We start from the raw sequence: 275,900 nt of genomic DNA, 5'->3' as shown, positions 1-275,900 counted from the left end.
TCCCCTCAGGGCACAAACCTTCACAGTACAGACATTTCCCAAAGGAAGAGAAAGCAAAAACCTCATTAGGGTTTAACGAGCCAGGAGAGCCCTGTAACAAAGCTCACCGCGGTGATGGGGCTTTCCTGCCTCTCAGATTGATGGCTGTCATGCCACTGCTGCAGGAGGTAAAACTCCAAGCAGCAGCCCTATAAACAGCACATTTGATTATAGCCCTTCCCCCAAAAAGGTTTGTAACCAAGAATGGGAGAGAAATATCTAACACACAGAATGAGGATTTGTGGCAGAACAGAAGATGGAAGCAGTCGTGGATGCAAATTGCCCCCGAGCACAGCATTCAGCTGCCTGCCTGAGGTTCACACCTGCAACACTGGGGTGAGGTTGCTCAGCCAGCCAAAACACCTGGAGAAAACAAGAATAACACGGGATTTTGCTTTCCCAGCTTCAACCAGAGATTTTTTTCCATTTCTTCTATACAGTGGTTGGTTTTCTTTCAGATCTCCCATTCTCATGACTGCTCTTACCCCTGCTCTCATGTCTGGAATCGATCCCTGCAAGGCACCTTAAGCACCCAGATGCAGGAACCTTGCTTGTATTTGACAGCCAGTGTAGGACAACAGGCAGTTCATGGCCACACACTGCTTATATATGTTTTGAAATGTGGTTTCAGAGCCTACAAGCCACGAGAATGATTGCCCCCAGCCAGCACACCCATGTCTGGGTGCTTTTGGATAAGAGCAGTGTTCTCATGCATGCCCCACAGCACAGGGTCTCCTACAGATGGAAGCAGAGCTTTGCAAATTAAAGCATTTCGGGGAAATGAGCCATATCCCTGTTTTAACTGGCTATATCTGGAAAGAGAATTGGCAACGAGGTGGATTATGTTGGCTGGAAAGAGCAGCCTCTCCCACAGGACCGGACAGAGTCTAGGATGATGAGGAAATAGGGTCAGTTTTATGGTCCAGCTTGAAGTGCCTATCTGGAGGGGATGGAGAGGAAACCAGGATTTCCTCAGCATCTCATAGAGCAATACCTGCCCCTGGGGGGCCATCTCTAATCAGAGCCTTGTCTCCTTATAGCCAAAGAGAAGCCACAGTGCAGAGCAGACTGGTGTTCCCTGTTCCCACGGAGAAGCTGACCCATGAGAGATGCTAGTCATCCAGCAGCTGGGAAAGCTGGTGAGCCAATTCCTACTGAATGGCACTTCTATTTCCTCCATAGCAAATAAATAACCATTCTCCAGGACTGCACTAGCTGTTAGCTCTCTTGGCTGCAATCAGAAGGATTTGAGCTAAACTAGAAAGCTCAGAGCAGTTGGGGTCCCCTGGGCTCTACTCTCATTTTCCAGTTTTATTCTGGCAGCAGAGCCCACCAGCTCGAAAGCCCTGGTTCTGTTTGCAAGACGTTGTGAGGGTACATAGAAATGCAATTACCTGTGAGAAAGTAAAGCTAAATTGTTCAGTGCATTAAGAAAGAAGCCTTGACAGGTACAGCTGATGTTGGTGGCTTATTGAAGCAGCAGTTCCAATGGAATGGGATAAAATCCTCAAATAAGCACTACTTGTGCCTCTGAGATTAGCTCTTAGCTGGTGGTCTGTGAGCAGCTGGCTTTCGAAGCAAGCAGGGCATCTTTCCTGGGAAGAGCCCGTGGACCACAGGTTCATGAATGAAATTCAAAGTGAAAGAATAAAGTCCCTAGAGTGTAACCAGTACGCCAGGGAGAAATACCTCCTTGTGCAACACAACTGAGGAGACTGCCAAGACATAATCCACATAAAGAGGGAAAAAGGTGTTGTCTGGAAGGTCTTGTTCTGTGTGGTTGTTTTTTGCACCACAGCAAGGCCTTCCAGTGATAGATGGAAATAGCCTGATCTCCTGTCCTTCCTCACACACACTTTCAAAAGGGAAAAGAGTGAAGCAAATTAGAACAGGTCATTGAATGATAGAATCATTAAGGTTGGAAAAGACCTTTAAAATCATCAAGTCCGACTGGCAACCCATCACCACTATGCCCACTAACCATGTCCCCAGCCTCCAGGGATGGTGACTCCACCACTTCCCTGGGCAGCCTATTCCAATGCTTGACCATTCTTCCTAAGAAATTTATCCTAAAATCCAACCTCAACCTCCCCTGGGACAACTTAAGGCCATTACCTCTCATTCTAATCATGATGGGCAAGAGGGGCATGGAGAGATACCTGTGCACTATATTAACCTGTTCTTTTGGGTTTGGTGGTGCTTGAGGTCTTGTCAAGGGGATCTGTTGGATTGATTAATGCTTTTTGTTCTGTCAAGCAAAGAGCTATCTGGTACAAACCACAGGGCATGATGCATGGGAATGGTGAGGTGCTGGAACAGCTGCCCAGAGAGGCTGTTGATGCCCCATCCCATCCCTGGAGGTGTTCAAGGCCTGTGGATGGGGCCCTGGGCAGCCTGGTCTGGTATTAAATGTGAAGGTTGGTGGCCCTGCACATGGCAGGAGGACTGGAGCTTCATGATCCTTGAGGTCCCTTCCAACCAAAGCCATTCTATGATTCTATTCTGTGTACCTGACAGACTGCCTACGTTTGCTGTGAGATTCAGAGTAGACTTTAAGAGAATGACTCCATTACAAGCCAACAGTTAGGCACCTGCTTGTGCCTTCAGGGATCCACTTGTGCACTGACATCCTGCAGGACTCCCTTAGATTTAAATATAACTCAAAAGTAAATATATGTAGCACAGAACACGGCTTTTCTGATTTTCTTATCCAGGAATCGTTATCAGAAGGGCAGCTGGCTGCTGCTTTTGGCTCCAAGGCTCACTGCTCTGGATTGGGCAACACACAGTTGCAGAGCAGTTTGTGTTCTTCCAGTAATACATGAATTACAGTTTGGAAATGCCTGTGTTAAACAATTGCACTACAATTCTAAACAGTCTATCTGACTTTTCCATCCTCTCCATGGCTTGTTTATTAGAGAGACACTAATCCACTCTACCTGTTCCCGACACAGCAGGCAAAGCAAACATACCAATAGGGCTCAGATATACTGCTTTGTTATCTTTCCATGAATACATGCTATGGAATTTCCATGATTCATTCACCCATTTCAGGGACAGTAGAATAATCAAACAAAAACCATACATTCCCAGGAGAAAAAGCAAAATCACATCCGGTACAGGAGAGAGAAACATTTGAAAGCAAATACAAAATCCCGCTAGAAGTCTTATCTGAAGAAAAAATACTGATCATAAAACACAATGGGGAAGAGCAAAGATCAAACGGTATCAGTTCTTGTGACCGTGTTTCCCCTGCTTCTCGCAAGCCCTTGATAATAAGTCAATAAAAGGTTTTACCAAGACTACAAAGGGGATCTGAAAACCCTGCTGCTTCCCTTTGAGAGTATATTCAGGCTACCGGCAGTTTCAAAAGCTGCTTCACTTTGCTAAAAAGCCTTGTGACCTTCCAGTCATTCCAGCACAGCTATAGTAATTCATAGGAATGAATATTTATGATGTTTGCTATTCAGCCATCATTTGACAAGCTGCCTAGGTGACAAGGAGATCCATCACAAATATGGCAAACAAGATGGACAGAGAGTAGCCATGCAGCTCAGCTTTACAGTGAGAAACAAAACAAGGCCCTGGTAAGAAAATAACTCCTGGAATTCCTTATTCCCTTATAGGATGGTGACTTCCAGAATGATACAGCTCAAGCTGTAACTTCTAATAACCTGAAAACTGCTGGCTTGAATACTTTTCTACATGAATTCTTGGAAGGATGTAGCTTCTGAGATGAGACTGAACTGCTGACTTCTCTCCAAGCCCCTTATGGTTTTGTACTCCTCTACTACATCCTTCTTACACTCTTTGTAGAGTCATAGATTCATTGAGTTGGAAGAGATCCTTTAAGGTCACCTGGTGCAACTCTGCTGCAGTGAACAGGGACAACTACAGCTCCATCAGCTTGTCCTGGCACTGTGCCTTCACATGAAAGCAGTAGCAGAATCTCTACTCCACTTTGTCATCAGGACAGCATAGTTGATATGAAATTTGAAGCCCCTCAAGCTATTCTGACACAAAAAGTCTAAGAAATGAAAATCTGTCAGACTCAAAGGGATGGGATTGAGTGTGGAAGTCAGAGAGGGGGAGGTTTTGCTGATGATAGCAATGCTGCACCTGCTTGAGAGCATTGCATAGCAGGTAACAGAGGGAAGTGCAAGCAATAGCAACTGCAATGAAAACAGTGGGGGGGGGGGGGGGGAGGAAAGGCAAACCAGTCCTAAAAGTCACAGTTTTACTTCTTAGCTTTGAGCAGGAGACAGCAGGACTGCCACGTTTGGCTGATGTATCTGTTTGGATGTTCCCTCACAAAGGTAGATATCTGCCAACACCAGCCAACAGCCTGCAGAGCCCTGCTGCCCTCATCGCCGTTTCCATCCCCACCTCTCCTTTTGCGTTCCGTTCTGGGCTCCGCGGTGCCTGCAGATGCCAGCCCACGGCGGCTTTCTCTGAGCAGAACGGCCCCGTTGTTCCGCGGTGCTGCGCTGTCTGCCTGTGCCTGCCTCGGCTGCTGGCCACATCGAGGTCACAGGGCGCTGGGACAGAGAGGGGCTTTGTCTGCTGCACATCTATGCTGCCAAGTGCAACGGGGCAGCCTGGTACTGTGCTTCCTAAAAATAGCTTGCCCTGCAGATAACCTGCAGCCTTTAAATCTCGATGATAAGCCTTCACGTCGCTTGTGCAACATCAGTACAGGTTCTCCTCCTGGGGCAAAGAGAAATGCTTGGAAGAAATAGCCACAGAGCAGAACAGAGAAGCAATACAGCCTGCATACACCCATAGGGTGCAGAAGGAACTAGTGCTGAAGGGCTTGGGGAACACAAGTGTATACCCTGCACCTGCATGCAGATATAATGGAATAGCTGCTGAGCCACTGTACAGAGTGCCTGCAGAAGACACAGCGTTGCTAGCCCCAAAAGTGATCTGAAGGAACAATGATGCACCTAAATCATCTGGAAAAGCACTCCAGTTTGGCTCCTTCTTTTCGCAATGGTATGTATTTTGGATAAAAAAGTACATCCAGATTGCATTTTACCCTTCCACGATTTGCAGCATAGCCATTTACTCTTTCACATTTTATTTTAATAACAGGGGAATCAAGTGAGCTCGACTGACAGGTTGGTTCCCAGGGAAACACAAGCAACTTATTTCTCTTCAATAGCAGGCACAAATGTTTCCTGTGTTAAACACAGGCAGCCTGCTGTGACATTCAGAGCTCTGGGATATTATATAAGGACACAGTGTGTGTGCATGGGGTGGGGAAGGAGGATGGTGTCAGCACCTGCAGAAAGGCATGCAGAGGTGGTGAGCTGCACCAGAAGGAATCTGGCCCCTAAATCAGATTGGGAATGAGGTCCTTGTTCCCAGCTGTGGGTCTGCTGGGCTTCACCCACGAAACCTCAGCAAATCTCTCTTCCAATCATTTGCCCACTGACCTCTTGAACCTCCCAATACCCACAGTAATCTTCAGCAAGCAGTTTGCAGCTCAGCCACCCATTGCATGAGGACTCATCTCCTTTGGCTTTCCACATCCCACCAATGTAATCGCTGGCACCCAGCTTTTGTATGTGCTGTGACGCCCCATCCCTGGCACTCAGGATTTTCTAACCTCCCCGGTGTGCTCCCTCAGCATTTAAAACTGCATTCTGCTTTCACTCATCTCCCCCCACTTTGCTTTTGGCTTAAAATTAAATAAAGAAGAAATAAAAGAATAACAAGATAGTGAAATACAAGTTCAGCGTGCCAGATTTTCCAGGTGCCCAACGTCCTGTTACCGGGACACTGAAAAAACAGCCAGCAAACATGGGCCTTTGTTCTGCCAGCTGGAAACCTCAGGTCATGCTGCACCCAGACACCACTGTGACAGAATCCTCAGGAGAAGGTGATGTACAGCTGAGCAAAGCATGACAGGGCAATGCTTTCATCTCTAAAAGGATACCCAAAGAGACTTGGATTTTTTTAATGGAATTTCTGGGTTGTTTGGGTTTTTGGTTTGTTTTTTTTTTTTCAGTTTACCAAGGAACATTTTCAATGAAAAGGTCTCTGTCCATGCAAGTGACTCAGCCCAGCTCAACATCTGTGATTCATTGCCTTTGAGCGTGCCAGTGGTGCTTGGTGAACTGTGTGATGCAGGTCTCTTCCTCCCCCAGAACAGCCTTAATAAATGACATAGGCAACGTGAGATAGCCAATATGAGCACAGACAGCAGGTATCTGTCCCTTTTGGGTGCTTGCTCCCCATATCTCCCTTCCCAAGGCAGCTTTTTCTCTTCCATTCCATTTAGCTGCTGTCTGACTCCCACCACACATCTACTTGGGCTGAATTTACCATCCAACCAAGCAATGAATTCACTCAGACACAGTCACTGTAGAATTCAAACCACTACCCTGAGCTTTCCATGAGCGTAAGAGAGAAAAAAAAACAAGGTTACCAAAAGGAAATTATGTGGGCCAAACATCCAAGGTGAATAATGAGCCTTCATGGAATTACTTGCTCATGGACACACATTCAGGTCATCTGTCCCAGCCGATCCCCAGTTGGAAACTTCTCTTATCAGGTCTTTTTGAAAAAATGAAAGATGAGATAGGAACTCAGGAACTCATTCCTCTTTTCTGCATTCAGGCCAAATACCCAAATAACCAGCAGCTCTCAATGGCTTGATGTTCCATGTCCATCTGAATCTTGCAGATACTTTCCAGAGAAGGAGAAAAATTGTCTCAAATGGAACAGTTGTGATCCCAAGCAATTTAAGCATAAATCTTTGAAGATAACAATGACTAGTTGGTGGTCAGGTTGGATATTGGGAAAAAGTTCTTCTCTTAGAGAATGGTGATGTATTGGAACAGGCTGCCAGGGAGTTGGTGGAGTCACTGTCCCTGGAGGTGCTCCAGAACTGTGGAGGTGGCACTGGGGATGTGGTTAGTGAGCATGGTGGGGTGGGTTGGGTTAGTGAGCATGGTGGGATGGGTTGGGTTTGGGTTTGGGGATCTTGGAGCACCTTTCCAACCTGTCTGATACTATGGTTCTAAGTACAACAAGCCTAAAAATAATGGGTCTTTTTCATCTCTTACAACTGCCACTGTACTTAAAGGCCACTGTGAGATTCCTGCTGCCAGGGCATTGAGCAAACCACGGACCTCACACAGGAAGGCTCTTAGTTCATACACACTTTTTTTCCTTTTCCACCCAGATAGAGCAATTAATCTCATTAGAGCCCACCTCTTAATGAAAGCCCAGCCTGTAGCCCAACAGTCCACAACCCACCACGACCCTGTACAAACACCATCAAATTTTCTTATTTCCTATCATCTGCTTTCCCCCTCTGCCACTCAGCCCTATTAACCTTCCACAGGGCCATGCAATGCACAGAAGCAAAGCATTTTAAAAATCCAAAAAGATTTCATAGCTCCAACCTTTTCCATTTTGCAGACTACGGCCCCTCGTGCCCGAGTTCCCTCCTGTAGAAACATACAGCTCACGGATGGGAGCAGGGCCCTTTAAGTCCTTTGTTGTGCTTGCACAAGTGGAAAACAGAGCCTATAAAAAAAAATCCCCTCCGTTTGCCAAGCTGTGTGTAGAGATTATGAATCATTAAATGGCAGCCACGTGTCAGCAAAAGTAGCAGGAAGTGTCTTGCATTTGACCTTTATTTGTAATAGCAAGAGCACTTCGCGGCATATAGTTACGGTGCTGTGATTTAGCCTTGCTCAGATCCCTTGCCTGCATGGTATGTTTTTTCCATTAGAAAGAAAATAATATCTGGTTAATAGCTGTGAGGCTGGAGGGACTCTGAGAAGGTCTTCTTGGTTTCGTGTGCTTGGAAGCTGTAGGATTTCTTCCTTTGGGATGCTCGTGGAGTGGGGCAGCTGGAATGAAAGCTTGACAAGCTTGGTGGCTGGATGCTGGCACACCATTCCAGCACCAAACCCTCTCCTGGCTGCATGCAGGGAATAAGAAACATGTGTTAATTTTTTAATAAATCCCCCACATGAGAGAACATTACTGAGTCATGACAGAGTAGCTCCAGGCTTCACTGGGGAGCATGGAGACGTGTTAGAGCTATGTTTTGCCTGGCTCTCATTGTGCACATGTGAGTTGTTGGTACCTGCTCAGGCTAAGGGCTTGATTCCAGCAGCCATGGCGAGTTGAATTAACTCTTGAACTTAGTTAAAATTTGAATTAACGTTGGATGAGGTTCATGGTCTAGTGGTTGGCAACCCTGCTCACAGAAAGGGGGTTGAAACTAGATGATTTAAGGTCCTTTTCAAGTCGGGTCATTCTATGTTCTATGATTAATCCTGCTGTCCCCTTTGCCTCTTGCTGGGAGCCAGGGTTGGGAACCTGCATGGCCATAAGGGAACAAGAAGGCTGAGATGACCCATGTTAGAACAGCTCACTTACCCCCAAATAGCCCCAGCACCATCCAGACCTCACCCAGCTCGCCTCTGGCCTCCCTGTCAGCTCTGCACCACACAACTGCATTCTTGGAAAGGATGCACAGCACCCTGACGTGTGCTTGCTGCAGCAGCCACAAACGTCATCACCTCTCCCCACGTCCACTGCCGTCACACAGGAGGTTGTGAAAGCCTCTCTGACCCCAACAGGAAGCAAAGATTTTGGTGGTTTGGGAGTGGACTCCTATTCAAGACCAGGACTGTGAGGAGCAGATGTGTCATGTCTGCTAAAAGCTGGGTCAGAGGGCATGGTGCTGCCTAGCACAGCACCAAACGTGCAACCACAGATCAAAACAAGCCAAGAAAAGCCCTCAGCCATCCTGCTGCCTCCAACACTGCGAGGCATTGGGTGCACAGCTGGCTTGGCAGCACCAAGATACACTCTACAGGTATCTGCAGCCATTGCATGAGGCTGAAAAGCACTTTTTCCTGCAGAGTTGAGACTACATATCCCAGCAGAGCAGAGTCACTTTTTGTACCCCATCCCAAAATAATGGCATTCTTGTGGGAGGTGAATCCTGGAGCTTGTTTTACACCTCTTAGACAACTGCAGACAGCACAAGACTCTGCATTTGGTGGTAATCATGGCCACTTGACAACTAGGACAGAGTCTGGATGACAGAATTCAAGGTTTTCTTTGTTGCTGTTGTTTTCGTTTTTGTCAGATATGATAGAATCTTAGAATGGCTTAGGCTGGAAGGGATCTTAAATTCCATCCAGTGTCATTCCCTCTGCTGTGGACAGGGTTGTTACCCACTAGACCAGTCTGCCCAGGGCCCCATCCAGCCCGGCCTTGAGCACCTCCAGGGATGGGGCATCTATACCTCCTCTGGGCAGCAGTGGCAGGGCCTCACAGCCCTAATGTGATGCCTTTTATCCACCCGGGTTGCTTCTAGGATGTGGACATTGTCAGCTCAAATCTTGACAACAATACTCAGCATCTTTCCTAATGCTCAGCCTTGCACTTACACAATTATAGGAGATATCCAGGTTTCAGGCACACACAAAAAACACAAAACTCATTTTAATTTTGCCATCATCCAGTTTGGTGCTCTATGCTGAAGAGGCAGATAAACCTGAATTTTCAGTTAAATGTCAACTTTGTGATGAAGAGAAGAAGGGAAGACTGATTCACGAATTTCAAGTGTGTGCACTGGCTGCTCCTGGCATCTTCCTGCAATCCCTGGAGGAGCGCAGGCAGCAGGAATTTTCCAGCAGGGAGGTTTGTTTGCCCAGCAGGTGCTTCTGGCCAGCTAAGCCAGGAGTGCTTCATTGCTTCATTAACATGAAATATGAACGACTCATTTTGTAATGCTGCAGAACCACTGAGGGCTTGGGAGCAAGACTTGAAGGGCAGCTTCCTAAGCAGCTGTCACCATCATATGGGATGCTGACAACCCTGAAGCATCCTTCTTCCATCCAAGGATGGAGACCATAGGCTTTCCCTATTAAATGTGGAGCCTGATGATCCTTGAGGTCCCTTCCTACCCAAGCCATTCTATGATTCTGTGATTCCCTACCCACCTCAGACTCACCCTACAGGGACAGAAAGTAGGGGAGCAAGCACAAATCATTCAGTACGCATCAGACTTAATAATATTCAGTGACTTCACGTGGATTTGAACCTTGTGGTCCAGCTGGCTGCCAACATGGGAAAGCTTTATTCCTATGACTCTTCTACCATGAAATCTGTTGGAAAGTGGTTAAATGCTTCAATAGATGTTGAAGGAAAGGAGGACATGGATGAAGCCAGTCCTCTCATCCAAATATATGAAGTGTGCTCACAGGAGCTGTGTTTCCTTAAGAGAGCAAGATAAAGCTATCCCTATGGTGGGCAGCCTTGGAAATAAGGCTCCTCATTACAGAGCAGGGCAGAAAGCCAGAGCCTTTAGCCAAGAGCAACAGGTTAGGCAGGTCTGGGGTGAGGTTACACCCAGGAGAAGGGATGGATGGCATGACACAGTCGTGTTTCTCAACATTACCTCACTCTCAGGTCTGCTTCACACCACTTAAGCCCAATCAGGCTGTTTGGGAATTTTCCAGATAAACATTTTTTTCCATCAGGATGTGCAGAATCACACAACACTGCACGTTTCACAGAAAACACATTTCATGCAGTGAACCTCTGATGGAACACAAGCAGGGAGATGTTTCCACCAGACAAGACAAATTTCCATAGGGAATCTGACTGCCAGCTCAAGTGATGGTGGTGATGAGCTCCTTACAAATCCTTACAAATCCTTTCTGGAAGTTCAGACTTCCAGGGAGACAGATTTGCAGTCAGGACCCCAGATTATCCAGCTCATCTGGACAGAAGAACTCAAGGCTTCTACAGATTCATCTCTGATAACTCCTGGTCAAATATTGGGATAAACTGAGTTTTGGGGAACTTCACTGCCCTGTCATTCAGGCAGCCCATAGATCCATCAAACCGAATGCCATAGGAAAATCTAACTAGTTGGATCGCTGAGGCCATCACTCCTTCTTTTATCCCTAAATATCCCTGAAGCCATCTCTGATGAAAGCAACACAGTTCTCATCAGCTTTAAAATTTGGCAGACATCATACGAGTTTCAATCAGTATTGATGAGTCCTGGGGTCCACCCTGAGTCTGAAAGCAGTCGGGTTTGGCATGGCTTCTGATAAAAGTGTTAGGATATTTCCATTTGGAAAGGAAAATACATGTCTGTAGTCAGCTAGTACACAAATGAAGTGTACAATTACCCATGAATTTCTACTGCTGATTGTACTGCCCAGAACCCATTAAACTCATCTGCCAGCCATGCCTTTCTATGTTGCATAGGATCCCATCAAGCTACATTTTTAATGTAGTAGAAGACCACCTTCCCCTGACTTCAGGGCAAAGGATTAGTGAATCTAGGCAAAAATCAAGCATTGGAACAGGCTGCCCAGGGAAGTGGTAGAGTCACCTCCTTCTCAGTCTCCCCCTCCAAATCCTTGAGACCCAGTGCCAGATAGGAACGGGATGTGACAATATTTTATGTTTCAGGTTAGTCAGAACACAAGAATAATGCATAACTATAAAGAAGCATTAAGGGAGAAGTGAGACAGGAAGAGAAATTCACTCCTATCTTTAGGATGCTGTATCAGAAACTAGAACTAGGAGTTACTCACTCCCTCACACCTCACATTCACTATTGGATGAGGGAACACTACAGTGGTGTTATGGATAACTCCAGGAAGCATCTCAGATCATACACTAATCACCCCTGACGTGTCTATTAGCATTACTATCTATATGCAGATATACTCACATATCTTAGAATCACCTTTAGGTTAAAACTCTCTGGTCCAAGCCCCTTGACCAGAGCATACTGCAGGGCAGTGAACTGTTTGCTGTCCACCAAGATCCTCAGGCTCCTTCATGTAAGATTTTGGTTTTATTTCATTCTCCAGGAGACTCCTGACCAGCTTTTATATCCACATACACATTCTCTATCTACCTGTAAAGCAAAAAGCCAAGGTGGCTGGGGCTGCTCCCAGGAGAGGGCAGCAGGGGCATTTCCCATTCTCCTGCTGGGAAATCCCATTCACTGCTCCTGCTGCAAGGAAAGACACAGAAACACCCAAACAGAACCAATCCATGATAGTCAGTTACCCTGTTTCAGCTTCCCATTGCAGATGAGGGACTTGCAGGTCAACTACCTGTATGGCCAGTCCCATTCACTAAGCTAAAATGCTTTTGCAGGGGCTTAGACCTTTGGTTTTTATTCTGTAAAATGAGGCTTCAGACTTTTCATCACAAAAGGTCAGACGAACCTTTCACGCCCTTTGAGCAAGCTACAAATGATCTAATTAACTTGAACTATCTCCCTACTGCCAAAGCCACCCTCTTCATCAAGCAATTTGTGGTTTCCAAGCTAAATCTACATCTACACCACTTAGAAATATTGTTCACCTGGAACAGACTAACCATGCCTGCTCTGAACAATGACTGCTGTGAGTCTCCTAAGCGTCCCCTATTGCCTTTGTGCACAAAACTGCATTATTCTTTTTGCTGTAAAGGTTGTGTCATGGCCCACTAGCGTGGTGCTCAGGGTGTGTGTTGAGGGCTCTTGGACAAAACTGCAGGCATATGGGTATGGCAGATGGTGCAAGAGGTGCTGGATGAGACCATGCATGCTGGCTCCAGCCACTTCTGGCACATGGCTTGGATGCTTTTAGCCACAGTATCCTAGCAGGGCAACTAGGAGATGGGATGTGCTGGCCATGCACACAAGGGGTACTCTGAAGGGAACCTACAAACCATTACTTGCCCTACCACCACATGAAGTGGAGATGCAGCCGGTTCCTTTCACTTAATGCTGGTGAGCCATGTTACTCAAGGTCAGGCTATTGAACCACCAGCCACAGTGCTAGCCTTGCTTTTTTGTTGACAAGAAGACAGTTTCAGAATGTACAGCACTTCCTCCTTTGAAGCATTTGAGGACTGAGGCTGTGACCTTTGGCTGATGTTTGAGTTCAGCAGCTGGAGATGGAACAGGCAGTAATCCCAGGGGTGAGAAAGAGAAAAGCCCTCTTTCTCTCCCTTCATCTCTGTATGGACAAACTCAGACCAAATCAAGCCATCTGCCAGCTGAAAAATACCCTGCAACAACATTCTCCACACAGCACTAAAATAAAGCTTGTCCCTAGGCTCCTTCAGTATAGGAAGGAGACTTGTCCACCTAGGGTGTGATCCATCCCATCCTTCTAAGATGAACGGGGCTCTGAGCACTTGATGGAGCTGTAGGTGTCCCTGTTCATTGCAGGGGAGTTGAACAAGATGACCTTTAAGGGTCTCTTCCAACCCAAACAGTTCTATGATTCTATGAAAGTAATCCCAATGGAAAATCTTTGCATCTAAGTACAAAATAGTACCCAGAACAATGCAGCATTTCAACCAACGTCTATGTTTGTATTCACCCATTGCTGAAGCCTTTCTGTAATAGGAGTGGTCAGGAATCATATCAAAACAGCATAAGCACAAAGGTTCAGGGAAAAGCTGGAAAGGTCAGAAGGGAATGCTTCATGTTTGGACTGATTTTGGCTGACTGCTCTTAGAGATGGTCTGCACATGAACAGAATGCACAGCTTGATGGACTCATCTATTCCATGCAAGAGAGCAGTCACGCAGTACAGAGCTGCCTTCCTGGCAGGTACCATAAAACAAAACAATGTTATGTCCTTTTGTCCAAAGATGTTTATCAAGCTTCTAATAAAAATGCAAGTGACCACAGAAGGCCAGATAGCACTATCTACCTTGGCAGAGCCAACTGAGGGTACAGCTGAGACATGGAAACAAGCCACTCTCAGTCTTCTGAAAGAAAACAAAAGGCAATGATCATCTTGTAAAACTTAGCTGCTCTTCAGATCCACCTTGGTTCGGTCAAAATTGTGATGAATCACCAGTTTTGCAGCGCTGGCCCAACACAGGTAAACTCATGCTGATGTCCCTACTGTACAAAGAGGGCAGATCTCACTTAGGCACCAAAGCAGAGCATGGATTTTCAGCAGAGCATCTAGCAAACGTGAGAACTGCAAGCCATGACAGCCTTTGGACTGTATTTTAAGGATGCATGGGCATCCTTCCCACTCTGCACAGACTGCTGCTGTCAATCTGTCTACTTGTTTTGATACCTGATAAGAAAAACGTGGCTCCATATTTTTCTCAGACATTCATCTCAAGATTTCCTGCCTGGACACTGACCAGGTGGCATATCTAAAACAGAGTCAACTCAAGAGACAATTTAACTCATTATAAGAGAACGTTTTAAACAACACTCCGGTGCCTCATCGATGTACTTGACAGAACACCTTGTCTATGGAGAGGAGAGGAAATGGGAAAGGGAAGAGAGAAGCATTGGAAGAGAAGCACTGGAATGTGGACCCCAAGCTGCCTGCTCACAGTGTCCCTCTTCTGCCAAAGCAGGCAAACCTCCAGCCTAAGAGAAGAGTATTTTATGCTCCTTAGTGAAACCTGCTCTTGAGCATATAAAAATCCTTCTGAAGGCTCCAGATGGCTCAGCTTTAACATGTGTTACATGCACCACTGCATGTTTCCAGTTGAAATTTCCATCTGTTATTAGGTAGCTTGATATATGGCCTATAAACTTCACACCTCTGGATACCAATAATGTCATTTACCTTGTAACAAACTAATTAATACCCTGTTTGCAAGAAGCAACTCCCACACAACCCTGTACCAAAGGCTAATGAGCTGGGAGCTTGCAGGTGTTTCTAATCTGAACAGATGAAGAGAGATGTTGGAATTTGAGGTAGAAGTGATCACATTTAGCTGTTGGGAAGGTAACAGATGAATTTAAGCATTTTGTTGTGAACCCAAGGGAACAAGAGGTCTCTGCTGATCTGAAACTGGTAGGTGCTTGAGACTGGCCTTCTGGGACAACCTTCAGTGCTACTCATGAGTTATGGCACTCATGAAGATTCTCAGACACTAAAGAGGCTCACTGCCTTGATGGGATGATGTCCCCTGAGTGTGAATGCCAAGGACTGACAGAAGTTTAACTTCCCCTCCAAATTTCAGTCTATCTTTTGTACCCTCACCTCCAGCCTTCAGACCCTCCAGCTGCAGAACAGCAAGAGCTGCCATACAAGGACAAGACATACTTCTATGACAACTAGCCAGCCTTGTCCCTCACTACACTGACAGTCACCGCTCACTCTTGGCTCTGTACAGGCCAGTTGTCAGCCAGCTACGGTTCTTGGCTTGTCCTGGGATGCTTCTGATGTGAAATGTCTGCCTAAGTCATGCAAGGGGAAGCCAGATGGGGAAGCCAATGTTAATTTGCAGCTGCAGCAAGGCAGAGGCTTGCAGCCAATCAGAACAACAAGTGCTGGCATTGTGACTTCTTTCCTCCCTTGTGATCTGTGGGAAACAGAAGGAGAGCCAAGCTCTTCATGGACAAGCTCAACAGCCTAGAGGTTCCCAGGAACCTCTTTCTTTGCCCCAGTAAGTCACCCACTGGTTACACAGGTTGGATATTAGGAAAAACTTCTTTGAAAGAGTGATCAAGTGTTGATGCAGTCTGCCCAGGGAGGTGGTGGAGTCCCTGTCCTGGAGGTGTTCAAGAACCATGGAGATGCAGTACCAAGGGATGTGGTTAGTGGGCATAGTGGGGATGGGTTGATGGGTTAGTTTTACTAAGCCATTTGATGTGTATTCTCTATAGAATGATTTGTGTCTAGTTAGTATTTAATTATAATTAATTTTAGCATCACATCCACTAGAAGACAGGAGAAAACCCAACAGCGTACCAACAAAACTCCCACAGCATCCTCTCAAGTCCTGATACCTAAAAAGTATTGATGGCCCAAACCTACCATCCAGTATGGAACTATGAAATGGCCAACAAGCTCCTTTCATTCTGGTGACTTGTCTTTGGTCACAGCCAAGAGCGGCTGGCGAGAGCAGAGTGTCAGAATGCAGCAAATACTTTGCAATACTTCCCCCGAATATCCAGTCAGCTTCCAACAATCTGTGGCTTCCAGACTTCCTGTGCTATAGATTGCTTTCATATTTAATTATCTACAGTGTATTTTTCTTCTGTGAGTTTATCTAGCTGCTTTACAAACCGCCATAGATTTTCAACATCCACAATATCCTGTTGCAAGGAGTTCCACAGCCTAATGACGCCTTGGGAGAACCACCTCTTTATTTGTTTTGGGTTTGCAATTCACTGGTTTCATCTGATGTCCTGTAATTCATACTTAGGCAGAGGTGGGGAACACGCTCTCCCAGCCCACCTTTCACATACCACTCAGTGTTTTGGCCATAGCTCTTTTCAGATATCTCCCTTCCAAACTGATGAGTCTTCATCTACTTAGTGATACAGTAGCCACTACAGAGTTCTGAGCATCCTGGTGTCCCCATCTGAGTCTCTTCCAACTTCATTTGCCCACAGCTGGAATGTGCCCGGGGTGTACAAACATGAACAGCCCTTCCTGCAAGCACAGCTGAACCCTTATGAGGCTCAAAGGGAGCCACAAAATCACCAGCAGATGCTGGCTGCAGCCATCTGATGTTGGCTGCCCATAATAGCTTGTCTGCCATGCACGTCTGCCTGTCTCCTCACCATCTGTGTATCCTTGCCCAGGGATCCAGGCTCATTTCTATCAATATCACTACCAAAAAAAATCCAGGTTCACTCAAACCCCAACCCAAGGAATGATAAAACTCTCTCCATAAGCCTAGGGCTTGAGTACGGATGGTCCACCAGTAGACACCAATGTGAATGTCACAGAAAGAAGAGACAATGGTGGGACTTCCCAGCAAGAAGGCTGCAGGCATCATGGGCTCAACAGAAGCAGGGGACAAACCTTCCGTACAGAAAGGCAGAGAGAAAAGACACCAAGACAGCACAGAAGGAACCAATTAGCTCTGTTGGGCACAACCCAAAATTGATGATGTCTTGTCAGACCCAGGCCAAGGTTTCGGTGAAGACATGAGCTGGGTCTTGGCACCATGTGCGCACAGAAGTGGCAATCAGCTCATGTTGGAGAGGAAACAGAGCATGAAGGAGAGTTGTTTCAGATGGGAAATATTAAAATGTTTTTGGGAACCAGAAGCCAGTGGAAGGCTGAGCAAAGGAAGAGCCAAAGCAGAAGGGAGCAGTGAGCAACAGTGCAACGGGGTGGTAGGGAGAGGCCTAGCCATGCATGGTGCTGGGCAGGAAGTGGGGTGCTGGGGAAGAGGAAGAAAGAAATTTGCTCTTTTGCCAAAATCTCCCTGGAAGAGAACAGCAAATTCTCTTGGAGCTCAAATGGGGAGGGTCATCACAGGGGGGACCTCAGTTCTTGGGTTACACAGGACATAGGCAGGTGGCAGTGCCAGTCTGACTGCCGGCACCTGCAGTAACAAAGAGGCAGAGGGGTCATCATATCCTCTGGCAATGCTGTGGCTTTCAAGCAATAAAACAGAAAGCAGTGTTTGTTTTGGCTTGGATGTGAAGTCAGGTTATGACAGCAAGCAGATAGACGCTGGGACTTAGGAAATGTGATGGTTGGACTAGATGATCTTAGTGTTCTTTTCCCAACTTAATGATTCTATGACATTGGCTTTGCAGTTCTGAAATAATTGAAATGTTGCATTGGCACTCACCAGATTAAGAGGATCAGTGGGCTCATGTACAGCAAGCAGCTGTGATATTACCTACAGCTCTACCCAGACAAGTACCTGGCATTCTGGACTCCCACATTTCTCCTTTTCTTCCTTCCCAGATGTCCAAATATCTCAGCTCCTCTGACACAATGTGCTCAGATCAGAAATGTGGTGGCACCTGGGAAGTTCTCACATCCAGAGCCAGAAGCTGTTTCACCCTGATGAGGTTCCAAGGGAGCCATCCCACGCGTCCCCAGGGTCACCACTAGCTATGCCATCACCTCCCTCTAGTGGCCACCTCTCATCTCACGGGGTATCCCCGTTTTCCACTCTTGCCCCTCGTTGGTAAGAATGAGATTTGGACATTACTCCATTGAGGACAATTCTCCCCACTGTGAAGGCATCTCAAGCAGCCCATAAACACAAACCCACCTAAAGCTTCACCCCACAATGTTTATGTTGGTCCCCAGGACACTGTGAAGGTTACCCAGTGGTTGCAGCTTGAGTTCTGCTAAGCTATGACCCAAACCAGAGCTTGTGAAGTCAAACACAAACAGAAGTGTAAATGTTTTTTCAACAAAATATCCCATGGAGATGCTAAAAAACAAATACATCCTGCTGTGTGAGCAGGCAAAAGAGAACTGGAACCAAACTGGGAGGCAAAAAGGAAGTCAGCGACTGATGGGGTGGCACGTAGCTCAGACTGCTTGCATCACTCAGGAGCCTATTGCAAAATGTCTGCAACAAAAATCTGCCTGTTGTCCATCTCACTCAGATTGCTAAGAAGTTCTTGAAAGGCAACCAAAGCGAGGTGAAGAGATAATCTCAGAGGATTACTGAGCCTGAAGCCATTTGTCCTGCCAGCTTTTCCTGGTGACCTCTAGTCCTTGAGTTGTATCATACAGCATCTAACCAGTCCTTGTCCTCCCCCAGACCATCCATGACCTTCTGGACCACTCGTGAGTCTTCCCTTGCTCATCTCTCCATAACTAAAAGTGCTTACCTGGCTATTTCTCATGGGCATGTCACTCCATCCCTTCGCTCTCCTCACTGCCCTTGTCTGGACATTCCTCCACTCCAACCCCTAGGTGAGGCATCCTTGGTTGACATGGAGCTACTGTGATATCTCCCTTCTGTTCTTTGTTCCATCATGAGAGTTCCAGACTCCCCACCTGCTCCAGAGATGCTGAACTGGTGCCTGCATTGGTTAAAATTGTCAGTTGTTGGGTATGGCTTGGTCTCTTCAAGCCCCCATTGTGTGCATGCATACAATAAGCAGTAATCCAAGAGCACTGAGAAGGAAAGGTGTGGGGAAAGTGGGTCAGGTGGGAAGGAGTCAATAAGTTTGCTTAAAGCTGAGCTACAGAGAGTCAGAACAAGAGTAAGATCTCAAGGACATGAAATGGGGGCTTGGAAAGCTACTGACAGTGCAGAGGAGGGCAGGAAACTGCGTGGGCTTGCAGAGGAGTTCAGGGATGTGTGCATGACCCTTGTGCTGAGCACCTATTGTGAGCTCACAGCAACAAGGAGAGGCAGCTTTCTTATCCAAGAGGGAATGGAAGAACACAAGTGGCCAGTTCCTGTGGCTATTCTTCCTTGTGAAAACCCCTCTGGACATCAGCGAGCTCCTCACTGATCTCTGTGCCTCTGGATTTGCAGAGTGCCTGTGTGCATCCCAAACCAATGCAGCATTTGTGGCAGGACTGGAGACGGTAACACCAGAGGAGGATACAGAGTAGTGTCCATGGCAGAGCATCTCCTGGGACCATGACACAGCCCATTCTTGGCTCCCCCTGCTCCTGGATGGGGATGGGTACAGGGAAAAGGACAGGTTTGTTCTCAGGGTGACAAGCTGTTTCTGTCCTCCATCCCCTCTCCAGGAGCTTTCTGCTAATCTTCCCTGCTCACACCACAAGCCCTTTTGTCTTTTCCTCCCCACCAGGCTAGGTTGATGAAGTCAATTTGGGATCACATGTTGCTAAGCAACAATTATTATCCCTGACAACAGGAATAAATCGAATTTCCCCCGTCTCCAGCATTTTATCTGAATTTTATCTACATTTGCATATTTTGTGACACTCGGGCCTTGTGTCACTTGGTGATGCTCATCTTCATCTCCATCACTGTCCAAGCTTTTCTATCAGGAGCAGGTCTTTACCACAGCAGGACCCAAATCTCTGTTCTGGTTCTGAAAACTTAGAATCATAGAATCAGGGAATTGTTTGAGTTGGAAGAGCCTTTTAAAGGCCATCTGGTCCAACCCCTATGCAATGAACATGGACACCTACAGCTCTATCAACTGCTCACAGTCCCATGCAGCCTGATCTTGAATGTCTCCAGGGATGGAGCATCTCCCACCTCTCTGGACAAACTTATGGGGATGGAACTATCACTGTCTACATGAAGGCAGTCAAATTGAGCCAAAAGTTGAGTTCCTACGGAACTTTCATCAAGGGATCCTGGAGAGCTATTCACAGAAAGCACCTGCATTCGGTTGGAGCAATTACCATCCAGGCATTAGTGCCTGCAGTGGCATGAGACTCAATGGGGCTGCCAGAATACAGATGTGTCATGTAATTGATGCATGCTGTGGTACCTGGGACATCCTACTGGTGGGTATGTGACTGCCAAAGCAGCATGGAGAGAGGAATGTGAGACCCTGGTTATCTAAAACAGCACTGGCAACTGAACCATTGTCGTTGAACCATAGAATCACTAAGGCTGGAAAAGACCTCTAAGATCCCCAAGTCCAACCCCAGCCCATCCCACCTTGCCCACTGACCACATCTCCATGGTTCTGGAACACCTCCAGGTTTGGTGACTCCACCACTCCCTGAGCAGCTGTGCCAGTGCCTGACCACTCTGTTGTAGAAGAAATGTTTCCTAATACCCAACCTGAGCACAAAACAACAGGACGATGAAAGTTTGGGCTGCTCTTGCTCTGGCAGAACATCCAAGATGCCATCTTAGCAGGTTTCAGAAAAGCCAGCTTCCTTTCCAAGAGAACAAGCTTCGCCCACGAAGGAAAGGAGCAACAATAGCTCCATTCTGTGGCAGCCCCAATAAACAAAAGCGGTGTCAGAGCTCCGTCCATCAAGGAGGCACAGAGGAACAAACTGCCCACGAAAATGCAAGGAATTTCCTGGCATGGCCAATCCTCCTCGCGTGACCCAAGCTCACGAGCTAGAAATCTGAATCCCCACATTCGCTAGGTAAGGATTTCAGTTCACATATAAGCAGCAATTAGCCATCGTTAAGCAGTGCTGTAAGGTGTTGAATCCTGGAAAAGGCAGCAGATCAAATAGAGCTGTGTTCAGAGGGCAGGAGGGGGCTTTTGAGGGACTTTCCTTGTGATGGAGAAGGGAAGGTAGCAAAGCAGTGGTTTTGTGGGCTATGAGCGGCTTTGGAGTGGAGAATGGAGTGGAAAAGCCACAGAGCTGGGAAAAATACTGCAGACTGTGGAGGATGGTAACAGCATTTCTGCACACAGAGCATCACTGCAGGCTTTTGGGAAAGTGAAATGAGTGCTGTTGTGTAACAGCAAGGAAAGCACAGGGACTTCAGTGACAAGCACAAGGAGGAACACGGGTTACCACGCGACACTTCCTCCTTGACCTACCTGCAAGGTCAGACTGTTCCTCACCACATTCTCTGGGCTAAAAATCAAAGTATTCAAGTGAGATTTCTGCAGGCACATCCAGGACTTCCTGAAGGTTGCTGCAAAACATGGAGAATGGCCAAGACTGTCTCTTCCTGAGCAGAAAAGAGAATGAAGGCAATGCGTGAAATCCTTTTCCTTTGCCTGCTGTGGCCCGTAGCTAATGTGACCCAGCACTGTAAGGCAACCCACAAGCTTTGCCAGGCCCTGGAGCGCTGAACTGAGGAGCCAGCACAGCACTGACACCAGAATTCCCAACTCCCCCAAGGTTATGATGGTTACAGAATTGCATAATCATTAAGGTAGAAGCAGAGCTCCAAGATCCCCAAGCCCAACCCCAACCCATCCCACCATGCCCACTGACCACGTCCCTCACTGCCACATCTCCGTGGTTCTTCAACACCTCCAGGGATGGTGACTCCACCACTTCCCTGGGCAGCCTCTTGCAATGCATCGCCACTCTTTTGGAGAAGAAATGTTTTCAAATATCCAACCTGAACATGGTGATCTTTAAGGTCTCTTCCAACTGAAGCCATTCTATAATTCTGTGAAAGGAAACTGAGGCACACAGCTGAGCTCTACACCCCACCTCCACCCAAAGCACCCAGCAGCAATGGCACATGAACTTGGGAGCTTCCAGACTAGATCCTGCTGTGGACTCATGTTAGCATGCATATGATGGCCCAAATGAAAGATCTTCTTACGGACCCCGCTCTGCCTGGAGCTAAATGAGGATGCAGCCCTCAAGCAAACAAACAGATTGGCTGCAACCTGAGTCCATGAGCCCAAACGCTATTAGAAACTATGAGAGAAAGATAAGCAAGCTCCAGAATATGGCCTCGTCCACTTCTACCCACGAAAAAGGGACAGGAGGGATAGGATGTACCCTGATTGCACTGCCCTGAAAACAAACTGCTTACTCGCTGTGGTTCCCTGCGCACCTCCCTGCACTGCCCTTGCTGCTTGTACTCTTGGCACAGCCCAACTGACCCGGGAGCTTGAGGACATTCGGAGGGCTGGGATGAGAAGCAGGCCTGTGTTGGGGCTGAATAGCAGAAAGGGACTGTGTGGGTTTCCCTTTCAGAGATGGCTGAGAAAAGGTTTTGTTGCGATTCTTGGTCAGGCCAGAAGCAACAGGAAGCCTTGAATTCTGATCTGTGTGCTTGTTTGCGCCGATCGCTTTTCATTATTTACCCTTTAGCCTCTGCAAGAGCTGAAGCAGCTCAGAGCTCTGCAGAAAGAGCTCCAGTGGTCCTGGCCATGAGGCTTTTTCATCTACAAGATCCAAGGAGCCCAAATTCCCACTCACCACCTCCAGAACCCAGGCACTAACACATGCAAGACACCACTGCTATGGGAATGGCCCCAGGGATGGCCACATCATCCCACAGCTTCCATGTCATCTTCCATTCCCCCAAGCTTACCAGGAGCCACAGTGGGAAAGATATACTCCATTCCAGCCAGCCCTGACCTTGTTCCAGCAACTCATCATCTCCTTTCCCACAGATCTCAAATCTCCAGGCACAACTGCTGTAACTCGCTCTGCCTTGGAAGGAGGAAACACACAAGTCATAAAAATTCATCTCTTCATGATGTCAGCACTGCAGGAAGCCACAGGTGCTGTGCTGGCACATCTTCCATGGCCCCTAGGTCCACCACTGCATGACGTTGTGGCATACTTGGAAGAGGGACTGTCCTCAGCCACGTGTGTTCCTTTGCATCCTGAAGGCATCAGCCATAAACTGACACTGCATCTTGGCATGGAAACATCCATGAAGAGTGTGCAAGGTTTTGTTTTTTTTTTCAGCTTGGATATTAGGGAACATTTGTTCTCTGAAAAAGTGGCGATGCGCTGGGGAAGTGGTGGGGTCACCATCCCTGGAGGTTCCAGAACCATGGAGATGTGGCAATGAGGGACATGACCAGAGGGCACGGTGGGATGAGTTGGGGCTGGGGATCTCAGAAGTCTTTTCCAACCTTCATGATCTATGATTTTGAATGCACTATCCCCAAGCTCACTGCTCTGGTGCTCCAGACCTTGCATTCCTTCCCCCAGACAGAAACCAGTGGGGTCATCCCCTTTATTTCTGCTACTAAACTCTATCAGGTGCTTTGAAGTATATATTTTGACTTATTCCAGGTAAACAAGGAGCTCTGAGGCAGTTCTAATTGATGCCAGGTGCCAGCCTCATCATAACCTACTGCAGGACAACATATGGTGCACCATGAAGGAAGGAGAGTAGAAAAGAATGAATAAATATTATTTAATGAGCATTAATAATAACCAGAACCTCAGTCCTTGGTTAGGCTGTAAATTTAGATGTGATGTTTTTAAGTAGGATTTTAGTGCCTCATCATCTTAGGGAGGCAATTAATTACAAGAGCCAGCCTGAGATGCAAGCCACTAGACAGAAAGCAGGATAAGCAAAACAAGTTTGTATGACAGAATAGTGATTTATGAATAACTTAGAATGAGCATAGAAGTCCCAGTTAAATTCATAGAATCACAGAATCATACATAGAATGGTCTGGGTTGAAAAGGACCACAGTGATCATCTGGTTTCAACCCCCCTGCTGTGTGCAGGGTCTCCAACCACCAGACCAGGCTGTCCAGAGCCACATCCAGCCTGGCCCTGAATGCCTCCAGGGATGGGGCATCCACAACCTCCCTGGGCAGTTCTGTCCTCACAGAGGGAAATGTGGATCTAAGATTTCATATAGATTGGATTTTCTGGAGCACGAGAAGTGGCTCAGCATAAATCCTTCAGTCTATCAGCACTGCCACTGCACACACGGTGAATCCAGTGTCCCTGAGGATCTTCTTCTTCCTGCTGCTGGAAATCTGACCTCAGCACAGCTCGGCTCCAGCCCAGGGAACATCCTGGTCCTTGTTTGTCAGCTGGGGTTGATGTGGGGACAGTGTCTTCCACTCTGCACGTGCATGCCGAGGAAGGAGGTGACCCCAGATGGGACTCAAGGCTGCTCCGTGCTGACACTTTGCTCCCTGCAATTCCTCACGTGGCTGTGCAAGCCCAAAGAGACGTGGGGAAGAGATGTTCCTGCAGGAACTGAGGGCTCCAAACAGGCACAGGCTCTCTCTGCAGCTCACGTACACATGAATGAAGCACTCACATACGCCCCAACAAGGCATCGGATAACGTGGGTGACAGAATGGGGCCACCAAGCTCACGGAGGGAGCCCTCATTTCCCTGACCTGCTCATCCTCTCACAGTGTTGTTTACTTAGAATCATAGAATCATTAAGATTGGAAAAGAAAAGAGGTCTCAGATCCCCGAGCCCAACCCCAATCCATCCCCACTAACTCACATCCCTCAGTGCCACATCTCCATGGTTCTGGAACACATCCACAGATGGTGACCCCACCATATTTCTGGGCAGCTGTGCCAACACATTGCACTCTTCCTGAGAATAAATTTTCACCCACCAGAAAGCAATTTTACATGATTACACAGCCTTCTATCCTGCTTGGCAATCACAAATTTATTAGTTAAAAGCACCCTGTAACTTTGAATTGTGACTGCAGTAGGAGAAGCACTTATACCTCATCATCATCTCAACCTCTGATGGATCTCTGCCTGTGGCACAACTCAGTGTGCTCACTGTGGGAATGGGGACAAGTGAGAGGGGAAGAAGGTGATGCTGCTCTCAGAGAGCATCCATAGGGCAGAGAATGACAGCCATCCTGTATAGATGAGGTTCCATACATACTGATCTGCTTTAAAAGGACATAAATCTTCATAGGAGGTTTTGGAGTCACCGTCTCTGGAGTTTTTTAAGGGTAGATGTCACACTGAGTGACATCAATCTTTTACAATCTTTAGAATCATAGAATACCCCGAGCTGGAAGGGACCCATAAGTATCACCGAGTCCAACTCCTTTAGCTGGAATGCTTTTTCAAATTAATCAATGCCAGCCCAATGTAGAGGTGTTCAGCAGCATTGGGTAGAAGTTAGAGCCACTCCTGCACCCTAATTTTCCCCTCCATGGCCCCATGTGAGGCTTACACTCAAGCCAGGCAGGCTGCTACAGGAGCACAACCCTCGTGCTTTATTTATCCAGCACAGGCTGTGCTAACAGGCTCCCTGCGAGCTGCAGGGTTGCTTTGCAAGGACATAAGGTCACTTTCCTGGGCTCAGTGCAGAATTGAGCCCAGCATGCAGCAGCAGGGTGCAAATCCTGCACAGCCCCAAAGCACTCAGTGAAATGAGAACTTTCTTTAAGCAATGCTTTTCCAGCATCTGCCGGCCAACCAGCTCCCTCTGCTGCTACTTCTCCCAACCTGACCCAGACACCATTTCCAAACACGAGAGGCCACCATGAGCGGCTGATGGGGGGTCAGCTGGGATCAGCCGCCTGCCTGAAAGATGCTGAGGAGTAACTTAAATATCTGCATTCATCCCCCACAACAGCTGAGGGCCAGGCAGGTCCCAGGGCATCAGCAGGCTGCTGAACAGGGCTGAATCCCACCATCCCCGCCAATGGACTTCCCACTGACTTTAAAGGAACATCCCTGGGCTCAAGAGCTGTCAAAACTCCCTCTGGGTTGGATCACACCCAGCTTACAGCACAGGACCAGAGGGGGCACAGCAGCCTTCCCCTGGTTTCTGTTGAATCATAGCATAGAACAGCTTAGTTTGGAGGGGACTTTTAAGATAATTTAGCTCCAACCCCCTCCTGTCACAGGTAGGGTTGCCAACCACCAGGTCACTCAGGATCCCATCCAACTCAGCCCTGAATGCTTCCAGGTAATGGGGCATCCACAACTTCTCTGGGCAGTCAGTTCCACTGAAGACATCACTCTGATCACTGCTGCTGAGAGCTGTGTCCTGTTGACATTGCAGGAGTTCCCCTATACAAGCAAGCATCAGCCATAAAGCACCAAAAGATCTCTTTCACGAGAGCTTCTATTTGTTTGGAGAGAAGGCCTTGATTCTGTTGTCTGTCTGCTTTTCAATTTCATCCACAAGGAAGAAAACTCTTGGAGCTGGCTGATTTGGTTTTAAAATCTCAGTTGGACTTAACGTCCTCTCCTCAAGATGTTCCATCAGCCTGGCATTTGCAGTGCTGACTGTTGGAGATATCAGGATGCCTGCACTTTCTGAGCTGGCAAAAATGGGGATTAGCAGCAGGAAGGTGAAAAAGAAGATCTGCTGACCTGCTTTACAATTAAGCCGTGCCCATTGCAGAAGTTATTATCTGTCACAGTGATGGGAATCCTACAGCTGCCAGTTGTCCCCATAAGACCCAGCGTATTCAGCTGTGCACGTGATGTAGCAGGAGATAGGTTGGGCTGAAGAGCAGAGAGGTGAAACAGCTCCAGTTCACAGCTGGGGAAACCGAGGCATGCATTGGTTTGGAGAAGTCTGTGGTTGCATAGAAAATCAGCAGACGGAAGTGTGCAAATCTGCCTTGAGGGTGAAAGTGCCATGGAGGGTTGGTTGGGTTCAGTGTATGCTCAGAAGGGAGCAAGGCAATGCCTGGAGGGCAGGTAATCCTGCAGGCAGGAGAGATGCAGGAGGGTTTCCACCCACCAAGAACATGAAGTTTGCTCCATTCTCAGCCATGCAACCCATGCCAGACACAGCTGTGCTCAGCCCCTCTCCTACCCATGGTTGGGACCTGATAACCCTGGGTTGTTTGAAGTGCTGATTGGCAGCCAGACTATGCTCAGAATGTTTATTCAGATAAGGTGGCCATCCTGCAAAGAAAACAGCTGAGATCCCGTATTAGAGCTGCACTGTGCTGCAGAGGGGTAGGAGCAGGACACAAAGCCCTGGCTGCAGGGTGTTGGAAATGTGTCGTACCCAGTGTGGTCCTAAATCCTTCTCTCCAGGCTTCTGCAGATGCCCTCAAGTCCTGCAGGCCCTGTGCCATTTCCACCAACTGCCCTGCCAATGAGGAGTAACACGGAGAAGGATGCACCTCCACATCCTTCTGCTTGCTTTCCTTCTTGGCAGGCCATTTCACCTTCCGTGCTTGGAAGATCAACCATGGCATGTTCCCACCAGGACACGAGAGGGGTGGGAATTCATAGAAGGAAGAGCACAAAGAGAGCCAGAAGGTTGGAGAGAGAGATGCAAGAGCCAGACGGACATTTCCAAGTGTTTGTCCAATGATAGAAGACTTGTTTTGAAAGGTGGTCAAGCTCCAGGGGAAAAGATTATTATTTTTTTTTTTCAAAAGACATAAAATGGGAAAGGAAGAATGCTTGGAGCAAACATCAGAGAGCTGCCTATAAGAAAGCTCTGTGGTCCTGCTTGGGGCAGAAGACCCAAGGGAGCAAGGTCAGGGTGATGAAAGAAAAGCAGTTCTTCATTCTGCCCCAGCTGCAGCCAGGCAAATTCAAGCCAGGACTCAAATGGCAGCGTTTCATTGTAAGGGGTGTGGTGCCTAATGTGAAATAAAAGGAATCAGGCAAAAAGCTGTATTGAGCACAAGCCTATCAGCCTGCCTGGAATGGTAGCAACAAGTCAGAATTGTTATCTGCTGGCTCTGGAGTGGAACAACCTGGTGATGTCAGCCCAGCAGCCCTGGCAACAGCTTCACAGGAGTCATAAATCATCAGCAATAAGTTAATCTCTTAACCTACTTGCTAAGAAGACAAGGAATGCATTGTTCTAAAATGAAGTAAAATTTGACAGAGACAAAATACGGTATTCCCCCTCATTGCTTTCTGCTGTTGCCATTGATGGAAGAGCAGTCCTAAAGAGATTGGCTATGAAATCACTGCCTCTATCCCAGCTGTGCCTGGTGGGGCAGCAGCAAGACTAAAGCAGCTCCAAAGTGAAGATCCCAGTGCCACCAGGTGGGTCAGAAGAGTTTCTAAATGAAAAAAAATAAAGAGAGGATAGCCCATGTCTCATCATAGAATCATGGAGGCTGGGAAAGAGCTCTAAGATCAACAAGCCCAACCCCAACCGTGTCTCACAGTGCCACATCTCCACTGTTCTTGAACACCCCCAGGGCTGGTGACCCCACCAGTCCCTGGACAGCCTGTTCTAATGCATTACCACACATTCAGATAAGAAATTTTTCCAAATATCCAACCTTCACTCAGCACTTAGGCAGCTGAAAAGATCTAAAGAAGCATGGTTCAACCTCATCCAAGGTTGCGGGCAATAGAGCCTAACTGTCAACCCTCCTACCCTAACTAAAGCATGCTGAATCTCAATTCAGCAAGGCAAGACAAGTCCTTCCATCCCTCTCCAGTGATGAATGCCATTTCAATAAAAAGCATTCAAAGCATTCAATAAAAGCAATTCAAGGCCAGGCTGGATGTGGCTGTGGGCAGCCTGGTCTGGTGTTTGGAGACCCTGCACGTAGCAGGGGGTTGAAACCAGATAATCATTGTGGTCCTTTTCAACCCAGGCCATTCTATGATTTCTCCTCACTCTGAGCTTTCTGTGAGGTTTTTAACCGTGTTGTTCACTATAAGCTCTGACTAACAGCAGATGCACAGCCCTCCTGAGCTGGATGTGCCTGAAGTCAGAACAGGAGAGGGACCAGCGCTCCCTGTTCCCAGCCCTCAGCCGCTCAAGAGGGTTTAAAATAAAAGCTTCCATCGTGTGAACTTTCCAGAGGAAGCAAGTTTTCTCCTGGAAAGAACAGAACGTGTGTGTGGCAAGAGCAGGAGGCTCCATGGGGGCTGCCTGTGCAGGAAGGAAGATGTTTTGATTTATTCTAGGTGTGAAACTTGGCCAGGGAAGCTTGCCAGGTGTTTGTATTGGCTCTGCTTCATCACCAGGCTGTGCTTCCGTTGGGAACTTTGCTCTGCTTCTCCCAGCTGGCCTCCTGATACCCAGAGCCAGGAGAGGGGATGGCCAGCAGCAAGGCCTGGCTTTGTCATGAGAAGGGCTGAGGGCTTCTCGCAATCAACCTTGCTTCCACTTCCTCAGTGCCACAAAGAAAACCGAGGATCACAGAATGCTTGGGTTGAAAGGGACCCTAAAGCCGCCCCAGTTCCAACCTTCACTGTGGGCTGGTTGCCACCCACCAGGTCAGGGTGACCATAGCCCTATCCAAGCTGGCCTGGAGCACCTCCAAGAGGGCACGATTAGCTCTCTACAGCACCCAGTTTATCACCAGCACTTCAGTACAAGTTTACCCAACAAGGGAGAACAAAGCAACTCCTTCAGCTAGGTTGGGAGAAGCCAACCTTGCAGCAGCCCGAGGCATCGAGGTGACATTTTTTTGCAGCCACAACACAACAGCTTCCCATAGATGGGGCCAATTCCCACTGGCCTTTGTGCTTTTGGACAGCATGAAACAGAGCTGGGCAGCAGCCACCCACCTCCCTGCTGCAGGAACGGGAACGTTCCGAGATAGCCTGGCAGCAGGCTTTAAACAAACAAAAGGAAATGCTTTTTCACACCAAACACAAGTAGGAGGTGGAACACAATGCCAACAAATCCAGCCAACCTTCCTTCCCCTCTTGGGATGTGAAAGCACAGATTTGCTGCTTTTAACTCTTCTCCTTCCCTTTCAATCACCTTTAGGCACAGATCTCATGGAGATGAGCAACCTGCTACTATTGCCTTCTTGCTCCGATCTTGTTGCTTTCTCACCATATCTTCTCATGTATGTACATGAGAAAGGCTGTGAGGACAGGTTGGAGAGTGTTTTACTCATCTAAACTCTCTTGCACTACATTATCATCCTCTTGCCTTTTTTCCCTTTCTCAGCATCCCTAATCTACTGTGAAGGCAATGGGAATTCACCCAACTCCCCACTGCATCACCCAGCACTCATTTTCCCATTTGCCTTCCATAGCTTTCCTGGGGCCAGGACATGACAGAGTGTCTTCTGTTTCTGCTCCATTTGTAGAAATAACATCCTCAGAGAGTTTGAACAGCATGACTGCAGGGTGCTGCAAAGCAGCATGGGCTGGTATGAGCACTCTAAGCCCAACTTTCACCATCATGAAAAGGATATCAAGGTGCATGCTGTCACTTCCCCCCACTGTTGAGAAACGGATCTTGCAATGAACTTGAACCCCTATTTCCCAGAGTACTCACTCAGCTATTGCTATTTGTACATGTATTTGTTGCTATTGCTAACACATAGGAGCAGTTCTTCCTCAGAGCCCTCGGAAAAGAGCTGCATTAACAGAGACCTGGTCCACCAAACCCACCTGTTTGGATCTTTCCAAGGCATAAGCAAAAGAGCCAAGTGAGCAAAGCAAACCCCGTGGCTGGGCTCCACATTTCACCCGAACCCATTTTCTTGAGGCTCCTGAGTACACAGAGGCTTGGGACCCCTGCAGCTCATGCACTGGTTGCTGCCTTATGTCATGGAACTCCCAGCGCAGGAGAGGAGCTGCTGGAGAACCCATCCCAAAGACCTCATCAACAGGACAAGCAGCAACAAAGCCTTATAGGAAAGCACCTGGCAGCCCTCTGCCTGCTCCCAAAGCCTCTCTGCAGAGTGGGGAGATGAAAGCAGCCAGCTGCACACACAGGCAGCTGCAAAATGTGCTGGAGACCATTCTTGCATGTGCAGAGTGCCATGATTCTGGAGCAGGGTCAGGGTAGCAGAACCCACTCCAAAAGCAGACAGGCAACCACTTACCCACTTGGCTCATCAGTTGGGTCATTTTGAGCAACCCTTGGATGTCTCCTGGGCTCCCTTGGACCCCCACCACCACCCAGAGGGCTCTGATCTGTAGAAGTGGGCATCAGCACAGGGAAAGGGAGAGGCAGCTTTGGAAATCAGTCAGGCAGCACCTCCCTTCAAACTGCAAAGCTATGTTTTCCCCAGGAGCTCTCATCACTGTGAGATGATCGATGGGAAGTTACCTGGCAGATATCCCCATGACAGTCCCACATCCCTATCCCCTGACCCAAGCATTATTTCCAGCAGGATCTGTCTAAGCATGCTGTGATAAATGGCTCGAGGTGACGGCTGCTGTTTTGTAGGAATTAACCTCAAACACAGCCACAGAGTTTGAAAGAAAAGATTAAACATCAAAGCTAAACCTGCTAGAAACAGAACCCTGAAGGGACAAAATCCCCAGCCTCAAAGCAGGGGATTACACATCTCAAGTTCCTGGTGGTTTTTTGACTAGCTTTAGCTAAATCCTGCCGTGCTTCTCTCCCAGACAATGTTTTCAAAGCATGTTGCTTCCTTGCTGCAAAATCACTGCCCCTCTTTTCCAAAGCACATTTTACCTCCAGGACCACCTTCCTGAGAACTACTGGTGATGGGTGGATGGTTGGGCTGGGTGATCCTGTGGGTCTTTTCCAACCTTGGTGATTCTATGATTGTATGATTCCCCAGGGCCTCCTCTAGCATCTAATTGTGGATGCCCCATCCCTGCAGGCATTCAAGGCCAGGCTGGATGTGGGCAGCCTGCTCTGGTGGTTGGTGACCCTGCACACAGCAGGGAATTGAAATGATCACTGTGGTCCTTTTCAACCCAGCCCATCCTATGATTCTATGATTTTATGTATGTCTCAATAACAAGCTTGGATGTGTCCCCAAAGCCAACAAACAGTATCAGCTCTTAGAGGCACTTTTCCCATGGCAGCCATCGGATCCAGTGCTCCAGCACAGATCTCGTGCCAGCATTGGCTATGAGCCACGGCTTCTGTTTACCCAAACAGTTTACATTGCCTCTCATTCAACACTCCCCACAAACAGCCCCTGCACCTGGTGTGGGAACATCTCCATCCACATCCAGGGGACTTCCTAAGTTCTCTTTGCAGGGGACAGCAAACGCCACGTTCTGCAGAATGGTGGGGATAAGGGAGCCACAGTATGAGACAGATCCCATACGCAGATCCCTCAGATCAAAGCAGGGCTCAGACACTCCATGGAGACACATCCAGGAAGGAACTATTTATTAATCCCTTTGGGATTTCATGATATTACAGCCTACATTTCCTCTGCGCAGATAAGTTCTTTCCCAAACACACCTGCTGAAGCAGATAGAGGCTGTTGATCCTACTTTGTGGGGTTTTCTTTGGAACCAGCATCCAGTACATGACACAACCAGGCCATTTCAGCCATCTGATACAATACTGCTGTGGGTACCAGAGAAAATAGCCATATCCCTTGGGAAAGAGGGACAAGGCTGGACAAGGCTTTGAGCACCTGATGGAGCTGTGGGCGTCTCTGGTCATTGCAGGGGATTTGGACCAGATGGCCTTCAGAGGTCATTTCCAACTTAAACTATTCTACAAAAAGAATTATTTCAATAGGAAAAAATAGGAGGCATGCAATGTGCACAGAGGAGAGATGATTCCCAAGGGATGGCACGATCAGAGACCTTAATACAGGATTGCAGTTTGAAGTACATTGCAATGCCTGTGGTTTCTAATCTTCTTATACAAGGCATCAGGCTTCTGAAAGCTCAGGGTCTGCTAAAGTTGGGATTTCTGAGGACCTTCTTCTTCATTACAAGTTCCTAATCTGTTTCTTCAGTGCTTGAGAGGAACAAGTCTTTTTTTCTGCCTTCAATCCCTGATTCAGGGCATACAGTGCAGATCCAGACCCATCTCAGACTCAGGGTCAACACCCACTGTGGTCTTTATGATGCTTTCATAGCTCCTTTCTATCACAGATGAGAAGAAACCCATGAGTGGGAGGAAAAAACGAAAACTACCAGCCAGATGCCTCCACCTGCCTAAAAAAGGAGCAGACAGATAACATTAAAGCAGAAACATGCTAGCATAGCATCCTGTGGCTTTCTGTCTTACTTCCAAGTGGGGCAAGGAGCCCATCCAGGAGGGCAGCAGCTAAATAGAGCTCGTATCTCTGAGAAAGATGGGATTTCCTGCATGCAAGGGAAAAGCTTTTGATAATAATTGTGGCGAAGCAGTGGCACAGGTTGCCCAGAGAGGTGGTGAACGCCCCATCCCTGGAGACACTCAGGGTCAGGCTGGAGCTTCGTGCACAGAGCAGCACAGCTCTGTGGCTGCAGGAAGCAATGGCCCCTGACCTCCACCTTCTGCCTTTCTTTTACAGCACAGGGAATTTCCAGAGATGAAACAGCCCCTACGTTTTGTTTGATAACGACCCCCTGCTAGCTGCTTCCCTTCATCTCCTGTTTTATTCTGATACGTTCACCATCATCCTTTGATCTCCTGCTTAGCAGTGACACCCTGGATAATAAATTCCAACAGAGATTAAATATTTTGACACCTCCACCAGCAGCATTTGCTATCACTCCGTTCTTGTATGTGCCCTCCCTTGGGCTGCTGGCGCACGGAACAGTTAACACTTGTCCTCATGCTAAGCAAAGCAAGGTCTGCCAGGGTCAAAGCAGCTTTAGGACTGAATCTGAGCTGTACAATAGGAAATCAGAGCCTGTAGATGTTGTGGGGGGCTGGGAGCAGTGCCCTGCACAAGGTCATTAAAGGAAAGGACCGCTGCTTTCCACATTAATGCATGTCACCTGCAAACGCTGCATGAATCTCTGTCATTGTGCTGCTAAATCACCTGAACTAAGAGGAAGAGGAAGGGATTGCTTATTGCTTATTATATTATTCCATTACACACCTGAAGGACAACATAAATTTTAGCAGGGGCGACCTGGCATCCCTCAGCTTTCGAGTTCTTGGCTGGGCAACACTCAGTGTCAGAAGGTCAACACCAACAGCGATGCTCAGCAGGAAAGAAGGGTGATGTGGGAAGGTTTCTGCAAGCTCAGACAGTGGGACAAGAGCTGATAGTGGCAGAGGTGGTGACAAAGCTCCTGTGGGTGAGGTATCGAGGAGTGGCTTGGGTTGGAAGGAGCCTTAAAGCCCGTCCAGTTCTAACCCTTGTTATGGGCTGGTTGCCCCCCCACCATATCAGGTTGCCCAGGATCCCCCATCTAACCTGATCTCATGCACCTCTTGGGATGGGGCACCCGTAGCTTCTTGGGCAGCCTGTGCCATAGCTCTCAGCAGTGAGATCACTTGGAGCCCTCCTTGCATATAGCTTTGAAACACTGCTTGCAACATGGACTGAAGTACTCAGACAGCACTACTACCCAGTTGCCACATTGCTCTCAAGCCCCAGGGTTTTGCTATCAGCCCACTGCAAAAGCCCAACTGTCCAGTGCTAATAACCAACAGCTGCAGTCTGAGCAGTGTGTCACTTTCAGAAACTCAACTCCTGCATTCAAATAGGCAGGATTTCATTACAGGGCAGGCTTACATGACAAGCCCTGAACTAAAACCAACCTCCTGGAGAACCCTGGTACACCTGAGAGCCATGCCAAAGCCAGCTGATGACAGGAACGTGGCACAGGTTCAGTTCTGGGTGGCGACCTGCCATGGCATAGTGTTTCTGATCCAATCCTACAGCATGAGGAGCATGCCCTCGAGGCAACCTCCGTTGGCTGCCTTCCCATTTCATGGCCCTGGGAGCCACGCAGCTGTTGACAGGTCATAGAGCAAACTAAGCAGCTAGGTTTTAACATTTGGGATGCTGGAGCTGAAGAAGAGACCTTAGTTGGGTCTTAGGAAGATGCATAATCTGAACATTGTGTCTCTCGCTTACCCCACAACCAGCTGAAGCCATTGTCCCAACCAGAAGAAGAGAAGGCAACAAAAGGACAGTATACCACCAAACAAAGCCCTAGGGCTGCTGGTAACATCCTTCCCATAGCTACAGGCTAGAAGATGATAGCAGCTGTGAGGTTGGAAGAGGAAAGGTGTTAGCAAAGGGCACATCTGGAGGATACATGTAGACTCATTGGGGTTGGAGAAGACCTCTAAGTTCACCCAGCCCAACCCATCCCAACTAATCACATCTCCATGGTTGTTGAACACCTCCCCAGGCAACCAGTTCCAATGCATCATCCCTCTTTTGGAGAAGAGATGTTTCCTAATAGCCAACCTAAACTTCCCCAGTGCAAGTTAAGGTCATTAGTTCCCACCCTATACCTCACTGTAGCTTAAGACATCCAGCTAGAGATCTCTCCACTAGCAGGCTGGAATGCCTCCATTCACAAGCTGAGCTTAAATAGAGTTCCTGGAGCCATGGGTGGGGTGGAAGCTCCAGGTGTAACTAGCTGGGGCTAGTCAGGCTTATGAGCACCCTCAGAGCCCTAATATCAAGAACAATCTCTCCATGTTTGTGTGTTGTGAGCAGCTGAATTGTGCCTGATTTTGGGGGGAATAAAAACAATGTGTTCGTTTTTCCTACTGTCCTCACTTGTTCTCAGGGTGTCTTTATTTTGGCATTGCCTTCTTCTAACTGTAGGACTGGTGCTGTATCTGTTTAATGAAGCATTAGAGACCCTCAAGCAAGGGATGTTTCCTTACTTCAGGACACAAGGGCAGACCATGAGACTGCATCATCTTTCCATCACTCTTTGAAGTGTGGCAATCATCTAATTAGTGGGGAAAGCAACTGGAAGTTATGGAGCTTAGAAATCCTGACGTTTGTGTTCCAAGGCGCCTGGTTTTATGGCAGCCCAGCAGGGAAACTTTTCTGCTATGATGCCAAATGATTGCTTTGGGGATGTTATCTCTTCTGAACGCTAATGGCCATGAGCAAACAAAGGCATGTGTCTGAAGGGGAAAAAGTCCCACCCTAGGAAGGAAGGCAGTCTTCTTTTCATGCGTTTACATTAAAAGCTGATTCTAAATTCAGCTTTGGGAAGGTCAGCTTCCATGCAAGTATCAACGTGAAGCATCTGTGTCCACAGGAAGGTTTATGGGTTGTGACCTTACCACCAAGGTGTTGGTCAGTCTCTCAGAAAGCCTTATAGTGAGCAAAAATCTCTTTACTGATTCACAAAGCAAATGCCATGGTAGTGTGAGCTGTCCCAGAATTCTTGATAGCCTTGAGATCATAGAATGGCTTGGGTTCAAATGGACCACAGTGATCATCTGGTTTCAACCCCTCTGCTATCTGCAGGGTCACCAACCAGAAGGCCAGGCTGCTTAGAGCCATCCTCCATGGATGGGGCATCCACAACCTCCTCGGGCAACCTGTTCCAATGCTTCACCAGTGAAAAAGTTGCTGACAGATGAGTTGTACCTCCAATCACCTCCGTCCAGGCTGACTGCTGCCTCCCTCCAATGCTGATATGAGGTTACTCAAGGACCACTGTGACAAAAGCAGAATTCTCACTTTGTGGAGCAATACCTTTTTCAACCTTGCAAACCCCCAGATATGCAAGCCTGACCCAAAGCCCACAGAAGCTCAAAGGGCCACTGGTTTCTGAGGTCAATAGATGGGATGCAAAGGGGAGGAGGAAACAAATCCTGCCGATAGGTGGAGGACATGGACCTCCAGGTCACGTCTGCCATGCATGGGAAAGGTGTTGGCCTGGGAAGGCCAACAAGCTTGGAGGCATTTCCCACTATCCTTCAGTCTGCCCGCTGACTGGCAGCAATACAAACAACCTCGCCTGTAGCTAACGGTAATCTGAGTGGGAAATCCCTCTCCTTTCGGTTCTCCTGCCCACTGTTACAAGCCCTGGGTGAAGCTGGCTCATTGCAGGTTGTGCAGCACCTGCCAACAGCTGAAGCAAACAGAAACCAGTACCAAGCACCTCATCAGTCAGGGTTGTCCTTGGCAAGATCAGGCCCTACAGATCGGGCTGTTTCTGTAAGCCCTGGCTCGTGCTGAAGAAATGGTAGAAGGACATGCAGGGCTCTTTCTGGGAGGGCTTTATCCATGGAGGGGGCTTGGGATAGACCTGATTACCCATAAGGACCCCAGATCTCTGCCTTACCCCAGGCAGGAATCAACAGCACCCAAAAGGTAGCATGATGGCATCCTTCCTGCCCTAGAATCCTGCTCTTGTGTGTCTCCAGATTTTCTCCTCTCTGATCCCTCATGCTCCTCTAAGACAGGGAAGTTTAAACCAGAGTGAAGCTAATTGTGGGAGCAGCAGTAAAGCATGAGCTGGCTGGGAAATGGTCACTTTGGAGAGAGAAAGTTTTAACACATAGAAGACATGAGCAAGAAGATGGCAATGCTTCCCATCTGTGAAGCATCACTGTGCCTCCACCCATCACTCTTTTCCTCTCTGAAAGCACCTGCAACCAGTGCATGGAAATTCATGGAAGCTTAGCAGAAATCTTTCCTCTCTTGTGTTCTCCAACTCCAAGATGGGCACACAAGGCCAGGAAAGCATCAGGTTCCATCCAGAGATGCTCTCTGGGACTCAGAGCTGTTGCCTTCACTTCAAAAAAGCTTCATCTCAAGCATCTGTATTTGCCACCCAGGAGAGGAATATGTCCCCTAGGAAGGAAGGCTGCATCCACCCACCTTTGCAACTCACTCCACCATGTGGGTCCTGTAGGTAGCAAACCCTTCCATGGCCCCTGTGCTTGAGGAAGACAAAAGGAGTGGATTTAAATTATCGTGATGTCAGGGCTCAGCCCTGCCCAGATGCTGGGGAAAATGGAACTCAGCTCCCAGATGCTCCTGATTTTGGCCACCAGAATCTGACTACCCAACATGGACTCTAGCCACTAACACCTCTCAGAAGGAGATGTTGATGATCATGGGCAAACAAAGACAGCTCAGGGCATGGTCATAGCTGGTATTTCTCTGGGAGAGATGGAAAAGTCTTTGAGATGGTAACTCCTGCTGGCAGTGTAGGACCAGGAAGATGATGTAGGCCCTCATGGTCAACCCAGCTTGGACCTCAGCAGCTTTGGCTGCAGCCTCTTCCTGCAGCTCCCGACCCCACTTCAAGTTTCTTGGCTGGCTGACTGAGAGCTGTGCATGGCTGTAGGGTTCATATGCATTTTTAGTGCCAGTGGCTCCAACTGGTCTGCTTCTGCTCCAGAGATCTGATAGAGACAGAGTAGGAAAATAGCAGAGGAAAAAGATGTGACCACGGCTCCCTTTTGTAATCCGTGGGTGCTCTGTTTTTAATGTAGCTTGGGAAAACCCTGAGGGCTGTCTCAGCAAGGAAAATAGAGAGAGCCCTGAGCTGTCAAGGTTAACCAGCTCCACCTGTTTCAGGATGGGGCAGGCGGTGCAGAGCCTTGGCCACATACAAAGCCCTCTCTGAGCTGTGGGGTGAAAGCAGGCCCAAGGCAGCTCCCACGTACTGAAAGAACAAACCATGGAGTTGCCATCACGGTGTGGGTGAACTGAGGCCAAGCCAGCCTGTGTGAACAGCCCATTTAAATCACTGCAGCTTCAGCATCTGTCTTCTAGGTCAGGCAAGACCTTGGAGCTCTAGAGTCTGGAGCTGCTGATGATGGCAAGGTGCCATCATGCTCACAGAATCATAGAATCATTAAGGCTGGAAAGACCACTAAGATCATCAAGTCCAACCATTGACCCACGCCTGCAGCTGCTCTAGACCTATGTCACTCGGTGTGACATCTACTCTTTTCTTGAAAACCTCCAGGGATGCTGGTTTCACCACTTCCCTGGGAAACCCATCCTGACTGCTCTTTTTGAGAAGAACTTTTTTGTAATATCCACAGAAACAGAACATGGTGCTCCTCCGTGGAGAAGGTGTGTGAGGAGCAGGTCTAAGGGGATGACATTCTTTGAAACCCAATCTCTGTACAGACATCGAGGAACAGTATGGGGACATCTGGAGAATCTTTTAATGTCCATAAATCCCTGCATGGAAGTGCAAGGAGTCATTTCTCTCTGGCCCACGGAAGGCTTTTTGTCCACTCAGGAGCTCTCACTCTCTCATTTTATCCCTTCTCTTCCCAGTCCAGCCCCAAACCAAGGATATGGAGGTGTTCAAGACCAGGCTGGGTGAGACCTTGGGCAGCCTGATCTGGTGGGGGGCAACCCACCCACAGCATGGGTTGGAGCTTGTTGACCTTTAAAGTCCTGTCCAACCTAAGCCATTCTGTGATTCTACTGCTGGGGAACCAGGCACATATACCCATGCCTCTGCAATGCCCAGCCCATGGCTTCCAGGCTTCAGGACACCAGCCAGTCAGGGATATTTGGACAGATTCATTTCAATTCCCCACCAAAATAACAGGATATCTGGATGTGTGTCTCCACAGAAGAAACTCAATTTCATTGCCTTTCTCAGCTTAGAGGAACTGGGGAAAGCTGTTGTGCAAACATCTTTCTAAAAGGCAACACTGTGGGGAAGGGATGCTTTTATTGGTTTAGTTTTACTATTTTTTCCAGACTGAAATGTTTGCACTCATCACTACACTAATAAACTGGGTTGTTACACATCTCTAGGAGAAGTACTCAATGCTCAGTCCCTCCTTTAGGACATGCAGGCCATTTATTTCACAAAATGGCATATTTGTAGGGCTCCTTGTCCCCAAAATCCCTGACTCCCCATATAAACCCTTGGCAATGAGGTCTAACCAGGTCTCACAGGCCTCCTTCTCTTCAGCAGCAGCAGAGGCTGAAGGCAGCTCATCACAGGGAGCCCAATACAGTCAGACACCTCTGAGTCCTCCCACCTGCAGTACGGAAGGAGGGAGCAAGGGGCCTGAAATCAGGCACTGGATCTTTCCATTGCAAATGGCCCAACCGTGCCAAGAGGTTTTTTTCCACTCTACTATAGGGCTAATGAAAGAAAAGTTAATTATATCAACATCCTGTTTACTCACCAGCATGAAACAAGAAGCCCAGATATACTTGGGGTGTGAGAGCACGCTCTGATCAGGTTGCATGAAAGAAAAATCTCAGCCATGCAGCTCAGTCGTCCTCTTTTGCAGGCAAGGCATTACAGGCTTCCATTGACCCAAACTTTGGTAGGATTCCTATGGAAAGAAAATCATACAACATCTACTGGGCACAACGTGTCACTCCCTGGCAAGTTGCTACCATAATTTGCACTCAAACACCTTGACCTTATGGGTCATGGGATATGGTTGAAGGGTTATAGGGTACGGGTTATGGTGGGCACTCACTGGCATCAGTGGTGTTGGGTTTTCCTCCCTGAATATCAGCATGTTGTATTTTAAATGCAAACAACTCAATCTGTACAGATCTGGGGACAAGAAAGTGTCAATTTGTTCTTGCCCTTTCTGCTGGATTAGGAAACAGCAGGAGAAAACAGCTTTGCCTCCCCTCTCTTGGCTAAAAAAACAGTGGTGTGACGTGATGGAAAGAGCTGAAAGGCACAAATTCCTGAGCAGGAACACAGCGGGCAGGAGATTTGTCACCTGGATGCAGTCCAAAGAAAGTGCTCAGGCCTGCCTGCAGATGTCACGAGTTAACAGCACATTTCTACCTGTGTATCGTATTGATGAAGCTGAGAGATAGAAAATCAGACAGACAGACAGACAGACAGACGCCCACATCTGCATCTGAATTTCATCAGAGCGCCGGAGGGCCCAGCAAAGTTTGCGGTTGGGTCCATCCTGGTGAGAGCTCATTGGAGAAAGGAGGGCATCTGGTTGAGCCAAGATCCTTGTAGCTATCCTTCAACCCCCTCAGCCTTTCCCTGCAGGCCATGTGCCCTAGGCACCCATTTTCAGTGACCTTCCAGCGTTTTTGGTGAGGCCATTAACAGTGACCCCCTGGTAGCTTCCCAAAGCACAGTTCCCTCCTGCCTCCTGCAGATCCTGCTGCAGTTTCCAAGGGTTGTGCAGCAGCCAAAATACAGCGTGGTGATGCAGGGTATCACCACTGTGACCACTACATGGTCAGATGCCCCCCAGCAGAGGGGTTGTCTCTCAGTGGTCAGGGTAGAAGCAGCTTCACATTAATGTCTGCATGTTATGAAGATTTGTGAATTGGCTTGCACAAGATGCTCTGAAAAGAGTAATTGAGAAAGGACAGATGGGCAAAGAGTAAGTGAACCTAAAGGACCTTCACACCCCAAAAAAGCAAGAACCAAGAACGCCTCAGCCAAGACTGAGTTAAGTCAAAGATTTTGCTCTTCTTGTCAAATGAAAACCCGGTCCTAATTAACATGAAGCCAAGTGCTATGGCCAAGACTTCAGAAGAAAACTCTTGTTGCCAAGTAGATGCAAAACTGAAAAGATGATGGGTTTTTCCAGGCTTCGTTATAAATTAACAAGGCTACCCAGGTGTATTTATCATTCTGCAACAGAGAAATGTTTTTGCAAAACATTGGGCCTCCTTCTCAATCTTCTCTCATGCCCTCCTTCATTAAGGCCATCTGAAGAGGAGGGGGAGATCCATTTCAGTCCCTGAGATGCATGTCATCTGATGGGGAAGATTGAAGCAAGAAGATGGAGTGGGCTACAGCTGCCCACTGCAGACTCCTGGACCATGGTGAAGCTCCAGGCACCACCTGCAAGGAGCTACAGGATCTGAGAGAGGACCAAAGGGACATCCACATCTTCACAGAACAGCATCTGGAGACCTGGAACTCAAACAGCTCTATGGGTCAGTGCTTGCACAAGTGTCCCACATGAGCCATTGTGCCTTACAGCAAGCAGACGTGGATCAGATGGCCTTTTCCACCAAAAAATGGGGATTGAAGTGGTCAGAAGAATGCACCAATTTGGCAAGTCGTCTGACCAGATGAAAAAAATATACACAAAAGTCTGGGTTGTTTTCTTAGTTGTTGTTTTTTTCTTCGGAAAATTCAACATCTGCCACAGCTTATTCACACCAGCAGTACTAAATCAAAACGAGAGTTAAGGCTAGAAACAAAAACAAAACAACTCTTTTGTTTCGGGTCAAATTTCATTTTATTTTATTATTGTTTTTTTTTTCAGTTTCTGTTTTCAGTGGAAGAGGTTCTTCTGTTTATTTGCCTCGTTTGACTCAGCCCAAAATTCCCTTTGATTTTGCAGTGTGAGCTGCTGAACACCACACTGGGTTATTTGCACAGCTGCGTGCCCCACCACTGAGAACAAGGCCCTCTTGCTGGAGGACATAGGGGCAACCATTCAGGGTCACCATAGAAGTCCCACATGACACGTCCTGTGACAGATCAGAGGGTCCTCCAGTGTTCCCATCCAACCCTTGGCATCATGCAAAGAAAGGAGTGTGGTAAAGCAAAAGAGCTGGAAGGTTCCTCAATGACAGCTCTGGCCACGTTGCCTCCGCTGGATGCCTATGGATGGAGGGAGAACTAGGTCCATAAAATACATATTTTAGAAACTTCTCTGGGATTGAAAAGGAAGACAGAAAGAACTTCAAGGCAGCCACATGTGATCCTATCCGCTCTTTTTCTTGACCAAACACCACAGAAAGGAAAAGCCCCACAGTTGCAATGGCCAATAAAGGAGAGTTTACCAGCCAGCAAGGAGATCTGCTCAAGGACAGAACCTTAACCATGGCAAACACTGCTGCATGATGAATGCAAGGACTGATTCCCAGTCCCCTGGCTTTCGGCCCCCCTGATGCACAAGACACAAGTTGTTTCCAGAAAACAGCTGGAATCTTCCCTTCCCACCCAACAGAGCAAAACATTTATTTTCTCTTAATCTCATTCTTGCAGAACGCTGAACAATTTTAGCTGAAACTTTCAAAAAAATAAATAAATAAAAAGGCAGCCAGCCTGAAAAAAAAATAAAATAGAGTCTGACAGAGCTATTAAATTAAGTAATTAAAGGCAAAGTCTTATAATAGGAAACAAGGGGCACAATAGTAGTAGATACCCACTTTCTCTTACAGACATTGAAATATAGCTGTCCTGGGGTGTGCTGTAATGGAGAGCGTTATGGATGGATGGATGGATGGATGGATGGATGGATGGATGGATGGATGGATGGATGGATGGATGGATAAGGGGGTGGATGGATGAATAAGGGGATGGATGGATGGATGGATGGATGGATGGATGGATGGATGGATGGATGGATGGATGGATGGATGGATGGATGAAATAAAGTCGTAAAAGGAAAAGAAACCCATTACTTGTAAAGGGCAAAAAACAGGATGTTCTTCACAACCAGAGAGACTGTGGGGCCTCTTCCCTTAGGATCTCCAATATCTGCCAGGATGTGGGGCACCCTGCTCTGTGTGTCCCTGATGGGGCAGGGCTGGGACAGAGGGGCCTGGGGGGGCCTACAGCTTAAGCCAGGGTGGGATTCTATGGAATGAGTTCAAAACTGCACAAAGCAAGCTCTACATGTGTAACTTTCTATAAAGCAGTTCTATTTGCCCTAGGAAATGCAGGCTCATGACCCAAAAGACCACCAAAAGCATTGTTGGGATGCAGTCCCAAATTGCACAGACTGACCCGAGGCTTCCAGGCAGCTCAGACACATATGGAAATGTAATTGCAGAACTCTGGAAGTTGATGCTCTGGTGAGAAATACATCCAGAAACTGTAATCCAGTGAAAGACAGCTGGAGGGTAGCAGATTTCCACTGTAACCACAAAACATCAGAACTGCAGATACAGCAAAAGCTGTGAACAATCTGAAAATCTGCTTGGGCCAAGAATATTTACATCCCATTTGGGATTAGCAGACCAAATCATTCAGACCTCATGGGGCACTGGCTCAAGAATTTTTGGATTGTCAGTGTCTTGTTTGGGCTTTATCTATTCATTTATTTATTTATTTTGTCTGTTTCCTTTATTCTGAATGATTATGTCCTATCTTTTCAGCTGCCTGCTCTGGAAAGCCAATGGGACCAGATGCTTTTCTTGTCTGAAGATGCATCTGTGCCATATGCTTGTGAAAACGTGCACACACAAGCCAAGGCTGCAAGGAAAAGCCCCAGAGATCCCATTCAGCAGCCAACATCCTGCATCCCCTGTATCATTCCTTGTTAGTTTCTTTAAAGAGTCTTTCTATTCATTGATTTTATTACTTTGGTTCCTGAGTGATCCTTTCACTGAGCAGGATTGCGCTGTGCAAGATGCCATGCAATGAAAAGCAGCTTCCAGTGCAAAGAGATAGAATTGCCACTCCTTTTCCAAGCCACATTCCAGGTTTGCACCAAGCTTCAAAAATTGGGTGACATTTCCAAGCGTTGTTGAGCAGGAGAGTGACAGAGTAATAGGGTCAGCATCCCAAAAGCAGACCCGAGGACATCTCCCACCAAGGGGCCAGAAGATGCAGTGACACATGCTAAGTCCCCATCCCTTCTATCTTGCCTCAATTCCCATTTCATCACGTCGGTTGTAGCTGAGATGGACCACGTCCATCACTGCAGGAAATCCTGCACTGAGAAGGGATCACATCTGGGAGAGGAAGGAAGGCTGAGGAATGAGGCTGTCTGGGTTGAAAGCAAATATGCTGTGCCAACCACGTCATGAGTCCCATGACGTGTCCCACCAGGCTTCCCAAACCAGGGTTCTCTTGTCCTGCACCCCTCTGCTCCCTCCATAACCCCACAGAGATGCTTCCTATCATGTTCTCCCTTCATCCTGGCACAAGCCATAGGAAGGTGCCAAGACCCAGCACTCTGGTGGATTTGGGAGAGTTGGTAAAATCCTGGCTTTGCCATAAGCCAAATGGCTTCACTGGTCACCAGTCCATCACTCCTGCCAACAGACTGCCTAAATCCATCGCCTGCTCCTCTAGCAGGAGAATGAGATGGATGTGCAGTCCAGATGCTGGCTTGCAGCTCTCCAGATGGGTTCTCAGGGTAAATGGTCAACAGAGGCAGTGGGGAGTCTTTCCACCATCCCTGAAATACAACCTGAAGTCTTACAAGCACAACACTTGAATCCAAACACGGATGCTGAAATCAACCCCTTTTACTTCCTATCATCTCTTCTCCAGCTCCCCTGTAAACCAGCTCCCCATGCTTTGGGAAATGTTAACCTCGCCCACTGCTCATCCATCCTTCATTTATCCCTACTACAGGACCTCCAGCCTCACTGCACACTCCTCAAAGACTAAAAGCTCCTTGTCCCTAGGGCAGCTCAAAACATGATTTCTTCTGCTGGAAAGAGAGAAGGAAAGATTTTCTGTCCTTCCCAGCAATGCACAGCTCCTAGGTAGTAGGTTCTATCAATATGAACGTCAGCAAAGCATCAGTTGGACGAGATGATCCTTACGAGTCCCTTCCAGCTCGGGGTGCTGCACGGTTCTATGATCACCAGCAGGTTTAAATGCAGGTTTCTAAAGCCCTCTAGTAGCGCTGCAGAGAGCCGCTGGCAGGGAAAGAGAGCTGCTGTGCTTCTGGATACAGCCACTAGAGGATGGCAGTGTCCCAGGTCACCTGCTTCATTCTGGAAATCCCCGAGATCCAGATTTGGAATATAAACTGTAGAGCAGATCCCAATGGCATGTGGCTCTGAGACCACTAAAAATGCTCTAATGGGTTACTATGAGATTCCCATGCAGTGGCAGAGCCCAAGGAGTGTGTTGGGATGCACAGGAACCCAATGATGGGATGCCATCTCCATGCCTGGGAGAGAAGAATGCAAGAAGGAGAGTCGAACTGTGCCCCAGCAGTGCTGCCTGAGGTACAGCTCAAAGATGTAGGAAGCATGCTTCCTCATGAGGAAGCATAGAAACTGAGCAGGGTTTGAATGAAACAACCTATATGAAATAGCTCAGCTGTTCTTCCAAAATAAGACTGTGGTTAAGAACGACAAAACGTGTGGCTAAATGCACAATATTTGAGGGTGGGCATGGCCACAACACGCTGCAAGTAGGTGATCATAGAATCATAGAATCATTAATGTTGGAAAGGAGCTCTAAGATCCCCTAGCCCAACCCCAACCCATCCCTACCATGCACACTGACCATGTCCCTCAGTGCCACATCTTCACATTCCTTGCACACTTCCAGTGTTCAAGTGGTGACTCCACCACTTCCCTGGGCAGTGTGTTCCAATCCAGCCACACTGAGCCATGTCCCAGCATGGTGCCATGCTGGGCTGACCCCAGTGCACCCAGGTCCCTCTTGGATTGGGGAATCCCAAATGGAAAGTGGTCTCGTGTTGGTCCCAGGAGCTGCTCCATAGAACTGCATCCCATCTGGGTGCCCAAACACATGGGATTATCCTGCCCTGGACATCTGCAGATCTTCAGGTGGGTCCTGTTGGATCGTTTCTCCATCCTACTGTTGGGTATGAGAGCTAAGTCCAGCCCAGGACTGCTGCTCCCTGCGATTAGATGCCCATAACACCAGTTTCAATGGGCATTGGAGAGGAATATCTGCTGGCATGCTATCTGCCTGGAGCATCCCTGAAATACTTTCCCAGTGCTAATTAAAGCCTCCGACGTAAGTTGTTTTATGTCATGAGGTTACATAACACCTGGGGGTAGTCAGAGCTTCCCACTGTGCCAAAGGCAGAGGTGGAAATAGATCCCTCAGCTGCCATCTCCACACTCACTACCTGGCACTGGAGGGCTGGAGGATCTGCTGGCTCTAGGGAGGATGTTGTGTAGCTTGAAAACAAAGTGCAGGTGACAGCAGAGTGCTACAGAGCAGACGGCCCACCCTGTGGTGCCTTCAGATGGGGACCTCAACCCGTCACCCTCATATAAACGGTGTCGCCAAGCATCCAGACCCCACAGAATTCATGCCATGGCTCAGCTTCCTCCACCCAAACAGAGTTATAAAAAGACACGGTGAGACCTGAGCTCCATCCAGTGCATTCCTTCCAACAAGAAGAGTAGGTTTTCATAAGGGACCAGGCTGAAGTTTCAGAGCTAGAGCCAAGTCCTTCTGAGTCAAAGCTCCCTCCGGGTTCGCCAACTGGATGCGATCACTCTGGTTTCATGGAAAAGGCACCTGGCCAGGAGGTGGATGAAGCATTGCTCAGAGCAAGTGCTTCTCACCCGTGTGTAAAATGGGGCCTCAGTGACACGAATGGGAACAGGTGCCTCCTCTGTCAATTGGGAATCATCCCAAAGATGCACAGCTGATGAAGCACTAGCCTACAGGGAAGCCCATGGGCAGAAGGGTGCTATGGGTCTCCTTCAAATCTGAGAACACCTCCCTTTTATTTTTTGGGGGGGTCAGTTCAACTAGACTGGCCTCTCCCAGTGCCTCGGGACAGCTTTGTGTTGGGCTGCAGCTCTCCCTGCCCTGTTCCTCTCCAGCTCCAGCCAAGGCTCTGCCCATGAATATTCCTGTCTTTTGGGAAATGCAATATGTTTTTCACATCCTTCTGCTCTCTGTTCTCCATGAGATGCTCTTCTACATCTTTCCTATGGACCTAAAAGGAGCAGCTGATCTTTTCCCCTTCTATTCCCAAAGGTGGTGTGGCACAGCTTCTCCCAGTGCCCACACAGAATCACAAAGCCAGATGCCTCAAGGGAGAACAGGTCACCTTGGTGAGCCGTGCCTCAGTTTCCCCATCTATCACAAGGGGATTAGTTGATTTCCAGGATGTTGTGAGGCCTGTAAGTAAATTGAGCATCACATCAACCCAGCACCACCCAGGAAGAGAAGACACAACAGAGCCTCATATCCCCAACCAGCAAGGTGACAGGCAGAGACATCACATGGCTGGACATGCTGAGTTCCCCTATGTCCCAAACCAACTCCAGTTGCTGTGTCCCAGCTCTTCCACTCCTCTTGTTTATCCAGAGGGGTTATGCTTGGGTGCAGTGGGCTGGTGATGGTGCTGGGGGCTGCAAACTCCCATTGAGACATAAGGAATACAAGGAAATGGTCTCCAGTTGTGCTAGAGGTGGCTTAGATGAGACAGTAGGAAGAATTTCTTCATGGAAAGGATGGTGAGACATTGGAATGGGCTGCCCAGAGAAGTGGTAGAGACAAGGTCCCTTGAGACCTGTGGATGTGGCACTAAGGGGCATAGCTTAGTGGTAGACTTGCCGTGTTAGGGGATGGTTTTACTTGGTGAATTCAAGGGCCTTTTCCAACCTAAATAATTCTCTGATTATAGAACCAACAAGGAAGCTGGGCTCACATCGTGTGGCAACCACCTCATAGCGGTACTGCAGGTGCAACATCACATCTCTGTGGTGCTTTAGTGCCTAGATCCAAAGTGGAGGTTCAGCAAGAGGAAAACCACCCAGAAGTGCACCATCTGCCTTGACCCAGCTTGTTCTGAGCATACCAGGTAGGAGAGCAGCTGGAGCTGGACAATGCTCAGGGCAGCGACCACATCTACTTATCCTCCAGAACCACAGAATGGCTTGGGTTGGAAGGGACCTTAAAGATCTCCCAGTAACCCAGTGATAGAATGGGATGTAGTGACCTCGAGTTGTGCCATGGGAGGGACAGGTTGGATATTAGGAAAAATTTCTTCTCCAAAAAAAGTGGTGATGCATTGGGACAGGCTGCCCAGGGAGGTGGTGGAGTCACCACTTGGATGTGATCAAATACTGTGGAGATGTGGCAGTAGGGGACACGGTCAGTGGGCACGATGGGGGTGGGCTGGGGCTGGATCTGGGGATCTTAGAGCTCTCTTCCAATCTTAATGATTCTGTGATTCTGCCATCCAGCCCCAAACCCTGCTGTGGGCTGGTTGCCCCTCACCAGACCAGGCTGCCCAGCGCCCTATCCAGCTGGGCCTTAAACACCTCCAGAGATAGGGCACCCAGAGCATTCTGGACCAAAACATGAGCAAAATCTCACAAAACCACAAAGTTATGGAAAAGAAAACCACCAAGACCAACCACCCCCAGGAAGCCGAGCTGATTTGCAAACCTGAAGGAACAGCGTAAGAAGAAAGAATAGGGAAGATTTTGGGTTCCCCCTGCTGCAGATGGATCAGTCAGTGCCATCTGTTCTGTTTCCTTCTCCCCATACCAGGCTCAACCTGCTGGATGGGAAGCTCGTGGTGCAGTGCTCCGAGGTGTTTACCCACGCTACGGTCTGTCAGAGCATGATGCTATCAGCAGTCACCGCCTTGCCTGTACTTGCAGCAGGTAATATGCATTCAGCATGAAGGGTGGGGACTTTCCTCCCTCCCAACTTAAAGGCAACTTCACAGAGCAGCATCTGTCTCTAATCAATGAGAGCAGACGTTTGATGGCTACTCTGCCAAATGTTTCAGGCGTGCACCCTCTGGCTGAGGGCCGCTGGTAGCCATGAGAACAGGGCTGGGGATGACATTTCTTGCAGAGGCTCACAGGGATTTATTCTCCTTTCTTTTTCCCTTTTATTCTTTTTATATTTTATATGTTATTTTTGTGTGTGTGTCTGGTGGAGAGCAATGCTGTGATGTCCTCAAGCTGACTAAAGGGATCAAAACCACTCTGCTCATCCCAGTGTTGTTGGATGGCCCTGCACATCCACCATTCACCCAGGGAGGTTGTGGATGCCCCATCCCTGGAGGCATTCAACAAAGCCAGGCTGGATGTGGCTCTGGGCAGCCTGATTTGGTGGTTGGTGACCCTGCACACAGCAGGGGGTTGAAACCAGATGATCACTGTGGTCTTTTTCAACCCAGGCCATTCTATGATTCATTGGCACTGCCCATTGAACGAGCACCCAGCCGGCTCCTCACAGATCATAGAGTCATAGAATCACAGAGTTACAGAATCATTTCAGTTGGAAGGGATCTTTAAAAGCCCAAATCCCCTGCAATGAACAGGGACAACCACAGCTCCATCAGGTTCTCCCCGTCCAGCCTGTCCTGAATGCCTCCAGAGATGGGGCCTCTACCACCCCTCTGGGCAACTTGTGCCAGTGCCTCACTACCCTTACCTTTAAAGAATTTTCCTTATATCCAATCTAAATCTCCTCTCTTTTAGTTTGAAACCATTTCCCATCCCTAAAAAATGCTTAAACTCCTGAGTCTCAGGGAGATGCTGGTGAGGTGGATGGGGCGGCAGACCCTTCATGCACCTGGGTGTGATGCACCCATTGCTAAAAACCTCAGCAGAGGTTTTGGGGGAAGCAGTGTGCGCATGTGGGACCGTCTGGGTCTGCACAGGGCTGCTTGGCCCCGTTCCTAGACTGAAGCATTCCTGCCTCTGTACGGCTGATGCTCTCCAGATGTTTCGCATCGCAGCCTCGTGTAGAAACATACGAGTCCAAACAGAAAGATATGCGTACAGCCTCTGGCTCAGGAAGTCCCGAAGCAGCAAATTGCCGGAAGCTGCATGAATATAATGTGGAAAGCATTTCCCTGGCTTGGCCCTCGCCTTGCATTCCTCCCCAGCAGCTCCTTGCAGTCCCCATCAGTGTCCGGATGCTGGAAGAGACCAGTGGTGGCTGGGGGCCAGAAGGATCTCTTACCACCTTGCATGCCTCTGGGTCTGTTGCCTGAACTGCCAATTTTCAGTGGGTTTTAAGAGCTGGGACAAGGTATGGTGCACCAAAGGGTGTCCAGGTCTCATCACTCATCTGGTCCCCATGGTGGCTGCTCCCCATCAGCGGAAAGAAGGCAGAAAGCTTTCACGGGGTATGCAAGGATCTTGTTGAGTCAAAGGAATTCCCAAGCACAGCTCGGGAAACTGCCTGCATCCCAGGAGCAAGCATTCCCTGCTCTGGAAGAAGACACTTGAAATGTTTTCCTGACATCAGCAGTGGGAAAATGCCCTTGGCAGACGTCTCTCTGTCCTGCCAGATCATGCAGATTACAAGAGGTAATGGCCCCATGTTGCACCAGGGGAGGGAGGTTCAAGTTGGATGTTAGGAGAATGTTCTCCTCTGAAAGAGTGCTGATGCATTGGAACAGGCTGCCCTGGGAATGGCGCAGTCACCATCCCTTGAGGTGATCAAGGAGGTTTGCATTGAGTGACACGGTCCAGACTGGCCGTGGGCATGGGCTGACGATTGCACCTGATGATCTGAGTGGTCTTTCCAACTCCGGTGATTCTATGATGATTCTAAGAAACGTGGAGATGTGGCACTGAGAGACAAGGTTACGTGGATCAACGGTTGGACTTGATAACCTCTTCCAACCTAAATGATTCAGTGATTCAACCATTCTGTGATATTTCCCAGCATGGAGGTGAATGGTGATCATTCAAATTCCCCCTTCCTATTGAAACTGGCAGCACACCGTACCACTGCTGAGTACCACAGCCTGCAGAAGGGGAGGAAGAGCCTCGGGGCTTGGGTTGCCACCCATGAGTAGGACCTGCTCCACTCGTTGGGCTGGACCTGATGCATAAATTGTGTGGATGGTTGCGTGGAGGTGGGTCAGCCGTGGGCAAACCCAGAGAAAGCAGCCTTGTCCCTGACTCACAAAGCAATTTGTGAGTCAAAGCTCTTGGTTGAACGCACCCGACCACAAGGAGGAGGGAGGAAACAAAGTCCTGCTGATGCCACAGAGGGAGTGGAGAAGAGTTCAGAGGAAGAAGCACTGAGCCATACTTCCTCAGATAGAATCTTCCCAAGAAGAAACTTCTGAAGGTCTTCTGTATCCCACCCTAGATGTGGAGATGGGGTGGGAACTCCCTAAATACCTCATCTTTGCTGTCCACACCGCCTCTTGGTTCAGACAGCAAAGCTACCCTACAGACCTCAAAGGAAAGGAGGGAGAAGAGGAACCAAGGAGGGACCAAATGGCTGCTACATGTCCCAGTGACTGGGCAGAGACAAGGTACAGGGACAGACTGGCTGTTTTTATGTCCTTTCTACCACTGTCACACACCAAGACAACCAAAGCCCATTTCTGCTGGCTAAGGTGAGCACACACCGCATCGCTGACAGAGGGGCTGAGATTTCAGCAGTGTAGACCTCACCCTGAACTACAGTTTGGGAAAAAGCCCAAGGGAAACAGCCTCCTTCTCCATGCCCAAAGGTGAATCAACCACAAGGAGGGAAGGTTGAACCAAAATCTTCCCACCAGAGCTCATGTCTTCTGTTCATCCACCTTGGGTTGCATGGGTGGATGCAAGCCTAACCACAGCAAATCCAACAATGTCACTACCTACAAGCAGCAAAGAGCTTGGCCCTGTCCCATAGCCCTGTTGTGATCCTCCGAGGCAAACCCATAGGAGCAGGAGAATTTCACGGGACAAAATCGGGTCCCATTCCCGGCTTGTCACCTCATTCTTCCTGGAAGGACAACAAGTTTTTCACCTTCTCACGAGGCAGATCCACCCTCCCTTATCACCTCATCTCTCCACCATAAGGTCTGGGCATGCAAGCCTGCTGGATTTCAATTTCCTTCACCCATCGAGTAGGAAAAACTGGATCTTCCCATTAATAAAGAGCAGTGTGATTAGCGGGAGAAAGTGAATGCTGTGGCTTTCTCTCAATCGAGGTGATGAATCAGAGCTTGGACATGCATCCTTGCTCCCCTGGACATCCTGTTTCGTGGTGCTGCTGTCTGACAAGCACTGTCAGCCAAAGGGGAAACTGAGGCTGGAAAATGTACAAATAGGAGCTGATGAACAAAGGCAGAAGCCTTGCTGGCCTTCAAGAGGAGCACCCATGATGGCCACAGAGCTGCTCCAGACCCAGCCACAGCCCTGAAATGCCAAAAAAAGCAGATTTTTCTCCCAGGATGTGCTGAGGACACACTGCATGCACGCTTCCAAGCTTTTCCAAGGGAGGAATGGCAGAACCTGATCTCCAGCTGCATTTGCTTCCCAAATTGATCCCAACCCTGCAGGGCCAAGGCTTGGCAGGCTCCTTACCTGGAGCACAAGCAAACAGCCACAGGCACTGCCAGCAGGTTTGGGCACACCCCTCTATGCGAGGTGAGGATTCCCACACAGCAGGAATAGGACTTCAAATTCCAAAAGTCAGCTCCTTGCATCACCATTCAGGCCGTGCCCACTGCCTTGGGCAGCCTATTCCATGCCCACCATCCTCTGGGGCAGAACCATTCCCTAAAACCCCCCCAACCTGACACAACCCAGTGCCACTGATGGCCATTCTGTGGCTCAGGAGGAGCTGATGCGAGGCGTGATGCCCACAGCTGGGCATTTTATGGGTCAGTTTCGTGCTGAGCAACGCATCTCACCCAGGAGGGAGGTGAGGTCACAGAGCATCCAACCACACCTTGGGAGGCTCTGACACCTCCTGCCAACCCCATCATCGTCTTCTTCATCACCACACTCACTGGCCTCCAGTGCCACCGCCTGCTCCCACTTCACCATCCCCACCTCTGCTGCCACCAGGAGCGTCCCCTCCTGTCCTCACACCGCTTCTATCCCCGGTGCCATTCCATCCCCAGGGCCATCCTATCCCCTAGCATCTCATGCTCCCACAGCCCCCATCCCCATGGTCCCCCTATCCCTATTGCTCACGTTAACTCTCCATTCCCCTTGTCCCCTCCCCCCCTGCCATCTCCACTGTCTCCATACCACCCTACCCCCACTGTTCTCCATGTCCCCATGGTCTCCAATGCCCCAATAATGTCCCCACTGTCACTTCGTCCCCGTTATACCTCCCAACGTCCCCATCATCCTCTCCGTGTCCCCACTGACTCCCCCGTCCCCTACGTACCCACATCCCCACTGCTTCCTATGTCCCCATTGTCACCCCATCCCCATCACGGCCCCAACATCCCCATCACCACCAAGATCCCAATAAAGTCCCCATCGTCCCCCAAGCCTCCATTACGTCCCCAACGTCCCCCAGCCGCCCCCCCCCCCCACTTATGACGTCACTCCGCACCACCCCGGGCCGCGCCGCGCATGCGCACTCGGAAGCGCGGTGGCCGTGCCCACAGGCGGGCGGGCGGGCGGGCGGGGTCAGGCGGAGGCGGGGCTCCATCCGGGTCCCTCCCCGCCAGCGGCAGAGCGGCGGCCGGGCTCGGGGCGAGGCGGTGAGTGCGGGCCGGGATGGGGCTGAGGGCTGCGGCTTTTTGGGCACCCCGCGGAGGTACGGAGTCCTCTTTTGTGCTGCTCTTTGTGTTTTCCCTATGGGGCGCGCTCTCTCCCCTAGGGCGGGGATTCCCCCATCCCGTTGCACCGCTCTGTGGGGCAGGGATCTCTTTCCAGCACCCCTGTGGGGCAGGGCCCTGCTCTCCTGCATCCCCGTTGGGCAGGGCTCTCCCTCCAGCATCCCTGTGCTTCAGGGCACCTTCCCCATGCAGTCCTCTACGGGGCAGGACCCCCTTCGTATGCACTGCCCTATAGGGCAGCCCCCCTCTCTATGCTGTCCCCTATGGGGCAGCCGCATCCAGCACTCCCTGAGCAATCCCCTATGGGGCAGGGATCCCTCCAGCACCTCTGTAGTGCAGGACTCCCTCCCTGTGCACTCTCCTATAGTCCCCTCCAGCACCCCAATGGTGCAAAACCCCATCCCTGTGTGCTGCCCTATAGGGCTGCTGCTGCCCTCCCTGCTTTGTGCGTTCCCCTCCTATGCACCCCCCAAGTGCTGTCCTCTGTGGGGTGACAGCACCCCTATGAAGGTCCCCACTTGAAGGCAGCGAGGACACCCCCACCCTGTGCCCACAAGGGATGGCCTTGTCCTGCATTAGGGGTGGGATTAAGCATGGCATGAACCCCACAACCCTCAAAGTGTGGCACAAAGGGACAGGAGACAGTTCCCCACCCTATGTTTTCTCCCTACACCCCAAAAAGAGGATCTCCACCACCGAGCCCCGAGGCAGTGCGCTGCAGCAATGTGCTGTGGGCTGCTTGGGCTAAAAAAAAAAGAAGCCCAGATAAGGGGGAAAATTAAGAAAAAATGAGATTTAGGGATGGAAGCGGTGCAGCGGGGCGGGCGTTCCTGCCATGCAGGCACGTACTGAGTTTGCTGCTTTTGGCACCAGCTGCGTGTCGGTCCCTTAGGACTGTGAGCTGCAGGGGAAAAATGCACCTCTTGGGGTGGGTTTTTTGGTGTTTTTCTTTTTTTTATTTTGTTCTTTTTGCACTTTTTCTGCTCCTCTTTGTTTGGGGAGGAACGCATCTCCCATTCCCAAAACCCTTTGCACTGCGCGTAGTGGGGTTTTGCTATTCCCGTGATGCCCACTAACAAAGCACAGCCGGACCCCGTGAGCCATTCCCCATTGTGCATATGGGGTTTTGTTGTTCTTTTTTTTCCCATTCCCCCCCCCCCCCTCCCCACCTTTGGCAGGAGCTGTGCATTACATACAGCTCTGGCACGCTCCCCGCCTTTGATCTGGAGCTTCCTGCCTGCACAACGTGTTCAGCAGCACGCGAGCAGGGACGCGGACGGGGCTGTTTGCCTCTCCTCATCCCCCCCCCCCTTTATTTCACCCCATAAATCTTGCAGGAGGTGTACTCTGGCTTCCAGGTGTTGGGACACATTTTGTGGGATGTGGGGTGAAATAATGTAAGGTTTGCATGATGTGCTCGCAATGGGACTGAGGATCATTCGTGGGCTTTTATTTTTTTTGCAGGACAGTAAAATGCAAGTTTTTAATACTTCTTCAATATTGGATTCAGTATTGAAAGCTCTATGAGAATCATAGAATCATTGGGGTTGGAAAATACCACTAAGATCATAGGGTCCAACCACTGACCCTTCACTACCATGCCCACTATCCCATGGTTAAGGTTGGAGGAGACCTCTAAGATCACCAAGTCCAACTGTTGACCCGTCACCACCATGCCCACTAGTACTTTTCCTTGTGTTTCTCCAACTTATCCCCCTCCCCCATTCGCACATTCGGTTTAATAGTGAAACTGTAGCCTGAGTTTGTAGCAATGCTTTTATTTTTTTATGATGGGTGTAAACAGAGCAGCCTCGAGCAGTGCTGGGTTAGTGGGGCGACGGGCTCTGTTGCTGTGCTCACAGAGGCTCCAGCTGATGCCTCTGCAGTACAGTGCCATCTGTAGCAAAAATTAAACAGATTTGGCCTGGAGCCTGGAAAGACAACAAACTTTTGGCCTCAGATAACTCAGGGAGGAAGGGTATAGCTCCCAGCAAATGGAGAGCTTGGGGGCAAAGTGGAAGGAACACAAAATGCAGTAATTGGTGTATTTAGAGGGGGGGAAAAAATGAGAGTGGTGCTGATATGGCCATGGTGTGTGCCTGATGCATCTTCATAGAACCATATCATCTAATGAGTTGGGTTGGAAGGGACCTTAAACCCATCCGGTCCCAGGGCTTTTAGCAACGATGGATCGAAATTCCCAGGCATCCTGAGGGCTTCTGTGCTTGTGGATCCCCCTCCCTCTCTGCACCTCTTCATGGAATCGTTTAGGTTGAATAAGACCTTTGGGATCAGCGAGTCCAACTACGGCGGCTGTAGTAGAGAGGATGCGCTGCACGGCCCATCCCACTCCCTTGCACCACAGGACCTCGGTGGAGCTGCTTGAACATCTGCAGTGGGACAGCAGAAGGCATTGCAACCTCCTCTCCGACCCTGCCCTTCGCCTGCTCCCTCAAAGATCCACGTGGCCCCGTTCCGTGGGTGCACAACAGTAGGCATCCTGCAGCCATCCCAGCGTTGACGTGACCTCAGCACGAGGCTTTTGCACTTGGCTGCTCGGTGGTTCCCATGGAAAGCGTGCGTCAGAGCACAGAGGGCGGGGTTTTGGGGAATTCCCCTTGCACTGGGGTGTTTCAGAGCATGGGGGTTCTGTTTATTTTTGTTTCCTGCAATGGCTCATGGAGAAGTCATCGTTTGTTGATGTGTGATAACCTTCCTTTGCTTCCGACGTCCCTGTGCCGTGGCTCAGACTTTGCCTGGGGAGTGACGTGACGTGCTTTGGCTTGGGAAACTCAAGGCTGGAGGTGATGCTGGGAGAACAGCAGCAAGGATGGGCGCTGAGCAGCTGATGGATCTGTGGATGGCCCTGTTTGTTGCAGGGGAGTGGCACCAGAGGGCTTTCAAGGGTCCCTTCCAACTCAAACCATTCTGAGATTCTATGGCAGAAAGCAGCAGCACTGGTGTACGGTTGTTGCCTGTTGTTTTACCTGACAGCCATGCTAAAAATTCATTTTTTAACCTGAGAAGTGGGAGCGTGCTAAGCATCTTCTCTGCATCCAATGTGTGGTACCCAGGTGCTCAGTGGCACTGGAGTCGCATTGTTCTGGTGCTCAGAGCTGCTTTTTCCTCTCCATCACACCTGCAAGTAACTCAGATTTGCGTGTCCTTAATCCCTCATTAGTTCACTGATATCTGCAAGTGGTTGAACCTGAGTGCTTCATGAGGATGGATCAACACAGGGTTGTGATACCGGTGCATGTACCCACACCTCACTGTGGCCCAAACCTGGATGCACACCCGGGCAGCGAGAGGTAATGACCTCATGTTGTGCTGGGGAGGGTAGGTTGGATACTAGAAAAAACTTTTCCAAAGAGTGGTAATGCATTGGAACAGGCTGCTCAGGGTGTAGAGGGCTCACCTTCCCTGGAGTTGTTCCAGAACCGTGGGGATGTGGCAGTGGGGGACGTGGTGAATGGACGTGGTGGGATGGGTGAGGCTGGGCTTGGGGATCTTTGTGCTCTTTTCTGACCTGAGTGATTCATGAAGCGGCCTTGGATGTCTCAGTGCTGCAGCTGACGCCTTGCTCATCCGGCTTAAAGTTTGCTGTCAAAGCACAAGGAGCACACATGGTTTGTTTTGCAGCTTTCTTGCTCCCTGCATCACTGCTTTTGTGAGCAGGACGAGACCGGAGCAAAGGGCTCGTTTGTTTCCATGCTCGCTCCTTCTGCTCTGCGAATGTGGGAAGCAGCCAAGCCCTGCTCCGTCTGGTTTTTATTACCGTGGAGGATCAGGCTGCAGGGATCAGGCTGCTTTTAACTCACAAAGCACCCGGCAGGAAACCACGCCAGTTCCCAAGCAGCGAGAGAGAAACTGAAAGCTGTCGGCCAGGAGATCAGCTTTGAGTTTATTTTAGCTGTTTCCCAACACCGGTGCTCCGGCTGCTTGGAAATAGTGGAGTGTTTCACAGCTCCCTGGCTGGGAAGAGCATTTTTTTGGGGAAAAAAAAAAGCCAACAGCAAACAGCTGTGGGGCTGGAGAGGAGCAGGGAGGTGGATTTTGACCTATCTGGCAGAATGGAAGGCAAAAGGTAAGAGGGTGGGAATGCAAATATCCCATGCGATGGGGTTTGGGGAGCCCTGGTTCATTCTGGTTGGCGCATTATCATAGAGTCATTAAGGTTGGAAATGATTAATAAAGTCCACAAGTCCACCCCACTCCACCATGCCCACTGACCATGGCCCTCAGTGCCACATCTCCACTGTTGTTGAGCACCTCCAGGACCAGTGACCACCAGGACAGCCTGTTCCAATGCATTGCCACTCTTCTGGAGAAGAAACATTTGCTTATATCCAACCTGAAAATGCAAGCGTTGAATATCCAACCATTCAGTGCATCCCATCACTGGAATGGCTCCTCCTGCTTGAAACAATATCCCTGCGCTGTGTCGGGATCACAGTCAGCTCCTTTCTGCTCCGAGCCAGTTTTGCAAACGAGCAAATATTTCTGCCTGCCTTTAAAGATGCGCTTTTGCCATTGTTCTGCAGAAAGCTCTCAGCTGGGCTGGGCTTCCCCTGGGGCAATTTCCTGGCAGATTGGTTATGAAGGCAGCTGCGTTTTTAGTTTTTCTTTTGTTTCCCTTTTGCGAGCTCAGCTGAGCATGTACACATGGCGTGGAACAAAAGCCGGCCCTGATCTGCGCCGGCGCGCGCCCGGCAGCTGGCATAAAAGAGAGGGTGGTCCGGGCTGAAACTGTGGATGGAATGAGTTAGCTTTCTTCTTTTGGATGGAAATTTGGATGTTTTGTATCTTGTATCTGTGCGTGCAAACCCGTAGTGCTGGTGTGAATCTGTGCTCCCATTTTTTTTTGGTTTTTTTTTTGGAGTAATGCTGCAGGGAACTTGCTTTACCAGTGGGGTTGGACTGGATGATCCCAAGGGGTCCCTTCCAACCCCTACGGTTCTGTCATTCTGTAATTTCCAGTCAGATCAGCCCCAAAGCTCAGACCTCAGAGAACAGAAGAGGCTGAGTTTATGCAACCCCTGAAAAGTCCATCCCAAAGCAGATGGGACACTGGTACAGCATCCCCCAGATGGGATCCAGCCCCGTGGACATACTGCAGATGCCCCTTACCCTCATCCAAAGGGCTTTCAGCGCGGGCTGTGCTCTGCTTTTGTTGACATCTGGTTGGAAACTTCTTAAATCCTCTGGCGAGGGGGTAATTCTAATCCCTCTCAATGAGATCAGCGGATTAGTGTCTTATAAAATTGGAGGATTAGCTTGAGCCATTTTTTCTTTATTTTTTTTTTTTCCCCTTCCTTTCTGTGCAGCATCGGGTCATTGCCGTACCGCTACTAAGAGAGATGAGGGGCTTTGCACTTTAAAAAGCTGAACCAAATTATGCGATTTTTCACAAACCAAAGCATTGAAAAGTATATCTTTAATCCTCGCCCATGGATTTTTGTGCAGTATCAGGGTTTTTTTAGCGTGCTGGCATCGCACTGCGTGAAGTCATTCAGCCGTGGATGGTTTGCAGCCTTTGTGCAGGTAGGCGTTGGGCTGAGTTGGAGGGTTTCCTTGAAGGAAATCAGCAAAACTTCTTGGGAGTGGCGTTGCTGATCCTCTGTTGGTTATCACAGAGAGTTCAGGACCCATGGAGAACGTGGCTACGTCATGATGGGATGGAGAAACTCTGCATCGTGCACTTATTACAACCCATGCCTTCGTCACCATGCGATCTACAGCAGCTTTCATGATGCACAATGCGGGTTTTGCTCCAACGCTGCTGCACTGCCTACGTTTGCAGGGTTTCCTCGCGTAGCTCTTTCCTCAACCCACAGCAGCTGTGATCTGGGAATGCCTGGCTGCCGCCCAGAGCTTTTAAATCCCTACAAAGGCAAAGTCATCGCTTCCACTGCCCTAACGAGGCCATGGTGCTCTCACTGAACTGTGCCAGGAGCCGCCGCGGTGACATTTCAGCAGCCTTCATCCCGTGAATTCAGATGTGACTTCATGCAGCGGCCCCGCAGCGTGGAGAAAGAGCTCCTTTCCTTCCCCTGCAGAATGCAGAACGGCACGGCTGCGTAACCCCATCCTCATCATCTCATCCTGGGGCTTTTTTTCTTTGCCAAAAAATGAGCATTTTGCAAATGCAACTTTACATTTTGCTAAGTTGGGGAAGGCGGAGAGTGGGCTGAGAGAGCTACAGTAACGTTAAGAGTGTGAAGATCTGGGACCTCACCGTTTGGTTCTAAAGGATGTGCTGGCCATGCAAGACTGCAATTTAATACTTAAATCAACTCAAATTATCTTTAACTCGTAGTAAAAGCATAAGCAAGGGCTCCTGGGCATCATGTGGTCCCCTGACCTTTAAGGAGATACTCGATGCAGCCCTGTGCTCGTCACTGAAGCAGCTCGTTAGCATCAGTGGTATATTATGCCTTCTAGGAGTTGATTCAGAGTCCAGGAATGCGTGGAGCTCTGACGGCTGTGTTGCATGGCAGGGAGCCTCACTGCTGTCCTTGTCTTGGCAGCCTTGGGTGGAGGGGGGGGGGTGGAAAATAGTCAGCAGGCTTTGTTCAACCTACTGCAAAACAAGAGATAATGGCCTGAAGTTGTGCCTGGGGAGGGTCAGGATGGATGTTGGGAAAAGTTTCTTTGTAGGAAGAATGGTCAAGCACTGGCACAGCTGCCCAGGGAGTGGTGGGATCACCATCCATGGAGGTGGTGAAGAATCGTGGAGATGTGGCACTTGGGGACATGGTCAGTAGGCATGGTGGGATGGGTTGAGGTTGAACTTGGGGATCTTAGAGCTCTTTTTCAACCCTGATGATTCTAAAAGCAACCCAGATGCTAAGCAGCGTTCTCTCAAGCCTTTCTGTGTCAACAGCGGGACCTTAACATTTGTCTGTACTAATTGAGGGTTAAATTGAGGAGGAAACCATGTATAAAGCAATTTCTTTGGGTGAAATGATAAGTTTGGGCAGAAGATGCTCAAAGTGCTTCTCTGTCACCTCCTGGCTATCAACACCCATGGACTCTTGGTGTTCTCCATCTCACTGCAGTCATGGAATCGTAGAATCACCAAGGTTGGAAAAGACCCCCGAGATCAACCAGTCCAACCATCCACCTATCCTCAACATCCCCCACTAAACCGTGTCCCTCAGTGCAACATCTAACATTTCTTGAACACCTCCAGATTCCACCACCTCCTTGGGCTGCCCATTCCAGTGCCTGAACACTCTTCTCAGAGAAGCATGCAGAACAGGAGGACAGGGGATTTTCAGTGACCCCAAATGCTTTGCAGAATCCATTAGCAGAGCAGAACGAATGCTGAAAAATTTCCCTAAAACCCAGTAATTTTGTTAAACCAGAGGAAGGGCAGGCCAACTTCACAACTCCTTTTTTTTCTGTAGATAACAGGAAAAATACCATATGATGGTGACATGGTGACAGTATATATTCCCAGGAGTCTGAGGTTTGGGTTATTTGGGTTTTCCCAAAGAGTTTTTGGTGCTGTCAGCATCTTAACATCCAGGCCTCACAGAAATATTGAGGCTTTTGGGGTTGCTGTTCCTTAGGGTTTGTTGGTGATTTGGGTTTGGTGTCCAGCTTTTTGCATCAAGCTGCTTGTTCTTGTGACATTTCTTACATTACTTATTATAATACTTATATTACTTATTTATTACTTTCTTATATTTTTGTGAAAATTAAGAGAATGGATCCACTGACAGCATTTTTTTGAGGGCCAAAACCCAGGTTCTGGGCTTGAAGAGAGCAGCAGGCAGTAACATAAAGGCTTTTTTTTCCTTTTTTTTCCATTAAAGGGGCTTAGGAAGCAGGGGTGAAAGGATCTCAGGGGGTTATAGAATCCATCTGCTTGTCAGTGTTAAAGAATGGAGAAAGCTGGTTGCTTTTTTGCTTTGCAGAAAGTGATTTGCTTTTGTTTAGCATGGTGAGGTTGTCTCAATCAAAGCCAGATTGTTTTGCTAGTAAGGATATCTTTGGAGCATCTGTTGTCTGCATCCCTCTGCTCTTGTCATCCAGATGTAATTTACAGTCCATACAATCATAGTATGGCTTGGGTTGGAAGGGAGCTCAATGATCATCAAGGCTGAACTCCCTGAATGGCTTTGGTTGGAGAGGACCTCAGCGATCATCTAGTTCCATTTTCCATGTGTTTCAACGCTGGGTTTCGGCTGGTGGAGCTTCCAAAAAGCCCATTAATTGGGGAAAACCCAGTAAATCAGGAAATTAGCACCTGAACAAAGGATGAGGCATGGTTCCAGGGTGAGCACCGCGAGGGATGCTGCCAGGAGACGCAGCACATCCTTTCCCACCGCATCTTGAGCTCAGCAGATCGTGACATTGCATCTGGGACAGAGCCACGTGCCAGGTAAATGGGGAAAAAAACTCCACAGAGCCAAAGGGAGAAAATTCCTCAAGCATTATCTCATCACGGAGCTGCAATTGAACCGTATTTGGACAATCTGTGTGCATCCAGCATCCAGCGTCGGTTTCCCGAATGCAGAGCTCCGGACACACGGATCCTGTGGCCACTTGATGAACTTCCTGTGGCTTTACCAAAACTCACTGCATTGCCTGGAAATTCCAGCAAAACAATTGCCAGAGCAGCCCAACAGCTGGCTGCTTTCCTCCTTCCTGCTGCCGTCATCCAAGGGCAGCCCAAGCAGCACAAACGCTGGGTTAGCCTGGATAAAAAAGCAACAGTGTTTGTTTTGTTTTGTTATTGTTATTTATTTTACCTTTTCTTTTTTTTTTTTTTGTCTTTTTTTCCTGGAATTTGCAAGATCTGCCTCAGCAACAGCGTGGAGCTGATGTAAGCTCAGCAATGGGAGCTTCTGCTGACCTATTTTCTGCATCTTTCTGCACCAGCAGCACTGAAAACCTTCTCCCATGTAAAGGTGCGCTTTGAAGGTCACAGTGACTGCTCAGCCAACTGAAAAGCATCCCAGAAACTCACCGAATAGCACAGCACTGCTGGTGAAGCTGCCTTGGTTTTTTTTCTTCCATTTATTATTTGTTTGAAGACTTTTAGACCTTTCTGCTGGCTGATCTCTTCACTGTATTTCCACACTGAGGGGGTTAAATCTCAGCGCTCAGCATCGTCTAACCGAGGAGCAAAGCCAGGGAATTTTGATTCCTGTTCAAAAAGCATCAAATTCTCTCTTGAAGGGAGGGAAATGGGGATCAAAGGTCCGGAACGGCTCCTGCTGTGAGTCCAGTTGGATTTCTTGCTTGTGCATGCACCAACGACCAGCGTGCAGCCAAAATGGGGAAAATGAGCAGCTTTTGTTCCATCTGACAAGAGGTTTTATGGCGTTGGTGACCCAGCTGCAGTCCCACGTTGGGCAGCATCCTCCTGGACGAGCATTGCTGCTGTTTCAGGTTGGAAAGCTTCTCCGAAAGAGTGGTCAAGCACTGGCACAGCTGCCCAGAGAGTGGTGAAGTCACCGTCCCTGGAGGTGTTTAAGAGCACGGGGATGTGGAGCTGAGGGATGTGGTCAGTGGGCACGGTGGGATGGGCTGGGCTTGGGGATCTCAGTGCTCTTTTCCAACCTTAATGACTCTGTTGTGGTGGTGGCGATGGCTTGCTGGTTGGACTAGGTGGTCTTCTCCAGGCTTAATGATTCTAAGGGACATCAAAGATCATCTTGTTCCAACCAGGGCTATGATGTGGATGAGAGCTTCCCTCCAGCCTGCTGGCTGCCCGTCGCTGTCTCCCTGCTGGTGTCAAAGTGCCCAGAAAGGGGAAAGTCTGGAAGTCATCCCACTAAGCACACACAATGAATAACATTTATGTTGTGGATTTATCGCATGGAAGAACGCCCTGCTCCGCAGCTGACACCAACCTCGGGAATGTTGTGCATTCATTTTAACTTCCACCCAAGTTAACAGCCGAGCTTTTGGGTCAACTTGTGTGAAACACTTTGTGGATTTGTGCCAATGCCTTTGGAACAGGAGATGTGTGCCTGTTACCCAGCCAACCAGATGTGCTGTTGACCCCCAAACCAGCCCTCCACCTGGGCTAAACTTAATATAATGCTCAATGCTTGCATGGCCCATTTATGCAGTGGTAAGAATTAATAATAATTTAAAAAAAAATACATCTCCCAGCAGTTCAGTGCAGGTCTGGTCCCCCCTTGCTGCAGTTCCTCAGTGCAGGAAGATAATTGCCAGCCTTGCTCATCGCTTTGAGATCTTCTGATGAAAGCTGCATGTAAGAGGCTGGCTGTGCTTATTCAGCGCATTAAGTGCTTGCTGTTATTATAATAGGGATTAATTTGGCTGCGTGGCTTATTTGGGTTTGCCTTTAACTGCCTGGCTTGTAATCAGAGCAAAGTGAATGCTGCTGGAGCTTCGTTTCCTGACTTCCCTGCTTGTTCACCTGGCATTAACCATCACTGGGGTTTTAATTAACATGTACAAACCAGCATCTCCTGCTGGGAATTTGGGAATTTCCTACTCCAGACAGGATCCCTCCCCACGGGGAAGTCTCATCCCTATCACAAGGACGCTGAAATCCCTTTCATTTTGTAAGCCATCACGTCTTTCAACAAACGTCTTCATGGGAAAATCTGATTTTCCCTCCTTTGGTTTCATCCTGGCCGTTGTATCGGCACTGTGTGGTTTTATGGTTTTGATGGGTTGATGGTGGTCTTTTCCAACCATAATGTTTCTATGATTCTGTGATATTATTTTGTCCAGCCCACCCTCGGGTCTCTGATAGGGCATCCCTGGTTTGGGGTTGTTTCACTCTTTTCCCCAGGTTTATCCATGTGCAGGTCAATATTTCAAGCCAGGAGCATCCAGCATCTTCCTGCCCACCGAAGTGGAGCTGACCCAGCCCAGGGGCATTTTCCAGGTCCTGTTTTGCCCCAACGTGGGTGTTGGGGACCCTCGGTTGGGAGAACACAGCATGAAGGCTTTGGTTTTGCCTCAGAAAGCAGCCGTCCTTCCCTACGGCACTTTTTATTTCTTTTGGCTGCGCTCTTGTAAAGCTGGAGCAGATTAAAATACGGTCCTCCCCTACCACGCTCCCAACAAAAACAAAACAAAACAAAACAAAAAGAAAACCAAAAGCTTGGCTCCTCAAAATCATCCGATTTCAGTCCTTTTAAAGTTAACAGTTTCCTGGATCCCTGCACAGGATTTTTTAGCTTCTCATTTGGTCGCAGGACCAATGTAGAGGATGAACCCGTTGCATGTTCCTTGTGTGCCTAGGGACTGTCCAAAGGAGAATGAGCCCCTGTAGGAGATGATGGCTACTTTGGGGGCATCCTTTTGGGGCAAAATACTGATAACACTAGAAAGATGGAGCTCTCATTGCAGAGATCTTTGAAGGGCTCGGCTTGTTTTCCTATGGCTTTGGGCCAGCTGTGGTGATTTGAGGCCCTGGAGCTTGTCCAGAGAAGGGTAACAGAGCTGTGAAGGGACTGGATCTCAAGTCTTAGGAAAGACAGCCAAGGAACTGGGATGGGTCAGATTGGAGGAGAGAAGGCTCCAGGGAGACCTTATGGCTCTGTACGAGACCCTGAAAGGAGGTTGAGGTCAAGTGTGGGTCGGCCTCTTCTCCCACGTAACAGTGATGAGAGGTGTTGGCCTCATGTTGTGCCAGGGAAGGTTCAGGTTGGATATCAGTGGTGATGCATCTGCATAGCTGCCCAAAGAAGTGGTGGAGTCATCATCCCTGGAGGTGCTCCAGAACCGTGGAGATGTGGCACTCAGAGATGTGGCCAGTGGTCATGGTGTGGGTGGGTTGGACTTGGGGATCTTGGAACCCTTTCCCAACCTCAGTGATTCTGTGATTCTATGGTTCTGTTTCTATTCTGTTTGAGCAAAGCCATGGAAGTTCAGGGTCTAGATGAGATTGCCCAAAATGCCCAGACACCACTACTTTGTTCTCAGTTCACCATCAGCACTGCCTGTAGCCCTCAGTCTGATTAGGAGGAATGTTACGAGGAGTTTAAAACAGAAAGAATCAGTCCTGTGCTGGTTGGTTGCACTGTTTCTTCTTGGAGATCTCTGCTTGGTTTGAGTGCTTGGTTCAGTATTGAATTGTTTTGTGGATAGGGCTCAGTGCAGTGTCCCAGTACTTGGTACCAGGGTGCACTGTGGTGTTTGCATCCCCTTTTAATTCCCTTAACTCTCTCACCCTACAGAAACAACTCAGTTCTTCGAGGCAAGTGCCACAGCTGCAGAGTCTCCTGTGCATTCTGGTGATGGGGACAGGATCCATCCATGTTGATCAACTTGGTTGAGTTGAGTTGTGCTAGTAGTAGGATGGAGCTCCTGTTGTAGGGACTTTTGTAGGGCTTTGGTTGAGTTGAGTTTGGGTTAAACTCTGTATATATAGGTGCTGCTTTGCTGTGGAACTGTGCCAGCAGCACTCGATGGTATGGGTAATTTCCAGGAGTTCCCCTTTCTTCTGAATGCTGAATTCATCCCTTCTGGGAGTCCCTGGTTCACTGCAGGTGAGTTGGACTACATGACCTTTAAAGGTCCCTTCCAACTCATATGATTCTATGATGAATCCAGGCCATCCATCCAGGCTGGATGTGGCTCTGGGCAGCCTGGTCTGGTGGTTGGTGATCCTACCTGTGCCAGGGGGATTGAAACTGGATGATCCTTATGGCCTTTTCAACCCAGGCCATTCTTTGATTCTGTGATGACTCCAGCAACCTGCAGCTCAGATCTGGTGCTTTTCAGCTTTCATTCCTCAGGATATCCTTACCCAGATCCCATGCTTTTGCCCCATCCTCACTTCCTCCCCAAAACCCACATCCACACACAGCTGAAAACTCCCTGCTTTGGGGGAATTTTGTTGTTCCTCAGGGCATTTAATCTGCAAAACAGGCTGCAGGTGGTTTCCCCATGTGTTGTGAAGCTGGCACTGCCCACCTCCCGTGGGCAGTAACTGATGAAAGGAAAACCAGATAGGGTTTGTGACTTCCTCCTTGAAGCTGCGGGTGGGGAACTTTGTGTCTGGCCAGAGATGTTTGTGGATATTCAAGGCTGAACGGCTCCGCGCTGAAGATTTGACAGCAATGCAAAGTCATTGGGCTGCTCTTCCACCTGGTTCCAGAATGAATTTGATTGAAAAAGGGACATTGGGGGTGTGCTGAACATGCCTCCAATCCATCATCCCACAGGAGAAGGGATGGGGCTTGTGCTGATGCTGGAGGTCGCTCGTTGGTGTGCATACTCTGCAGGGGAATTTCTGCAAAGTGAGGGATTGGCCTTGGAAGCCGCCAGAGGGGAGGGGAAGGAGAACTTTCCTCAGGGCCTCCCATGCTGCCGACCCTGCAGACAGAGCCTCACGTCCTTCTGTTTTCTCCCTTTCCTCACAGCCTACCCATGAGCTCAGATTTCCAGCATTACAGTTTCAGGATGCCGAACATCGGGTTCCAGAACCTGCCTCTCAACATATATATCGTGGTTTTTGGCACGGCCATCTTCGTCTTCATCCTCAGTTTACTGTTCTGTTGCTACTTGATCAGGTAAGAGAGCTGCCCTGGCTTTCTGCAGGAGGTGACCCCCTTCAGGTGAGGACATCCCACAAAGTGTTCAGTGGACAAATTGTTCCTGTTATCCAGCATCGAATCAAAATGGCTTAGGTTGGAAGGGACCTTAAAGATCACTGAGTTCCAGCCTGTGGACTTAGGCTGCTCTTGCAACCCTCAGGAAACGTGTGTGGTAGGCTTCAATCTGGGTGCAGAAGTAGGATGAGAGGTGATGGACTTGAAGTTGCAGCAGGAGAGGTTCAGGTTGGATGTTAAGAAATATTTTCTCTCCAAAGGAGTGGTCAGACAGTGGAGAGGGCTGTCCAGGAGGACAGTGGAGTCCCCCATCCGTGGATGTGTTCAGGAACCATGGAGATGTGGCACTCTGAGAGACAGTGGGCACAGTAGGGATGGGTTGGGGTTGGACTTGGGGCTCTTGGAGCTCTTTTCCAACCGTGATTCTGTAATTCTATGGAAGTACTCACCCACGCTGGAAGAAATCGATGCGTTGGTCAGGAAGCGACGGCGTCACCTTTCTGCAGGGAGCTTCATCCTCTGGTGTGGTGACAGCTTGATGTGACCCATGAGATAGTTTGTATTTCCCATTCTAAGCAAAGAACGTGCTCAGCACTCTGCGTCACGGCGTTCAGATTCAGAGCAGCACCATCCATTGCATCTCAGAGTGAACAGTTCCACAGGCAGTAAAAACAGCAGATGAGTAGTTTTGGGAACTCTTACATGGGCATGAAGCGTGGTTAGCCAGGTGGCCTTCTCCAAAAGACTCAAAAGCCGTGCTTTGTGGCTCCTGCTTTCTGCTTAGTGTTTCAACACGTCTCCCTCTTTAATGAGTAACTTGTGTACTGTGCACTTAAGAAATGTTTAATACCTGCTCCGTTCGTTACTGTACACAAATTGCTCATTGAACAAAGCCGTTTGGAGATTAATGATGCAGGGGTGATTTGTTGACCTGAGCGATGGGGAAAAGGAAGGGAGATGGTTGTTCCTATTTGGGGTGTGCTTTAATTATTTTACAGGCTGCTGGGGGGGGGGGGAATTAAGCCACTAATTGAGAAGCGAAATCCCTTTTGCTGGAGGGAAAATGGAAGGCAGGTGGGGGAAGATTGGGAATCGAGGCAAATTTGGTGATGTGCAAACGGTGCTCAGAAGGCTGAAGGCTGTATTTTCCCCAAGTAGAGCGGAATCTATATGGCTTCCCTGCAGAACTGAGAGGTGTCTGGACTTTCAGAGTGTTTTCCTGGGCACCGGGTCTTGCTGGGTGTGTTCTGCCCCGAAGAAGAAACAACAAGTAGTAATGTCTGGGAGATCAGGCCAGAAAATCTTTAAATTTAGAAGTTGGAGGCGTGTTGTAAGAGAGAGGGTGAGTAACCACAGGGAGAAGCCAGCGAGGGAAGTGGTGAGTTCTGTCTCTTGCTGTCTTTAAAGGAAGACAGAGTGCCCTCCTGGAAGAGGCGTCTTGGCTCCCACTCCCAGAAGTAACGAAGTGCTGTCTAATGACCCGTGATAGACAGGAGGCTGGATTAGATCACCTCATGATCCCTTTATAGCCCTTAACTGTTGCGAGTCAGTGAATCAAACCAGCAGCACCAGCAGCTCTGGGGTTGGAAGTCCTGCATGCCCAAAGCAGCCCCGTGCCCTGGATTTGGGCTGTGCTGTTGTTCCCCTGCAGCACTCACCACCTCCTTTGGATTTGCCACAGAGCTGAGCTCCCACATCTCAGCTTGGGTGAGGTTTTTTAAGCTTGAGGGTCAGCTTGTAGCTGGGCAGTGGGTAAGGACTATGCACAGAGCACCCCAAGTGATTGCTTTCGGATGGGTCAACCTCAGTGCTCCACTGCTGTGGCAGTGAATGGCGCTGCTGGAGCCTGGCTGCATAGCAAGCAAATACCCAGAGCTCTGCAGGATTCCATAGGAGGATTGGATATACGAAGCAAGATATTGAACTCAAGTTGGATTTCTCCCCCTCCTGAACCAGCTGCTAAAGCCTCCTGGATTACTGCACGCATTCCTGACCCCTTCTACATGGCTTTAACATGGGGTCACAGCTGGAGGCTGCAAAAGGTGAGGTGTTAATTTAATAGTGGGTCAACCACATCCTCATAGAGAAGCAGAGCACTGAGTGCACACTGTGCATCCTCTCCCTCCTGGTCTGCAGCTCGCACATCTGCAAGAGCTGGGCTAACAGCAAGCAGATCTCGTGGGATTTGAGATGGTAGGGATTTAATGGGGCTGGCTCAGAGCGGGGCTGGGTGTGAGCTCCAGCCAAAAGAAAGGAGAGAAGGATTGCTGCAGAGCTCTGCTGCACAGCGTGCGTCCCTCCCCCCTGGCAGCCGCCTTCAGACGAGAAATAGGGAAAAGGAAATGAAACTTTGCTGGAGCTGTCTGTGTCTGCTCTCTGCTGCTGCTTTCGGAGGATAAGGCTGCAAGAAGGTATAGGCTGGGATCTGTGGGCTGAGGTCAACTGGATGGGCTTCAGCAAGACCAAGTGCTGGGGAGGCTGCATCTCAAATGCTGCGTTCAGTGTTGGGTCCCTCTCTAAGAGAAGGACATTGAGGTTCAGGATTGTGTCCAGAGAAGGGCAGCAGAGCTGTGAGGGGATCTGGAACACAAGTCTTCTTTTGTCTCCTGAAGAGTGGTGAGTCATACAGTCTCAGAATCACAGAATGGCCTGGGTTGAAAAGCACCATAGTGATCATCCAGTTTCAACCCCCCGCTATGTGCAGGGTCACCAACCAGCAGACCAGGCTGAGGTATTGGCACAGCTGCCCAGGGAGGTGGTGGAGTCACCATCCCTGGAGGTATTCCAGAACTGTGGAGATGTTGCACTTGGGGACCTGGTGGAGATGGGTTGGGCTTGGGGATCTTAGAGCTCTTTTCCAGCCTTCATTATTCTGTGAAGGGGATAGACCCTGTAGCAGGGTCTGTTGTGATAGGAGCTGGGGAAACGGTTTCAAACTAACAGAAGGGAGATTTGGACAGGGTTTAAGGAAACCCTTTTTCGCAGTGAGGGTGGTGAGGAGCTGGCACAGGTTGCTCAGAGAGGCAGTGGGTGCCCCATCCCTAGGGACATTCAGGTCAGGCAGGATGGGGCTCTGAGCTCCTGATGGAGCTGTGGGTGTCCCTGTTCGCTGCAGGGAGTGGGACCAGATGGCTTTAAAGATCTCTTCCAACTCGAATGATTCTACGATTCTATGATTTCCTCTGTGTTTTGATCTGTTGCCATGTATTTGTGGCAGATGTGTGGCTAGCAGCAGTGGCTGGAATTCCTGCAGGGTCACAGCTCCTGGCACAGGGTGGATGCTCACCACGGCCTGGGGGCTCACATTACAGCAGTTGTGTGGGGTGGGATGGACCCATCTGGCCCAGGATCCTCTCTCTGAGCCCAGCCAAAGCCACGTGCTCAGCCTGTGGATGCCTCCCCCAGAGCTCTCCCTGCTCCACGCACCTTGCACGCTTGACTGTTCATACTGCTCATGTGCTCATGCTGTTCTCAAGAGGTTTTTAAGCAAAGTTATCCCATGCAAACCTTCCCACATAGCACCCGCACCCATCTGGCAGCACTGAGCTGCTTTTCCCCCTTGTCGGCTGTCTCCAGCAGCAAATTTCCCTTTTCCTATCTGTCTTCCATAAGCAGTTTCCCAGCCTCAGGGCTCCTTGTGAACAGAGCTGGTTCCATCCCACTTGCTCCACTCTCTGCACATTGCTGCCAGGCCCATCCTTCCTATTCCAATGGATTTACCCTTGGCTTTTAGGTCACCCAATTTCTGAGAAGCATCTTCAGAGAAGGCGTCTTGAGCTCCAAACCAGGGCTCCAGAGCTGCCTTCCTGCATCCCTAACCAACCTCTGCTGCATTAAAGTGCATATTTTTGGTGTTGTTGTTGTCTTTTTAATTCCAGCATTTTTCTAGAGGGATCTTTGCATGCTAATAGGATGGAGATATGTATTTTTACATCATTTTTACATCTTGATGTTTGCATGGAAAATCGGGGAGTTCAGAAAAGGGAAATTGTGGGAGGTCCTGTGCTGACAGCTGGATGGAGATGTCATGTTTCCAGCTAGGTACAAAATCCCAGCCCAGACTCTTGAAATGAATGCAGCATTTCAGGAAAGAAAGAAATGATTCCATAGGAGAGGGAGGGAAATGGAAGGGGGTGTTGGGATGTTGTGATGATCCTCATTTTCACTTTTCTGTCTGTTTTAATTCCAGGCTCAGACATCAAGCACACAAAGAGCTTTACGCCTACAAACAGGTGAGGTGATGAACAGTCTCCTCCCTTCTCCTCCCTTCTCCTCCCTTCTTCTTCTCTTCCCTTCTATTCTGTTCTTTTTTCTCACTTCTTCTTCCTCCTTCTTCTTCCTTCTTCCTTCTCCCCTCTCCCTTCTAGATTGGCTGACAACCAAATCCACCTAAAGGCTGTGAGTTCCTTGGTGTTAACACCTTTAGGTTGTGCTTTCAATCCCATTGGGAGGTTCTCTTCCTTGGAAGAGAAGCTGTTAATGGAACCAACTCACCTGGTTTGAAAGATCTTCAGGGTCACCGTGTCCAGCCCACCTGCTGAGTGCCACCACTGCACCACATCCCTGTGCTCCTCAGTCCCCACACATCATGCTGCTGATGCTCTGATTTGGGATTTTCCTGCCAGCTGGGCACCCCATGAGCATCCTGAGCTGCCTGTGGTTGCCTTCAGGTGTTGGCCCTTCAGGGGCAGGTCTTGGTGCCATCAGTTGGATGCAACCCAGGGTTGAGCCCAGAGGCAACAGAAGGGCTCAGCAGGAAAACAAAATAATAGAAATAGAGGTATTTTAAAACAGTCTAAAGTAAGAGTCAAGTCCCAGGAGCGTGGCTGCAAGATCCCCATATGGTGGGGACATTTCCCACCTTGGAGCCCCCTGGAGACCTCAGGGCTTTCCAAACCTTTTGTGAACAGTAACAGCATCACAGCTGGAGGTCAGAGCAGCCACAGCTCTCCTGGGCAGCACATCTCCTGCTCTTGTGTGCAGCCACCCACACAGAGGTGAAAATAAACACAGGTTCCCACTGATGCATCCTGTTTTCTTCAGGGTTTGTGTCATTTTTCTGCCTCCATCATTCAAGCAGGAAACCTACTTGACATGGGATTGGGCTGATATGGTGTTGTGTATGGTGTTACAATGTGGGGAACCCCCTGGGGAAGGGGTGGAAGTGAAGCTGTACACCACAGCTCGTTCCCCCTGTGCCAGCCCAGGAGGTCTGAGTGCAAGAGGAGACCTCCTGGGTTGTGTCCTCTGATCATTTTATTTGTTTCTTTTGTGCTTTTTGGGTCATTTTTGTGCTCACCCTGTCCTTGCACTGGGTTGAGAACCATCTGTAGGTGGTTTCTGGCTCCTCTGGGGTGTTAAATGAGATCACTGCAGCTGTTACAGCACCAGAGTGCTCGTGGTTGTGTATTTGCAATGACAATCATTGCTGATAATATCCAGCAGAAGTCATGGTTTGGTATGCTTTTAGATTTTAGGCTACTTCTATGCTCTGTCTGCTGTTGTGCTGTAGAAGACCTCACCCTATACCCAGATCTGTGTACGGAGCTTTGCACTGCACACAGCTGGGGAGAGGCTGGGACTGAAAGCAGAGGATTTTCATTACAATCAATGCAGTGGAAAGGGAAAATGTAATAGAAATGGGTTGCAAGATGTGACTTAAGGAGATCTGAGATGCTGGAAACGCGTGTTAAAAGCAGCATCCTGACCCCACCTCTGCCTTGCAGGTAATACTGAAGGAGAAGGTGAAGGAGTTGAACCTACACGAGGTGAGTCCATGTGTGGGTTTGCTTCCAGGGGGGGGTTCATGGCATCCAGACCTTGCGTGGTCCTCACTGCACAACCCTCGAGCAAATTGATGGGATTTTGCTCTGCAAGTGAAACTTTGGGCTCTGGGAAGTTTCCCCAGCAATTAGAAGGCAGATTAAGCCTAAATTGAGCTTTAAACTTCCTTTTATCGCTGTTTAATGACCTCTGGAGGTGCAGGACTTACCACCCCCAGGCTCACAACCCGGGGCTGCACAGAGCTGTGCTAAGCCACGCTCTGTCACACTGCCAAGCCAACCCACGAGGCAAAGGGCCCTTTTTGTTTTTAATTTCCATGACCAAAAGCAATGGGATGAGACAGAGATTGTTGGGGAGCGTTGCCTCGGTTTTGCCGCTGACTTTGTGTGACTTGCTTTCAGATCTGTGCCGTTTGCTTGGAGGAATTCAAGCCCAAGGACGAGCTGGGGATCTGCCCGTGCAAACATGCCTTCCACAGAAAGTGAGTGCAGCAGGCCTGGAGCTGTTATTTACAGCATCACAGAGCGGGAGGCTCAGAAGGGACCTCAGGAGATCCCCTATTGCTAAGATTCCCTCTCAGCGTTCTGTCCCCCTGGTGAACAGCCCCAGGGCTCTCAGCGTTTCCTCCTATGGAAGATGCTTTGGTCCCTGTTGCTTCTGTGGCCTTCTGCTGGGTTCTCCCAGCAGTTCCCTGTCTGCCTGGAATCGGGCAGCCCAGCACTGAGTGCGGTGCTCCAGGTGGAAAATCCCATTATCGGATACCTTGGAGCATTTGGAGCAACAAAAGCATTTGGAGCAAAAAAAAAGAGCTGGTTTCTGTGTATTTATTTGCATTTTATAAGGTTGGATGTGGCTCTGAGCAGCCTGCTGTGGTGTTTGGAGACCCTGCACGTAGCAGGGGGGTTGAAAGCAGATGATCATTGTGGTCCTTTTCAACCCAGGCCATTCTGTGATTTATGATTCATTCAGTCGTAGGATCATTAGGCTGGGAAAGACCTCAAAAACCACCACATATAGAGCAAATATATACATTATCACAGAACCACAAGGGGTCAGAGTGGACTTCTGGAGATCATCCAATCCGACCCTTGTGTTATATGTTATTATAAGTGATTATGCTCTTGATTTATGTCATGTAGTTGTTCTACATGATGTATTTATGTATATATTTTACATATAAAGGTACTTAAATGATGAATTAAGAACGTACCGTTAACAACACTGCAAAGAGGGGGATGAAAATGGACCAGACCTGGCACGTGGCTGTGCCAGAAGGGTGCTGCTTTGGGATCCTTATGACCTATCTGTGCTTTTTTTCCCCCCCCAGGTGCCTCATCAAATGGCTGGAGGTGCGCAAGGTCTGCCCGCTCTGCAACATGCCGGTGCTGCAGCTGGCACAGCTGCACAGCAAGCAGGACCCAGGCCCTCCTCAGGGTCCCCTACCTGGAGCAGAGAACATCGTATAGCTGTGCATCAGCACGGACTGCCCCGGGGTACCTGGAGACGACCAAAGCACTACGGCACCAGCAAAGGAGCCAAGCTGGGGACGGGAGGATGGAGAGCTGAGAGCACTTTAGGGAAGTAGCATCCCTGCGCCCCAAAACGGTGCTTGGCCTCGGAATGGGGTTTTCCTCAGTGGGAACAAGGAGCTCAGTGACTGTCGGGAAGCCTCAACGTGATGCCTTGGGATGGAGCTGTGCCTGAATGCACTCATCCCCCTCTGAGCATCACCCAGGAGAGCCGGTGTCCGTCCCGCGCGGTGCTGTGGGCTCAGTGCCATCCAAGGGGGGAGTTTTTCACCCCCGATTGCCATCCCTACTGAGGATTGCAGTTTCTCCTCCCAAAGGGCCGCCCAGGGTTTGGAGCCGGGTGCTTTTTGGGGTGGCTTCCCCCCCCGTTCCCCTGCTCAGTGCCAAGGGCTACCTCAGGGCTCCCTTCATCCCCGCCATGGGGCAGAGCATCTCCCATTGGTGCAACCACCTGGCATCACAGCAAGGTGGGGGCAAACCCTGCCCTTTGGGTTCACGTTGAGCCTGGCTCTTTAGGTTTCCAAGCACGGATGGCTCAGCATCACCCAAAGTCCCTCCCCGAGTGCCAAAGCTGCTGGGGGCTGCACCACCCCCTCCTCTCCTTTCACCCCATGGGGTAAATTCAGCCCTTTTCCAGGCATCGTTCCCCACCCCCCCCCAACCCTGCAGCTCTTTATGGGGGAGGGGGGGGGTCCCAGTTTTACCCCACAGCGGGGCTGGGTGGGCTCTGGGGGGGTCCCTCCTGTACAGACCCTGCGACTCCCAAGCCTGTTTATGGAGCGTGGAGCCTCATAGACGTCTTTGTACACTACAAATTCTGCAGCAGAATATTTTTTTAAAAACGTTTGCTGTTTTTTTTTTTTTGGTTTTTCTTTTTTTTTGGAGGGGGGAGGGAGGTTTTTTTTGTTGTTGTTGTTTTGGGGGGCTTTTTTTTTTTTTGTAAGCTCTATTTTTGTATATTTAATTGCTGTTTCAAGATTCTAACGCGTCTTGTTTTGCTAATCACACTATTCTTAAGGAAAAAAAAAAAAGCAAAGGAGGAGGTTTGCATGTGATTTGACTTGAAATGTAAATAAAGGCAGGTTTTGGATGCAGGGTGTGTTTGAAGGGGGGACCGTGGCCACGGGGAAAGGATCCCATCCCCAACACCTCGCTCTGTGCTGTGTCTGCACGGCCTGCATCTCCCAGCACAGCTTCAGGGTCTCATCTAAAACAGGGCACATCTGAATGTATCATTTCAGACCCAAAGGAGAGGCACAGCAAAGGAGAGCACCAAGCAAGGAGTTTACAAATGGGACGCACTCAGCTTTTCTGGTTGTAAATATTATCCATTATCAGCATCACTGTTGTTCTGATCATTTATTGAGGAAGCAGCGTGCTACTTCCAAATCCGTGTCCTGAGAGCAGAGGTTGCAAAGTGCACAGCCTAATTCAGGCTGTGTGCAAGGAGGAAACAAAAGAACAACTGCTATATATATGGGAAGTGCAGCTTCACCCCCCAAACTACTCTAGTATATAAGCACTGAATGAAGCATTACAGAAAAAATCCCAAATACTTGACTGAAAGAAACAGTAAACTCTTTGGTATCGTTCTATGCAGCCCTGCTGATAGCATGACTGTGTCCAGCAGAGCACTGTGGGGTCTGGAGGGAACAGGAATGGTCCTTATGGTGTTATGTGCTGCAGTTCTCACCCCTCCACAGATTTGTAGGAGAATGAGAATGTGACATCTTTCATCTGCAGAACACAGAACCTTGCAGCTGACACCTGTAATGTGGGAACTAAACAGACATACAGCACTCAGAGGCATTGATGAAAGTGCTTTAAAGCTTCATGTGGGCACTGTGACTTCATTGCTCGAACGTATGGAACCTGGTTGGATCAGGCTGAGTCCAGGAGCTCCAGCAGAGCACCAACTGCACCAAAGTAACCCTGAGGAGCAAACAGATCCGTTAACAGCCCAAAGGCGGGCGCGCGAGCGACGTGGGGAAGGAATAACAGGAAATGATAGGTTTGACAAGAGAAATGTGAAAGGGAATCTCACCTCATGTTCCAAGAACAGTGCTTTCAGCTGTCCCTTCGACCAGTAGTCCAAAGCATAGGCCAGAAGCTTCATGGAGATGGTGTTGATCCGGAGGAAATTGCCGATGAAGACGACCCGGTCGATGTTCTGTGAAGAAAAAGATGGGAACGTTAAGGCTGGATTCCATGGTTCTGCTTGCGACAATGGAAACACCACCTGAGGGTCAGAAGAAAAGCAATGGCACTTTGTAGTGCTCTCTAAAAGGCCATCTGTAGCCGTTCAAGTGTGTTTTCCACTGAGATGTTCTGTTGGTATGGTGCTTACAAGTTTTACAAGTAAATAGCAGTAAGTACAGACAACAGGAAGAGTGGAGTGTGCTTCCTCTGTCAGCTCGGACCATAGGAAGAGGCTCAAACTCAAGAGCATGCCTCTGTTCTTTCATAGCCCTGTACAATGCTGCTTGACATGAACGCAACAAGGCAGCACTGTAAAGAAGCTGAAAGCACAGAGATACAGTCATGTCCAGGAAAGTGGTGCTGCTTGACCAGGAGAACAAAAGCAAGTGGTGAAAAGAACGTAGGAAAGGTCTCCCACCTCTCCCCCTCCACCCCAACTTCAGTGCTAAATACACAAGAAAACACACAGCATTGTGGTGGAAAAGGGGCCGTATTGTGCTGCCAAAGAGAACCTCCCAAGAGCCAGCCCAAATTCATGGGGAGTAACTCAGCTCACAGTGATCTGCCTCAAAGTACACAGACAAGCAAGAACAAAATTTGGATTCAACACCGATGAATCCAAAAAAGGGGCAGATTGCAACGCAGTGAAGATCCAGAGAAACAAGAATGAACACCCAGCCACAGGAAGGCGTGCAGGAAAAGAGACAGCAGAACAGCAGTGCAGAAGTGAGGCTTCAGAGGGGAAACAACAGAATGCCTTTCCCCCATACCTCATTGAGCGCACACATCCGCGCGATGGAGCCGATGTTGTTGGTGATGGTTATCAAGGTGGCCTTGGCCAGGTCCTCTTTGCTCACAGATTCCCTCTTCTCCTTGCTCATCATGTTTCCAAAACTGTCAAGAAAGTTTTAGGGTTAAAGGTTTACTTGCATCAAAATTCCAGAAGAAAAAAAAAAGAAAAAAAAAAGGGAATTACTGGGTTAACTCGAATGATAGTGTGAAAGAATCAGTGTAGTCTTGAGACATTAAGACGTTTGGTTTTTCATTGCTGCACAACCTGTGCTGAGAACAACCCAGCAGTGACCACCATTACCTGGATGCTACGGCCCAGCCTGGCAGCCCGAACCGCTCGTAGTCTCCTCCATAAATGTCCCTCACCAACTTGTCCACTTTGGTGCTGTCCCCACGGGATGCCATCTCCATGGCCTCCTCAAAGGTGGAGCAACCCGTGAGAAGGCAGCAGAGCCCAAAGAAGGTTCCCCCTCCGAGACTGCAATGGAAAGCAAGAGGAAAGTTGTTCACTGGGCTTTGGGAAACTCGACGTGCCGTCACCTAACTGTGTAAACCACCATTAACGATGTTTAATAGGATTGAGACCTGTGCCAAGGGGTTTCATCAATGCTCATTTTCATGAACTTCAGGGAAGCTCACAGCCACAAAGCTCTTTGGCTTCACTGGGCAACAACAGTCGCATTTTCAATGCAGCTGTCCACAGAATCACAGAAACATCAAGGTTGGAAAAGACCTATGAGATCATCCAGTCCAACCACCCACCTCTCACCAATAGTTCTCACTAAACCATGTCCCTCGACACAGAATCCAAACGTTCCTTAATGTCCAGAAGCTGTGTGGGGAACTAAGATTGTCCCAGCACATCTGCTGAACTGACTGGAGGTAAACATTGCTCATATTTGGGGTCTCTGATACACCCAGTTAAATCCTGCAGCTGAGAAACCAGCTTTTAAAGATGCCTGTTGCAGTAAGGAGGCTGAAACATGAAATTCAGATTCCCTTTTCCAGGAGGAATCTTTGTTGGCACAGATGAGGGACTGCAGTAAAAGCTGGAGTGTGACACTCAACACAGCACCTCTGATGCAGCCTGCTCCCAAAAGCACAGTGCAGAAACACACTGCAGGCTGAAACAAACTCCAAAGTGGACACAGCCCATTGCAGCACTCACCTGGTGCCCGTCACCCGTCTGTAGTTTTCCTTCGAATACACAGCCAAAATGCTGACCCCTGAGCCAATGTTCACCAGAAGGAGAGGGTATGGATTCCTCAAAGTGAACGGGAGCTTCTGACAGCGTTCGGTGTCGGTCGGGTGTTGGAAATAGTAGCACTCTGAACGGCCGTTGAACCCAACGGAATCGATGTACATGACTCCTTTAATAAGGCAGTCGAGCTCATCCAGCTTACAAAGCTGAAGGTCACCCATCTGGCAGGGGAAAAAAAGAATATTGAAGAAGTAGTTAGGGATGGGAGAGTCGATGCTCACCGCCAGCTAAATTCCAGCTATCTCCATTCCTCCCTACGGGGACAGAGAGAGAAGTGCAGATGACAGCAAGGCTGCGTCTCACCCCCTGTGGACTGCTGACTGTCCTGGCCCTGAAGTGGAGGGCAATAAACAACCTGAGCCATTGGTGGAGGCCAGGAGAATCCAATCCCACTGGGACTCGGAGGGACTGGCAAGAAAAGCAAAGGAGATTTAAATAGGGCGTAAATGTTTGACAAAAAGAGAAAGAAAAGAAAAAACAAAGCGGGAGAAATCAAGATTGTTCTTCCCTTATGTCACTGCCTGGAGAGTGCCTTAAAAAGCCTCTTTATTTGGTACATTTTTCAAGCCTTGTTTAAATATTTAGCAGACACATACTTCACCCATAAACAAGAATCTAACTGATGATAATGGAGCCACGTGACGACGTCAAACTCCAACTGCTAACCCCTTCCAGGTAATTCACCACCTTATTTGCCTGAACCTCCATCAGCAGCACAACGTGTGCTAGAAACGAAGCTATGGGAGCAAACAAAGAGTGAAAATTAAGCATGGGAACACACAGCAATGAGGAAGAAAGAACACTGAGCTGAGTGTAATCGCAGAGCGGCGATACAAAGCCCTGTAAGAGCACACGGCGTGGAGGGCAGGGAGCAATTTTAGAGTTACAGGAATGTGGCATGAGCTTTCAGGAAAGAACACAGCCTAATTTAGAGATGTGAACGTGACTCCACACCCTGCTTCCTGAGCTGAGTTTAATTCCAGTCTAAGCTAAGGCTTAGAAAAGCTGAGAGGCTGCAGAGAAGGACTGGGGGCATTTCTAGCTTTAAGCTTCAAGTTTCGCTGCCAAATCCGAATTGTATACAAGCCAAAAATGCCTACTGTGAGAAAGTCCTGCTCAAATTTGTACGCTCCACCTCCCGTGGCACATAAGGTAGTATGGAGGCTCGAGAAGTGCTTTTCGCTTCCCATTTGAATAAAAGCAGGCATGTCATGGGTAGGAAAGCGTATAAAGTGCAGATTGCCTTTACGTCCACACAGGGAAAGGTCCTTTAGTTCAAGGTGCACATCCCGAATGCCTGTGGATCCGTAGGCCACGTTTGACGTCAGGTACTTGCGGATGTTTTTGAGGTTTTCCACTTCTTCGTCCTCCTCTTCGGCAGTGATGTCCTTTGGTTCAAAATAAACGAGTTTGACCAAGGTCCCACCGATGTCCAGGCCAAACCAAGGGAAGACTGAAAAGAAAGGGGGAAAAAAAAAAGAGATGGTGAAACACAGCAGAAGGAACTGCACACACTGCCTCCACTCCAAATCCTTACTACAACCCCAGGAGCACCACGAAGGCAGACGCATCCCAGGTCTTGCAGTATCCCTCCAGCAACCTGAATCCCCAGCTATTGCTTTTTTAGAGAGCCAGAGCCAAGGATAATAGTGGTGCTCCGACATCAAAGCCGTGCACAAACGGTAACTAATTACAACACACAGCACTGAGGTAGGCAAGTAGTCTAAGATGCCCCAGAGAGACAAAAACAAATGTCTAATTGGATTATTTTATTAGGCAAATTCCCCCACGGTACAAAATATGCATTAGGCCCAGCAACATTTACAGCTGTATGAGATAATGAGCTTCTTGGAAAAGATCAAGAGAAAACCCCCATCAGATGGAATCTGAGATTAGAGCTGAGAGCTGGAACGGATTAATATTGCTATTAATGAGCTAAAGGATGGGCTGGAGCTAACGAGATACCGTAGGGCAAAATGCAGCTTATATTGGCTTATAAACCCAATATATTGCCCTGCTGCCAGAAGTGCAGTATACCTCTCCCTGGTGGGTGGATTCAGAGAGCATCCCCACCTCCCCAGCAGCTGCTGCAGCCAGCAGCTTCCCAAGCTCTCCTTCAAGCATCAAATCATTTCTATGGATTTACAGAGGCCACCCCCAGCCATCACCAAGGGACAAAAGGAGGCCTGAGGTCTATTTTAGGAAGCACGTCCAAACCCCAACCACCCTCTGTTTCTGATGCATTCACCTGAAACAAGAAGAGAGAGAAAAAGAACAGCTGATGGATGAGAGAGGGAGCAACCTGCATGGCTGGCCAACAGAGAGCAACCCAAGGACTTCTGCACTAACATTGCTGCTGCTTTCCTTTCTCTTCACTGCCTCAAGGTTCTGAACCTTCACAGAACCATGGAATGGTTTGGGTCAGAAGGGATCTTCCAGACCATCCCATTCCAACCCTTTTGTCGTTTCATTCCAAACCTTTGTCACTACATCAGCTGGGAGGTTCACACACCAAACTGCAACCTGCAGAGACAGAAACCTTCCAGATTTTAGAGCACAAGAATGGCTTTCCCAGTCCCAGTAGAGGGAAAGCTCTTTAGAAACAGCACCCCAGGTCGTTTTCAGTGTTGGCAACATCTAAAACGTCGATAATCTGCGGGATGATCTATGGCAGCTCTCTGCTGTGGGGGCAGCAGGAGATGGTGCTGCTCCCAGCTCTCCCAGGCTGGAAAGAACCATCACAGACAGCTCTGCAGACACCTTATGCAGGTGCTTAACTTCAATCAGACGGATTAGTGGGCATGGTGGGAATGGGTTGAGGTTGGACTCCATGATCTTAAAGCTCTTTTCCAACCTTCACGATTCTGATTCTTCATTACGGATCAGAGAATCGTAAAGGTTGGAAAAGAGCTCTAAGAATCCCAACCTATCCCCACTGACCACCTCAGTGCCACATCCCAACGCTTCCCAAACTCCTCCAAGGCTGGGATCTCTCATCATGCACAAGTTAAGAATCCGAGGAATGCTCAAAACACTCCCAAGAAAACAGTTCTTTGGTTTACCTATGCAAACAAACACTCAAATAACCAAGATCATGGTCAAAACTTCTCCCATATGCCACGGGTTCGATTCTTTTTGGAAAGGGATGTGGAGCACAAAATTATTTCCAGGTATGGAGAACTGTGCTTTTTCTTACAGGAAATCAGCCAACATGAGAATGCAAGGCAGCCACAGCCATTCCCTATCCGAGAGCTAGAAAAATCCAGGCCTTCAAAGGGAGGAAGCTCTGTTGGATGAACGCCATCACCATCTGCTATCGAGATCTGTCTTCAAATGCTGATTTGTTCCACCGTTTCTCACGCACAGCTCTCTCCCCCGTGAGCCCCCAAAGGCCCTTCTGAGAGCTGCAGCACAGCACACATAGGGCTGGGGGGCACCAGGACCCTTTGGGCACTGACAGCCATGAGCACCACTGCTAAGGTGAAAAAAAAACCAAATAAAACACAATGCTGTTCCATGTGGAAAGTAGCAGGGATGCAAGCAAGGAGCTGCAATCATAGAACCATGGAATGGTTGGGTTGGAAGGGACCTTAAAGTCCATTCAGTCCCAATGCCCTGGGATGCCCAGGGATGCCACCATCCCTGCCCTGTAAGCTCTTGGGGGCAAGAAAACCAAAAATGCCTCTGCAAAATAAATTGCTTTATAAGTCTGGATGGGTTATAAATAATAATAATAACAAAACTCGACAGATTTCTTCTGGCTGGGTTCAAATTTGGAGAACTGTGTCGAGATGAACGAGGTGATACAAACTAAAGACCCCCAGGGGGGATTTTCTCCATGTGAGAAGTGGTGTTGCAGGTTGATCCTTCAGTTAAGAGCCAATTATTCTGGAAGCTAAGGAGATCTGCCTGCAGAGCAGTGAAGACTGATGGTTTAGCTGAGGGGATGACAAGGCTGCCACGCTCCCTCTCAAATACCCAGCATTATATTGTAGTGGGGCCATGGAAATTTAACAGCTGGAAAAGAAATCAATAAAGGAACATTGGTCGGCATTAAATACAAAGTGACACTAAGTCTCCCTCTCCTCACATCTCTAAAAATAGGCTCTGCTGGGAATTCACAGCTCGTATGCAATTCCAAAACAGAAAAAGGGTATTTAAAAAAAATATGTATGTCAAAGCTTGTTTTGTATTGCAAAGCAGCTGCTGATGGTTTAGGTAGGGCTCCACTTTGGAACTCAGACACTTCCTACAACACAGATACAACGTCCTTCCCCTCTCCTTTTGTCAGACAGCACAGCACTACGGATGGTGCCTGCCAGAAGCACCAGAACAAGCTGCTTATTATGATTATTTCCAAAGAAATACAGCCTGCAGAAAAGAGAAATATAACTTGTTTCTCAGGGAAACAAGCTAAAGCCATCTCTGCCAAGGAAAACTTGTTTTCAGGCAGGAGCAGAGCAGGGGAGCACAGGCAGACGTGGGATGGGAGAAGGCTGCTGAACCGAATCGCTGACCTATTTCTCTTATCAGAAAGAAGATTCTTTAGAGAAAAAAAAATACATTCCACTGCTCATTACCATTGGGTATCACCAGCTTCATGCCTGGCACTTCGCCCTGCCTGCAGAAAGCCACTGGGTACAGCTGTACTGCAGCTATGTTAGAGTAAACTCAATGTGAATGTCCTCTTTATTCAACTGCAGTGCTTCCAGTCCAGTGAGGCTGTCCTGGTTTCAGCTGGGACACAGTTAATGTTCTCCATAGTGGTTGGTGCGATGCTGTGCTTTGGCTCTGGGAGGAAAATAAAGCTGATAACGCAGCCATGTTTCAGTTTTGGCTGAGAGGTGCTGCACAGAGCCAAGGTCGTTTCGGCTCCTCGTGCTGCCCTGCTGTGAGGGGCTGGGAGGGCACAAGGAGCTGGGAAGGGACAGAGCAAGGACAGCTGACCTTAACTGGCCAAAGAGACATTTCATACCTTATGGTGTCAAGTGGAACTATAAGACTGGGGAGGCTGTGCAGTGCTGAGCTGCCTGGTAGCTTGAAGGCCTTTAGCTTCTTCAAGAGCGAGGCTGGGGTGCAGGAGGGCACGCAGCTCGACACCCACTGCATTGCTCCAAGTTTATCTCTGACAGAGGATACCACAGATAGAGCTGCACTGATGACACCGTGATCCCAAATCATACCACGCTGACCTTCCAAACGTTCTGTCAAAAACCATCATCTTGTCCTAAAACCACCCCATTTTATGCATTTTATGGAGCCCTTAGAGTTGCAAGGGACCTTTAAAGATTATTTATGCAACAAATCTGAACCTCAACAGAGATGGAAATACCCTTAAAACTTCCCAAGGGTGAAGTGGAAAGGGATAATTCACTCACCAAAAGCTGCCTGCCACCTATTAATGAGCACATCTCTAATTAACAGCCCTGCAGCTACAACTGGTACCTTCAGCTGTCATATTATTACAGTATAACTCTGCTACATCGGAATGACAGAAATTACCACCGTCACCATGGTCCTTGCATCCCTCTGTGGAACTCCTCTCCCATCCTACTGGCCCTTCAGCATGCAGAAAACGCCACGATTGCCTGAATTACTTCACACGAACAACCATTTCCCAAGTGCAGGATGACTCCCACGGTCTGGGAATGAATGAAAGGGAGCACAGCCTCAATGAGCTGGAATGAGAACATCTCAAGGAAGACTTCTGATAGGAACTGTTGCACCTTTTGATTGCAATTCTTCTGTTTTCGGATGCACTCCTTTATTTCACAGTAAGAGATCAGGAAAACAAGAAGAGACGCTCCGTCCCCGAGGTCATTTCACAAACCTTCTCTAGGCAGGAGCCACCTGGCCCCGCCCCCTACTGTAGCCACGCCCATTTACATCTCATTACCGATAACCCCACCCCTTTGGTCAAGCCCCGCCCACTTCCTGCTGTCGACCTTAGACTCACTCCCTCATCCCCTCCCCTTTGGGCCCCGCCCCCCTCCAGGCCCCGCCCCCGCGCCCCCTCCGCCTCACTCACGCGGGCGGTTCTTGCGGACCGAGTCCCGCCGAAGGCCGCAGGCTGCGCTGCGCCTCTCGCAGTGCTCCGGTCCCGCCGCAGCGCTTCCAGCGCCCGTCCCGCCGCCGCTCCATTGCCGCGGCTTCCCCGCTTCCGCTTCCCGCCTCCGAGGTTTCTCATCCGCGCCGCTGCCTTTGCGCCGCGGCTCCATCCTCCGCACGGCCCGGCCCCATGGGCCGCTCGCGCCGCACCGCGCCGCGCTCCTCAACGGCCACCGCCGCAGCCACCGCCCGCAGCGCGCCTGCGCCGAGCGGCGCCGAGCGGCGCCCCCGGCCCTCGGGAAGTGGGAGGGAGAAGCTTCTGAGGCGGCGTCCAATGGGAATCCTTTGCCGAACGGACCGACGGGCGGTCTGGCCAATGAGAAGCAAAGATCGGACAGAGAGCCCGCCTACAGCGTTATTGATAAGTCCAACTGTCCAATACGATACGGGAACTCGGAACAGGGCGGGGATTAAGGCGGCCGAGAGGGGCGGAACAGTACGCAGCGCATTGGCCTATGGCGTCCCGTGGGAAAGAGTGACGCGGCAGCTAGCCAATGACGTGAGGTGTCTGATGGTGGAGGCAGGCTGATTGGCAGGCCGAGTAACCATGGCAACGCAGATGGGTGCTGAGGCCTTGCGCATCCCTTCACAGCCAGGGGACAGTCGGGCATTAATTCGAGACCAAAGAGATAAATGCCTGACTGTCACTGTGCCACACAGAGGCTCTGAAACATGAGATTTTCCCTCAGGTTACAAACACAGCACCCTCAAAAGTTTCGTGGTGTGGCAAACAGTTTTTATTACGTATTCCATCCTAGGTATCCCTTTCGCTGATTTCTGTCTTTAAAGTGCTACATGACAGCTAGGAAAATAGAGGCACTTCACAGCAAACACCAAGAAAAACAAATGCTTTATGTGCTAATAAATCAGGTGTGTTTTCATAGGAAGTGCAGGAGCTAAAAAGCACTGGGAAAATACATGAAGAAATCTGCAGGCAGAGAAGAGAGCCTTGGTATGGATGCTGCTGGCTTGAGATCTCCCAAACACCCTCAAAAATGGCACAGAAAGCAGCAGGAGAAGATGTAGGCCTCCTCTTTCTCATGGTGAGAACAGCCCCTGTGCCCCATCACTGAGAAGAGGATGGAAAGTGCATTTAAAACGCCCTCTCTCATCCACGGATGGGTAAAATGCTGGGCACTGAGCAAGAAGTGAACATCTCGAGTTCGCTCTTGGGCCCTGTCAGAGCAATTTCAACCACCTCACTCTTGCATGTATTTATTGCTCTTGTCCATTTATAAGGGAGGCACTTTGTGCATTTTGGGGCTTTTTCAAGTTGTCAGCCCTACTAAACCGAAGCAGAAGTCCCCCAGCCTGCTGTGCTGTGACAGAACCATTTGTAATTTGGAGACCATTTACCCAAGTCAGAAGAGGCTAAATGATCTTATAGGTTGTTTCCAACCTTATGATTCTATGATTCCTCCAGGCTAACGGGCTGCTAAGGCAATCAACCAAAAATAAGGCAGAGCTCTGGGAAAACCAGCATGTGGCTCAACAACTTGGGAATATGGGACTGGAAAGAGGTGGGCAGGTGCCTTCCAAAACACATTTCCTTTGGAATATGTAAGAACCCAACTCATGCAAATACTGTGGTCAGAGCAGCTCACATCCAGCACCTCAAGAATACTATTCCATCTAGAAAAGCCTCAGGACACCTCAATTCTGGACACAGAGCCATCAGACTGCAGCCCAGATCAGCCTTGCAGTTCAGTCACTGCAGTGGTTTAAAGCCCATAGCACCCTGACCAGCCAGTCACATTCAAGCCATGGCTGTCCATGATACAAGCCTTCTGCTGTGCAAATCTGTCTCCACATCTCCATACTTTTTGCCCAACTCTGCCTCCTGCCATGGCTTCCATTTCCTGCAGCTCACAGGATTGCAGGGCAACCTAAAAGTCCATGCTGGTGCATTTAGAGCTTAAAAAAAATTAATAATCTCTAACTAAAATAACCCACTTTCTTACTTTTGTGCCTCTGTCCTTTTGGGAGGGAGCAGGTGAGTGATGGTGAACAGCCCACAGCCATTGCAACAGAGGAAACAGGCAGCGCGGCTTGGGGTGGTTGAACTCTGCCTGGAGTTGGACATGAAGGCAAACAGCAACTGAAAAGGATCGTTGCTGCCCCTGAAACCTGTCCTGAGCTGAGGGAACCAAGGGATGCTTATTTGGGTTTGGGATTTTCTCTTATCTGTAAGTGTTGCGGCCCAATCCCCTCAAACTCTCAAGGTGATCCCTGGGAGCAGTTGGGAAATGATGGACTGAAATTTTAAACAGAATCCTCAAGATAACTCAGAACATGTGGACCACCAGCTAGCACTGATGTATGGCCTCCCTGCATCACAAAGAGCTGACCCTATTTATGTCCCAACCTCGACATAAGTTTCTATCTCATTGCACCAGGTACTGGGAAATGTGAGAATTACATCCACCCTCCTAGCCAGGCTCACTAAATACAGCCTGTAGATCAAAAGGCACACAGCAATCCTAGGTGAGAGCAAGTCTGGCTCATGCTGGTATTGCATGAAATTGTCTTCTGAAAGCATATGCTTAAATCCTTTCTCCCCCTGTCTGGCAGAAAGGAGAAGTGAGATTGATCCATGAGAAAGCTGCACAAGGGTATACACAACTCCTTCTGGCTCCACTGCTCCATCCCCAGGGGTGTCAGTGCTGTGTGTCGAAGTCCTGGATCCTGTGCCATTTCTGACCCACAGGTGCAGGGCACGATACTCCAAAGGAAAGCACTGTAGCAGGATGAGGGCTCCTGGGAGAGGGGACAGCTTGCACACAGTCCAGCCTGGCACATCCTCATCACAGGAACATTTCTTGGCAGGAGAGGGGCCATCCAGAACCAAATGTGAAGATGAGAATGGCCAGGAAGGCTCTGATTTTGGCCTCGAGGGATCACCTCCTGAGAGACACCCTCACTGTGGGTGAAAAAGAAGGCAGCACAGACAGGAAGGTGGTTGGGAATCAGACCAAAACCCAACAGCATCACACAACCAAGGCATCTTCCAGGAAACTTTCTGGGAAGAGATTTAACAAAGCCCCTACAGTCCCTCTAACTGTTCTTCGGGCTTCAAACATGCTGGCCAACTTCCTTCTACGAAGAGGAATCTCCCTTTGGTAGCTGTGGCATCTCATCTTCTCTCTGCTGCTATTTCTGCAATCGTGTGTACACCAGAAACACTGAGATCAGTGCAATGCCAACAGCTGGGAGGATGTACAGCAGGGACGGCCCATTGCTGTCCCCTGATGTGGGGACTTTGACCTGAGATGAGTTGGTTGCAGCATTACTTCCCTTGTTTGAGTCAGGAGAGCCTTCAGAGGGGACTGCTCCATCTCGGACATCATTGCCTGCTTCCAGCAGGGCACTGAGGTGATGTTCCACATGGACCTCGTGGGTGCCCACAGAAGGGCTGGCCCAGCTCAGAGGTGGATAAGGGCTCTCTCCAGCTGCCTTTTCTCCCCCAGGGTCTGCATGAACTGCTGGAGTTGCAGACCAGCGCCCTGAGTTGGCTCTGGACTGTGCTTCTCCAGGCCTCAAGCTGTCTGCGCTCACCATGAGCGGGTCGCTGCTCAAGCCAAGGTGACTGGACGTGTTGGAACTGGGGCTGCCCAGGTATCTGGCAGCTGCCTTTTTTGGGCTCTCTCCTACTACAGACTGGAGGGCACCTGGCTTGCTGAGCTCCACGTCTTCCTCCTCATTATCATGAGATGCCCAGATGCTGGTAGCAGAGCTCACTCGTGAGGGGGTCTTCCCAGCTGCGCCTTCAAAGCTTCCTGCAGCGTTCATAGCTGAGAGGGAGGCCACTGAGGCAGAGATCACCTTTGGAAGACAAAGAGAGTGGCAATCTCAGCTGGGTGCTGTGGGGAGCACCCATTCAGCCTGTCTCAGGCACCCACATCACACAACCGAGCACACTTCTCTATCATTTTCTCCAGCTACTGACAGTGTGGCTGGGACATAAAACAACAAGGGCAGGGAAAGCAGAAGGGGTAGGAAGGTGTTGAAGCTCCGGGGAGCCTCTAGGATTTGTGAGAGATGCAAGGAGAAAGGGGAGACAAATAGGGACAGAGATGACTGGGGTGGAGATGGGCATCTGGACTGACAGAGCCAGTTCTTTGCCCCATATACCTGAGGGCTCAAGCAGAGCCACAGAATCATTTGGGGACACCCCAGGTGAGTTTTGGGGTCAGGACCCCACTGGGATCACAATCTGATCTAAATGTTTTTTGCAACACCCACCAGCCAAAGCAGCTCTCCCAGGCATGCTCTGAAATACAACAGGACAGAAAGAGGAACACAGCAAAGAAAAACCCCTAAATAAACCCCCCATCAGATAAAAATCTCACAGTGCAGCAAAAACCATCCTCGCCACGGGGATTTCACAAGGACCTGAAGGAAATGCAACCAATAACTGAAAGGTCACCTACTTGCTCCTTCTGTGGCATGGAGGGGGTGCTGCTGGCTGCTTCCTCCCCAGGCAGCGTTCTCTCTCGTACAGGAGGCTTCAAGGAGGTGTCACAGAATGGGGAAATATCTCTGGGTGCAGAGGTTGAGACTGAGGTGGCTGTTTCCTTCCAAACATCTGAAGGAGAAAACAAAGCACGCTGCGTTAACCAGGAGAACTCAAGGTGAGCCTCTTCTCAAGGGATGCTGCAGTAGGATACATCACTTCCAGGGCAGGTTCTTACCTGCGTTCATGGGTTTTCATCTTTTTCCCTCATCACATCTGTGTTAATTTGCACAGAATGGAAACTGCAGCCTGTGCTCAGCACAGAGCAAGTCCAAGATGTGGGCAAGGGACTGGAACCACAGAGAAGCTCAGGGCAGTTGAGCTTTCCCAGCGGCAGGCGCAGGTAAAGCAGACAGCACCAGTGCAGCCTGCACCTCAGCACTGCCAGCCTGTTCCTCTCTCTTTGAGACTGGGGTGTTCCCAGCCTGCTGAAACAGGAGGGCATGGACACAGAGCTATGAAGTTTTACATCAGAAACAAAGCAAGCACGTCTGCCAAGTATATAAGGGGAGGAACAGCATCTGCAGAGAAAACTAGGGGAAAAAAAGCAGTCAAGGTAGATGCCTGCACAAACCAGCTTCCCTGCCTTCTTAGAGGAGGTAACTGGGATCTCCTAAGAGACAGGAGCTAACAGCCATTATCAGCACCTTAAGTGACTGCAGAGCAGCACCTCCAGCCCTGCTCCATCTGAACCTGCGGACTACAAAGGAAGGAAACCCACCTCCACCTCCTTCACGCTCTCTCTCAATCTGCTTCTGCTCTACATCAAACTGCTGTTGTATAAGCAAGGGGTTGCGCATATCCACAAAGCTGCTCGGGGGCCCATCGTGCTTGGAACTGTGCACAGCTCGTTGCTCCTGTGTCCTCAGAGAGGCTGGGGGCTGCAGTCCCCCACCGCCAGCGGTCTCCACCAACCTCACAGGCAACTCACTGGAGATGTAGACGTCTTCTTGGGGCTCGTTCCTGGTTTGCTCAGGGCCAGAAGCAGCACTCAAATCCTTTGGTGGAAGAGAGCCCAGATCCAAGTTTGGCACGCCACGTTGGAGGTGGTTTGCGTTCCCAAAACACCCGTTGTCCACACACACCGGATGCCGGTGGCTCAGCCACTCCTGGCCCTGCTCAGGGGACACAGATGGTAAAACTGTGCTGGATGCCCCAGGGGTCTCCACTGCCTCTTGAAGCTCTTTGGTGGGGTATGGGACAGGTTTCTCTTTGCCATCACAGACCGTGTTCGTCATCAGCGGAGGCTGGGGACTCTTTCTTTCTGGGTGCTGGAAGAAAATGAGCTACGTTAAATCACCATGCAGCCCCACTTCAGTTAGGATGAGGGCACGTGAGGCCACCAGGGTGTCTCAAAAGCAAACCTGGTGACCCATGTGAGCCTGAAGACGAGTTGCACCCACTGAACAGGTCACAGAAGCAGTGGGCTTCATGTGTCAGAGAATATGGAGAGGCTGTAAAGCTGCACTTACATGCTTGGAGGGGAGTAGTTACAGCCTTGTATAAATGCTATAAGAGAACAGTTGGCTGCCTCTCACCAGCAGCAGCTGCAAGAGCTCTGTGTGGAAACAGCAGACAAGGTGCCCTCTGCTTCTCCTCATGGGTGAAGCTGCCAGGCGCAACGAACACACAGCAGAGGTCAGCAACAAGACCCTAATTGTGGCATCCAAAACACCAACCCTCCAGTCCAAAAAGGATCTTTGCAGTCCCGTGTGCTCTGCTCACCGATTCCTGCACCGGTGCCCTGGCATCCAGTTCTGTGCTGGAAACATCTGAGCTCACAGCTGAGGTCGCAGTGGTGGCAGCAGCAGGTGAGAGAGGTGGATGGCCACCAGCAGATGGGTTGGAGCGTGGTGGCTCAGCCTTTGGGGCTTCTGCAGCAGAGCTTGGCCCTGAGAATGGCTTCAGGGCACCGTCGGAGGAAACAGCAGGCCAGGCAGCAGAAGCTGAAGCACTTGGAGGAGCCAAGGCACCTGGAGGAGCTGAGGCAGCCCAGGAAAACCAAGGAGACAGAAGATGAGCATGGGCCCAAGGCAGCCCTTTTCATGCCCACGCTCCACCCCCATAACAGCCAAGCCCGCAGTGCCTCTTAATTCATTTTTCCATCTCCCCTCAAGACAAGGAGAACAAGACACACAAGCCACTGTCAGCCCAAGCAGCTTTGGACAAGGAACCGTGCAGACATTCTGCCATCCCTGGGCATGTCACAGGGGCAACACATCTTTGGGGACAAGTCACAGATACCCATGGACTCCTGCATGAGACACAGTTGTTGTATACGGACTCCCCACCAAGAACAGGAGCTAGACCCTGAGAGAAACAAGCATCCAAGCATACTGGGGAGACCCAGGGGTGTTGAGGCCACTTACGGGCTTGGTAGAGGTCATAAACCTGCTGCAGCTCCTCAGCCAGGTGCCCCGCATTGTTCTGGTGCAGTGCATTGATCAGGTCCATCACCCAGCCCTTTCGGCACTTCAGGTGCTGGTAAAATTTGTACACAGTGGCACGGATCCCCCGCATCTCCTGCCGGGTGTGAAGCTCATCCTGAACAAAACACATTGAGAAGCACAGGCTGCCTTAGAAACAGAATCACGAAATGGCTTGGGTTGTAAGGGAACCTAAAGATCAATCAGTTGCAACTGCTGCTGAGGGCAGGGACATTTTCCACTGCTCACAGCTCCATCCAGGCCAGCCTTGAGCACCTTCAGGGATGAGGCACCCACAGCTTCTCTGGGCAGACTGTGACAGGGCCTCATCACGTTAATAGCGAGGAATTTCTTCCTAATATCTAATCAAAATCTCTTTTAGTTTAAAGCACTCTTTATCTTATCTCCACGCTCCCTGATAAAGAGTCCCTAGCCTTCCTGTAGGCCCCTTTATGTCCTGGAAGGCTGCAGTGAGGTCTCTCTGTAGCTTTCCCTTCTGCAGGCTGAACACTCCCAGCTCTCTGCCTGTCTCCACAGCAGAGTTCATAGAATCACAGAACCACAGAATGGCCTGGGTTGAAAAGGACCACAATGATGATGTAGTTCCAACCTCCTGCTATGTGCAGGGTCACCAACCAGCAGACCAGGCTGCCACATCCAGCCTGGCCTTGAATGCCTGCAGGGATGGGGCATCCACAGCCTCCCTGGGCAACCTGTTCCAGTGCTTCACCACCCTCTGAGTTGCTGCAACTTCTGAGCACCCTCATGACCCCATCCAGTCTCACTCCAGCAACTCCACATCTTTGTGCTGGGGGGCTGAGAGCTGAACGCAGCGCTGCAGATGGGGGCTCAGGCAGCAGAGCAGAGGGGACAATTCCCTCCCTCACCACTCTGGGCACACGTAAAGCAGCTACACACCAACCCACGTCATACATACACTGGGCAGAGTGCCCACGCAGCCCAGCAGCACTCAGAGCAACGGAGAATTTACCCTGTCAGCATCGGTGAGGCAGCTCAGGGAATCGACCAGCGACGCCACGTGGATGTCACAGAACCTGCTCATGTTCTTCAGGATGTGGTTGTACACTTTGTCCTCAGCAAAACCCATCGTGGCTCAGTGCCTGCAGGGACAAGGACTGAAGGTGAGTGGAGCTCAGGAGCAGAGCTGCTGTTTGCCTCTTAGCAAGCTGGGCTGTCAACAGCAGGAAAGGCAGTCGTTGGGCTGGGGAAAGAGCACAGGGGAAATCTCACATGAAATACACATAAAATATGGATTAAATGGGCAGGGTTAAAGTTTAACTCTTGGCAGAACTTCGTTTTTCCTTCATGTTGGACCCACGGCCCTGTGTTTGCACAGCTGGCTGCACTCGGGTGATTCTTTTTGTCTTCAAAACGCTTTCTTTTTCCCCCCTCAATAACACTGAAACTTTCTCAAATCCAACGGAAAGAGGAAGAGAAAGCGGGCACAGCGCCCGGCCCCGAGGCGGCTGCTTCCAAAATCCCACGGGCACGAAGGAAAAGAGAGATCGGACCTCCTAACCCGGATCCCAGCCCCGGTCCACGTCCTTCTCCCGATCCCCGTCCTTCTCCCTGCCCTTATCCCGTACCCGGCCCCACCTGCGTCCGCCGCCACCTCCGCCCGTCCCGGGTCAGCGCCGAGCCCCGCCCACCACCTCGTTCACTCTTCTCATTGGTCACCGCGCCCGTCCGTCCCCGACGGAAGGGCGGTGATAGGCGGAGCCCTGGGAGGAGAGACAGGCCTGGCCCGGGCCTTCGGGCCCTACTGTGACTCGGAGCGCCCTAAAATCGAGAGTCTGGACAGGTTTAATGTTCGTAGTGCTGTGTTATCATCAGCTGTAAATTCCTCACGCCCCGAATCGTTCTTTGCCACCACAAATCACAGAATCACGTCATAGAATCATAGAATGGCCAGGCTTGGAAGGGACCTCAAGGATCATGAAGCTCCAACCCCCTGCCACACGCAGGGCCACCAACCTCCACATTTCATAGCAGCCCAGGGTGCCCAGGGCCCCATCCAACCTGGCCTTGAACACCTCCAGGGATGGACGGGGCATCACAGCCTCTCTGGGCAGCTGTTCCAGCACCTCACCACTCTCTCTGTCAAGAACTTCCCCCTCACATCCAACCTCAATCTTCCCTCCTCAACTTCAAACCATTTCCCCTTGTCCTGCTGTTATCAAACCTTTCGCAGAGTTGATTCCCGTCCTGTCTGTAGGCTCCCTTTAGTTACTGAAGACTGCCATGAGGTCACCCTGCAGCCTTCTTTTCTCCAGGCTGAACAAGCCCAGCTCCCTCAGCCTGTCTTCACCTGTCTTCTCCAGCCCTCTGATCGTCTTTGTGGCCCTCCCCTGCACCCTCTCCAACAGCTCTCTGTCTTTCTTGTATTGGGAGCCCCATGCTGTCCCTGGGTACAGTACCAAGGTCCTGCAGATGGGGCCTCACAAGAGCAGAGTAGAAGGGGACAATCACCTCCCTGTCCCTGCTGGCCACCCCTCTTCTGATGGAGCCCAGGATCCCATTTGCTTTCCGAGCTGCAAGAGCACACTGCTGGCTCATGTTAAGCTTTTCATCCATCAGGAACCCCAGGTCCTTCTCTGCAGGGCTGCTCTCAAGGGCTGCTCCTTCCTGTCTGTATGGATGCCTGGGATTTCTCCAGCCCAAGTGCCAAACCTTGCACTTTGCTGTGTTGAACCTCATTAGATTCACTCGGGCCCACATTTCAAGTTTGTTGAGGTCCCTCTGAATGGCATCCCTTCCTTCCACTGCGTCAGCAACAACAACCAAAAAAAAGAAGTCAAAAATTCGGAGTCACACGTTTTCCCCAAAAGCCGTGACTTTGAGCAAGGAGAGCTGTTTCACAACCCCGGGCACAAGCCGGCAGATGGCAGCAGTGTGATATGAATACGAACACGAAACGTGGATTCTCCTTCTCTGTGGATATTCTAAATCCATCTGGAAGCTTTCGTGTGTTACCTGATATAGAGAAGCTGCTTTAGCAAGAGGTTGGATCTCCAGAGGTCCCTTCCAACTCCTGTGATTCTTTAATATCCCTGTGTCATGAGGACGGGGTCCTGGAGGAGAACACTGAGCCCTCAAAGACCCAAGCTAAAATCCAGGTTTCAAACAGAGCGGGAGAATGCTGATGGAATGAGCAGAGCACAGCACATCCTGGTTGGGTCAGGTTGATGTCATTTTGTGTTGAAATAAAGGTAAAAGCTCAGCAGAAAATATTTCTCTGCCCCATAAGCAGTTTGTGAGATTGGCACCAAGCTCAGGTGGTGACTTCTGTTGCACCTACTCAGCAATCCTCATAGTGCTGCTGTATGAGCTTCCGGGTGGCCTGGATTGAGGATTTATGTGCTAAAATGGAGGGAACGTTCTATATTTAAAGGGGGCTATGAGAAGAAAGGTGGCAGAACTTCAGCAGGGTCTGTTATGGTAGGACATGGGGAAACGGTTTCTATCTAAAAGAGGGAAGATTTAAATTGGACATAAGGAAAATGTTTTTTTACGCTAAGGGTAGCAAAGCACTGGCAAAGGTTTCCCAGAAAGGTGGTGGGTGCCTCAGCCCTGCAGACACCCAAGGTAAGGCAGGATGGGGCTGTGAGCACTGACGCAGCTGTGGGTGTCCCTGTTCAGTGCAGGGAGTGGGACCAGATGGCCTTGAAGGGTCCCTTCCAACTCAAACCACTCTATGATTCTACCCTATTAATTACGCGTTCTCATCCCTTCTCCGGCTTTCGGTGTGAGCAGGAGCCCTATCCCCAGCTGAGCTCGCTGCAAGCCGTGCTTTCAGCACATGGAACCCGCCTGGAAAGGACCACAGCACTACGGGATCGCCTGCCAAACTCTCGCTCCGCCCACTACCGGCCGTAGCCCCGCCCATTAACCCATCCTATTGGCCCTGCCTGTTGGCCCCGCCCATTGAACCCTCCCATTGGTCCTGCCATTGGTCCCACCCATTGGTCCCGCCCATCTGTCCCGCCCATTGGTCCCGCCCATTGCCCGTAGCCCCGCCCCCACTATCCCCGCCCCTCGTCCCGCCCCGCCCCTGTCAGCGGTGCGCGCCCTGCATGGAGCCGCACCATGGCGGCGGCGGCGGGAGCGGGAGCGGGCGGGCGGCAGCGGGGGCGCCGCTGATGGCCGGCAGCCCCGCGGCGGGGCGCTGAGAGGCGGCGTTGGACAGCGCCGGGCCCCCCACCAAACCCCCTGCGGCCGCGTCCCTTCCCTCCGTCCATGCTCCCGGCCGTCGCGGCCTCGCAGCGGAGCCGTTGGGCGGCGGCGAGAGAGGCGGGGAGAGAGGGAGAGAGCAGCGGGCCCGGCCCCGCGCCCGCAGGTGAGTAGCAGCAGCGGCGGCTGGAGGGGTTCCACGAATGGATCCTTTTCCCTTCTTTCCGTGCGGTGGAGCTCGGCCTCATCGTTCCGGGCTCCTGGGTTCGCTTAAAGGAAGCCCCCAAACTTTTTTTCTGGGGGGGGGTCGGTAGCGATAAGTCGAGAGGCGACGGCCTTAAGTTGGGCATATGGGGGTCGGTTGGGTTACTGGGATCGTTTCTCCTCGTTTCTCCTCCGAAAGAGCTGTGATGCATTGGAGTGGATCGGGCAGGGAAACAGTGAGCGTCCCTGGAGGTGTTGGAGAAAAGGGGGAGACGTTGGTTGGGTCCGACGATGGCAAAGCTCCATCCCAACCTTCACGACCACGCTGTGCTGCTCTCCTCCTGGCCAACCTTTGCTCGTCTTTCCCCTCCCACACCATCGAGAATGAAGAATACGACAAGAAGGAAGGCAGGCTTTTTAATTATTATCATTAATATCTTTTCCTCTCGCTAAACACCTCCTGTTAAGATCCGGAGGCATCCCAGCCCCGTGTCAGGGCTGTATGAGGAAAAATGAGAGCTGTGAGGTTCCAGCTGGGCTGTTTCGTAAGGAGGAGGGATGGGGTTCTGAGAGCCTCAGGAATTTACTCGGGGCGTTTGCAGAGCGTTTCTCTGTGCAGCTCAAATATTACTCATCCCCTCTGTGCCCGTGGTTGGTGGGAAGCTCGCTGTGTGCCTTGAAAAGGTTTGGAGATTTGCTTTCTGGACTGGCTGGAAAAGAAATGGGCATTGCTGTGCTCTGTCCTTTGGGGTGGGGATATCCTGGAGGGGCTTTGGAGGGGGTGTTCCAGAGTTTCTGCTCGGTGTTAGTTAGAGAAAAGAGATGTTTCCAGGGACACCGCTGTCCTGGCATTGATCTGGCTGTATTGTTTTCGAGCTAATAGGATACATGGCTCTGCTTTTCTGAAATGTCACCCTCACATAACTGATGCTTTGTGCAGCTCCGTGCCGTTGGGTCACGTCCAACGTTAACATCCTCATGGAAGAGCGTTCTGAAATCCTTCTCTCCGTGTCTCCGCTGTCTGTTCCTCTCAGACCCTCTTTGCTGGGGGATTTTGGAGGCTGAGCTCTTCAGCAGGAGGGGGATCCCAGGTCAGCAGGACGGTATGCATGGACTGAGCCATGTCAGCCACTTTGCTTTGCATGCAAAGTGCTGGGCGATGGCTGTGCAGCGAGCGTGGGAGCTGCAGGGTTTTGTATGCTGCTCGTCTCCCAGATAGGTTTGAAACCCCACGGAGTCACTATGGAATCGCTACAATTCAATGCAGTGCTGGGCAGAATACCTTTATTTTTCTATTTTTCTCCCCATGGTAACACTTTGTTCATGCTTTCTGGCCAAAACGTGGTGCCCGTATGCTTCGGCAGAGCCGCAGACAGTAGAGCAGATGCACCAGCTCCTGGCTGACACCTCCGTGTTGGAGCTGGATGGGAGGGAGGTTGGCCTTTATGGCCATTTTCTGGTCTCATTCACAAATCGGGTTTTCCTCTTAAAATAAACCAAATGCCTCTCTTTCCTGTTGCGGTGGAAATCATTTGAATGTGACCAGGTACACAGGCATCTCGGAAGCCTGCGGACAGGAAGAAGCACTAGAGCTAAGAGGTAGGAAATGTCTCTGTTTATGGCAGGGGGCTGATTCATCTCTCTGCTTTTAACTCCTTCCCTGCTGCTAGGCTGTTTTTGGGGCCATCCCATTTCGCTGCGAGGCTCAGGGAGTATCACCAGATACCAGCCTTGTTCTCTAATTGGGTCACAAAATATTTCTGCTGTCTTGCACTGGGGTTTGTGTGTTGGATTTATGTGGTTAGGGATGGAAAAGGGATTGCATGCTGTGAGCATTTCATACCTGAGCTGGATAACCAGAACATCGGCAGCCACATTAGGAAGGATTAATATTTAATATATGGGGTATGTGCCATTGTGTTTAATCACTTTATGCAGGGATTAGGAAGAGATTTCCTGATAAGTAAACGGTTCTCTGGCTGTGTGGAGTGATTTCTTGCATCTTCCTCAGGAACAGCTGCTCGCAGGTATTGCGAGCGCCTGGTCTGAACCAGCTGTGCTTTCTATTTCTCTGACAGAGAATGGCTTTCTTTCCAAGTCTTCCTTTCCATAAACCCATAAAGCCACTGGAAGGCCTCTTCTCAGACACAGCACGTGCCACGTTACACATCTGCTCAGCTATCACTCTTGAGGTTGTTCATCCTTACTGTTCCCTGGGCAGCTTCTTTCATAGAATCACATAATGGCCTGAAAAGGACCACAATGATCACCTGGTTTCAACCCCCTGCTATGTGCAGGGTCACCAACCAGCAGACCAGGCTGCCCAGAGCCACATCCAGCCTGGCCTTGAATGCCTGCAGGGATGGGGCATCCTGTGCCATCCAGGGTTGGGCAACCTGTTCCAGTGCGTCACCACCCTCTGTGTGAAAAACTTCCTCCTCATATCCAACCTAAACCTCCCCTGTCTCAGGTTTGGTTTTTTTTACAAAGCACACATTTATGTTCTTTGTAGCCCAGCTGCAGTAAGATTCCCTCTCTGATTTGCTGCAGAAGCACAGAATCATTAAGGTCAGAAAAGACCTCTAAGATCATCAGCCCCAACCCATCCCCACCATGCCCACTATGTCACGTCTCTGTGGTTCTTGAATGTGTCCAAGGATGGTGGCCCCCACCACCTCCCTGGGCACCTGTGCCACCGCATCACCACTCTTTAGGAGCAGAAATCTTTCCTAATATCCAGTCTGCACCTCCCATTGTGCAACTTGAAGCCGTTACCTCTTGTTCAAGCCAGGATGCCATCGGATTTCTTGGCCACCTGAGCACACTGCTGGCTCATCGTGCTCAGCATCAGCACCAACAGATCCTTTTCCTCCAGACAGCTTCCCAGCTGCTCTGCCCCACTCCTGTCGCACCACGCGGGGTTGTTGTGACTGTGCACCACGCTTGTGAATGTGGCCACGTGTCAGAGCAATCACAGTGGTGCTGATGGTGCTAAGCTCAGCGTGGGCAACTCCAGATCTGTGCCTGTTTCTGGATGCATGCCTGCTCGTTGGTGTGTGCTGAGCAGCGTGCTGGTTTCGCCGCAGCGCAGTCTGTGTTTATGTTGAGCAATGAGAGCTGGCTGTGAATGAATGAGCTGCATTTGTGGCCTTGGAGCTGTGGCAGCAACCAGAGTGTGATCACAGAAACCCACGTGGCGAGGATGGCCTGTGATCCCTGCGCTGACCCAAAGCTGTGATCAGTGGTCATCAGCTCTGCTTCTGCTCTGGTTACACATAGGAGACCTCTGTGTTTACCGTGGCTGCAGTTTTGATAGCAATACTCCAGACCGTGTGTGGGTTGGGTTTCAGTGTAGGAAGCCCTGGTGGCTACTGTAACAAGCACTGAGGTTGGCCACTTGCTAAAAATGATAGTGGGGACAGTTTGTTTCCACCATGTATAGCTGAAATGCCCTTTTTATTCCACGTACAGACAGATTGCTTCCTTAAGCATCAAGTCCTCTCTATTCCAGGATAATTTGTTGTCCTAATTTCCTCCTGTTGAAGCAGCTCCATTTTGTGTGCAGTAATTAATGTTAATTTGGGCCCAAGATGGAACACAAGTGTTCTGCAGCTTCAGAAGCGTTGACAAGAATGTAACCTCTGCCTCCTGCATGAGTCAGGTTGTGCCACGCCATCTCCTGCAACTCTAAAGCTAAATTAGATCCTGTGTGCAAGACCAAAGGCACACATTGCAGGTGGGAGGGAGCAGGGAGGTGGAGCTGAGGGCATATTTGGGAGGGAGAACCACGTTCCTGTGTCTTCTGGTTAGACAGCCCTGATCTCTTTTCATTTGCTTGCCAAATTCCTTCCCCTGAAATTCACCTCTGTTTGACAAAGGCGAGGTGCAGGCATCCTTCCTGGCTTCCACTGCGATGACCTGTGAAGCACAAGATGAATAACACCACCCTGTGCTGGTAAGTTCATTGTTGCCACTGCAGGTAGTGAGAGCAGAGCCTCATCCTGCATCCCTACTTGGAATGGGACATGCCTGAGAACTCCAGCAGCCATGGGATGTGCTGCAACTGAGATCACAGAATCACAGTATGGTTGGGTTGGAAGGGACTTTAAAGCCCACCCAACCCCTGCTATGGGCTGGTTGCCCTCCATGAGATCCATAGCCTTGGGCATCTGCAGGGATGGGGCACCCACAGCTCTCTGGGCAGCTATTCCAGGGCCTCACTGCACACAGAGTGAAATGTTTCCCCCTAACATCTAATTTAAACCTCCCTCTTTCAGTTTGAATGGGTGCTGAGGAACGTTAAAGCCCATATCTGTAACTTGGGGGTCTGAAACATTTGCCACTCTTAACACCCTCTTGCTGGTTTACCTTAGAAGCCAGATTGGAAAGGTGCTGAGGAGCTGTGGCAGCACACCAGTGTGAAAAGGAGGAGTTTGACGTGTTCAAGCTTGTGGGCTCTGTGTATCCACATGAAGTAATAGGTGACAGGAAGCCTCGGCTCAGGTATGAGCAGTGAATCAATCAGCACTGGGTTGTCCTGCAGCTGAGAGTGCCTCCTCTTTTTGGTGGCTGCCTTCCCATATCACGCCTGCTGTTTCGAAACAACCTCTCAGAGTCAGGATTGTCGGGATGATCTCAAGCCCAAGGGTTTTGCTCAGTCTGGTCTCCACCCCACCAGCAGTGACCTTGCCCTGGGGCCAGCTGAGGTTCCTGGGGCACGTGGCTCAGCTGCAAGAGGTCGGAGGTCTCTGGAGTTTGCCCATATGCTTGCCCTCATTGAGTGCTTATGCAAGAAATTGGGATCTCCTGACTACAGGTAACGTGGAGAGGGTTCCCAAGGCTTGTATCAAGCATCCCCAGCACTCAGTTTTTCCTCTTACTTTGCAGCATGCAGCTTGCAGCATGCACACATTCTTGCCTTTACCTTTGTGGGAAGATCAGCGATCAGTGGTGATGTGCATGGGATGGGCTGGAAGGAGCGTGGGTAGCTTTGGGGCTTTTTGGGATATTGCTGCCCTTGGGAACACTGATAACAGCTGCAGTTCCGTGATGGGGCTGTGTGATGAGCCTCACAGTGCTTGCAAAGGGATCCTCCTTTCTCTCTGCGTTTGTGTGGGGTCCATCCCTCGCTTGAGATCCTGCTGTTCAGAGTCAGCGTCTTGATTTGTACTCTGGGAATTTCAAACACTTCATTCACAAATTGCAGCTGGCTGAGGGGTGCTATTACTAATTTGTGTTAGTAAATTACGTCATAGTTCATGTTAGAGAGCTTTCTGCAGCCAGGAAATCTGTTCCTGGCCTCGATGTGCATTACACCAGCCTGAAGTCCTGCTATTAATCACAGCAATGGCTTGCAGGCAGCTGGGCATCTCTTAGCTCACCCTGTGAAACAGCAATCTTGTCCTTGTGGGCTTTCTGATAAGCAATATCGTGATAACTGATGATGTGACCCAAGGAGAGGTGAGGAAGGTTTTCAGTTTACTCAGCCCTATCTGTGGAGAAGGTGGAGGAAGGAGTGACGTGGCCAAGTGATGTCCCTGCTGCAACTTCACACCCACCTCCTAGAAGATGCTAACACCACAAACACCGAGCCTGAATGATGAGTGTGAGATGAATAGAAATGAATTGGGAATGAATAATAAATTGGAAAGCACGGATAATCCTCAAGATTTTCTCTTGAGGGGACTTTAAACCTATTTAGTTACAGACAGAGAGATGTTTTTAATCCCAGTCGCCGTGTAGAATTTGCATTTTCATTCAGATGGCAGGTTGGGAAGCCCTGGCTCAGTGGTGGGGGCTTGTTCTTAGGCACTGGTAGCTGGAAAACAGTTGGTGAGCTTTGGTTTCTGAGGTTAAATTATTTTCTAAGGTTATGTAGGGGATAAATGGGAAGACTGTTTTCACAATCAGCATTGTTTTAGTTTGAGGTTTTGTGTATGGTTTTCCTACATTCTGATTTTGCTCCTCTCAGTTTCCCATTACAGGGCAGTGGATCTGTGTACTCCTGTTTGTTCTTCCATTAGTTTAACCTGTGGAGGCTCGTTGATTGGAACAGTTTGGTTCTCACCTTTTGATAGTTTGATTCAGTTTGGGACAGAATGCTTAAAATCACTTTTTGTAGCCTTTCAGGTTGCTTCGTTAACGTGCTTTGCAGTGCAGCTTTCCCAGCAATTGCTGACATGAGGACTCTGTGCTGTGTGTACTGGAAACTTATTGCAGCCCAGCAGGTTAAGGAACACGATGTAGAACAGGGATTTAATGGATCTGGTTGCTGAAATCTTGTCTGCCAAAATGCCATCCTCTTGCATTGGAGACGTATTGCTGGACCACTGAGACGACCTCTTTATATTTTATATTGAATTTTTCTTGCTCTGCTGCTTCATTAAGGCAACGCAGCATCAGAACTGCAAGTAATTAATGACAAATGTGGACATCACCCAAGAACCAGCTTTAATTGATACATGGAGGTCTTTTCCCCATCTGCATCCAACACAGAAAGATCTTCTCATGGTAACTGTGCCATGCCAGTGGTGGCTGTGCCTGGTCCTGTCCTACAGGTGACACTGCCCACGTCACTTCAGCCTCTATTGCCACTCTCACAAGCTGTCCCTGGAGACCCTGCACACAGCAGGGGGGTTGAAACTAGATGATCATTGTGGTCTTTTTCAACCCAGGCCATTCTAGGATTCTATGAAAGGAAGGCTGAAGTAATGGGAACTGCTGAAATAACAGGACTGGAGCATTCTTGCCTCTTTATCTCCCCTTCTCCAGCATTTCCAATGGCACGAAGCCACAGAATCACAAATCCTCCCTCCCAGGAAGATGCTTTTTGGCCATGACTACATTAAGAGGTTTTTCCCCTGTCCTTTGATCCTATGGACTGGCTGCCATCCTCGGGATGCGAGTAGTACTGACAGCACGTGTGATTCCAGAGAAACAGGCTGGGCAATTGCTTTGTGTGAGATGGAGAATGGGGGCATGGTTTCAGACTAAAAGAAGGGAGGTTTAGATTGAACACAAGAAAAAAGTTTTATAGATAAGGGTGGTGAAGCACTGGAACAGGTTGCCTTCCTCAGATTGTGACACAAGCTCATCTCTTGAGCTTGGACTGCCAACTCGTGTCTCTGCATTCTAAGAGCTGTCCCATCAATTCCTTTTGTCCAAGGTAAGATGGTTTTTCAAGTACCTGTCGAATGAGTCTTTTGGGGACCTTTTGGAGCTCTTTTGGGGACCTTTTGGAGCTCTTCAGCCTGTTCTCATGCTTACCCTGCAGCCCCTAGTTTATCTGTGGTCATTTTGTGTGTGGTTACAAATGACCCCATCAGACTCTAGTGTTGGGTGTTACATTGGAATCAATTTTCTCATTGCTGATAGCTGGGACCTAGTATTGCTTTGAAGAAAGCAGTACACTGGATTAAATGCTCCAAAGCCTATGAAGAATTTGAACTATCTGAAGTGCATTCTCCCTTTGGATGTTCTAAAAGTTGTTTCTGTGTTGGACATGACCAAACTCCATCTCTGTGCTGATCCCAGCAGTAGAAGCATTTGGCAGAAGGGAGAGGCTTGGTGCATTGGAAAGTAATGGTATGGGGGAAAAGAAAGGAGCCACTTAAATGCATTTCTGAGCACAGTTTTGGTCAATCCTAATTTGGACCTAGCTTAGAAGTTCCTGGTTTTCCTTCCGTCTTTGCTTCAGCTGCCAAACCCTTCCTCCTCACTCTGTCTTCAACTCCAGGTCTGCAAATGGGACCACAGAAGATGCTGTGGATCCGTTTTCATCCATTTTTACCTCTCTGCTCTGAGCTGTTCTTGGATCCTGCCTCTCCATTGAGTTCTTGAGCATGTGTCCATGGCCAAGAGCCAAAAGGAGGTCTTGTAATGAGGTATCTACAGGCAGAAAGTTTGGCAGTACCCATCTGGCCCTTTTTTCGCCCATTCTCCTTTCCTTTTAAGAATCTATTCCATAAATTGTGTTCACAGAAATCACACTTGTGCTGAGCACTTGCTCACTTCATTCTTCTACTTGCAGTTTTCCTCTGAGCAGCGTTGTTTTTTAGCACCTTCGAGTGCAAAGGTGCCTAGTTGTCAAGTCTTCCCTGGCTTCAAACAGAGGAGCTGAAAATCCTTAATATTCCCTTCTTTGAGCTCTCTTCCATGAGCTCTCCTGCTCTTCCCATTGTGCTTCCATTTATTGATGCCTGCCTTATTTGCAGGCTTTTGTGCTCAGGAAGGGGCTGGGGTGAGTATTCCTGTTGGATCAGACCAGCCTGCTTGCTGTCTGGGGAGGGAAGGATGCAAAATTAAATATGAATTTGTGCTTCTCTGGTTGCTGGAGTGCTGGCTTTTGAAATACACTAAGCCTCACATCTCTTCTCCAAGGAGAAGATGTCTAATGCCTAACGACGCCGCTGCTTCCCACTCGAGCCGCCTAATGCTTGATATGAAAGAGATTTACTTGTTCTGAAGTGGGGCTCATTCAGTTCCATTTATATAATGGGCAGCTGAAAAAGCAACACTTCTCCTTTTTTTTTTCCTAGCAGGCAACACGCTGCGGAGGATTCATTATTAATAATTAGATGCTAAACCTTGACATCCTTGAAGGCCAGACGTGGCTGATTTCAGTGATTCACTCCTGTGCTGTGACCTCCTCTTGCCACCAGCTGAGCCTATTTCACCGTTGATATTTGTGCTTAATATTTGTACTTTCTGCTTAATAACTGGGGGTCAAGCCCTGTCTCATCATAGCCAGGTGTTCTCCTCTTTTAAAATGGAGCAGGGGCTTGGTGGAGTTCAGGCACACCATCGCTGCTTCAGTAGTTAATTCTCAGTGGAGCAGGCAGTGCTATTTCCCCACTGTGAAGAGGAAATTAAGGTGTGTGTAGAGCTGATAAGCTGTCACGTGGCAAAGGTGAGATGGAGTAAGATTGAGGCATTCTTGGTTTGGAAAGACTGGTTTGTTGTTCCATCCATCCTGTAGGTGTTGGACCACGTCTGGCACAGGGTGGGACAGCCTGGGCATGGGGAGCTGAGGAAGGGAGCACTCCTGCTGGTTGCATCCTTTGGTTTTTGGCTATCCAGTGTGAGGAGGCTCTGAGTGAGCTGCAGCCAAACGTGTGACCCTGATGGGTGCCCTTTCTGTCCTTTTGGTAGAAAATGTGGAAACCAGATGTGACCCAACAATGCTATCTTGTTTAACTATTTAGATCCAGATGTTTCCAGCTTGTAGTGGTAATTTGCACTTAGGGTTATACAAAAGCTACATCTTGCAAGATGCTTTGCAGCCTTTGTATCCAGGAAGAGGAGTCAAAGCTACTTTAACTTTAGTCTTCTGCTCCATGACTTTCCTCAGCCAAACATCTCTTGCATCCAGAGGAGATGCGAGTCTAAAAATCTCCTTTATGTAGGTAAGATTTTACTTCACTAACTGGATGAGAAGATTGCAAAGCAAGAGGAAGAAGTCTGTTTTAAAAGTAGTGAGCATTTCAGGGTAAGTACTTCTCAAGGGCCTTGCATCATGTGCTTTTTAAGACCACATGGATGGCTTTCTGTAAGGGATGCTTTTCCCTAGAGGCTGCACATGCCTTTCCTGCATTTTATTGGCGTGTGAACACTGAGCTCTGAAAGACTTGTATTAATTTTTCTAACTCCATTTGAAAAGCAAGCTGTTCTTCCAGCCTCCTGCAGCAGAATCTGTGTGACAGGAGATGCTGCAGTCAGGCTGCCCCGATAATTGCATTTTTAATGTGAAAGACAGAGCAGAGCTTAAAATTCTCATCCTCGACAGGCTCTGCGGGGACGAAAGTTAAAAAGCAAAACCAAAAAAAAAAGCAAAAAAAAAAAAACCCACATTACTTTTGACATTTGAAATTGGTCTGGGCAGAACATTAGGAAACAACATACTCTAGGGGACAGGATGATCTAATAGATCTGTCTTTAAAGAAACAAGCTCCTGTGGAAACTCGTTGCTGTGCCTATTCCAAAGCACTGGCTGCTGCCCTGGTTTCCCCCTGTACCAGCTCAGAGTAGTCTCACAGTTCTGGTTAAACTTCTCTTGTACCTGTGTGCACTGTCATACAGTAGCAGCTTATCTGGCATTGACTGTATCCTCTCTGCCTCTTGAGCCTTTCAGGTTGCTGAAAGATTTGCTTTCGTGAAATTCACCCATAGCAATGAAACCCTGCAGCTTCCTGACCTGAGAAAAACCAGAGAACTGCCATCTCGAGCAGACTGAGTTGTATTGATATTTGTATCGGGTTTTCAGTTGGGATAAATGAGTCAGCCTGTCTGTGAGCACATCAGGACTATCAGCAACACTTGGTCAATGGTTTCATCTTGTTCTGGAGGCCTGTGACTGACCATAGGAAGTATTACTTTTCAGAAAGGGTGGTCAGGCACTGGAATGGATGCCAAGGGAGGTGGTGGAGTCACCGACCCTGGGGGTGTTCAAGGAAAGGTTGGATGTTGTGTTGAGGGACATGGTTTAGTAGGAGCTATTGGGAATAGGTGACGGTTGGACTGGGTGATCTTTTAGGTCTTTTCCAACCTTGGTGATTCTATGATTCTATGATAGAAATTGCCCTTGCCTCTTTCCTAATGCTTGTTATAAAGTGGATGTTTCCAGCTTGCAAAACTATGGAGAAAGAGGGAAAAGTGCTCTGCTAGGCTGTATAGATTTGAGGGGCAAGTTTTCTGTTCCCTATGCTCTTGACCCCAAGTGCTACACTGGGGATTGGAGCTTGGTGATCCTTGAGGTCCCTTCATACCCCAAGCCATTCTATGCTTGTAAGTCTCAGAACTCATAGATGTAAAACCTCTCAGCCAGTAGTAATGGGACGCAGGAATCTTTTTGCTCTTGCCATTTTTCAGGGGAGCATGGATCTTGCTTTGATACAGAACTTGCCATTTACTGAACTCACTTAGGTATTTCTCATGGCACGCCTGGATCTCAGCACACCTGCTGTAGTCGTGATGTTAAGCTGACTGCACCTCCTCCTGACCTCCTTTCCATTTCCTTTCAAGTTGCAGAGCAGCTTAATTGTGTTGCTGCTGATGCTTGATGTTCTCCATCTCGCTTCTTGTCTTGCCTCCTCCACTGACCTGTGCTTCAGTGGGGTTTCCTGCTTCCTCGGTTTTGTTACTCATCCGTTCCTTTTTGTTGAGACTTTTAGGGCACAGAATCATAAAATCATAGGGCATGTTTGTGGGAGTGTCTGGGTGCTTTGTGCTGGTGGGACTCTGTGCTTTGTCTCTTCTCTGCCATTCATTTCCAGGAGGAGCACCAGGAAGACACAAGGATGAAGCCCTTGTCTAAAGCTGATCTTTGGGAGTTGTAACTCTAAGTGCTGACCATAGGGAGGTACAGCTACTCCACAAATAAATCATTATAAATCATCCTTTACTCCAGCACTTCATTTGAGTTGATTGCAAAGTCACTTAAAGCGCGACAGAGTAAATAATGTCAGCATTTATGAGGTTATGGCCCTGCAGGAAGATAAGCACTTATCTAGGGCCGTGGAGAGCAGCTGGCTGTGAAGAGTTATGGCAAACTCAGATAGAAATATTGTGTTTGTAGGCTTTGGGGGACCATCCTTTGCACACAGGACAGTGGTATCTTCAGTTGTTCATCCCTTCTTCCTATAAGAACATAAGGGTTTGTGGTGATGCCATAGGGGAACATATGTGCCCGGGTGCTGAAGGCACGCCGTCAGCTTGTCAGCACGCGAGAATATCCGTATGGAAAAGGGTGCTTGTGGATATGGGAAGCATCGTGACTGAAGTCAAAGCAGATGGGATGCACAGACTAAACCAGCCTGTCGAGTTTGTGCTTTATTAATTAGACGTGTTATCGAGAGTCATCTGTATTTTCTTTCCTCTTCTCTTTTCAAACCAGTTCTTCTGCTTCTTTGCCCGCCGAGCACTAATGAGGAACAGAGTTTGAGTCTGGAAGGTTTGTATGGCAGTGCTTGTTTCTATCAGTGTGTATGAACACGGGAACCCAGGGTGAGAGCTCAGGAGAGCTCTGAGTTGCAGGCATAGTCAGACTTGAGCTGCTGGTGCTGCCTCTGTAGCATCTTCCCCTACGTGCCATCACCTCAGTGATGGCCCCACATCAGTGGGGCTGAACTGTGCAAGTTGCTGTAGGATATTTTGCATGTTAGAATCTTATTTGGATGGCTCCAGGTTGTGCCCAGTACCTCAAAGCATGGCCCTGGGCAGCACTGAGCAGAGCCCAACTCCATCCCCTTGCACCTCCATGCCAGGATTTGTGGCCATGGGTGAGATCCCCCTGAGCCTCCCCTGCAGCAGAGCTGCTCCAGACCCTTCAGCACCTCGGTGGCTCTACATTGGGCTCTCTCCAGTATGTGTAGCCCTCCTGTACTGAAAGTGAGTTGATGGGTCTTACATCTGGTCTGTCATGAGCATTCTGACAGCATCGGGTACATACTAGTTTTTAGGAGCTGAATATGGAGCAGCTGGGAGCCAGGTATCGATGCTGCCTTTCGAATTTCCATCACCCAGAGGTGTTCACAGGATGGTATCCTAAATGGCAGTGCCACTTATCTGCCTGCAGAAGGTGACATGGATCATAAAACCCTTTGAGCGTGACGTGACCACATCTAATGTGGGAGCTGCTGCAACCTCACAAAGCCAACGCTGGCTGAGGGAAGCACATGTCAGACCCACGCTTTGGGGACGTGGTTTAGTGGGCATGGTGGTGATGGGTTGCTGATTGCACTTGATGATCTTAGAGATCTTTCCCAACCTTAATGAATCTATGATTTGTTTCCCAGCCTGCTGGTTAGAGGGGATTCTGCTCATTAGCCCTTGACAGATGGGTGGGAAGTGGCTGTCCGTGGTCGGTGTGGCAGCTGGCTGTGATGCTGCACAGATCCCTTCCAGCAGGACGAGGGATGGCTGTGTCCAGACTCTTCCCTTGCACATACCTCTAATGTATGTTCCCCTTGAAGTCCTTTCCCCAGGTGTGCATGCCTTTGTGCCTGCGCAGCGTCTCCCTTGTTAATAGGATACAAGTTGGCTTCCATCGGTGAGTTAATTGGGTCCCTGGGTGTGGGGATATTTCCTGCTGCTGTGTCTTTTTTTTTCTCTAGAGCTGTGCATCCACCTCAGGTGCTTTGCTGCTGGTGGAGATGCGTGGTGCTTCATTATCTGCTGAGCCTGAAGGCAGCAAAGATTAAGTCACAGCTAACCCTCCGGGACTGCCTGCAGGCTGGGGGGCTCATGCTCAGAGTCACTTTAATTGCAGCACATTTATTGTGATTACTGTAAACAGAGCAGGAGCTCTGTAAGCCCCTTTATGAGCTTCATCCTCAGCTGAAAAAAAAACTGAGTCGGATGCTTCCTCTTCAACTTGTTTCAGACTTGAGTAACTTTGCCTCTAACATGTGTTTGAGGTTGATTCTTGCATCTGAAAGCAAGCAGCCCTGTTGCTAGGGGGAGGGAAAAGCCTCTGGAACGCTTATCTTCAGCAGTCCAAAACTGTAGATAACATTGAGTCACTGTTGAAAGCCTCAAAGCAAAACAGATGTTGGGTTTCTAGTGACTAAGTATTAAAGGTGGAAGATGAGCATCGTGTGTCTAGTTTTAACTGAAGTGTTTAATTTGTGGTTGGCAGCTTAGGCAGAGCATGAGCAAACAAGGTGCCAGGCAATAACAAGAGCCGGGGAATATCTTAAAATGAAACCTGTGAGGAGTCCTGAGAAAGAGGAGCATCCCCAGAATTCCTTCCTGGATGGGTGCGTTAACCCTGTGTATTTTGTGATGTGGAAACTTGCATGGTTTGCTGCTTAGCATCGTGGCATTGGGAAGGATGGCTGAGCCATCGCTTCTCCCAGCTCATGGGGACAGCAGAGCTGCATTCTGGGGCTCTAGCAGAGCTTAGCTACACATATAGTTGGCTTTTGAGATCTCTCTTCTGATGGTGCCTTCCTCTGTAGGTTTGCTTGGGAGCTGGTAAGCTGAGCTTTTAATCTTTCATTCAACTTAAAGGGTAGAGGAGCAGACATCAGCCCTTTTTGGCACCTTATTTCGTTTCATTCTTGCATTTAATTGTTCTTGATTGGGCTCTTAAGACTTTCTCTGCCAAGATCAGGAAGCTGCAAATTAAAATAATTACCGGGATGATGGAAGTAGAGAGGCCAGCAGATTCCAAGCCTCTGTGCAGAGGAGCGAGTTGGGTCTGACCTGCTCTCCTGGGACATGCTGGCTTCCAAAGGTTAATTTTACTTCCAACTTGTGACCATGAGTAATCCATTCCTGCTGGTGTGGTCGGTCTCTTCTTCCAGTTAACTGTGATGACAGGGGATGGTCTCAAGTTTTCCCAAGGAGAGTCAGGTTGGATATGAGGAAAAATGTCTTTTCCAGAAGATGTGCACTGACACAGCTCTCCAAAGAGTGATGGAGCCACCACCCCTGGAGGTGTTCCAGACCCATGGAGATGTGGCACTGAGGGACGTGGTCAGTGGGCATGGTGGGGTAGGTTGGGGTTGGACTGGGTGATTTCAGAGGCCTTTTCCAACCTTCGTGACTCTGTGACACAGGGAGATTCAGGTTTCCCTGTAGGATTCAGCGATGGATTGAACCTTCTGTAGGGAGATGAATAGCTGCATAAATCCAGCTAAATTTGAATCACAGAGCACTTCATGATCACAGCTTTGCTGGTGGGTACAGTGGCGTCCAAACAAGGAATGGCCAGATCATTGCTCTCTTGCTGCTTTGAATTAACTTTTTTTTGAACTTTCTACCTGCCACTGTGAATGCTGGGATGGTTTTTAAGCAAAGCTCTTTCAGAATGACATTTTTAGTGCTTTTCGTTAAGGGTGGAAGGAGAGACAGAGCCCTCCACTTTAATCTATCTCTCACAAGTTGTGATCTGTGTGCCCACCTACCACTGAAACCCAAACGAAATAGAGATTCGTGCAAGGGCAGGAAGTGTTTTGGGTGTAAGTGTTGGTAGACCTTTACTTTCATCATTTTGGTTTCACCCAAGAAAGTAACTAAACAATAGTGTGGTTCATTTGGGTGAATTTATTATGAACTCTGACTGTGCTCTAATTTGATGTTTTTGGCAGCTCTGTGGGGGTTTTAAAGCCTCCTCTGTAACATGTTCCTGGCTTTGTTAATACAAATGGAAGGGAGAGGAGCACAGTGCCCCAGTGCTGGACCTTCCAATGGGTTCCTTTCCATTGGCCTTGAGTATCTGCTTTCATAACCCTTGTGCATGGGTTGGGGTTATCCTAAGCCCATATTGACTGGGCTGAGCTGGGAAACTGATCACATCCATCATCTGAGCAAGGTGACATGGGTGGAAAGCATTCAACCAACTATAATCAGATGTCCTCAGTTGTATCAGAGGATGGGTTTGGGGCAACTTCTGGGTCGTGGAGGGTGAAAAATCAAACCTTGTCCAGAAGCATAGTGAAAACTCATGGCTCATTGAACGCTGGATGCTGCCCCACAAAGCCCTGTGTCATGGGTGAGGTCTCGCCGTGAAGTCATCGTGGCTTTTCCCCATGTATTTCTCTCTTGTTCTCATTAGTTTACCCGCCCGTAATTGGGCTGTGATTTACCATCAGCTCTTTAGGGAAATCTGTCACAGTGCTGTATAATAGGGTAATAAAAGTGTAACTGCTTAGCTTTAATGTGTCAAAATTGCCCATTTAAAATAGAACATTGGAGCCGTGAGAGTCTGTGAAACAGCTAAGGCTTGAGTGGGGAGGGAATATGGGTTAATGGACCACAGCTAGAACTGGGGGAAAACCCTTCCAGTTTGGGTCTGAGGGAACAGTTTATCTGCTATGGTTAAATTGCTCAAGCACTGATCCTTTTTCCATAGCTGTTTCAAATAAGCCACTCTAAAAAGCTTCAGTGTTTCTGGCCTCAGGAAGGGTGTGGGTATTTTTCCCCCATACTCAAATCAATGGTAACTTTTCTCACCTTCTTCCCTCTGTTCTCTATTTGTAATATTTGCCCTATTGTTGTAAACGACTGCTTGGCCCCAACCCAGAGCAAATGCCAACTGCAATTCTGTGTTATAGGGGAGCTGAGGTCTGGTAAGTTGGCTGCATGCTGCATGTCTGTGGCTGGGGACACGGGGTCTTAATGATAGAACCTGTTTGGAGCTAGGATTTGTGGAAGGTAAAATACGAGGGGATTACTCCACGTTGCTGGGAGGCTGCAGTCCACTGATTTATACTGCAGGCTCTCCCTCTGAAGTCAATGAGATTTGCAAAGCGTGTAAATCACTATGGAATTTGGCATTTTCCTAGGAAAATAGGGAATATTTTTTTTTGCTTGCATATAAATTACTTGTAATAAGACTCTGCAGACACGACTGATCCTTCTAATCGCACCGTTGCTCTTTGCAGTCCCAAAGTTACTCTTTTTCTCCTCTCACTTTAAATCACTGTACAAAAATGAAATCAGTATAAAAGCAGCAGAGGTGTTGGAGCTATCTCAGACCAACCCGGCCTCATCACAACACAGCTTGTGTGGTTTGGTGTTGAGATGTGTGGGAGGTGTGGTGAGCTCTGGTTGAAAATGAAATCTAAAACTGGGAAGAGCAACACACAGAAACTGAACGTGTGTAGAACTGAATGGCTGAGAAAATAACTGGGTCCCATTAAACTCGTTGCCAAGGGAATAATCCACTTGTCTCTTCCACCAGCTCAGTGGAATTGTTTTTGTTTTCATTCCTCCTTGCTAACTTACTCACAGCTCCAGAAGGGCCACTCACCTCCTCCCTTAGATTGGAGATCACCTCTCACACGCCTTGTCCTACAGACCCTTCTCCATCTCCATAGCCCTCCATTGGATGCTCTCTAATAGTTTGATGCCTATATATTGTGGTGCCCAACCTGCACACAGTGCCTGAGATGAGGCTCTGCCTGGCCCAGTAGAAGGTCCCGGTGCTGCTCCCAAACCTTACTTTGTTTAGAGAAGAGAAAACAAGGTCGTGTTTAGGGTTAAGTGGAGTAGTTTGGGATGCAAAATCTGATACGGCTGGAGATTTCTTCAGCATTAGGCCAAGCAATGTATGTTCTTTGTTGTTCTGTCTGTAAAACAGAGCACTTGAGGACTAATTTTTAATTTGGTAAGCTCCTGGTTTATTAACTGAGTGGGTAACATCAGGCTACACCCCAAATGGTCTTCAGCTCTTCTTACTCTACCTGGCTTCTGCAATATGGTGTACTTCCAGATGTACTTAATATAATCATGGAATTATTAAGATTGGAAGATTCAGTCATGTAAAATGGCCAAGCCCACCCCATCCCACCCCACCATACCACATCCTTTAGTGCCACATCTCCACAGTTCTGGAATACCCCCAGAGATGGTGACCCCACCACTCCCTGGGTAGCTGTGCCAGCACCTGGCTGCTCTTTGTGAGAAGAAATGTTTCCTAATATTCAACCTGAACCTCCTCTGGTACAATGTAAGCCTATTACCTCTTGTTTGTAGTGCTAGAAGTCCATGGATTTATTCATAGAATCATGGAACCATAGAATGGCTTGGATTGGAAGAGACCTAAATATTGTCATCTAGCTCTAAGCCCCTGCTGTGGGCAAGATTGCCCAAAGCCCCATCCAGCATGGCCTTGAGCACGTCCAGGAATGGGACACCCACAGCTTTTCTGGGCATCACCACCTTAAAAGTAAAACATTTCCTCCTAACACTTAACCCAAATCTGCCTTTTTTAGTTTAAAATCGTTCCTCCTTGTCCTATCACTATCTACTGGCATAAAAAGCTGGTCTCCCTCCTGATTATAAGCTGCCATTAATACTGGAAGGCTGCAAATAAATTTAAATAACGAGTATGCCTTATAAACACTGTGCTACAATTTTAGACAGTAGGATCTCATAGCTGACAAAACTCAAAAGTCGAACTACATCAGTACTAAAGTTTTCTTAAAATCCAGGCTTTGTTATCTACACTTGAGATGCAACATCATTCAAATACAATCATGGTACTTCACAGTCTTGAGATTGATTACACTCCTTCAAATAGAGAGTATATAAACACAAAAGCTTCAGATTGGCCAGAGGCCTTTTCCTCTTTTTTCCTTAAATTTATGAGCATTTTTAATGCAGCTGATAGTTATTTCACTTCTTTTTCCAAGTAATGCACACAAAAGCTTTCCTTACTCATGAATGCCTTGCAATCTCTACTAGGATGCCAGCAGTCAGAGAGAATCTGGAAGTCACCTTCCATTTGGAACATGCAGCTGGAGACCATAGGCAGACTTTGATATTTCTTATATGTTCAGGATCTGTTGTATGAGAACAGCCCCCATCATTCACAGCCCCCAATTTTTTAATTTGGGGGCAATTAAAAAAAAGAAATGATTTGCTGGAAGTGGCTGATCTGTGAGAGCTGGCTCACTTAGCTTGGCACAAGCCAGTAACCAGGTGTTTCTCTCTTCCAGAGCGCATCGAGGATAATCATCAGCCTTAATAAGGATTGATTGTCTGCTACCCATCGTCGTCCCGATTGGATACCAAACAGAAGAGCTTTGGCCATTGCACTGAGGAGGTGAACAGTTGGATGAGCGTCCCTGCTAAGGTACAGTGTGACCCTGGTGCTTTGAATGTGAAACTGGGGCTGCTGTAGCTCAACACCGGCCTTTGATGGTGCAGAGTTTGCAGAAGTCTGGTGGATTCACACCTCCAAGCCTTGCAGCAGCCACTCTGTTTTCCCCAAGTTTGTTCATGATGAACTAAGCTTTCTAAGGCTTTGATTTGATGCAAACCTTCATCTAGTATTTTACTTTTCCTTGAATGAATCTGTCATTTTTGGAACTTTTAGATCACGTTGCAAGTTGTACAGAGTTGGATGTTAATATTTGCTCTATTTTGAAAAGGGTTTTTCATAAGGCTATTTTTTTTCTTGGTCATACAAACCAGCATTAGGTTGAAATTACCTGGGCACAGATGTTGCATAATTCTGGTGTGAATAGATTTGTTAAGGAGGAAGAGAGGAAAAAAGAACAGAGCCTCTTTGATGAAAGGAGGGTCATGGAGTAAGAAGGAAGGTCATGAAATAAGAAGCAGTGTTACTCAGCATGATAGTGAGTTAAAAACCAGCATCCAGCAGGGAGGCTGTGGGCAGTTCTTGTGATTGAAGTTCTTCTAGGATTGTATAGCAAATTCAGATGTGTGTTTGAAATGGGGAGATTTTTATAAGCAGGGCTTTTCCAAAGCATTTTTTGTTGCTGTGGCTTTTATGTATGCAGATTCACACTGTCTAGAGATGAAGTTTGTGTATGTGGTTTGGTATTTCCTTAAAACTTTCACGTAGGTTCCTGTTGACACAGCAAGCTTCACAAACTTGACCAATTTATGGTTTCATGCAGAAATTCTTTGAATTCTTTTGCAAACCTGGTGTGATAACCTCTGTTCCAAACTGAAGTGAGTTGTAGCTTTCATGGGTGACTAAATGCTTCTCTTTGAATCTGTGGGATGCTTAGCAATGCGTTCCAGGTCTAGAAGTGTGTGTCTATGTGTGCATATGTACTCAAATGAATTTCATACTGTTCTACTACGTGTATTTTCTGTTCTGCTTGGCTCCTACTGGGCTCGTTCTGCTGTTTCAGGTACTGTGAGCTGTTAGACCAAGCACAGCAGTGGATGCTGTTACTGTGTCACACAGATCCTGGTGGGCTTTTTGACTCTCATGGGCTATTGGAGAGGAGCATTGGGCTGAGTGGCTTTTCACTCTGTGGCTGTGAAATAGCCATTACCACCTGGCAGTGTTACAGCACTGTTTTATGGGTTATTTTTTTACTGTATCACCTTGATTCAGATAACAAAGCATTCCATTTTGGATGTTATGGTGGAAAACTACTGCAAGAAGACTACAGAAAGGAATCCTGTAGACGTGTCTCTAGTCTTCTTGGGCATTGTTTTCACTGGTCATGTTTGCTTGTCACAGGCTACTTTTTTAGCAATGTCACTCATATATTCCTGCTCAGGTTTACCATAGGGTGTAGCAGTGGCAAACCTAGGGAGTTTGCATTTGCAGTGTGCAGGTAAGAAAGTTTCAAAGTTTCAAACCTCATTGGTTTTTCTCACTGGAAGCTTTGGGATCCCAAGTGTCTTCGTGCTCTCAGGTTGGACAGCTCCTCTGTGCAGAGACCTCAGTGGTGTCACGGTTACAAAAGCAACAACACTCAGATAACTAGTGATAGGGTGAGAGGTAATGGCCTCAAGTTATGCCAGAGGAGCATCAGACTGGATATTAGGAATCATTTCTTCTCCTAAAAAGTGGTCAGGCACAGGCACAGCTGCACGGGGAGCGGTGAAGTCACCGTCCCTGGATGTGTTGAAGAACTGTGGGGATGTGGCGCTGAGAGATGTGGTCAGTGGGATGGTGGGGATGGACGGGGGTTGGACTTGGTGATCTTAGAGGTCTTTTCCCAACCTTAGTGATTCTGTGATTCTTTGAACACTGCTCTGTTTTTTTTAACATCCATCAGTACCTCCTGTCTTGAGCTGCAGCATCCCATTGCAGGGCGTTGTTGAGGGGTGAAGCTTGCTCAGTCCTGCTGGATCCCTAGGGTTTGGTGCCTGCCCCACTCTACCCTGGTCAGGAAAGTTTCACCCAGACACTCCTGGCTTTGCACAGCTTTTTCCAAAAGAATGACTTCTCTGATCCCAGCAGGGTAGGAAGGAAGCACTGTGGGTGCTGCACAGAGCTGGCCAGGAAGTCCAGTGTTTTCTGGGGCACGGCTGGGCTCAGCTTGGTGCCTCGTCCTTCAGCAACCAGGCTTCCACAAATAGTTATGTTTAGAGTAATGCAGCATGTTGTTCAAAAGCTGTGGTATTTCAGTCTTAGGCTAGCAGAAAGGATGATTCCTTCAGAATCCACGAAGAAGTTGAGCTGCAGGTCGGGAGCTGCATTTGAGGATCATTGCCAACAAAGCTTTCTTGGAAACTCTTCCATGTTTAGCGGAGTTGGAGGTCTCAAGTTGAACTCAGGATGATAAACCACGGAGGTTTTGGCAGGGTGACATGTTTGGATGCTTTGTTCTTGGCCTTTCTGGCTTGGATATGTAGGTGAACCCCCGCCTGGGCTGGCTCAGAAACTTCTGTCCAAGTTCGTAGCAAGCAATTTTCCACTGAAAAGGGAAGTTCTTTAAGACTGAAACATTTTGTTTTTTTTCTCTTGGATAGAATTCTCTAACCCTTTCACAACATATGTTCTAGTTCTCTGATTCAGATCAGTGCTCAACCTACCCTATAGGGTCATCATTTTTCTTAAAACTGATGTACTTCTTCTGTGCCTGCACCCTCTGCTGTGCAGCTCACCTGCCTGTCTGCACCTCTTGTGGTACACCAAGACCTTCCTGTGCAATGTCTTATTTCTGGTAAATCTCACAGCAAATGGGGGTGATTTCAGAAGAGTACATGGAGAAGAGACAGCTGTGGACATAGCCTGGAGTGGGAGTTAGCCTCGAGCCTGGGTAAGACTTGTCTTGGTCTTTTTTTTTGTATGGATGTCCATCACTTTCTCAGAGTATTATCATTCAGTTTTTCAGAAAACTTTAACATTTATGTTCAGAAAGGAAGAAAAATCTTTCCCTTACTCCAAGGGCCATTTTATCACCTCTGAAATCCCCATGAGAGCAGTTTGTTGGAATACACCGGGGAATGCGGGGCGCTCAGCCTGAGCTTGAATGCTCCATTGATTTGAGCTCATCTGTATCAGCGAGATACAATGGGAGCAAAGATCTTTTTATCAGTGACGGCACGGGGTTAAGAAGGAAGATTTCCCTAAGGTTCTTTACCACATTGTGTTTTCCAAGGAGGCCCTGAGAAAAGCAGCTGCACTGAGAAGCTGGTAACTGCAGGCAAGTAGCTGCACGTGCTGGTGTGCATACCCACATGTATGTACCCAGAGCTCTCCCAGATAGCCTACAACCTGAGAAAATGGAGATAAAATCAAAAGACAAGTGATGTTAATTATATTTTCAAGGCAGTTGGAGATTGGTGGAAAAATGCTGGGTTGAAACCTTGTGGGATTTGCGTCCTCCCAGCGAGGTTTCTCCTTGCAGCCCTCCCAGTGCAATTTGGTGCTGGGTGTGGGAGGAAGGCTTGGTGGTTGTGGCTGTCACCTGTTGTCGGGGTCAGATGATGACAGCTTTTGTGTTTTGGATGATGCAGATGTTACCACCAAAACACAAAGCAAATGCTTCTTCGTGTCCCGTGCTGGATGTATCCTGTCATGGTGGAGGAATGTTCTTCAAACTGCAGGGCACAAATTTGAATTCAATAGAAGTTTTGGCTTTAGATTCAAAAGCAAAAAACAGCCGCTCTGAAACACGACTGAACTTTTTCTTCTACCCACACTCTTTTCCCTTCCTTTTCATCCTCGCCAAAATCTGGCCTCCGTTTTGGGTTTGGGACAATGGTGAGGTTGCCAGCCCAACTTTGCATGCTGAATGAGCTTCTCAGAAGCAAAGAAGGCAATTCTGAGAAGTCTTGGATGTCCCTTTTCTTTATAGAGGAACAGGTAGACAACCAAGCTGACAAAGGCCAGATGTTAGACACTTGGAGTATATGGGCAAGCCAGTGTGGATTAACCAAATTACAAATGAATCCATTGTGATGGTTAAATGAAATGGATTTTGTGATGTGAGCTGAGGAAACAAAAAGAACAGCCATGTGTAAGGACCCAAAATCAGGGAGACCACAAAATACAGACATGAAAACCTGTATGGGGGCAGTTTTTCTTGCCATGCCCTTCTGTGTTAGAGTGATCTTAGGCCAAGAGCTGGCTTCAGATTTTTTTCTGATCGACCTTTTGTGCCTACAGACACATTATAATAATGCTATCAAATGTGTTACTGTGCTGAAATTGCTCTGCACATCTTTGACTTGGACTGGATGACCTTTATAGATCTCTTCCAACTCAAATGATGCTATGATCCTCTGGTGCATTTGTGGAAATTGTACTTCACCAGTAGATTATATTTAAAGGATAAAACAAGCTTGTTTTATATCCTTTAAGATGGAAGGCCTTCCTTCAAAGAATCATGACTAGACCAAGTCAGTGCCTCATAGCAGATATAAAGGGGATAAAGAAAGTCTTTGGAATGGTCTTTCCCTCTGGCATCTTCACGCAGGTTCTTCAGTCAGTCATGCCAAGGAGGTTTCATGGCAAGGCGAGATGCAGAGCTGATACGACTTCCCCAGGGGTGAGAACTTCTAGAGCTGAGACCCAAACACAAATCTCTTTAATTCCAGATCGGCACTTCACCATGAGATAATTATTCTGTGTGATTAATCCATGAAATGCCTGTAAAGCCATAATGCTGTGTATGCATTGAGGAAACCAACTACAAGTCCTCCTTTGAGCCGTTTGCTGTCTGCAACGCCTTTCTGCTTGAACTGCCCTTTGAATGCAAGTGTGTGCATCATCAGTGCTGAAAAGCTCCACGTATTGCTTGTTATTCATTATTTTCACTAACAGTGAGTAAAGTTATGTTTGTTCAGCTTAGTTTCCTGAGGATTCAAGAGTGGTAACAGAAGACAGCCTGCACTTACCCTTCTGTCCCAAAGAGCCTTATGAACCATCAAGCGATCGCAGCCACATTCAGAGAACATCAAAGTCTTCCAATTTTGCAAGTGCTGTGAAAATTGAGAAGCAGGGAGGTTGAATGGGGAGATCAGAGCGCTTCCCAGGCTTGATGGTGTTCTGTAGTGTAGATTGACTTCTTCCCTGCTGCTGGGTAATCCACGTCTGTAGGATGACACCGACTTCCCACTTGAGGTCACGAAGTCACCAACGCCGTGTCAGTGATGCTGGGCAATCATTTTGCCCCTCTGCTGCCTATAACTCTTAGGGAATGTATGGATGGCTTCTTTGTTCACTCGTAGGCACATGCTGCCTCTTTTACAGACATTAGCAGATTTACAGCCAGCAGCTCGCAAACTTAAAACGCTGTAAATGCTGTCAGTGCCCCACGGCTGGAGACCCTCAAGTATCTAATGCACCACGCTGCAAGCTGTGAAATTGGAAATTCAGCACAACTTGAATGCTTTTAGGTGGTAAGCAGCAAAACTAATGAAGCTCAGCATGCTAATGAGGGAGGTATTTATCGTCAAGTGCAGTGCTGCTAGGGAGTAGGCAGCGTTCAGCTTCACCCTTGGAACCCTTCTGGGAGGCTTGCAAGCAAGCTGCATTGCAGCAGAAGGAGCGTTGCCAGCAGCGGATCCTCCAGAGGGAATCCTGGTTCAGGAGAAAAAACACAACCAGAGGAGCTCCACAGAAATGGCCCAGAAAATAAAATCCCGTGTATAATTTATAAAAGAGCTTAAGGAGGAAAGAAGGGTGTTGATGTGGAACTGATTGTTCTTGCTGGCTAGAAAGTGAAGATAAAACTGAGAAGAGACCCAAGGCAGTAGTTTGCCCCTGGGATAAGAGAGATGCTAACAGCTTATACAGTAGCAATTGGGAGTATCCAAAAATATTGGCATTTCCACATTGGAGAACTCCTCCCTTCTCCAGTGCTGCTCATGGGAGTCACTGTCATCCCTTAACTTTAATTGGGAAATGTCAAACTGAGTGAACGTGTTGCTTTTAACCTTCTCTGTACTTGGATGAAAAGCATTTAGAGCTGGAAGGAGGCTTAACTGACTGGAGGAGGCTTCACTGAGAGGAAAGGCTCTTTTCTAAAGGCAGGACTTGAGGAATACGCTGGCTTTTATTTTTGTTTTTATTTCTTTCAGTCTTTGCATCTCTAGGGGCTCTCTGGGAGGGAGGAACCATTTACACTTTCCATATTTGTCATCTGGGAGGCTTAAATTAAAAGGAGAGGGGATTACTTGGGAGAATTTTGCTTGCAAGGATGGCTGTCAGTGAGACAAAGCTCCCATCCGAGGGGGTGTGGTGGCTTCTGTGGCTTTGTATTAATCACCACCAGCCCCAGGAGGCAGGGTTAAGGACGGCAAACCTCAGCCTTGTGTGGTCTGAAGCTGAATGACATGGAGCCAAGATGGACTCCTGAGCTTCTGTCTGAATGGAGCAGGGCTGCCGATGGTTTCAGTGTAGATACCCTTAGCAGAGAAATGTGCATCCGCAAACCAGCACACACAAATTCTGCTTCAGTTGCTTCGCGTCTCTGCATCTAGCTTGGGATGAGCCTCGTTTGTTTCCAGCAAGAACACGAAATTCCTGCTGAACCACATTGTGCAGAGCTCAGAGCCACGCGTTGACGCGGCGTTGGTTGGGAACACGAAGAGTTGGAAGAGAGTGGTGGGAAAATCACAGCAACCAATGCCTGTTGGCAACCAGCGGCCAAACCCGAGTCCTCTGCGAGCACAAGGCTCTACAATTATAGCAGCTTTCCCAGGTCAGGAAACGAATGCTGTGACTGCTGTATTCCTGTGTGCGATATTTATGACACACAATGTTATCTTTGTAATTGTTACGTCTGCTTTTATGTAGTGCAATTAGGGTGGAGCTGAGGTTAATGCTAATGTTAATCGTTTTCGCGTTCCTAATTTAGACTCCAAATGCTTTCCTTCAGCAGCGATTGAGTAACAAAAATTATTCATGCTATTGTCCTGCTGTCACATCTGTGATGTGGGGAGATGGCAGCAGAAATCGCCTCCATCCTGGATTTGCCCACTGAAAAGATCCTGCACGTGAGCTCTGGTGTGTTCTCCTGCTTGAACCACGCTGGGAGGTCCTCTGGGTCTTAATAGATGGAGATGCTGTAAAACCGAGCCCTGTGCTTCAAGAAGCATCCATCTGGATGGGCTTCAACCTGGCTGAGGCACAGGAACTATTTATGATAACCTGGTTCAGAGAAACTCACCTCTGATGTGAGGTTACTGGTGCCCTCAGCTTCCTAATGAGTTGAGATGCGTATTTTTGTACCAATTTAAAGTTAAAATCATACTGAGGACCAATCAGCTTGATGTTCTATCAACAGCAATTTCACAGCCATCTTCTTTGGCTGGTTGCAAAAGAAACACACGCAGCCATTTTGCGGATGCTCAAACTTTGTTTTTTTTACGTTGTGTTCACAAATGAATGACTTCTTTGCTGAAGGCCGTTTGCTTTTCCTGCAACCAAACCAAAGGGCGTGAATGGCTGTGCTCACGGAGCACCAGAGAGTTGGCTGAGTTATGAAAGAAACAACTTCTAAGAGAGCTCTTCATTTTGTGCTTCCTCAGTTCAGGGCTTTCAAGCCTTTCACAAAACTGAGATGCATCCCATGGGGCCAAAGCCATCCTGGGGTGGTGGTTTGAATGACTTAAGTATCTTTTTTTGGTCTGATTTGTGACTTGTTTTAATTTATTGCCTCCTCTGTAAACCACAGATATGTTTGTCATTTGCAATTACATGGAAGGGAAAAGCAACAAGAAAAAAAAAGCAAAAAAGCTTTATTTGGATTTTTAATTCATTCTTTTTCCTTGCCTTGGCGTTGGGTGCAGTGAATTCTTTTCATGAGAGAGCTGGATTGAAATAGTTGCTCAAAGGGCACGTAAGAGGTGGAGGTGATACAAGCCCAAGGATAATAATGAGTTTTATGCCTTTGTTGAGATTGATTCAAGAAATGTTTAGACGCTGTCTTGAGGGACGTGGCTTAGTGAGAAGATTGGTGATAGGAGGACAGTTGGACTGGATGATCTTATAGGTCTTTTCCAACCTTGGTGATTCAATGATTCTGCTGCAATCTTCCACCAGGTCTGTGTTGCATTGAGTAATTTAAAATTGCACCTATTTTTTTTAACCCTATAAATCCTCCTCTTTTATTTTAGCTTTTACATCTTAAATTTAACCTACAAGAGCTGAACTTTGGGTTATCTTTCCCAAAGCTGCAACTAAAGTAGGCACAGCGCCTCCAAAGGCAAAGGTATCCACTCTACACCTAATATGGTACCTGGTGATGGGATCACCAAATGCACGTAGAACAAGGCTTCTTGTTTAGTTGTTCTCATGCAACTTTAAAATCCCTACACTGAAATTCCCTTGTCTCTATCACAATTTTCCTGCTTTACTTAACCCAATCTGGTAGATTTGGTCTCAGAAAGAGTGGTTGGTTACTGGCACTGACTGCCCAGGAAAATGTTGGAGTCGCCGTCTCTGGAGATGTTAAGAGCTGTGGAGATGTGGCACTGAGGGACGTGGTCAGTGGGCATGGTGGGATGGGTTGGGCTTGGATATGGGCATCTTTGAGGCCTTCTTCAGCCTTAACAATTCTGTATGTTCGTTTTGAAGTGGAGAGAAAATTGTGGTACAAATAATTTAGTGACAAAATACTTTGAACAGATTCAGCATGTGAGCTTTCGCATTGCCATTGATCAGTCTTTCAACAGGGAGGGAGCAGAGCGTCACGTGGGTTGTTCTGTAAGGTTATTCAGTGTCTAAAGAAGGTGCAACCTGCTGCTTTCCCAAAAAGTTTTATTGTGTAGAACTCTTGTTGTGATGACTTTAAGCAGCAGCGTTGGCTTGGCAATGATTTCAAGATGCGGCGTCGGGGTGCCAGCCCTTATGGGGACCGTGGACACGGTGCTTGTGTTAATTGGGCTGCAAACAGTGGGAAAAGTGGAGTTTGTCATGAATATTTTATTCAACTTTAAGAATATAGAACTGCAACTGCTTTCTTAGAGTTTGTGCAAAAATAATGCGTGCCAACATAAACCGCAGTGGAAATGGGAGAGGGTTTAGTGGGAGAAAACCAAGTTCTCTCTAGGCCGTTATTATAGGAGCTTATAGTATTTTTATTAGGAAAAGCATTGCTTGGGTTTCCTTATGTTTTCTATGTCATCTGGAGCTGTTTGGGGCGGGCTGTGCACATAGCATGCCTTAAAACCCTTCTGCCTTATTCATGGAGCAGCCTGAGCTGGTGGGTGGCAACCAGCAGTGGTTGGAACTGTATGGGCTTCAAGATCCCTTCCAACCCAACCGTTCTGTGGCTCTATGATTCTACAACTCCGTGAAGCCGTCGGTGCTTCTGATGCCCTTAGATGTTCTCATCCTCTGATGTTTAAAGGGTTCAGTGCTGTGTTTAGTGAAAGACTTCAGGACTGGAAGCTGCAGGTCTCTCAGCAGCACTGCCTTTCCGGTAGGAAGGTACTTAATCACCGTGATGCATCGAAAGGAATAGTAAAAGCCTTTGCTCATAAAATAGGAGGGAAAAATAAATCAAGTTGATTTATGCAACGGCGTGATGGTATTGCTGGAAAAAAAACCATGCGGACCTCAAAGATAATGGGAGCAGCACTGGATTATATTTAAACAAACTTTGCCATTGCCATTTCTTTATCAGATAGGGAGAATTGCGTGGGAAGAAATAATGGTAGAATCTGCGCTCCTCTATCAAGAAATCCCTTAATAGGTTTCACCAAATATTTTCACAGAGAATTGAGATTGCGGAGGAGATAAGATGATAGGGCTTAAAATGCCCCGAGGTCCCCGTGTGAGGGATGGTGAATGGGGTGTTAGCGGGGAGATGAGGTGATACATGCAGGATTAATGCCTGCCTGTTTGCTTATGGGGAGCAGAGCCATGAGATGGGAGAGGTGGGGATGCCAACGCTGGGAGGAGCGTTGGTGTATGCGCAGCAGTGAGAAGCTGCTTCCTGAGCAGGGAAGGGATGGATTCTACAGGCACTGCAGGTTGAAGTCGTATGGGAGGCTGGCATTCAAGGCCAGGCTGGATGTGGCTCTGGGCAGCCTGGTTTGGTGGTTGACGACCCTGCACATAGCAGGGGGGTTGGAACCAGACGATCATTGTGGTTCTTTTCAACCCGGGCCATTTTGTGATTCTGTGGGAGCACCGTCCTTTCTATTGCTGGTTGCATTCCCCCTTTTTGTTGGGTGATATTTATTGTTTCACTTGGCTTATAACTCCCTCATCGGCGCACAGGGGTGTGGGAGGGGGAAGGAAGTGACAACTTGCTTTCTTTGCAGGATGGTTTGAAGACCTGCAGATGAAAGGCTTGATGCGAGAGCCAGGTGTTAGCGGAAGCGATAGAAATAAATGCACTTTGGGAAGCAATTCCTGCAGGTACAGCGGGTGAAGTAACCTGAAACGCAGCACTCAGGAAGATTGCAGCCCGTCCAGTTTTGCTTCCTAACGTTGCACACCATGGAGAACAGCCTGGTGCTTTTCTCTCTGGGGTTTGCAGTGGTCGGGCGGCACTCCTGAGCTCCTGTTCCTGGAGAGGATTGGTGGCAGCTGCAGGTTTGCTTTGTTTGCACAGTCACAGAGCCCTGCTTCCCCTTGTAGCACAGCAGGAAGCAGGCTGCTTGGTGGCAGGGCCAGCCCTGTTTTCTCGACAGCGCTCTGACAAAGCTGTGTCCACACCGAGTCCTGCTGGGAAGGGCTCCATCGCCCCTAAGCACTCCCAAACTCCTCCCAAAGCGAGCCGAAGCTTTCTTTCCTCACCCCGAGCCTTGTTTTTTACCCCACTACGCCAAAATAAGAATTAAAAAAAACAAAACCACAAAAACTCAACCCTTTTCTGCTTCTTTCAGTACTGTTACATAAAACGTGGCTGTCACACCCACCAGCTTCCTTTTCGGTTCTGCCCGGCTCGGTGTTGCTGAGCTTGGGGTGTCTTCAATAAAGCGTTTTGTGCTGGGTCGTGGCAGCAGCAGGCTTTTCCTACTGACACGACCAGACTCTCAATGTGACATTCAGGGCTTTAAAACACTGCAAACAGCTTTCTGACAATAGCTGATGTTGTTCAAAGAGCCACAGAAATAATCAAGAGGATTTATTTTTTTTTTTTTCCTTTTTCTTTTTCTTTTTTTTTGGCAATCTCCGCGGGCTTTGCCTGAGGGGAAACAGCCTGTTTGCATTGACAGCACTGGAAGAGTGATGTTTCATGGAGGGGAATGTGAGAATCACAGAATGGCTTGGGTTGGGAGGGACCTCAAGGATGGTCAAGCTCCAATCCCCCTGCTGCAGGCAGGTCCAACAACCTCCACGTTTAATACCAGACCAGCTTGCCCAGTGCCCCTTCTAACTTGGATTTGAGCACCTCCAGGGATGAGGCATCCACAGCCTCTCTGGACAGCCTGTTCCAGCACCTCACCACTTTCATAGTAAAGAAAAAGGGTGAAGTCAAAAGGAGGGGACTTCATGTCGTGATCTGGATGGTGCTGGGATGTTTCTGAGATTATGGATCCAAATTTTTTGTGTGTTTATAGCATCACAGGCTGGCTTTATGGCATATGCTTTGACTGATCACTGGATGCTTGGAAAGGTGGGGGCATTGGGCAGTAGGCTTGGTGGTTGTGGGTGGATGGTTGGACTAGACGATCTCCGTAGTCTTTGACTCCAGAACAGGTAAGCTCCAGACCTCTGGAGGTCTCTAACCAATCTCATTAGGGCAGGATTGTGTTGCTCAGGACTTCATCCATTGGAAACCTCCAAGGATGGAGGTTGTACGACCTTTCTGGGCAACCTGTTGTCCTCCTTCACCAAACAAATGTTGATAAGGTTTCTCTCCATAGTTTGGGTGTCTCTTGTTTCTGAATGGGTCAGGAACCCTGGGGACAGACAGTACAGAAAAGGCGGAGACACTGAATGCCACCTTCATTTTTCACTGCCAAGACCAGCCCTCAGGAATCCCTGGTCTCCTAGGCCAGAAAGTCTGGAAAGAGAAGGACTTTGTTTAGTCGAGGAGGATCAGATTGGAGTTCATTCAGGGAAACGAGGTGTCCATAAATCCATGGGCACCAATGGGAGCTGGTGAACGCTATTGCTGGGTCCCTCCATCATCTTGGAAGGGTTATGGAGAACAGGAGAGGTGCCTGAGGACTGGAAGAAAGCCAGTGTCACCTTGGTCTTCAAAAAAGGGCCAGAAGAAAGACCTGGGAAACTGCAGGCCAGTCGGCCTCACCTCCATCCCTGCAGAGGTGATGGAGCAGCTCATGCTGGAGGCCATCTCTAAGCATGTGGGGGAAAGGAGGGTGATCAAGAGTAGTCAGCATGGATTCACAGGGAAATCATACTTAATCAATCTGATAGCCCTCTGTGTGAAGACAACGGGCTGCTTAGATGAAGGGAGAATAGGAAAAATGTTTTTCTAAGACTTCCTTGCTTCCAATCTTGCCATGCACTCTTGTTGATGCTCATACCAGTGATACGATACTGCTGCTGTGATGCCAGCACCCTCTGTCAGTGAGGCATTTCTTGGTGCTGTGCCCTGAATAGGGAACAGAGAATTGCTGCTTTTATTCTTTGCTTTCCAACACGATTCGGAGTGTTTTAGCACAATTTGGAGTATTTTTCTGTTCTTTCTGGTAATTTATTACCAAAAAAAAAAAAGTCAAGAGCATCAACATCAGAGCAGCTGATTTCTTGGTAATTTCTCCAATATTATGGGTATGGCAAACTATAATACATTCACTTTGCACACTCAGTGTGTACGCTGAGGAAAGAGCTTCGTTTTGACTCAAATCAACTCCAGCCTCATCTATTGAAATCACTTCTTCCTCCAAACAGACTTAAATACTTATAAGAAGAGAAACCACTCCAGAGTGAAGCTTAAACTGGAAAGGCAGTGCGCGGCGGCTGCGGCCGTGCCACACTCGGCCCGGTGCGTGCTGTGGGTGCAAATGAGGCTGGTGGTTTTGTCCTGCTGATGGATTAGGCACAGTTGCTACTGGTTACCTACACGGCTTATGTCTGCAGGGCTCTGCTTTTCAGCTTTCCCTCCCCGAAAGCATCGCCGGGGCTGGGAACTGGATGGGTTGCCACCGAGAGCTTCCACGTTGTGCTCGTCCCTTAATGTCACTCATGGGGCAGTTCTGCAGTTACGCACCCCAAGAGCATCCAGGGGAGGGTCAGGATGGGGTTAAGAAAAGGTTCTGCCCCACAGGGCGTTGGGCATGGAACAGGCTGCTCATCCTAAACTGCTGGAGCTCAGGGAGCGCTGGGGCACCGCTCTCAGCTATGGGGTTTGGGTTGGACTCAGTGATCCTTGTGGATAGGAAAGGGCAGAATGACACCCACCACCTGTTGTCCCAGTGCTCAGGTTGATTCCCCCTGGAAAATAGCCCAAGTATGGAAGCTCCTGCATCCCACCCACAGCTTATGATAAAAGAAGTGTTGGTGACCCAGCTCCAGCCTTGTAATGTGATGAGCCGGGCAGATGTGCTCAGCTTTTATCCATTCTGCCAGTGTTGTCAGGTGAGGTGCTGGCACAGGCTGCCCACAGCAGCTGTGGGTGCCCCATTTCCAAGGATGCTCAACACCAGGCTGATTGGACCCAGGGCAGCCTGACCCGGTGCCTTATCTAGTGGTTGTCCAACCCTACCCACAGCAAGGGAGTTGGAACTAGATGAGCCATAAGACCCCTTCCAACCTAAACCACTCTATGATTCCATATGATTTCTTTGTCTTTGAGTGTAGAGCTGGAGAGCAACTACCACTCCCTTGCTTTGCTCTAGGCAACCACATGCTCCTCATCCCCCTCTGCTGCCAGAGATATTCACAGCCCTTCCTCGGTGCTGATCTCCAGCTCTGCACTACACTGGGGATCATTTCCTAAGCCATGTTGTGCAATACAGAGCGTGATCCCACACGCATTTTGTGAAAGCAAAAGAGGATTTTGTGTGTTGCACTGGAAAATCAAAGCTGTGTTTGGGGGAACTTGTGGTCTGACGATCCAGTCGGACGAGCTCAGCTTTCCTTGCTATTTAAATATACTCTCCCAGAATTATAATGGTGCCTGGCTCCGTGGCTATGGTTTAACACTTTAGGAGTGTGCAGGATTTCCCTGCTACGAACCTGTTTCCCTGAAGGTAGAGCCTTCATTCAAACGGACAAGAATAGCAAGAGAAGAGGAGCAGATCAAGGAAAACAATATATGTTTTTGTTAATACTACAGGCCAGCAGTGCATCCAGAAAAAGGAACCCAATCTGCTTTTTCCTGTGCTTAGAGCACACCAAGGAGGTGGGAAACAGATTTCTTTGCTCTTTAGGAACGTGAGGAGTTTATTGCAGCTGCTGGTCCTGGAAGCCTGGAGACATCTATGGACAGGACAAGGTCCTGCCCTTGCAGGCGCATCCCACTGCCCAGCTTTGGTGAGCATCTCGTGCCTGACCATCCATCATATGATCTGCAGCAGCAAATTTCACTTCCTCAGTGCCTAATAAATGCAGGGAAGAAAAAATAAATAAAAATAGATGATATAGTGGAAAAAAGAAACGCATTTAGCCCTGTTCCAGTGCTGCATCAGGGGAACCTGTTATGTTCCAGTTTAATCCTTCACCCTCGTGCGTCCCATGTGTTCATCTCCAGGAGGGCCTCCAGGTGGGCTTGTGATACACAGGCCATATATATACAGGAATTAGCTGGTGGAATGTCTTCTCACCTCTTAAATACACAGCTGCTTGCTTATAGAGATGGCTGCTTGCTCATAGGGATTTTGTTGTAGTTGCTGGTCCTGGCAGTCTGGACACATCTATGAACTGGAGAAGTTCCTGCTGAGATCATAGAATCATTGAAACATAGAATGGTTTGAGTTGGAAGGGACCTGTAGGATTATCTAGTTCCAACCCCCTGAAATAGGCAGGGACACTGAACAAACCATAGCAGGTAAAATAGGAATGGGGCGCCCAGGTGGGGAGGCAGTGGTTTAAGCAGTCCTGGTTGGAACCTGGCTTTCATGTGGGGGGAAGGACATGAGTGAATTTGAACTGAAAAGATCTGATTTTAAATAAAACAAACAAACAAACAAACCAACACATCCCAACCATTTTAAGCAATACTTTGTACTTATAAACAAGGAATGCAAAGACACAGAGAAGATCTCCAGAGAAGCAAGCCGCTTCTGCAGACCCTGCACCAATGAAACAAAGCAGACACCCCTGAACAAAACCAAAGCCTCCTTCGTTTGGTCGTCTGAAGGCTGCAAGGGATTATGGTGATGGATTACAGTGAAGCCCTGCAGCTGCTTGCAACATCTGGCACCGCAGTTCGGTCGTAGATTTTCCATCCACAGGGCGGTTTTGTCCACGACTTTTGACTCCAGTTTTCATCTTCAGGCTTAACACCGTGCATCCAAAGGTTACAGAATTCCCATGGTACGACTCCTCGTGCAGCATTGCAGGGACCTTGCCACTGGCGTGATGAGTCCCATAGGTTTTGTCCTGCTGCCCTGCCAATAGCAGCATCTCGAGCAGAACTCTCACAGCTCGTCCAAAGAATCTGGTTTGGGGTCTCCAGACACCAACCCTATAGGCCCTTTGTAATGTTTTTTACCCCACGTAGTGAAATGCCTGCTGCTTTTGAACCTGACGCATGTAAAGATTTTGGGAGGTAATTCTTCTGATCCTCAGGTCCATGAAGATCTCACAGATATCCGTGGTATTAGGTCTGTGTGTCTGCTCAAACTGAATGTCCCCCAGCCTAAAAACTGCAGCAGAGTGAATCACAGAGTCGCTGAGGTTGGAAAAGAGCTCGAAGATCACCATGTCCAACCCCAGCCCATCTCCCCATGCCCACACACCATGTCCCTCAGTGCCACATCTCCACTGTTCTTGAACACCTCCAGGGACAGTGACTCCACTACTTTGGAGATAGTGATAGGGCAGCCCCTGCCACACTTGTGGTTCTGTTGTTTCGAGGCGGTTGTAAATAAATGTAAGCAAACACTTTTGTTGGTGATGCCTAAAAAAAGTGGGTGAATTTACTCACAAATTTTGGACAGCAAATCTAACATTGATTTGTTTGGGCAACAGATCTAAAAGTTGAATCTGATGGTCAAACTCGTAGGTGAAAATCTTCCATTAACACACTGAGATGGTTGAGTTCAAGTGCCAGGAGTGAAAACACTTCTTCCTTTGCTGGGTTTATTTTGTTGTCTGATTTCAGCCTTCCTTTCATAGACTCATAGAATGGCCTGGGTTGAAAAGGACCACAATGATCATCTGGTTCCAATCCCCCTGCTGTGTGCAGGGTCTCCAACCAGCAGGCCAGGCTGCCCAGAGCCACATCCAGCCTGGCTTGAATGCCTCCAGGGATGGGGCATCCACAGCCTCCTTGTGCAACCTGTTCCAGAGCTTCCCAATGGGGAGCCCAGTTTAAGATGATGAAACATCTTGTAGCTCCAAACCCTTTCCCCATCGAAAGGTGCCGGGGAACGTTTATGGTGGCCATAAAGGACTCACTGCTCTTTGAACACTGCCACAACTCTGAACTTGTGACCCGGAGGAGCAAAGCACAATATCCCATCTACAACAATGCCGTATTTATATCTGAAGCTCAGAAATCCATCTGCGCGGAGGAATGAAGAACATCCTATTGCTGTCTGAAGCTATAACCATTTTTAGAAATCTGGCTGGGGTTTGTTTCTTGCCGCAGCTTCCTGGAGGGCTGCTCCGTGTCCCAGCCCCGGGTTCGTATGCGAGAGGCTGCAGGAAATCGCCGCTGGAAGAGCTGCATCACATGGGTCTGCCTATAAAACACAGCTTGGTGCAGCTCGAGGGGCTGGAATGGAGGGTTAAGAGGCACAGATATCAGCATCGTTTGCTCCAAAACCTGCATGGTATCAAAGTCAAGAGCTGTGCCACCATCACCATTGCAGTCCGTGTCCTCATTGTGCTGATGTCACCCTGAGCTGCTCCCAGTCAACCTGGAGCGTGGGTCTGTAGGGAGGATGACTGAGTCATGTGTTGTTTTTTCTTTTTCTTTTTTTTTTTTTTTTCCTTCGTAAGTATTTATATTCATTAAGGAAGTCTAAAGAGGAAGAGGAATTAAAAGGTTGCAAATGTTTTCCTGGGCTGGACATGGGACCTTAGCTACTGCACTGCACATAACCCCTTGCATGACGCGTTCATCAGCTCTCACACCCATAGCACAGAGCTCGGGGGTAATGTGCCATCCCCAAATGCATTCAGGTAGGGTCACAATTCCTGTACATCCCTACTGACAGCCAGATGTCACCCAGAGTGGTCTGTGTGCCCATCGGGAGACGTGAGCAGCCTGCTGCAGTGTTGGCAGCCCTGCCCACGGCAGGGGTATGGAACTACATGATCTCTGAGGTCCCTTCCAACCCAAGAGAATGCGAGGGAACGATTCCTGTGTGCACACACAGATATGGCAAGGGAAGGAAAGCAGGGATGTTTGCCAAGGGAAACGATTTGTTAGGCAGAGTGTTTTCTTTACAGCTTTCTTTCACCCCTCGTTCTGGGTACGTCAGTGAGTTTTGAAGGTTGGAACCCTTCTGTTTTATCTCTGGGTGTGTCGTTGCTGCAGACTCTTATCAGGTGCGTGGCAGTGAGCTAAGTCCTTCCAACAAAACCCTTGCACATAGGCTGGTGTGCTGCATGCTGGGTTAATGTGTTTGGTCAGGGCTCGGTGTCTGCACCATTTTATTGCAGGATGGAAGTCCCAGGGCAGCCGAGGACAGCTGAATGGAAGATAGAAATGCAAGCAAGGATGTATGGGAGCGCCGGCACCAAAGCAAAGTGTTAGCTGCCTTGCTTAGGAGCGTGGTAAAGATTTACCTTCTGCAAGCTGCCAGCTTGTTCAGTTGTCAGGGAGGCAGCCAGATGCTTGCTTTCCTCTTGCCTGCTTGTTTAGCTTTGACATGCTTTTTGCTCAGATGAAAGGAGAAACATCAACAGGCGAAGCTGCAAGGAGCGCTGGTGCTTGCTGCTGTCATGCCTGCGTGGGGGTACTTCCAGTGCAGTGAATGTGCAGGTAGAGTAAACACACCTTTTTTTTGTTGTTGTTTTAACAAGGAAGAAGATAATAATTGGATGCTGTCCCATTTCAGGGCAGCAATTGTTTGCCAGGCTTGAATTACAGGAATTGCTGCAGTGAGTCGGAGCAGCGGCTCGTGCCATTAACTGGCTCCAAGTTGGGCTCCATTTGAAGCAACTGCAGAAACTGTTTATGGAACTCTTTAGCAAGATCTATTGTGATAGGAGAAGGGGAAATGGTTTCAGGCTAGAGGAGGGGAGATTTAGATTGGTTAAAAGGAGGAGATTATTTACAATAAGGGTAGTAAAGCACTGGCACAGGTTGCCCAGAGATGTGGTGGATGCCCCATCCCTGAAGTCACCCAAGGTCAGGCTAGATGGGGCTCTGAGCACTGATGGAGCTGTGGGTGTCCCTGTTCATTGCAGTGGAATCCCATATGGGAGTGGAATCAGATGACCTTTAAGGGTCCCTTCCAACTCCAACCATTCAGTGTTTCTATGATCCTTCATAGGGAGGCAGAGATGGGTTTGCAGTAACTCATTTCTATTCACGCTTCTGGGATTTCTGTTTAAGAATGGGGAAAAGCAAAACCACAACTCAGCAAATTGTACTTAGTGGGCATGGAGGGGATGAACTGATGACTGGACTTCATCTCAGTGGTCTTTTCCAACCTTAATGCTTCTATGATTCTACGTATGGAGTGCCCCCAATTTTGACACGCCGACCCCCCATCCTTTGAGTATTTCCAACCTTCGAGGCAGCCCTCGATTCCACTTCCCTGCGCTGCCTCATTTCTATTCCTACTCCTTTTGCCTTGGGTTGCTTTTGGTTTGCCGTGTCTGACTGCGCACAGCAGCAATGGTAGCTTTGATCATCAGTCCTCCAGGTGCCTCCACAGGATTCTGTGCTGTTTGCAGCCCGCGGGGTCCTGGGGGTATGCCCTGCCTCCCTGCCGCAGACGTGCAGCTTCTGGGTGCTCCGGAGAAACATCTTTTGATATTTGTAATATCAAAGGGCCAAAGAAATGCAAGAGTGCAACAGCACCGAGGCTGAGGGCGTTGAGCAACCTTTCACCTGGGCTGTGTTGGTTTTTAAGCATTGCTGTTCTCTGAAAATCCATCATTTTGTTGTTTTTTTTTTTACTTTGTGCTCTAAAGAGCGCATTGTATTTGCTCTCACCTGCGGCGTGATAAGTGTTACCATATGCTTTGTCCAAACTTGATTATGTTTAGGGTTCTTTTTTTTAAGCACTTCTAGTGGTAGCTTAGTGCTCAGTGCTCTTCTGCAGTGTGTTTTTGAGCCAGGCAGAGTGCCAGCGCGTCTGTCGGAGGAAATACTCCTGGCTGGATCCTGGAGAATAGGAGCTCGAATTCCCTCTGAAGTGTGAGAGCTCGATTCCCACAGGTAGGATTTTTCATCGTAATGATCCCATTTGGCAGCTAAATTAGTAACTGGTTTAGGTATGAAAATTGAAAGGCTTCAGGAGCTCCCCTGGTACCAGCAGGGAGGAGCAGAACCCACAGCCCTGCAGAGGATCGTGTCCTGCTGAGGATGGCTTGGATCTGTATGGCAGGTTTGATAAAACAGAGAAGATTTGAGTCTCCTACCCTTTATTTTTCTTGCATTCACATCAGCTTTGTTTGCACCCCGGTGGTTTATTATTCTGGCAGCTTCTCCCTGCCTCCATCCATAGATCACCGCTTCATGCATCACAAGGGGGATAGGGTGAAATCTTTAGGAAGGAGAATTTCAGACAGGAAATGCAGAGTGGCAGCAATCCCCACAGCTCTTCTCACCCTTTCTCCTCACCATTTGGGTTAGCTTTGGGAAGATGCCCCTGGTGGACTTGCAGGAAGCCATCCTCTTCCTCCAGCTCACTCATGGCTCCCTCCCAGAGGATCATTGGCAGACGGCAAACACAATCCTGAAGTCTAAATCAGCATCATGACGCTGCCTGATTTATGCTCAAATTGTCCCAGTTTATGTGTGTTGATACATATGATTACACCGAGCACAGGGGAGAAGTGTGTCCTGTTTCAACACGGGCGTAAAGCTGCCTGCACCACAGATCCAACATCAGTCTTTTGTGTCCCATTGCCCCCAAAGCACAGAGGGGAGTGCAGCAGGAGTAACCCGCAGCAGGAGGCAGGAGAAGAAAAGATTCCTGTGCTGAGATTTGTATGGATTAAAGGCAGCTTTAATTTCCCTTGGAACACTTGGCTTTCAGGTGGATTACGCGGGCGGTGGGATTTGGGCTGTCTAGCCAGCTAATGCCTGGCTTACTGCTACTTTAATTATTTTAATAAGAGACAGAGCAGCTCGATAACTGTAGGCCACTTTTGTCAAGCCCATACGAGTGGGGAGCAAATCTTAAGCATTTCAGCATGCAACGTTATTTAGCATTAATGTGCTTGAATAACAAAGCTGCTGGTGTCGTCTGAAGTTTGGATATTAGGAGACATTTCTTCTCTGAAAGCAGTCAGGCATTGGCACAGCTGCCCAGGCAGTGGTGAAATCACCATCCCTGGAGGTGGTCCAGAACCATGGAGATGTGGCACTGAGGGGATGTGGTTATTACGGGCATGGTGGAATGGGTTTGGTTTGGATTTGAGGATCAACCTTCATGATTCCGTGGTTCTGAGTCTCAAAGCACTTTCTAACTGGGCTTCTTCCTGAGCTTCTATTCCTCTTTTCATAAAAGAAATGACATTAGACAGTAAAATCATTCCATAATGATGTGGATAGTCCAGCTCAGAAATGGCCAGCTTGATTGAAGCTCTACTTTTGGATCCCTGCTTGCAGGTGTTAGTTCCCATAGCTTCCTTCCAACCACAGTATTCAGTGATCCAGGATTCTATAAGCATGGCTGAACTCTCCTGACACACCAGGCATTATCAGTCATTGGATCTTCTGTTGGACCATCCCCTCTCCAGGGTTTGGAGCCTGCAGGTGAGCTGGAAAGCGCACAGCTCTTCATCTTCCACTTACCTGTTTAAGAAAGCATGCAACCCATTTGCCTGCTTCTTAGCAGTAAAACTCATTTTTCATTGAATCTAAACAAAATACAAGAGTATGAGAATCACACTGCACATCTACCAGCACAGGCTGCCCAGGGCTGCACCCATGGCCCTGAGCATCTCCAGGGATGGGGCACCCACAGCTCTCTGGGCATCAGTGCCAGGGCCTCACCACCTTCAAAGTAAAACATTTCCTCCTAACATCCAACCTAAATCTTTGCTCTTTTATGTTAAAACCATTCCTTCTTGTCCTATATCTGCCCCTTCATAACTGAAGCTCTTTCTCCACCACCTTTGGGTTACTGCATGGCTTGGGTCGGTGTTGGGTTTCCCCATGCTTTGGGTCTTGGAAAACTGAACTTTGGTTACAGAAAATGGAATGTCTTTCCTAAAGGTGACATATCTTCCTTTCTATTGATGTGCTGTGAGAATGAATAGATATTTACCCAGCTGAATTGTCTGCAACCAAACATGGCAGCCTGGGTGCAGCCAGGGCCGGGGAAGCATGGGGCAGTCCTCTCTTCTCAGTTCTGTTGTACATTTGCTGTTTGAAAATGAGGTTTCCTCTGTGATGGCTGTGTGACTGTTGTCTAAAATGTGGCTGCAAGATATTCTTGTATTTGTAACACGAGATGCTCCTACTGTGATGGACGTGACAGTGCATGTCTGCGCTGTGCTCCTTACCTGTCAGAAGGAGAGGGTGCGTGAGTCACAGCCTTCTGAACACACAGCCTGCTCTAAAACCCACTCAGATGTGTTGCATTGACTTTGATAAGCATTTAGAGGCCCCCCATGCAACATCTTCAGGTTTCTCATGCCCTCCTCAGTAACGTGTGAGGCTGTATTTACATCATAGAATCATTTGAGTTAGAGGGGATCTTTCGAGGTCATCTGGCCCAACTTCACTGCAGTGAACAGGGACATTGTGCACCTCTCCTATGAGGAAAGGTTGAGGGAACTGGGCTTGTTTAGCTTGCAGAAGGGAAGACTCTTGGGAGACCTCATCGTGGCCTTCCAGTACTTGAAGGGAATAAACAGGAGGGGGAACGGCTGTTCATGAGGGTGGATGGTGAAAGGACAAAGGGGTATGGTTTTAAACTGAGACAGGAAAGTTTTATGTTAGGAAGAAGTTTTTCACTCAGAGGGTGATAAAGCACTGGAACAGGCTGCCCAAGGAGGTTGTAGCATTCAGGTCCAGGCTGGATGTGGCTCTGGGCAGCCTGGTCTGCTGGTTGGTGACCCTGCACATAGTGGGGGGGTTGAAACCGGATGATCATTGTGGTCCTTTTCAACCCATGCCATTCAGTGATTCTATGTGCAGTGCAATCTGAGTGCTCAGAGCATGGCATCTTTGAAAGATGAGTATGTTGTGTATGCAAATATTGATAGCAACACTGCACACTGAGGGCTTTAACAAGAGCAAGCGTAGAGTCTTGCATCCAAGGAAGAATAACTGCATCCATAATTACGGGCTGGGGGATGACCTGCTGGAAAGGAGCTCTGCAGAGAGGGACCTGGGAGTCCTGGTGGACAACAGGTTGGCCATAAGACAGCAGTGTGCCCTGGTGGCCAAGAATGCCAATGGCATCGTGGGGTGCATTACAAAGAACTTGGGCAGCAGGGTGAGGGAGATGATCCTCCCCCTCTGCTCTGTCCTGGTGAGGCCACATTTAGATCCTGTGCCCAGTTCTGGGCTTCTCAGTTCCAAAAAGACAGGGATCTCCTTGAAGGAGTCCAGTGCAGGGCCACCGAGACGATGAGAGACCTGGAGCATCTCCCATATGAGTAAAGGTTGAGTGGCCTGGGTCTGTTCAGCATGGGGAAAAGACTGAGAGGAGATCTGATAAATGTTTATAAAGATGTAAAGGGAAGTGGGAGGCAAATGGATGAGGCCAGGCTCTTCTTGGTGCTGTGCAGCGATAGGACAAGGAGCAATGGCCTAAAACTTGAACACAGGAAGTTCTGTACTGATGTGTGGAAGAACTTCTTTACGGTCAGGGTGACGGAGCAGTGGAACAGGCTGCCCAGAGAGGATGGGGAGTCTCCTTCTGCGGAGATACCCAAGACCTGGCTGGATGCTGACCTGTGCAACCTGTTGTAGGGAACTGCTTTAGCAGTGATTGGGACTCAGTGATCTCTTGAAGTCCCTTCTAACCCCTGTGATTCTGTGATTCTCTAATCAGAGTCAGCACGATCACCTGCTTTCATTTCTTTGAAAGTCCTGATTGCATTACACTCAAAAAACAGAACAAAAAAAACAAAAACAAAAACAAAACCAGATTTTTTTTCTTCTGTAGAGTTAAAAAGCATTCTGTGGGTCCACCAGATTGAAGTCTGATGGAGCCAACCCTTGAGGCAGGTGAGGAGCAGCGAAGTGATCACCCAGGGCTTATGCTGAGCTCCACAGCTCCTCGGCATCAGGTGGCCTCAGAGGCTGAGAGATGTCATTAGGTGGAGAAAAAAAGCTTTCATTTAGTTAAATATATTCAACTCCAATTTTAGAATTGCTTCGGGTCTCTAATTTTGTACTTTGTAGCATCAGCTCACAGAATGAGATTGGGGAAAGGAGGGCTTGGCCGTGCGAGGAGTCTGCTGCTGCGTCAGAGCTGATGTAGGGCAGCAAAGAGATGCAGAGAGCCTTTGGGCTGCACTGACCCTATAATCTGTGTCTGGGACGCTTGGATTTGGGGAAACCCATGGGTGCATGGCCGCCAGAAGTCATGATTATGGATGTGCCTCTTTCCTTGGGGTGGGAAAAAATGAACTCTGAATATGATGAACTCTGAACCTCTGCACGCTCAAGGTTCCTTCCTTCTGTCCCCAGATGCTCTAGCTCGGCCAGTAATGAAAAATGTTGCTCTGCATATAGATAAAACAAAGTGAAACTGCCTTGCTGGCAGCAGTAGTAATTCTGTTGTGCAAAGATCTTGCTGAATTGTAACTGTTTGGTATTAAAAGCTTGGCGTTTCTGGTTTGTTTGCAGGGGCACCGCTGGAAGAACCTTTATGGGCTCCTAATGACATGCAGGTGGACGATTTGCTTACGATAATTAAGGTAAGAAGGAGTGTTATTAATTTTGGCATCGTGGAATGCGTTGTCTCCCTGAAATAAAATGGAGCTCACTGGTGGCAGACCAGTCATCGTTCTATTTTAGGGCTAAGCACACAACGATGGCAGTTTGGAGTGGCACTAAGGCAGTAGTTTGTTGTTTTAGAGCAAAGTGTCCCTTTAAACACAGGGGGAAGGGAAATCTTATTTAAGAATTACCTGGGAACACAGCTAAGTGGAAAAAATCCGACTTCCTCCCCCAAAGGATAATAAGGTCTCTGTTGGCGTAGCGTTGGAAGGGGCATGACTCCTGTTTGGGAGCACTCAGCACAGGGATTTTTTTGTTCTGCTAAAGCCCAGTGGTTGGGTTGGAATTCAGGTTCTAACTTCCCATTTAAAAAAAAAAAAAAAAACAACAAACCACCAAACAACCAAACACTGAAACCCTAAAAATACGTTTTATGAGTTTTTATTTTCACCATCTTGAGCTTCTGCGGAAAGCTGGTCAGCCTCCAGATGCGGTGAGGGAGCACTCTGTTCTTGATGAATGAAATAGAGGAAAATCCCTGATCTTAAATGTGATGAACTATTGGGCAAAAGTGGAAAGCACTGTAGATACACTCCAGGACCATCTACACACTCCTGAGCTCTTAAAACATTTCAATTTATGAGCTTGAAAAGCTTCCAGGCTCCAAGTTCCCACCAGCATGGCCAACCCCTGCCATGTGCCCATACCCAACGTGTAGCCAGGTTGGGAGAGAGCCTTGATGAGAGCAACGTCATGGGTTGGATGATGTGTTTATGAGGGCTGTAAATGTTTTAAGAAAGTATTTGGGATGAATATGGAGCGTGTTACATCTGTAGTCCTTTCACAGCAGTGTTACCTTATATCATAATTGGGGCTTAAGCTTCTTTTTAGTGCTGTGGAATTGGTGGTTTGCTTGTTTGGTGTTGCTGGGTAGTTTACTGGCAGAGGAGTTGGAGGCAGAGGGGGAAATTCAAGCTGTAACAAGAACAAATTCTTTTAATACAGGTTTATGGATCTCAGATGTATCTGTACTTTTTGTTTGGCTTGTGATAAGATGCACTCCTGTGGAATTTGCTTGGAGCAGGGATTTGCATGAATTATTATTTCTTACAAAAAGAACATCTGTGCAAAGCATTCTCCTTGTGTTCTGTGGTACCGGAGCGCCGTGAGAGGGGTTTGGTGCCTGGATGCAATGGTCAGCAAAAGCCATTTGCTTGGGGGAAGGCAAGATGTGATGGTTGAAACAAAGCTGCTGAAATCAAGGGGAAAACTGCTTCCATACTGGGCGGACTGGGCTGTGTGACAGCATCCTGATGTGTGTGTTTATTTTATGCTCTGACCTCTTTCCTTCTCATCCCAGCATGATTTTTAGAAAGCCACATCCCCCAGTTAGGGGGAACCCGGGACAATTATGTTTGACCTCTCGTGGAGTTCAGCTCCATCGCTGGAAGGAACAACTCCATCAATGGCAGGAACTGCTGATTGAAACAGTATGGCCCAAAACACATAGAAGATGGGAGTAAACAGTCATTATGGATGGGCTCTTGATTTGGCACTCAGAGCATTTCATCTGAAGGGTTTTTGGTTCTCTTGGAGAGATCTTTCTCCATATTCCTAATTAAGCATATTAGGTATAGTGTCAGCAGTCTGTCTTCCAAAAGCAAAAAGCTGACTTTTGGAAGAAACCTTCGAGCTGCAGGCTCAAATTATCCAATATTTAAAATTGTGATGTCTCACGGGAACAGGAAGAGCTATGAAAGAATCACTTGAAGCTGGAGTGACTTAAAACCAGGTTTTCAGAGGTTGACTTATTTTACTCAGAATTCTGAAAACAGGAGGGGAGTCAACTCTGTGAAAAGGTAGATAACAGCAGGACGAGGGGAAATGGCTTTAAGTTGAAGGAGGGAAGATTGAGGTTGGATGTGAGGGGGAAGTTCTTTACTATGAGAGTGGTGAGGTGCTGGAACAGCTGCCCAGAGAGGCTGCGGATGCCCCGTCCATCCCTGGAGGTGTTGAAGGCCAGGTTGGATGGGGCCCTGGGCAGCCTGGGCTGCTATGAAATGGGGAGATTTATACTATGGTGAGATTGCTGTTGATAGGGGAAAGTGATGAAGAGAATTTCTTTCTCTACTGAAGAGTGGAAGCTCATGGTGCGTGGCTGAGAGCTGAACCTGGTGGGTGGTGCCTCAGTGCTCCCATCACTCACTTTGAGAAGAGCACAGATGCATACATGTGGAACTGGGGATGTGGTTTAGGGTCGCACTCAGTGTGCCAGGTTGATGGTTGTGCTTGGTGACCTTTGAAGCTCTTTTCCAATCGACACCATTCTGTGATTGATGACAGTGCAAGTGGTGTGCTTGTCTTGGCATGAGCTTTTCAACTCATTAGAAGCTATGGGTGAGCAGTGTGCTGCTCCAGAGTCCCAACATAAGCTGCTCACCACCTTCAAGCCATCCATGCCCTTCCCTGCGCCTCTCCCAGCCGTGTCTGCCAGCATCTTTTGGGAGGTGGGAGCCGAGACGCCATGCCCTGTGGATTTGCACAATAGCTTTAATGCGTGTGGTTTTCTTCTCGCCGTCACCAGCAGCGCTGATCGCTGAGCTGATGTTTCCTGCGTTACCCACAATAACTGAAAGATCTTTCCTGAGAGATAATAGTCAGTAATTGTGGTTGGCTCGCCCCTCTGGTATGCGTTCCCTTATTAACTTGAAATTTAATTTGTTGTCAGAGCGGGAGCAGGGGAGGCTGTGAAGAGGCACCGTTTGCTGCAGCCGTTGGTGGGGAGCGAGGAGATTTCCAGGAGCCAAGGGAAGTTTGGGGGCGTCTGCACAGCCCTCCTTTGTGTGCTGTGTGACAGTTTGATGGCCTTATGCTGTGTGCCAAATCTGGTGCGGGAGGTGAGGTCCCAGCAGCACAGAGCAGAGCAGGACTCACCCTTCCTTCGCCTGGTGGCAGTGCTGGGCCTGGAACACCCCAGGGTACGGTTGGCTCCTTTGGCTCCGGGGCACAGTGCTGACTCAGATTCAACTTGCCTCAACCAGAACCCCCAAATCCATTTCCTCACTCCTCAGGAAGGAGCACCGTGCCATTGTTTTCATTACCTGGCAGCTGTGAGCAAACTGCAAGAGAAGCAAATGGGAGGTGGCAGGTCAGGATCCAACCTCGTCCTTCACCATGTGTCACGTAGCCAGGAGGACCTTCCTTTGTTTTCAAAGCTCTTCACCCTGGTGGCATTTGCAGTGGATGGTGACCAAGCTGAGAAGAGCAGAAATCACAGATCACCAATGCTTGTGCTCTTAAGTCCAAAGTAGTTGTGCTCTTTTGCCCAAACAAGCTGTCGGTGCCCCATCCCTGGAGGTGCTCAAGGCCAGGATGGATGGAGCCCTGGGCAGCCTGATCTGCTGGGGGCACCCAGCCCATGGCAGGGGTTGGGGCAGGGTGGGCTTCTAGATCTCTCCCACCCCAACCATTCTATGATTTTAAGTCAAGCAGGCTTCTCCACCACCCTTCAGACTTCCACGCTGAATTTGACATTGCTGATGCATGCTTTGTGGCCTGTTACAAACCAACAGCAGCCAACCATCAGCACTGAATACACGCTGCCAGCATTGGGCTGCGGACTTGAATGAGACAGCTGTTTACAGAAGCTGTGCTGGGCTGCATGCTGGGACCTGCTGGCCATACCTGGAGCTGCTGCCTATAAACAAACGTCCCTCCTCCCTCTCTCGCTGCTGTCAGCAACCTCCCTGAATAGCAATTCTTTTCTCCTGGTGGTTTGTTCTGCAAACAGGTTTCCTCCTGCAGGTGTTTAAGAAGACCCAATCTCAGTGCTGCCTGCACTCTGGTTGTTAATTTCACGCAACGATCGGTGCACAGAATGCAACAGCTCTTGTGTAATTTTGAGAACGGGTGACTTTTTTATTATTTTCTTTTTGCAATATGATCTTGAAAACATGTGAGCTGCGTGGGACGGGAAGCAGCACCGGGTCGGTGGTTGCTCGCCCTTTTGCAGCAGCCACAGCCCAAACTTTCGGGAGGGTTGCAGCTGCCATCTGCATCCTGTATTCAGCTTCTCAGTGGTGTTTCTTGCTGAGTTTTGAGGGTTTCCTCAACATTATGTCTGCACTGAGGTCAAGCAACAGTAATTACAGTCAAACATGGTTGCAGTTGAATCTGGAATATTCTTTTTCGCGTCAATGGCTTCAGACACATTTCCATTTTGATTGCATTGGTTGCATGAAAGGAGTGAGTTGATCTGTGTCTCCTTGAAAAGAATATCTCCTTCACATCAAGCAAAGAACGCACTGAGTGATTTAAGTGATCTTTTTCTGAGCAGGTAATGCTGATTTAGCATCAGCAAATCAGTCTGCGCTCCTCCAGTTGCGTGATATTGTGTAACAGAGGTGAGCATGAGCACACATTCCTTGCCACCAGAGCTTATCTAATCGTGGTAAAAACAATGAGAGGAGATGACAAGTTGAGGAAGTGAGAACACAGAAGGGAAGGCATTCAGTCTCCTTAGTCATTGCTGGAAGCTGGACGTGCCTCCGAAGGTTGGAGCCGTGCAGTGCTTCCTTTCTTTTAAATCACCCATTCCTGCTCGTTCAGGGCATCCTCAGTGCAGATGTTGGCTTTCCATCCCCCATTCTCACCATTCAGCAGAGAATGTCCCCGCTGTCAGATGACAGAAAGCAAACAAAGCAGCAGAGCAGATGAAAGGTCTTCAGCAGGAAACCCCAAGTGGCAATGGCTGACCTGTGGCAAAGGAGGTTTCCATCAGTGCCTTCACAGAGCTTTTTTGGTAACAGGGTGGCAGAAGTTCCTGCTACATAATGCAAGGAAAGGAAATGTCATCAGCCTTGCTTTGGGGTTTTGGTAAAGAGTGCAGTTATTTCATAGACTGTTTGGGGCAATTTTTTCTGACCAATTTTTTCACAGTACCAATAGGGAGGATGCTGAAGGTAGAGGGAATAGCTATGAACATCTCATAGAATCGTAGAATGGCCAGGGGTTGGAAGGGACCTCAAGGATCAGGAATCTCCAGCCCCCCTGCCATGTGCAGGGCCACCAACCTCCACATTTCATAGCAGCCCAGGCTGCCCAGGGCTCCATCCAACCTGGCCTTGAACACCTCCAGGGATGGACGGGGCATCCACAGCCTCTCTGGGCAGCCTGTTCCAACTTCCCCCTGACATCCAACCTCAATCTTCCCTCCTTCAACTTAAAGCCATTTCCCCTCGTCCTGCTGTTACCAACCCTTTCACAGAGTTGAAGTCCCATCTTACACAAACCAAAGACCAAGAAATCACAGAGTTGCACCCTACAGCAGAACCTCATATGCTGCAGGAAGGTGTTGAGCACCACGGGGCCTTCTTGCATCTCCAGTCCATGGTTAGGCAGATTTGTCATGCTGCACATGCATGCATGATCTCCTTGCGGTGAGGAAGCACTGCTTGGTTGGGGACCTGCTCCCTTTACACACCCAGTCATTTTGAAGGCAAATAAATAAACATGTATGTATTATGTGGATGTACACTGGAGGATAAGGCAGGCTGGAATAGTTACTCTCTGGAATAGCAGTGTGTTTGCAAGCTGCCATGTTCCACCCGTGGTGATGTACGGTAGATGTGGTTTATGGGAAGCAATGTCTGCTAGCAGGTAAGCTGCAGCAGCTGGGGAGAGGCAGAGAAGCTTTTGATGCGTAAATCCTCCGGTTCTGAGACAAAAAGCTTCATCAGTCTTACCCAGAGAGCCAACTGCTCTGAGCTTGATCTGAACGTGAGAACCCTTAGACCAAGAGAGAAGCCAGCTGCTACCTGCGGAGGCACGGGGAGAGGTAAATTATTCCTGGTGCAAGAAGGAAGGATAATGTGGGGGAGGAAAGTGATAAAGGGAAGCTTGGTCTTGCTTGACTGCTGCTTGTTGACAGTGAATTTAATTCCCAGGCTTGCATTTTGAGTGCACTGCGTAGATACCTGTCAAGCTCGATGTATTTGCAAGGCGTACGCCCTGTCTCTGTTATTTATCCAGGTGCTTCTGTGCAGGCTCTGGTTTCATGAGGGCAGCGGTGTGCATGCTACACCTGGGGAAATTAATATTGCAATCTGTGGGGTTTTGCTGCTGCAGAGAGCGTTTGTGGCAGCATTGGCTGAATGTCTGCAAACCTCACAGCTTGGAAGTGAGGCGCTGCCATTTGATGAGCAAACCAGCAAGGTCAAGGAGCTCTTTGAAGAGCTGGAGAGAGGGAAAAATCTCTGGAAAGTGAAATGAGTGATGATGGATGGAATTTATACTAAAGCTGCGTTTAGGAAACAAGGAGTATCCAAGTGCATTTGGAAATGGGCTTTGTGTTTGGGATGGCAGCTGAATTTCCATCTGGGCTTCTGAAATGTAGGTGGGAGTGAGCAGGAAGGTCTCTGCAGCTACAGACCATTCCTACTTGGCTGCTATTTGGAAAGAGAGATGAGATGAGATAGCAGGAAGGATGGCTTGAGAAGCTGAAGCTGAGGAATACAGCTGAGGCGGTGAGGAGAGGTGCTTAGGACCCCTGTATGGTGGAGCCTTACATTTGCTGGACAAGAGGAAATGGTTTGAAGTTGAAGGAGGGAAGATTCAGGTTGGATGTCAGGGGGAAGTTCCTTACTGTGAGAATGGTGAGGTGCTGGAACAGCTGCCCAGAGAGGCTGTGGATGCCCCATCCCTACACCTAGAGTTCAAGGCCAGGTTGGATGGGGCAGCCTGGGCTGGTATGAAATTTGGATGTTGTGTTGAGGGACATGGTTTAGTGGGAGCTATTGGTAATGGGCGAACGGTTGGACTGGATGATCTTTTAGGTCTTTTCCAACCTTGGTGATTCTATGATTCTATGATTCTAAATGTGGAGGTTGGTGGCCCTCCTTTTGGTTGGGGGGTTGGAGCTTGATGATCATTGAGGTCCCTTCCCACCCAAGCCATTTGGTTGTTCTGTGATTTGCAGAGGAGTTGGACTGGATGGCCATTCAAGGTCCCTTCCAACCCAAACCATTCTGTGATTCCGTGATGCAGCCTGTGCAGGGAGGGGTGCATTGCTGAAATGCTTTCTTTCCAGTCGGCATCAAGGCAGCGATGCACAGCTGAAGCCCTCAGCGAGGACAGGGGTTGTCCTCCCTTGTCTGGACCAGGTGTCCCCTTGAAAACACAGCTGAACCATGCCCAAAATTACAGTTGAAAAAGCATTCTGAAACTACAGTTACAACAGATCGCTGCCTTCAGCTGTGTGGGTGCTACTTCGAGCAGCTCACCGTGTGTCACAGCTTGGGAAACTGCTCATCCTGAAGGAAGGCAGCCCGTGGGCTGGCAGCACCCGTAAGAAGAGCTCAGCACCACCAGGATGGAGCTGTGCCTCCTGTTCGGCCGGATGAGAGCTCGTATACACGGTGTGCATTATGAAGATTTGTTTCCCCGGGTGACCCGAGCACAGGAAATTAATTTTCAGAATTGTTGGGGTTAGAAAAGACCTCCAAGATCTTCAAGTGCAACCCCAACCCACCCCACTGCTGCTCCCTCACCCATCACCCACCATCAGGTGTGACATCGAGGCCACAGCCAAGTGTCCTCAGGCACTGAGCAAGCCAAGACTCCTGGCATGCCTCTGCTTTTCAGCCTGGTGCCCATGGATGATCAGCTTTGCCTCCTCTTCTTGGTTGTTCCTTCCCCAATTACACTTTGCTTTGCTTTGGGGACGGATGCGCTCATTTTTAAAAGGCTTTCCTTTTCCTGAGCACGAGCCAGAGGCTCCATCCAAACCCATTTAATAGCTATTTCTTTACTTTTATGTGTTTTGACTACAGCCTGAAATGTATCATTTGGGAAGATGTTTTAGGGAGATGCCCACTTTCTCTTCTCCATTAACTGCTTTAAAACATCTTTTCCCTGGTTCAATTTTATTTGCCCTTTAATAAAAAAGATAATATCTGCTAGACACTACTTTGTTCATCCCTCAGGCAGGTGTTTAAGAGTTTTCATTGTTTTTAAAGTGGCTGTTGCTGTGCTTTTTGAATGGCTGTCAGCTGGCTGAAGATGATGATTAATCTTATCAAGTGCTTAATTGGAAATGCTGTTAAAGCTGTGTAGTGCAGATCATCACTGAGAAGCCCAGGCTCACCTTTGGTCCTTATTCTGTGGTTTGAGCATCACTGCTTCAGAGCATGGGGAAAGGAAGTGTGCATTGTGAGTACTAAAGGGAGGGGAAGCTCTTTGGTTCATGGTGTGCTTTACAATATCATTATTTTGTTCATGCACCTATTCTTATGAACAGACTGGGGAGGAATGCAGTTCCTCAGGTATTTGCTGAACTCGAAGCTCATCCCAAGTGAAAGATAGCTTCAGTGCAAGCTAAACAGAAAGCAAAAGTAAGTGTGAAGCCTTTCCATCGGACAGCAAACAAGCTGACTTGTGGAAAATGCAGCAAGGCGTTGGCTTGGAGCAGGAGCAGCAGGGAGGGCTCCCTCTGGCTTTAATACATGTCTGCAGAACTGGGTATCAGACACAAATTCCCCTTTGCCACGCTTTCACATTAAATTACCTGTTAATCTGGCAAGTGCTCTACCTGGGTACATGTGCATGTGTTCAACAGTTGGACTGGATGATGTTGGTGGCCTGTTCCAACCCTAATAATTCTATCATTCTATGTATATCCTGGGGGAGGGTGATAAAATACCCAGTATTTTTTGTTTGATGAAGAACTAAGGAGGTTGAGATGCTCTGGGGGCTCACATTAGTAAGGGTAGAGCACTAAAGCTGCTGGACACGTGAGAATGCCTTACTAGAGTCAGGATGAAAGGCCTCAAGTTGTGCTGGGGGGGGGGTCAGGTTGGATATTAGGAGACATTTCTTCTCCAAAAGAGCAGTCGGGCACTGGCACAGCTGCCCAAGGAGTGGTGGAGTCACCATCTCTGGAGATGCCCCAGAGCCGTGGAGATGTGGCACTGAGGGACGTGGTCAGTGGGCATGGTGGGATGGGTTGGGGTTGGACTTGGGGATCTTAGAGGTCTTTTTCAGCCTTAATGATTTTATGTTTCTATGTACGGGGGGGTGGTTGGATGCAGCTAGAAAAGTACTGAACACACAGCCAGTCCCCCAGCCGTCAAGGTTGTGCTGTTCAAAAGTGCAGATGTTGGAAATGTGAACACTAGGATATATTACAGCCCTGTGCAGTGTGGAGCCAGGGGTGGGCTCGATGGTCCTTGTGGGCCCCTTCCATTCTGTCATTCTTTGATTCTGTGGAAAGTGAAGCAACTTCTCTTCCAGAAATTAATGTAGTAGAAGAGGGGATGTGTGCCAGGATAGGACAAGCACCTGTACTGCTGCTTTTCGATCATCTCTCATCACCTCCCTCGAGTGGAACAAGATGAGTCGAGGAAGGTGGACAAAATGGGGTATGGAGACTGGCTGGGGACCCGTTCTGAAAGCCACCATCTCCAGCAGCTCACGTTGCACTGGAATGTGTTGCACACAGATGTGGTGGATGCTCCATCCCTGCAGACACCCAAAGTCGGGCTGGATGGGGCTGTGAGCACTGATGGAGCTGTGGGTGTCCCTGCTCATTGCAGGCAGTGGGACCAGATGAACTTTAAGGGTCCCTTCCAGCTCAAAGCATTCTGTGATTCAGCGATCCTGCTGGCCCTACTCCTGTCACATCAGCACCCTGTTCTTCACTCGTATTTAGAGAGGGATTTACAAAGGCTCTGAAGTGATTTAAGTGCTCTGAAACATTTGAATATCCCAATCAGCGTTTATTTGCAATTAAAGTCTTATAAAAACATCGTGAAACCTGAACCATCACCTCCATCCTGCTTTCCTTTTAGGAGAATACAGGGCTTTGATCATCTCCTGTCCCTGTAGGTTAGAGCCATCTCCTCTCTGGTGTGCACAGGTTGAAGCAGCAGCAAGGCACGTCTCAGCCCTTCCCAGGGCCAGCCCCTGCTGTGAGATGGTACCAGCTTCAGCACTTCAAAGCAAGGTGTCAGCAATGTATAAAGAGCAATTACAGATTAATCTGCTCGTGGGGGTGGGTGCCTGCCCCCCTCCTGACTGCACTGCAAATTAGTGGTTAAGTTGAGCCCCGCAGTGCAGCTATTTATATCTGCAAGGGCTGAGTTATAGCTGTGTAGATTATATCATCCGTTTGTTTAATCCCTTTTCCTTTTTCTGTCGTGCTTTTGACCTCAGTGATTTTCCAGGCAGCGAGTTGCATTCAGTGGTTTGCTTGTGATGGAACAGCCTATTGGTTTTTATCTGCAGGAAAGGGGAGGGGAATTGGACGGCTTTGTCTGTACTGTTTTATTTTCTCTATTGCTCTCCCTTATTCAGTCCCTTTTTCTGAACACCTTTGCAAGGAAGGGGTATTCCCTTAAATCCCTTCAGATGCAGCAGGGAATTTGAACTGGATGGTCTTTAAGGGCCACTGTCCCATCCATTGTGTGATCCTGTGACTCGCCTGCAATGCTCAAAGCCTGTTTAGGGCTTTTATTTTCCCTCCTAGGCTTTGAAACAACAGAGCTGTGGGACAGCCTCTCCCCATGCTGCTCCTGAAGGGCACCATCAGTTCTAAAAAACCTTGAGAATGGTGCTGCCCACCCGTAGGTTCATGTCTCCTCCATTCCCACCACCAAGGAGCGAGCGGTGCGAGGGAGGGTTCCGTTGCTCTTGGATTTATTGGCTGTGATTTTACAAATAAATGCTTTATAATCACTTCCTCGCCGTGCCTTGCAGCCAAGAAAGCGAGCCGTGCAGCGAAGGAAGGGCAGGCTGCCTGGTTGTGCTCCACGTTTCCCCTCCAATTTGCATTTCCTATTTCCAAGACCGCTTTATTTCGGTCCATTAAGAAGCAGCAGAGCACTCAAAACATGCATTTATTCTCACAGCTCTTTCTGATGCGTATTTTAAACAAAATTCCAAGCTTGGCACTTCTCCATGAGTTCCTGGCTCTTCTTTTCCTTGGGACAGTCTTGCACTTCCCAGAAGCCAGCAGAAAAATAAAGGGCACAGGAGGTGTGGACACTCTGAGGTCAGCTGAATGTTTTTCAACGTTAGACCATGCCGTGCAAGGGTGGGAAATGACTCTGCAAAACTGAGAGCCCTTCTGCAGCACGAGCTTCCCACCCATCCCTCTGCATGGCAGCTCCCACCTGAACCCTCCCACCAAAATGCTCCCTTTGGCTTTCATAGAGCCATGCAATCATTTGGAGGGTTTGGTCCAGTCTCAACCTCCCCCATTCTGGTTTGAGAGCATTCCCCTTGTCCCATCACAGCAGACCCTGCTGAGGAGTCTGTCCTTTCCTACAGCCCTTCTTTAGACACACTTGCATGGCAAGACATTGGTGTAGATGAGCCCAGGATGGCAATTCAACCTTCATCTTTCCCCATTGCTTCTCTTCTTGGTCCTTCACTTTCGAAGCTGCTGGCTGCCATTTGGCTATAAGTCAGCCTTTCTCTTCCTTGATGCATAGTTGGTGTATTCACAGAATCACAGAATGGCCAGGGTTGAAAGGGACCTCAAGGATCATGAATCTCCAACCCCCCTGCCACATTTAGGTGAAGAGGCCGTTGCCTGCCAATCTAAAATGGAATTAGGGATATTCATAAGACAAGGCTTTGGAGCCTGCATTTCCATGTGCTAGACAGGTCCAAAGGGATGATCCCTCTCTCTCTCCCCTAATCCTGCTCCTTCCCCTTTTTTCTCTGCCTTCGTCCCTTCTGCCTTTAAAAGAATGGGGAAAAGGAAAGGAAAGCAAATTAACTTGTATGGATAGAGGGGAGGTGTAATTATCAGCTGTGGGACCAATTTAAGAACGGAAGATGTCAGAGAGTCTCAGACTTCCTTTGACATCTTGGGCTTTTTCGTAGAGGATAAAAGGAAAACACACTAATTTATTCCTAAATTGTAATTCCTTTTTAGTGTTAATCTGTTTAATTAGTGTAGTTCATAAATGCACATACGCGGGGGGGAGGTGGGAGCTGCCAATTGAAATGAAGATATTTTCAAGAGGAAAACCTGATAGGAAAGGCCTCCTGGCAGCGAGATGTTTCAGTCTGCAGGGAGAAATAGCATCCCAAGAGAAGAGGTGGAAACTCCATTGCTTTGGACCTCTTTGAGTGAGTCAGGATGGAGTATTTGGGGAGCTGCTGGTAGGGAACAGCCCTGTGCTGTGTGATGGGTAGGATGAGATGATCTAATCAATCCATTCCCTGTCCAGGTCATCTGGTTTTCATTTCCTTCCGCTGAGAGGTCTGGGAGGGAGGTGGGCTGTTGCTGCTGATGTTAGGGATTGGATTAAAAACTAGCACAGGTCACAGCCATTTGTCACAGAGTTAATGTGTTTCTGGGCTGTGATTCTGTTACTCCGTAGTATTTTAAATTGGAAAAGCTTTGTTAGCCTTTGAGCTCTTCCTAGATGTAGAAGAGTGTAACCTTCATAGCAACGATTGCTCTTCTGAAACCGTAGCATCTCCCAAAAGTGGCTCGTGTCAGTAGGGTGTCAGCTCTGGAGCTTAGCAACTGAGTGCTCTTCCACTGAGATTTGAAGAGTTTTTCCTTTGCTTTCCCCCCAAAAAAACTTTCCCCCTCTGTGCTGTCTGCTGGGGTCACAAATTTGGGCAGAGCATAGCTGGCTATCGACCTTTTATTTCCCCTTTCTTCTGGTCTTGGTCATCCATGCAGGTTGGTGTCAAGAAAAGAAGCAGGCTAGGATTTAGGCTGTTGGTAATGCTAAATGATGAGGCTAATAGCTCTGAATCATGGCCTGAACACCACAAGTGGTCAACCACCAGCCTTGTTATCTACAGCGCGGTTCTGCTTCTGCTAATGGGAAGAGAAACGAGCATCTCTGGCTGCATGTGAGTTTCCAAGGAGGAATGGGGAGATCTGAGGGTAATTTCTTACCTAGAAAGAGTGGCTTTGCCACAAAGCAAATGGTAGAGCAAGAGGTTGGAGGATGTGGGAGGAGGGAAAAGATAGGAGGGTATTTAGGAAGGAGATGGATTGAAGTTTGGTTTGGTGCTTGAGGCAGGGAAGATGAGGGTTGCAGTGTTGGATAAAGCAGCATTGCAGGGAGTTGAGGTCTGTGGTGTGCTTGAGCAACAGGATGCTGTGTTTGAGCATTCGACCTAATCCCATAGGGCTCATGTGGAGAACCTGTACAAGGAAACCTGTGATTTAACCTCAGTGGAAAAAAAAAAGATTATTCATTACATCTCTGAAGAGTGTCGGCAGCACTGCAGCTGCTGACTTGATGGTTATATTTGTCCTTGAAACACCAGTTTCAGCGTACAGTGTATTACCCCAGTGCCTGCAGGTCTATTTTTGAGGCCATATGAGCTACAATATCCATCTTTAGCTGATCCTCTGCTACAGGGCTCGTATTCCCTTGTCTCAAAGGTGAGAAATCGAACCAGACAGGGCATTTCTATCTCGGATGTCCTCTCCTAACCAAGACTTCAGGGGCTTCCCTTGGGTCCACGCTTGTGAGCAGCACAGAGCACATCCATCTCCTTCCCAAATGGGTTTGTTCTTGGGAAGGGAGATGGCTTTTCAGTAGGAAAGGTCCTTCACAGCAATTTTAGCCCCCTGACAGCTTTAATTCCTTCTGAATTCTGCCACTTGCGAGGGAGAGCAGAAACTGGATGCTGCATAATCTCCAGTCCCCTGCCAGTTTCTGCGCGCCTCTTCTCAGTAACAAATCCTGAATGTTATTTTAAAAGACACTTTAATCCTCCTCGGCAACAGGAGGAGTATTTTTCTGCTCCTACTGTTATATGAAATCATAGAATCGTTAAGGTTGGAAAAGACCTCTGAGATCCCCGAGGCCAACTCCAAGCCATCCACCGTGCCCATAACCACATCCCTCAGTGCCACATCTCCGTGATTCTGGAGCACCTCCTGGGATGGTGACTTCACCACCTTCCCTGGGCAGCCTGGTAAACATCTCTCCGTATTACAAATTGTATCATTAGAAATGCTGCTATGGTATTTTCTTCCTAAATTACCCATTCCCTTGCATTGCCAGGGGTTACAGCTTTATGGCTACGTGAAGTCCAAAACGTGAGCGTGAGTAGAGCTGAAGATCACACGGAAATAATCTCATCCCTTTTCTCCTCCCCTGTGTGAGAAGGCAAGGTGTGTGCGAAGGGAAAACCATTGCCAAACGCATGGGAGTTTACAACTTGGCAGAAAATAACCCAGCAATTGTGGGCTGCTCTTGCATTTATTGCTCGGGCGAGGCAGGGCGATTATGGGATGTTGCTTCAATTTAGCTAATTCTTAGCAGCACAATGGTGATTTCATGGAAGTTATTTCAGTATCAAAACTGAAACACAATACAGATAGATTTCCCGATAACAGTTTCGAGCAAGGTTTCCTTTTATCCTGCGACTCTTAAATAATTGCCCCATTTGCTCTTTGCTTTTGTTGTACTTGAGGTTTTATAAACTGAGGTTGTTTATGGAAACTGCTAATTTTAGGCACATCTTGATGCTTTATTGTTCCCTTTATTGCGCTTTTTTTAATGCTGTGGCAGAACCTCGGCGGAGAAACGGAAGTCATCTGTGTCCTGGGACTTGTAAGTCTAGACTGGATGAAGGATGAGAAAACCCAGCTGGAATCATCCCCGGCCTTTTGAAATCCTTTTGTTTTCCCAATCCAAAATTCGCCACTGATTGCCTTAATGCACCCCAGCGTTAATTGGACAGAAGTACACCTACGTGGAATGAGTGTGAAACTGGGAGCAGCTTTCCAAGTCAGTAGATATGTATAATAGTCAACGTGGGCATTACAGATACAATGGAGTGGCCAAGGCAGGGCTTTCCAATGCTGCCTCGCACAGCCCCGTATCGTCTAATTATTCCGCTTCAGCGTCAGCTGACAATGAAAGGAAGATAAAAGCTTGGCAACCCGTTTGCTTAGAGGGGTCAATTTATCCCAGCTCTTTGTAGGGCAGTGTCATTTTAGGCTTTTACGTGGCGGATAACGCCGTCCCCCCCCACGGGAACACGAGCTGCAGCGCTTCCCTCAATAGGCTGGGAGAGGACAGTGAGTTGTGCACGCCGAAAAACGTACCTTGGCTCACATGAATTATGTTTTCTCAATGGAAATAATAAGGTCTTGTCCTTACGCACCCAGATTTTGAGAACTGGGTCAGTTGGACACCTTCCATGCTGTGCTGGGAGAGCAGGGCTTGTGGAGCACGGCGTTGGTGCGTTCTCCAGCAGTAGCAAGGAGTGGTTTCTTTTTCCCCCCCAAGAGAAATTACTTCTGAAATAATGTATATCAGGTGTTTCAGCTCTCTGAACGTGAATCCAGTGCAGTGGGCTCGTTTTATGAAACAATCATGGCGTTATTTACTAGCTCCAGTACTTCTGGGCGACCTTGGATCTGAACTTTGGAAGTAGCTTAATCCCTCTGACCCTGGCATCCAAAAATCTCAGTTTTCTCTGACAGCTTCAATGTTTTCCAGCACCGTGACAAACTGCTGCTGTTGGCCGTGGTGAAGGGTTTGGGTACAAGTGGCAAAAGACCTGAGTTCCTCATTCCTCATTCCATTGCCAGGCTGGATGTGGCTCTGGGCAGCTTGGTCTGCTGGTTGGCGACCCTGCAGATAGCAGAGGGGTGGAAACCAGATGATCATTGTGGTCCTTTTCAACCCGGGCCATTCTGTGATTCTATAATTCCTCCCCTCTCCACCATCCGGATACTCGTTACTTGGGGAGGAAATAGGAGGACTCCAGAAGGCTGAGCATTGGCAGTCAGGTGCCAAGGTAAATATAGCCTGGGCCCTGCCTTTAACTGACTCGAGGCCATCCTGATTACATGAGGAGCCCTGCTTGAAAACAGCTGGAACGGTGTGGCCCGAGGTGGACAGATGGCTTTGAACATTGGCGAGGGAATGCTGCAAAATCCCAAGACCTTCTTCTCTCCCTTGGCAGCAGGCTGGGACCTGTCCCGTCCCCCCCCCCGAGCTGCCAAAGAGGATCAGAACGCTACAAAAGATCAATTAAAAATAAAATATTAACACACTTCTGTCTGCCTCAACATGGACCTTGCTCCAAAAACCACACAGGAGATAAACAGGCGTGGAAGGGAAGAAGTTGCATTGGAAACCTTGGGATCTTCCACCCAAACCACAGGTGCTGCTGGTGGGTACAGGATAGCTAAATGCCAGAGATGCTTTTCATTTTGCAGTCTTGCTGAGGAAAAAGAGGGGAAGAAGAGCCACTTCTGTTAAGATTGTTCTGCAGCATCTCTGGGGCCTGGATCAGCAGGGATGTAGCTCCTGGTTGTGGTTGCTTCACTTCCTGAGTGGAGCTGCCTTTCATCTTGTGCAGCCCAAGGACTTCCAGGCTAAGAATTGAAATCCAATTTTCCTTTTGCAGTAAAACATGAAGGGCTGTTTGAGGATGACCCAGCGCAGTCACATGAGTTAGAAGAAAGAGGAGGAACTCATCCTTTTGTTTTGTCACTAGGTGCTTTCATTAATCCAGATGTACCTCTTTTTTTTCCCCTCCTTCCTCTGCTCTTCCGACTCTTCTGCATTGATGCTCAGGTTACGTGGCTGGAGGCACAAAACATTTGGAAATTCTGCTTGAGCCAGGAGGGATTTTGAGCTGACCCCTCGACCTGCTCAGCCCCTTACCTGTAAATCGAGCCACCTTTCATCCCTGCACTGTTTGGGATGGATGGAAGGAGGCTGGATGGCCAACTCCCACGGTCTGGCAGGGGGAAGGTGGCTGCACAGCAAGGGTTAAAAACAGCAGTGCCATTATTCATGCATGCTCCAAACAGTAGCTGGCTCCCTGAGGCAGCAGCTTGCACACAGTGAGGTACAACCTATGTTACAGGGAAATCAAAGACTGGGATTCAGGACACCCTTGCTGTCCTTGTCTACCCAGCTTGTCACCCGCATTCCAGCTTGTCAGGGCAAGCAACCAGTTCCTCGACCAGAGGTGGGGAATACTTTGCTCTAGGAACCCACTTCTTGCCAGCAGCTGGGAGCAAGTGGTGCCAGATTTCCTCACCAAGCCCTTAGGTCCTGCAAGCTTTGTGCAGTTAAATAGCCCTATGTGCTCCTGTGTGTGTGTGCAGCTCAGCTCCTACCTGCCAAGCTGGGAAAACCCCAGCTTTGATGTGCTGCACCAATGGCTCTCGTGACGTTTCAGACCTTTAGAGGTGAGAGAAAAGCAAAAACTGCCCCACATGAAAATGCTGTCAGCTGATGGAGTGTAGAGTCATGGTCTGCTCCAGGCAGGACTGATGCTGAGCAGTGGGGATGCACCAAGGGTAGATCACTCTGGGCAGACAACCTGGGGACGTCTTGGGACAACCTTTGGGACGTCTTGATGAGGTTGACCTGACTTGATGACAAGTTGGTTGGTGTTTTTGTGGCTGAGTGTGACATCTTTCGTGTGAGGTAGGTTTGACTTAACCTGCTCTACTTGGATTGTAAGTACCAAGATCACTGCCACACCTTCATTGGTAAGATCCAAAATAGATGGAAATGTTGCTTGAGTCCCACCCTGGCCTTAGCACTAATTTCTGCTGCTTAACATTGGAGCCAGTGAGAGTCATTCTGAGAAATTAGGAAAGCAACATTAAGGTTTTGGGGTTTGAATCACAGGCTCATCATTGGGTGAGGTTGGCAGGGACCTCTGGATGTCATCTGGTTCAACCCTCGCTCAGTCAGGGTGCCCATAAGCATGTCTAGATGGCTTTTGAAGGTCTCCAAGGATGGAATTATAGGATAATAAAGTGATTTGAGGACCTTAAAAATCATCAACTCATTCCATGGCTTGTGTTCAAGCGTCTGCAGTCCCACATTGAGATCTAAGTAGAGAAACTGAATGAGGAGGGAGAACAGAGGTGCTGCGACGTGTGAAATTACCCTGATGCTGGGATGTTTGGAGCCCCTTTGGTGGGGGATCAGACTTGAAATGCGTGTCAGTTCTCTACCAGTAGTCTGAGATGCGTTAGACCTGGCTGCCACCAAAGAAATATTTAATCTTCAGAGTGAGAGTGAGGACAGGTGTCAGCAGGGGGAAAATCTGCTGCAGCTGAGAGCTGGCAGAGGGCTGGGAGGGTGTTGAAAGGGATGACATGGAGCACATGCATGCTGATAGGGCCAAGAGCAGAGCAGGAGGGCTCCTGTGTCTCCTATGGTGGGGTCTCCTTTAAAGTACCCTGTTGGATCAGCAGTGGAAATGCTTCAGTGTTCATCGTGAGATTCCAGCATCTTCCTCCATCTGCATTTTAGCATCTCATTCCCTGGGAAAACGCATTACCTGCTGCAGCCCTGCTGTTTTTCTCAGCTTCCTTGGTGTAGCTTTAGGGAAGGGCTGGCAGGAAGGTCACGGGGGAACGTGGGAGGAAGGCTGAGGTTGGCCCAGCTGGTTTCAGCCTGGTGCCCAGGAGCCGGACCTGCTGCAGGAGCAGTGTGTGCAGCCCTCTAATCCACGGCAGTAAATCACATGCAGAAATGTTGGCTGGTGGGACCCAGTCCTCCTGGGCTATCTTATGTAAAGTTATTCCTCTTCTATTACAGGGCTCAAGCTTTGCTCCCTGTCGCAGAACTGCAACATCTTCAATTACAGAAGCAGTATCTGCCAAAGCAGTGTTTGGATGCGCTCATCAAAGCATATGTGTTTTGCTCTCCTCTTCCAAGCTGCTTCTATGAGCTCACGCCAAAGTACCCAGCACTCCCTGCTGTTTGCATGACACATTTCTGCTCTCCCACTTCCCTTGTTTCTACATCCACGATGACCTTAGAGGTCTTTCCCATCCTTAATGAGTCTACGATTGTTTTTCCCCTGCAATCTCTCAAACCACTTTGCCCACAGAGGGAGGAGAAGAGAGGAGCTGGAGTGGGGAGAAAGGAAAAACGGTGTCTCTGTTTGGTGAAACTCTAACAAGTGATTTAGGATGTTCCCCTCCCTCCAAACACATTGATCCAATTTGAAAAGCCAGGGCTTAAAAGTGCAGATGTTTGGTGTGACGCAGACATGGCAACTTCCTGGCAAGAGAGATGGCTTTGCTGCTGGTGAGTTCCTTGGGGCTAATCTGGGGTGAGAGGAGTTAAAGCATCCTTAAAGAAGCTCACCCGAAACTCTCCTTCCTTCTGTGCACTGAAACAGCTTTCACAGCTGCTGCGGATCCCTGTGGCCATCCCTTGGTGTCCCCAGGGCAGGACCAGCAGTGGGATGTGGCCCATGGTTCCATTGGAGTTGGCTACTGGCAGTCCTTCATGCCCAAAGAGAGCAGTGGGGAGATGGTGGGGCTTCATTCTGTCTGGAGCCACATCTGGTAGCACTCAGAAGCACTGAGGATGCGAGGTGGGATGGTTTGCTTGCAGCACGGTTGACTGCTTTATTTTTTAACTCATTAATTTTAATCTCAGCCCACGCCACCGAGGATCACAAGTCAGGGGTGCTGCTGATGTTCGTTGCTTGACTCTGAATAAACATCTGCCATTTGTAACTGGTTCCTCCGGCTCCTGTTGGAGCACTCAACACCTGAAATGCCTCTGAGAGCATCACGTGGAGACTGCAAGCCCTGCTCCCTTCCTGCAGCATATAACACATAGGGCAAAGTGTGCTTTTGGGACCAAAGTGTCTTTGCTGCCAGTCCAGTCAGTGCATGGCTGCTCTGGTTTGCCATCAGCCTGCTCTCACTTCATCTTGTGGGCTGATTTTGGAGCGCTTACTCTCATGCTGCATGCTGGCAGCTCCTGCAGAGTGCTGGCTGTGATGTGAGGTTTTGCTTGCAGCACTGCAGCCTTTGGGCATCTTGGATCTGAATTCTCTTGTTCAGCTCTCATGATACTTGAGAGGGAGGGAAGGTGGCACCACCTATACCAGAGCCTGCAAATCTGCCTCTGCTGTAGCATAGCACATGCTCAACAAGATGCAGAATCGTTTGAGTTGGAAGGGACCCTTGCAGGCCATCTGGTCCCACTCCCTGCAACGAACAGATTCAGCTCCCAACAGCTCCATCAGTGCTCACAGCCCCATCCAGCCTGACCTTGGATGTCTGCAGGGATGGGGCACCCACTGCCTATCTGGGCAACCTGTGCCACTGCTTCACTACTATGCGTAGGACTCAATTTTCAACCCATGTGCAAAATGACATCTCAGAATGACATCTCTTACTTCACTCCATCCCAGCTGAGGTACCCTTTCCTGCCTTTGGTTGTAGCACCATTTGGTTGTAGCAGAGGGTCTTCAAATAATCACTCCTCTTCCTCTGCACCCGCTCCATATGGGCACAGGGAGGCTTGAGGTGCAGTATAGGTTGGCAAACCAAGCACTGAGATAAACAATCTGGAATTTAGAATCATAGGATCATCAATGGATTGGGTTGGGAGGGACCTTAAAGCCCGTGCAGTTCCAGCCCATGCCAAGGGCAGGCACACCTGCCAGCTGGATCAGGCTGCCCATGGCCCCATCCAGCCTGGCCCTGAGCACCTCCAGGGATGGGGCATCTTCAGTGCCCTCTGAGTAAAGAATTTCCCCCTAATATCTTCTGTAAATCTCTCCTCTCTTAGTTTAACACCATTACCTCTTTTCCCATCATTGCACCTTCTGTCAGTGAGTCCATTCCCATCTCTCCAGACTCGCTCTGCCAGCCAGGATACCAAACCAGTGCATTGTGCATCCTCCATTTGGTTCAGATTGGAGGCAGGTTTGCCTCTAGTTGTTGTCGGGCTGCGTTTCGCGAGGTCAAAATGAGATGAATTTGTTTGGCTTTGCCACCGAGCAGACAAATACAACACTGGGCTTCATCAACAGGGTTTGTCTTGTGTTCACAAAGCAACAAGCAGCTGGACAGAGAGCTGGCTCTGTTCTGTGTGAGCTCCTGTACCATTTTACGCCTGGCTAGGGGAATCTCTCATTTAATGGCAAGACTGAGGAGCCTTCTGTGTATTATGCTGCTAGAAAGGGGGTGGTGGGAAGGGGTGTTTGTGTGGGAGCGCTGCTTTTCAAAGCCTTTTCAAAAGGCTGAGACAGGGGACACTTTCAAAGATGGGGATGTCTCTGGTGCTGTCCGTGGCCATTGTATAGAAATAGAATATAAGGTGGGTGGAATTCTCTGTCAGCCCAGATAGGCCTCAGCGAGTTAAATTGAGCAGCGTCGCGATGGTCCAGCTGGAATCGTGTGTTTGCAGGGGGGGATGCTTTTATCCAAGAGTTGGGTGCTGCAGGTTTGCCTTTATTGCTTGCTAATACAGAGTGTTTGAGCTCTGCTGTAGATTCTTCATGTTTGTTGGAATATCAGTAAAGTAGAAGTGACGCGAGGTGATATTTAATGCCTGGTCAGGAAGATGGTGTTTATTGGCAGAAGGGAATGGGCCATAACAGCTGAGTTCCAGCATTACCTTCTCTCTGTTGTTTCTTTCATATGCACCCAGGCTGCTGTCATCAAGGAAACCTGAAATTCTCTGCTGGTGCTTTTGCACACAAAATGGCCAGAGATGCTGTGAATCCATGGCAGAATGAAATATCTCTGATCCTGGTGCAAATTAAACCTCTGAAAATCTCAAAGAAACCATTTCTTTCAGCCACCCCATCAGTATCAATGGCTGCCCCTGCATCAGGCACTGGCGCACCATTTTGGGCTGAGAATTGCCCCAGTGAAGGACAGGGAGATGTTTTGTCCTGAGTGTGATGTGATGGCCATTGCTGCAGGAGGGAATCACCAATCTGACAATGTGCTGGCTTTCACCCTGGGTTTTTTCCAAAGCAGATTGGGTTGCAGGCTCAACCTTTGTATTGGGAAAGGGACCTCAGGCTTCTCCTGGAGCTCCATCTAGAGGGGAGGAAGATGGGCCCATCCTGGTGGCCTCCCTCAGGTGTCCTCAAGGAGCTTTCCCATTGCTCTGGTGTTTCTTTTCCTTCCTTTGTGTTCATGGTGGTGCTGTGTGGAGCTGGGCGTTGGACCGGTGATCCTTGCAGGTCCCTTCCAGCTCTGTCATTCTGTGACTCTACAAACTCATACAACAGAGCTGTAGTTACACCACAGACACAGTTCCTCCTGTACCAGTGAAGGGGATTTCTCTACTGGCCCCACAGGTGCAGCCGTCCCCACTGAGGATGTAGAAACCACACCGTGCTCTGTGGTTTCTTGTGGGTTTGATGACAAAAGACAATTGGTTGTGGTTTGGGCTGGGGATTTCCTGGCAAAACAGGTCGGAGATGACGTTCCTGTCATGATGCTCCTGCAACACAGAGCACTTTGCCCTTGCAGAACTCAAGGGAAAGCCGTGGAGTTGTTGCACAGAACTGAGCGCACAACGCAGCCTGGCTGTCAAGGTAGAAACGATCTCACAAAACATTTCAGCTCCAGCTTGCCCAATCTGCGTTCACAGGATCACAGGGGTTGGAAAGGATCTCAGGAGATCGTTGAGTCTCACCCCCTGCTAAAGTGATGTATAATAGGTTGCACAGGTCAGCATCCAGCCAGGTCTTGGGTATCTCCACAGAAGGAGACTCCCCATCCTCTCTGGGCAGCCTGTTCCACTGCTCCGTCACCCTGACCGTAAAGAAGTTCTTCCACACATCAGTACAGAACTTCCTGTGTTCAAGTTTTAGGCCATTGCTCCTTATCCTATCGCTGCACAGCACCAAGAAGAGCCTGGCCTCATCCATTTGCCTCCCACTTCCCTTTACATCTTTATAAACATTTATCAGATCTCCTCTCAGTCTTTTCCCCATGCTGAACAGACCCAGGCCACTCAACCTTTACTCATATGGGAGATGCTCCAGGTCTCTCATCGTCTCGGTGGCCCTGCACTGGACTCCTTCAAGGAGATCCCTGTCTTTTTGGAACTGAGGAGCCCAGAACTGGGCACAGGATCTAAATGTGGCCTCACCAGGACAGAGCAGAGGGGGAGGATCACCTCCCTCACCCTGCTGCCCAAGCTCTTTGTAATGCACCCCACGATGCCATTGGCATTCTTGGCCACCAGGGCACACTGGTGTCTTATGGCCAACCTGTTGTCCACCAGGACTCCCAGGTCCTTCTCTTCAGAACTCCTCTCCAGAAGTCATCCTCAACCTGTACTGATGTATGCAGTGATTCCTCCCCAGGGGCAAGACCCTACACTTGCTCTTGTTGAACCTTACCAGGTTCCCCCCTGCCCAACTCTCCAGTCTGTCCAGATCTCATTGAATGGTAGCACAGCCTTCTGGTGTGTCTTGTCACTCCTTCCAGCTTTGTATCCTCAGCAAACTTGGACGTACTCTGTCCCTTCATCAAGGTTGTGGATAAAGATGTTGGACAAGACTTGACCCAGCACTAGCCCTTGGGGAACACTGCTTGTTACAGCCTCTAGCCAGACTCTGCACTGCTGATGAGCACCCTCTGAGCTCTGCCCGTCAGCTGGTTTTCCATCCACCTCACCATTCACTCATCTATTCCACATTTTCTAAGTTTCATAACAAGGATGTTATGGGAGATGGTGTCAAATGCCTTGCTGAAGTCAAGGTGCACAACATCCACTGCTCTCCCCCTGTCCATCCAGCCAATGATGACATCATTGAAGGCTGTCAGGGTGGTCAAGCATGATTTCCTCTTGGTGAATCCATGTTGACTACTCCTGGTAACCTTCTTCTCTTCCAATTGCTTGGAGAGGGAGTTGGATTCCTTCTCTTCTTAGCCATGGGATGGTTTTGCTTGGGTTGTGCCCATTTTCTGCTGGTCACTGTTCCCCACCGTGCCCTGAACACTTTGAAGGCTGCTGTGGAAGTCTTCACAGGCAGTGCTGCAGTCGTGTTGCTGGGGAGATTAAAATACAGTGTGAATCATGAAGAACGTGGCTCAAAGTGAACCACCCCATTGGGCCGTTATGTAGTCACTAAGGACAAGAAACTGCATTTTTCTTTTAGGTTCTGCTTCAGTATCTCCAAGGACTGACGACTCTTTGTCTGATCGCAAAGCCATCGTGCCCAACAGCTGTCCTGAAAAACAGGAAAAATACAAAAAAGAAACGCGCATTTTCTTCTTCCATGATCTGATTGTTTCTCTGCCCTTCACCCGGTGAAATGCTGTGCATAGCTGCTGGCTATTAGCATCTTCTGCAACAGGAGAAGGACATCCTCTGCTCCAGGGGATGCGTGGCAGTAACCATGGAAATGCGCCGAGGCTTTTGTCTGAGCAGTGCCTCTTCAGATCAGCCCCACTTATCCCAAAGTAGCAGCCTTTCTTGGCTGCCTTTTTGTTTCAGATCATGGGTCTGCATAACCCTGTGATGCGCCCAGCACCGTGGTGGGGCTCTGAACCCTTCAGCATCGCTTCCTTCTGGACCAGAACACGTGGAAAGAAAAACACCCGCGTGGAAATAGAGCCACCGGAGGCAAAACAGGAGTTTGGTCGTTGTTCAGGAGCGTGGGCTGAGGAGAGGAAATATTTGGGAGACGGATCTGTTTTTATAGCTGTAGCTTCTATATCATTATTTGTTCTAACAAACCATTTCCCAAGCCTTTTCAGACAATATTTTTGCAAGAGCAGAAGACTGCTGTATGAGCCTGCTGGCCACAGCATCCTGGTAGTGCAGGCATTGCTGGGCATTCTGGAGCACCCGCTCTTTTCCCTTCATCTCATCCCACTCCTTCCACGCTCGTTGGCTCCATGCTGCAGATTCTTCCTCTGCGATGCTTCTAGTTGTATAATTTGGAAGATTTGGGCTTTCTCAAGTGTTGTCTGCACACAGATGATTCCGGGCTGTGACCGTAAGGCTCTCCTCAAATTGCTCCGCGTGCAGATGTGCTGATCCAGGAGTTGGAAATGAATTGAAATCGCTTCCAAAGGACATGAGAAAAGCTTTGCTTCCAGGAGGGACGTGTCAGAGGGACTGTTGGGACATCCCTCCTCCTAGGACTGCCTTTTGCACGTTTGCTTGCGCTGCTCTTACCTGCGCTCCCCCTAATTGATGGTAATTTGGCTAATTGCTCACAAAAGCAGATGTTCTCTCTGTGGTCGCATCGGAACGGCTTACAGTGCGCTGCAGACACGAGCGCACAGCATTAAAAGCCTAATTCCTGTAAACGAGTCTGTTGGAGGGTTAGAAATGATGCCTCCAGCTGCACCAGATTCATTGAGGTTGGAATGACCACTGAGAACACCAAGCCCAACCACTGACCCATCACCACCACGCCGCTGAACCACGTCACTCCAAATTCAAGCATTTCTTTTTTGCTTTAAGGCGGCAGTCACTCTTTTGCAGCTCTGTCGAGCCGTTCTCCTCGCACTTGCTGTGTGCTCTGCTAACCTACTTGTAGGTTGAGCTGGAAATGCTCGCATCCAGCGGCATTGCAGATTCTCAGCTCAGATTCTTGGAGCCTTCAGCACAAGATGTGCTTCCAGCGCTTTTGGCAGTCCCGTACAGCAGTGAAGGAGGGAGATGTTTTCAGCTCCAGTTCACCTCGTTTGCAAACTTCCTAATGCGAGAGGCTGTGGGCTGGGAATGCATCCCTGCACCGCGCTTGGGCTATCTCTACGTCTGTCCTCTTGCAAATAAGGGCATAATATATGCAACATAATGCAAATGTATGTAAAGAGTAAGGTCTGCTCTGCTGAGTCTTGCATGTAACCAGAAGGAAAACAAGCCAAATTGTTTAAAACTTCCCCAAAAGCTTGCTGGACAGGCAGCACCTCAGTGCTGAGCAACGTGTTGCTTTGTGGCGTTCATCTTCGCCGTGCTCGCCATTGTCACATCGCTCACAGGGAGCCATTTGAGCACTGGAGTACACCCTAATTAGCAGTTTCATAATCAGTGATCTCGGCTACACCACAAGTGTTACTGTGGCAACAGGGCTGAACCGTTGAGCGGTGCAGAACCACCGCAGGTATATGGGGATTGGGCTTTGGCAGGGGCTGCTCCCCGCTCCGGCTCCTCGCCGTCGTCCCGGCCGGCTCAGGGTAAGCACAAAGCGCCGCGTCGCCGAGCGGTGCAAAGCTGGCAGCTCAGCCTCCAGGAGGAGATCTTAAAGCTCTCATGGGAACGATCCCCTCCAACAGCGTTGTGTGAAGGAGGATGCTGTGCAGGCTGCCCAGCGCTCGATCAGCTTGCAGCGTAGCTCAGATCCGTGCAGCGTTTGCCTTTGGTTGTTTTATTTCGGTGTTTTCTTGTTTTCCCTCCCCATGCACTGCGTGCTCGCTCTCCGAAATGTATCATAATGGCTGTGCTTCATCCTGGCTCCCAAACCAAAAGCAATTGGTCCGGTTCGACAATCAGCAGCGAGATGAGATGCATCTTCCTATTGCTTTCTCTCTATTACAAATGCTGCCTGGAACAAAGGAGAAACCTTAAAATATGATCTTTAAAACGGTAAACAGTCCGGTACAATTTGAGTTCTTTATTCCAGTTTTTGGAGAATCAAGCTGGGGTCGCGCAGCCCCACTCCTGCCTGTAAGGATGTGCTCTTTGCTTTCCAGTCCTCCATCTCCATCTCCGACAGCTCTCTTCCATCCCATGTTTCCCATTTTTCTCCATGTTTTACCTTTTCTCAGCTTTAAGGCTCCCCTGTCCTGTGGTTCCCTCTTCTTGTGGCCAGGAAGGCCAGTGGCATCCTGTCTTGCGCCAGCAGTAGTGCAGGCAGCAGGAGCAGGAGGGGTTCATCCTGCTGTATTGACACAGACGAGGCTGCACCTCGAGTGCTGCTCTCAGTGTTGGTCCCCTCGCTTACAAGCCATTCATTTGGGGAGTTAAAAAGCCCATTTGTGAGGCTGTGCAGCAGTAGGTGAGGCTGAGACTTGGAGATTTGCACTTTGTAGCAGCAGAAGAGCCTTTTAGCATCACTCTGACAGCACAAAGGCTTTCTGCACCCCAGAAAACCAGGTGGGATTGGGGTCCCTAATTACCCCTTCTGTGCACATTCATTGAGATTGCTGTGTCTTGCTTTGAAAAAACACTCCGTTGTAGTGAGTGGAGAGTGGGAATTTAGGATGTGGAGATCCGTGGAAGGTTGGGCAGGTGCTGGATGATGCACAAAGCAAAGCCCTGAGCTCATCCTTCTCAGCATTGGTACCACTGCTCCAGGGAAAGCAGGGCGGAAAGACCCCCTTTAGTGGGTGGGGGGAAGAAAGGAAGAAAAGGGGAGAAAGGAGGGGAGGGTGGGAGGCAGGGAGGGAGGGAGGGCAGGAAGGAAGGAGGGAGGGCAGGAGGGCAGGAAGGAGGGAAGGAGGGAAGGAGGGAAGGAAGGAAGGAAGGAAGGAAGGAAGGAAGGAAGGAAGGAAGGAAGGAAGGAAGGAAGGAAGGAAGGAAGGAAGGAAGGAAGGAAGGAAGGAAGGAAGGAAGGAAGGAAGGAAGGAAGGAAGGAAGGAAGGAAGGAAGGAAGGAAGGAAGGAAGGAAGGAAGGAAGGAAGGAAGGAAGGAAGGAAGGAAGGAAGGAAGGAAGGAAGGAAGGAAGGAAGGAAGGAAGGAAGGAAGGAAGGAAGGAAGGAAGGAAGGAAGGAAGGAAGGAAGGAAGGAAGGAAGGAAGGAAGGAAGGAAGGAAGGAAGGAAGGAAGGAAGGGAGGAAAAGAGGGAGGGAGGGAGGGAGGGAGGAAAAGAGGGAGGAAAAGAGGGAGGAAGGGAGGGAGGGAGGGAGGGAGGGAGGAAAAGAGGGAGGAAGAGAGGTAGGAAGGAAGGGAGGGAGGAAGGGAGGGAGGGAGGGAGGGAGGGAGGGAGGGAGGGAGGGAGGGAGGGAGGGAGGAAGGGAAGAAGGAAGAAAGGAAGAAAGGAAGAACTAACAAGTGTGTTTTAAGGGTGAATAGTCACTGTGATTCATCTTTTCTGTTCAAGAGTGGAAAAGCAGAGGGTGGGGTGGGGGAATAATGCTCAGTGACACATCAAAGCCTTCACTCCAGCTTTGGAGAGGCATGCAGGGGATTAGTCACCCCGTGGTAGCACAGCACCACGAGCAGCAGCTCCTGTCCCGCAATGGCCAACTCTGCTGTAACACAGCGTGCTGCAAAGCCAGAAGTTGGGGATGACGGGAATCGGTGCTGCGAAAGCACTCAGCAGTCGGACCAGCCTGATCCCAGCGGGCCAACCCAGAGCTCTCCTCCTCCCTTTGTCAGCTTTCTCTGCTTTGCAAAAGGATGGAGTGAGATGGCAGACACTGCACGGGGCTGGAGGGAGAGGCGCACAAACCCGCTGCTCCAGCAATGTAAAGGAGCAGCAGGAGGGGACGGGGAGCGGAGGGAGCGGCAAGATTGTCTTCCAGCACAGCTGAGCTATTCTCATGGCTCTCTGCCACCCTTTCCTTTTGCACTTGCTCTTGTCTAACCCTACTGGGAGCTGCTTCGCCGAGCTCAGCACAAACCACCACCACTTGTTACATTGCAAAGCTCCTGCTGCCTTTTTTATCTTCTCCCCCTCCCGCTGCCGATCGCCTGAACGAGATCTCCTTGTTTTCACAATCCTGCAGCCCAAACCCAACCTTCCTCCAATCCCGGGGCACAAACCCCTCCTGCCTTTCTGGGAGCACCTCCAGCCAACCCTTCTGCTCGCCGATAGTTCCCCATTCCCAGCAAACCCAGCTCCTCCTTGGCAGAGCCCGAGACATGACGTCAGGGTGTTTTTCTGCAGCGCTCACAGGATGCCGCAGCCGGCCAAGAGCTGTGTTTATGTTGATAACATTACAAGTATTTCCTCCCTGTTTCCGAATCAGCAGGGAGGGAGCAGAGGAGGGGGGGGGGAGGGGGGAAGGGAGGCTCGAGTTGCTCCGGGGTAGGGCTCTGGAGGCCCTTTTTTTGTAATGTTAGGAACCGGGCACGGCGAACCGCTGGCATTTGTTTGGGGCTGCCCTGGGGGATTGGGAGGATGCAGAGAGCAGAGGCTGGGGCAGAGCTGGCCCTGCCGTGGGGATTTTGTACTTGCTTTCTCCTCCAGATCCATTTTTACAGTGATAAAACAGCTGATGGCCAGGAACAGGAGCAGCTCCAGGGGTTTTGTTTGATGAGCTGGTGATGCCCTAGGGGCTGCCTGGGTTCCTTTTGCTTTTCATATTCACAGCCTTGTCATAAAGCCGTAAAAACTGTTAGAATCATCAAATCATAGAACGGTTTGAGTTGGAAGGGACCTTTAAAAGCCATCTGGTCCCACTCCCTGCAGTGAACAAGGACACCCACAGCTCCATCAGTGCTCAGAGCCCTGTCCTGCATTACCTCCAGGGATGGGGCACCCACCACCTCTCTGCTTAGAGCTTACCCAGGCCTACCTGCATTTTGCTTTCTTTATAAAACCAGGCCAAATCTCAGCAAAATGCAATTATTTGGTGCCATTTCCCCCTCACACGATGTTAGAGGTAATACCATGGGGGCTGGAGGGGCAGGCAGTACCTCACTGCTGATGTCTCTTCACTCAGCAGAGCATCACCCATCTTGTCTTTTCTGGGCTTTTCCAGTGAGAGCCACGGGCTGGTCCAGGAATCACAGAATTGTTGAGGTTGGAAAAGAGCTCTGCAGTCCCCAGCCCATCCCCACCACATCCCTCAGTGCCACATCTCCATGGTTCATTAACACCTCCAGGGATGGGGACTCTTCCACTTCCCTTTGCAGCCTTTGCCAACTGCCTGACCACTCATTGGGAAAAGAAGTTTTTCCTAATATCCAGCCTTTCCTCCCAGCCTCTCCCTGTCCGCCCCCAGGAAGCAGGAGATGGCACAGATTGCCATTCATGGGGATTCTCACCAGCAAGAGCCAGCTCACATCATTCAAACTCTTAAGAAGGGTTTGGAAGAGATTAAGATCTGTTTCTCCATGAATGGGTTCACTGTGGGATGTGCAGAGCCCATGTGAATCATAGAATGACTGAATGGCCTGGGTTGAAAAGGACTGCAATGGTCATTTAGTCCAACCCCCTGCTGTGTGCAGGTCACCAACCAGCAGCCCAGGCTGCCCAGAGCCACATCCAGCCTGGCCTTGAATGCCTGCAGGGATGGGGCATCCACAGCCTCCTTGGGCAACCTGTTCCAGTGCCTCACCACCCTCTGGCTGAAAAACTTCCTCCTCATATCCAACCTAAACCTCCCCTGACTCAGTTTTAAACCATCCCCCCTTGTCCTCTCACCATCCACCCTCATAAACAGCCGTTCCCCTTCCTGTTCATACGTTCCCTTCAAGTATTGGAAGGCCACAATGAGGTCTCCTCAGAGCCTTCCCTTCTGCAAGCTAAGCAAGAACCCCTCCTCCCTGTGCAGTGTGGGCATAGGATGAGCTGCATCCTGGGTCTAACAACAAGGAACGCTGTGCTGCCAGCAATGTTCTCCACTGATCACTTCCATTTTTGCCATGTCTTCGTTAGGAGGGAGGCGAAGAATGTAGGCGGGTGGTGCTGGTGGGAGGATGCTGCTGGTGGGGCTGCATCTTTCATGACATCAGCCTTGTCCCCTTGCCCAGAATTTGGGATGGGTCTCAACTGAAGCATATTTGAATCGATACAACAAGAGCAAACAAGGCAGAGTGAATGAAAGAGGAAGGAGGGATTGCAGGAATGAAGCCCTTTCCGGAAGGGCTGTTTCAGGAGCTTGCAAGCTTGGGGCTGGATGATGATATCTGACCTCATACTTTTGATTGCCTCTGGATCCATACCTGTTTCAGAGCAGATAACCATACCCGTTTCTTAGGAGCTTTTTGGAAGGAAGAAACAAGCAACAAGCGCCGTAAAAAAATGTTGAGCATGCATTTAAAAGGGCTGAGGGAGAAAGGTTGGGGATTGTTCTGGGAAAAAAACAATTTTACTGATGTCATCATCCTGTAATTTAATTTTTCAGGACGCTTCCTGGGAAGAAATGCACGGCACAATGCATGCACAGCACAGGCAGAGCTTGCAGATTGCTTTGGGTTATTCTCTGTAGGATGGCTGTTTGGGGCTTTGAATTAGGCTTCCCCAAATCCAGAATAACCTACAAACCTCCACCATGTGCTTGAGTGCAATGTGAAAAAGGGGATGTGGGTGTCCTGGAGATGGGTGATGGAGGGAGGTGAGCCAACCTCCCCTCTTTTGTACCTTTAGGATCACGGCTCTTTGCTGTGCATTGCATTTAGGTTTCATCATGGCACTCTGACGTGTGCACTGTTACATCAACTCCCTGCTGATTTCCAGGTGGGGATGTATGAACATCCAGATAAATCCTTCCATCCACGTGCATACAGGTTTGGGATAACAGTTCAAATAAGTGTTTTTTTTGCTCTTTTTCTCAGGTCAACATGGATCTATGGTTCTTTGTCCTTTTGCTTGGAAGTGGCCTGATCAGCGTAGGTGCTAACAATGTCACAACAGGTAAACCTCGCTTATTGTCTCCTCTCTTCTTCCCCTGAATCCTCTTCAGGATGGAAGGAGGAAATGCTCTTGTTCTTGTGACTCACCCCTTCTGTTAGTTGTGCTGCAAGGGTGGCAAACTGTAGGTGCTCATAGAAGGGACCTGCAGGTTTTTCCCATGGCAAACATCGATCCTCTCTTACAGGGGCACTAATTCTTATTCCTTCCCTACATCACAGTATGTGAGCTGCTTTTGTAAGACTGGCATCACCGTACTGTGCAAAGTGCTCTCTCTCCTAGACTTGAGATGTGTTGGTTGTTTTTTTGCTTGTAGTTACAGCAGCACAAATCTATAGCACATAAATCCTCCAGAAAAGTAACTTACGGATTCTCCTTTGTGCTCCTCATCCTCACAGAGCCACCCACAACAGTGCTCACCTCCACCAGGATCCCCACCAAAGCTCCCACAGCAATTCCTGATGGTGGGACGACGCTGAGAGTGAGCAGCCTCACCGTTAGCTCTCCGATGACCACTTCTACCCCGGCGTCGGAGCTTCCTACAACCACAGCCACCAGCATCACCCCCAATGCCACCACTGCCAGCCTCAATGCCTCCACTCCAGGGGCATCAGTGCCCACCTCTGCCTCTGTGGCCATCTCTCTGCCACCCAGCGCGACACCGTCTGCCCCGCACACTGCACTGCCCAGCACAGAAGCGGAGACGACCGAGAGGAACGTCAGCGCGACGGTGACGACGCAAGAGACCTCTTCTGCATCCCACAACGGTAGGTGCCGTGCTCATAGGATCACAGAATCACAGAGCTGTAGGAGTTGGAGGCACCTCTGGAGTTGTCGCATTCCAACCTACCCCCAAAAACAGGTTCTGAACAGCAGGTTGCTCAGGAAGGCAGCCAAGCAGGTTTTGAGTATCACTAGAGAAGAGCCCAGCACCTCTCTGGGCAGTTTGTGCCAGGGCTCTGTCACTGTCAAAGTCAAGAAGTTCTTTCTCGTGCTCAGATGGAACTTCTCAGATTCCAGTTTGTTCCCATTGCCCCTTGTCCTATCTCAGAGCACCACCAAGAAGAGCCTGGCCCCATCCAATTGGCACACCTCTGTTTGTCCAGGCTGCCCTAATTGTGGGCTTGTTTCATGGAACAGAATCATAGAATCATTAAGGATGGAAAAGACCGCTAACATCCCCAAGTCCAACCCCATCCCCACCATGCCCATAACCACGTCCTTCAGTGCCACATCTCCACGGTCCTTGAACACCTCCAGCAATGGTGGCCCCACCACCTCCCTGGGCAGCTGTGCCACTGCCTGACTGCTCTTTCTGAGAAGAAATGTTTCCTAACATCCAGCCTCTTCATCTTCTCTTGTTTTGCTGAGCAAGTAGGAACGAGAAGACACTTTGGGGCAAATTCCATGGCAGTGTGTAACAATATGATACACTGAAGTGAGTAAGTGCAAAAAGATTCATCCTCTCCTTAGTTCAAACAAGGGAGAAAAACAGTCACAGAACCACAGAATTGTAGGGGTTGGAAGGGACCTCCAGAGATCATCGAGTCCAACCCCCTGCCAAAGCAGGTTCCCTACAGCAGGTCGCACAGGTAGGCATCCAGGCAGGTCTTGAACATCTCCAGAGAAGGAGACTCTACAACCTGCCTGGGCAGCCTGTTCCAGTCTACAGAGAGCAGCCTGTAGAAGAGAAGGCTTCAGGAAGACCTCCTTGGGGCCTTTTAGAATGTAAAGGGAGTTGATAAAAAAGATGGAGAGTGACTGTACACTTTTTGCACTGTTTTGTGATTCTGTGATTCTGATTCTGAAAGCTGCAGTTTCTTGCCAAGATGTTGGGTGTATACCAGACTTACAGTCTCATTCCACTTCCGACCTCAAGGATCATGAATCTCCAACCCCTCTGCCACATGCAGGATCTCCGACCTCATTTAATACCAGCCCAGGCTGCACAGGGCCCCATCCAACCTGGACTTGAACACCTCCAGGGATGGACAGGGCATCCATAGCCTCTCTGCACAGCTGTTCCAGCACCTCACCACTCTCATAGTAAAGAACTTCCCCTCGACATCCAACAGCTCCTAAAGAGATGCCGTCGATCAGGCTGTTCCATGCACTGAATGTCTCAAGTTTGCATTTCCCAGCAGATCCAACAACGCCTCTGTTAGCAGTTTTTATCCCTTACCTTGGGCTGCTTTAATCTTTCAAAGATCTGGATGAACAGATGTCCATACGGTCACCCTGCTGTCGTTGCCCTCTTGGCACATCGCAGAGGTGACCGCCAGGCATGTGGAGTTTGGGGTGATCTAAGCTCCTCTGTACATCTGTGTGCTGAGTGCACCCTTTTCCTTTGGGCATTTTTGGGAACTGCAGCCTGGTGAGTCTGCCATCACGTTGTCTTTGCTGTTGGCCTTGAGATTGAGGCTGAAGGACGTTCACGGCCCACAGAACACTGCTGAACTCATCCAGTTTGCTCCTCAGCCCCAAGCCCTCCACAGTTTTTGTGACTTGGTTACTCCTTGTGCACTGCAGCGAGTTGGCCATGGAATCAGCAAGGCTTCTCTCTTGCTGTCAGTCCCTAAAACAAATGCCCAAGCTGATTCTTGCTTTATTTCAAGTGATTTGTCAAAGAGCAAAATTAGTTTTAGGGCTGCCTTTTCCATTCATCTTAATGGGAAATTTGGAAAGCAGTCATCAGAGCATTAAGTGCTGCTCAGGAGATGGAAAAGGAGAAAAATAGGAAATGCTTCTCCCAGTGGCTCACAGACCAAAAAGTAAAGTCATACATTTTCAGGTTTCTCCTTCTAATCAGCAAAGCTACAAATCTGCATTTTATACCTTTTTTCTTACGACTGAGGGAAAGCTGAAATGCATTTCCATATCATGGCTTCGGGAGCAGATATTTTAATAAAGAGATTTGCAAGGAGAAGGTGACAGCTACTACATTTGTTGCTATTTCAGTCTTTGATCCTCACTTAGGAAAATGTTGGTTGCTAAGAGACCTCTGTTTTCTTTTTCTGCAGGTAACTCTGACAGAAGAGGTAAGAGATTTGTATTTCATTACTCTTTATTCAAGCCCTAAGTAAAGGCATTTTCAGAAGCGTTCTGCTATTAGACAGCTCTCCTTATCACCCGCTTTCAAAATGGCTTTTACAAAGCATATCGAGCTCTTTAGAAGAGGCATATTGATATGTTAATAAGAGTTGGGCTCCTGCTTTTCAAAAATAAACAATTCAGCACCAATTTGTACTTATCCTCTGAGATAGGAGGAGTTCCTGCTGCACTCACTGCGTGTATCAGCACTGCCTTCTGCAGGGCTGGATGGAAAGGTTACAAGCTGCTCAAGAAATGTCCTTCTCCTTTTTTTGCTTATGAATTGTCTTTATTGACCGTGACTTGCCCTGTTTGATCAGGACCCGTTCTGCAAATGATGTGAATACTTATCATTCTCATTAATTTTGCTGGCAAGAAGTAGCAGAAATCCATTTCTGGTAATATAATAGCACTTACACTCATTTTTCCATCTCTGATTCAATGACTGAGTTCTGAGAACCAATGTTGCTAACAGAGTATTTGCAATTACTCATTGCTATAGCAGCAGAGGAGCCAACAGCCCAACAGCAGGGCAGCCTGTTTGCTTTCTTTGTGTTTTCATCCTGGCCCTGATGGCGTTGCAGCTTTGCACACTACATGGCACTCCAACTCACTCTGCTTTTTCCTGAAGTCATGTGGAAATTGGTGCTTTGTCACTGTCTTTCACAGCAACACCAAACTCTTGTGTTGTCTGCAAGTCCTTCCCCATCCCTTTTTAGCCTTGTAGGAGCTCACGGGATCTTGGTCTTATAGGACATCTGTAAGCTGTACTTGTGCTACTGCTGATACGGTGTGATCCATTGCAGAGAGAAAGGGAGAAACTAACCATGGAGTCCTTGGCAGGCTCTTTAAAAGGCACTGCCTGCTTGGGAGCAAAGCTGCACGGGTATTTAACACTTTACTTGCTCCAGAAGTGATGCTTTCAGTGCCGCGTGATGGGGCTGTGATATGGTTTGCACATACACACCGGTCCTACAGAATGAGAACAGATGGCTGGGTTTGCCATTAGGTAAAAATCCCCTCTGATTTTCCGGTATCTTGGTTGGATTTTAGATTCAGAAGTGACTGGGATATCCTCTGCTTTGAGCCCTGTGCAGCTGTCCTTGAAATATCACACAGAACTGAGGTTTTGGTGCAGGAACTTAGATCCCAATGAACTGTCCTGCCTTGGCCATGATAGATATAGGCACAGATCAGTGGGAACTTCTTTAACTTACTGCTTTGCTTCAGTTATTGTAAAGCCAATTGCCAATGAAAATGGAGCCTGCTCGTGCCAAGCTTAATGACTTATCCCAAACTGCAGTGTCTGTTATGGCTTCCTCTTATTTTGCTTCCCAAGTGCTACTGGGAAGGGGATCCACCAAGAAACCAAACGGAGGCTTTGTCATGAATCTGGTTCTGTGGGCTCTTGATGAATCATGGAATCATTAAGGTTGAAAAAGACTTCTAAGATCATCAAGTCCAGCCCCAATCCATCCCCACCTTGACTGTAAACATGTCCCTCAACACCATATCTCCACTGTTCATGAATACCTCCAGGGACAGTGATTCCACCCCTTCCCTGTGCCAACGCATCAGCACCCTTTTCTGAGAAGAAACGTTTCCTTATATCCAAGCTGACTTTCCCCTGATGCAACTTAAGGCCATTATCTCTCATCCTTACTGCGTACCTGCACCTCATCCAACCAATGGTGTGTCTGGCAAGCCTGGCAGGCATCGAGCAGGGCTTTACAGCAAGAGGGTTTGATAAATTCAACAACATGAACCACGAAGATGAGCCATGGCAGGGGGGAGGTGAGGGCTAGGAACAGTTACCGAGTATGCAGGAGACAGAAATATGTTCAGATGAATTTCTTTTTCGCTGCTGGGCTTTGGGGGGATGCAGATGGAAAGAACAAAGACAGGGAGAGGTGGGTTTTTATTGTTTGCAACAGTAGGTCTCCACCTTCACATCACTGTGCATAAGTCAGATCTTTTGTTCAGAATCACTTTTCTAGAGCTCCTGATTCCAGATTGAGTGAGCTGATGGAAAATGAAAATACCCCTCTCTGGCTCTGCTGCTGCCCATATTTTTCTGGAAATAAGCTCTTTAGGGCTGTTTTCCTATCTGTTAGTGTGGCTTGTCTTCCAGCTGCCTCTGGGTGATGAGCTTGCTCCAAGCACTGCTGCTCTGACCCCAGGGGCAGGTAACAAATAGCTGGCAGCAAACCTCAGCCCTGGGCTGAACACAATTGGAGTCAGGGCGTAGCATGGAAACATTGCCTGGGCACGAAGCTGGAAGAAAAATCATGGCTATCTTAAACAATATGGGATCTGTATGGTCCTACAAAGGCCATCGTTTTCACCTATTGTAATATAAGGATTCTTACTGAGCTCTTGGACGAATTTAGAAACTTTATGTATGGGCCTTTATAGGGCACTTTTAATCCTGTTTTTGTTTTGCTTTTTATTGTGGGGCATTTCTAATTGTGTCCCAATCGTGAAAACCCTGGTGTGGCCACTTCTCCCCCTCTCACAACTTTCTCAGCAGGAGTTTGCATCCATGATGCCACAAGGTTTCCCAGCAGAGCTGCTCTTAGAAAAGATCAGGGTCCTGAGACTGGTGTTGACAGCTTTTAATCTAATCTCAGCACGCTCCCTTAGGTCACGTATTCCATCTTCACCAAACCACAGAATCGTTAAGGTGGGAGAAGCCCACTGAGATCATCCAGTCCAACCAGCCGTGACAAATGCAACCCTATGGAACAAGTGGGCTATTTTAAAAGCAGGAATTGTAGAGGAATGGTTAAGTGATGGCACTGGGTGGGTTTGGATAGCTATTGGTAACTGCACCTTTCTTTCTTTGTTGCAGATGAGACTCCAATTATCGCTGTGATGGTGGCCCTGTCCTCCCTCCTAGTCATAGTATTTATTATTATTGTGCTGTACATGTTAAGGTAAGAAGGGCTTTCATGCTGTCTTATTTGACAAATGATGTATTAGATGGTTAGCTGAAGGACTGGCTGCTCTCTATTGTGAGCTTTTTGTTCTGCTTCCTAAGCTATGCAAGCCTGACACAAGCAATGTTATAAAAAGAAATCTGGAAGGATAATGAAAATTATATTTGGGGCTATTTAAGAATTGTTGCTTATTCATTTCAGTATAAAGCTTTTCCTTCTCTGTTCAGTTAGTGAAACGGTAACATTGAGAAGGATGGATTAGTCAAAGCCCTGCATGTGCAGATAAGAGCAGGCAAGGTCTCCTTCCAAGGCTCAGGTTGATGGATTGAGGAATCTGGTGAGGCTACACAGAATTCCCCAGCCATAAAATCTTCTGCATTATTCCTTCATTCCCATCACGATATCAAACATGACCCAATGCCCACGGACAGCCTTGGGTACTAAAGCTGCGTGCTGTGGGAGCAGGTTTGTCCCAGCAGAACCATGCAAGGCAGTGGGTGCTGCAGCTGTTTGGACACACAGGGCGATGCAGCAGCTGGAGCTGCAGCACAAGAGAGCCTTTCTAAGACAACATTTGAAAAATCCAAGCATCTGGGCTGCTCCAAATGATGCCTTCAATGAACCCAGCTCCTGAGCGCACGTCTGCTCAGCTGGAAGAGAGTGTTTATTCACCTGCAGTAAACATTTTAATTTGCTCAATGTTTTGATGATTAAATAATTAAAAGGGGAAGAAAAAAAAAAAAAAAGCAATTTCCTTAGCAATGGTGGAAAAATTCCCTTCGTCTCTTGGCTCGGGGCCCATCTCACAGCAGTGAAGCTGAGGAGGGTTTGCTATTCCAGAAGGTTACCTGGCATCTCGATGGCCAACTCCTGACTTTCTCCATGCCCTTTTCTTCTTTAGGTTCAAGAAATACAAGCAAGCAGGGAGTCACTCCAACTCCTTCCGCCTGCCCAACGGTCGGACAGATGATGCAGGTAAGGCATGACGTGGGAACAGAGGTACAGATGAATCACCACAGGATCATTAAGGTTGGAAAAGACCACCAAGATCATCAGGTCCAACCATCAACCCATCACCACCATGTTTACTAAACCACGTCCCTTGCAAAACATGCCACGTGCTTGCAAACCACGGCATGCCGAGCATTCTTCAGAGTGGACCATTCATCCATTATTAATGGATTATTTGACTTGTTTGTTTTCTTCCCATTTGTAATCATACAAAATTATGTTAAATCATCAGAAAACAGAGCTCTGCAGAAGCTCCAGGAGCCCCTGAGCTCAGCACTGAGCCCAGTGCAGTGACAGCACCCAGCGAATCACTGCTGGATGATGCTGTTTTAATCTGTTCTGAACTCTCACTGTTTTCCATGATTTTGACAAACCTAAACCAACAATTCTCTTCCTAACTTTAATTCCATCAACAAATGTTTTCCCTCAAGTGTTTTAATACGTTGTGATGATCACTTCCAAAACTGAACTGCTGGCAGTTCCCCCTTTAAATTAGGATGACAGCTGAATAAAACTCTTGTGAAGTTCTTCACATTGACTGCAGGCACCAAATTAACATTGTGGAGATAAAGCTGGGAACACATCGTTTTTTCCTTATGAAAACCTTGAAAGATAGGCAGAATTTACAAGTGCAATTAAAAAGTCTTGTGCCAGCCTGCTGTAACGTGCTTATCTACTGTAGGAGTTGAAGAGGAACCTCAGTGTCTCAGGGGCAGTCTCAGTGATCCTTGTGGATCCCTTCCAACTCAGGATATTCTATGATTCTCTGAGTCAGACTCAGTTCAGATCCTTTTTCTGAGCTTCTTCCGTATTAACCACACACATACAAGGGAGCACTAACTGAAAATCAGCAATGTTTTTTCATGCTGGCAGCTAAAACCTTCCCTGCCCAAGCTTTATATTGCTGTAAGCTAAGGTGTTAACTTCATAAACCCTCAGTTGTGTTGATATAACCCTCCTGTGGCCTTTCTTGGCTTCGCTGGTGTTGCTCAGCAGAAACCAAACGCAGCAGCTACCTTTACTGCATTCACCTGGGAGCTGTGGCATGGTCACTGTGCCAAACTTCCCATGTTAAGGAGGGACTTCAGAGTCTTCATAATCAAATGGTTTGGGTTGGAAGAGAACCTTAAAGCCCATGTGGTTCCGACCCACTGCCAAGAGGAGACACCTTTCACTGACCGGGTGCCCAAAGCTCCATCCAACCTGGCCCTGAGGATCTCCAGGGATGGGGCACCCACAGCTCCTCTGGGCAGCAATGCCAGAGCCTCAGCTCCCTCACAGTGAAGAATTTCATCCTAATATCTCAGCTACATCTCCCTTGTTTTAGTTTAAAGCCATTATCCCATGTCCTGTTGCTGCAGACCATGATGTTCATCCCCCAGAACTGGTGACTCGATCCTCATTTCAGCATCCTGGCTCTATAACAGGGCAGTGCTCAACTCCAGGCTGCTGATAGAGTCCCAGGTTATCACAGCACCCCCACATTTTCCTGGACAGCCCAAAGGAGGAGCAAATCACAGGAGCGGGGACAGCCGAGTGTCCCTAAACGCGGTGTGCCCACAGTGTGGGAGCTCTGTGAGGATGGGTACTGGACACAGAGAAGCATCTGTGGACAACTCTGGCCCTGGGTGTCATTGCAGAGCCCCAGAGCATGCCGCTGCTCGCCAGGTCCCCCAGCACCAACAGGAAATACCCACCTCTGCCCGTCGACAAGCTGGAGGAGGAGATCAACCGCCGCATGGCAGATGACAACAAGCTCTTCCGAGAAGAGTTCAACGTGAGTGTCTTTGCTTCTCCTCTCCTGCAGCACGAGGGATGGGTGGGAGTTAAGGAGGTTGTTTACTCCAGTTCATTCCAATGGACACAGCCAAGCCGGTGCAGAGTGGCGTTGGTCTTTCAAAGCGACGCAGAGGCTCCTCTGTTACTCTGCAAAGCAGTGGGTGTTTATTGCAGGGTGGACGGTGGTTATCTGCAGCCATGGAGCAATTTCATGGCTGATGAGATGAAGAGGTTGATGGAGAGAGAATTGAAAAGCAGCTCTGTCTTCTTTCCCTTAAATTGCACAGCTCGAGCAGGATGCTATCTGTAAAGCTTATGACACACAACAGAAGAATTCTGGTCTCATTTTGTAGAACAGCAGAGACAAAACAGCTGGTACATCAAAGGCGAAGCCACTCGGAGATTTTTACATATTTATTGCAAAGCACACAAAGAGGCTTTCGCCCTTGTGACTGGTCCCTGGTATCTCTCTCTTGTTGCCTGTGTCCCACCCAGCTGCACTCGGCTTTGCTAGCAAGCAGCACCATGGGGTTACATTCTTCTGTGTCCAGGAGGACTTGGGATGGAAGAGCTCTGAAAGAGTTTCCCTGCCTGCTGGTTTCCTCCCAGATAGAGCCTTCCCTCCTCCTCCTCCTCCTCAGGGCTGTAACAGAAACACTGCCAATATGAATTGCTGGTAAAGCTGTGTCATGGTGTTGTGTCAAATGCAGAAACAGCCGAAACAAGAAATTGAAACAACTCTACTTATGTGAATAAGCTGGTAGCTCTGAAACTGAATGATGACCACTTAGAGCACAACAGCTGGCCTTCAGCACTGATCAGTCTTGGCAATAATTCAGATATTGTCATTACCCCACAACACTTCATCATCTCTTCTGAGATGTCAGAAACTTGTTCCTGATGTTGCTGAGCTCTCTGACTTCTTGTGATGCTGAACCTGGTATGGTTTCATTTTGGCAGTGCAGAAATAGAAGTGATGAGGGAGGGGACAAAGTTAACTACTGGCTGGAGTGTCATAGCATATTGCTTAGGAACTGAACTAACTGGATTCCCCATGGCTTAATTAATGAAAGAAAATCCACTGCTGGTCTGATTGCACTGCAGGTGCTGTCTGCAAGTACATAAAACCTTAGGTGCAAGGTGTGATAAGCTGATATCAGGACTGTGACAAGATTAAAAAAGAAAACGCAGTCGACTTCCCCCAGCTGTCGCACAACTCGATACCCTGCGTGTCAGAGGAGGCTGTGAGCCCATGAAACCAAATCCACATGCTGAATAACAAGGGAAGCAATCACTTGGGTTATAAATCCTGGATCCTGGGTTGCATGTTGTCGTGCCAGCTGGAGGAAGCAACACATGCCATCCTCCTGGCTATTACAGGGTCACGTTGCAAGTGATTCCAGCACCCCCATTTGGAGGTCCCTGATGCTGCTGGAAGGACAGCAGATCCCTACTGGGGGTGGGATGGTGCAGCTCTCTCCCAGCCCTGAAGGTGCTGGGCAGTGGAGTTTTGGAGCTGGTAGGGTTACACAGTTAGCATCACTGGTAATGGAGGAAATGTCAGCAGGAGCCTCCCTGTGAGCTTCCAGAACCCTGTGTTGGTGGGTTTGGTGTTGGAGGCTTTGCTGCCACCTCGTGTTTGTGTGTCCAGAGGCTTGGGATATTGCATCTGAGATGGGATTTGCTGTCTGGTACAGCTTGGGCTGTTCAAATGATCACCCTGAGCTGGGTCGGGGCACAGAGCAGCATAGGAGTGATGTTGAGGGAGGTGGGTCGAGGGGATTCATCCTTGTGCAGGACTCCTTGTGCCTGAAAATATCACATGAAACCCCATTTTCTGCCATTACAGGCTCTCCCAGCGTGTCCCATTCAGGCCACATGTGAAGCTGCTTCCAAGGAGGAGAACAAGGAGAAGAACCGCTACGTGAACATTTTGCCCTGTAGGTATCAGTGGGGCTGGGGGGCTGAGGGAGGGCTCACCCAGAGGGGCTGCTGCATCTGCATTAGCCTTAGATGCACACTAGGGACTCCCTGGAGCTGTGAGCAGCCAGGAGGATGTGGAAAATGAAGCTGATGGGAAATGCAGATGATCTCTGTGTAAGGAAGGTCCATCATCTTCCTGGCTTTGAGCATGGAAGGATTTCAGGGCATAAAGTCACTTACGTATTCTGGGAACCCCCTAAGCCTGGGCTCCACTCCAAAAACTCAACTCAGCTCTGTGGGGCTTTGGTTTTAATGCAGAATTGTCATCTTTCTCCAGATGATCATTCCAGGGTTCACCTGACTCCTGTTGAAGGGGTTCCTGACTCTGACTACATCAACGCCTCCTTCATTAATGTAAGTGCCTGTCCTGCCTTGAGTGACTCCCATCCCTAAAAACGAGGCCTGGCTGTGTGTGTGGCCTTTATGGAGTGCAACTTTAGTCTGGAAGAAGCCAAAAGAACACGGTCCAGCAACTGGAGTACAAGACAGAGGGCTGGGACTAATAAATTCTGGCCATGGTCCTGCTGTGCTCAGTCCCATCTCTTCACACCTCTCTTTTTTTGCCACTTCTAAAACCATGAAAAGCTCCTCAGAGTGTTGCAAAGGCAAGCAGGCTGTTTGGGAAGGGGTTTGGAACCATTCTGGGGTGAACGGAGGATTTCTGATTAATGGCTGATGAATCCTGAGGCTGATTAATGACTGGTACTTCCCAGCTTGCAGGGCTGGACATGTGAAGGACATGGAAAAAAAAAAAAGAAGAAGCAACACAGCTAAAATATCCTTCAAAGCAACTCTGCCCTACTCTGCTCCTAGGAGGCAGCAGGATTTGTGCGTTTGCCAATGGCTTTTGTTGGTGAACTCATTGATTTCTGAGAGGGAGAGAATGTAGTCCAACTTTTCCCTTTTGTCCATGTTAGCTTTTATAGCATTCATCTGAATACAAAATGCATTTTATTAATTTAGTGTCCTGTTTCTTGGGAGATGTGTTCTGTCCACAAGGCACAGAGGGGAGCTGCTAACGTAGCCCACATCAGTGTTACAGTGGGAAGGGTAATATGAAGAAGTTGACTTTGAGGGAGATGGAGGCACATGAAGAAAATCAAGACCCCAAAGGGTTGTTTTTTTCACCTTCTTCAGCACTAACTATATAGCCATTAGGAAATAATCTGTATAACCCACTGTGGGTTCAACAGCCTGAACTCTTGAAGATTAATGCTGATTTTCAGATGATGCCAACAGAAAGGTACTGAGCTACCACCTCATCCATGATTTGGGCCAGCAGCTGACAAATTACATGAGTGCAGGCAGTGCAACACTTCATGACCCTTAGAAAAAGGCTGGCCTTTCATTTGTCTTCCTTTTTCTCCTTTTCTCCATAGGGGTACCAAGAGAAAAACAAGTTCATTGCTGCACAAGGTAAATGCTCAATTATTTTAGGAGCTCTGCCCTGTTGGATTTGGGTCCTTCTGCTCTATGAAACTGCAAATAACCCAAATAACCCCAGTACAGTGCCTTGTGAGAATCTCTGGTCAACATGAAAGGAGATCTGGCCAGGCCACAGGTTGTTGCAGGAACATTTTGTTCCTGCTGGATGTATTGGGGAAGAACAAGAAGCTCAGCCTATGGAATCCCCATTGCTGGATGGTGTCAAAGGCTTTCTTCCATCCTACCAGCCCCAGAGCCTCATCCTCCCCCTGAGCCACAACTGCAGGTGGCTGTGATCTCTCAAAACGTAGCTGGCTAGATACTTAATTAAATTTCCTTAATAAAGCTGAGAAATCATTTATGTCAGAGCGAGCACCACACCGATCCAGTTTCATTATGCTCCTTCTAAACCCTCAGCTTATAAGAATGTGGGCTTATGTCCTTGGGGAGAGACTGAGCTGTAATAATCTTCACATGGGTGGCAGGACTGTTAGCTGCAAGCGCCAGAGCCTTCCTGAGCTCAGCTGCCCCCAGGCAGAGCATCACCATCGTGTGTGCAGCTTTCCCTGCTGAATCTGAGATGCCCAGGCATGGGACCTTCACACTAGCAAAAGTCATAGGAAGTTTTCTCTAATCCCAGCCTTTGTTTGTGAGTTGAATTTGCTGCACCTGTCCGCCACCAGCCACTGTCACAGAGGTCCCAGCTTGCATGCCTCGGTGCAGCCACCCTGTTCTCTTGGCTCTGGCTGGAGAAGGAAGGCTGCATCTCATCAGCAGTACCAGGCTGGGGTGAAGCTTTGGCTCCATTTTCCTCCTGGCTCACCCTCAGCCTGGGGCTTGGCAGGGGATGTTGGGGTGAGTCAGCTCCCTGTCTGGCAGGCAGTGAGAGCTATTCCTGTGCCATATTGAAATAGGATCCTGTGGTTAAAGCACAAGGCTCGGGGGCAGGACTTGTGCATGCTATTTGTGACAGCCACAATTTCCCAGTGTGACCTTGGGCAAGTCGTTTCCATGCTCTGCTTGTCTGGTTTCCCCTTGTTGGGCTAAAAATGGAATTCCTGATAATAAAAAAGTATCCAGTCCCTTAGGAAAAAAAAACAAAACAAAAAAACAAAAAAAAACCCCACCTGCTCTTGTGCAATATGATTGTTCTCTGGGTTCCCAGACACCCATGGAGCATCCTGTGCTGACATCTATCGGCAAAAAGAGTGCTACGCTCCACACCCTGCAATGGATTTTAGTCCCACTGCCTGTGGAGTCGATGCCCCTTTCCTAACCACGATGCATCCGTTTCCCTTAGGACCAAAGGAAGAAACAGTGAATGACTTTTGGAGAATGATTTGGGAGCAAAACACAGCAACGATTGTCATGGTGACCAACCTGAAGGAGAGGAAAGAGGTAGGCACCGTGTCGTCCAACGGGCATCGTCTCAGTGAGCACAGAGGTTGTGCTGAGCCACGCGATGTCTCAGCTCTCACCACACTCTGTTCCCAGGCTTGCTGGGTGCTGAAACTTACCCGTCTGCCTTCTCTGTCCCTGCAGTGTAAGTGTGCTCAGTACTGGCCAGATCAGGGCTGCTGGACATACGGGAACATCCGCGTTTCGGTGGAAGACGTGACGGTGCTGGTGGACTACACCGTGCGCAAGTTCTGCATTCAGCAGGTGCTGCTGCCCTGCCCTGTCCCTCCCCGCCCCTGGCTGCTCTGCCACTCCTCAGGGTTTCACCTCAATGACAGCAACATCCCTCTTCATAACGAGAGCTGTAAGAACGCACTCACCTCCAACACGCGGGACCCCATTCTCCGCGTCTGTCAGCATCGTTGCATTGGAAGAAAAGGAAGCTGGTTGATTCCAGTGAAAATGCAGTCCTATAATCCTCCAGGGCTTGTTGTTACCACAGCAGGAGGGCTGGAACTAGATGATCCTTAGGGTCCCTTCCAACCCAAGCCATGCTGTGATTCTGACCCACAGCCGCTTAGTGCCTGCAAATAAGTCAGTTTCATCTCGTGAGCTGAGACAAAATCCAGCGCTTTATGCGTTGGGTTTTGATTATTTTCCCATCTGTCGCTACACTGTCACATCCTCCAAGCTCAGGATTAGTCACTCTGTTTGTTTTCCTGATGTTCTCGGAGGCAGGCAACAAAGCACTGATGCAAGGGAGACCGAGTGCCTTGATGAAAGGCTGCCTAGAGCCAGCTCAGGCTCTCCTGGACCCCGCTTTGTGCCTGGTTCCTTCCCTGCTTTTAATACAAGGATACTGCATCATCATCATCTTTATTACTGAAAGGAGCCATGCCTTCTTTTTGAGCTGGGCCCATTGGTGTTGAAGTGTCACAGATTCTGCCAGGCTGGAGCCGTCCAGGTGGCATCTCTCACCTGGGTGATGCTCTGCTCTACTATTTCGCAGCTTCAAGGCCACCCTTAGGATGCAGGATATGACAGAGAGCAGAAAAAATGTCATGCCTTTAGAGCCTCATGTGGCCCTGCAGCCTGGATCCATGTCCTTTAAGCTTCCAGGTGGCAGTGCTTCCTAAACCTTCCAGTTGAGCCTTGGGACTGTAGCTCCCTCTCTGCTTTAGCTTTTGGGAAAAGAGAGGAAATCTGAAGCGTTTGTGATTGATCTGAGCACGCATTTCCCCTGCAGGTAGGTGACGTCACGAACAAGAAGCCTCAGCGCCTGGTGACGCAGTTCCACTTCACCAGCTGGCCCGACTTTGGGGTGCCCTTCACCCCCATTGGGATGCTGAAGTTCTTGAAGAAGGTGAAGACGTGTAACCCCCAGTATGCAGGAGCAATAGTAGTGCACTGCAGGTGAGCCTCGGCCACAGCTGTGGCTGCCTCTCCTGGCTTGCCTGGAAAGCATCTCTGGATGGGAGAAGGCAGCAAGCCCTGCTGCAGTGCTTGGTGATGGTGTGCAGAAGGGATTGCATTGTTGGAGTCCGATGCTCAAAGCAACTCTCCAGTGGAGACAGGCTGAAGGAGCTGGGCTTGTTCAGCCTGAGGAAGAGAAAGCTTTGGGGAGACCTCATAGTGTCTTTTCAATATTTAAAGGCAGCTTATAAAAAAAGATGAAGAGTGGCTTTTTACGTGGTCCGACAGTTGATGGGACAGTGGGGAATGAGGGAAGATTTAGGTTAGATGTGAGGGGGAAATTCTTTACTCAGAGGTGCTGGTACTGCTGCCCTGAGAACTGCTGGTGCCCCGTCTCTGGAGGTGCTCAAGGCCAGGTTGGATGGGGCCCTGGGCAGCCTGAGCTGATGTGAGGCAACCAACCCACAGCAAGGGCTGGAACTGGGAGTGCTTTAAGATCCCTGGATGTGGCTCTGGGCATCTCGGTCTAGTGATTGGCAACACTGCACATAGCAGGGCATTGAAACTAGATGATCATGTGGTCCTTTTCAACCCAGGCCATTCTATGAGCCTATGATCCCTTCCAACACAAGCTATTCCGTGGTTCTGTGACCAGAGTGAGCTTGCTGTGGAGCTGTGCCCTGATCGTTTGCCCTTCTGCCATTGCAGTGCCGGGGTGGGACGCACGGGCACTTTTATCGTCATCGACGCCATGCTGGACATGATGCACGCCGAGAGGAAGGTGGACGTTTATGGCTTCGTGAGCCGGATCCGGGCTCAGCGCTGCCAGATGGTACAGACAGATGTAAGTGAGCTGCTGCAGGCTCCCTGTGGTTTTCCTTTGTGTTTTCCCAGCCTGCAGCGAAGCCACCTGCAGCAGCCCTGTGGGCAAGTTGAGTGGCATCCTTAATTTTGGAAGGAACGCTGTGTCAAGCGAGCTGTCGGTCAGGTCCTGTACTTTGTTAGCTGCAGTTTGTCCTTGAGCTTTGTGTCAAATCCCTGCAGGTCATGTGGCAGATAAGGTCTCAGACCTCTTACAAGGGGAAGTGCTTGGGCAGTGGGTTTGCAGCCAGATCCCATCCCTGAGTGCAGCTTCTCCCTGCGACCCTTTCAGATGCAGTATGTGTTCATATACCAAGCACTGCTGGAGCACTATCTCTACGGTGATACAGAACTGGAGGTGACCTCGTTAGAAATCCACCTCCAGAAGATCTACAACAAAGTGCCAGGGACCAGCAGCAACGGGCTGGAAGAGGAGTTCAAGGTGAGCCTGGTTTCCTGTGCTGGCAGGTTTGTTCAGCACACGCTGGGCAGCAAGGACTGCCATGCATTTGCTTCTCCTTTAGTGTCTCTGCAAGCTGTCACTGCTTTCCTTCCTTCCTCTGCAGAAGCTCACTTCCATCAAAATTCAGAACGACAAGATGAGAACGGGCAACTTGCCAGCCAACATGAAAAAGAACAGGGTGCTTCAGATAATTCCATGTAAGTTGTGTTTGTCCGGTTGAAAGAAGAATGGAGACAGAGGCATCTGTGGGAGTGGGGACAGGGAATGGTTGAGGTTGAAACAAACCTCCTGGTCCATTCCTTGGTAGGGAAACCATGTAGGGATGGGGCAGAGTCAGGGTGACGTGGGTTTTCATGGACAGATTTAACACTGCTCCAGAGCTTGCTTGCTTTGTTCTGCCCTGCCCCTGCCATGAATTTGTTCTCAGGAGGTTGGTCCTCCCCAAGGCTTTCTGCCTTTGGAAGAGGGGAGTATCTGCTGAGCAGGTCCCGCTCCTTGAGTCCTCAGTGCCTCCCTTCTGCCCTGGGCTTCCCAAACAAGGGCATGGCAGAAGGCAGAGCTGAGTCTCCTCGTTGCATAAATGGGTGCTGTGGACACAGGGCCCCCCTTCCCTCATCTCAGCACTTGGTCTTGGTGACTTCCCAGCTGAAGGCCATGCATAATTATGTTTTTGAAGTGTTTCCCAAAATGCAGTCGTTTTGCTTCTGTTTTAGATGAGTTCAACAGAGTAATCATTCCAGTGAAGAGAGGTGAAGAAAACACAGACTACGTTAATGCTTCTTTTATTGATGTGAGTCTTCTTTGATCTTCTTTCCATCTTCTCTCCCTGGAAACTATTTACCTCACACTTCTTCATATTGAAGGTTTTGTCCTGAAACACTTCTTTAGGTAGAGGAGATTTGGAGCCTAAGCTGGGCCTCTAAATCCTGCTCCCACTTCCACAGCTGTGGGGTTTGATGATGGCTTTGAGAAGCGGATGCACAAAGCCAGGGAAATAATTACTTTATGGCACTGTTCATTTGGTCAGAAAACATCCTCTAGATTAGTTCTGGAGCAACAACACGGATCCCAAAACCCCTGAGAAAACCAGGTCAATCCTATTACACCTGTCTTGGTGACTGGAGGAAATGAGGCAGAGAGGTTAAGTGCTTTTTCACTCCGAGGAGGAGATAGGTGATTGCACATCCTTTGCTCGTGAGTAATCCTGTTGACTTCAGGGCTCCATCTCATATGAGTATTTATCTTTGTGCAATGATGCCAGCACTGGTTAAGTAACAAAGAAAGCTGCTCTTTTCCAGCCCAATTCCTATTTTCATTTCCTAATGGTAGTGTTTTTTCCCCCCGAAGTGTGATGACTGCTATGTGTTGAACCAGTAAAACCAGTATATTCCCAGATACAACCTTCCAAATGGTCTGCTCCCCCAGATCTCACTTGCTGGCTCCCCACATTGTGCTCTGGCTGTGCTCTGGCTGTGTCAGCTTCTGACAAAACGCAGATGTGAGCAGCCTTCTAATTCTGCATCTAGATCAGAAGGCTTAAATGTCATGTAAGCAATTTTGTTGAGGATTCAATTTCCTGCCTCTGCTGAACTTTGCTTAAATGACAAACGCCAAATGACGAAGCATCTGCATTCACAGTCTGCTGCGAGGTCGCAGGGGAATAGTGGAGGTTTTCATTCTTTGTAACAGAAGCAGTTCTTGTTGTGGAGCAGAGTCACCCTGACTTAGTACAGAGCCTGGTTTTGCTCACTTCTTCCAAAAAGCCTAAGTCTTGGTGCTTAGGCATGATGGCTGGCTCTGCTACAAAATTCAGACTACGGCAGTGTCCTAGGAGTACTGGAAACAAAACCTTCCTTTGCCAAATGTGATCCTACTGCGGCTGCATTCCCCCAAAAGCAAAGGTCTCACCGTGGCAGCATCTCAGCTGCCAGGTGTTGGGGCAGGGGAAGCCAGGTGGTGGCTCTGCTCAGGCTGGGGTTGTTCACACAGTGGTGCTCTGGTGTTCAGCTCAACTTGGCAACTCGTCCAAGAGCACATTGATGCATTTGCAGACCTGAGCTGCTGCCTGCATTCTCCAGTCTGCATGAGGCAGACCTAATCCACTGGATTTGCCTCTTTTTGGTTGAGTTGGAAGGGAGAGCTCGCACACAGACCTTGAGGCAAGCATGCAGAGCGGCTGGCACAGGAAGCAGTGACCAGCAGCCTGGACACAGCAGCCTTAGCCTGGCATGCAGAAGCAAGACATGGAGAGAGAAGGATTGCTAAGCTGGCTTGCCCTTTCTTCTTGGCACTTCTAAGCAGGATTAAGAGTGCCTGCACTGCATTATTTGCTGAGTTTGATGTATCAGAGAGCTCCACAAAGATGGTGCTCCAGCTCTGTGTCTTGCAAAGAGTTGGTGCTGTTTCATAATTATGACACCCGTGCTAAAGCTCAGCCCCCAGTAGGTACCACAAACACAGGTGTTTCCCCCCCAGACCAAGTTGTTCCTTTATTTCCATGCATCTACATGCACTGTCATTGAACCTGCTGGGCTTTTTGTGGTCGTTGTGCCTGCAGCTCTCCTCTGCACCCACCTCCTCGTGCTGCCAGTTCTCTCACTGCCATGTTTGAAATCACAGGGCTATCGCCAGAAGGACTCCTATATCGCCAGCCAAGGGCCACTGCAGCACACGATAGAGGACTTCTGGAGGATGATCTGGGAGTGGAAATCCTGCTCCATAGTGATGTTAACAGAGCTGGAGGAGAGAGGTCAGGTAAGCATTTGCTGTAGCGGCAGCAAAGGAAATCAGAGCACATCCATAAACCCTCCAGTGCTGTGCACTGTGCTGTTCCCAGTGCTGTGCACCTTCAAGGCAGTGAGAAAAATGTGTATTTTCACCCTGCCTCCTCTTGTAATTCTTTCTCAGGAGAAATGTGCCCAGTACTGGCCTTCTGATGGCTCTGTGTCCTATGGAGACATCAACGTGGAGCTGAAAAAAGAGGAGGAATGCGAGAGCTACACAGTGCGGGACCTGCTGGTGACAAACACCAGGGTAAGGATCTGCCACTGCCCTTTGGGGAACTCTGGTTGTCTTTTGGTTGCCTGTGCCTGCTATTCCCACTTTCCTCGTGCTCTCCATTCCCACGTCATGCTCTGCCATACACCAAGCAAATGACTCTTTCCAAGCACACACACTTCCTATGGGTTTTCATGAGGCATTCAGCAAGTTGGTTCATTGGTATGAATTGGGCCGTGCTGAGTTTCTGGCTGTGCTCTTCTGCCAGGAAAACAAGAGCCGACAGATCCGACAGTTCCACTTCCATGGCTGGCCAGAGGTTGGGATCCCCAGCGATGGGAAGGGAATGATCAACATCATTGCAGCCGTGCAGAAGCAGCAGCAGCAGTCAGGCAACCACCCCATCACTGTGCACTGCAGGTGAGCCTGGGGAGCTGCTTCAGGCTGCAGAGATTTGGGGTTTGCTTCACCTCAGTGCTGCGGTCTGACTGTGCATCTTGTGCATGGAGATAACAAAACCACTGACAAACCTGGGCTGCTTGGGAACGGTGGATGGTTTCACCTTCTTGGTTTCTCTTTGCCAGCGCCGGAGCAGGAAGAACAGGAACCTTCTGTGCACTGAGCACTGTCCTGGAAAGGGTGAAAGCAGAAGGGATTCTCGATGTCTTTCAGACAGTGAAGAGTTTAAGACTACAGAGGCCGCATATGGTGCAGACACTGGTAAGCCCTGGACCTCAGCAGGAATGAGGTGGGGACTCAAACCTGTTAAACTGTCGAGATAAACTTCCCCAGCTGAAGATTTGCTCCCTCTGTGAAAGAGTAAGGGATAGAGGTGGGTCGGGAGGGATCTCCCCGTCCTCCTGTGGTGTGTTCAGAAGAGAGGAGCTGGCCTGGCTGGTTGCATCAGCCTCCCTCTGACATGGGCTGTAGGAGCCTCCCTGCAGACATCCTCATCTACAGTCCCTGGAATTCTGGGCTCCAGGAGCCTGGAAACCATATTTAGGTTGGATGTGAGGGGGAAGTTCTTGACAAAGAGAGTGGTGAGGTGCTGGAACAGCTGCTCAGAGAGGCTGTGGATGCCCCGTCCATCCCTGGAGGTGTTCAAGGCCAGGTTGGATGGGGCCCTGGGCAGCCTGGTCTGGTATCAAATGTGGAGGTTGGTGGCCTTGCATGCGGCAGGAGGGCTGGAGATTCATGATCCTTGAGATCCCTTCCAACCTGGGCCATTCTGTGATTCTGTAGGAGCAACCTGTAGGGATGGCCAGCCCCATTTTGAGGGGGAAGGCAAAACCAAGGTGGCATCACCACAAGCCCTCCATTGGGAGCTGCTCGTGGGTGGGAATCCATGGCCAGCACTCAGTGCCCAGAAGTGCTGTCCCATCACCATCCCAATTCTCCACGGGCTTCACCCTTTTCCCAGCACTGTGAGAGAGATGAAGTGCTTTGGTGTGCAGTAATAACTCAGCTCAGTCCCTGCTGCAGGCCAGGAAGCACCAAGTGATTTCTGAAACATGGTTTTCCTCTGGGTAACGCTGTGCCCTCTCTGCTCTGCAGGAACAGTACGAATTCTGCTACAAAGTGGTGCAGGAATACATCGACGCCTTCTCAGACTACGCCAACTTCAAGTGAAAAATACAACAAACAACCTGAAACAAATGACAGAAGAGTTGCCTTCTTTAATATTTTGTAATATTCTGTTTGTTAATATACCCCTCCCCCAAAATATGTGTATATATCTTAACTGTTTTAGAGGTTGGTACCATAAGCTTCATCTTAGCTGGAGATTTTATATGTAGCAAAGTGTTAGTGCAGATACTGTCAGCTCCTTTTTTTTCCAATGTTTTATTGGGGAATTAAATAGCGTGATGTTTGGATTAATATTGTCACACCATCTCTCTTCTGGAGAGTTGATACAGGCTGTTATTTTGTTTGTAAATCTTTTTTTTTTTCTTTCTCTTGAGGGAGTAAAGCCTTTTTTAAGAAAAAAAAAAACAAAAGGAAAGAATAATTCTGGATCTCATCTGAACCAATAACCCACAAGCAAGCACAAGCTTTTGCAAACCTGCAGGGAAATGGTTTCACATTTTTCTGCCAGTCAGCTCTTTAAAATAAGGAGAAAAGAAACCAAACCAACTTATTCTGTGTGTGTGTATGTATCTAAAAATCCTAATTTTTGTGTAAAAAAAAAAAGAGAGAAAAAGCATTCTCTCTCAGGGTCAGGCCATCACATTGGGGTTGGAAAGCTGAACCTGGCAGTGTCTGTTGGGATTTCAAGCAAAACGAAGAGGGGGAAAAGAAGAGGAGTTTTGCTCCTTGAAGGAGCTCTGTCCCTTTGTTGGTGGGATGTGGGGGTGCCTGTGCCCATCCCTTTCCCTCCTATTAGTGCCATTTGGAAATAACTGGGATACAAAATGAATTTGGGTTGTCAGAGCAGAATATAAAATAACTGAATTTGGAAGTTCCCAGAAGAAAAAACATGTAAAAACTAATGTTTGTGGCAAGCCAAGGTGCAAGAAGAGCCCTAAGGGCAAAGAAAAGACCTGAGGGCAGAGGGGTGCAGGTGACCATAGTTTATCAGTTTTTGTGGCATCAAGAGCCATTGGATTAATTGCACAGATGTGATTTTAATGAGGTTTTTTTTCCCCCCTCCTCGGTGCTCAGAGCAATGTTTTGGGGCCTGGGGAGCATCCCTGCCCTTTGGCCATGTGCAGAGCTGCTGGAGCATCGCTTTGCAAACAGCAGACAGCTGTAGGTAATCCGGGCTAAATCCACTTCCCACACTCTGCTCCTCTGCTACAAACCCAGAGCTGTGGCCAGGCAGAGATGCAGCATCCAGCCCCATATTTGGAAAAACTGGAGGAGAAAAGGGAAAACAAGGGTTGCCAGCAGTATCTTCTGTACCATCTGCTGCGGGAGGGGGCACTGAGGCACAGAGATTTGCATTCCCCCCCCCCCCTCCATGAGCATCCTCAAGCTCTGGGGTGGGCTCCCACTCAGCAAGCACTGGCTGCCATCTCCCCAGGGAGTGGGGTCGACGTCAGCGCTGCCAAGCCCAGCCCTACAAAGAGTGGTGCCGAGCCCAGCCCTACAAATAGCAGTGCTGAGCTCCTGGGCAGGACGCAGCACCGGCCACAGCCACCCCAACAGGTGAGTGCGATGCGGGGAGCAGGGTGGTGGGACCCCGATCAGCCCTAGCAGCCCCCGGGTACTTGGCTTTGCTCGTGGGTGTCCGTGCTTGCTGCACCCAAGCCAGCACCCATGGGTGCCTGTCCTATCCAGCATCTGCATCCCCAAACCCAGCTCAGGTGGGACCTTGGGGTACCCCTCCTTGCTACACCCAGTTTAGCCCCAAAGAGCACCCATGGGTGATCATTCCCTCCAACATCTCCATCCTGAAACAGGACTCTGGGGTGCTTGTGTTTGCTGCACCCAGCCCAGCCTTATGCAGCACCCATGGGTGCTCTTTCCCTCCAGCACTTCCAGTCCCCAAAACAAGCCTAAAAGGCACCTTGGGGCACAGCTTCTTGCAGACCCGAGCCCACACCAAGCAGCACCAATGGGTGCTCTTCTCCCTGTCACCTTCATCCCCAGATGGGACTGTAGGGTGATCAGTGTTACTGCAACCCAATTCAGCATCCATGGGTGCTCATCCCCTGCAGCACCTCCGTTTTCTGATTAAAAATGTGGAGTATCCATCTCTGCAGACCCAAACCAGCCCCTAGCAGCACCCACAGATGCCCATCCCTGGGCACCTCCAACCCCAGTCCCAAAAACCACTCAGGAGGTTCTCATCCCTGCTGACCCAGCACTGGTCTGGGCACTGGTTGGCTACCAGCCCCATTCCCCTATTACCTCTCCATTACTTCCCATTACCCTGCAGCCCTGTTTGGTGCCATGGCTCCTGGTGGCTGCCTGCTGCTGGCCCTGCTGCTGCTGGCAGGCACTGTGCAGGGCCAGCACTGGTCCCACGGATGGTACCCAGGGGGCAAGAGGGACCTCAGCGCCCCACAGGTAGGGACCCTGCGTCCTTTCCCACATCATCCCCTAACCCTGTCCTCACGTATTGCCCCCTCAGTGCTCTCACCACCTCCCTCCAATAACCCCCCCTTCGGGTTATTCCCTCCCTATTGCTACGACCACCCCCAAATTTACAGCTCTCCAGATTACCCCTCCCGATTACCCCCTCGCACCCAGGTTATTCCTGCCAGGGTTACGAATCCCCCCATTTATTCCCCTCCGATCCTATGGGATTATCCCCCAAACCCAGAATAATTCCTGCCTGCATCTTTCCCCTCCCTGCCCACCCATGGCATTACCCACACCCAGTTTCCCCCTTCCTCAGGGTTATTCCCCTTCTGGGATTATACCACCACCCCCCCTCCATAGGATTATTCCCATTCATACCAATCCCCATTGAGACTCTTCCCATTCCACACACACACTGGGATCACCCATCCCCAGAATTACCCCCACATACACAGATTACGCCCTTTCACACAGGATTATACCCCCACATGGGATTATTCCCACACACAAATGGGATGAAACCTCTTCATAACTTCACACCCTTCCACACAGGATTTACCTGACACAGGGGACTACTATCTCACAGATTACTCCTCCATAGGATCATCAACCACTCACACATGGGGGTTTTTTACCTCACACATGGGGGTTTTTACCTCACACTCTGGGTTATTACCCTCGGGACAACCCCCCACCCGCAGGTCCCCGCCGCACTCCGGCCCTGCCCGACCCCGCCGTGCCGCCCGCTCCAGCCGATGCCCTCAACCCTCCGGGCCGCAGTGTGGCGCCCTCTGGAGGCCGCCCTGCGCCAACAGCATTGAGCAGCCCCACGCCGCACTACATTTCCCATCGTGCCTCGCTCCGCGCTCTCCTCTCATTGGTCCGCTACTCCCGCCTTGTTCGCGTCACATCCGGCCTGCTGCTGGCCGCCATGTTGGCGGCGCTGAGGTATTGCGGTCCGCGCTCCTTCCCCGCTGCCGTCACCGGGCCTGTCCCTGCTTGGAGCCCGTGGTTGGTGCCGTGTCGGGGCCGCAAATCGCGGCACGATCCCCCCGCCAAATCTAAAGCGTCGCGGCTGAAAGTGCCTCCTCCTGTCGACCCCGCCGAGCTCTATGTGGTCACCGAACGATACCGGCAGCACCGCCTGGTGCTCGGTGCCCTCCGGTACCTGCGGGGCTGAGAGAGGGTGGGGTGGGCGGGTGTGGGGCTGTTGTGGGGCAGAGGAGTTTTGAGGAGAGTGTGGGACTACTGTGGGGGTCTCTGTGAGGCGGCTGTGGGACTGTTTTGGGGCAAAAGTCGGGCTGGTGGTGGGGCTGGGGCTGCTGTCAAGGCATGTGGTGGGTATGAGCACTGCTTTGGGGCAGAGCATAATTTGGGGAGTGGTCCAGAGTGGCTGTGGGGCACGGATGTGGCTATGGGGCTGCTGTGGGGTGGAATGTGGGGTTGTGGTGCGGTATGAGGCTGCTATGGGGCAGGGGGAGGATTCTGGTCTCGCTGTGGGACTGCTGTGGGGCAGGATCTGGTTGCTGGAACCGTTTTGGGGCAGGGTATGTCACTGTGGTGGGGTAGGGGAGGGTTTTGTGGATGCAGGGTGCATGTGGTGCAGGGAATGGGTATAGGGCTGCTGTAGGTGGGATCAGGATGGTTTGGATGGAGGAGTATTTGAAGGGTGGGTAATAGGGTATCTTAAGGGCAGAGGAGGATTGCGGAGATTCTGGAGTGACTTTGGGGCAGGATCAGGGTATGGGGGTATAAAGTGGGATTGGGACTGTGGAACTGTTTTAGGCCAGGATATGGAGTTACAGTGCATCTGTCATTCACAATGTGATTGGGTATGGGGCTGTTTTGGGGCAGGAGATGTCTGGGGGAGTCCAGAGTGGCAGTGGGGCAGAGGAGAGCTGGGGGGAGTCTGAAAGTGATGTGGGGACTGGCTGAAGGGTTACATTGGGCTGGCAGAGGGGTGGATGTTGAGCATCGCTGGGAATGTGGGCTGAATGTGGGGCTGTGCTCAGTGCCCTGCTCCTTGGCAGCTCCATCTTCAGGTCCGAGGTGGTGCAGAGGAAGCATGAGGCACAAAAGGATGCTGAGGACTCAGCAGCACTGTCAGAGGAGCACCGTTTGCTGATGGCCTGGAACGATGCTGAGAATGCACGACAGCGGGCACGCAGGTGAGGGCAGGCAGCCTCAGTGCTAACTGCTGCTTCAAGTTGTGTTTCAAAACCAAATAAAACATCCAGATAACCAGGCCATGTTTTTGTAAAAATAAACCTGAGTGGTTCATCCCTGCTTGCCGCTGGTGTGCTGTGACTGTCATAGAAAAAAAACAGTAAGATCATGAAGTCTAACTGTCAACCCATCCCCACAGTGCCCACGGCCATGTCCCTCAGTACCATGTCTCTGTGGTTCTTGAGCACCTCCAGGAACGGTGATTTCACAACTTCCCTGGGCAGCTGTGCCAATGCATTGCCACTCTTTCTGAGAAGTTCTTCCTGATTTTTAACCTGAGATATTTCTCTGTTTTCACTCCTATTCTGCTCCCATGGAGCCATCCCCTGGTCAAGCATTGGAAGTGCACTCAGAAACTCAAAGCAGTCAGCAGATGAATTCAGGCAGAGGTTAAAGGGATGAAGCCTGTTGGTCTGCTCCTCCATTTCTGCTGCACTCAGACCTGCAGGCATGGTGCCCCAGGGATTGATGTGTCTCACTCAGGTCATAAGTACCTAACATAAGTTTTCTTCTTTCCCAAATGGCAGAGAAGAAAGAATTAGGAAAGAAGAGGAAGAACAGAAGATGCAGAAGCTGCAGGCTGCGGAGAACAAAGCCAAAGTGATGGAGGCCTTTCTGAAGGAGAAAGAGAAAGAAGTCCTGCAACTGCAGGTGAGAGAAGCTGGGGGATGCTGGGCAGATGGCTGCCACCATCTGCGTGAGTGACGCTCTGGTGGCCCACGTTCTGTGGAAGGGAAATGTTGGCTCCTTCCTGGAGCTTGAGGAAAGGACGGAGGTTAAGTGAGAGCTCAGACAGCAGGGATAGGAATAATCACAAGTGAGGGAGTTACGGTGCTGTCTTTCAGACTGACTGCTGGGATGTGAGGTTGGCACGTCTGCAGGAGCCCCATAGCCAGCAGCGGTGTGTGCAGAGGTGCTGGCAACCTCCTGCGGCGCCAATGTGCCCAAAGGCAGATTCTGGTGACCCTTGGGGCTTTCTCTGGTGGCGTGTGCTAACAGCCAGCACTCCCCTCTTTCCTGCAGGAGGAAGCAAAAACCTTCATCACTCCTGAGAACCTGGAGGCTCGGATTGAGGAGTGCCTGGACAACCCTCGCAACTACAACTTCGCCATTGACAAAGAGGGACGCATCGTCAAGCGCACTGCACTGTCCTAGCAGCTCTGTCTCATGGCTGAAGGGGATGTGCTGGCCTGGCCTCCACCTGGAGGCCGGGGTTCTTCCTTTTAATGCACAAATCAGCCACAGAATTGATGGACAAACAGCCTGCTTCCTGTGCTGCTGTTGCAGAGGTAGGGGGAGAGGAGGGAAATGGTGTTATTTTGAGGTGCAGAGCAGCACTCTGCCTCAGTCCTGCAGTGAGGCAGGCAGGAGGAGGAGGAGCTGCTGGTGTTCTGCTCCCGTTGCTCTGCAGTTCCACCTCCCTCTGGTTGGATCCCCACTGCCTTTGACTTGGAGGTGAGGTGGAGCAAGGCAGACTCCAAGGCAAATCCTCAGTGGTTTTGCACTGGAGAGATCTCATCCTTTTGTCTCCTCCACTCAGCTGAAGCACCTCAATCTCTGGTCACTCTCCCTTTATCTTTGGCCTTCTGATTTGTTTTTCTGCACTCAATTGGTCTTAAATACGTGCAAGAAAAAGGCACACCTGTCACAGGTGAGGTTGGGCCTTGCACAGTAACATATTGCAGGGAGATTGTATCTGACTGGTTTTGCACCCTTACCTCTGTGGAGCCCTGTGACTACATCTGCTTCTGGCACAAGCCCATCATGGCCTCCTGTGCCAGTGGCCCCAGCACTGTTTGCATTTCTGCCCCTCTGGATGCCTTTGATGGAAAACAAGGTCTGGATTGTTTTGTAGAAAACACAGACGCTGTGTTTTTTGTTGGTAGGTGAAATAAATCATTGTTTCTGTGTTTTCTGCTATGGTGGAATGACCTGTTGTTCCTGTTCATCCTTTAAACCCTCCCTTGCCTTTCGGTACTTGAAGGGAGTTTATAAACAGGAGGCAAACTGATTTTTCTGTTTTTAGTTACATGGTGTAATAGTGATAGGATAAGGGGGAATGGTTTTAAACTAAAAGAGGGGAAATGTGAGGTAGATAGGAGGAAATTCTTTGCTCAGAGAGTGGTGAGAGAGTGGTGGTAATGCTGCCCAGAGAGCTGTGGGTGCCCTGTCAGTGGAGGTGCTCAGAGCTGGGTTGGATGGGGCCCTGGGCAGCCTGAGCTGGTGAGTGCAGCCTGCCCACCCAGTGGAACTAGATGGATTTAAGGTGTCCTCCAACCTGAGCCATTCTAGGATGATTTTTAGCAAAACAAAATTAAGAAAATCACAGAGGACTTCTGAACAGCACCGTCTCAGTAGGATCCTAGAGCTAAACCAGGCAAGGATGGAGAAAAACACACAAATACTTTTTTAATTCTCTCCAAGTTTTATTTCTAATTAAGAGCATCACTTCAATCTGAGTCATGGTGCTGGGTGCTGCGCTGGTGCAGCCCATGGGACAGCAGATCCTGCTGGTTTTTCCTCCTATGCAAACAGCATTTCTTGGTTGCAAGATGAGTCAAGCACGCAGCCCTCTGCTCAGGAAGAGAAGAGGAAATGAGCACCAAGCAGCCCTCAGAGCTCCATCCCTGTGCTGTTTTGAATAACATCAAACAACTCGGCCTCGGTGCCCCGCAGTAGCGACAGGTCCACCCTCAGTAACATCCTCCCCCTCCCTGTTCTGTACCACAGCCCTGGGGCAGATGTGAGCTCCCCCCCCCCCGGTCTCCCCACGTTGCTCACCACTGCTGCAGCAGATTCCTGGTGCTGCACAGCTCGCCCCATCCTCGCCGCAGGCTTTCCTCCCAGACTCACAGGGCGTTGGCAGGAAGTTCTCCTCCTGGCACCGCAGGGTTTCAGAGGTACCCAGGTAGCAGCCCAGCTCCTCCCCACAGCAGATGTTGGGGCCAAAGCAGTGGCCTTTGTTCCTGGGGCCGCAGGGCAGGCACTGCTCAGGGCATTGAGAAACAGCGTTAGGGATTGAGCCTGATCTCCCTGCCCTCTGCCAGTGTGCTTGGTCCTCATCTTGCTCTCAGCTCAGTCCTCATCCCAGTGGTTTGCTCTGGAAGGTTCTGGCTTTGTTTTCATGTAGGAGTGGTGAAAAGGCGTTGATCTTTTCTCCCAGGTAACAGTGGTAGGATAAGAGGGAATGGCCTCACACTGCACCAGTGGAGGTTCAGGTTGGATATGAGGAAAAAATTCTTCAAAAGAAAAGGCATTGACACAGGTGGCACAGAGAGTGCTGAAATCCCCAAACCTGGAGGTGTTCCAGAGCTGGAGATGTGGCACTGAGGGATGTGCTGGGGTTGGACTTGGTGCTCTTAGAGATCTTTTCCAACCCGAATGATTCCATGACGATCGTGGCTTTAGTCAAATGGCTGATCATGCACCAAATTCACCCTCCAGAAGTTAGCATTCTACATAAAAATGGTGCCACTGCCCCATTGGAATTGTTTTTTTTCCCAGCATTGAGAAAAAGCAATGGGTTTTCATCAGCATATTGCGTCTGGCTGCCTTTGCAGCTTCCTTTTCCCTCCCCATCCCCAAACTTCTTTGCTTTAAGATTCCCCCCTCTCTGAATCCCAGTTCCTATAACATCCATGCACCTCACCTTGCTGTTTGGCAAGCTCAGAGCTGCCCGATGAAGGGGTGGCCGGTGCTCTCACAGCCCCCCCAGCCCACAGGGACCTACCTTCCTGATGTCCATGTCTGGCACGGCACGCTTGCCCCCGATGGGGCAGTTCTGGATGTAACAAGCTGAGGAGAGAGCCAGGAGCCCCAGCAGGCAGACGGTGAGCGCCCTGTAGGACATGGCTGCAGGATCAGGATGCTTCTGGATCCCGTCCTGGCCAGCAGCAGTATTTATAGGCCCCCCCTGCTAATTATACACGCCAGCACCATCGTCATTGATTTCCTGTTAAAAACACAAGGCGTTGCTTTCCACACCAAAGGGCTTGGCTAATAACTGGAGGTCGAGGACGTGAGGTCGGTGCTGTGGTGCTGATTTGCTTAGTGCTCGCTTTGACCGCTGTAAGGGGATGCACAGGGGCTGCAGGTGCTTTTTTTGGGGGTGAAACCTTGGATGGCCACGCTGTGGTTTTGTGGCTCCTTGTCCTGCTTGGCCAAACCCTATGGGTTGGGTAGGGTTGGAGTTTGGTGATGTGTCCTCCTGGTAGCAGGGTGAATGGGGTGAGCTGAAGTGAAACTCTGTGCCGGCTGGGTTTTGAATCGCTTCTGGTGGGAGGAAAAAAAAGCAAAGCTGGAGAGCTTTGGGTTGTGATATGTGGTGCCTGGTCATTCATGCCCATCTCTACCTGGTGTTAGGGGTGCTCAGCAGCATGCATGTCCCATCTGGGAGCGTGGTGACATCACTGAGCATTCCCTAGACCATCCCACCTTCTCAAAAATACCCAATTTACCCATTGGCAAATGCTTGAAAACCCAAATCTCCTGTAACTTCTGCCCTGGAGCCACACACATGGCATGAGTGCAGCCAGCCTCCAAGGCCTGAACCTCCCTGCCTTTGTTACTGCAATTAAGGGCTTCCTGACTTGAATAAATCCACTCACTCTGGACAACAGCTTACGTCTATGGAGACCGTGACCCTGGTCCTTCCCAGTGCCTGCTTAATTGGGGAATGCAGAGCCCAGTGCCACAGAGCTGTCACCTCTGCCATCCCCTCTGCCCTGTGTCTGGTCTGCCACTTAGTGGGGTCGTGTGGAGCGGGCTGAGGCTGCAGCTGGAGCGCCGGGCTCCATACTAATGGGGTGGGATGGGGGCTGGTCACCGTGTCGGGGTGACGTGGGCCAATGGGAGCACCACTACCCCAAGGTGCCACCTCCCTGTGGGGACATTATAAAGGCCAGTTGTCTCCACAATGCAGCCAGATGCCAGCCCAGGGGGACAGGCGGATGATGGGAACAAGGGACGTGGCTCCTTTTGGGGACGCAGCCTGGAGCAGGGAACCCAAAAGGGTAAGAAGTTTAGGCAGCATCTGCCCAAATAGCCCCGGGTTTGGGGGTGTTGTGGGAATGATGTGGGAGCAGTTTGGTGAGTGTTGGTAGTATTGCTGCCATGGGAAGATCATACGTGTGATCGGGTTCAACTGGGAACCCAAAGCTTGTGGCTTTGGGATGTTTGGGTTTTTGAGTTTGAGGTGTTTTGGGAAGATAGTTTCTGGGGTTGGTTCAGCTGGGAACCTAAAGCTTGTGGCTTTGAGGGGTTGGGGTTTTGGTGTTTGGGGTATTTTGGGAGGATAATACGTGTGATTGTGTTCAACTGGGATCCCGAAGCTTGCAGCGTTGAGGGGTTTGGGGCGTTTTGGGAGGATAACACACGTGGTTGGGTACAACTGGGAACCCAAAGCTTGCAAGTTTGGTTTTCAGGGTTGGGGAATTTGGGATGGTTTTTCTTCTTTTTATCCCATTTAGGATGTTGGACCTGGCCAAAACCACAAGTCTCACGGAGGGGTGAGATGTGATCTGTACGAGGTGTAAGCCCCAGAACCTCTGCCAGGACCTGAACACCAAATCCTCACTTCCCAAAGGCAGCAAAGCCCCAGAGTGCAAGGAGGTGACGGCGTCCAAAGGCAGATCCCCATCACAAATCTGGGGACAGGGTGTGAAAAGGAGGTTGGAATCCATGCATGCTGGTGGGATCCTGGGGTGAGGATGGATGGCCTCAAATCGTGGCTCTGGATGGGACTTTTCCCTTTTAGCACCAGGGGGCACCAGCTCAGCAAAATCCTGTCGAATGGGAGCTGAGCCTCCAAGGTGGAAAACAGTGGAAATGAGAAAATGGGTTCAGGGAGTCAGAGGAAGGCATGGCACCCACCTACGTGGCCCCATCCTGCCCATCCCCAAGCTCCCAATGTACCCTGGAGCTCAGCACTCCCCCTTTATCCCCAACACCTCAGACAAAGCCAGCACAGTGCAAGAGGACTTTATTAGATCTGCTATTTACAATGGGTCCTGCTGATATCCCAGCTGCTCAGAGGCCGGGCTGCTTGCCCTGCTGCTGCCTGTTGGCCAGGTGCATCAGCCTCAGCAGTAGGTCCCCAGCTGTGCCATCCAGCACCGTCAGGTTCTTCTCCTCTGCCTCTTCTGGCTGTTCACTGCCTTCCTCCAGGCACACGGCATCCATGGCACATGTGTCTGCAGTGGGGAAAGCATCACTGTTAGGAGCAGTTGGTTTCAGGTCGTAGAATCATAGAATGGGTTGGGTTGAGCTGGGTTGGGTTTGGATGAGTTGAGTTGGGTTGAATTGGGTTGGGTTGAGTTGGATTGAGTTGTATTGGGTGGAGGGATCTTAAAGATCATCTGTTTCTCATCAGAGAAGCCCAAACTCCAGCTTTATTGCTCCCATTAATGAGGAAGCAGGGATTTTTTATGGTTTGTGTGTCCAGCAGAGGGATGTCTCAAGGTGGAGACATGGGAGGGAGCTCTGAGCTCCATCTCTGTCCCAAGCTGGCGACATCGTCGCTGCTGCTCTGTGCCTCCATTTGAAGGATGCTGGTTCAGAAGGTGAATGCTAATTTGGGGGGATGCTGATTTTTGAGAACACTGGTTTGGAGGATGCTGCTGCTTTGGGGAGGGACGCCGATCCTTTTGCAAAGCACCAGAGCACTTTGTAAAAGTGCTTTGCAACCCCTTTGCAACCCCCCAATCCACCCCAGTCCCCATTAACCCTTCCCACCCCCAACCACCTCATCTCCACCCACTCCCCATCTCCTACCATCGAACATTATCACCCCCAAAACTCCCCCCAGTCCCCCTTACCAGCACTGCAGCAGACACCGTTGGCAGCGCAGCGCCCTCCGGAGCCGCAGGGCTGCCCACCAGCCTGGCAGGGTGAAGGCACGTAGTCCTCCTCGGCGCAGCGCCGTGTCTCTGCCGTGCCCAGGTAGCAGCCCAGCTCTGCACCGCAGCAGATCCCGGGTCCGAAGCAGCGACCCCTGTTCCCTGGTCCACAGGGGAGGCACTGCAGGGACAGAGCATGTTTGAGTGCCCATCCTTGAGCTCAGAGACCCCCTGTAAGACTTATTTTCTGCACATCGCACAGTGACGCCTGGCCTGACCCCACCTTTGCCATCTGACGCAGTGGCTTGGTCCCGATGCCACCCTCCTTTGTCCCCCCACAAATGCTCCTGTACCCCCAGCTCAGCCATCACTTCGGGACCAAGCTCTTGGCCCTGTCTCTCAACCCAAAGATTGATTGGCACCAACCAGCAGATGCCAACAACCCCCAGCAAGTTCCAACACCCAGCAATTGTTGGGCACCTTCCACACCCCACACAGCCCCCATTTACCCCCTTGCCTCCATACCTGCCGCAGAGCTGTATCACCCAAAGCCCTCTTGCCACCCCGGGGGCAGTTCTGGATGTAGCAGGCAGAAGATAAAGCCAGGAGACAGAGGAAGGAGAGGGGCAGCGAAGGCTCTGCCATGCTGTGTGTGCCCAGAGCGATGCCACGCGTGTGGGGAAAGCTGCCCTGCTGTTCGTTGGCTGCGCTGTGTGTCTGGCACTGTGCTGTGCTGGTGCCTATTTATGCTGCTGTCTCCCCTTCCCAGGGGGAGGAGAAGGAGAAGGAGGGCGGGCTGTTGTCTTTTTTTTTCTCCCCCCCCCCCCCTTGTTTTCTTTCCCAAATTGCATCCAATCGAATCTGTAATCGAGGTGATTCAGTGCTGAAGCGCACGCGGCGGCGCTCAGGGACAGCGAATCCCCTGAGCAGGAGGAAATCTGGGGGCATGGACCCCTGGTGTGGACAAAGGGAGGGTTGTGGGAGTTTGGGAAGGGCTGAGAGTTTGGAGGGAGCTGGATTGGCAAGAGAGGGTTTTGGGGGTGTGGGTTTGGAGGGTATCGGTTTAGGGGGGATGGTGGTTTGGGAAAGGATGGTGGTTTGGAGGATAGTGGTTTAGGGAAGGATGCTGGTTTGGAGGGTGCTGATTTAGGAAGGTACCAGTTTGGAGGATGAGGATTGGGGGTGAGATGTGGTTTTGTATGATATGGGTTTAGAGAGGGATGCTGGTTTGGAAGAGACTGCTTTGAAAAGGAGCGCCAGTTTGGACGATGAGGGTTTGGAAGATGCTGGCTTGGGGAAGATATTGATTTGGAGGATGAGGATTTGGGGAGGGATGCTGGTTTGGAGGATGTTGGTTTAGAGCAGGATGCTGGTTTGGGAAGGGATGCTACTTCAGAGGATACTGGTGTAGGGAGGAATGCTGCCTTGGAGAGGGATGCTGGTACAGAGAATGCTGGTTTAGGAGGGAACCAGTTTGGAGGATGCTGGTTGGAAGAGGAATACCAGTTTGGAGGATGAGGGCTTGGAAGGTGATGGTTTGGGGGAGATATTGATTTGGAGGCTGAGGATTTGGGGAGGGATGCTGGTTTGGAGGACGTCAGTTTAGAGGGGGATGCTGGTTTGGGAAGGGATGCTACTTTGGAGGATGTTGTTCCGGGGAGGATAACAGTTTGGAGGATGAGGATTTGGGGAGAGGTGTGATTTTGGAGGATTCTGGTTTGGAGAGGGGTTTTTGTGAAGAAGGGATGCTGGTTTAGGGAGGATACTGATTTGGAGGATGAGGATTTGGGGAGAGATGTTGTTTTGGAGGAGGTTAATTTGGAGGATGCCAGTTTAGCGGGGATTTTGATTTGAGGGTTGTTAGTTTCAAAGTGATGCTGGGTTGGAGGATGCTGCTGTTGGGAAGGGATGCTAATTTGGAGATTGCAGCTCTGGGAGGGATGTAGCACTGGGAGCAGGGCTGGACCATGGCTCACTGTGATGCAAAGACCCCCACTGCAACCCAGCCCAGGGGACAGCCGTCCCCCGCCATGAATATTCCTGCTGGTCTCATGTTCCCACTCCAGCAAAGCTGAGGGCGACCTCGACGACGTGAAATTAATATGCAGAGGGGAATCAGGAGCCTAATGAGCATCCGCCGTCCTGGTCCCAGTGGCGGTGAGGAGGGGCTGTGGGAGGGATGGGGACGGGCAGTGGGGATGCTGTGATCCCACTGCTGGGATGATTTCCTGACCTTAAGCACCCCCTGAAATCATCTGCACTAAAGATGAGGGACAGGGGCAGAAAACAACAGAAAAAATTGAGCTGCAAAGGAGAAACTGAGGCACGGAAGGGTAAGGGTGGGCTCACAGCTTGGGGTGATGCTTACGGTGTCGGCGATCCCAGTCCCAGCCTGGGATGGATGCATCCTCTGGGAGAGTTGGTCCTGGATTTGAGAGCTCAGGGATGAGGGCAGTGGCACTGATGAATCATTAAGGCTGTACCTTAATGACCAACATCGTTAGCGTTGCCCAGCCCGGCCCTCCGTGCTGCTCACAGCGGGTGTCCAACCCGCTGGCGTTGCAGGGCCGGGGAGGATGTGAAAGCACTGGGATGGGAAAACTTTTCTTTAAAGAAGCCCAAAATGTCACGTCTAAATTGGGAGTTTCGTGCTCATGCTCTGTCTCTTCATTACTGTATCGTAAAATTACATTAGTCAGAACGAGCTGCATTCAAATGACTCTGTGTCTGGAATGATAACGCGGGAATATGAGATTAAAATGTAATTATGCTCTTTAAAGTCAAGGAAGGTTAATAAAATGTTTTCCAAGTTGCAGAGGCTCCGCAGCCACAACGCAGAATCACTTACTGAAATCAAGGGGAGGACGGGGAGGGATGGAGCTGGGAGGGAGGATGGATGCAGAGCACAAAAAGAGTGTTTGAGGGCTGAAAACATTGGGGTCACAGTGGGGGGACATCAGGAAGGCTCAGGCAATGGGGCCGTGGGGCAGAGATGGTCAGGAGCATCCTGCAGGGCAGTGCTACCCAACGCCCTGCAACGCTACGGGATGCTTTCTCTGCATCCCAGCACTGCTGTGCCACGTTCCATTTCATCCCCAGCTCCTGCAGGCCCCTTCGTTAGCGCTGAGCTCCTAACGACGTGGTTACGGCTGCTTTCAGGTGATTAACCAGCACAGTTAGCTGCCTGCAGGGAACTTTGAGAAGCCTTTGCTCTGTGCCAGTCACTATCAAGTCACGCTTGCAGAGGGAACGCATCCATCTCCTGTCTGGAGAAAGTGATGTTCCCCAAATTGGCCCTTTTTTCGTGATATTTAGCAGCGACCGGGGCTCCTCCACGTCCATCAGAGGAGAGTCACTCGGTCACCGCGCTCTGATGGCTGATGGGGCTTAATGGTGGCAATGGGGAGGGGATGCAGGGGCCATCAGCCCAGCTGACGGATGGGGACAACAGCCTGTGCAGGCAGAGGGCCACCGGTGGCTCTTCCCCAGCTCCCAAGGAGAAAACGTCAGCCTGAACCACGCTGCCTGGCAGCAAGGCTGGGTGAGAAACTCCTGGGCAGAAGGGATGCTGCCACAGCTTCGAGCTCCGTTGGAAGCAGTGAGGACAGGGAAGGAGATGGCTGCACAGCTGGGGAGCTGGGAGCTTGGGGCGGAGGAGGTGCGAGCTGAATCACTCCTGGATGCTTCCTGCAAGATTTCTGCTGGCCTCGAATCGCATGACTTTGAGGAATCTGACTGCTGATGAGTTAAAGATAGGGGGGCTTCCAATTTTGCTGCAAATGGAGATGGATGATGAACACCCACTGGTGCAGACAAGGAGAAAGATCAGCTCAGCGCCGGCACGGAGCGGTGTCCCAATTGCTTGATGAGGCTGCTATTTGCTCAGAGCAGAAAGCCACCAACTTTATGGGCTGCTCAGCACGGCAGCACCTGTTAAGAGAACAGAGGTATTACATGTAGGTGGTTCAGCTGGAGGCTCATTACCCCAGAGAAAGTGGCACAGAACATCAGTAAGAAATGTTGGCTCTGCAGAGAGAAATTATCAATGAAGTGGCAGGGGTGGAGGGGGGTGCAGGTGACAAAACCCTCTGCTGTCACCCTCACTGAATTCAGGATGCGCTGCATACAGAATGCATCTGAGTGATTTTCCCTCTGGCCTTTTTCTGAGCAGCTCTGTGAAGAGCAGAACTCCTCCGAGCGGGATACGTGAGGTTCAGTCCCAAAACCCCACGGTGAGAGCTCACAAGGCTGTGCCACAGTGCCTCTGAAAGCTGCGGGGCTGCAGCTCTTCTTTTTGTGTCGACGTGGCTTTTTCCAGCCCATTTATTCAGCACTCCGCCAACAGATTCACCACACGAAATCATTAACACACACAGTGAGGCCAATTACGAGTCAGAGAGAGAACCTGACTTTAACCATAATTTTATTAAGGCTTAAATGTCTATCAGCCAGACGGGAGCCGGTCCAGTCACACGACAGAAACCGAGGGGGACGTCCTGTGTAATGCAATGACTTTTCTACACGAGTCCAGGGATGAGATCCCTGCCAGCACTTGGGCATCAGCTGCTCCTCTCCTGCCTTGCTGCAGTGGGGAAGGATGAGCGATGTGCGAGGGGAGCTGGAGGGGGAGAGGGGAGAAGTTGGGTCGTTTGCACGTTGCCAACCACGAGGACATTTCCTGGTCCACGGCCGAATGGCTGCTCGTCAAATGTTGAAATGGTTTTAAGTCACAGGGAAGCTAAACTCACTGTCCAAAAAGGCACCTATGCTAACCACTGAGCCACTGGGATGGTGGTAAGAGGGCGGGTGCGACAGGTGGAAATCAGTTCTGTATAAATACACGTTCCTCGTTAAAGAAGCTATGGCTTTTATTATCCTCAAGATCGCTTTCTGCTCCGGCACGATGCTCTAACCCCCCCCACTACTCTGTAAGCACAAGGAGACTTCTCCACGATGCTCATCTGGCCGTCGTCCTTGCATAACCCACACAGACACGTGGGACAGCAGCAGCTCCTGTTCTCCTCCCCAGGCATTGTTAGAAGTGGACCCTCCTGATGTCGTGCGTGGCCACCGACCTCTTGCAGCTCACACACAGGATGGACAGAGCTTTCTGCTTCTCAGCCAAGCACGGGCGACACATGAGGTGGCCGCAGGGAAGCTGGTAGATGGGCTCTGTTTTGAAGTAAGATGAGAAGGTTTTGCCACAGGACGTGCATCCCTGGGTCTGGCTGCTCCTGCTGTGCTCTGCGAAGCCAAGAGGAGAAGCAGTGTGGTCAGGGACATGTGACAAGGGCCACCCCGAGCCGGGCACAGAGGGCTGGAGGTGCCCATAGCTCAGGACCACAGCCTCTTTTTCCCAAGCCTACCATAAAATTTGGTGGGCATGGTGGTGGTGGTAGGGTAAGGATTGGACAAGATGACCTTCGTGGCCTTGTCCAACCTTAATCTTAGAATCATTTGTGTTGGAAGGGACCTTTCAAGGCCATCTGATCCATCTCCCATAATGAGACCCACAGCTCCATCAGGTGCTCAGAGCCCCATCCTGCCTGCCCTGAATGTCTCCAGAGACGGGGCACCCACCACCTCTCTGAACCTCACCATAACAATCTTTTTCCTTATATTCAATCTCAATCTCCCCTCTTTCAGTTTAAAACCGTTTCTCCATGTCCTATCGCAACAGATCCTGCTCAAGAACCTGTCTTCTTGTTTCTGATATGTAGATATTGAAAAGCTGCTATCAGGATTCTGTGATTAAAAAAAAGGGAAGGCTCTGTCTTAGGGAAGGGTTGGAGCCCAGGTATGGGCTGGATCACATCAGCCTTTGCACCATCAGGCTTTTAACAGATGACGATACAGCTTTTCACTTTTTTTCTGAGATTGAATTGGCCTCCCTTCCTCTTTTCCAGCACTTGAAACAAAATCCCTGATTCCCACGTGAAACACCATAGGCATCATCTTGCATTCCTGTCACACGCCGCCTATAAACGGCTACTCAGTCAACTCTTCAACAGCAGCAATTTAAAAGGGGACAGTAAAAAGCTTAATGGCTTAATGCCACTGTGAAACATCAAAAGCTATTCAGAGAGACAGGCAGCCAGTGGGAGCTGCCCAGCCCAGTCCTGCCTTAGGGACACAGGAGCCTCCTCCAGGGAAAGCAGCAGCCAGCAGTGAGCACATCACCTTGTGGAGGGGCATCTTTTAGATCCAGGGCTTCCAACGCAGCTTCTCTGAATCCCAAAGACATCCTTTTGGATGGTGCCATTGATCAACACATCCAGCTTCACAGCTACATTAAAATCTGATGGGACTCTGAGAACAACCACGGCTCACCGGCCAAAGAGGCACGGAAAGATGCTGAGCAGCAGCACAACCCTCCCTATAAACCTGGTCCCTGTTCTCCTCTCCCATTTGCTGCTCACCGAGGATGGAGCCCATGTTCCATGAAGTGCTGCAGCCTCCCTCGCCCTGCTGGCTCTTCATCAGCTTGGCTGTGAATGATGGCATGGAGCTGAGCGCCGAGTTCAAGGCGGTGTCCAAGCTCTCAGACAGCTTTTGTTCGTGAGAGAGCAGATCTGCAACAAGAAGCACAAGTTTGAGAGGCTTGTGCTGGGGAAAGGCTGTTGGTGTGCAACAAAAACGCTGTGGTTACATCTCTCAAAGCTTTGCCACTTGTTTTCTGAAGAAGCCTCGTCCCCATCACGGTGTGGAGATGGGGATGTAATGCTTCAGCTTTGAGCCCTCGAGAGGAAAACTCCTCCAGATTCACACAACAATGTCATAAAGTCAAAAAGACCACAAAGCCCATCAAGTCCAACTGCTGACCCATCGCCGCCGTGCCCACTAACCTGTGTCCCTTAGTGCCAACCAATATTCAGGCACCTCCTTATATCTCATAGTCTGAATGAGGTAAAAGATTCATAAACGTTCTTCAGCAGCCCTGAGGCTGCTAACAAAATCAGAGGCACAACTCTTGGCTCCAAAAAAAACCAGCATTGCACCAGTGGATAAAGCCAAAGGTACAGGGCTGGATCCTTCCTGAAGGGCACGACAGTGTTTTGTCTGATGCATTCCCAAAGCCCTGCTGTTAATTGAGACTGTGCATTAAGAGCACGGTGTCTGCATCACTAATTCTGCTCAATCCAGCTCCCACAGGGATCCTGTGTGCGTTACCCCTGCATATTTGCTGCAGCAATCAAGGCTGACAAAGAACTATCCCACGAGGCTGTGCCTGTGTTCACATGCAGGCACGGCTCCCTGGGAGCACCAGGACCCAGCCTGCACCAATCCACACCACTTCCTCCAGCATGGAATGATGGATCAGAGCAGGAAAGCACATTCCAGCCTCTGCTGTTGCTGGTACTGATGAAAATTAATTACTTTAAGTCTTTAATGAGCTTGTTTTAAGTCAAATACCCATCTAAGCTTTCTTGAAGCATAACCCTTCAGCAGTTTTGGGAGGAAGAGGAGTGGAGTGCTGCATACCTGCAGGATACAGCAGCTTTCAGGAGCTGTGGAGCATTGTTTGGTGCCACTGCTTCCTAGGGAAACTCAACTTACCTGCCCAGAGGAACAGCCCTCTGTGACCGCCCTGCACACACCTGACTGCCTGCAACACAGCCCTGCTGCTCCCTCCAGCCTCACACAAATGTGAGACAGCAACCAGTGGGGCTTCTGCCTGCAGCATTGACTGTGTTTGACAACACCAGAGGGAAGATGCAAGCGTTGCTGTACAAAGAACAGTTATATCTACAGAACAGCTGCACACAGCAACTCCAACACGTTTCAGGTATTCCTGCACAAACAAGGGAGAAAGCAGCCGTGCAAAAACAGATGTGGATTCTAGCAAATCATCTGGCAGGGAGACAAGAGAAGCAAGTGCTTGGGAGCCAGGCTCTTCAACCAGGGAAAGGGGAGCAGGATCAGCACAGCCTGCTGCCCCACTCCTGTTTTTCTCCTCACTTTAATCACCACCTCCATTGGGTTTTCCCATCCTGTCAATCCCAAGCACTTGTTTTTCCCAATTACTGCATGTTTTCTTGCAAGCTCAGGCACCCAATACGTGCTAACAAGTCATTGATGATAAAAAGAGACATCTTCAAATCAAGCCAGCACATTATGAGAAAAAGATTGCTTTCTTAGCAAGAAGGAGAAGAGAAATGAAACCCTGAAGGGAAACAAGGCAACCTGAGCTAACAAGAGGGCTGTGAAACGGACTGCAGATAAAGAACAACAAGCCTAAAGGTGAGAAGAGAGAATGGGAGTAACCATCACCCAGTGACAGCAGGTTGGGCTGAGGAGGGGGGATGTGGATGAGATGATGAACCCACTCCTGGGACATTGATACAACAGCCTCAAAGCTTTCTGGAGGCGGCAGGGGAATCTGTGTGGGAGCCTCCTGACTTGGAAAGCTGGCCCTGGGCTGCCAAGACACTCAAGAAACACAAATGATTCAGGGAGCCAAGGTACCTGTAGAACAGTCCATCTGGATCAAATGCGAGTCACTGTCAGTTTTCATTTTTTTAGCACTGTTCTCTGAGGTAGATGTGACAAGTAAGTTTGTAGAAGAAAAATAAAGTGGCTGCACAGAACTCGGATCCATACAGTCCATCTTCCTTTTCAGAGAAGACGTTACAGAGGAAGGTATGAGCATTTCGGAAGCGTGAGCCCTGCCGAGCAGGTTGGTGCCAGGAATGCTGTGCTGTAAGAGGAAGTGATCTATCCTGGCCTTGAGGGTGGGGTGAGGTAGGGGCTGTGAGTGCTGGCTGAAGGCCACCCCAGTGAAAGGATCACTGGGCACCCTGCCCCAAGACGCCTCACTCCGGTTGCATTTTTCCAAGGTGCTCTGGTCAATCACCTTCCCAGAGGGCAGGAGCATGGGGAAAGTCATGATCTCCAGAGTGATGGGGTCCAGGAACTCTTCAGGGATGTCTTGGACGACGTCCACCAGCTTGCGGAGGGCCTGCTGCTCGCTGTCATTGGTGCTGAAGGGCACGCAGTCGCTCTCCATGGGCGTCCAGAGCTCGGGTTTGAGGGTGCCAACGTCCTGGGCGACGCACTGCGAGGCCACCTGAAAGATGCCCTCGATCACCTCCTGTGGGCACGACTTGGCAGGCTGTCCCCACACCTCCAGCCTCTTGATGCCAGGCAGGCCACCTCCGGCCACGTGGGTGATGCAGATTTTTAAGTGCGACACGTTGCTCAGTGAGGAAGGCCCTTTGTTCCAAAGGTCTTGAGACACGGCGCCAGGGTAGGAGAGGACATTTTCCATCTGAAGGAAGGGAGGCCTCGGCTTGAAGCCTCTGTGGCCAAATGTCACTTTGCTTTGATTTTTTAAGACAGCTTTGCCCACCAGTGTGAAAACATCTTTGTCCGACACAGGCTGACCGGCCAGACCTGAGAACTGACCCTCAGGGCTCTGCCAAGAGGTTTTATTGCATGAGGTAGAGGTGTAAACTTCGAGCCCGGAGAAGGCTTGGTATCCCCCGGATGAGATATCGATATTAATCCTGCAGATCTCAATGTTGAAGGGAAAAGAGATTGTGACATGGACCGGAGGCTTGATAAAGTATTCGCTGCGGAAACCACGATTCCTCCTGGCAAGGTCTTCAGAGATCAGGTTCTCCACTTCGTAACCATCAGCAGAAATCTGCGTTGCAAGAGAAAGCCAAATTTACACTGGAGAATGAATGTAGAGAGTAAACTAATTTCACAAGCAATTTAGATGACACAAGCGAGGAACCGTGGTTCCATGCACAAGACTGGAGATCCCTGCAGATCTACTCCTGCCCTGCTCCCAACCACATGGTGTCACTCCCTCTTCTCTGCACCCTCTGCTATCTACAATCATAGAATGGCTTGGATTGGAAGGGACCTCAAGGATCACGAAGCTCCAACCCCCTGCCGCATGCAGGGCCACCAACCTCCTCATTTCATAGCAGCCCAGGCTGCCCAGGGCCCCATCCAACCTGGCCTTGAACACCTCCAGGGATGGACGGGGCATCACAGCCTCTCTGGGCAGCTGTTCCAGCCCCTCACCACTCTCATAGCAGTGAATGTCCCCCTGATATCTTGTCCCCATTTCAACAGCACTGAATAGTTATGTCAGCTCATCGTGCCCTGTAAAAATGTACTCTGAATCAGCCAGCTCCAGGATCCCTGCAAAACCTCTGGGCTCAGCTAGCAGAATGCCTCATCCTGCTTGGGGTCAACCTGCCCAACACTGAGAAAGCTCTGTGTCAGTCCTCATATTAATGAGTAGAGGCCGTTCAACAAACATTGTTAACTGAGGAACAGTCTACTTGGCAAAGGGAAAGCTGTGACGTTGCAGGGAAGAACATCTACAGTCAAAGCATGCACATCTGTAAGCACATAACGTCATCTTGTTATGAGATCCTGCAAAATTAGGGCATATATCCTCCAATAATTACTGTGTGCCACAACAAAGCACTCACAGAAGGCCACCCAGTGTTCTAGCATAACTACTAGTTAGTGTTAATTAATAAAAGCACAGGAAAGGCAAACCAAGGTGCTCCCTAAAGCACTATGGTCTCCAGTTTTACCTTGTTGCAGTGAATTCTTGGCTTGAACTGTGGGAGACAGACGTTTATTACCATCTTTGCAGTTGGAGAGAGCTCAGTTCGTGAGCATCGGATTCAGCTTTAAAAAAAGAAATAAAAGGCAAAAAGCATCAGTGATCTGTAAAAGGACCTTGTGTTACAGCACCTGCATGAATTACAGGCTCAGGAGCTCCTAAAACACAGCTCGGATCCGAGTCTGGGAGGTGAGGCCAACGTTAACTGTGGAGAGATGGAATTGGAAGAGAAATGTGTTAAAAATATGAAGTCGTGAACCCCTGGAGAAACATCAGAAGCTGGAAAATGGCTCTTTTTACTGAAAACCTCCTACCTATGCCTAAAGAAGGTGCTCAGATCAGATCTGAATGCTAACTGCAGGAGGTTTGGCAGCCGTAGTCGAGCAGACCACTTGCATGCCAAGGCTCCAAGAGGGTAAGAGCAGCCAGCATTCCCAGTGCTGCCACGAGGAGATGTGGCGCCCAGGGGCTCAGGGAGCCTTGGGTACAGGCAAAGATGAAACACCAACATTAATAACCACTACTGGTTGCCCCAAGGGAGCATTCAATAACTCTAAGGGAGATTATCTGTGTTCTGGACACTGAGATGATTCTTCTGACAGTGCTCGAGCGTGTGCACCATCTTCATTGAAACAACGTGACTCGCATTGGTTGCATCCAACTCCTTTTAAGAATGAAATTATCTGCGAGGTAGGAGCTTTAACCTTACATTAACCTCAGTTTTAATATGTCACTGCCTCGGGCGACCTCGGGAACCTCCTGCTTCCTTCAAGGACGAGTTGCCTTTTAATGCTCCACAGCCTTTTATTGGTTCTCAAGTGCTGTTGTTCAGCATCTGAGCTACAGCTCAGAGTGGCTTGGATTGGAAGGGACTTTAAAGACCACCTATTTCCATTCCCCTGTTGTAGAACGAGTGGCAGTGTTCAAATAAACATGGAATCATTAATGTCAGGAAGGAGCTCTAAGATCACCAGATGCAACTCCAACCCATCCCCACTGTGCCACCAAACCACATCCCTCAGTGATTCTTGAGTCCCCACAAGGGGATGGTGACTCCACACTCTTATCAGCCCCTCTTCTACCCCAGAATCTTCTCTGACAGTGACTTGCAGTAACACAGGTGCTGGGCAAGCATGAACCGAAGCTCCTCCAGCATCACTTTTCCTGCCTTTCTGAGCCTGATGTGCTCCCCATGGCTACAAGGGAGGCAGCGAGGAATTTTCTCAACTAGGCTTTTGAACTGCTTTGACTTTTGGCACTCACATCTAATGGCAGTAACTCTGACTACTTGCTGTGTGACAAAGCGACTGCTCTGAAGTTCATTTTGAACCTGCTGTCAGTTTAGCCCTTTCCCACATCCCCTTCCAACAGAGCAGATCGCCGCATTGGCACGTGACAAGCCATGGTGATGCCTTCTTTAAATGAAAATGAGCAGAGAGGCGCCTCCACCCCTACCTTGCTGCAAACTCAATGTTTTGAGACCTCATGCCCACAAGTCGCTGTTGAAATTTTGCTTGTGGGGGTTCCCAAATCCCTGGGGGTCCTGCAAGTGTGCTGCCTGGTGCCAAGCAGGTGACAGAAGCCACTCCTTGGAACAGAGTCACATTGTGACCCAACAACATGGGAAAGCTCCTTCCAAACCTGAGGCTGTTACTGAGATCACATGATTCTGTTATTCTTTTTCTACCAAGCCCTTCGTAACCTCTGTCAATTAAAACAGTTGTCAGTGACAGCCCAGGCAGCTGTGACATAAGGAGGCTCTGAATTTACAAACGCTGTTAAAGCACAACACCCACAGAACAGCAAAACAAACCCAGCAAAACAAACAGCTCAAAGATTACGACGGACTCAAAGACTCCAACCCACCCCCACCATGCTCACTGACCATGGCCCTCAGTGCCACATCTCCATGGTTGTTGGGGCAGTGACTGCATCACCTCCCTGGGCAGCCCATTCCAATGCCTGACCTCTCTTTCAGGGAAGAAATTTCTGCTGATATCCAACCTGACCCCCTGGAGCACAACTTGAGGCCATTACCTCCTGTCCTATGGTTACCTGGGAGAACAGACCAATCCCTAACATCTATCCCAACTGTTTCCTAAAGATCGTGATACTGTTCTGCACTCAGAGCAAACAAATCCATCAGCTTTCATGAAGAATAGAGGGGGGGAAAAAAAAGGTAATAGTGGAAGAAAATTAATATGAAGGTAGGTTTTATTTGTCACTGCAGCATTTGCAGATCGATGTAACAACAAGGAGCACGGGACACGTGATCACGAACAGAGCAGAATTATCTAAGACAAGGCAGATCCAGCACATAAAGCACCTACAGCAGCTTCACCAGCATTCCAAAGATCATTTCTAACCAGCACCTGGGAGGCTGCAGCAGCCCCCCAAGCAAGCACACCCCGGGGCTGTCAGCCAGCCTTGCTGAGCAGCACTGGGTTGAACACCTTGTAATGGAGGTAGCTCAGTTTCTCCAAGCGTGTGCGTTTGAGCAGGGGGAACCATTCCCAGAAGGGAAGCTCCACCACGACGTAGCCCAGCTGCTTCAGCTGCCGCCTCTTCAGGCAGTGCAGCCCCAAGAGCCGCTTGGACAAGTAGCAGTAGTGGTTGCGGTTGGACACCTGGATGGCCAGCCTTATCCCTTGGGGCTGCTGGAGGGGCACAAGAGAAGGGGAGGCCCCAGGGCAGCTCCCTGAAGGAGCAGCGACTTGCAATCTGGTGCCTGTGGTAACGGGTCCACCCACAAACGATGCACGTGGCGTTGGTGCTTTGTTCCACTCCTGTCTAAGAGCCGCGGCTTCGGTTTCCACCTCTGCAGAGGACTGGCTGTTAGATTTCCCTTTGATAAGCTGAGCCATTAGGTCATCTGTTAGACTAACTCCTATGTCTTTGAGCTTCTTATCTGCAACGGCGTCGCTTGAGTTGAAAGGGATGGGATGCCCATCCATGGCCAAATGAACCTCCAAGTCGCTCGATCTGGTGTGAGGCAAAATCATGTGGTTTTTCACATACTCAGGACCACCTAACATGCTCTTGAGAAGAGACACGGCTTCCACGATTTCAGGCCTGACAAAGATTTCCTGCTCTGCAAAATTCAGAACGATCTCAGTCATCTCTTCATAAAGGTGAGGTGAAAGACGGCTGCCTCGGTAGCCCGGGCACTCAATTTCAACACTCTTCCCAAGCGTGAACAGGTCCTTTCTGAGTTCATATTTACTTCCTCTCACCTTATGGACAAACTCATCCCTCAAAGCATAATCTATAAGCTCCTCCGGGAAGCGTTTGACAAACGCCAGGCCAAGCAAACCAGTAAGGAGATGCTCTGGAAACTTCTCAAATTCATGGCGTTTTCTAAGCATCTGCTCTATCAGGCTGGAGTAAAACTCTTCTTCATTTGGAGGTTCGTAGTCCAGGCATCCAAACGACCATAAGAATTTGGCAGCATCCTTGCTGCGGCAGTAAGACACTTTGGAAGGCAAAGACGTGGCGACAGCAGCCAAAATGCCTTCATCGTAGTAGTGCAGGGATGAACAGCTAAGAGTGATGTGCATGATACCCTGGATGTTTGTTGTAGGAATTCGAGCAGGGACAACCTTCCCAAGTTTCCTCAGCAGGGGCAGGTGATCCATGCGAGTGTAGCGGAGCATTTTAAGCACGTTCACTAAAGCGTAAGTGCCCATATCTTCCATCTCCAGGGAGACTCTGTCTGCAATCTTTCTCATGACGTGGTCAGAGATACCACTGACGGACTTGAAGAGCCCTAAGCAAATAGCACCCACCTCCTCCAAGGTGCAGGAATCCAAGTACTTCAAAATCACACTTTCCAGCTTCTGCATCAAGTCCGCGGGTGACTTGCGGCCTTCGCCGATGATATAAACAAGCTGAACAAACTGGGGCAAAGTGAGCTCTGTCCAATGCATGTTGGCGTAGCTGAACAAAATGCTCAGGTAGGAAGGCACGCTGCGCCCCAGGCAGCGCCAGCAATCTGCCACCAGCAGCAGCTGGTCCAGGTTCATGTCCCACACGCGCCGGCAGAATTCACTCTCGCAGGCGTTCAGCACAGGGTGGGTGGGTGGAACAACCAAACGAACGCAGGCCTTTAAGATATCAGTGAGTTCTGAAGTGCTGAACGACTGGATGTTCTCAATAGCACAGCAACACAGTGTATTAAACCTGGGGTCAATCATTAACCCTGCGTGTCGTTCCACCGGCAAACGACTCAGCTTGCAAAAATAATCTGTGACAGTTCCTGGGCTGTGGCTGCCCTTGGATATGGGTATGCTGTGCAATATCGAGTCACCTTCTTCTGAAGAGAGGGTCTCTATTGGCTCAAATTTATCATAGCTGAGAGATTTGTACTCAGGCCTCCCTTGCTGGAACACACGAGGGTCCTCCTTGGAGTCGTGCATCTCTGCTTTTTCCATTTCTATCTCCCTCTTCATGGTCTGTGCTGCAGAGAGTTGTGCTGGTATGGGCTGTTTGAGGTGCGGTTTGGGCTTTGGCAGGGCATTTCTGACAGGTGGCAAAGCTTGAGCAGAGGTGGCAGTGAATGTATGCTGAACCTGGGAGGTGCCAGTGCTGGTGGAATCATCAGTGAGAGCCTGGCTGCAGCTCCTAGCAGCATTCTGCTGGGAGGCTGCTCTGCTCTTGGCATAGGCAGAGGGATTATACAACACTCTGTAGTCCAAAGGATCCAGCAACTGGATCGTGGCTGTGGATTCGGGTCTGCTGTTGGATGTTTCTGGGTTCTCTTCCTCCTGCTTACTTTCGTTGCTTCCGCTCTCGGCCTTGAATTTGGCAGTAGTCAAAAATGTAGTCACCCTGCTCAGCCTTGGAAATCTTCGGCCTATTAACACCGTAGCCATGGATCACAACTTACTGGGGTCACAATTGCTTCCAGGTACTGAAAAAAGGGCAGACGAAGAATGAGTGGCTTCCACCTAACACGGAGCACTTTCTAACCTATCCTTCTCATTACTGAAAGTTAAGAGATGGCAGTGCCTCCCCTAGTGAGAGCAGCTGTTTCCCTGCAAGTCACTATCGAGCATCACATCATGCAAAGGCAGCTCAAGACAAGCACGCAGGTGGCCTGACACACCTGGAGATGTGGTACTTGGCAGGCAGGTATCACCAGCTACACAGCAGTTACAAGTAATCTGGCAGAGACTGTAGGACTTCGTGGGGAAAAAGTCATCTCTGTCATTCTGTAAGAGACCCAAACTGCTTTTTCTTTTTATTTTCAACAATGAAAACGTAGTTCTGTAGCAAAGCCTTTAAAGGCTGCAGCTGCATGTATTCAAACAGGGCATTCTGCTGCTTCGGTCAGCAGTATGAAGCACCGACCACCACCCAAGAAGCTGTGGAAGTATCTGTGGTGCCACTCTGCTCCTTGCACGAGAACACCTGGAGTCAGCACATGAAGGCTGCGAGCAAAGAGCCTCTGAAACCAGCTCATGGAAGGGAGGCTGCCCATAACCTGCAGCAGGAAGGAGAAACAGCCGCAGAACAACGTGGGGAAAGAGCATGGAAGAAGAAACAGAGATTAGAACAAGACACTGCGTCTCGAGGAGAGAACTGGAGGGAAAAAAGCTTTACTGTTCAGGCACGGGAGCTTTTCCCAGTGTTAGGGGATGCCTTCCCAACTCCTGTCTGTAACAGCTACAGCAGAAAGGGCGAGGATGAGACATCTGTCAGGAGTTAAGCTTTGTGCTGCCAGCATGCACAAGCTGCCAAATGAGCCTGTTTACGATGATTCAGACAAGGCTGGAAAAAAAGATCCGGGTCAGCTCTCTGTGTAACACACCCTCATCCCATCTCGGGTGTCCAACACCAAGGATGAAGCACAGCAGGGGTTTTCACCTTTAAAATCACTTGTGCTCTCACTGCACAGAGGGCACATGCTAGAACCAAGGGGTGTCAAGTAACCAGGAAAACCAAAGCCTGGCAGAGACACGGCAACAGAGATATGCATTAGCTTCTGTCCTCCCAACACTGGGGAAATAAATCAAACGCAGACACTCCCTGAGTTAGAGGTGGATTGAGACGCCCTGTGAGAGCAGGCAAACCCAATCCTACAGCAGGACAATGAGGAAGAGGAGTGATGAATACTGTTTTTGTAGAGTAGGAGAGAAGCTGCAGTGGAGTCTGGTTGAACATGAACTGGATTTCGTTTTGAGTACAAGGCTCGCACGAGTCACCAGGTGATTTATTCCAGCACAATGGTGAAGCATCAGCTCCTTCCAAAGAGAATAAAATAGAGAAGGAAGGTAAGAAAATAGGGAGGCATGCTGGGGAGAGTCTAAACAACACTTTGCTCCTTGTTAGTGCCAGATGCAGGGTGCTGCCTGCTTGGGGGTTCCCTGCAGTAGCCGCTGCTGTCACTCCTACGCTATGTTACTGCAAATGCAGTAACAGCAATAGGCAGGAAGCACATCTGTGCTCTGCAACAGGCACGAGCAGCCTGCTGCTCTCTGAAGGCTGTTCTCTCACCACGTAGCCTTGACATGGCTGTGCTTTTGTCCAAGCATCTCCACGCAGAATTGAAAAGAGGTAAAAAAGCGTAGGAAAAGCTGGAAGCGCTCAAGGACGAGCTCTTGGAGCCCTCAGCTTCTCTTTTCCTCGATGCCATGGCACAGCATGTAACATCCTGCCTCTGGAAGAACAACAGTGAGGAGAGGAAGACAGAGGGTAAGGGCACACACACACTTGCTTTGCAAAGGGCTCACCAGATGCAGCATCACAACCACTGTCTGCAAAGAAGAAAGGAGCAGGACAGGCAGGCAAGAGCTCCAGATCCACTCTCCTATAGCACACAGCAGAGTGGTTCAGTTTAGTTCTCTGAGTCCTCTCCTCCAGCCTGTGTAAAGAGCCAGGCAGAAAAACGGAAACATTCTCTTCTGGCATGAGAAGTGACACTGTGACAGGAGGAGAGATACTGTCCTTTCCATACTACTGCCTGGTGAGCATGGGAAATAAGAAGCTCGCTGAGAACTGGGCCACTAAAACCCTGCCCAGTGCAACACCACTCCCAGTGCTGTAAGCAGCAGCAAGAAAGCACTGGATTTCAAAGCTCTCCAGCTTATTGCATATAAATGTCAGATTAAAATGTAATTTCCATCTCTGCTGGCTACTTTGTTGTCTGACTCTGCTTTGCACGTTTTCTACCCAGTTTTCTACTATTGACAGGCAAGCAGTATTAAGCCACATCTTTAAAATATGTTCTATTTGCTGTTAAAAGGTGATGCCACCTACAAAACCCAGCACTGCACTGTTACCAAAACCACCCCCTCTCAGCAATGACAGCCCTGCTTCAGAGACAGAGAATCAAAGCTGTGGTGTCTGCACACCAAAGGCAAACGCTGCATGTAGCTAAGAATATCATCCACACAGCTTAGCATTAGGCTCCATGACGTCTTCAGGAAGACATTCAGTAAGTATATTTTTTCCTTCTTCTGTCCCACATTCAGCAAAACAGCCATGGAAAAGACCGTGCAGAAAACAAAGCAGGAATGAAGCTAGATGGGTCAAGATACTTGAAGCACCTTAGGAACAAGCATGTCCACGTGGCTTTTTGCCCATCTTCAAGTGCCCAAACTTGTTATGATCTATATTTCTACAGCATTTCCAACTCAACCTACGTCTCTGCTCATTTTTCCTCTCTTCTTGCTACTCACAGTAATCAGCCTCTCTTTCTCCCACCACTGCACTTCTCATTTAATAGTGTCCAAGCTCCCTTCCATCTGCCACTAACCAGAAAATTCACTCCCAGTGACTCATCTCCAAAAAGGCTGCAAAGCCTTGGAGATGGGCCCTGAAGGCTGCAAATGCTCTTTGTGGAGGCCTTTTGGGATGGAAACATCTTTGTGTTTGTGCTTGTGCCATTCTTACAGCTGAGTTCCCAGCCAACAGGGAGCTGAACACCAGGACAACAACATTCCTGGAGAGATGCCACATGCTTCTGGGTTCCAGCTTTGTGAGAGGGGAGCATCTGAGTCTGAAATACATTCTTTGGAAACACCCAAACAGCCTCACTGTACCACTGGAAAGTCTGTGAGTGATCCAGGCTCACAGATACGTTTCCCTGATAGCAAGGCCCCATTCTGTGTTCCTCCTGCCCAGCAGCCCAGGCGAAGGAAAAAAAAAATATTACGGCTCCCTTACTTTCTATTTTTCCCCATCAGATCTGCTCAAATGAGAATGGCTTAGGATAGGATCGTTCAGCTAGAAGGGACCTTCAGTGATAACGCAATCATGAAACATCCAGAGCTGGCTGGGACCCACAAGGACTACTGTGTACAGCCCCTGGCTCCACATAGCACCACTCAAACCAGCGGGCGGTTCCGTGTCCCAGCTCCGGGCAGTGCCAACTGCCACATGCAGCCTGTTCCATGCTCTGAGGCAGAGCCTTTCTGTAACCCTCTCCTGCCCCCTCCCCTGACGCAGCTCCACGCCGTTCCCTCGGCTTCCGTCGATTCCCAGCGGCAGAGACCGCACCTCGCCCCCATTCCCCTTCGACAGGGAGCAGCGAGGTTTTCTCTCCGCCTCTGCACCCCGGCTCGCTCTCCAGCTCCCCCACGCCCCTGCCCACCCCGAACGCCTCCAGGCCTGAGGACTGCCGTGGCCGCAGCTGGGGCCGCGGAGCCCCACTCACCGCCTCACTCCGATCCCCAGCCCGCTCCTGGCTGAGACCCGCACAGCCCCGAGGCCGGAGCCCGGTCGCACTCACCGGGGCCCGGCGCCGTCGCCGGCTGTGGCCCTGCCGCCTGCCAGCCCCACCGCCACTTCCGGCCACCTGATAGTGACGCACTTCTGGTCGTACGGGAGCCGAGAGGGGAGGGGGGAAGACGGGGCGAGTGACTCGCGGTACCGGCAGATGGCGGCGGCGGAGCGCCGTACCAGAGTCACGTGGTGCGCTGCTAGAGGCACGTGACAAGGGCGCAGAGCTACCTCAGCGGGGTGCCGCCATGTTGGGGCTCCTCGGGGCTGCCCTGAGGGGTCGCTCCTGGACTCCAAGTTGTGTCACCGCTGCACTGAGCCATGCTCCGTCCCGTTGCACCTCCCTGCAGGGCTTTATGGCCGTGGATAGGATCCCCCTGAGCCTCCCCTGCTCCATGCTGAGCAGCCCCAGCCTCTGTCTCTGGAAAAGACTAATAGGATCAGCAGGTCCGACCGATGACCCACCTGTGGAAGGAGATGGGGCTGAGTGGGATCTTGGCATGGGAATGGGGTAGAATTGCTCATGTTGGGTGCACAGTGCTTGGGCTGGCTCAGGCACCTCTGCAGGACCATGGCTGATATCTCCATCTGGGTTGTGTCATCCCCACGGCGTCCCCACCTCACGTCTCATTCAAGTTTGGATGGGCTGCTTGCATTCAAGCTCAGTATGAAAGAACACATCACTCCAGTTTTATCTATCTCAGTAACGCCTGACATCCCAGTGGCTTTGGGTCAGCCTTGAATGTGATCGTGGGAGCTTGATGTGGGAGGAATTCACAGAATGGCCAGGGTTGGAAGGGACCACAAAGATCATGAAGCTCCAACCCCCTGCCACAGGCAGGGCCACCAACCTCCACATTTCATAGCAGCCCAGGCTGCCCAGGGCCCCATCCAACCTGGCCTTGAACACCTCCAGGGATGAACGGGGCATCACAGCCTCTCTGGGCAGCTGTTCCAGCACCTCACCACTCTCTCTGTCAAGAACTTCCCCCTCACATCCAACCTCAATCTTCTCTCTCTCAACTTCAAACCATTTTCCCTTGTCCTGCAGTTATCTACCTTTTCAAAGAGTTGATTACCCTCCTGTTTGTAGGCTCCCTTTAGGTACTGAAATGCTGCCATGAGGTCACCCCACAGCCTTTTCTCCATGCTGAACAAGCCCAGCTCCCTCAGCCTGTCTTCATAGGGGAGGTGCTCCAGTCCCCTGATCATTTTCGTGGCTCTCCTCTGGACCTCTCCATTGATTTGGGAGTGAATCAGTTGCCCACATGTAGGGGACTGGATCCTTCTGAGTGCTGAGAGACACCACGTCTATGAGAGGTGCTGCTCAGACAGCTGTGGAACATCCCCGTCTAGACTGAGCCAAGGTTAGACCTCTAACAAATCATAAAGTCATTGAAGTTGGAAACGAGCACTAAAATCATATAGTCAAGCATCAACATATCACCACCATGCCCATTAAACCATGTCCATCACATGTTCCTGTCCCACCATCGCTGCCACTACCGTGGGTTTGTGCTGCCCACCAGCTTGTGATGATTGCTCTCAAACGCATGCAGAGCGTGAGCAGCCCTTGTGCTGGTGGGGAAACACCCCATCCCTGGAGGTGCTTAAGGCTAGGTTGGATGGGACCCTGGGCAACCTGATCTGGTTTGGGGCAACCAGCCCACGACAGGGCTTGGGACTGGGTGGGCTTTAAGGTACTTTCCCACCCAAACCATCCTATGATTCCATGATTCTGTGAATGCAGGACTGGAAATGACCATCTGCTTGGAGGGAAAGACATGGACACGTGCGTTGCTCCACTCTGCTCCACTGATCCCCTTCTCCTCCATGATGCCAGCTGCCTCCTCATCCTCTGGGCCATGCTTTCATCCCACTCTAATGGGCTACAAAGAAGTAGAAGTCTGGCTGTCCTGGTGTGGCTTTCCCTTATGGGGCCATCTCCAGGTAGCCCCCCAAGCACCATTCCCCAGCCCACGTCCCTCCCCAAATCCCTCATGGTCTTGCTGCTTCTCCCATTTGCAACACAACCAGGCAAGCCACACAGTCAGGTTTTTAAAAGGGGCCTTTCTCCATTTTATTTTGCTCAATAAAAATCCTTCACAGTCAGATAGAGATAGGAGAGTGAGAGATACGTATACATATAGATCTTCATATATATTTATATATATACATACCTCTGTACAGATATATATATATTCACTGTAGAAAATCGCAAAGGCAGTAGCTCTTCACATCTTTATAACCCCATGGAAACATACAACAGACTAGCAGTAGATTGTGAAGTGTGGTATAGTTTTAACAAGAGTTTTCTAAATGGATACACCTTCGCTGCACAAAAAAACCCAGAATGCTGCATTTTATCTCTTCATTTTTCAACCTCTTCTCTTTAAATACACTGACCAGAGGCAAAGTCAAGACAACAGTGTTTGGAAGTGATTGGTGGACAGGAGAGACACCCAACCTTATGGAATTCTTTTTAAATACTTTATTTTTAAGTTTATATATAGATATATATATATAATTTTTTTTCTTTTTCTTTTTCTTTCTTTTTTTTCTTTATTCTTTTTTTTTTTTTTCTTTTTTTTTTTTTTTGCAAAGTCTCGTTAAACGCAGTTCAGAGAACCAGCAACAGTCAACGCAGAACAAACAGTAACAGAGTCGAGTTCAGAACACTTCTGGTTTGAATTCACAGTAAGAGCAGAGAGAGATCGAGGCTTCAAGAAACAAACAGAGGAGGGGAAGCACAAGGCTGGGGTTGAATTTACAGTCAGGCAGGTCCAAAACGTTGGACAAAGGGTCTGATGCAGAGATCCTACACACACACACACAGCCTGGAAAGCTCTGGCTGCTCTCCCACGGGGCTTTTATTGCTGGTGAGATCAGACAACAGGCTTGCTTGGGGCACAGGCTCGCCCAACCTGACATCCCACTACTGGGGAGCTGGGTATTAGGGGCCTATTCTACCTGGAGAAGAGACACAGAAACCGGTGACTAAGAAATGTGCATCTATTTTGGATGAGGAAACCCTCGCAACCGTACTGCCCTGTGCAAGGTGAAGGCTGAGAGTGAGTCCTGAAGGACCACCTCTCAGCTCACAGCATTTATCGAGTCCACATGAGTGCAAACAAAGACACCTCGGAGGAGACCCAGCCTCCTTGGGCTGGGCTCTGCAGGGACACTGCTGTGTGGGAAAGGACTGCATAGACTCATTGGCCAGTTGTGCAGCATTTTGGCACCGGTGGCAGTGCGTTTTTGCACCGGTGTCTGAGCTCTACCTGGACATGTTCGCTCCCTTCGGCTACTGGAAGGGAACCTGTGTGCCACCATGGGCATCTTCATCTCTGAGCGAGTTCCTAGGACAGCCTGGCTCCCAGGAATGGGAAAGCCTTGTTTCCCATTGGTGCGTGGCTGTCATCAAATATGACTTTTGGGTTCAGACACCTCTGGGGACCCAGCGGCTCCCATGTCAGTGATCTGCAGTGATCTGACTGGCTGCAGGCACCCAGTAACAGTCACGGGATGGGCACCAAAGGAAGATGGTCCACACATCCCAGGGACCCACACTGATTGCCTGCTGGATGTGGGCTCTCTGAAGGAATGGGGACCACCAGGCTCGTACATTTTTCACATTCCTTACATGGAGCCAGACCTGGCCTCACATCGCTTTTTGAAGGAAAGCCCAGAACTGGAGTTATGATGGTATTCAAGAGAACACTGGATTGCCTGCAAGTATCAGAGTTGGGAAGAGTCCTTTTTAAACCTCCCTAGAAAAACCTATTGCTTTGTGACAGAAAGCAGAGACTTTCTGCTTAGAAAAGACATCTGTAGAGGAGCCCTGAAAACACAACCATACGTGTCAGAGGTTGTCCCAGGATCCAGATCTGATGCAATTCCCCTTCATGGAGAGAAACTGGGAAGAGGCTTGTCCTGAAAGTGCACAGGCTCATTTCTGTTTTGCTGACAGTTGTGCTACCAATGTGGAACATCTGATTGGGAAGCTGACATCTGAAAACTGCTGGATGTGATCCCAGTGCCTCATTGCCCCCATGGGGACCCAGTGGCACAGGAGCTGTGTGATCAAGGTTACTTTTATGTCCCTTACACCCCTGCCTTTGCAAAGGGTGGAAGGACTGGGGAAGCCTCAGTGCTGGCTGGGTTTGGTATTGTGATGGTTTGAAGTCCCGTGAAGTGATCTCAAAGGATTAAAGGCCACGGAGATGTCCTTCAGCAAGAAGCAAGATCTCTCATGGAATTAAAACAGGGCTGATGTAGCTGACATGGGAATGATGGAGAGATGTGAGGATCAGTAGTCTAGGAAGGTCCTCTAAGGGCAGAGTCAGGGCAAGCCACTCTCAGTGTAAGCTCTTGCTTGTTAATGGAAGTGTCTGGGAGAGCACTGGGAAAGGCAATGAGTGTTCCTGGGACAGTGTTACATCAATGAACTGAAATCAGGCAGGAGAGTCTGGAGAGCTGATGCAGAGGGGCAGCAGGACACAGGCAACATTGTGAGCAGATCTTGAATGAGGGATCTTGGTGAAAGGTAACTCTGTGAAGTGCCCTTTAAGGCTTTGACTGAAAGATTGGGTTATAGTAACAGCAAGCAGGACATGCTCCCAGACAGAAGTGAGGGCTGCCACTGCCCATCAGCAGGCTGTTATTCATGTCAGAAATGGAGCAGAGCTCAGCACAGCCACCGGGCAGAAGCATGGTGCAGGGGCATACGGCAGAGGCTGAGGATGCTCAGTGGTGATCTGGGGAGGGGACAAGGGGACAGTCAGAAGGACCACTGGCTCTCACATTTTCCTGGCCTATTCACATTGAACCAGAACAGGCCTTTGACTGCTAAACTACAGACCTGTGGCTCTGAAGACAAGTGTAATGGCTTGGTGTGCATCCTTACAGATGAACTCCTTACTGCTCAAGAAAAAAGGGGAATCAGATCCATCTTGCCTGCTGAATCCCTACTCACCCTGGGAGACACATGGAGATACTTGGCACCAAGGAGGACACTGGCATCACCAGCTGGGGACATCCTGGAACTGTGAAAAGTACCCTCCTTTCTACCCTGTCCTCTCCCTCAGCCCACATCAGTCTCTTCCTTCCTGGGAAGGCTGGGAATCAGCTCCAAGCACACAGTCCAACACTTTCCAGAGATCTTTGGTCACATTTCTCAGAGCTTGCTGTCTCAAGCAAGCTGTAAAGTGCCACAGTGAGGGACAGGATGGGGGTGGGTTGGTCCTTCCCATGGAGCTTGGGGGGACACCACTGGGAGCCGCAGTGCAGGAGGTTTTCTGGGGATATAAGATGGGCAGGGGGACTTCAGCCTTAACCTGGGGGCAATTGTAAGTCCTAGCTCAGGGTGAAAGCAAGCATGGAGGCAGCACAAAGTGACACCAGGCAGCTCTCTTGGAGCTGATCCCAAGCAAATTGCTTTCCTGGGATTTGCTGAGCCTTATCCATTTTTCAGTGCAGCCAATAGAAGCTCAGAGGGTGCTGAGCACCCTCCAGATAATGCCCAGTGCTCAAATGCAACATCTGCTGCTACTTCTAACCCCTTCACTGGTATAGAAGCCACAAAGCTTTCTTGTCTCTTCATTTAATCATTCTTATATAGAGCTGGGCTATTTTTCACATCCAAGTACGCTTGTCTCCATATAACATAGCAGTGTAAGAACAACGACTGAAATCCTATCTTGAGTGGAAACCCAGAGGTGATCTCCCTGTGGCATTACACTAGTGACAGCTGGAACTCCAGCTGGCTGCCACGAGACACTTGGCAGAACCTGAGTGGGACTGTGTGAAGCACAACGTGTGAAGCATCACAGCCAGGGAGAGAAAGAAATGCTGTCTGTGCAAAGGGTGCTACCTTAGTTGGGTGGGCACCTTGTAGCAACAGGATCATAGCAGCCTCACGGTGATGGTGGAGCAAATCAACTTCACTCCCAGGAACTGGTCAGAAGGGCTGCTTGCTCCTCTGCTTGCATCAGGAGAGCTGGTCAGCCTAAGTGGAATTTGCTGGAGTTAATCAGTGCCCTGCATTTATTCATATAACAGCTGCGTGCATGCAGCATGACTCAGTTTCCTGCATATGGGTGGTATTCCACTAGGAATGCTCCAGGTCTTCCCACCTCTGGCTCGTTCTTCCACAGGGCTTGGGTAATGTCGGCCTGCCCCATGTATCAGGTATCCCAGACCATCTCTAGTGGCTCTAAATCCTATCTGTGGACAACTGACCTGAGCCCCTTGTGACTCAAAGCTCTTACTGTTAGAGACAAGTTATAAAACAATTTATCTCTAACTTGCTTCAGTAAAAACACTGATCACATGCAAGATTTTGAGGGTGATACCAGAACCTGAAGAATTACACCTGAGTACATCACGTGGATTCCCATCAGCTCTAGAGCTGGATGAGCAAAGATGGACAGGGTACCTGGGATATGGTCAAGCTCAAACTCTCTAGGACAGAAGCTTTTTACCAACCCTGTCTGAACTTCAAAGGAGGACAAGATGTGACTCTTCTTAGCTGTTCTTCGGATATGTCATCAAAACACTATTTTGGCACCTGGGCAGCAATCAGACAACCCTGCTGCTTCCAGATTTCGCTGGGACTGTCAAGACACATTCATCCTTGCAAAAAAAAAACAAAACTCAAAAAAACCAAAAAAACAAACCCTAAACATCTGGGAAAAAGATGACAGAGCAAGCCTGGAACACTGGAGGGCTTGTCTGATTGCTGCTGGGGGGATTTAGGTACGTGGGGAGGCCAGAGGAGCCTGTTTTTCCTGCCCCTGGACTAATGAGGAGCTCTGGTGAGAAGGTGACCCACAGGATGATGCTGGTGCCAGTTCCTCTTGGATGTTAACGCAGTGGGGAAACGTAATGTACACCTCCTCAACATCAGATACTCAAAATTCAATCACTGTAGGAGTTCTTGAGCCACTGACTGAAAGCCTGGTTCTTGCAATGGTTAATAGGAAACCAACCTCAAATTCAGCAGGGCTGTGAAGAACAATGACATAGATCATGACAACAATGAAATAGATCATTGGACCCATCTTATGGCCAGGGTACTTTCTGTTGATGGACTGTTTCCTTTTTGTGTGTTGGCTTCAAAATCATCAAGAGACAGGCATTTGAGACGTGAAACTTCTTGCATTTCTTACATTTCCTCCATGCTTTGCCCTTTATGTCCAAGGACTGCAAAACCCTTCACAAGCACAAGGCCCTGTCAGCTGCTTTGGGATGGAAGACGATACAGATGTGGAAAGAGAGGCACAGAAAGCTGAGATAACACAAGACATCATAACTTCAACCCTGACATTGTGGGGTGTTCTGCTCCATCTACAAAGCCCAGTGTATGAAATGGAGGAAGCCCAAGGATCTACCTGCTAAGGGTGTATGCAGCATAGGTAGGATGTCTTTAGAGCCTCTGGCTCAGGCTGCAGCCTCTGAAACACCAAAGCAAAGAGGAGGGCTGGCACGGGGACCAAGGACCTGCTCCATTGATTCCAGCAGGTTGAAGCAGTTCTGTGCCAATGACCTTCTGCCAGGTCCTTGCTGGAGGACTGGAGTCTTGAAATACCCTGGTCTCATTGCACATCTCCATTTGTTTTACAGCTCCAGGGATCACTGCCAGCTACCAGCAGTTTCTCCCTGTAACACTGTCTGTTGACTTTGGCTGGAGGTTGGTGAAATCGGTGGAGTCCCTTCTGTCCTGCTCAGCCTCTTTGCTCAGTCTGGAGCTCACCATAACACCACATCACCCCAGCATGAATGTCAGATCTGGTGACAGAGAGGGGAGTGCTCAGAGGGAAGGGAATGTGGAAGGAAAGTGGCTTCTGGACTTTTGTTTGAAAGGTCTTCAGCCTCTCAACACTCTGAGGTTCTTCCTTATTGTGCAGGCATCATCAGGCCAAACCCTCCCTGAAATCACCTCATACAGGCATCCCAAGGTATAAATTCTGCCTTTGTTCTTCTAGCTGCTCCTTAGGGAAAAGAGCCTAAATTTCCACTTGCATTGATCCTTTAGCCACTGCCCAGTCAGTACAAATCCCACTTTACAGCACTTTCTATTCTTTGCTGTAGATCATGGTAGAAAAGTGTCCGTGAAAGGGAGAATTTTGCCCACCTTTTAAAGTGAAATGCTGTGTTTTGGTGCCTGCATCATTTTCAGTGAGTGCACATGTAGGATTTGGTTATTATTCTGCCAGGGCATAAGCACTTGTATGATCTGTGTACTGTGTCTTCTTATGAATGCTCTCATACTCAGAGTTAGTAGCTGACAATTTTGTTAAGCTGGCCCTGCATTGTCTGGAATAGATGATGCCATGTGGGATCACGATGGGCATTATTCCAAATGGTTGTGCTGAAGGCTGATGCTCACTTCCCTCACTGCAATCTAGTGGTAGTGCTGATATGTGCTCCCTGCAGCTCCTGAGTGAGGCTTGGATGCCATTTGTAAATAGACCCTGGGCAGAGAGAATGCACCAAACTGTCTCTCTTTTGGGAATGGGTTAGTACAATTGTCCACTATTGGGAAATTGCTAAAGCTTCTGTTTGCATAAACAACCCACAGGTTTGGGGGTTCCCCAAACCTTGTTCCATTGACTGTGGGAATTCAGAGGACTCTGGAGAAAGGGAACTAGCTTGGATCTAATATTTTTTTTTTCTTTTCTGTATCCAGCATGAATATATTTAAGAACAGAGGGATCAAGGCAGAGGTGGGAGGGTATTTATGCTCCCAGGATTAGGTCACAACCCAGGAGGCAAGTGGAAATGAAGACAGAAGCCACAACAAAATGAAAACACAGCATGTACCAAGCTCTGTTGAGTCTCAAACAAGGCTCCTACTGGGTAGCCACTCCTTGTTGGCTTATGTTACCAGGACTAGCTCACACTGCTTCACAAGTAGGTCCTAACCTCTTGCAACCATGCTAGCCATGGGCTGTAAGAGAGAGTCATCTGCTGGAGATATGTCTGGTTTCAGTGAAATCAGCGGCCAATCTCCCACTGACTTCACTAAGACCGTTGTCTAGACAAGATACTTGATGCAAAACAGTGAGTTTGCTCGTGATCCCAAGAGCTTTGCTTCGTTAGCCAATGTGGCTAAAAATGCCCTAGAAAAAAAAAATTAAAAAAAAACCTGCCAAATTTGCACTGCTTTGCTGCACAGAAGTGCTTGGAAAACCAAAGAAACCAAGTACAACCCTCCAAAACAACCAACCAAAGAGGGGTGAATTGTAGGAGAGGGGATGGCAGCCTCTAGTGAAGTAACAGTCACGGCAGATTACAAATGAGCCAATTGACCCTCACCAGCTGTACTAGGAAAAAAAAAACAAAGAGATGTCGCTTCATCGATAGAAAAACAACGCACGTCCACGGTTATTTACCTACAGAGCACAGAAGAATAGAGTAAGGGTGATGGAGCTCAGTGCAAGCCACCTCACACCGCTCCTGCGGCATTGTGTTATCCTTCAGAGGACCACTGGCTTGAGCAGGTAGTACATGCACAGCAATAAAAAGAATCACGGGTATTGTCCTGGTCCCACCTCAGATCTCAGTGGACTCTATTCGCTCCAGCCTGGAAGGAGTCCACGTTTTTTTCTCCTCGGTGTGCGGCGGGCTGGTGGTCTTTGTGTTCATCTCGTTCACCTTGTGCTCCAAGAGTTGGTTCTTCTGGTACATCTCCACGTAGTTCAGCTGCAGCTGCTTCTGGTACTTGATGACTTTCTCCTTCTCTTCTTGCCACGTGCGCCGTTCCTCCTCAAAGTCCATCACCTGCTGCTCCCGTTGCTGCCGCTCCAGCTTCAGCTCCGTCTGCAGCCTCTCCACCTCCTTCCGCAGCGCGTTGACGCTGTCCTCGCTGCTCTGCCTCTGCATCTTGGCCTCGTCGCTTTCACAGGCCAGCGGGTCCTGCAGCTTCTCAGCCAGGTCCCCACCAAAAGGCCCCGGAGGTCCCATGCTGGCAAGTGTCCGCTTCAGTCCTGAGACCTCCAGCTCACAGTGGTTCAGTTTTTCCCTCAGCACCTGGACCTCGCTCATCTTCCGCTGCAGCTCGCTCTCGCAGATCTCCAGGTTGACGCTCTTGGAGCTGTAGGAGTCCTTCAAGGTGAGGATTTGTTCCTCCTTCTCCCGGAGGAAGTTCTTACCTTCCTTGAGCTGTGTCCGCAGCCCCACAATCTCGTTCAGCTTCTGGGAGACGTCCGCTTGGGAATCCTTCAGTTGCTGCTTAAGCAGGGAGATCTCACCCGCCTTCTGGCACACCTGTGGGGAGAGCTTTCATAAGGCAGGGGGAAGGCAGCAAGAAGGCATCACCTTTGCTTGTCCTACAGGACTTACAGGTTGTTTCTGTAGTAGTGGGGGACATTTGGCTCTCAGGGATTTGATGGTGTTCCCAGAGTTAACCAAAAAGCTAAGCTAAGCACTGTGGTCCGCAGTGAGCTGACACCAGTGTTTCCCTCCATTCACATTCCACACATAACCACAAGCTTGTGGTGCCTGACCTTAAACCCTCTGCACGAGTTATCCCACTGGCCTCAACGGGTGCTGGACCTTGAGCAAGCCTGAGATGGAAACACCTCAGACCCAGTGACCAGCCAGGCTCTCCCCAAACACTGAGGACATAGACAGGATGCAGAGACAGTGGATGTTAGCTATTTGCTGTATGATGCTCTCCTTCCCAAAGGTTCCTAAAGAACCCAGTTGACTTTTAGTGTTCACTGCACTGGGGGCAATCCAGGGACTGGTAGCTATTTAATTCCTTTGGGTTAGTGCATGAAGAGTGACAGCCCTCTCTGCTAAAGATCAAGGTGAGAGATGCAGCTCACTCTTGCTGAAACTGGGGCTATCAAGCACAGGTTTCATCCTGACTGCCTCCAGTCTCATCTATGTGGTTAGGAACAGAAGTCCCATGCAAACACCTAGTGGAAATACCCCTGCTGCGGTGTGTGTATGTGCTGTGTAGGTGGCACAGTTATTACATGACACATCTCTAGTTCTGCTTAATCCAGCAAATGTCCACAAAAGTGTTGAAAGGGATCTATAAAAATGACCAAACCCTTATTTTCCCATGGACTTGGGGGTTTCCATGTCTTTGTATTAGCAGATCTATCTCTGGACGATTGCAGAGAAAATCTGTGCTGGCAGGAACCTGGGCAGGGAAGCAGCACGAAGGGACTAGCAGTGATCAGAGAGGATGAACATAATTAAAAACAGACTTGGTAGCCACCTCCAGGACTGGATGTCCTGCCTTCCTGAAGCCCCTGTCTCTTGTCACACGTGACATATTTGTCCTTTTCTCCATTTATCAGCATCTGCAAGAACCCTTCCTGTTGGGAAGGATGCTCCTCCACTGCCTTCATTGCAACCTCAGTTTTTCTCAGCTGTAGAAAACTACTCTGGTGCATAATACTGAGCAAAGCCTTTAAGCTTAGCAATCCGGATGGCCCATTGTCAGCAGCTGAAGAGCTAGGATACATACCCACAGTCAGTTCCTGCAGATACCAGCTTTTTCTGGAGCTCAAAGACATAAATCTGAGTACTCACATCCACCCCAGTGTTTCTCTGCAGCAGATGCAGAACAACATCACGCTGGTTTAGCCGTAGTTACAGTGACACAGTTAATGCTCAGCTAAAAAAGTGCACAATCCCAATCGTGGGTTTACTAGAAGTGCTCTCCGTGGGCTAGCTTTTCCCAAAAGGCAGAGAAATACATGATGAAGAACAGCTTGGATAAGAAGCAACTAACAGGTTAAAACACTTAAATTTTGGTCTTTAGTTACGTGCTGGGGAAATTTAGGCAATACAGTCTGTGGAGTCTGGAGTGTATCTCAGTCAATGAGAACAGATGTCTACAAATTTTAGGTGTCAAGATCCATCAGCTGAATCGCATCTCTTTGCATCTCTATCACTGGGTTAGCTGCTGCGGACTGAACTAGAGCAGTAAATAATCAAAAATCATTTGGTGGTTTTACCAGTGCAGAATCGGGAAGCTTTCAAGACCTAACTTAATGGAAGACACACAAAACCTGGGCAGAGCACCTGGTCAAAGGAGGCATCATGTTGGACAAGGCAGCTTTGCTTGTCCTGCATGTAACTTGCAGAAATTTTAGAGCAAGCCTCTAATAAGCTCTGCTGAATATCTCCAAACAGTGTGTTGCAGAGCCCTAATTAATCCCACTTCCACTGACTTTCCATCAGGATTAGCAGAATAGGGCCTTCATGATTCTAGAGCTACTTTTTTTTCTTTTTCTCCCTCCCCACTGCAGCCTGAATGAATTTCAAGTTTCTAGCCAGTCCATGGAAGGATTAAAATTCTTTACACGATCAAGCTGAAAAAAACCCCCACCAAAACTGTGTTAGCACTGGCTATTCAAATGGGTTTTGATAAAATGTTCTAAAAATAAAAGCAGAAGTAAAAAATACGTAAAGAGGAATTTGCCTTTCAGCCTTTTGAACGAGATCAACTTATTAGCAACCGAAAACAGGGCACTGCGATGGAAAGCATGAGGTAGACTTGGCTATGGGTATCATCCTTAGCTCATTTGCTTTAGATCTTCAGCAAGAACAGAAATCAAATATTTATTTGAAAAGCCATTTCAAGCTTTGCCCAAACGCAGGTGTTAGAAGAATTTAATTAAAATAGGCTTAAACCCAATTTTGGGAGGCACAAATACCTGTATGGAGAAATCTTTATTCACTCAAACTGGATTCAAATCTCCCACATTGCAGTGACCTGACTGTGAAGCCTAATTATTAACCAGCACAGGACGTGCACACAAAAAAATTATTGCACTCATTTCATTTTAATTGAAAACTGTAGGTTTGAAGCTCAGACACGGAGAGGTGGCCAAAGTGTCTCCTGTTATCTACAGGCCACTCACCCACAGCCCTTGTCTTGGGCTGCTCATGGGACCAATGCAGGTACTTTGGGTTATCGATGAAAGCCTCATTCAAGATTTCTTACAACACCACTCTTACCTCCCATTTGGTCTCTTCAATCTTCGGGAGGAACTCAGCCTGCTCCTTCTTGAAAGCCACGAATTTCTTCTCCAGCTCCTCTCGCTGCTGCAGGAGTTGCCCCATGTCATCCTGGAGTTTTTTTTTCTCCTGCTGCAGCTTGAATATCTGGAGCTGCAAGGCCTGTTGCGCCCGCTGCGCCTTTTTGGAGACCTGCTGCAATTTGTTGGCGTAGTTTTGCCTGAGATCCTCCATTTCCCGCTCCCAGATCTTCTGCTTCTCCTCGAACACTTGGAAGATGGCTGCCTCGCTCTTGTCCAAGTTTCTTCTCATCTGGAGCACCTCCTGCTCCTTCTCCCACAGCCTGTCTTCCAAGTCTTGGATGATGTCGTCGGTGGAAGGAGAGTGGAAAGGCATCGTTTCGTTGAGATGGTTCAGTCTGTTGAACGAAGAGGTGCTCTTGCTCGAGGAGCGGCCGCTGTCTGAGGTAGATATCCCGTTGTACCCCACGATGTTCTTGTCCGTGTAGGTCGTGCCGATGCGGTTGATGTGGCTGGTCGAGGCGCTCATGGGGCCCACGTGCTGGCTGTAGCCTGTCCCATACGTGGGCAGACTCGTTAACGAGTTACGGCCCGAATCCGAAAGGCCTCCCACTTGGTTTGTAGTCCTGTTAAGGCTGCTCTTGTCGAGTCCACTTTTGGGTGCGGATGGGCTATTGCTGTTGGCGTGGTTCAAGCTCTTTCTGTTCTCTGTCACCCCGTTGCTCTGCGGCGGGCAGAGGTTCTGCATGGAATGGAAGTTTTTAGGAACTACTGGTTTAAAGGCTGAGGGTCTAACTAAGGGCTCATTGCTCTGCAAAAGGAAAAAGGATCACGCATCAAAGACAGCAAGACGTTTGATAACGACACACACAAGAGATACATCAACACAGGCTGAGTCTGGTGGAGCTGAGGCCACTCCAGCTAGCTGGTTCAACATTTCTCAGCCTTAACACACCCCAGGTCATTTGGGATTTAACATGTGAAACCCTAGAAGAGTCGGCCACTCATAAATTAACACTTCATCTTCCTTGGCCCAAGTGACAAAAGAGCTTGAACCTGTCCCAGAATACCCCATTGGTCCTCTTACCATTGATTGCTCCTTGCTAAAAGAACAGCTGCCACCTGCTTACCAGACCTGATCAAAACAACTTCGATTTTGGCAGATTACATTCTGAAGGACACCTAGATTGGAGGGTACATTTTTCTTCTGCTGAAAACTGAATTAATCCCACGGATGAGCAGCTGTCCTGCTCTAGAAGCACATGGCAGTCGGCTCTCCTCTACATGGATATCATATCCTTCATGCACTGGGCAGGAGCAGGTGGGATCTACAGCCCCATCATAGTGATGCTGGGCAAGTAACATGCTGAAGCTGCTCCTGATTTAATTTTTTTGTTTCCTGTGAGCAGACACAACGCTGGAGGGAAAATGGATTGCAGCTGCAAAGGATTTACAGAGGATTTTAGAACCTCTGAAGTCTTGCACATTCCTCTCCCCATGAGTGCACCTACAGAAATAAAATTTTCCTCAAAATAGGATTGAGTCTCCCCTACTGTGGGTTGGGCTGCAGGTGAAAATTAGCCCAGAGGAACCAGCCTCGTATTTGAAAATGCCTTGCAGAAGAAACAAAATGAGTCCTGGTGAGCAGGCAAGGCTGGAGACCAAAAATCTGGCATCTGTCACGTGGGATTGAGATGGACTATGGGAGGCATCAGGTTAATGGCCCACGAGACAAGGCCACCAAATGCTGCAGAAACGACACTGCTTCTGGCAGCCTCCCCAGGACACAAATTATAGGATCTGCTGGAGCAGAGCTGCAGGCTGCATAAAACATCTGGGCTCTGGGCATCCTCTAAGCTGATATGAGCCATGAGGACTGTGCTTGGACAGGGAATAATGTCTGCAGAGGTAGTTTACAAGCCTCATCAGATTGCCCCTCACCAGGAGCACTAGGATTTTGAACAGATACACACAGCTTCACTCAAGTAAGACCTTTCTGTGGCAGTGGGCTGTAGAGGATGGCTTGTAAATGGCCCCAAAATAAGAATTTGACATGCTGGGCTGACTGGAAAGAAAAGCAGCTCCGGCTCTCCCTTCTGTCAGTAGGAGAGATAGGCACAGTAACTGAGGTGGGTTAAATAATTCAAAGTACTGGAAGCTTAGCTGTGAAAGAGTTGTTATCATGCTCTTGGATCCCTCCAGAACTAGCATTCTCCTTTGCTCAGCCCCACGAAAGTAGTATTGCATTAACTGTAAATAAAAACTGCACCATCTACATAGTAAGAATTAAGACTAATTGTCAGGATTACTCCATTGCCTGGGTTGTGCTTTTAGAGCCAAGCCACAACCACCACACTGCTCCAGGAGGCAGGAGTTCTCACCTGGTCTAGTTTGCCGGAGATTGGCAATATCTTTGGTGGGTTACTGGGCTCTCGGTACTGGGGAGGAGGTGGCATGTTCTTCTCGTTGTTGGTGGTCACATTCCCACAGATGTCCATCTTCACCTTCTCACTCTTACGCAGGTCGCCGTTGATGTAGAGGGAGTTGGAGACCTTCTCTGACTTGTACGTCTTCTCCTCGCCGGAGTAGCGGTTGGAGATCTCCCTTGTGGAGAACCCATTGCGTGACCCCTCCATCTGCCGGCCGCTGCTCTGCGTTCGGGTCCCCACGCTCTTCATGGCAAACTCCTGGTCGTTGGCCACTCCGCTCCCCACGCTCCCCATGATGCTCCGGGAGGTGTTTTGGGATGGCCGAGGAGCAAACCCGTGGAAGTTCTCTGGATTGGGGTACGTTGGGTCACTAAGAACTGGCAGCGTCTCTAGCGTGGCCATGGCAGCTCACAGGTGAGGTGGAGGCACAGGTCAGTGACACTGGAAGAAGGAGGAAAAGTGAAGGAATTTTAAAGAGATGCCTTTTTGCTTCCATACCCTTTTGTAGATCGGCATCATGCAGAGATGAGCAGATCCATGGGCTGGGTGGCACAAGGGCAGGAGCTGTCACAGCTCAACGTGTGGCATGCAGCAGATGATGGGGCTGCCCTCCTCTCTGTGACCTTCAACCCTCCTAGGAGGAGCAGCGCTCAATCTGTGCCTTGGACTGACCAAAACAAGGGAAATAACATGCTGATAAATGGTTGTTTTGACCTGGTTGCAGTCCCATAACACCTATTTCTTTTCCTCTTCCATTGGAACCAGCCTTCACATGACTGGATACTGTCCCCAAGCTCTATCACCACTTGAAACCCCAGCCCTGTGATTTCAGCCCTGGCTTCAAAAACATCCAAGCTCTATGAACATCAGTGTTTTGGGGAAACACCTGAAACATCTGCGTTTTAGGGAAATTCCCCAAATAGTGGTGGTTATATTAGTGTTGAACTTGCTAACAACTGAGGGGGTCAAGGTCTAGAGCTATTGATGCCTAGACAAGTCTTGTAGGAATACAATTTATCACTTCAAAAAAAATTCAGGCCTCTTCTTGAAAATCCCTTCTGAAAATAAAGCTGTCCGTGCAGTCTTGCACCCAGCCTTCAGGATCTACTCTGCATTGGGTCTTATCCCATTTCAAGAAATAAAGGCTCACAACAAACCTTTTTTGATTGCCTTACTAGATAATGAAGAATCTGACACCAAATGTTATTACACTGTACCTTTGATGCAGGATCCTGTTACCTGATACGTTGCAAGGGGAGGGAGAAGTCACATTGCTAAGTTTGGATGATTGTAACGAATCCTACAGTCTCTATATTTTGTGAAAACCAATACACTTCTCATTTCTAACTTGCCTTGTAGGGTCTGCATGCTCTTCCCAGTGCTGCTCCAAAAGAGCTTTGGTCTATCTGGAGTCCCATCTTTTATCTACCAGCTCGTGCAGAGGTCTCTGATGCCTTCAGGTGTTTCAATTCACACTGGGCACAGCTGAACCAAGCCTTCAAGCTCTCAATTTCAGAATTTCCAAGGTGAATCATCCTGCCAGGATGGGTACTAAAGCAAGACTTAGGAGCAGTGGGGGATGCAGGTTTCCTTCTGGATAAAAAAGACACTGAGAAAGTATTGCCCTTTGGATAGAACATTGGTGATAGGGAGGCTTAGGCAGGGCTGGCAGGAAAGGGAGATCAGGAGGGTATTTCAGTGGGGTTTTCCTTCTTTTTGAGGTGGAGTTGTTAAGTCAGCTCTTCCCCAGCTCCAGCAGAAGAGCTGAGCTTATTTCTTTGGAGAGCTTACTTAGCTGTAGAGCTCAGCTCTGATTAATATTGGTATTTATACTAATAATGGGAAACTTGTACTAATAATGGAAAAAATCATGAGTCTGTGCTGCTTGTCATTGCATTTCTACAGACTTCCTTCAGGGTTACTGCTTGTAGCCTCCTCTATTTCTCCAGAGCCCTGACCTTAAAGAAAACTGCCATGAAATGTGGTCTGAGTAAGGTGGGGCTGGCACTATGGTGCTGAAGGGAAATGATGCAGAGCCCCTCTGGGCCAAAATAGGGAAGGGAGAAAAAGTTGTGCCAGGTGGGTAGGAAAGCCAAGCTCAAGTCCTGAGTGGACCTGAAGGAGCCTCTGTGAGCTGAGACACACCAGATGTGTCCACCTGTCCATAACAGGATGCGGCTAGTGGTGTAACCTTCTCCATCCTGAAAGGACATCCAAAATCCACCCTGCAACACTGGTCTGGCACTGATGCTTTCTGTGTGATCCCCTGATGGATTCTTAGTATCTCCATCCAACACTGCAATCAGAGAGATTGCTACGAGAGGCAGTTATTTATAACAGAACACATTTACGTTTACACACTTGTGCTGATTTCTGCTCTGTCCATGGCTGTGACTCAAGGTCAGGATGGAGCTTTGGGCTCCTGGTCTGGTAGGAGGTGGCCCTGCTTATGGCAGGGGTTGGAACCGGTTGGGCTTTAAGATCCCTTCCAACCCAAACCGTGCTGTGATTCTGAGGGCAGGATGAGATCATTGGAAAGTCTGATTCTATAAAACAAAACAGAGAAGCCAGCACAAAAGCAAGCAGTGTGAGCTAGAAAAAAGAAATGTTCTTTTCTCAGGAAGGAGCTTCGGACTGGACAGAGAGATGACAGTGACCTTTAGGCCACCATAGAGGAAGGTGACTTATCAGCTCCACCATCAGTAGTCCTCATCACAGCCTTTCTCAGCCCTCAGAGACCCCAAGGATCCCGGGGAATGGTTTTCACATCAAGAGGCTTTCGCTTAGGATCACATCCTTACAACACTGAGACATTGTGCTGACATTCCTGTTCAGCCCCAGCGACCCAAGGGCAGATGCTTCAGCCGCTGTCTCACGGCGTGGGATCAAAGCTGTGTCACAGAGGCAGTCTCTGCAAATGGAACTTTTTTTTGCATGACTTTTTTTCCCCCCCTCCCTTTTAACTGGAAAGAATCCAAGAAAATATTCTGAGAAAAAAAAAAAAAAACCAAAAAACTGGCTATTAGCTTATGTTTACTGTAAACCCAGGAGCTGATAAGCAGAGCATACGGGCAAGCATTTCAAATATGTTTTCAAGGAGATTCCAGAAGTGCCAACAGATCCCCAGCAGTACAGCATTCTTTGCCAAAAAGGGATTTTTTTTTTGGGGAGGGGGGAATGAACTTTTGTTTCTTTTGGCCAGCACCAATTCTTAGCCAGGTTTTGCCTTGCTCACCCCTTAACTGAACTGTGAAATCAGGTTTTGAGCATGGCTGGGGCGAGGGATGGGTGCCATGGGAATGCTAACTAAAATTGAGTTTATGGATAATTCCCAATGAAAGAACCAGCCAGAGCTGAGCTGGGGCTGGAGCTCGCTGCTTCCATGTCTGATTTCTTCTTTTGTGGTCCTGCAGAGCTTTTCACCCTGTGCTCATCCCCAAGGACCTCAGCACACTGTGCAACAGCAGCCACAGCATTTACGAACCCCCAGATTTCATTAGATTTACGGTCCTGTGCTCCCTAGGAAGCCTCATTAAACACAACCAGCCTAATTAAAGCGTGAGGCGGACGAGATGAGGTAGCAAACAATGCAGACATCTGTCCTGCTGCTCCATCCATGGTGGGACCTCGGGACTGGAAAATTCCCACTCTGCCCTCCAGCACCTGTAACGCTGATGCAGAACTGGGGCTGTGCTGGCTCTCTGGAGACGCAGCTGTTCTTACACTGCATTAGCAAATTAAAGATGGAGCATCAGGCCGGCGTCTGCTTTTTGGCAGGGCTACAGCCCATCTAGCATGGCCTCCCAAGCTATTCTATTTTGTTCTCTGCAAAGAGCTTTGACTTTCACCCACCCCTGGGGAGCCTGTGAAAACTGATTGGTTACCTTAACCCAGTTAGCTCTGCACAACCCAGATCTCCTTGGCACAAACCAAGCAGCAAACCTTGAGAAGCATTTTGCTCCCAAGTTCTTTCTTTAGTTGATGAAGGAATGAGAAGCATCATGAAAGTTGGAGAAGACCGCTAGGATCACCAAATCCAAACCCCAACCCACCCCACCATGCCCACGTCCCTCAGTGCCATATCTTCATGGTTCTGGAACACCTCCAGGGTCGGTGACTCCACCACTCCCTGGGCAGCTGTGCCAGTGCATCACCATTGTTTTGGAGAGGAAAGTCCCCACTTAGCATGGCTGGGTGGTGAAGAGATTCCCCAAGCCATGCAAGTAGGGTGGAAGTGGATCTGCAGGAATCACCTTGGGAGCACCAGGGCTGCATTCTTGTCCTCACTGGGCCCTGGAGAGCACACCTGTTCCATCCCACCATCCCAATGCCCATTGCAGCTGCAGCCACCTAAGAGCCACCCCTCAGCCCTTGCTCTGCCCATGGCTCCCCAAAGCCCCTTGGCAACAGCTAAACCAAAGAAAAAGACTTTCTGCAGGAGGAGAACCGAACCATTCCAGAACAATTCCTGATCTAATTTCCCCACTTCAAGCATCTGCGTGTTCAAAAAAGCTGAAAAGAGTTTCTTTGTCTGCCTGGATCGATGCTTGCAGGCATCTTCCCAGCAGCACATGTCCATGGGTACAAGCAGGTTCCTTCTCCTTCCACACCCTTCTCCATATTGCATGAGTTGCTCGTTCCATCTCATTGCAGGGTTATGCAGACTTTCCCTGAGCAGCCTTGTGCACAGTGACAATTTTGCATCCAATGCAGAAAACCTGAGGTGAGATTTCCTTCCTCTTGCATGCGGTGGGTGAGTCCTTTCACGGCTGCCTCTTAGCATAGTTTTCATAGATTCCTGGGCTACAGCTCCACCGCCTTCACACTTTGCCTTATCCAAACGAGTTAGCAAACGCCTTCCAGTTAAGCAGAAGAAAAATTGCTCTCCGATAAGCAGCTGAATAGTTAACTAAGCCTAGATTATGAAGGCCTGGCTCCATTTCTGCCTGAGCAGGTTAATTGTTAACACTCTAGTAACAAAGGCCTTTGGGAGACATACCTAGGCACTGTGCCACGTGGGAGGGAAATCAATCGCTGCTCGCAGGCAGGGCAGGCGACAGCAAACAGCCTGAGAGCAATGCGGTGCATTGGAATGCTCACGTGTGGTTCCCACTTTCCTCCTCCTGCAAAGGCACCCAAAGGTCAAAAATCCCCCCCACGCACCTCGTAACAGGTGTGCCCACAACCTTCAGCTGTCAAGTTGGTTTGCTTGGGTTTTAATGAGCACGCAATCAGTGGAAGGGCGTAAACACTCGTTTCTGTAGGACCTACACCTGCACAGTGCCTAGGGCTCTGTTGGTTTTCCAGTTTGTTGGCACTGGTGCCAGAGAGGTGTCTGGAGAGCAGCAATTCTTAGAACAGTAGAATGGTTTGGGTCGGAAGGGATCTTAATAAACCATCTGGCTCCAGCTGCCATGGGCAGGAATGCCTTCCACTAGACCAGGCTGCCCAAAGCACCATCCAACCTGGCCTTGAGTCACCTTGGTCCAAGGTGATGGAGCGGGATAGGAAAAGTGTCACAGTTTGAAAGGAAAGCGCTGTGATCATATCAGCTTCTTCCAGAAAGATGTATGGATGAAGAAGGGAAGACCACTAATAGGCAAGTTGTGGGATGACAGCAGACTGTAGGGAGCAAAACCACCTGTGTTTGGAGGTTGACAAGCCCTGGAGGAGAACCAGCACTGAAATGCAAAACCTGCAGTTAGGCTGGGCAAGTACCTCCTTGGAAGCCCATAGAATCATTGAGGTTTGAAAGATCAGTAAGATAATCTAGTTCAGCCACCCACTCATGTCACTTAGTGCAACATCTACCCTTTTCTTGAACACCTCCAGCAATGCTGACTCCACCACCTCCTTGGGCAGCCTTTTCTAATACCTCACCACTCCTTCTGAGAAGAATTTTTTCCTCATATCCAACCTGGTGTTTGAGCTCGAGTCTCAGAAAAGCACCACAACCTCAAAGGTTGCTGCTGGGGTTGGTATGGACACCCTGCATCCCCAGGAAACACTTCCAGAAGCAGTAATGAGATGGGAGCCCACCTCCTGTCCCTGCATGGAGGATTGCTGCAGAGGTTGGATGGACTTGCCTCGTTTCTCCAGCAAGGTTTTCTTTGTTACCGCTGCTCATGTGCCACCTTCTTATGGCCATGCTGGGCCCAAAGCAGGCCAATCAAAGAATCATTAAGACCAATAAGTTCATCTAGTCCAACTTGTTAACCTGTCCTCATCATGCCCACTAAACCACGTCCCTCAGTGTCACATCTCCATGTTTCCTGAACACCTCCAGGGACGGTGACTCCACCATTTCTACCACCATGCCCACATGAGTGGATGCAAGAAGCAGGGACACCTCTGTTCTGCTCTGATCTGGCTCCAGCATGTCAGCATCTCCTCTTCTCCTTCACCCTTCTCAAATTGCCTCACTTTGAAGAGGAAAACAGAATGAGGTTTCTCAACTGCTCGCTCCCAGGCATTCTTTCCATCCCTCAAATCATTGTTTCTGCACCTCCCCCAACTCCTTCTCCCCTCTCCTGACTTGGTGGCTGCCAGGTTTTCTTCCACCACTGAAATATGGCACAGAAGCACAGCCCTGCTGGAAGTGAACCTGTCTGCGGACTGTGTAAATTGCTGACTTCCCTCCCACAAACTTTTTCCATCGCCAGAATCCAGACAACGTCAGGAGAACTCCCTGTGCTTTCCAAGGACCTGGAGCTCTCCTTCTCCTTTCCCCAGGCCACTCATCTCTGCCATCTGCACCATACCTACACTATCATCCCAACTTGGGAATCCTGCTGGGAAATACTGCTTTGGGGAATAGGGGACCCACAGCAGTCCTGGAGTTACTGCTCTCAGTTAGAAGCCATTAGCCCCCAGGATGTGGCTGGGTAGGAGACATCAGGACTCACTGTGCCTCCCTGTGCATGAAGTCAGGGTGGCAGGAGATGGGACACTGAGGTCACCCTTGGGGGCTGCACTTTCTTGAGCTTCTATGGGAAATAAAAGCAAGTGGCTCAGAAACGCTTCCTTTTCCTTTCTGCCTGCTAATGAGATAATTACAGCCTTTTGTATTCTGGGAAACTACTTTCTCATTACAGGGGCCGCATCAGCTATTTACATAATAAGCCTGAAACAAAAGAGATGAGATGAAAAGACCCAGGCAGCAATTCAGGGAGAGCTGCACTGCTGCCAAGGGGGAGCCCACAGATGGTGGCTTCCTCCGTCCCCATCCATCCCTCTGCTGAGGTCAGGAGTGGGTGGCAGTGCCCAGTGTGGGACATTCCCAGCATGGGATGCTGTCTGTTCTCAGCTGCAAAGGGCCCTGGGTGTCCCAAGAGTCCCAGCACGGGGGGTGCAATGGGTACCAAACTCTCTCATCCCCATGTCCCAGATTCTTCATCTTGCCAGCTGGCCAAGGAACATGGCCCCATCCCATATCATATTTATCTCTTCAGTTGGCCAAGGACACATGGGATACAAGCCTGTCCCATCCCATGTCCCATGTCCTAGTTCTCTCTCCCCACATCTAGCCAAAGGACACAGTAGGTACCAAAATATCCCCTCCCAGTTCCTTGTGCCCCAGCCAGCCAAGAGACACATTAGATACCAGTGTGTCCCATCCCATGTCCCAGCATCTTATCCCTCAGCCAGCCAAGGGACACACTGGTTGTCAAATATGGGATCCCATGCTCCATGTCTTACTTCCCTGTCATGACAACTGGCCAAGGGACACATCAGGTACCAAAATGTCCCATCCCACATCCCATGGCCAAGTTCCCTGTCTGCTTAGTTGGCCAAGAGATGCTCTGAGTTCCAACCTGTCCCATGTCATGTCCTTTTTCCCCAAGCTAGCCAAGGGTTAGCACTGGATACCAGCCTGTCCCATCCCACATCTCAGTTCCCTGTCCTTCCAGTTGTCCAAGGGACACTTTGGGAACCAACTTGTTCCATCCCACACCCTTACATGCTGTCCCCCCAGCTGCCTAATGGACACTGTACACCAACTTATCCCCAGCATGCCAACCCCACCACCTCCCTTCCCCAATAAAGGCCCTATTGTTCTTCCTCACAAAGCCTGAATAGTGCAGCCTGCTCCACCTTCTCCAGCTAATCCTCCCTCCCTATCAGTTTTCCCCCAGCTCGTCGCTGTGCTGAAGGTACACACTCTGCTGCCATCAGGAAGTGGCAGGAGGGAAATCACTGCAATGCAAACTGAAACCTGTGCTGCAACAGATCAGTGGGAAGTTATATCCAACCCTCTGCTCAGGAGCTGCTTGCCCAGGATCACATCCAGACGTGCTGTGGGGTTGCTACAGGTTTTGCAGTCTCCATCTGGAGTTTTTCAAGCTCCCTTCCAGTGAGGGCAACCTGTCCTTGGAAGACCCCAATGGGGACCCATGTGCCTTTGGGGCACCCTCCTCCACCTGCAGCATCTCCCGATCATCCCCACTCCTTGACCCCCCATGGGATCTCCTGGGCATCCAAGCAAAATTCAGAGGGGAAGGACCATGGGGTGCCCTGTTGGGCCAGGGTTGGCTGTGAACCAGCCCTGTGCCAGCCGGATTCCATCACCATGGGCCCGGCTGTGATTTATAATTAACTCACTCACAGGAATTTCAAGGGCGTGGAGCAGCTGCCTCGTGCTGCTGGGAGAAACTGTGCTCACATTTTGAGCTGGGAGCCCCCCAGCAACTGAGATGTGGGGATACTGCACCCCCAGAATGAAGGGGAGCAAGGTGCTGGTGGATGCCAGCTAGATCCAAGATGAGCATGTATGGGGGGGATGGGGGGAGGATAGCATTTCCCCCCAGAGCAGCCCACAGCTTACATCCCACCACACACAGCTTGGGGACAAAGCACGTCCCGCCCCGGTGCCACTCCAAGCTCTAACAAAGACCCCAAAAGCTGCTGCAAGAGGGAGAAGGAAACAAACCCCCTCTCCCCCCCCCCAAAAAAAACCTCCCCCAACTCTTTGGGGTTTACCTGGTGCACACAGTGCTCTGTCCTCCCGCATTCCCCGTCCTGCCGTGGGCTCTCTGCTCATCATCCACCTGCTCAGCACCCCCAGGAAAAACTCCCAAATCCTACCTGGCGTAAACAACCCTCCGCACTTTGCTCTGCCTGATTGGCCTCCGCCAGCCCCGTGCCGTGCCTTAACTCTTTCTTTGCATCTTTGCACCCAGAGGCCAACAGTGTGAGGAGGAGGGAGGCACCCAGAGACCATCCAGCATCTCTGCATCTGTCATGGAAAGGTGCTGGGGGTTCTCACAGCACAAAGGGATGTGTGACATTTCAGGTGCCGGACCCACTACTATTGGCCCTGGGAGAGAGGTTCCAGCCCAATAGCTTTGAGACAGTCTCAGCTCTTCAAAATTTGGGTTAATTCATATTTTATATCTTACAACGCATGCAAAGATTTGGGTTAATTCATATTTTACATCTCACTGTCAGGCATGGAGGAGGCGGATTCTGGCTGTGTTTTCTCTGTGCCAACGCTGCCCTTCCTCAACCCCAAAATCTCTGATAAAGCCACATATCAATTAAAACAACAATTGAAAAAAGAAAACAAACCCTTACTGATGGTGGGATATGATCCCTGCAGCCCATTTGCACTTTTCACATTTCAGCACAGAGGAAATGGAAGGGGCAGTGGCTGCCTCCCATGGAAGCGAGCAGTAAGCGGTCACGCTGCCCATCTGTCCATAATTGTGGCAGGTTCTGGCTTCCTTTAGGCCATTTGGACAAATAGGTTTGAGAGGTTTCCCTGTGCACACGGATAGGGGAGGTGCTGTAAGTGGGATGCTCAATGTGGGATGCTCTATGTGCAATGCTCTACGTGGGATGCTCTAAGCATCCAGGTTTGGCTGCCAACCAATCAACCTGCACAAAGTGGCCTCAAGCCCAGGCAGAAAAAGCTCTCAGCTGTGGCCAAAGAGCAATCAAACTTCCCTTGGGGGGCCAACCAGCCCCCAGCACTCATGTGGGATTATTTGTAGTTATACAGCCACACAAAGCTGCCGTTAATTTGGACTTACTTGCTCAAGGGAATTTGCTGTCAGCAGGATGGCTGCGTGTCAAAGGAGCTGTTGGTTGCAGCCTTGCAAACACAGCATCGCCCACCACATGCTAATTGCTGCAAGAGTGGTAAAACAGCAATAATGCTAACAATAACCTAATATGGGCTACATGTGTATTTAAACTACGGCAACACACGCTGCTGGGGTGCATGGAGAAGCTGTAAATCATGCAGAAATAGATTCCTACAGAGCCTCAAGCTCTTAATTTTGCCCCTTGACTTCAGAAGTGGGGGATTCCCAAGAGGCAGTGGCTGCTTTGGGCTTTACTAGAAGACCCCCACCAGCAGGATTCATGGCTTGCACCTTGGAAATAGAAATACTGGAAAAAAGCCCTTCCCACCCCAGGGAGAACAGCTGAGGTTGTGCAGGTTGATGTTGTTTGAGGTTACGCTCGTTCTTTCTTTGGGAGCTTTGCTATACCTAAGCACTTCCTGAAGATGAATAAATCTCAGTGGAGGAGGCTTTGGAGAACACCAGGATCTCCACCATGATCCATGCTCCCGGCACTCTCAGACAAGCCATAAGCTTCTGAACCCTAAATTCCTATTTCTAACCAAGGACAATGAGTGTTGAACCTCCCATCCACCAGGACCACCTCCACCAAAGCCTCTGCACAGCCTAAGAGACATCGGAGACCCCCAACTCACAGTATTCTATCTTGCAAGGGTTCTTGCACATCCAGTTGCATCTACACCATCACGTTTCCCAGTCCCCAAAGGATATAACCACCAAGCCTCTTTGATTTTAGGTTTTATCTGGATCTACACTGCTCTTTTTGGGCAGCTACGGTCAGTTCCAGGTAGTGACCACCCTTCTCTGCCATGGGTCAGACCACGAGTCTGCCAATGCGCTTTTAAATGCTGTTTAAATTCAACCAGATCACGGTTATCAGCACAGATTGCACCCTAATTAACAACACAGCTTGAACTCTAATTAGCATTCTGCAGAGCTCATCAGCAGGGACAACTTTCAGCCTTGCGTTAGGGGTTAGGAGTTACCCACCTGCCTACCCAGCAACGATGGACTGTGTCTTCCTGGGGGAAGATACATTGAACACACACCAAAACCCCAGAGTTCATCCTGGAACTCTGGATTCCCATGCCAAGAACAGCACGGATTTCTACCATGCACAAGGCTGCAAAGCATCTAGCAGTGCAGAAGAGGTTAAAATTAGAGGGGTTTGCAGATTTGGGGTGGGAGCCACAACAGAAAGAGCACCTGTAGCTGTTCAAAAACAGAAAGAAAGGAAGAAGAAGGGCAAAAGGAAAGAAGCAGATCTTCTTTCCCCGCTCAATGAATCTCCTGGACTGACTGCTATCAAATGGGACCCTAGGGACTCCTATTCATTTTTTCTCTTCTGCAGAGAAATTCTCTTGTTTGAGAATTATTTCTATGGAAATGTTCTGGTGTTTTTCTCTCTCCCTTTTTTTTTTTTCCTTCTCTTCAATGAAATAGGGTGTGTGTTGTTTTCTTTTCCAATGCCCTCTCCTTCTCTTGAATAAAATTCAGTTTTCAGAAAGAAAAAATACCGCTTTACCCCCCAACCCTCCCCCCTCTTTTTCTTTTCAATGCCTTTTCTTCCTCTCGAGGCAAAGAAAAATAAACTCGACTCAAAACCAAACGCTTTGTTCCTTGGATCCTTTGTTTCCCTTTTCCTTTCTCTTGCAGCAGTGGCTCTGAGCAGCTCCCTGGCGGGGTGATCTCACTCCTGCTGGAGCCATTTCGGTTCAAGATCTCTAAGCTTTGAGGTCCCCAGACTGTGGCTATAAAAGTGGTTAAGTGTTTTCTGCTCCGATCAGAGCAGGAGCAAAAATGTCAGCAGCAAGGAACGTCACCGGGTTGGGATTTTCCCCTGGGGTTTGTGGGCAGAAAGCATCAATGTGCTTGGGGAGAGATGGAAATGGGAGCAGACGCCTGGCTCCCCGCATTGGGATTTCTTCCTTAAAGAAATGCTCAGTCAAAACACCCTGATGTAGGCTAGAGCCATCCTCAGACTCCTTTATTTACAGGAGTAATCACTTTCAAAGTCTCGAGGAGATCAAAACCCAAAACCTCCCAAATGGGCACCGTGCCCCGACTGTGGGGCAGGGTTGTAAATCTCCAGAGTTTTCCAGCCAGCATCACTACAGCTTAAATTCAGTTCCAGCCCTCAGCTGGGAGCCAACTCCACTTGTTGCAGAATCACAGAATCGTTTGAGTTGGAAGGGACACTTAAAGGTCATCTAGTCCAACACCCCTGCAATGAATGGCGAAAGTAAGCAGATAGCATCCAACAAAGTAAGTGAATGGCGTCCAACAGTCCACATCCAGAAGGTCAATCTCATGCTGTAACTCCAAATCACCCCTTGGGGTGAGCTACAGCAGGGCTACAGCTTGTGGAGGGGTTTTATAGGATCACAGAATCATTAAAGATGGGAAAGATCTCTAAGATCACCAAGTCCAACCCCAACCCATTCTCACCATGCTCACTGTCCCTCAGTGCCACATCCTTAGGGTTCTGGAACACCTCCAGGGATGGTGACTCACCACCTCCCTGGGCAGCTGTGCCAGTGCCTGACCACTCTTTTGGATAACAAATCTTTCCTAATATCCAACCAGAACCTCCCATGGCAGAACTTGAGGCCATTACCTCTCCTTGAGCGTTCGCAGCTTCATGTCTTGATGTGCCTTGTTGTAAGCTGCCTTGAATCCGTGGCTGTTGTTTGAAGATTTGGACTAGGTGATCTTATAGGTCGCTTCCAACCTTGTGATTCTAAGATATTCCCCACTATAGAATCACAGAATATCCTGAGCCAGAAGGGAACCACAAGAATCACCAAGTCTAACCCCTGAGATGTCATCCCTGTGCCGGTCTGAAAGCTAAAATGCTGAGGGAATTTGATCATGCTCATAAATTGAGGCACTTCCATACTGCCCCAGAAGTGCGGATTGGAGGGGACCCTCTCCAAGTCACCATGGAGGACTGGTGGGGGGGTCCTGATCACTGCAGAGCTGGGTTGGTGCCATTTGTTGCAAGGGGGGTGCTTTCCGTCTCCAACCCATGACAGCATCTGCTTGCTCAGCTTGAGGCAACGAGAACAAGCCAAAAGACTCTGGTTCCTGTTGTCCAGAGAGATGGTTTCCTATTCTGGCAAAGCAGCCCTGCTGGTATAAGCTGTCTCTTCCTGAGAGGGCTGTGTTGGCTCCACACTGAGCAGACAAGCTTATGCAGTGCTGGCAAGCCTGGAGCTGGTGCATAGCCCAGGCCTTCCCGTAAATCACAGCTCCTGCAACTCCAGCTGCAGATGATGAAAGCCTGGTGTGTGTGCTGTGATGCTTCAGCATGGTGGCTTGGCCATGCTATGTAGGTCAGTCTGAGCTGTGTGGGGGAGCATGTGATGCTTGTCCCTGGCCATATGGCACTCCCACTCGTGCCTGCTAATCGTAGCTGCTCTTAGGCAAGAAGAAATGCACTTTAAATGGTCACCTTCCTTCCTTTAGCTAATGAGAGGAAAAACTGGAGGGTTTTCTTTTCACTAGCCCTTCACACCACACGTCCTTTGCCTAGGAAGAGTGCTCCTGTTTCTCTAATGGGAGCTAGAACCATATAAAAGCTGGACAAGGTTCTCATCTTTTGAGCTGAAGAAATGGTGTAGGCAAGAAATGCTTTCCTTTTTCCCTTCTCTTTCTTCATGCTTTGGTGAAGCTACCCCAGGATCAGGAGACAGTGACAAAGTCTCCAAAAAGAGGAGTCAATGTGCCTGGAGAAGACAGGGGTTAGTAGCTCTCCCAGCTGATTTTTAGGCTGGAGAAGCTTGTCTAAGCTTCCAGCCCTGAGTGCTTATCTGGAAGAAAGGAAGCAAACCTCCTAGAGAGTGCCCAGGCCCATTCATAGTCCCAAATCAGGAGGTCAACTCCGGTAAAAATTAATTGGAGCAAAACAAATTGCCACCAGAAGAGCTAGCTTTCCAATGGAACGAGCAGGTCAGCATGCATCCTGTTTAAAAGGGCTGTTTCTATCCACATTGGGATTCAGGGATTGGAGGCAGCACCCTCGGATGAGGATGGATGGCACTTTTTTTTGGCATCACAAGGGGGGGGAAAGGCTAAATCCTCAGCAAAGCCTCTCTGGGCTTCAGCAGGAGCAGGAACAGTGCTATCTGCTGAAGGTGCAGGCAGCCTGGAGCATCTCAGTGGCCCCAAGCTGGTGTGCTTGCCCTGAGGTGTACGCTTTCTTTCTAGTCCCTGAGGATCCAGGCACAGATCACAGAGAAGGATTCGTCTGAAGGTGAGTGGGAGTTGAAATGCCATCTACATCCATGACTGACGTGCCTGACAGCACTGGGCTCTGGCAGGAGTTAGTTCACAGTTAATGAATGACACGAGTGTAACAAACATCCCTCAGCTATTGGCTTCCCCATAGATGGCTTCTTTGTACTCAGAGAAATGTGGGGATTCCCTGCCCTAAACACAAATTCCTGTGCAGTGGCTGGCACTGAACCATGACTGGAAACCAGTCTCTCCAGTAATGGCCTTAAGTTGCACCAGGAGAGGTTGGATACGGGGACACATGGTTAGGGGATGGTGGGGATGGGATGACTGTTGGACTCCATTTTTTTCTTTTCCAATCTTAATAATTCTGTGGTTCTAACTGGAAACCACCAGTTTTGTCTCCACTCCCTGCTCCCCTTCCTATCACCTACTAATAAAAAAAAAAACAGCAAGAAAGATCCTTTGGAGCAAGCAAAGCTTCCACCATACTGCCCTTCTGCTTACATACTGCTTGCGTGACTGATTCACCCATTGCCTTCTGAATAATCCATAGAGACTTTAAAGTGAAAGAAAAAAAAGGTTATGAGAAGAAAGCCATAGATGGGCCAGAGAAGGAAAATTTCCATAACTGCATAATAATAACATCAGATTACATAAGGACATCTCACATCATCTGTGGAGAAGTAATTACATCTACACCACACATCCAAAGAAAATATCATCACGTTGACTTCCATATCCTATAATTAGACCTCACAAGATACATGCCAGGGGTTTTATTATTTCGTTTACGTTGACTATTCCATCTTTTTTCACTGGCTAGGAGAGTTTTTGGAGGTAAGTATGGCAGCTGAGCCAGCTCCCCATGGAAAGGGATGCGATGAATGTCATCCTTGTGAATGGGATGGTAAAATATTTTAGCCACCTCTCTCAGTGCCAGCTAGGATGATGGGGACCTGGTGGGACAGAAAGGCAAAGCCAGAGCCTTGGTTTTCAATCCTTCAAATGGTCTCTGATTTCTACCCCTGTGCTACGAAACTTGGGAAGCCATTTCTCACTTGCTAAGAAAATGACCTGATTTGCAGGGAGGTGTTGCTCTCATGGGTTCCTGAGGAGTCTGCACAGATTCATTAAACAAACACTTCTGCTCGCCTAGCTTTGGACTTCACAACAAGATTTGGGCTTTGAACACTTCTCCCTTTCCCTCCAGATCCTCTGCAAAAGGAAAATGAGGCTTTGAAATCATTACAGGGCTTGCAAATGACTTAGTTTGATGTAGTCTTTCTCATGTGCTTTGTCTTGCTTGTGCAGCATTTGGATGAAAAGGAGCCAGAAACAGCACATGACAATTCTCTACTCTCTGGATCCAACAGCATGACGGACACAGCTGAAAGCTTTGGGCCAAGGAAGGAGGACCAATGAAACACAGTTCATCTACAGTTCTGGTTTCCTCCTTGCTTTCCATTTGCCAATAAATGGGTTGAGAGCACTGGGAAATACCATCAGCTCTGTTGCAAATGCAACAGATTTGTCCAAACTAGATGATCATTGCAGTCCTTTTCAATCCAGGTCATTCTATGAAAACATGCCAAAGAGGCTCCTCCAGCAAGATGGCACATTTCTCTAAGCCAATTGCATTCCCAACACCATCATCAGCTGCAGAAAACTCATCTCTACCCTGGGCTCTTAGGATGGGTTTTGTCCCCATTTCTCCTTTTTACTATCTTCCATCTGGAAGACTCAGAGAATCACAGAATCATAGAATGGCTTGAGTTGGAAGGGACCTCAAGGATCATCAAGCTCCAACCCCCCTACATGAGGGATGAAGGAAGAGAAGGACTACCAAGCTCAACAGAGCTGTCATAAGGTCCAGATCTAATGGAGACATAAAGCCCTGCATCACTGAATAAATAACCAGTGGATCAGTGGTGCTTGAGGTACTTCATAGCATGCCATCACATTGTGTTTTGTTCCCATACCTACACGAAGAAAAGCCAGCTTGCATTGCCCTCATAGTCTAACCCCACTCCTATTTATTTTTCACTTTGCTTTGTGCCAAAGCAACGTTAGGTTATTTACAACCATGAGAAAATGCTTCCTATGGTTTCACGAGGAGTAAATTAACTGTAGATAACCTGCTAAGCAAACACTCCTTGGGATGCTGCACTCTGAGCTGCCAGCGCTACTTGTGCTACTGGGAGAACACGACACCCAGCTTCTGGAGCACTGTCTCCACTCCAGGACTCCTTTCAGGAATGACTGTGCTGTACCCACCCAGCCCTGCTCACCCTCAGCCTTGTTGGACTAACACCACTGAGCCCAGAGTCCCACCTTAGCCATTGCTTTTCCAAGCTGAAGAGTCCCAGCCTGTTCCTTACAGAGAAGCCATACCCCTTCCACGTCCATCTTAATGTCCCATTCCCATCTCAGATGATGCCCTCCTGTCCCCATCTCCCCTGTGTACCACTTTGTGACCACCCTGAGCTGCACCAGGATCAGGTCCCAGACGCCTCTGCTCCTGCCTCAACACCAGGCACCAAAATGCATCCTCCACTCTGATGCCCTTTGATGGCAAATGTAAAGAGCAAGAAACCTCTAAATGATTATTTGAGAGTCCTTATTCTTACATTATGAGGAGTATTCCTCCTGACAGTGATGATTTCATAGAGCCTCATACATAGACCTCCTCCTGAACCATTTATTTTTTACCTAGTGCTTTGTTCTAGGAGAGAACCAAGATGTGCAAAGGGGAAATACAGCTTGGAGCTGGGCCCTCACCAGCTGCCAGGACTCCTGAGGCTTTGGTTCTCAGCACGGGGCAGCAGGATGCTTCAGACCTGCAGGTAAGCTGGGAAGCTCTTGTGAAACACGTTCCAGAGGAGCCTGGCATGTGTTGAAAGCTTGCACTTCCTATCTTTGGGGCGGAATTCCTTCCAGCACAACATCCTTATTAATTTGCCTGGGCTGTGAGCAGACAACAGCAATCCCACGCCGTTCATCTCACCTGTGCTGCTGACAGCAGCTGCCGCGGGATCTGCTGCTACAACACCAGATGTATTTTCAGCATCATTCCTCTGTAGGTTTTTAAGTGAATCCATGCTGGAAAAGCACTCAGGGAGGATTTACAAGCATGCTTTAGGGCACTGCTTCAGACAGGACCACAGCCACAGTCAAATGATGCACACAAGTTGATCCCTGACTTCTTTTTAGGGTGGGAAGAAGGAGCACATAGCCAAAAGCCATCAGGAGCCAGAGAAGGGAAGAAATCAGGAGTGCCCACTGCTCCAGGAAAGTAGAAAGGTGGAGACAGGTCTGGGAAAGCCCAAATGATCATGATCCAGAGGGTCATCTGTGCATGCTACGAAAATAATACTAATAAATGCCAATATTTTGCTAAGTGTAAAATAAACAGCAATTTTTCCAGACCAAGGGCAGACTATATGGCAAGAGGGCAGAGGGCTGCACTTGCTTACAAAATGAAAAATAGAGAGGAATTTTCTTTTTGACAGGACCATCCTGCACACAGGACTCCCTGCAAACCCTGTTGGGGAAACCTTGGTGTGTCATCCTCTGCAGAAGGTGGTGGCTCCCACAGACATCTTCAGAGCAGGAGCTATTGTGCCACAACAAGACAAAGCACTGGGGGTGTCCTGGGTCCATATGAAGAGATGACTGGACACCTCTCATTGCATTCTCAGTGCAGCTTGCTGGCTGACCTGAAGCTTTTTTGGGGCTCAATGTCACATCTTGTGCAGCTCAGTAGACCACAGGCCATCCATGCTCCACAGCTGGCATACAAGGGGTGGCTTGACTCTGAGGGTGATGCTGTCCCAGAGCACTGGCAGCTGGACAAGTCCCGTGATGCCACGCCAGCAAGTAGCTATGCCAAGCTGTGTTGACTTCTGGGGAGAGGATGCCAAGAAATGCAGGAGCTGGCAGCTCACCAGCACACAAACTGTGGCACCGGGCAGAGCTCCGTGGGTCATGCAGGTACACAGGCATCCAGGCCAGGTCGACATGGTCAAAGGATTGGACTCTAGAGAAGCAGTCAAGCATTGACACGGGCTGCTCAGGGAAGCAGAGGGGTCGCCATCCCTGGAGACGTTTCAGAGCCACGGAGATGTGGCACTGAGGGACGTGGTCAGTGGGTATGGGGGGGATGGGTTGGGATTGGACTTGATGATCTTCCAACCTTAATGATTCTATGACCATTCATCTTCTCTTCCCAGTCACCTTGACTCCTCCATCTGCTCATCCTAGCAGGCAACATTGTACAGTACCCATTTGCCCAGGGAAAGATCTCTGTTACCTGCTACAAGGCTTGCACTGCCCCCAAGGAGCCAATTTTTACTTATGTTGGTATGGCACTGGGGATGGCTGTTGAGCAGTGCCTTTGAGTTCCCTCCCCGTGCAAAGCAGGTGCACCACAAGCTCCGCATGGCTGAGATGCTGGATGTGGGAGGAGGGAGAGAGCTCAGTCACCCCCAAATAGCAGCGGTCCTAAAAATAGGCAGCCTTTTCCTGCTCATATTGACTCAGCCTTCACAGACCGCAAATTCCTGAGATGTCACTGTGAGGAAACTGCCTCTTTGTGCTGACCCTCTGTCTGCAGAGTGCCCTTCTGTGAGGGGCAGCTCCAACACCACAAGCACGAGGAAAGGAGATAAGGCCAAGAGGGACCAAAGGAGATGTGTCAGCATCCCAGCATAAGTGAGCCTGGATCCTTACCAGAGGCTGAGCACCCTTCTTCTCTCCTCCAGGACTTTGGTAGGAGCCCAATTTTGGATTCATCCCTACCAGTGGGGTCTTCTATGCCTGAAGATGCCCTTCTTCACCACAGTGAGATGGAGCACTGAGAATCATGGAATCATTAAGGTTGAAAGAGACCATTGAGATCATCTAGCCCAACCCATTATTTACACCCATCTCCACCGCAGCAGGTAACAGGACCACATGCATATCTGTTCCCTCCAAACTGGATTTCAGCTGTCTCTCATTCCAACCCTTCTCCAGTCCTCTCCCATCTCTTCCAAGTGCTAGCACTTATCCTCCCGTGGGAATGGCTTGAAAACACCTCTTCAACTCTAGGAAAGACACTGCCCCCAATGATTTCAGAGATGCTCCATGTAACTGTGGCCACCTCAGCTGGGATCACAGCCTCAAAAAGCCATCACATGACCCTGAGAGCCCGCAGCCATGGGGTCCCACTGCTCAGAGGGACAGTGGCCACAGGAAAAGGGGCAGAAGGGCCTTCATGTTGTGTTTTATCCTGTACAAAGCAGATGCAAACAGCTCTGTGATCTTCGGTGCCAATCCAGTCCCAGTCAGCTCTTTTTCAGCCTTCTGCCTTCTGTCTCCTCTCCAGCACCTGCATCTTCACATTTTTAACCCAATCTGCACCAAACTCTCCAGTTTCATCACTGGGGCCATATCCCACCAACACAGAGGTACAGAAGTGTGTGCTCCTATCTTCTGCCCTGTGAGGTCCTGCTGGTACAGAGACATCCCATCTACAGCCACAGCTGCAGCTAAAGGAAGGGTCATCATTGACACTTCGAAAGCCACTTCCTTCCCCCTCCTCTCTTCCAGAAAAGCCTTTTGTCTCTGGGTTTCTTTCTCTCTTCCATTAAGAAATGCTTTGAATAGATTCAAATGCAGCACTGAATGCCTCTCAGGATGGGGCTCTTCGGGGCAAAGGAGGGATTTTCATTGTGTCCAACTTTTGAAGTGAGGAAACCTGTCTGCTTCTCCCACTGCTCCCTGCCTGGGTCCCACATCCTCACCCAGCTCCTGCCTTAAGCCCAACTGCCCAATCCATGTATGTTCAGCACAGAAAAAACAGGCATCCCCCCACTGGTGGGGGTAAATCTCCATAGCAGAGGTGCTCCAACCTCTGAGCATCCTCACGATCTCCTCCAACAGCTCCATAAACCCATTCTGGGGGTCAGAACTGCCAGAGCAGAACGTGCCATTATTCTGCCTCGAGAAAGTTACAGCATTCACTCTGCAATCCAATTTGCAGCGAATCCCTCTCCCAGTCCCGTATCAGATCTCTCTCAGATGTTCACAGACAACCAGAAGGAACCCTCCTTTTATTTTGCTAAACGAAGAACACAAAACAACTGAGCTGCTACAGTGTTCCCAGGACTTGGCTGGCGATCAGAAATAGCTGGTAACAATGGAGAAAAGGCAGAGGCACTCAATAATTTCTCTTCTGGCTTTGCAAAAAGCAGGCTGATGTTCTCGTATTGCACAGGGGCGACAAAGTGCTTTCCAGTCCATTAGTATCCTAGGAAAACACTCAGTAGCATGGCCTAGGGATAAACATTTTTAAACAGCGAGCTCTCATAATGTGCTCCCAAGGGTCCCATAGAAGCAGGGTGAGGAGTGCTGTGGACTGCTGCTAATCCTATCTAGAAGTCCTGGGATTTCTCTTCGATTCCAGCAGACTAGGAGGATGCTAATTGCAGGGCAGCAGTCAAGAAAAGAGAGAAAAGTGGGAAAGAAGAGCTGGAGGGGTACAAGGGGTGCATCCCAGCCCAACTAATTTTGCCAAGGAGGGATGCTCTCATTGCCCTTTCACAAGATCTCTGCAGGTCACAGGGGTCCCTGCAAGGTGGCCTCAGAGCAGAAGCCTTCTTGCAGCACAAGGCACTGTCCACTGCAGACCCTCCAATCAGCACAGTAATTTATGCCAATTGCTGCAATCAGCTAATTATCACACAAGATCGATTCAAATGAAGTTAGGTGTCAACTGCTATTATGAAAGCTTGCCACGCTGGAATAAAGCTGTGAAAGCTGTCAGGGCCCAAAAGCCATTCTGGCAGTGAAGTGGGAAGAGCTGGGTGGTTGGACTGAGATTCTCAACCCACCCCCACCTTACCCACTGACCATGTCCCTCAGTGCTACATCTCTATGGCTCTTGAACACCTTCAGGGATGGTGACTCCACCATCCCCTGGGCAGCCTGTATCATAGAATCCCTTACAGTTGGAAGGGACCTTTAAGGGCCATTTAGTCCAACTCCCCCACAATGAAGAAGGTTATCTACAGCTCCATCAGGTGCTCAGAACTCCATCCACCCTGACCTTGGGTGTCTCCAGGGATGCAACATGCATCACCTCTCCATGCAACCTGTGCCAGTGCCTCACCACCCTCACTCTAAAAGACTTTTTCCTTCTATCCAACCTAAATATCCCCTCTTCTAGTTTGAATCCACTTCCCCCTGTCCTGTCACCACAAACCATGCTGAAGGGTCTCCAGTGTGAGGTCATCCAGGCTGAGCACATCAGCCCATCCTGCCTGGTGGGTGTGGGACATGAGGGACTGGAGCCAGGGGCAGGCACAGAGCCCACAGAGACATGGGATAATCTTTCCCTAAGCTGTCTGCGACAGATTTAAAGGGTGTTTGTGTCGGTGCCCCGGGATCAAGATCCTTAAGGGATAAGCGTCCGAAGGAAATGAAAGGATTTGAGTTCTCAAGGCCAGGCATGAAACAGAGACACAGCTCCAGGGAGGTGTGCGAGGGGGAGCAGGTTATGTTTTGCATGCTCTGCCTTGTTGGAGCAGGATGCTGGCCCAAATCCCTGCCTGTCTCTATGAGGCTGAGCCATGCAAGTCCTTCAGGGTACAACAGTGCTTCCATCCCCATGCCAAGGTGGGGAACTGCAGCAAAAGGTTTTGTCCCCATCCTGCCTGGTGCCACGGTCCCCACATCCTCCCCTCTGCTGCTCATTCATTCACCCAACGGGTCTCTCCCAAGCCACCAACACACTACTGCCTCTTCAAGGGTTAAGGAAGAGGGGGAAAGCCATCAACAGATTGATGGAGGAGTTCATTAAAGAGGGAGCAATTAAATTCCAGCAAGGAGGAATGACCTGCACATTTATGTAGCCCCAGGGAGCAATGCTGGTAAGGCTGCACAGGGCACACGTAGTCATGCTGGGGGACAGGCTGGTGACCAGCAAGACTTGTTCTGAGAGCAAACACTGTGCTGCATTCCCTCCAGGATTGTTTGCCGTCCACGGGCTGCCTTGTTTGCTCAGGGTTGTGGTTTGTTTTACTGATATTTTAGAAAGTTATTATTAAAAGCTACTTCAGGTCCCTGAGAGCATGGAGGAAAGACGAAATCCTGGTTGTCCCTAGGGAATGTCAGTGGTGCTGTGTTTGCCATGGATGAGATGAGTTTGGTTGGGCTCTGCTGGAAAACAGAAGTGGTCCTTCGGCTGCAGGAGATCACCTGCCCCACAAAACACACTTGGCTCATAAATTAACTGAAATAGGGTATTAGCATAGAACAAAGGAATCATTAAGGTTGGAAAAAAGCTCTAAGACCATCAAGCCCAACTGTCAGCCCACCCCCACCATGCCCACTAACCATGTCACTCCAGTCATCCTTTCCACTATCCAGACAGCAGCTGGCTTTCCCCACATCTCACCTCCTTGCACAACCTCCTGGGTACCATTGCTCTGCCATGTCAGCCTGGCCCTAAAACACCACTTGTGCCTATCAAAAGTGAAGTTCCGGAGAGCATTATGGAGAAGCAGGGATGGGTGGTGGGTCTCCATCTGCCTTAGTGTCCCTGCTGCAGGGATGGCCCTCCCTGGCTTCCATCCCACAACAGTAAGGGAAGTCGCATTGTCTGCCTTGAATGACCACCAGCATAGAATCACAGACACATTTGAGTTGGAAAAGACCTTCAGTATCACCATATCCAACCATTGACCTGACCTACTAAATCACAGAATATCATCGAGCTTGGAAAAGTCCTCTAAGACCATCAAGTCCAATCCCAGCCCATCCCCACTATGCCCACCGACCTTGGGCTCTCAGCATTACACCTCCATGGTTCTGGAACACCAGACTCCATCACCTCCCTGGGCAGCCTGAAACACATCCCCATTCCTTGTTCCCTTACAATTCCTTGCACTGTAGGGGGCAGAGGACCATGATCCCAAGAGCAAGAGAGACAGGGCAATGTATGTGGTGGGATATATAGTCCTCCCATCCTTATGTCTTGGGTGGGATGGTTTTATTAACACTCCAAGTGCTTGTGAAGGGCAATGCTGGGGATATAATTAGGGCAAGGTCCGTAGGGAGCACAAAGAGCTTGTACTAGATCAACTGATATAATTAGAAAGCAGGGACAAGGAAGATGAGCTCCTGTGCCCACGGCTGGTCTATTTTTCCCATCTCCAATTGGGCTAATAGAAGCTGTGACCTTCACGTGCACATCATAGAATAGAATCATACAGGTTGGGAAAGGCCTCTATGATCACCAAGCCCAAGCTCAACCCGCCCCCTCCATGCCCATTGACCACATCCCTGAGTGCCACATCTCCATGGTTCTTCAACATCTCCAGGCATGGTGACTCCACCACTTCACTGGGCAGCTGTGCCACCACCTGACTGCTCTTTCAGATAAGTTTTTCCCTGATATCCAACCTGCACATCTGTTTTGCACATCCCAGCCCCTCTGTGGCACACACGGACATCCCTGCACGGCCCCATGCCCTCCTGCCTTTCCCCAGCTGGTGGACGTGCAGTCAGAAGTTGCTTATCGCACATTTTTCCTGGCTCAAATCATTATTATTGTTCCTGGTGCTGTGCTTCCAGAGGAAAACATGTCTTTGGGCCACATACCAATGGATTTGGTTAATTCGTCACCCGCAGACGCACATATATTTATTTAAAAGCGCCTCTTGTTATGTTACTTGGCAACTTCTGAGCCCAAGTATTTCTCCAGCTGATAAATATTTGGGAGACTGTGTGCATCTGTTAATGAGACCATCAGCTTTCTCCTAAGATTCCCTGGCCCCATTGCATCTGGGCAGTCCCAGAGCGGTGCAGGGACCAGCCAGGCTGATGCAGAGGATGCAGGAGATGCTGAAGGGTTGGAAAGCAACTGAAGAAAAAGATTAAATTAAATCATAGAGCAAAAAGTCCAGCTCAGCTCATTAAATAACTCCCTGAGCTACTACTGCTGCTGGAGGATGGAATGCTTTCTTCCAAAGGGGAATCCAAACAATTCACAGCTCTCTGAGCTGTCCCAAAGCTTAAAGCAGGTGCATGCGAAGGGTGGCCACTACAAAGAGACTTCATGCAATAAAAGCAGCAAGATGAGAAAACCCACAGGTTCACTAACAAGACCACATGAGAGGGCAAAACTCAGGTTTCCTGAGATGAAGCAGGGGCTTGGAGGCTCCCACATGGGATATGAGGGGACTTCCACCTCCCTCCAGCTCATGGCTTCAACCTAACTTGATTATAAGGACATCCTTCCCAATGGCTCATATAATACTCATAGTTTTGCTACTTAAGGAGGCATAGGAGAACGAGGGAAGGCGATCCTGTCCCATTGCCCCAGCCCTAAGGGGACCTGGAGGCACCAGGGTTCCCAGGCATGTGCCTCCATTTCACTTTCAGATCCCTCAAATAATAATAACTGTGTTTGCCAGCTCCTGTGACAAGAATGACTAATGGGGAAAGATCTGCTGAGAAGGGAAGAAAAAAAAAAAAGAAAAAGATTTCCTCTTTTCACCCTTCATTTGCTGGATGTCTCTGACAGCCCTAGGCACATCTGGGATTTCCCTGGTGCAATCCTATGGGTTTCAAAAGCCTTAGCATAGCTCCAGAAACACCCTTGTCACACATCAGCTTCCTCAAAGGGACAGGAATCCATTCAGTAAATTTTTTGCAGCCTGATTTACCCAAATTCCTGCTCCACAGTGAGCTATAATGCCACAATTTTCACTGTGCATTTGGAAACCACTCTATTCATCTGCCTTTCTGCAAGGGAATGGAGAGGTGCCCTCCCCACACACCACATCATGGCCTGGACCCTGTGGTGATGCAGCAGAACCTGCAGAGGTTGGGGACACCGGCAACACTAAGAAATGCTGGGGACACTGAGGGAGATGGCAGAGGTAACGGGATGGAAAGCTCAGCAATGACAGCAGAGCAACAAGGTCCTGGGCTACAGCAAGAGAGGATTTGCTCAAATACAATAGCCTCAGAAATAAAGGAAAGACACTGCTTACCTTCAGAAGGCCTCAGGTGGGCAGGGACCTGTAGCAAGATACCCTTACCTCCACTGCCAACCCTTAAATGAGGTCTGGGAAGGGGTGGATCCTGGCTCCACCCTTTCCAGTCACTCAGGTGCATGCAACGCACCTGAGCTCCCCTGGGTTGGCTTTGCCTTCCCACCAGATGCTCAATCACTTTTTCAAGCTGTGACAGCATTTCTGCTACAGCAGTGTTGGGGACATGTTGGGGAGATGTTGAGGCAGATGGCAATGTTGGGAATGCTGGCAACGCTGGGGATTTTAGGGTTGTTGGGGACACGGGGATGTTGAGGACATTGGGGGTGTTGGGGAAGATGGCAGTGTTGGGGATGCTGGGGATGCTGGGGAAACTGGCAATGGTGGGGACTTTGGGGACATCGGGGATGTTGGGGATGTTGAGGAAGATGGTGTTGGGGATGCTGGAGATGTTGGGGAAGCTGGCAATGCTGGGAACGCTGGGGACATGGGGGACACAGCGGGGCTTTATGTGATGTTGGGGACATTGGAGATGTTGGGGAAGCTGGCAGTTTTGCAGACTTTGGGGACACTGAGGATACGGGGGACACTGGGGATGTTGGGCTTTCCTGCACTTTTCAGCCTCCTCCTTTTGGATCTGGGGGATACTCCTTAGGACATCAGCCTGCTGGCCCAGCAAATATTGTCTCGGGGACGGGGGATCCCCTCCGTGAAGCCACACACATCCCTGTGCTGCTCTTTAAATGCCCCACAAAGCCGTGGGGCGACTTTCATCCCCTACACAAATCCCTCCCACGCTCCCACATCCCCACACATGGGACACAGGGGAGCCACGCCATCCCTACACTGCTTCCCATCTCCTTCCAAACCATTGCAAGCAAATCCATTCCCCAGCCGGGCTGAACTCTGATGACAGCATTGCATGCTATATATAGCGACAGCGGATCGCCGCTCCATCCAAGCGGGGCCACACATAAACAAACGGCAGCGCGCGGATAGGGGATGGTGTGTGATGGAGGAGCCCCCAGACCCCATAGCAAGGGTCCCGAGCCCCTGTTTTAATGCCTGCATCGCTCTGCTGCTGGTGTAATGTGGGTTTGAAGATGAAAGATGTGCTGGAGGGTGTTGGGAGAACAGCTAAAGGAGGCACCAAGGGTTATCCCATGGGGCAGAGGCATCCCCAGGATGGGATCGTGCTGAGAGCTCAGCATCCTTCTGAGCATGCCCTCCCCATAGCATGACGCTGCCACGGGGTCCCCGGGTTTGGACCCACGGACAGATGGAGGGATACATAGGGGTTGGCACACCCAGATGGGGCACAGTGCTGCACTGCAGCACAGCCCAGGTCTTGCCCTGGCTTTGCCATAGGGCCGTGCCATGGGGCCGTGCCATGAGGACGGATGGAGCCCACGGGGTTGGGGAGCACCCACATCCCTGCCAGTGTGCACCCACCCTTGGGGATCTGCACGAGCAGCACAGCCATACCTACATCCCCCGGGTGAGGTCCCAAGCTGGGAGCCCCGTGTCCCCCCCATGACCCCCCAATCTCCCCCCACCTCGTCCCTCCCTGCTGCCACCGCTGGGCCACCCAGCGCCGAGGCAGATGACATAATTCCCAGCAGCTGCACACGGAGATCGCTCGGCCCCTTCGCCGAATCCCACCCCAGCCCCTTCCCCTCCAAAATAAGCTCACAAACGAAGGAAGCTGGGGAAGAGGGGAGGCGGGGGGGAGGGGATGGGGATTTTGGGAGTTGGGAGGGGGGGGTACAAACAGGTTTGCAATCCCCCACCCATCACCGCCCCTCCCCTCCTCGCACTCTATTTTTGGGTGCTGTCATTTCCAAGCAGCTGTGACTTTAGGCACAAACAAGCAGCACCCCCAACCCTCTCCCCTCCCCCCCACCCCCCCAAAATAAATAAATAAATAAACCAAACAACCCCAAACATTCTCCATCACAGAGCTCCCCCTCCCCCCCCCCCCCCAGCAAATTCCCCATGGGTGGGTGCTTGGGGTGATATCCCCCCTTCTCCCCACACATCTCCCCTCTAATCTCAAAGCCACTTTGAGAGATGCGGGCAGAGATAAGGGGGACCCACCTCCCCTCCCCCTCCTCCCAGCACCCCCCCCCCCCCAATCCTCCCGCAGCCTTCTCACCAGTATCTCCCAGTTCCTCCCCACCCTTTGCCTTACTGGTGGCGGGGACTCTCGCCGGGCAGAGCTGCGGGGTGGCGGTAGGGCTGAAGCCTGGGGGGCCCCTCCGGCCCCATCGGAGAGCTCTCATCTCATTTCGTCGCGCGTGTCACCCCACGCACACGCACACACACACGCCTCTCGCAGCCACGTTCCCCCCCTTCTTGCGGCAAAACGGCGGCCGGCCCCGACCCCACCCCCTGTCAAAGCTTCAGCCTAACAGCGAGGGAGGGAGGGAGGAAGGATGGAGGCAGAGCTGCTCGCTGGCCCTTTAACCCTTCCCTCTCTGAATCCGCTGGGGTGCAGCCTGGGGACCTTCCCCCCTCCCACCCCCCCATAGCCTCCTGCTGTGCCTCGCTCGTCTCACGGTACTCGGCCAAAGATCTGAGCTGATTCCCCCAAATCTTCCATACGCCGAGCTGCATCTGGAGTGCTGTGTCCAGTGCTGGGCCCCAGCACGGAGGAATCACAGGATCACTGAGGTGGGAAATGACCTCTGAGATCACCAAGTCCGATCGTCAACCCATCCCCACTGTACCCGCATGTCACCCAGCCATCCAGGCTGGTCACTTCATCCAGAAGCACAGAGACAGCTGCACCACGGTGAGATGGGCTCCAAGTCCCCTCTGGAAGGGGGCACTCCTGGGTACCCCAAGTGGACAGGAACAGAGAAGCAACCCCAGGTGTCCCCCCCCAGTGGTGGGACATGCTCAGAGGATGCTCAGTGCAGCTCCACCAGCAACCTATCTGCAGTACAACTGTTGATGGACACCTGAGGGAAAGCAAAACCAGGACAGTATTTCCCCCCAGCACTCTCCAGTCATCTTCAGTTTAAGATATTCCCAGTGAGTGAGCTTTCGACCAGCAAAATGAAGGTCTCACTGTATCCCATGTCTGGAGCATCAGCAGTTCCCAACTCCGCTTCCACACTGTTACAAAAGGATGGGTTTTGCAGGGTGCAGGGCTCAGTGAGATGTCCAGGTTAGATATTAGGATCAATTTCTTCTCCAAAAGAGTGATGGGGCACTGGCACAGATGCCCAGGGTGGTGGTGGAGTCGCCATCCCTGCAGGTGTTCCAGAACCGTGGAGATGTGGCACTTGGGAGCACAGTTAGTTCACATGGTGGGGATGGGCTGACAGCCTCTGTAGAAGGATCACCCCAGGCTGGCATTGGAGCAGCAGGTTTTGCAGCTGTTGATCTCTTTCCACAAGTGCTTGATGACGAAGTTGGCTCATGCAGCAGCCCAAGGTGAGTGCTCTGTCCGGGGGACATCGCTGTTCCTCTGCTGTTTGTCACCATCACTGCCCTGCCAGCATCTCGAGTGGACTTTGTTTTCCCTCATCCTCTGAATGTTTTGTGCATCTCGATGCGGTTATCGTGCTCCATCCGTCAGATTGCAGCGAGTCCCAGGGAGAAGGTGCCAACTTTAACATATGCCTGAACAGTTCTTTTCAGACATATACAAACTGGAACAATGCCTCGCTGAGAATATGCTTGTTGATGCAATTTGCCAACTGTGGTTTCAGATCTGCTCTTTTCAGCAAGTACCAGCTATGTGTAGACAGTGCAGAATCTTGGATAGCTGCGATCTGAAGGGCTCTCTGGAAGTTTTCTCCAGGCATGGGTGAGCTAATGGGGAAGAGAGTGTAAGGATGAGTGAAGGCTTCCATGCATATTGCAAATAGCTCTCAGAAAAATGCAGCTCTGCCTCTAGGAACCTCAGTCCCACTTCCCTTTGCTTCTCTCTGCTTTAGGAAGTGGCCAACACTGGTTTCTCTACAAGGATTTAGAATCATAGAATTATTAAGGTTGGAAAACATCTCTTAGACCATTAAGTCCAACCTCACCATGCCTACCAACCACATCCCCCAGTGCCACATCTTCTCAGTTCTTGAACACCTCTGGGGACGGTGACTCCACCACCTCCCCTGGCAGCCTGTGCCACTGCATTACCACTCTTTCAGAGAATACATTTTTCCTAATATCCGACCTGAACCTCCTCTGGGATGATTTAAGGGCATTCCCTATCAAGCAGGACTTTGCTCGGCTCCTCACACCCCCTAGGTTCAGATGCCTTCACCATCAGTCCCCATCATGGAACATGGTTGGTTATTCAATGGGTTGATGGTTGGGCTAGATGACCTTAGTGGTGTTTCCAACCTTAAGGATTCTATGATTCTCTGATACCAAGGTGGGTTTGGAGTTGTGTCCAAGCTTGCCAAGCAGGCAATGAAGCCTGCTGGGTCTGATGAGGCAGAGATGGTTTCTCATCACCACCCTTCAGGACGTGGCTCTACTTTTGCTTCCATGCCCTTCAGCTCCCTGGGGCAAAAATCACGCCTCGTTCTTTGCTGATGGAACACCCTGAGCAGCTGTAGGGTTGGCTGTGGGCAATTGGTGAGTCAACCCAAGAGCAGAGGGTCAGTTCTGAATGGCCCATTCTGCACAGAGCACTGCCAAAGGCAATGTGTGTTTGAGGCAGCAAATAATCAAGAGACCATTGTTCATAGCAACCTCAGTGGAAATATTTTTGTGTGTGTATGCATGTGTGTGCTGGCATCCAATTTGGCAATGGTTACTCAGCACTCGTGGGCGGCCTGTCCCTTTCTCTCAGCTGGAGTCTCCTCCTCCTCACAGGGACCCAGAAGAGGGTTGGAACTGGAGCAGATGGTTTGGGGGTGCTCAGAAATACCACTGCCAAGGGCTGTCTCATCACCAGCTCCAGCTCCTTGGTGTGCTGAATGTGCTTGAGACCAAGGAGGTCTCTCCAAGGAAGTGGGGACATGGGGACATGCCAGAAGATCCTGGAGACATCATAGAATCGTTTGACTTGAGGAGGACATTTAAAGTTCACTTAGTCCAACTCTCCTGCACTGAATAGGGGCACCTACAGCTTGATCAGGTGCTCAGAGCCCTGTCCAGCCTGGCCTTCAGTGTCTCCAAGAACGGGGCATCCACTGCCTCTCTGGGCATCAACTCTTGGTTGGATTTTGAGAAGGAACAGAAATGGAGATCTTTGGATCTTTGGAGGTCTTCCCTACACACACACTAGAAAATTTAACCTGCCAACACTGAGAGGACGGAGAGACCTTGCTGAGCAGTTTTGCTGTGAAAAAAAGTTTTTGTCCAGGTGAGAATCCAAGGGTGGAAACCTGGATAGTGGACGAATGCTCCATACATCCACACATCTTCGAGTACAACGCAAGATCCACCACTGAAACTCCAAGGCTCCCATTGAAAGCCTCACTGCTGCTCTCATTCCCACAGAAGTGAATGGAGAATGACTTTCTCCTGATCTCTGTCCCCTCCACAGCTCCTGGCACTTTGCTTTCTCCAAAGCAATGCTCTGAAATCAGCCGAGATGAAACGGAGCAGCTCCTACACACCTTGGGAGCTCAGGCAGGGCTGCTTCCCACGCAGTGTCTTTCACCCAAATTAAGCAGCTCTCAGCTGAGCTCTGCCATCCATCACGCCAACCTGCAGGCACAGCTCGCTTTTGGCAGCTTTCTACACATTTTGGTTCACGTTCGGCACAAAACAAGCTGGGACCTTTTTTGTGAACGTGTTGCAAGGGGCACACGAGGCTACAAAACTGCAGGGCCATCCTTGAAATGGCTCACATTGGAGTCAGTGGGAGGCTTGCAGTCATTAAATATAGCCAAGACCTGGGTAACAAGTGCTGTATTCACACCTCCCACTACAGGGGAAGGATGGATGGGGTCTGTCCCCAAGGGCTGGGTCACTCCTTGGGAGGCATCACTGAGGTATTGGGTTTCCACTGAATAAAACAGCCTGGGGACCTTGGTACAGCAAGAAAGTAAATAACAGCAGGCTTCTCTGGCATCTGCATCCAGAAGGATGAGTGCACTCTGTTGGTGGTGTCTGGATCATAGCATCGCAGAATCATTGAATGGTTTGAGATGGATGGGGCTTTTAGAGGTCATCTACTCCAACTCCTGTGAGATGAATGGGGACATCTATTGCTTGACTAAGTTGTGGTCCAGCCTGACCTTGAATGTCTCCAGCTCCAGGGGCATCCACCACATCTCTGGAAAACCTATGCCAGTGCTTCGCTAGCTGGATGTAATTCAGCCACATCTTGGTGTCTGAATTGGTGCATCGCCCTACACTGTATTGGTAGGAGGCCCCTTCAGTGTCTGAAAGCACTGTAGGTGTCCCAGGTTATTACAGGCAAGGAGATGGAATATAGCTTCCGTGTTGGCATCACTCAGTGGAGATCCTTGGTGGAGACCAAAAGCCATTTTCTCATGTAGGCTGACATCTGTGGTGACAAGTGCCACAGCCCCCTGTTCACATCCAGCTGCTTCAGGTGGGAAACTGAGGTGCTCCCAAGCAACCTGTGCCAGAAACACCTGCACTGTTCATGCCCAGATCCATACTGGGTTTGGATGGCTGCATTTCAGAAGAAATCACCATTGCATTTTTAGCTCTGCATCCTTAGCCAGGGCTAGCAAATCCTCCATCCCCTCGCTGCCTGCTCGCCTGAGAGCAGCCCCAGGGAATGACCTTAGACTCAAATTGCATTAAGAAAGGTCCTGGTGAAGCAAGGCAGCTCTCAGAGCCAGAGTTTGCTGGCAGCCTAGGCAACCGCCTTGGGCTCCTTCCAGCCTCCAGGGAGAAGCACAGTCCCCAGGAATCAATAGCTGAGTGCTTCTAACAGTCAGCAGGGCTTTGGCTTGATCTAAGCCATTCTGTTTGGTTATTTTTCTCTTCTGAAAGCAAACAAGGTCCCTAAATGAGGGTTCTGGATTCAGGCAGCTTGCAGAGGATCAGCCCTGACCCATTACAAGGGGAGAGTTGGGTTCATGCTGGCTGATCACATTTGTCCCTCTCTTCTCCTGGCCTCTGGAATGCTGAAATCCTATTATGGGAAAGTTGGGCAAATAATAAAAGATCCTATGTGATGCCAACTCTCTTAGCACATGGGAGAGGTAGGCTGAGGGGGTCCTGCTCTAATCTAATCTGAGCCATACAAAGCCCCCATGGAATCAATTAAGGCTGAAAAATACCTCTACAACCATCAGGAGCTCCAAGAAACCTGAAAAAGAAACCCTGAGAAATGTGGTTCACGGCCAGAGATGGCAGAGCTCAGTCCGGTTCATGCGAGAGGGGTGGAAGATGAGTGGGTCACGTTGCACACACTGCACTGGGGAGGCTTTTCTAGGGTTCAGAGCTCATCAGCATAGCTGGGAAAAGGCACAGAGAAAGGCAGCGAGGAGCTGTAGCTGCCTGAATTCCCAAGTTCACCCATTTTTCAACAGTGAGGGTGTTTCACCAGCTGGACAACTTGCAATTGGAATCTCTCCCAGTCTTTAAACTGAGCCCATCTGTGTTTTTAAGTACTGAGTTTAACCCCAGAAAATTATGATCTGGATGGAAAAACATTGAGCTGCGAGCCGCCTTCTGACAAGGTTCAGACGAGATGCACGTAACGACCCCCCAGAAACAACATCCAACCTATGCACAGCTCCGAAACAAACTCCAGGATGTTTTAAAATCTGTTTGTGCTACGCCTCACATCATGTAGCAACAGCTGAAGGTCATAAGTGCTGTATAAATAGAAAGGAGATTTTATTGTGACATGTCCATCCGGAGCCATTGCTCTTGGGGATGCCATCTGGGACAGGGGAATGGGATCCTGCACATTGCCTCTGCAGTAGAGAAAAAGCAATCCTTGTCGTTGCAGGAGTGTAAGATGATACTGTGGGTGCAGGAAGGTTGCAACTCTGCTCCTAATTTTGCTGTTTCTCAAGAAGAGCTGGATGTGTGAGAGCCACCTTTGGAATGCAAACAGTCTCCAGTGGGGCTTAAATCGTATACCCAAAAAGGAAAGTTTTCACCCATAAAAAGAGAACTCCTTAAGAGTGACTTGTAATGACCGTGCTTCCCATGTGTGCACATCAGTGCTCCCATTGGATGGCGTGACTGGGGCTCTCTGATGTGCTGAAGGCATTTGTGCCTGCAGTCTGACAACACACTGTTGGAGTATTTTCTAGAGATGGCCAAATCCCTGCGTCAAGGAGCTTTTGTGCCACCCATCAACTCCTTGCAGCAGCCCTTTGCCTTCCTGGTGTCTATGGTAAGCTCTTCAGGCTCTGGAGCAGTCCATGCTGCACCTTTGGTCTCTGCCAGAACGATGGCGGCTCTGGGAGGTCTTCAGCAATCTGAAAGTTGACCTGGAAGTAAGAGAGAATGGGGAACTATGATAGAGGAACCACAGAAATCACAGCAAAAATGGAGGGGCAAAACACATGAGTTTGATCCCAGCTGCCTGGCTGAACGTTGGCGGAGGTCCCTGCTAGGGAGGGTCACCTCAACATCTGCTGTTCCTGAAGCAACACATCAGGGTAGCCTTGGAGAGGAGACCAGACCTTCCCTTTCATTGCTTGGTGCTGAAGATAACTCGTGGTATTTACTTAAGGAAAGCAATCTGAGAGGGATGTTGGCTGTAAATCTTCAGGCGTCGTTGCTGGACAAGAGCCAGAGAGCCTCTCAACTCCATCTGTGCAAGGACCCAGACCGTGCCATGGCCGTGTTTGCCTTCCCATTGAGGGCAGCAGCATCACATCCTGTCCCAGGACATCATCCTGCTTCCTCCCAGAGCCACGCTCCCCCTGTTCAGTGCAGGGGAATTGGACTAGGTGACCTTTAAGGATCCTTTTGATAAGGAGGATGCCAGTGCTCTGCAGCTATAACTGCTTCTTCCCCTCCTTGAAAGACAGCCCTGTGCTTGGCATTATAACCACGGGGAGGAAAATCTTTCCCCTCCTGCTATGATCGCTGATACGGTATTGGATTGTGCAATGGGTCACACCTATTGATCACAGCAGGCTAAAAAAGAAACAACTCATAAATAACTCCTGACATCCCCAGCTGTGCCAGAAACCCTGGCTGAACAAAGAGCTCTTGGGAAAGCTCTTGTTGGTATTTCTCTGTCCCTTTCCTTTGGAAAATACTTGGGACAGTTTTGGCTCAAGCCAGATGATAAGGACTCACTAAATGCTATTGCAGATGTTTTCACAGTAAAGCTGAGTTATCTCAGCCCTTAATCCAGCTCTTTCTGGTAGAGTATCATCAGCCTAATTAGTTTGGGGCAGTGCTGCTCATGTCCAGCCCAGCACTGGTCCTGTGCCCTTTCTCACTGATGCTGGAGCTGGTATGTGGGCAGATGGCATGGCCAGAAGGCAAAGAAAGTCAAAAAAATGAGTGAATTTGGCAAAAAGAACTGTAATAAATGTGTGCTAGGGAGGCTGAGGGGATCATTCTTGGGTTGTGCTTTCTTAAGGAAACTCAGCTCTAAATGGATCTGGGGTGATGAGAAAAAAAAATGCATGGTTCATGTAGGGTACCTGAGACATCCAGTGCCTCTGCTGGAGTGCAGCAATAGGAAGCAATTGGGCTGTTCAGTGGATGAGAAACTGGTCTTAAGATTGCACCCAGGGAGTGGTGGTCAATGGCTCAGTGTCCAGATAGACATCAGTGATGTGTGGTGTACCCTCAGGGGTCAGTACTGGGAGCAGTGCTCGTTAGCATCTTCATCAATGACACTGACATGGGATTGAGAACATACTCAGCAAGTTTATGGGTGACAGCTCTTCTATGAGGACAGGCCGAGAGAGCTGGGGCTGTTCAGCCTGCAGAAGAGAAGGCTGCAGAGTGACCTTCCAACTCAAAAGGTTCTATGATTCTCTGAAGGAGCAAGAGGAGATGCAGTGGGGCACAAAGAGTGGCTAACAAGAAAGGGCAGACAGACAGACATCAGGATCCCTAGCAGCAGTGCCCTCCATAGAGCACTCACTGGTGCTCACCAGATCCCATGTGCTCTTTGCAGAGTGACCACAGTGAGGGACACGTGAGAACAGGGAATTCCCAAGCACTGCATCTCTCCTCCCTCTGCCTCGTGCTCCCTTTCTCCCTCTTTTTTTTTCTTTTTTTCATGGCAGAAAACAAAACAAAACAAAACAACAAACTTTTCCCCACATAATGATGATTTGGCCATCAGGTCAGGCATGAGAGATTTCATTTTCAAGCTTGGGTCAGGTGGTAAATTGCTTTAATGCTGTTGGCACGGAGATCACTGTGCTGAAAGGCTCTTTCCTTACAGCATGTTGTAAGGGTGCAGAGCAATGCACGTCCTTGGTGCGTGAGTTATCTCATGAGCAACATATAGTGGCCATACACCATATAGTTGGCAGTTGGACTGGGTGTTCTTAGTGTCTTTTCCAACCTTAAAGATCCTGTGCTTCTATGATCTCACTGACAATGGCCCTGTGATATGTTTTAGGGCATGCTGGTGCTGAGAGAGCTCCAAGAGACACCAAAGCCCTGATATGAACTTCAGAAATAAATCCATCTCACTGCAGAGGGAGATGGAGAATCAGCCAGGGAGGGGAAAGTTTATTTAGAGAAACAACCGTGGGCTGCCTGCCCACACCAGGCTTTTAGCTGATGAGCTGCACGTGCCATGCTTGGGGGTGGCTGGGGGAAGGAGGCTGTGGATATGAGGCACGTGGCATCTCCTGCAGAGCCCCAGGGCTGGTCCAGCAGGACCTTACTTGTAGCATCACCTCTGCCAAATGAGATAACCCCAGCCAATCCTACCTCTTTTAAAGGTTCAGTGAGGAAAATCGGAGGTGTCCAAGGCCATGGATGGAGCCCTGGGCATCCTGATCTGGTGGGGGACAACCAGTCCACAGCAGGGTTTGGGGCTGGATGGGCTTTAAGGTCCCTTCCAACCAAACCATTCTATGATTCTACGATCGCTTTGCTGTGGGTGGGTGAGCACGCAGGCAAATCAGCATTGTGAATCCCAATGAGTGTGGCTGTTGTGGGCTGCCATGTGTTTGGATACGTGGAGGAGATGGATGGCCAACATGCTCATAGCTCTTGGTGTCCCAGATTTGCTCTAGGATCAACCACATCTGTTTGCATGGGAGCAGTGGGGAAGCTTTGGTGCGGGGCACAGGACTCAGTGGGCTTCCAGATTGTCACTGTATGATATAAATGGGCTTTCCATTCTCCTCCCAAGCCCATCAGCTTGTTCAAGGGCACCTGGCTAACTGCTTTCCCGGCCCCATGCTGTGCATTCTGTATCCCAAGAGAACTGCTCACACGCCTTTAATTAAATGTCAAGTTATGCAGGGTTTTTAAGAGCCCTGGAAGATCAGAAAGATTCATGGAGAGCTCAATTATGGCGTAAGGAGGAGGTGGGCAGGGAGGAAGTGATGGGTAGAGAATTTAATGGCATTCAGTTCTGCGCTGTGTTTCCCACCCCTGGAACAGGAAAACTGAGGAATGTGGGGCTGCTTCCTAATGCAAGACCCTTAGAGGTGTGGGTAGACGCCACCAGCCTTGCATCTTCTCCATGCCAAGTCCCCTGAAATCTCCTCCCTGTCCTGACTGCCTCCCCATTAAGATTAGGCCATAAAAAGTGCACTGGCTGATTGGGAGAGATGCCAGATGAGCTTTCCTGCAGCTCACTGTACAGGGCTGAATGCCAAGTGCTGGCACTCCCAAAGGAGTTCGGACTTTTCAGGACAATTTGTTCTCCCAAGGAGACCTGGAGGTGGCACAGGAGACAAGCAGGCAGGATGGAGGGTTGAAGGTAGGACACATCCATCTTCTTCCCATAGGCCATTGCTAATGCTACATGCAGGCAACGTCTGCCCTGGGGTTGCTGCCTTGGGTCAGAGGATGCCCTCAACAGCTTTTCCCCAGTGAAGAATCTCTCAGTGCCTGTGTAATGTCTTGTTTTTGGTGGCAGAGCTTTGAGCTTGATCTGGTTTTTGCAGAGCTCAAAAGGTTTCTGTGCTGCCCAAGAGTGTCGGTGGGGAGTGATGGCGTATGGAAATCTGAAGTTGTGTGTCTTCCCTCTCCTTCCCCAGTGAGAATCCCTCTGACCTGCTTGTAAAGAACCAACAAAAAACACTTTCTGATCTTCTGTGATATGAACAGCTTCCTCAGCTCTTTGCTTCAGCTCCAGACCTGGCCACAGTCAGCACTGGGGTTGGGAAAAGCCTTTTTAATCTTGATAAACTTTCTGATCCCAACATAAATCTTGCAGTGATGACAATGGGATTGTGGAGGTGCCCTGATGGGATGTGACACCTTTTTGCCAGGTTCTTGGGAGCCCAAAATACGAGCCAAGTTGGAAGACAGGAAAATTCAGTGTTCCAAAACAATCATAATTTCTCCTGAAGATCACTTAGCAAGGCTTTTCAGCTAGCACTTGGTCCCTTTGAGCAGGCAATTTTCTGCAGGCTGGATTCCTCTCCATCCCTAGGCTGCAGTGGGAAGAAGTGTTGGAGTCACTGTGCCTGGAGAATTTAAAGACCCATGGAGTTGTGGCACAGAGGGATGTGGTCAGTGGGCATGGTGAGGGATGGGTTGGGGATCTCAGAGGCCTTTTCCAACCTTAATGATTCTGTTTCTATGATCCATCTGCACATAGCCCAGAACCCAGGGGAGGTGACCTCCATGACATCTCTGTCATCTCCTCTGCCCATCAAAGCCCTCAAACACGGCCCCGTGATCCCAGCATGAACCTGAGGATAGGAGAGGCTGGATTCTGTTGTGTGCAGCAATGGGGACATTTTCCTATTGCACCACAGCTTCTGGTGCTTCTCACCCTCCCTCCCAGAGCTCTTCAGTTCACAGTCCCATTCTGTTTTTGATGCCAGTGACAAGAGAAA

General features: G+C 49.4%; 11 protein-coding genes across 31 annotated transcripts; 4 read left to right on the top strand and 7 right to left on the bottom strand.

The window, feature by feature from the left end:
* Positions 1-53,664: 53,664 nt before the first annotated feature.
* Positions 53,665-75,765, top strand: RNF24 (ring finger protein 24). Of its 5 annotated transcripts, XM_052682477.1 has the most exons (7): positions 53,674-53,728; positions 55,271-57,117; positions 67,174-67,323; positions 71,552-71,594; positions 73,089-73,130; positions 73,548-73,627; positions 74,474-75,765. In XM_052682477.1, exons 2-7 carry the CDS (start codon positions 57,026-57,028, stop codon positions 74,610-74,612), a joined length of 546 nt encoding a protein of 181 aa, XP_052538437.1. In that variant the 5' UTR covers positions 53,674-53,728; positions 55,271-57,025; the 3' UTR covers positions 74,613-75,765. The 5 variants fall into 5 exon arrangements, with proteins under 5 accessions (XP_052538439.1, XP_052538437.1, XP_052538440.1 ...); XM_052682479.1 differs by lacking the exon at positions 55,271-57,117 and having other exon boundaries at positions 53,665-53,728; XM_052682480.1 differs by lacking the exon at positions 55,271-57,117 and having other exon boundaries at positions 53,709-53,784.
* A 253-nt stretch (positions 75,766-76,018) lies between these two features.
* On the bottom strand, positions 76,019-85,207 carry PANK2 (pantothenate kinase 2). 3 transcript variants are annotated; one of them, XM_052682475.1, is made up of 9 exons: positions 83,903-84,726; positions 83,626-83,716; position 82,371; positions 80,028-80,380; positions 78,835-79,088; positions 77,968-78,144; positions 77,645-77,768; positions 76,720-76,845; positions 76,019-76,607 (listed from the first exon to the last, which is right to left on the bottom strand). In XM_052682475.1, exons 1-9 carry the CDS (start codon positions 84,106-84,108, stop codon positions 76,557-76,559), a joined length of 1,383 nt encoding a protein of 460 aa, XP_052538435.1. In that variant the 5' UTR covers positions 84,109-84,726; the 3' UTR covers positions 76,019-76,556. The 3 variants fall into 3 exon arrangements, with proteins under 3 accessions (XP_052538435.1, XP_052538433.1, XP_052538434.1); XM_052682473.1 differs by lacking the exons at position 82,371; positions 83,626-83,716; positions 83,903-84,726 and adding an exon at positions 84,956-85,207; XM_052682474.1 differs by lacking the exons at position 82,371; positions 83,626-83,716; positions 83,903-84,726 and having other exon boundaries at positions 80,171-80,286.
* Positions 85,208-87,207: 2,000 nt separating this feature from the next.
* On the bottom strand, positions 87,208-93,641 carry MAVS (mitochondrial antiviral signaling protein). Of its 7 annotated transcripts, none has more exons than XM_052682465.1 (7): positions 93,592-93,641; positions 92,966-93,095; positions 91,918-92,092; positions 91,274-91,530; positions 90,270-90,819; positions 89,466-89,620; positions 87,208-88,857 (listed from the first exon to the last, which is right to left on the bottom strand). In XM_052682465.1, exons 2-7 carry the CDS (start codon positions 93,080-93,082, stop codon positions 88,186-88,188), a joined length of 1,926 nt encoding a protein of 641 aa, XP_052538425.1. In that variant the 5' UTR covers positions 93,083-93,095; positions 93,592-93,641; the 3' UTR covers positions 87,208-88,185. The 7 variants fall into 7 exon arrangements, with proteins under 7 accessions (XP_052538425.1, XP_052538426.1, XP_052538422.1 ...); XM_052682466.1 differs by having other exon boundaries at positions 93,582-93,633; XM_052682462.1 differs by having other exon boundaries at positions 92,966-93,196; positions 93,582-93,625.
* A 2,484-nt stretch (positions 93,642-96,125) lies between these two features.
* Positions 96,126-191,932, top strand: PTPRA (protein tyrosine phosphatase receptor type A). 4 transcript variants are annotated; one of them, XM_052682460.1, is made up of 24 exons: positions 96,126-96,331; positions 114,813-114,949; positions 139,065-139,135; positions 170,365-170,443; positions 170,839-171,207; positions 173,461-173,478; positions 176,382-176,466; positions 177,371-177,444; positions 179,121-179,257; positions 181,109-181,199; positions 181,520-181,596; positions 182,622-182,658; positions 183,968-184,065; positions 184,210-184,329; positions 185,312-185,478; positions 186,187-186,322; positions 186,632-186,781; positions 186,906-186,999; positions 187,516-187,592; positions 189,422-189,556; positions 189,710-189,835; positions 190,068-190,219; positions 190,384-190,519; positions 191,354-191,932. In XM_052682460.1, the coding sequence occupies exons 3-24, from the start codon at positions 139,103-139,105 to the stop codon at positions 191,426-191,428; spliced, it is 2,466 nt and encodes an 821-aa protein (XP_052538420.1). In that variant the 5' UTR covers positions 96,126-96,331; positions 114,813-114,949; positions 139,065-139,102; the 3' UTR covers positions 191,429-191,932. The 4 variants fall into 4 exon arrangements, with proteins under 4 accessions (XP_052538420.1, XP_052538419.1, XP_052538418.1 ...); XM_052682458.1 differs by lacking the exons at positions 96,126-96,331; positions 114,813-114,949 and adding an exon at positions 132,699-133,061; XM_052682461.1 differs by lacking the exons at positions 96,126-96,331; positions 114,813-114,949 and adding an exon at positions 134,240-134,468.
* A 118-nt stretch (positions 191,933-192,050) lies between these two features.
* On the top strand, positions 192,051-194,646 carry LOC128080370 (progonadoliberin-2). Its single transcript, XM_052682484.1, has 2 exons — positions 192,051-193,810; positions 194,527-194,646. The coding sequence occupies exons 1-2, from the start codon at positions 193,694-193,696 to the stop codon at positions 194,644-194,646; spliced, it is 237 nt and encodes a 78-aa protein (XP_052538444.1). The 5' UTR covers positions 192,051-193,693.
* Positions 194,647-194,730: 84 nt separating this feature from the next.
* Positions 194,731-202,133, top strand: MRPS26 (mitochondrial ribosomal protein S26). Its single transcript, XM_052682476.1, has 5 exons — positions 194,731-194,989; positions 195,856-195,993; positions 196,579-196,702; positions 197,075-197,340; positions 201,520-202,133. The coding sequence occupies exons 1-4, from the start codon at positions 194,757-194,759 to the stop codon at positions 197,204-197,206; spliced, it is 627 nt and encodes a 208-aa protein (XP_052538436.1). The 5' UTR covers positions 194,731-194,756; the 3' UTR covers positions 197,207-197,340; positions 201,520-202,133.
* LOC128080368 (neurophysin 1-like) lies at positions 198,457-199,901 on the bottom strand. The gene is made up of 3 exons (XM_052682483.1): positions 199,782-199,901; positions 198,833-199,037; positions 198,457-198,624 (listed from the first exon to the last, which is right to left on the bottom strand). The coding sequence occupies exons 1-3, from the start codon at positions 199,899-199,901 to the stop codon at positions 198,575-198,577; spliced, it is 375 nt and encodes a 124-aa protein (XP_052538443.1). The 3' UTR covers positions 198,457-198,574.
* LOC128080367 (vasotocin-neurophysin VT) lies at positions 202,047-205,746 on the bottom strand. Its single transcript, XM_052682482.1, has 3 exons — positions 203,413-205,746; positions 202,867-203,068; positions 202,047-202,242 (listed from the first exon to the last, which is right to left on the bottom strand). The coding sequence occupies exons 1-3, from the start codon at positions 203,530-203,532 to the stop codon at positions 202,079-202,081; spliced, it is 486 nt and encodes a 161-aa protein (XP_052538442.1). The 5' UTR covers positions 203,533-205,746; the 3' UTR covers positions 202,047-202,078.
* A 1,547-nt stretch (positions 205,747-207,293) lies between these two features.
* On the bottom strand, positions 207,294-222,319 carry UBOX5 (U-box domain containing 5). Of its 2 annotated transcripts, none has more exons than XM_052682249.1 (5): positions 222,210-222,319; positions 213,447-213,543; positions 211,354-212,533; positions 209,307-209,459; positions 207,294-208,131 (listed from the first exon to the last, which is right to left on the bottom strand). In XM_052682249.1, exons 2-5 carry the CDS (start codon positions 213,498-213,500, stop codon positions 207,923-207,925), a joined length of 1,596 nt encoding a protein of 531 aa, XP_052538209.1. In that variant the 5' UTR covers positions 213,501-213,543; positions 222,210-222,319; the 3' UTR covers positions 207,294-207,922. The 2 variants fall into 2 exon arrangements, with proteins under 2 accessions (XP_052538209.1, XP_052538210.1); XM_052682250.1 differs by having other exon boundaries at positions 222,135-222,253.
* Positions 215,675-222,321, bottom strand: FASTKD5 (FAST kinase domains 5). 2 transcript variants are annotated; one of them, XM_052682247.1, is made up of 2 exons: positions 222,210-222,321; positions 215,675-218,387 (listed from the first exon to the last, which is right to left on the bottom strand). In XM_052682247.1, exon 2 carries the CDS (start codon positions 218,347-218,349, stop codon positions 215,896-215,898), a length of 2,454 nt encoding a protein of 817 aa, XP_052538207.1. In that variant the 5' UTR covers positions 218,350-218,387; positions 222,210-222,321; the 3' UTR covers positions 215,675-215,895. The 2 variants fall into 2 exon arrangements, with proteins under 2 accessions (XP_052538207.1, XP_052538208.1); XM_052682248.1 differs by having other exon boundaries at positions 222,135-222,245.
* A 1,931-nt stretch (positions 222,322-224,252) lies between these two features.
* Positions 224,253-265,366, bottom strand: LZTS3 (leucine zipper tumor suppressor family member 3). Of its 4 annotated transcripts, none has more exons than XM_052681997.1 (4): positions 265,151-265,366; positions 237,585-238,073; positions 235,184-236,014; positions 224,253-232,468 (listed from the first exon to the last, which is right to left on the bottom strand). In XM_052681997.1, the coding sequence occupies exons 2-4, from the start codon at positions 238,032-238,034 to the stop codon at positions 231,755-231,757; spliced, it is 1,995 nt and encodes a 664-aa protein (XP_052537957.1). In that variant the 5' UTR covers positions 238,035-238,073; positions 265,151-265,366; the 3' UTR covers positions 224,253-231,754. The 4 variants fall into 4 exon arrangements, with proteins under 4 accessions (XP_052537957.1, XP_052537955.1, XP_052537958.1 ...); XM_052681995.1 differs by having other exon boundaries at positions 265,187-265,366; XM_052681998.1 differs by lacking the exon at positions 265,151-265,366 and adding an exon at positions 246,612-246,739 and having other exon boundaries at positions 235,184-235,945.
* Positions 265,367-275,900: the final 10,534 nt, after the last annotated feature.

This window comes from Tympanuchus pallidicinctus, unplaced genomic scaffold, assembly GCF_026119805.1.
Source record: "Tympanuchus pallidicinctus isolate F22 unplaced genomic scaffold, pur_lepc_1.0 scaffold2, whole genome shotgun sequence".
In the NCBI taxonomy this organism is placed as follows: domain Eukaryota; kingdom Metazoa; phylum Chordata; class Aves; order Galliformes; family Phasianidae; genus Tympanuchus; species Tympanuchus pallidicinctus.
The sequence above is the reverse complement of the archived record's forward strand: the minus strand, read 5'-3'. Positions and strand labels throughout refer to the sequence as shown.

Excerpts from the sequence above, each read along its gene's own strand:
- RNF24 (XM_052682477.1), top strand. The coding sequence starts at position 57,026 with ATGAGGATGGATCAACACAGGGTTGTGATACCGGTGCATGTACCCACA. Across the intron at positions 71,595-73,088 it reads AGCTTTACGCCTACAAACAG|GTAATACTGAAGGAGAAGGT; the intron begins GTGAGGTGATGA and ends TCTGCCTTGCAG. Across the intron at positions 73,628-74,473 it reads AAACATGCCTTCCACAGAAA|GTGCCTCATCAAATGGCTGG; the intron begins GTGAGTGCAGCA and ends TTCCCCCCCCAG.
- PANK2 (XM_052682475.1), bottom strand. The coding sequence starts at position 84,108 with ATGATTTGGGATCACGGTGTCATCAGTGCAGCTCTATCTGTGGTATCC. Across the intron at positions 78,145-78,834 it reads AGACGGGTGACGGGCACCAG|TCTCGGAGGGGGAACCTTCT; the intron begins GTGAGTGCTGCA and ends TTTCCATTGCAG. Across the intron at positions 77,769-77,967 it reads GGCTGGGCCGTAGCATCCAG|TTTTGGAAACATGATGAGCA; the intron begins GTAATGGTGGTC and ends CTTTCTTGACAG.
- MAVS (XM_052682465.1), bottom strand. The coding sequence starts at position 93,082 with ATGGGTTTTGCTGAGGACAAAGTGTACAACCACATCCTGAAGAACATG. Across the intron at positions 92,093-92,965 it reads GCCTCACCGATGCTGACAGG|GATGAGCTTCACACCCGGCA; the intron begins GTAAATTCTCCG and ends TGTTTTGTTCAG. Across the intron at positions 89,621-90,269 it reads AGAGCGTGAAGGAGGTGGAG|ATGTTTGGAAGGAAACAGCC; the intron begins GTGGGTTTCCTT and ends TTTCTCCTTCAG.
- PTPRA (XM_052682458.1), top strand. The coding sequence starts at position 133,022 with ATGCCTGCGTGGGGGTACTTCCAGTGCAGTGAATGTGCAG. Across the intron at positions 186,782-186,905 it reads GGCTGGAAGAGGAGTTCAAG|AAGCTCACTTCCATCAAAAT; the intron begins GTGAGCCTGGTT and ends CTTCCTCTGCAG. Across the intron at positions 190,520-191,353 it reads CGCATATGGTGCAGACACTG|GAACAGTACGAATTCTGCTA; the intron begins GTAAGCCCTGGA and ends TCTGCTCTGCAG.
- LOC128080370 (XM_052682484.1), top strand. The coding sequence starts at position 193,694 with ATGGCTCCTGGTGGCTGCCTGCTGCTGGCCCTGCTGCTGCTGGCAGGC. Across the intron at positions 193,811-194,526 it reads GGGACCTCAGCGCCCCACAG|GTCCCCGCCGCACTCCGGCC; the intron begins GTAGGGACCCTG and ends CCCCACCCGCAG.
- MRPS26 (XM_052682476.1), top strand. The coding sequence starts at position 194,757 with ATGTTGGCGGCGCTGAGGTATTGCGGTCCGCGCTCCTTCCCCGCTGCC. Across the intron at positions 194,990-195,855 it reads CTGGTGCTCGGTGCCCTCCG|CTCCATCTTCAGGTCCGAGG; the intron begins GTACCTGCGGGG and ends GCTCCTTGGCAG. Across the intron at positions 196,703-197,074 it reads AAGAAGTCCTGCAACTGCAG|GAGGAAGCAAAAACCTTCAT; the intron begins GTGAGAGAAGCT and ends TCTTTCCTGCAG.
- LOC128080368 (XM_052682483.1), bottom strand. The coding sequence starts at position 199,901 with ATGTCCTACAGGGCGCTCACCGTCTGCCTGCTGGGGCTCCTGGCTCTC. Across the intron at positions 199,038-199,781 it reads CAGACATGGACATCAGGAAG|TGCCTGCCCTGCGGCCCCAG; the intron begins GTAGGTCCCTGT and ends TGCCCTGAGCAG. Across the intron at positions 198,625-198,832 it reads AGGAATCTGCTGCAGCAGTG|AGGGCTGCGTGCTTGACTCA; the intron begins GTGAGCAACGTG and ends CTTCCTGAGCAG.
- LOC128080367 (XM_052682482.1), bottom strand. The coding sequence starts at position 203,532 with ATGGCAGAGCCTTCGCTGCCCCTCTCCTTCCTCTGTCTCCTGGCTTTA. Across the intron at positions 203,069-203,412 it reads GTGATACAGCTCTGCGGCAG|TGCCTCCCCTGTGGACCAGG; the intron begins GTATGGAGGCAA and ends CTGTCCCTGCAG. Across the intron at positions 202,243-202,866 it reads CGGTGTCTGCTGCAGTGCTG|ACACATGTGCCATGGATGCC; the intron begins GTAAGGGGGACT and ends TCCCCACTGCAG.
- UBOX5 (XM_052682249.1), bottom strand. The coding sequence starts at position 213,500 with ATGGTAATAAACGTCTGTCTCCCACAGTTCAAGCCAAGAATTCACTGC. Across the intron at positions 209,460-211,353 it reads CCAGATGGACTGTTCTACAG|ATCTGCTCTCTCACGAACAA; the intron begins GTACCTTGGCTC and ends TTCTTGTTGCAG. Across the intron at positions 208,132-209,306 it reads GAACATGGGCTCCATCCTCG|AGCACAGCAGGAGCAGCCAG; the intron begins GTGAGCAGCAAA and ends TTGGCTTCGCAG.
- FASTKD5 (XM_052682247.1), bottom strand. The coding sequence starts at position 218,349 with ATGGCTACGGTGTTAATAGGCCGAAGATTTCCAAGGCTGAGCAGGGTG.
- LZTS3 (XM_052681997.1), bottom strand. The coding sequence starts at position 238,034 with ATGGCCACGCTAGAGACGCTGCCAGTTCTTAGTGACCCAACGTACCCC. Across the intron at positions 236,015-237,584 it reads TCTCCGGCAAACTAGACCAG|AGCAATGAGCCCTTAGTTAG; the intron begins GTGAGAACTCCT and ends TTCCTTTTGCAG. Across the intron at positions 232,469-235,183 it reads TTGAAGAGACCAAATGGGAG|GTGTGCCAGAAGGCGGGTGA; the intron begins GTAAGAGTGGTG and ends CTCTCCCCACAG.